The 288358-nt window shown below is 42.7% G+C and overlaps 4 protein-coding genes across 5 annotated transcripts; 2 read left to right on the top strand and 2 right to left on the bottom strand.

Annotated features, from left to right (window-relative positions):
* Positions 1-40750: 40750 nt before the first annotated feature.
* On the top strand, positions 40751-48187 carry NOPCHAP1 (NOP protein chaperone 1; the record flags this gene model as incomplete). Its single annotated transcript, XM_080706454.1, has 4 exons — positions 40751-40877; positions 43170-43256; positions 44578-44714; positions 47966-48187. 4 exons carry the CDS (start codon positions 40751-40753, stop codon positions 48185-48187), a joined length of 573 nt encoding a protein of 190 aa, XP_080562580.1.
* A 36184-nt stretch (positions 48188-84371) lies between these two features.
* ALDH1L2 (aldehyde dehydrogenase 1 family member L2) lies at positions 84372-141498 on the bottom strand (the record flags this gene model as incomplete). Its single annotated transcript, XM_080705065.1, has 23 exons — positions 84372-84427; positions 87068-87267; positions 91894-91999; positions 93427-93592; positions 96948-97046; positions 98324-98423; positions 101104-101197; positions 101585-101672; positions 104324-104429; positions 104525-104595; positions 107735-107885; positions 109513-109640; positions 111368-111487; positions 116038-116185; positions 120539-120630; positions 121365-121490; positions 123208-123342; positions 126068-126157; positions 126348-126445; positions 129388-129557; positions 132769-133003; positions 135709-135853; positions 141451-141498. The coding sequence occupies 23 exons, from the start codon at positions 141496-141498 to the stop codon at positions 84372-84374; spliced, it is 2772 nt and encodes a 923-aa protein (XP_080561191.1).
* An 18115-nt stretch (positions 141499-159613) lies between these two features.
* Positions 159614-225763, top strand: WASHC4 (WASH complex subunit 4; the record flags this gene model as incomplete). Of its 2 annotated transcripts, none has more annotated exons than XM_080705139.1 (33): positions 159614-159674; positions 162802-162941; positions 169246-169299; positions 169396-169461; positions 170163-170208; positions 171058-171125; positions 177563-177645; positions 180428-180470; positions 180918-181021; positions 181984-182104; positions 184657-184780; positions 184884-185011; positions 185935-186095; positions 190699-190825; positions 196191-196316; positions 197271-197378; positions 197835-197981; positions 198111-198190; positions 199205-199310; positions 199848-199964; positions 201622-201790; positions 202057-202211; positions 204489-204563; positions 204962-205066; positions 205984-206118; positions 207473-207581; positions 212500-212566; positions 212991-213077; positions 216862-217009; positions 220858-220954; positions 222103-222299; positions 223266-223365; positions 225696-225763. In XM_080705139.1, the coding sequence occupies 33 exons, from the start codon at positions 159614-159616 to the stop codon at positions 225761-225763; spliced, it is 3522 nt and encodes a 1173-aa protein (XP_080561265.1). The 2 variants fall into 2 exon arrangements, with proteins under 2 accessions (XP_080561265.1, XP_080561264.1); XM_080705138.1 differs by having other exon boundaries at positions 190699-190828.
* An 11736-nt stretch (positions 225764-237499) lies between these two features.
* APPL2 (adaptor protein, phosphotyrosine interacting with PH domain and leucine zipper 2) lies at positions 237500-286135 on the bottom strand (the record flags this gene model as incomplete). The annotated part of the gene is made up of 21 exons (XM_080705622.1): positions 237500-237634; positions 239242-239289; positions 240505-240645; positions 240840-240876; positions 243392-243566; positions 245049-245101; positions 245259-245417; positions 248852-248940; positions 249014-249070; positions 249154-249196; positions 250754-250942; positions 252712-252870; positions 256527-256609; positions 259424-259570; positions 260513-260571; positions 260854-260895; positions 263525-263612; positions 267069-267140; positions 267720-267779; positions 278469-278567; positions 286082-286135. The coding sequence occupies 21 exons, from the start codon at positions 286133-286135 to the stop codon at positions 237500-237502; spliced, it is 1989 nt and encodes a 662-aa protein (XP_080561748.1).
* Positions 286136-288358: the final 2223 nt, after the last annotated feature.

Genomic DNA, 288358 nt, shown 5'->3' with positions numbered 1-288358 from the left:
CCTGCTTTTTACTTTAGAAGCCAGCACACTTATAGCTAAGTCTGAGACTTGAATCTTATGATCTGTTCATTCGTCTAATATATATCTAGTTTTATTTTCTCTGGTATCATTTTGTACTTCTATTTTAAAAAACCAATACTTCCTGCAGGTGTTTTTATAAGCTGACAACACTTCTGTAACAAGAGTACATAAATATAAAACATAAATAATACATCTCTTTACCTGTATTTCTAGCACTTATAGATATGAAATAAACCTGATATTGCCATATTTAGAAACTACAAGGCCAGGCGTGGTGGCGCACGCTTGTAATCCCCGCGCTTAGGAGGTGGAGACAGGAGCATCCCGCAGGCTCGAAGTCAGCCGTGCTGGCTTAGGAGACCCTGTTTCCAAATAAAAAATATAAAATAGGTCTGGGAGTGTAGCCCGGAGGTAGAAGGGCTTCCAGGAACCCCAGTACCACAAAAAAAAAAAAAAAAAAAGAAAGAAAGAAAAGAAAAGAAACTCCAGAACCACAGCTCATGAGCATTTCAAAATGTGTACAACTTGCAATTTGGAAATCATACAAAAGTGTACTTTTATATTTTATCCTTTTAGCACTAATACTCTTAGGACTCAGTTTTTTTTGTGGTACTGGGAATGGAACCCAGGGGAATTCTATTTCCGAGCTACACCCCCAGCCCTATTTTTTATTTTTTATTTTTTGAAACAGGGTCTCACTAAGTTGCGGAAGGTCTCACTAAGCAGCTGAGGCTGTCTGCAAACCTCGATCCTTTTGTCTCAGCCTCCTGAATCCTGAGATTGCAAGCATGTGCTACCACACCCGGCTAGGGCTCAATTTTTTAAATGAGGACTGGGACCAACTTAAGACATACACTTAGCTAGACATAGTGGACACACCTATAATTCTAATATTCAGGAGGCTGAAACAGGAAGATTCCAGGTTCGAGGCCAGCCTCGGCAACTTAGCAAGACCCTCTTTCAAAAATAAACAAATAGCCAGGTCAGGCGTGGTGGCCCACGCTTGTAATCCCCTTGCTTGGGAGGTGGAGACAGGAGGATAGTGCAGGTTTGAAGCCAGCCATGCTGGCTTAAGAGGACCCTGTTTCCAAATAAAAATATAAAAAATAGGTCTGGGAGTGTAGCCCAGAGGTAGAAGGACTTCCAGGAACCCCAGTACCACTAATAATAATAATAATAATTATTATTATTATTATTATTATTATTATTATTAAAAATAAATGAATAAAGCCAGGCGTGGTGGCGCACGCTTGTAATCCCTGCACTTGGGAGGCGGAGACAAGAGGATCGCGCAGGTTCGAAGCCAGCCATGCTGGCATAAGATACCCTGTTTCCAAATAAAAATATAAAAAATAGGTGTCTGGGAGTGAGGCCCAGAAGTAGAAGGGTTTCCAGGGACCCCAGTACCACAAATAAATTAATTAATTAATTAATTAATTAAAAAACTGGGCATAGTGGCACAAACTTGTAATCCTAGTACTTGGGAGGCTGAGACAAGAGGATCACAGGATCGCAGCCAGCCTCAGCTACTTAGGCCCTCTGCAACTTAGTGAGACCCTGATTCAAAATAAAATAAAGAATAAAATGGGGCTGGAGCAGAAGCAGAATGCCCCTGGGTTCCATCCCCAGTACCAAAAGGAAAAAAAAAAAGAAAAAATAGGGCTGGGAGTGTTGCTCAGAGGTAGAATACCCCTGGGTTCTATTCCTAGTACTGAAAAAAAGAAAGAAGAGAAAAGAAAAAAGAAAAAGGTCTGATCCCCCCCCCATGAATGCTACTTTTCTTAAAACACCGAGTTATTTAAGCTTTTTCTCTTCAAGTACCCGCTTGCTAATGCTCAAATATATGCCTAAATTGCCTACTAAGCGCCTCTCCCAAGGAGTGAGAAAGGAACAGTTTGGTTCTAAACAGAAATAGAAGAGTTAAATCCAGATTACAAAAATCCATGCAGGGTCATAATCCCATTCCTGAGCCTGCACATTTGTCAGGCACAGTTTATTGTTTGTTTTGTTTTGTTAGTTTTGTTTTATTTTTCCTGCAGTACTGGGGATTGAACCCAGGAGCATTCTACCTCCAGGCTACACCCCTAGCTTTTATCCTTTACTTTGAAACAGGGTCTCACTAAATTGCAGAGGGACTCACTAAGTAGCTGAGGCTGTCCGCGAACCGTGATCCTCATGTCTCAGCCTCCCGAATGCTGGGATTACAAGCCTGTGCCACCACGCCCGGCTTTAGAAGACATTTTTATAAAAGGCTCAAAACCTAACTTTATACTCTGCCTCCTCTTACCAATAAACATACTATGTCACACAATCACAGAAATGTTACACACTGCTGTATTCAATCCTTGGTTTATAATTTTCAGATAAGCCAAGACCACAAAATTAGTAAGATAAAGACACAGAACATGAAATCGGGACTGACCAGCTAGCAGGGAGGAGGAAGCCACCCTGGTGCCCTGTGCCAGGATCCTCCTACACACCTTCAGTGTCCGGGTACAAAGCCTCCTCTCTGAATCACAGGTCAACCTCCCTGCATTACCCATTAATTAACAAATAAATATTTCCTGAGGACCCAGAAATATAAACAAATCATAAAACTGCCTTGTTTATAAGCATCATATATAAAATAGTACAGAAGTACCTGCTGCCAGAATCCTGGCTTCCTAATACATTACCATACTTATTTATAAAAAGGCCGCCCTGAGCCTGGCGTGGTGGTGCACACTTGTAATTCCAGCACTGGGGAGGCTGAGACCGGAGGATCGTGGACAGCCTCAGCTACTTAGTGAGGCCCTCTGCAACTTAGTGAGACCCTGTTTCAAAAGAAAAAGACAAAATAGGTCAGGAGGTGTAGCTTGGAGGTCAAATGCCCCTGGATTCCATCCCCAAACCCAGAAAAGAAAAATGCCACCCTATAGAGGGTTTTTTTTTTTTTTTTAAACAGGGTCTCACTGAGTTGCAAAGGGCCTCACTAAGCAGCTGAGGCTGTCCACGAACCACAATCCTCCTGTCTCCTGTCTCAGCCTTCCAAATGCTGGGATTACAAGCATGCGCCACCACGCCTAGCATTAAAGTTACATTTTCTTACTATATGTATACTAAAATGGTGGCGAGCTGAATCTTAAAGAACAGGTAAGGTTTAGAGAACAGACAACCAGGAAGTAAACTGACCAGGTCTGAGCTGAAGATTCCTAAAACCAACCAGGGGGGAGGACGCCAGGGAAGATCAAGAATCCCTGATTGAGCAGCCCCGGCACTTTGTTTTCTAAACTAGGCCAATTGTAAACATTTATTTCAAATGCAGAGCAGCACTCTGAAATCAAGCCCTGTGTGGAATCCCAAAGTTTAGCGGGTTTTGTAAAGCAGAGCAGTACCACTGGAAACACCTGTTCCCCCCTCCGCCCCTGCTCTGTCCCCAGCTTCCCCAACTTGAGAAGATACCAAGATACCCCCTTACCATTTGAAAAATGTTGGGTCAGAAGTTCAGAAAAAACAAACACCAAAAACAGGGTCTCTTAAGCCAGCGAGGCTGTCTTCGAACCTGCGCAATTCTCCTGTCTCCACCTCCCAAGTGCAGGGATTACAAGCGTGTGCCACCATGCCCAGCCAGACTGTCACATTTTAATAAATCATTTCCCTAGAGCGAGAAATTTTCTTGACTAAGCCTTTTGTTAATTTTTAAACAGGGTCTCATTAGGTTGCTGAGGATATCACTAAATTGTTGAGGGTGTCCTCAAACCAGTTATCCTCCCATTCCAGCCTCCCAACTACTGGTATCACAGGCGATTGCCACTGGGCCCAACCAATGAGCATTTTTTAAAAAAAAATATTCTAAGGTGGGCGTGATGGCGCACGCTTGTAATCCCAGCATTTCAGAGGCTGAGACAGGAGGCTCATGGTTCACAGACAAACCTCATCTACTTAGTGGGGTCCTTTGTAACTTAGTGAAACCCTGTTTCAAAATAAAGAATAAGCCAGGCTGGTTGTGCACGCTTGTAATCCCCGCACTTGGGAGGCGGAGACAGGAGGATTTGCACAGGTTCAAAGCCAGCTGCATTGGTTTAAGAGACCATTTCCAAATTTTTTTTAAAAAGTATAAAATAGGTCTGGGAGTGTAGTCCGGAGGTAGAAGGGTTTCCAGGAACCCCAGTACCACCAAAAAAAAAATTTTTTAAAAAAGAATAAAAAGTAGGGCTGGGGATGTAGCTCAGAGGTAGAATGCCCCTGGGTTGCATCCCCATTACCACACACAAAAAAATTACTTTTAGCATTCTAATTCAAGGTACATATAATCTTACTTACAAAACCAGCAAAATTTCCACATCGCAAAAATATACTAAGATAAATCAGAACTGAAGTCTCTCTACCTTTCATGAATTTTTCATAACTTCTCTTGCCACTTGTCAGAACCATACACTGGAAGGATTTTTCCTTCAGGGTTGGGTATCACAATTTAATTCTGTGAAGTCACAGCACTGTGACAGCAGAAATGTTCTCTGGCAACGAACTGACATCATTAAATTCTTATTTGTGACTTCTTGAAGGGCAGATGGATGTCCTATTTTTTACTTCTAAGAGCAAAATCTATTTTCTATTGACTCTTATGACTGATTCATTTTTATCTAATATGCTTTCCCCATTCCTAGCAGCTTTCTAAAACCACCTTTTGGTGAGTCCTTGGCAAACACCTATATGTTCAAACAAAATAAAACGGATTGCCTGCTCCGGTGAACCAGCTGCACCATTTCCCTGTACTCTTGGAAAGGAAACATCAAACTGGAAAATGCATTGGCTTTTTTCTTATCTCTCTCTCTCTCTCTGTGTGTGTGTGTGTGTGTGTGTGTGTGTGTGTGTGTGTGTGTGTGTGTGTGTGTTTTTACTGGGTTCTGAACCTAAGGGCATTCTACCTCTGAGCCACATACAGCCCAGTCTTATTTTTATTTTATTGTTTTTTTTGTTTTGTTTTGTTTTTTGTTTTTGCGGATCTGGAGATGGAACCCAGGGGCATTCAATTTTGAAACAGGGTCTCACTAAGTTGCAGAGGGCCTCACTAAGTAGCTGAGGCTGTCCACAAACCATGATCCTCCAGTCTCAGCTTCCCAAATGCTGGGATTACAAGTGTGCGCCACCACACCTGGCTCTTATTTTTTATTTTTATTTTTATTTTGTGGTTCTGGGGATGAAACCCAAGGGCATTCTACCTCGTAGATACACCCCAGCGCTATTTGTCATCTTTATTTGGAAACAGGGTCCCACTGAGTTGCAAAGGGCCTAAGTAGCTGAGCCTGAGAACCATAATCTTCCTGTCTCAGCCTCCCAAATGCTGGGATTACAAACATGCGCCACCACGCCCAGCTAATTTTTTACTTTTGAAATATGGTCTCACTAAGTTGCAGAGGGCCTTGCTAAATTGCTGGGGCCAGATGAGAACCTGTAATCCTCCTGTCTCAGCCTTCCAATTACTGGGATTTCAGCTATGCACCACCACACCTGACTACAGTCAAGTAACTTTTTATGAAAATACCTTTTAAGTAAGTAAATGTAGTTCTATCACTAACATTTCAACTGAGAAAAAAAAAATCCAAACCTTTTTCTCTGTCCAAAAGGAAGTATTACTGGAAACAGCAAAGCCACTCTCTATTACTACATAACATTTCTAATATCAAAAACATACAGTTAGGGGCCGGGATGTATCTCAGTGGCAAAGCACCTGCTTTGCAGGTGTGGTGCTCTGGGTTCAATCCCCCGTTACAAAAAGACAAAATATAAATAAATATATATATTCTTTCATTCATTTTTGTTCTTTTCCTTATTTTTGTTTTCTAGAACCTTATTTTATTTTATTTTTGGTGGTACTGGGGTTCCTGGAAGCCCTTCTACCTCCGGGCTACACTCCCAGACCTATTTTATATTTTTTTATTTGGAAACAGGGTCTCTCAAGCCAGTGCGGCTGACTTCAACCCTGCGGGATCCTCCTGTCTCCGCCTTCCAAGTGCGGGGATTACAAGCGTGCGCCACCACGCCCGGCCTCTAGAACCTTATTTTAAAGGAAGAAATTTGATGTTCAGAGACAAATGATGATGTTTGTGCTCTTTAGTTTCCTTTTGAAATTTCTACTAAATCAAAAGACTTGGCTTCCCCCCTCCCTCCGTAGCTTATGTAACTCACTACCTAGATAAGACTTTCTACAATCTCACAACAGTGGCTCTTCATGACTGGGCCACATACAGTGAAATGAGAAATTTAGCTACTCAGCGTTACGGATTGGTAATGACAGAGGCTCATCTTCCTAGTCAGACTTTGGAACAGGTATGTGTGAAATGTTTCTAACATAGTCTTACTGCAGTAAAACAGCTACTTAGTGAGGCGAGAGCCTTCACAAATAGGTGAGACCTTGTTTTTGGTTTTTGCTTTGTTTTGTTCCAGGTCTGGGGATGGAACCCAGGGGCATTCGACCTCGGAGCTACACCCCCTGCCCTATTTTTTTATTCTTTATTTTGAAAAAGGGTCTCTCTAAGTTGCAGAGGGCCTCACTAAGTAGCTGAGGCTGTCCGTGAACCGCGATCCTCCAGTCTCTTTGGCCTTTTTAACAAGTTCTTTTGCCAGGTGTGGTGGCAGAGGCCTGCAATCCCAGGATTTGGGAGGCTAAGACAGGAAGATCCCAGGTTCGAGACCAGCCTCAGTAGTTTAGCAAGACCTTGTTTCAAAACAGAAAATAAAAAGGGCTGGTGGGGGTGTGTAGCTTGGAGGTAGACTTCCCCAGGATTCAATCCCCAGGTATAGACAGAGAGATGGCCTAAAACCCTGTTCATCCTCACTCCTGTCTCTTTACCTGGCTACTTTCCATTCTACTTACGGCCTCTCGTCTTAAATATCACTTCTCTGGCCCTGGTAGATTAGTATCCCTTTACCTGTGGTCCCCAAATATTCTTTAGTGATTTTCCTTCTAGTCTGTAAATGGGATGAAAGCAGAGACTTATTCTGTTCACCCCCAAATTCCCAGAATCCAGCCCGGCACCTGTTACAGATTAGACACTCAGTAAATATTTGAGGAGTACAACAAGGAAATGACTTGAATAATCTACGCATTTAACCACATAATAAAATGATCTCCCGCTCAAATAGTTTGTAAAAGGTCTCGTTATTTCCAAGAAAAACTTACCATCAGTTGCTTTTGCAAATAGCGATTAATTTTCTAGGCTAGCCTACCGATCCCCATCAACCCAGAGACACTTAACCACTGCGAAGATGGCAATGATTTTCTGTTTTTGTTTTTTTGAGGTACTGGGGATGTTTCTCTCTGAAATGGCAACAGAACTTTCGTACCTTTGAGTATGAACAATGAACACGACATGCCCAGCTTCTGGGTAGGAGAAAAGAAGATTAAACTTTTTCTCCACTCTTCATCACTAGTTCCTCTTCCAGAAACTTACCTGGTTGCTAGAATAAGGAAAGAGGTCAATATTCTCACTGGTTGTGGTGACATATGACTGTAATCCCAGTACTTGGGAGGCCAGGATGGTGGGTTCGAGAACAGCCTCAGCAACGTAACAAGACTCTCAGCTAGCCGGGCGTGGTGACGCACACTTGTAATCCCAGCATTCGGGAGGCTGAGACTGGAGGATCGCAGTTCGCGGACAGCCTTAGATACTCAGTGAAGCTCTTCGCAACTCAGTGAGACCCTGTTTCAAAATAAAAACTAAAAAATAGGGCTGTGGGTGTAACTGGGAGGTAGAATGCCTCTGGGTTCCACTCCCAGTACCGGAAAAAAAAAAAAAAAAAAAAGGCTCAGCAACCTAGCAAGACCCTATTTAAAAAGCAAAAAATAAAAGAGGGGGCAGGGCTGGGAGTATAGTAAGAAGATGGTATGCCCCTGGATTTAATTCGCAGTATCAAAAAAAAAATAAAAATAAAAAAGGCCAAGGCCGGGCGTGGTGGCGCACGCTTGTAATCCCCGCGCTTGGGAGGCAGAGACAGGAGGATCGCGCAGGTTCAAAGCCAGCCGCGCGCGCTGACTTAGGAGACCCTGTTTCCAAATAAAAATGTAAAAATAGGTCTGGGAGTGTAGCCCGGAGGTAGAAGGGCTTCCAGTAACCCCAGTACCACCAAAATTAAATAAATAAATAAGTAAATAAATAAATAAAAATAAAAAAGGCCAATACCAACAAGCTTTACGCTGGGCTCTCTGCTTGCACTGAAACGTTTTCACTCCAAGTTCTATGATATAAACACCTTAGGACAGGACTTTCTAGCCAACAAAAGAAAGCTACAGTATTTCAGGTGGTAAGGTTTCATCTGGGCAGGTAAAATAAGGAGAAATATCTGGGTGCAATGGCACAAGCCTATAATCCTGCTTCCTCAGGTAGATCTCAAGTTCGAAGACAATTTAGGAAGAACTTGTCTTAAAAAACAAAACAAAAAAAAAAAAAAACCTTTTTTTAAAGGGCTAAGGATGTAGCTCCATGATAGAGTACGTGTCAAACATGTACCAGGTCCTGAATTCAAATCCCAGTACCACAAAAAAAAATTTTTTTCACTAGCTAATACAAAGCGATCACACACATTCTGGCTATATATTAAAACTGTTATTTTTATCACCAGGTGTGGTAGCACACGCTTGTAGTCCCAGCATTCGGGAGTCTGAGACTGAAGGATCTCGGTTGGCGGACAGCCTCAGCTACTATTTAGTGAGGCCCTTTGCAACTCAGTGAGGCCCTGTTTCCAAATAAAGAATAAAAAATAGGGCTGGGTGTGTAGCTCAGAGGTGGAATGCCCCTGGGTTCCATCCCCAGACCCACAAAAATAAAATAAAATTAAACAAAACAGGACTGGGAGTGTAGCTGAGAGGTAAAATGCACCTAGGTCAATCTCCAGTACCCCCCAAAAAAAAATCCTGTTAGGTTGGTTTAGCCTGAATCCCCCTTTTACCTTGATAGTTCTCATAGTCTTTTTTTTTTTTTTCAGTGCTGGGAATGGAACCTAGGGTCTAGCACATGTCAGAAAGCACTCTACCCCTGAACCATAACTTCAGCTTTCCTGTTAATGCTATTAAACACACACACACACACACACACACACACACACACACACACACACACACACACCGCTCCTTGGCTATCAATTCTGACTGACCCATGCAGGATTCAGAGTTGAATCCAGTCTCGCCCCCACTGCAAAAATCCCATTGCTATGATCCTAAATAAAATCTAAATAAAGTCTTCTTCAAGCATACTTTAATAAGTATCATTGAATACTTTGATGACAACCATATTATGTCAGTGAACTTATGATCTTGAGTTATTGGGAGAAAATTCTGTCTGTTAAAGTAATTTTTGCTATGAAAGATCTGGTGCTAAATTTGCGTACGCTCAGAAACTAACAATGCAATAAGCCATAGGCATAACTGCTGTCATTCGGCTGCTAAGTGGCTCTTCAGTGCCATCAAAAATATTTATTTACCAACCACATATGAAAATAACTAATAAAATCTCACAAACTGAGGAAAATAAGATCCTCCACTTTGCTGAGCATATGAAATTTTAATTGAGTAATTTGTGTTTGTCATTTACTATTAGCTTGTTTAGCTAGCCACTGATATAAATTACTTGGAGTTAAAGTGATAACTGGGACTTTTCAAACATCACAAAATATACAAAAATGGTAATAACAGGTGGGCCCTCTCGACTCTGATCAGGATCATACCTTCTGTGGCCTTTCTTGAGATATCAGAAAATTGGAAGGGACAATAAAACGCCCAGGAATGGGTAAGGTATTGTAAATGATTTCAATGACACTTATTCAATCTTTTCCCAAGAACCTGGATAAGAATTACAATTTTCAGGAGCATGTGGGTTGACTCTTTTTAGTCCCTGCTCATCTCCAAACCGATTAATTTTTTTCCATTAATGAACAATACAATGCAACAATAAAAGGTCAAATCACCCAATGAAAGGGGGGAGGCAAAGGATTTGAATAGTTATTTTTTCAAAAAAGATACACAAATGACCAATAAGCATAAGATACTCCAGCTCTCCAGCCCAAAGGGGGGAAAAATGCAAATCGAAAGCAGGTACCACTTCACAGCCACCAGGATTGCTAGAATTGGGTTGTTGGATTTTTTTAAGCCCATGGGGAAAAAGAAAAGTAGTGATGAGGTGAAGGAAACTGGAACTCTTATACACTGCTTTGGGGAAATGCAAAATGGTGTTAGGTGCTGTGGTAAAGCCTGAAAGTTTCTTAAAAAGTTTAATATGAAACAATTCCACTCTATATGTCCAAGTGCATTAAACCATGTGACTACAGACACAGCAGTATTATACTAAGAGCTGAAAAGCAGAAATGACTCAAATGTCCATTAACCTATAAATGAAGGGGTGGAGTGGTGAGATGCTGAATAACATTCGGCTATTTAAAAAATAAAATAAAATACTGCAGAGCCTGGTGGGGCAAGCCTGTAATCCCAGTACTTGGGAGGCTGAAGCAGGAGGATCTCAGGTTCTAGGACAACATCAGCTTTAAATAAAAAAAATTAATAATAATAATAATAATAATAATAATAATATTTAGCTGGGCGTGATGGTGCATGCTTGTAATCCCAGTATTTGGGAGGCTGAGACATGAGGATTGCAGGTTCACCACCAGCCTCAGCTACTTAGTGAGGCCCTCTGAAACTTAGTGAGACCCTGTTTCAAAATAAAGAATAAAAAATCAGGCTGGAGGTGTAGCTTGGAGGTAGAATGTCCCTGAATTCAATCCCCCACAGCACAAAAATGGAAAAAAAGATTTAAAAAGGGGCTGGAGTTGTACCTTGGCGGTATAACACCTCTGAGTTCAATCTCCAATACCAAGATAAATTACACTACAACATGAATGAACCTTGACAACATCTTTCTATGTGAAAGTATATATATATATATATATATATATATATATATATATATATATATATATATATATATATATATATATGCCAGCTGGGCATGGTGGCTCACGCTTGTAATCCCTGCGCTTGGGAGGCTGAGACAGGAGGATCACACAGGTTCGAAGCCAGCCTCAGCTACCTAGTGAGGCTCTCAGCAACTTAGTGAGACCCTGTTTCCAAATAAAATACAAAATAGGTCTGGAAGTATAGCCTGGAAGTAGAAAGCCCCTGGGTTCTACCCCCAGTACCACCAACAACCAAAAGGAAAAAAAAAAAAAAAACCCAAGCACAAAAAGCCGCACATTGTATGACTCCATTTGTATGTAATGTCCACAGTAGGCAAAGCCATAGAAACAGAAACTAGATTAGTGGTTGCCAAGGGGGGTGGGGTCAAGGGGAAATGAGGAGTCACTGCTAACGGGGACAGGGTTTCTCTCCCGGATGCTGAGAACGTTCTGGGTAGTGGTCCTAGTTGCAAAAACTTTGTGATTCTACTAAAAGCCACACTTTTTTTTTTTTTTTTAAGAGAGACGAGTGTCTGGTCCGTGGCATCTTATTTCTATTTTTTTTTTTTTTACCAATTATTCCTCTACAATAAGATGGCATGTGCGCTGTACGTACCCGTGGAGGACCTGAAGTCGCGCGCACACGAACGTCTCATCTCTTCCCATAAACGGACACGGTTTCCCTCTACACGAGACACCTGGTCCATCCCGGCCGCGGGGCCGGCGGCATCCCCGCCGCTCACCTGCCGGCCGGCCGGGGGGGGGGGGGGGCGGCCTGGGACCGCGATGGCCGGCGGGCGGGGTGTCCTCCGTCCCTGGCCGCGGCCGGGGATGCGCAGCGGGGCCGCGGGCCGGTCCTTCCTGCGGGCCGGCTGACAGCGGCCCGGGCCGCGCAGGCGCACCGCCGCCCCGCCCTGGTGATGTGGCCGCCCCCGCCCCGGCCGCCGCGGGGGGAGGCAGGGGGACGCCCCAGGCCCCCCGGGGCGCGCACCCACCTGCGCGCTCCCCGGCGTCCGCGCCCCCAGCCGAGACTCACGCCCAAGGCCGGCGGCCGGCGTCGCGGGTCGGGCCGGGCGTGTGACCGGCTGGCCGGCCGCCGTGCGGGAGGCCGGGTCCGGGGGCGGCGGACGCGGTCGGGCGCCCGCCTCCCAGCGCCGGGGAGGGCGGCGGCGGCGGGAGCGCGGCGGGCGCCGGGCTCGCTCTGCCCGCACTTGCCCTTTAAATGAAGGCGGGAGGGAGGGCTCACCGCCTTAGCCACGGTGATTCAGGTAATGAAATATGCCCCCCGGGAAGCTGCGGGGACCAAACAAAGGTGTCAGCCAGCAGGCACGGTTTTGAGAAGACTCTGGTTTTAAAAAAAAAAAAAAAAAAAGGAAGGAAGGAAAAAACAGCTGGGCCGCTAGGGCGTGCCTGTAATCGCAGTATTTGGGAGGCTGAGACTGGAGGGGCACAGGTAGGATGGAGGCCAGCCAGGTGCATCAGCTTAGCGAGGCCCTCCACAACTTAGTGAGACCCTGTTTCGATAACAACAACAATAATAATAACAACAACAACAACAATAATAGTATAATGACTCAGAAGTAGAATGCCTCTGGATTCAATCCTGAGTACTCTCCCCCAAGGGAAAAAAAAGTCACACAGCTGGTAACACTTCCTCAAATCAAAACAGCTACCAATTTTCAATTACCCCGGGGGATTTAGTAGCCGTGCTTCAGGTGATCAGGGTTTATCTAGATTTTTTTTCCCCTGTATGCTTTACAATCAAACTTTGAACTTTAACTTTCCCCTTCAGGACGAAGGGTGCTTCTGTATCAGTTTGGGCCATCAGAAGCCACGTTTTTATAAAAGTCCATCCTAGAGTTTTTAGAACACCTTTTAAAAGATTTTACAATATCTTTAGGAATAAATGTGTAATTGCGAACTACATGTTTGTTACATTAAAATGACTGGAGGTCATTAGTTTGGATAAGGTACCTACACTAGGCCCAAAAGCAGGTTAAATATCAAAATGGAGTCAATCTCCTTAATCTGAAACTAAAATTTTTCTTTTTTTTTTTTTTTTTTTTTTGGTTACTGGGGATTGAACTCAGAAGCACCCTACCTCCGAGTTACTCCCCCAGCCCTATTTTTTATTTTTATTTTGAAACAGTTTCTTACTAGGTTGATGATAATGTCACTACTTGCTGAGGCAGGCCTCAAACCAGTGGTCCTCAAGTCTCAGCCTCTAAGAACTGGTATTATCAGCATGTGCCACCACGCCCATTTTAAATTAAACTATTTGACCTTTGGAAAAACAGTGCAGTTTCAATTGGTATGATAGGGGAAGGTTAACCTGAAGAAACCTGATGCTAATCAGTTACTTTTCTATTTTTCTAGCTTCTTGTCCTAAGGACAGTAACTTTGTCTTTATTTGTATTTTCTTAATTTTTTTGGTGGTACTGGAGATGGAACCCAGGGGCTTTCTACCTCTGGGCTACACTCCCAGATCTATTTTTTTATATATATTTTATTTGGAAACAGGGTCTCACTAAGTTGCTGAGAGCCTCACTAAGTAGCTGAAGCTGGCTTCGAACCTGCACAATCCTCCTGGTTCAGCCTCCCAAGTGCTGGGATTACAAGCGTGCACTACCACCTCCGGTTTAGGAAAGGAACTTTGAAATGACCAATCTGCTTTCCATTTGTTTGTTCTTTCTTCAGCCCTTTTGTGTCTATAAAACAAACCTCTTACCCCAGAGGTGTCACTCACCTGTAAACCCAGTACTTGAGAGGAGGCTGAGACACGAGGATCTTAGGTTCAAGGCCAGCCTCAACAACTCAGTGAGACCCTGTTTCAAAAGAAAGAATAAGCCAGGCACGGTGGCGCATGTTTGCAATCCCAGCATTTGGGAGGCTGAGACAGGAAGATCGAATTTAGCAGCCAGCCTCAGCTACTTAGTGAGGCCCTTTGCAACTTAATGAGAACCTGTTTCAAAATAAAGAATAAAAAAAGGGCTGGGGGTGTAGCTTGGAGGTAGAATGCCCCTGGGTTCCATCCCTAGTACAACAAAATAAATAAACAAATAAAGCCAGACATGGTGGTGCTTGCTTTAATGTTGTGTTTAAAATTTTAGGTTAAAGTTTTATAATAGAGTGTGCTACGAGAGTGCAGTGCGGTGTAGTTGCTAAGAAATTGCTTAAATTAATAATGTTGATCAATAATATTGTATGTAATAATTATAAGCCAATAATAGTCAAAATCTTAAATAATAAGTTTGTGGTAATTAATAATTAAATAGTTACAAGAGTATTTTTAAGTTAAATAGTCCTAAATAAGTTTAAACTTTAAGTCTACCTATTAGTTAAGGTCATTTGCCCTAGTTAAGGTCATCCGCCCTAGCTAAGAGCATCTGCCCTAGCTAATGGCATCCGCACTAGTTAAGGTCATCTGCCCTAGCTAAACCCCTTACCCCTACTCAATTATCTTAAAAACCGTCTGTACAAGTTACCTTATTGGATGGAAGCTGTAAATTCAAAAAGCGTCATCAATGATGTGACAGAATGACTTGCAAGATGTACAACTGTATAAAAATTCCCCCCAAATGGCGATCGGGGCCCTTGCTGCTTATGTGGAGACACATGCGCTTGGGTCCAGGTTCAAACCTGTAATAAAGTGTGGCTTGACGGACTAATAATTGGCTGTGGACAGGTATTCTCGCCTGGATAGCATACTGGTTAGGTTACAACAGTAATCCCCCTACTTGGGAGCTGAGACAAGAGAAAAGCAGGTTCTAAGCCAGCCTCTGCATCTTAGTGAGGCCCTCCAAAACGTAGTGAGACTCTGTTTCCAAATTAGAAATAAAATCGGGCTGGGGTGTTGCTCAGAGGTAGAATGACTCTGGGTTTCATCCCCAGTGCCACAAAAATAAAAAACAAATAAGTAAATAATTAAAAATATAAACCAGGCATGGTGGCGCACACTTGTAATCCCACCATTCGGGAGGCTGAGACCAGAGGATCACAGTTTGCTGATCCCAGTTTGCTGACAGCCTCAGCTACTTAGTGAGGTCTTTTGCAACTCACTGAGACCCAGTTTCATTTTTATAAAAAGACTGGGTCGAGCGGGCACGCAGGGCCCTGGGACACTGGGCGGGGATCTAGGGGGACACGCCTGTCCCCCCTGGAAGGACTGGGACTGGGCTGCAAGGCCCTGGACCCCTGGCGGGGTAGAGCAGGGCATGCCTGCCCCCATAAGGTTCGGAGGTCTGGGCCGCAAGGACGTGGGCTCCTGGGCGGGGATCGAGCTGGGCACACCTGCCCCCCCCAAGGACAGGGGCGGGCTGCAAGCCCTGGGTTTACGGGCAGGGTCGAGCAGGGCTCGCCTGCCCCCCAGAAGGTCCAGAGGTCCTAGCCGCAAGGCCCTGGGCAGAGGTCGAGTGAGGCACACCTGCCCCCCAGAAGGTCTGGAGGTCCGGTCTACCTCTGGGAAGGCATGGTATCCGGCAGGAGGCCGAGCCCAAGTTCCTGGAGGCCCGGTACCAAACAGGAGACCTAACCGCGGGTACAGAGGAACCCAGCTCTGCTTTGCTACAGCAGGCCATGGTGCGCTTAGAACAGCAGAATCTACTCTACGCGGTGAGACTGTTGAACTCCGCTTTTGGAAGTGAGGAAAGAAAAAAAAATTCATTGCTACCGAGTGCCCGATAGCCACAACTTCTTCAAACCACACATACTGTCTTCTCTTATTTAAAAAAAAAAAAAAAGGAAAAGAAAAAAGAAAATAAAAATATTGGAGAGGGGTCAAGATGGCCGCCGTGGCAGCCAGGATACTGAAGATGCAGACAAAACATATCTAACTGAACTGGAACTTTTGGAAAAATTCCCCACGAAAGAGGATTGCTTCTCCTCTACATCCTTAAGAATCCTGGACATCACCTATAAGGAGAGAGTTTAGCGGAGACCTAGGAGGAAGGCGGTGTGGGCAGCGGTGGCCGCGATGGCGGTGGAGGCTTGTATTTGGGAGAGGCAGAGATCAGATCCAACCCATGCTGATCTTCTGAAGAAATTACCCCAAAGGTGGAATGCTACCGTCACATATGCTTAGGAACACTGGACAACGTGCAGTGTGGGAAAATAGCTTGGGAAAGATTTGAAATGGTGGAGGCAGCGCCAATGGCAGCGGCCAGTACTCAGGCCAGTACATCAGAGTTCTGATGCAATACACCTGGAACTTTTGAAGAAATAACCCCAGAGGCAGAATGCTACCACCACGCCCCCTCAGGAACATGGGACAACCTGCTGGGTGAAGAGGGTGCTCGGATCGGAGCCTGCCGAGGGGTTAGGCCAGTGCTGGGGCCACCAAGGCCGGGATTTGAGCCTGCCATGAGGCAAGGCTGGTGCAGGGGCCTCCAAGGCCGGGATTGGAGCCTGCCGAGGGGAAAGGCCAATGCTGGGGCCAGCGAGGCCGGGATTGGAGCCTACCATGGGGCAAGGCCAGTACTGTGGCCTCCAAGGCCAGGATAGGAGCCTGCTGAGGAGTTAGGTCGGTGTCAGGGTCAGCAAGGCCGGGATTTGAGCCTGCCATGAGGCAAGGCTGGTGCTGGGGCCTCTGAGGCCTGGATCGGAGCCTGCCGAGGGGTTAGGCCGGTACTGGGGACAGTGAGGCCAGGATCAGAGCCTGCCATGAGGCAAGGCCAGTGCTGGGGCCTCTGAGGCCTGGATCGGAGCCTGCCGAGGGATTAGGCTGATGCCAGGGTCAGCAAGCCCGGGATCGGAGCCTGCTGTGAGGCAAGGCTGTTGCTGGGGCCTCCAAGGAGGGATCAGAGCCAGCCGAGGGGTTAAGCTGGTACGGGTGCCAGCAAGGCCAGGATTGGGGCCGCCCATGAGGCAAGGCAGGTGCTTGAGCCAGCGAGGTTGGGATCAGAGTCCTTCGGGTGGCCAGGCCTCTACTAGAGACGTAAAGAGTGGGATCAGATTGCAATGCAGCATGCACAGAGAAATATCACAGAAAGTAAAAACCAGATGCTTCCCCTAACTAACAAAATCTAGGAGGAAAGGGGTAACAGGAGGAGGTCGAGTTGTAGAAAGGTCCCTGTAGAGAAGCAATTAAGGTGACCAATCAGAGGGGATGGGATCGGGAGGATGGAACCTCTTTAAAACTCATGAGGTACGTATGTAAGCAAATGTATCAAAGATAATCACCAACCAAACATGGGATCGAGGGAGGGGGAGGGAAAGGGATGGGGATTGGATGAGGGCTAATTGGATGATGTGTGCTTGTATATCCTCTCAAATCTTGTACTCCAAAGTCATGTATGATTACAATGAACCAATAAAAAATAAATAAATAAAATATAAAAAGACTAAAAAAAAAAAAACTAGGGCTGGGGGTGTATCTCGGGGGTACAATACACCTGGGTTTCATCCTCAGTACTGCAAAATCCAACTCAGTGAGACCCTGTTTCAAAATTAAAAAGACTAAAAAAATAGAGAAGGCACTCAGAGGTAGACTGCCCCTAGGTTCCATCCCCAAGACCACAAAAAATAAAATAATAAATAATAAATAACAACAACAAAAAAGGGGCTGGGAATGTAGTTCAGAGGTAGAATGCCCTAGGTTCAATCCCCAGTACCAAAAAAAAAAAAAAAAAAAAACATAAAACCAAGCTGGGTGTGTAATCTTAGTACTTGGAAGGCTGGGACAGAAGGATCACAGGATCACAGCCAGCCTCAGCTCCTTAGTGAGGCCCTCTGCAACTTAGTGAGACCCTGTTTCGAAATAAAGAATAAAAAATAGGGCTGGGGATATAGCTCCGAGGTAGAACGTCCCTGGGTTCAATCTCCAGTACCCCAAATTAATTAATTAATTAATTAATTTTTCATTTTGAGGTAGAGTAGAAGAAATGAAAAAAAGAAAGGAGATAAAAAAGGAAGCACAAAAAATATAATTTTTTTTTATGGTACTAGGGATGGAACCTCCGAGCTATACCCCACAGACCTATTTTTGAGTCTTTTTATTTTGTGAGACAGGGTCTGAATTGTGAAGGGCCTCATTAAGTAGTTGAGGCTGTCCACGAACCACAATCTTCCAGTCTCCACCTCCGGAATGCTGGGATCACAGGCGTGCGCCACCATGTCCAGCTAAAGAAATACAGTTTTAATCTAGAAGCTTCATATACTTTTGTGGCCCTGTCACTCCATAAGACAGTCTCTCTCCCAGCCCTGTCACTCCCAAATTCTTGGGACATCTATAAATCTTAAAGTTAACCATAAATTCACTCACTTATGATAATTACCTTGTACACTGTTAATTATCCCACCAAAAAATCTGATATTTTGAAAAGCCTGTGGTTGAGGGGACTTTTCTATATTTTACCTATCACTGCCCAAGGGTCCTGAAAATGATCAGCCACCTTGATGTTACCAGCCTATGCCATCCCCACACACCTTCTCCCCAACCCTCAGGTTTACTTTAAAAGAGGAGCCAGAGCCGGGCGTGGTGGCACACGCTTGTAATCCCCGCACTTGGGAGGCAGAGACAGGAGGATCGCTCAGGTTCAAAGCCAGCCACGCGGGCTGGCTTAGGAGACCCTGTTTCCAAATAAAAATGTAAAAATAGGTCTGGGAGTGTAGCCCAGAGATAGAAGGGCTTCCAGGAACCCCAGTACTACCAAAAAAAAAAAAAAAAAAAAAAAGGAGCCAGAACCCCCCCACCAAAAAAAAAAAAAAAAAAAAGGTTTTCACTACACCTCTGACTGGTGCATGATGAAATTGTGTGTGTGTGTGTGTGTGTGTGTGAGAGAGAGAGAGAGAGAGAGAGAGAGAGAGAGAGAGAGAGAGAGAGGTACTGGGGATTTGAACCCAGGGGCATGCAACCTCTGTACACCCCAACTCTCGATTGCTGTGAGCCTTGCTAAATGCTGAGGCTGGGATTGAACCTGCTGGTCTAATAGGTGTTCCCCCACTGGGTCATGTGTTCTTTTGAGATTTTTTTTTTGGGGGGGCGGGCCTGGGGATGGAACCCAGGGACATTCTACCTCTGAGCTACACTCCAGCCCTATTTTTAATTTTTTTTAATTTTTATTTATTTATTTATTATTTTATTTCGTTATTTATTTATTTATTGGTGGTACTGGGGATGGAACCCAGGGGCCTTCTACCTCCAGGCTACCCTCCCAGACCTATTTTATAGAAACAGGGTCTCTTATGCCACCGGAGGCTGGCTTTGAACCTGCGCAATCCTCTAGTCTCAGCCTCCCAAGTACGGGGATTAAAGCATGCACCATCACTCCCGGCTCTATTTTTTATTCTTTATTTTGAAACAGGGTCTCACTAAGTAGCTGAGGCTGTTGGCGAACTGTGACCCTCCAGTCTCAGCCTCCCAAATGCTGGGATTGCAAGTGTGCTCCACCACGCCGGCTTTCTTTTGAGATTTATACACAACACATGTGTAGGGGAAGACGGCCTCTTTAGGTTTTAGAAATTCTTCCGCCACTAATTTATTTTCCCCTTGAGAAAGAGCTCATGGTTTCTACCTTTCATTTCAATCAATCCGCATCCTCTCTGTGCCACAATATGGCGTTGTGTGAATGAGCTATACCATTAACATAGACTGAACATGTTTGTATCTGTCTGCAATGTCAAAATATATTGAATGACAATCAATTCATAAATACATCAGTGTCAGTGCCTTGAATCCAGTTAGTACTCACGGTTTACTTGGTATGTGATCATTCAATCACAAAGTATTTTATTCCATTCCAATCCTTTTTGGGGTGGGGGAGCACTGGGAATGAATCCAGGGGCATTCTACCTCTGAGCTACACCCCAAGCTCTTTGTAGTTTATTTATATTATTATTATTATTATTATTATTATTATTATTATTATTATTGTTATTATTATTATTTTGGTGGTACTGGGGTTCCTGGAAGCCCTTCTACCTCTGGGCTACACTCCCAGACCTATTTTCTGTATTTTTGAAACAGGGTCACTTAAGCCAGCGTGGCTGGCCTCGATCCTCCTGCCTCTGCCTCCCAAGCGCAGGGATTACAAGCGTGCGCCACCACGCCCGGCTATTTATTTATTTTATTTATTTATTTTTTTGTGATACTGGGGTTCCTGGAACCTTTCTCTGGGCTACACTCCCAGACCTATTTTTTTTTTTTTGGGGGGGAAAAAGGGTCTCTTAAGCCAGCGCTGCTGGCTTCGAACCAGCGCGATCCTCCTGTCTCTGCCTCACAAGTATGCGCCACCACGCCCGGATATTTATTTATTTATTTATTTATTTATTTATTTATTTATTTTTGCGGGTCTGGGGATAGAACCCAGGGGTATTCTACCTCCGAGGTACACCCCCTGTCCCATTTTTTATTCTTTATTTTGAAACAGGTTCTTACTAAGTTGTGGAGGGCCTCTCTAAGTAGCTGAGGCTGTCTGTGAACCACGATCCTCCTATCTCAGTCTCCTGAATACTGGGATTACAAGCGTTCACCACCACATTAGTGAGACCCTGTTTCAAACTAAAGAATAAAATATAGGGCTGAAGGTGTAGCTTGGAGGTAGAATGTCTCTGGCTTCCATCCCTGATACCTAAAAAAAAAAAAAAAAAAAATAGGGCTAGGGGTGTAGCTCTGAGGTAAAGTGCCCCTGGGTTCAATCCCCAGTGCAAAAAAAAAAAAAAAAAAAAAGCTGAGCGTGTAATCCCAGCATTCAAGAGGCTGAGACAGGAGTATCACAGTTCAAGGACAGCCTCAGCTACTTAGTGAGGACCTTTGCAACTCAGTGAGACCCTGTTTCAAAATAAAAAAATAAGAAAATAGAGCTGGGGGTGTAGCCCAGAAGTTCAATGCCCCTGGGCTCCATCCCCAGTACCGCAAAAAAAAAAAAAAAAAAAAAAAAAAAAAAAAAAAAAAAGAACAGCACAAAAAACTGGGGATGTAACTCAGTGGTAAAGTGTCCCTGGTTCAAGCTCCAGTATTACACACACACACACACACACACACACACACACGCACACACACACGCACACACAAGCACAAAATTACACACCACACCTTACATTATATGTATATATGTTATATACATTGTAGTTAAGAAAGGGCTAATTGTGACCTGGAGATTTAAAGAGTCATAAATGAAGATGAAGGCTGGGCATGGTGGTGCACGCTTATAATCCCAGCGTTCGGGAGGCTGAGACAGGAAGATCGCAGGTTCTCACAGACAGCCTCAGCTACCTAGTGAAGCCCTTTGCAACTCAATGAGACCTTGTTTCAAAATAAAGAATAAAAAATAGGGCTGGGGTGTAGCTTGGAGGTAGAATGCCCCTGGGTTCTATTCCCAGTACCCCCCCCCAAAAAAAAGTCATAATTAAAAGATGCAAAAGAGTCACTGCAAAAGCCGGGCGTGGTGGCGCACGCTTGTAATCCCAGCATTCGGGAGGCTAAGACTGGAGGATCGCGGTTCGCGGACAGCCTCAGCTACTTAGTGAGGCCCTTTACAACTCAGTGAGACCCTGTTTCAAAATAAAGAATAAAAAATTGGGCAGGGAGTATAGCTTGGAGGTCAAATGGCTCTGGGTTCCATCCCCAGACCCCCGAAAGAAAGAAAGAAAGAAAGAAAGAAAGAAAGAGAAAGAACCGGAAAGAAAGAAAGAAAGAAAGAAAGAAAGAAAGGAAGGAAGGAAGGAAGGAAGAACAGGAAAGAAAGAAAGAAAGAAAGAAAGAAAGAAAGAAAGAAAGAAAGAAAGAAAGAAAGTCACTGCAAGTGGACAGACAAGGGAAGAACCCAACCAAAGAACTGGTTGGAGGCCGTGCAGCTGTGGAGGCCTGGGTCTGCACAGAGGGCAGTGGTGAAATGAGCCATAGCAGGAAATGAGATCAGGCCACGTGTGGTGGCGCATGCTAGTAACCCCAGCATTCGGGAGGCTGACACAGGAGGATCAGGGTTCGCGGACAGCCTCAGCTACTGAGTGAGACTCTTTGCAACTCAGTGAGATCTTGTTTCAAAATAAAGAATAAAAAACAGGGCTGGGGGTGTAGCTCGGAGGTAGAATGCCCCTGGGTTCCATCCCTAGTACCACCAAAACAAAAGTGAAATCGGGCTGAGCTGGAGTCCCAGGGCCAGAGTTGGGAGTTCTCCTGCTGAATTCTAAACTTGCTCACTAGGTGGCCTGCCAAGATGCTGGGTCACGTGCCACCATATCAATTTAGGTGGCCTTCTTTTTATGTGTTCAGGTGAGGGGGTGGCATCACCTGGTGTTTGATAAGCTATCTCAGGCCTGGTTTCCCTCATAATACTGGTTGATATACACTCACATGCCTCTGATTTAATTCAGTAGGTTCGTAAGTGGTCGTTTTTTATTAGCTCAGTTGATTTATATGTCAGTTTGTGCTTTAGGATTGCGGTGTGTAGCTGGGGTTTATTATTTTCAGGATGTTCTGTACACCCAACATCTGGTAGTTTCAATTAGCCCAGACAAGTTACCCAGCCACTGGAGTAGCTCAGGGCAGACAAACTGTTGCTTCATAAATTTATTGCAACTTAGAGCAGACACTGTCTGGAAATGCTTCTCTGCAACTTGAAACTCAAAGCAAAACACAGCTTCTTCTCCACAGGTGGTAGCGGTGTTTGTCCGCTTGCTTTGGTACTAGAGATTGAACCCAGGGGGGTTCAACCTCTGGGCTATCTCCAGCCCCATTTTGTATTTTACTTTGAAACAGGGTTTCACTGAATTGCTGAGCACTCAGCTAAATTGCTGAGGCTGGCCGTGAACCTGAGATCTTTTTGTCTTAGCCTCCCAAGTCCTGGTTTTACAGGCATGGGCCACCATATCTAGCCTATTTTTGAGTTAGGTTTCCAATTGAAACTCAAACATAAATTAAATTTTGGTCTTGAAAATAACTCAAGTTGAAATCAGATGAAGAAATACCCTGTCTGAAGCCGGGCGTGGTGGCACATCCTTGTAATCCCAGCATTCAGGAGGCTGAGACAGGAGGATCACGGTTAGCGGCCAGCCTCAGCTACTTAATGAGGCCCTTTGCAACTCAGTGAGACCCTGTTTCAAAATAAAGAATAAAAAAATAGGGCTGGGGGTGTCTCTCCTCAGAGGTAGAATGTCCCTGGGTTCCATCTCCAGTACCTCAAGAAAGAAGGAAGGAAGGAAGGAAGGAAGGAAGGAAGGAAGGAAGGAAGGGGAAAAGAAATACCCTGTGTGGTTCAAGGAGGTGTGATGGCACAGGAATGAAGACAGAGGGTCTCAGCAGGGGAGTTTATTTAGACAGGGGTGTGGATGGGGTCTAAAGAGAACTCCAACTCACCCTACTGTGCAGCAAGTATAACCTTTATAGAAAAATCCCAAGACAAGGTCAACTAATCCTAACACAGGGATGGCAGGGCTGGGAAGCAGATGTTGTTATTGGAACACTTGAAGGTTAGGGAACAACAGACTCTTCTTTCTTTCTTTTTTTTTTTTTTTTTTTTTTGGTTGTACTGGGGATGGAACCCAGGGGCCTTCTACCTTAGAGCTACACTCTCAGTCCTATTATTTTATTCTTTATTTTGAAACAAGTTCTCACTAAGTTGCAGAAGGCCTCACCAAGTAGCTGAGGCTGGCCACAAACCCAGATCCTCCTGTCTCAGCCCCCTAAATGCTGGGATTACAAACGTGTGCTTCCACGCCCAGCTCAAAAACAGACATTTTGAAGTGTGTGTTGGAGTGGGGGGGGTCCACTCAAGACCGTGATGTCTGTGGTCGGGAGGTGGTCAGATCTGTGACAGGGGTAGAAGAAGGGGTCTGGATGACAACGCCCTCTTGAACAGTGAGGTCCTAGAGTGTGCAGGGCACTACAGACAAACGGCTCCTTCATCTTCTGCCTGAAAGTTGGCAGCTTCAAATCTGAAGCAGGTGGCCTAGAATCAAGGCTGTGCTGGAATTGGTCTTGGGATGATCGGTGGAAAAAGTTTCAGAGTTAAAAAAAGTAGGGAACAAAGGAACCTGTTTGCTTCGGCGTAAGAAAGATCTCCCTTGAGGAAGTGACATTTAATCTGAGCCTACTGCTGCCAGGTGCCGTGGTACCGGGGCCTCGCTTGGGGAAAGGCCACGGTGGGGCGAGCCAGGTGGCTCTTCTGAAGGAGACACTCCCAGCCCTGGAGGCCTGCGCTGAGGACAGCAAACATAATCCAAAAGGCAAAGGAAAACCACTGAAGAGCCGGAGCCAGCCCCTCTGGACAGGATCAGCTGTATCTGCTGTATTTGTAGGATGAATGAGAAAGGAGCTACTGAGGCCACCGACAGTTTGCAGGCAACCGAGAAGACGGGGAATTGAAGAAACAGATCAGGGCTAGAACCGTGCGAACTTGACCAGCTGCATGGGAAAGGGAAAGGAGAGTAAGGTATCTAGGGTGCATTTAGGCCGTTTCTTTTTTTTTTTTTTTCTCGCAGGTTTGGGGATGGAACTCAGAGGCATCTGACCTTCGAGCTACACCCCCAGCCCTATTTTTTATTCTTTTCTTTTTGAAACCAGTTCTCACTAAGTTGCAGAGGGCCTCACTAAATAGCTGAGGCTGTCTGCGAAACATGATCCTCCAGTCTCAGCCTCCCGAATGCTGGGATTACAAGTGTGTGCCACCATGCCTGGCATTAGGCCATTTCTTGAGTCGGGGACAGTGGAGGAGGAGGTCAGAAAGGGACAGGTTTAGCTGGGTGTGATGGTGGATGCCGGTAATCCCATATTTGAAGGCTGAGATAGATTCGAGGTCAGCCTCAGCAACTTAATGAGATTCTCAGCCACCTAGCAAAAGCTTATTTCAAAACAAAAAATAAATAAATAAAAAGGGGCCCGGGGTATAGCTCGGAGGTAGAATGCTACTGGGCTCAATCCCTGGTACCACAAAAAGAGAGAGAGAGAGAGAGAGAGAGAGAGAGAGAGAGAGAGAGAGAGAGAGAGAAGAGGGACATTGTGTGTGTGTGTGTGTGTGTGTGTGTGTGTGTGTGTGTGTGTGTGTTACTAAGGGTGGAACCCAGGGGCTTTCTACCTCCGGGCTTCTACCTCCGGGCTATACTCTCAGACCTATTTTATACTTTATTTGGAAAAAGGGTCTCACTAAGTTGCTGAGAGCCTCACTAAGTAGCTGAGGCTGACTTTGAACCTGTGTGATCCTCCTGCCTCAGCCTCCCAAGCGCTGGGATTACAAGAGTATGCCACCACACCTGGCAAAGAAGGGACAATTTTAAGTCATTTTAGATATGTGGAATTTGGTGTTGTCCAAGAGAAGATGTTGAAAATACATTTGGAAGATGAATCTAGGCTGAAAGTAGAGATCTAGACTGAGATGAATTCAAAACTAATTTTTTTTTGGGGGGGTGGGTCTGGAAATGGAACCCAGGGGCATTCGACCTCCGAGCTACACTCCCTGCCCTTTTTTTTAGTCTTTATTTTGAAACCGGGTCTCACTGAGTCACAGAGGGCCTCAGTAAGTAGCTGAGGCTGTCCAAGAACCGTGATCCTCCAGTCTCAGCCTCCCTAATGCTGGGATTACAAGCGTGCGCCACCACACCCGGCTCAGAACTAAATTTTTGGAGCGCAATTAGTAGGACTTGCTTGTAAAGATGTAACCTCTCCACTTCAGAGAAAGCTTAAGCAGAAGCAAAAGGAATCTAATGTTTTACTGTGTCTGAGACCCCTCATGAAAACTGTTCTATTTAACCTCACGGTCTATGCAGATGGGATTATGATTCCATTTTCCATATGAGAAGCTGAAGGCTTTGATCATTGGTCAGAATTTCTCAGTTCCCAAGCCTCACCTAGCCAGATGAAATGAGAATCTCTGTGGACATTTCTGATGTTCCCCAAGGGTCAACAGCCACGGTTGGACTTTTCTAAAAAGATCCCACAGCCGGGCGTGGTGGCGCACGCTTGTAATCCCAGCACTGGGAGGCTGAGCCAGGAGGATCGCAGTTCATGGCCAGCCTCAGCTACTTAGGTGCTTTGCAACTCAATGAGACCCTGTTTCAAATTAAGAATAAAAAATAGGGCTGGGGTGTAGCTTGGAGGTAGAATACCCCTGGATTTCATCCCCAGACCTGCAAAAAAAATTTTAATTAATTAACTAAAAATAAAAGGGATCCTACAAACCACATACAGAATAAAAAGCATTAAAGGTAACCGTCATCCAGAGGACATAGGGCAAGTGTTCCAGACACACCCCCCAGCTCCTGTCTTCAACCCCCGCTCTCAGTATCCTTCTAGGCATCTCTAGAACATTCCTGTGTGCGTTCATACAAGAAGCGGTTATTGTGGGGACTCCTCTGTGCCAAATATATGTCATTATTAATTTATTTGCAGATATGTATCGAAGGTTTAATTAAATGCCATTCCTCCTAGCTCAGCCGCCTGTGGTCTGGGAATATAGTGGTGGGCAAAATAAATGAACGTCTGCCTTCTAAAATTCCTGTATGAAAGCCGGGCGTAGTGGCGCACGCTTGTCATCCCAGCATTCGGGAGGCTGAGACTGGAGGATCGTGGTTCACGGACAGCCTCAGCTACTTAGTGAGGCCCTCTGCAACTCAGTGAGACCGTGTTTCGAATTAAAGAATAAAAACTAGGGCTGGGGATGTAGCTCAGAGGTCAAATGCCCCTGGGTTCCAGCCCCAGACCCACAAAATAAATTAATAAATAAAATTCCTGTATGAGTAAGGAAAAACAATAACAAGTAAAAACAGTATATACATATATGTGTATATTCTATATATGTGTATATTCTCTATATGTATATATGTTTATTCGAATATACATAGGCCTATATATGTATATACCCATATGTGTATGTGTGTGAGAGAGTATATAGTGATAACTACTAAGAAAAAGCAGAGTAGTAGCCAGCCGTGGTGGCGCACGTTTGTAATCCCAGCCTTTGGGAGGCTGAGACAGGAGGATCGGGTTTCCCGGCTAGCCTCATCTACATAGCAAGGCCCTTTGCAACTCAGTGAGACCCAGTTTCAAAATAAAGAATAAAAAATAGGGCTAGGTAGCTCAGAGGTAGATTGCCCCTGGGTTCCCATTCCCAGTACTGAAAAAAAAAAAAAAGAAGAAAGAAAATATTCTGTGCCTATTTAATAAGCATATGGTTAAATATACAAAGGAATTTTGTTTAGTCAAATTGAACACATAAGATTTGTGTAATTCACAGCATGTTAATTTTACCCACAAAAGGAAAATTACAAACAAATATCAACCTCTAGATTTGCTTTTCACAGAGCTATGTATACAATTCTGGAACTAGTTCTGAATATTTCAAGTAAGTATACTGAGGATAATAAAAGTCAGGTTGTCAGTGATGTGTTGCTAACTGGTTCTCTAGGGAAAAAATTTTGATGTGTAGTATTTGCCAGTTGCTATGGTATAAATACTCCCGTGGCTGATTTCAAGTCACAGCCAGCTCACAAAATTACATATATTTAGTAATCAGTCTTATGAGTGGGATTACTTAATAGCACTACATTCATGTTGAATTTTCTGCTTTTAGTTATCACACTCTGGGTATATAAAAGAGCATCCTTGTACTTAGTATTTACACTAAAGTATGAGGCGTACACAGACATGATGTCTACAGCTTGCCCTCAAATTATTTTTTAAAAAAGTTTAAGGCCAGTCATGTGGTGTACCCTATAATCCCAGCTACTAGGGAGGAGCCTTGCAAATTCAAAATCAGCTTGGGCAATTTAGTAAAGTCCTGCTCAAATAAAATTTAAAAAAAGGGCTGGGGCCAGGCGTGGTGGCACAAGCTTGTGATCCTACATTCGGGAGGCCGAGACTGGAGGATCGTGGTTTGCGGACAGCCTCAGCTACTTAGCGAGGCCCTTTCCGACTCAGTGAAACCCTGTTTCAAAAAATAAAAGAATAAGCCGGGCGTGGTGGCGCACACTTGTAATCCCAGCATTTGGGAAGCTGAGACCGGAGGATCGTGGTTCGCGGACAGCCTCAGCTACTTAGTAAGGCCCTCCTAATTTAGTGAAACCCTGTTTCAAAATAAACAATAAAAAATAGGGCTGGGAGCTGGGTGTGGTGGTGCACGCTTGTAATCCCCGTGCTTGGGAGGCAGAAACAGGAGGATCACGCAAGTTCGAAGCCAGCTGTGCTGGCTTAAAAGACCCTGTTTCCAAATAAAAAGTATAAAATAGGTCTGGGAGTGTAGCCCGGAGGTAGAAGGGTTTCCAGGGGGAAACACACACACACACACACACACACACACACACACACACAGGCAGGAGGTGTAGCTCAGAGGTTGAACGCCCCTGGGTTCCATCCCTAGACCGGCAAAAATAAATAAATAAAATAAAAATAAAAGAATAAAAAAAAAAGACAGGAGGACTGTGGTTCACAGACAGCCTCAGCTACTTAGTGGAGGCCCTCTGTAACTTAGTGAGAATTTTTTTTTTTTTGAGGTACTAAGGATGGAACCCAGAAGCATTCTGCCTCTGAGCTACACCCCCAGCCCTATTTTTATTTTGGAACAGGGTCTCACTGAGTTACAAAGGACCTCACTTAGCTGAGGCTGTCTGTGAACAGGGATCCTCCTGTCTCAGCCTCCCAAATGCTGGGATTACAAGCATGCGCCACCACGCCCAAGCTATTTTTTATTCTTTATTTTGAAGCAGGATATCACTGAGTTGCAAAGGGCCTAAGTAATAGCTGAGACTGTCTGCAAACCACTATCCTTCTGTCTCAGCCTCCTAAATGCTGGAATTACAAGTGTGCACCACCACGCCTGGCTTTAGTGTGACCTTTTTTCAAAAGAAAGAATAAAAGAAAGAAAAATAGGGCTGGAGGTGTAGCTCAGAGGTAGACCTCCCCTGGGTTCCATCCCCAGTACCTCAAAAAAAAATTAAATTAAAGGGACTTAGGTGTACCTCAGACGTAGAAGCACACAAGAGAAAAAAGAGAGAAGAAAACTTTTTTTTAAAAAGGGAGGAAGAAAGGAAGGAGAAAAATATGAGAAAAGAGGGGGAGCCAGGCGTGGTGGCGCATGTTCTTAATCCCAGAATTCAGGAAGCTAAACCCAGAGGATAGCGGTTTGCGGACAGCTTTAGCTAATTAGTGAAGCCCTCTGAAAATTAGTGAGACTCTGTTCCAAAATAAAGAATAAAAAACAGGGCAGGGGTGCAGCTCAGAGGTTGAATGCCCCTGGGCTCCATCCCCATATCCGCAAAAAAAAAAAAAAAAAAAAAAAAAAAAAAGAAAGAAAGAAAGGAAGGGCAAAAGTACCCATTTTTGAATCTGCATAGGATGTATACAGCAATTGGAACTTGTCCAAAAATACAAAATAATAAGTTACAAAATTTCGGATTTAAACCAGGCATGGTGGCTTGTCATCCCAGCATTTGGGAGGCTGAGACAGGAGAATCATGGTTCATGGACAGCCTCAGCTACTTAGTGAAATCCCATGCAACTCAGTGAGACCCTGTTTCAAAATAAAGAATAAAAAATAGGGCTGTGGGTGTAGCTCGGAGATAGAATGCCCCTGGGATCTTATCTTAGTACTGAAAATTAAAAAAAAAAATGGGGGGATTTAAACTATTTTGTGGTGAGGATGTGGGGAAAGGGAACACGTTTACAATGTCAGTGGGATTGTAAAGTAGTACAGCCACTATGGAGATGAGGGTGGAGGCGTACCAAAATACTAGGAATGGGACCACCACATGACCCAGCTACGCTGCTCCTCCCTATCCTTCTGAAGTTAGAACACCATAGCCGTCCATGCATACCCATGTCTATAACAGCAGCACAATTCACAATAGTCAAATTATGAACACAGACTAGGTGTCCATCAACAGACACACGGATAAAGAACATATTGTATATACACACAAGGGACTTTCAGTCAGCCATAAGGAGGAACAAGATTATGTCATTCACAAGAAAACGGATGGAACTAGAGAACATCATGTTAAGCGAGAAACCAGACCAAAAAGTCAGGGGCCATATGTTTTCTCTCAGATGTAAAAGCCAGAGAGAAAGAAAAGAAATTTATGAAAGAGAGAGACCAATAAATTTATGGAGAGAGACCAGTAAAGTAGTGGAAAGGAACCATGGGAAAGCAGGAGGGAATCATGGGAAGACTGGAGGGAATCATGGGAAAGCAGGAGGGAAGGGAAAGAGGGGGACTGGGGGGAAGGAAACAGATCAAATAATGTTATATGCATATATATATGAATGCATCACTACGAATCCCTCTATTGTGTGCAATTACAGTGCACCAATAAAAACAAAAACAAGCCAGGCATGGCGGTGCATGTTTGGAATCCCAATTCTTGGGAGGCTGACAAGAGGGTCGCAGGTTCACAGCCAGCCTCAGCTACTTAGTGAGACCCTCTGCAGCTTAGTGAGATCCTATTTCAAAATAAAGAATAAAAAATAGGACTGGAGGTATAGCTCAGAGGAAGAATGCCCCTGGGTTCAATCGCTAGTACCCAAACCCAAAAACACTCACAAAAAACAGAGCTACGCTGGCAGTGATGGGGATTGGGCCAATATTGATTGTTAATAAAAACTGTATTAATGGCTAATAAGAATAAGCTTTCATACTTGAGCACAATAATAAAATCCTTTTCTCTGTTTCTAAGCTGTCAGCCAAGAGCTACAGCCAATACTGACCTCGGTCAGCTAAAAGTTAGCTGTTAGCCAAGCTAAATATGGAATGTTAAAAGAAACACTAAATTCTTACCATAGTTTAAGGTTAAGAGAAACCTATACCAATTACCAAGTACACAAAACAGTTAGAGCCCAAAGCCTCCATACTTTAAAGACAAGTATTCAACATAATAAATAATTTCTAGCACATAGAGATAGAAAAGGGCTGCAAACCCCCCAAGGACACGGGTGGATGGTACAGGCCTCCTCTGAAGTGGGCACCTACCATGTAACCCCTGACCTCGATAACCAAGTAACACATCTTGTGCATCTTGGTCATAAATCTAACAGGAAAGGCTAACACCATGGGAATAACTGGTGGGCCTGTGTGGAGATAACTGGTGGGCCTGTGCCTGCATTAGGCCAGGGGGAGAGGAAAAGCCTATTGGCCAAGCGGGATGGGGAAAAGGAGGTAACGCATCCTTATAAAAACTGTTCTACGTTCAAAGCTTCAGTGACATTTTCAAGTCACTCCACCGCACCTCAAAAGCAGTGCTTCCTGTCTCTTTCTTTCTGCCTTTGTAATAATAAAAATTGCTTAAGCTTACAGCAGGAGAGTTCTGGCTATTCTTTTCTAAAATAGCTAAGAACAAGGACCCGCGACCACATCTCACACCGGTACAGTTGTGCTGTCCCACCATTAAAGGCAGGATCTGCCAAGGCAGAAAGAGAAGCCACAGGAGTGTCTACAACTGTTCTGTGCAGCTGCTTCTCTTGAGATACTCTTGGCTACATAAACCAGGAACTCATAACCCGTGTGTCTGTGTGCACATGGTTTGTTTTGGCGATGGGGATTAATGACAAATTCTCTCTAAAGTTGAAAGCTTCCTGATCCTTTATTTTTCTGCACCGTGTATTTATTTCCTCATATTGAGACTAAAAGTAAAGCATTCACTGCCCGACCCTCTCTGATAGGTGGCAGGATGCCAAGGCAGCTGAGAGCCTTTCCCTGGCTATCTAAATCTGCATTTATACATTTTTTTTTTTTTTTTTTGCGTGTCTGGGGATGGAACCCAGGGGCATTTGACCTCCAAGCTACACCCCCTGCTCTATTTTTTTATTCTTTATTTTGAAACAGGGTCTCACTGAGTTGCAGAGGACCTCACTAAGTAGCTGAGGCTGTCCGCGAACTGCCATCCTCCGGTCTCAGCCTCCCGAATGCTGGGATTACAAGCATGCGCTACAATGCCCAGCTACCTTTCTTTCCTTCTGTCTGTCTGTCTGTCTGTCTATTTGCTATCTCTTCTCTCACAAAGCTTCCTTGTCCTTGAAGCTTCCATTCCCTTGCCAAAGATAGGGATTTGAAACAAGAAAGTTTCTTCTACCCGGTCTATACGGGCACAATTCACAATAGCAAATTTATGGAACCAGCCTAGGTGTCCATCAACAGACGAACAGATTATGAAATTGTGGGATATACACACAGTGGGGTTTTACTCGGCCATAAAAAATGAAAAGTATCTAATTTTCAGTAAAATAGATGGAACTAGAGCATATGATGCTGAGATCAGCCAGTCACAGAAAGTGAAAGGTGATACTTTCTCTCATATGTGGAAGAAAGAAGTTTCTCTTGTATCCCAGAGAGAAATTGGGATACAAGAGGGACTCTAAATAAAGGAGGAATCTGGGGGTGGTGGCACATGTTTGTAATCCCAGCATTTGGAAGGCTGAGACTGGAGAATCAGGGTTCGCGGACAACCTCAGCTACTTAGTGAGGTCCTTTGCAACTCAGTGAGACCCTGTTTCAAAATAAAGAATAAAAAATAGGGCTGGGGGTGTAGCTCAGAGGTGAAATGCCCTTGGGTTCCATCCCCAGTACCAATAAATAAATAAATAAATAAATAAATAAATAAATAAATAAGAGAGTCGGGCGTGGTGGCGCACCCTTGTAATCCCCGTGTTTGGGAGGCGGAGACAGGAGGATTGCGAAAGTTCGAAGCCAGCCACGCTGGCTTAAGAGACCCTGTTTCCAAATAAAAGTATAAAAATAGGTCTGGGAGTGTAGCCCGGAGGTAGAAGGGTTTCGGGGAACCCCAGTACCGCCAAATAAATAAAATAAAGAAGGAGAAACCCCAGTGGAGAGATGGAGGGGGTCTTGAGAGAATTGGGATGAAGGAAGGAAGACTTGATTAGGAAACACTTCAAATGATGATATGTGCATATACAAAAGTACCAATGCCAATCTGGGGAATTCTGCCATGGGCATACCTCCAAGCTACACTCCCAGCCCTATTTTTTGAGACGGGATCTCACTGAGTTGCAAAGAGCCTCGCTAAGTGGCTCAGGCTGTCCATGAACTGCGATCCTCTGGTCTCAGCCTCCCGAATGCTGAGATTACTAGCGTGCGCCACCACGCCCGGCTTCAATGTCAATCTTAACATGTATGAGGAAGGGCAGAGTGTGGGTGGGAAACACACCAAATGCTGTGTGTATGTACGTCCTATCACCCTGAACTTCGTTATGATGTGTGATTACAATTCACCAATAAAAGTATATTTAAAAACAAAAACAACAAAAAAAGAAAAACCATTTCCTCTAGTGAGGTACAGTGGTACACGCCTGTAATCCCAGTACTCGGGAGGCTGACGAGGAGGTTCACAGGTTCAAAGCCAGCTTCAGCAATTTAGGGAAAACCTCAGCAATTTAGAAAGACCCTATTTCAAAATAAAAGATAAATAAATAAAAAGGGCCAGGGGCATAGTTTGGAGGTAGAATGTCCCTGGTTCAATTCCCAGAATCAAAGAAGAACCTCTTTTTTTTTTTTTCAAAGCTGGCTTTGAATAAAATCTATTTTCCTGCCAATTTAACTCCAAGCCTTTGTAGAGCCCAGCTTCTTGGCCTGCATAGTAACATTATGACCACATCCAAGTATTTATTTTAAAACAAGTGAGAACTCTTTATGGGATAATAACTAGGTGGGGGGGGGCTATAATAGTTTATAATCACAACGTGTAAACTTGCAAAATGTTCTTAACAGGAGAGAGATAAAAAGGGTCAGTGTAGGATGGGAGAAAGGGAACAGTACAAACTGTACACAGAACTAACAGAGGAAGAAAGAAGATACATGCAGAATTAGGCCAATTTCTATGCAAATGTATCCTGGAAATACCTTTGAGGAGACAATGACAACCTTGCTTTTTTTGTTTTCTGTCTTTTTTTTTTTTCTTTCAGTACTGGAATGGAACCCAGGGGCAGTCTACCTCCAAGTGATACCCCCCAGCACTATATTTTATTCTTTATTTTGAAACAGGGTCTCACTGAGTTGCAAAGGGCCTAAGTAGCTGAGGCTGGCTGCGAACCTGCGCGATCCTCCTGTTTCAGCCTCTCGAATGCTGGGATTACAAGCGTGAGCCAACACGCCCGGCTGACAACCTTGTTTTGCTAGAACAAAATCCTGGAAACTTGACCTAGGAGAAAACTTTAAAAGCCATGAAATAATTAAAATTATTTTGATCAAAACCTGATGAATTATAGAACAGGAAATGTCTTCCCCGTATCCTGCTAAGGTCTGAATGCTCCTGTACCACCATAGTCCATGTGTTGAAACCTCTCCAGGATGATGGCATTTAGAGGCAGGGATTCTGGGGTGTGATTAGGTCACCTTATAAGATGACATTAGCATCCTTATAAATAACAGAAACTGGGCCAGGCACGGTGACATAGGCCTGTAATCCCAGTACTTGAAAGGCTGAGACAGGAGGATCACAGTTCCAGACCAGTCTCAGCAATGTAGTGAGACCTTCACCAACTTAGTGAGACCTTGTTTCAAAATAAAAATAAAATAGGGCTAAGCAGCTGGGTATGGTGGCCCACGCATGTAATCCCAGCCTTTGGGAGGCTGAGACAGAAGGATCGCGGTTCACAGACAGCTTCATCTACTTAGTGAGGCCCTTTTGCAACTCAGTGAGACCCTGTTTCAAAATAAAGAATAAAAAATAGGGCTGGGGGTGTAGCTTGGAGGTAGAATGCTCTGGATTCCACCCCCAGTACTTAAAAAAAAAAAGAAAAAGAAAAAGAAAAAGAAAAAAAGAAAAGAGAAGAGAAAGAAAAGAAAAGAAAAGAAAAGAAAAGAAAAGAAAAAGAATTCATTAAAGCCGGGAGTGGTGGCCCACCCTTGTAATCCCACTACTTGGGAGGCTGAGACAGGAGGATCACAGGTTCTCGGCCCTCAACTTAGTGAGAACCTGTTTCAAAGTAAAGAATACAAAAAAAAAAAAAAATGGGGCTGAGGATGTAGCTCGGTGATAGAATGCCTCAGCTACTTAGTGAGGCCCTGTGCAATTTAGTGAGACCCTGTTTCTAAATAAAAACTAAAATGGTGTTGGGAATATAGCTTGGTGGTAGAATGCCCCTGGGTTCAATCCCCAGTACCACACACACATGAAAAAAGAATTCATTTAAAAGAATTCTTTTCTGTGTCGTTATGCCACAAACAAATCTAATTATTCAGTTTGTGTTCAGTTTGGGGGGGTACTATTTACTTTAAAAAAATGTTTGTTCATATGTATATAAGATAATTGTATGACTTCAAAGTCAATACTATAAAACAAAGTACAAGGCTGGGCGTGGTCCATGCTTGTAATCCCAGCATTCAGGAGGCGGAGACCAGAGGATCCTGGTTTACCACTGACAACATCAGCTATTTAGTGAGGCCCTTTGCAACTCAGTGAGACCTTGTTTCAAAAAATATAAAGGCTGCTGGGCGTGGTGGCACACACTTGTAATCCCCGCGCTTGGGAGGCGGAGACAGGAGGATCGCGCAGGTTCGAAGCCAGCCCCGCGCGCTGGCTTAGGAGACCCTGTTTCTAAATAAAAATGTAAAAATAGGTCTGGGAGTGTAGCCCGGAGGTAGAAGGGCTTCCAGGAACCCCAGTACCACCACCAAAAAAAAAAAAAAAAAAAATATATATATATATATATATATATATATATATATATATATATATATATATATATATATATATTGTGCTAAAAAATAGGACCGGGGTTGTAGCTTGGAGGTAGAATGGCCCTGGGCTCCATCTCCAGTACTACAAAACAAAGAAAGTACATTCAGATATACAAACAAACGTACTTCCCTTTTTTGTTTTTTCCTTCTAGGTAACTATAGTATTTGGTATGTTTTGGTTTGTCCTCCATTGTCTCTGGAAATATAAGCATATATACATGAATATATTTATATACTTTTTGTGGTACTGAGGTTGGAACCCAGGGGCTTTTCTACCTCTGGGCTATACTCCCAGACCTATTTTATATTTTATTTGGAAACAGGGTCTCACTAAGTTGCTGAGAGCCTCACTCAGTAGCTGAGGCTGGCTTCGAACCTGTGCTATCCTCCTGTCTCAGCCTCCCAAGCGCTGGGATTACAAGCGTGCGCCACCACGCCCGGCTTATATTTATATATACTTATATAGGTACTTCGTTTTCTTTGTTACACAAAAGGTAGCATGCTATAAAACTGCTCTGTGATCTGCCTTATTTGCTTCCCAATATATTCCGAAGATCACCAATAGCAGTAGATGCAAATTTTCCTCGTTCCCTTCTGCATGTGTCTAGTGCTCCATCATGTACTTATGCAACCAGATCCTACTGGTGAGGTGATGTCTGAATTATTTTAATTGCTGATAGTATCAAAACATGTCCATTATTTTGTATTTTTTCCCATAGTAACATTAGTAGTTGCTGAAGAAAAGGATAAATGCATATGCAATTTTAATAGGTAATGCCGATTCTTTCCCATAGCAACTCTGCTATTTTGCATTCCCCAAATTAATCCTGACAGTGCCCGGTTCCCCACAACATGGCCCATATGTATGTTGTAATTTTTTTATTATTTCCAATCCGAGAGATGAGAAATGAGTTCTCAGTGTTGTTTTTATTTGCACTTTTACTACCAGTGAGTCTGAGCATCTTGTATGTTTAAGTAGCATTTGTATCTCTCTCTCTTTGACGTTGTTCATTTCTCTAAACCCATTTTCTCACAGCGACTGGTCTTTTTCTTCTCAGATATTAGAGACGCCTTATGTTATACGTATAAGCATTTTTCAGTAATATAAATTAGAAATCTCGCTTCCAAGTTTTTCATTTGACCTTTCAGATCACTGATGCTGATTTTTGTTATGTAAAAATTATCTTTGAAGTTTTCTATAGTCAAATTAATCAGTCTTAGCTGGGTATGGTGGTACACGCCTGTAGTCCCAGTACTTGGGAGGCTGAGGTAGGAGGATCACAAGTTGAAAGTCAGCTTCAACAACTTAGACCCTCAAAAATTTAGCAAGACCCTTTTTCAAAATAAAAAAAAATAAGATAGAGCTGAGTGTGGAGCTCAGAGATAGAATGCTCCTGAATTTAATCTCCAGTAACACACACACACACACACACACACACACACACACACACACACACACACACTTCATCAGTCTTTAAAGGCTTCTGGATTTTGAGTCATAGTTTTCCCATTTTCAAGTTATAAAGAAAACTTCCAGCCAGGCGTGGTGGCGCATGCTTGTAAATCCCAGTATTTGGGAGGCTGAGACAGGAGGATTGCATGTAGCTGCCAGCCGCATCTCCTTAGTGAGGCCCTTTGTAACTCCATGAGATCTGTTTTAAAGAATAAAAAATAGGACTGGAGGGTATAGCTCAGAGGCAGAATGCCCCTGAGTTCCATCCCCAGTACTGCAAAAAAAATGAATAAAAAAATAGGGCTAGGGGTATAGCTCAGAGGTACAATGCCCTGGGTTCCATCCCCGGTACAAGGGGAAGAAAAAAAGATAAAAGAAAAGAAAAAGAAACTTTCTTCCTTTCTTTTTCCCTTCCTTTTTTTTCCAGGTGTGGTGGTGCACTCTTATAATCCCAGCATTCAGGAGGACTGCACAGGTTTGAAGGCAGCCTCAGTTACTTATTGAGGCCCTTTGCAACTCAGTGAGACCCTGTTTCAAAATAAAGAATAGAAAATAGGGCTGGGAGTGTCGCTTGGAGATAGAATGCCCCTGGGTTCCATCCCCAGTACTGAAAAAAAAAAAAAAAAAAAACAAAGAAGTAGCTTACAAAATTGAAGAAAACATTTGCTATTAACCTATTGAATTCCAGGGCTCAAGTAATCCCCCTGCCTCAGTAGGTCTGATAGAGGATTAATATATATTAATGCTTCCTAAATGAAGAACTCATATGATTCAACAATAAAAAAATCAATAACCTGATTAAAGAATGAGCAAAGAGCCAGATGTGGTGGCAAATGCCAATCCTAGTACTTGGGAGGCTGAGAGGAGAGGATTGCAGGTTCATGGCCAGCCTTGGCAACTTAGTGAGGCTTCAAGATAAAAATATAAAATAGGTCTGGGGGTATAGCTCAGAGGTAAAACGCCCGAGTTCAATCCCCAGTACACACACACACACACACACACACACACACACACACACACACACACACTGGGCAAAGGGCTTGAATAGACAGTTCTCCAAAGAAGATATACAAATGGCTAACAAGCACATGGAAAATGGTCAACCTCGATACTTTTTTGGAGATATGGAAATCAAAACTACATGGTAGCTGGGCTGGTGTCGCAGGTTGGCAATCCCAGTACTTGAGATGCTGAGACGGGAGGATGGCAGGTTTCCAGCCAGAGTCAACAACTTAGTGAAGACTTGCTTCAAAATAAAATAGGGCTGGGGGTGTAGCTTAGAAATAGAATGCCCCTGGGGTCAATCTCCAGTACCACAAAAAAAACAAAAACAAAAAACAATTACAAGTTGATACAACCTCACCCCTGGTAGGGTGGCTACTGCCAAAAAAAAAAAAAAAAAAAAAAGAAAGAAAGAAAGAAAGAAAAGAAAAAAAGTGGCAAGGATGTGGAGAAATGAGAACCGTTGTGCACTGATGGTGGGGATGTAAATGGTATAAAGAACACATACGGAGGATCCACAAAAAGATAAAAAGTAAAATTATCTTATTAACCAGTTGTCTTGCATCTAAGTATATATCCCAAAGAACATAAAAGCAGGACCTTGAAGGCATACCTGCATCCCTGTGTTTATTCCAGCGTTGTTTACAATAGTCAAGGGGTGGGGGTAATTCAAATACCTACCAAGGGGCGAATGAATAAAGAAATGGTGTCGCGTCAGCCTTAGAAATTAAGGAATCCTGTCAAATGCTACAACATGGAAAGCTCCCAAGACATTATTTTCAGTGAAATAAGCCAATCACAAAAAACAAGTACTATCTGATTCCACTTATATGAAACAGTCAACTCACAGAAACAAAGCAGAGTGATAGTTTTTAGGGGCTCGAGAGGGGGAAATGAAACATGTTCAATAGGTATAGTTTCAGGGTCTGTTTTTGTTTTGATACTTGGGATAAAACTCAGGAGAGTTCTACCTCTCGGCTACACTCGCAGCCCTATTTTTTATTCTTTATTTTGAAATAGGGTCTCACTAAGTTGCAGAGGGCCACACTAACTAGTTGAGGCTGGCTGCAAACCTGAGATCCATCTCTCTCTGCCTCCCAAGTACTGGGATTACAAACGTGCTGTCACCATGCCTGGGTCAGTGTTTTTTTTTTTTTTTTTTTTTTTTTTTTTTTTTTTGGTGGTACTAGGGGTGGAACCCAGGGGCTTTCTACCTCTGGGCTACACTCCCAGACCTATTTTATATTTTATTTGGAAACAGGGTCTCACTAAGTTGCTGAGAGCCTCACTAAGTAGCTGAGGCTGGCTTTGAACCTGTGCGATCCTCCTGTCTCAGCCTCCCAAGCGGAGATTACAAGCCTGCGCCACCACGCCTGTCTTAGTTTTTTTTTTTTAATTAAAATTTATTTTGGTTTTGGAGATAGAACCCAAGACCTCCTGGGTGCTAAGGAGATGTTTTACCACTGAGCTACACTCCCTCATCCAGACCTTTCATTTTGCCAGATGAAAATGTCCTGGAGGCCCTGCGCGGTGGCCATGCTTGTAATCCCCTCCATTTGGTAGTCTGAGATAGAAGAATTGCGATGGCGGACGGCTTAAGCTACTTATAGAGGGGCCCTTTGCAACTCAGTGAGAACCTGTTTCAAAATGAAGAAATAAAAAAATAGGGCTTAGGGTATAGCTTGAAGGTAGAATGGCTTTGGGGTCCATCCACAGTACCCCCCCCCCCACACACACAAATGCTCAAGATGATAGACTTTATCACATGTTTACCAAATTAAAAAAATAAACATTAGGGAAAGAAAGAGAAGGGCAAACTCGGCGTGGTGGCGCACGCTTGTAACCCCAGCATTCCGGAGGCGGAAACCGGAGGATTGCGGTTCTCGGACAGCCTCAACTACTTGGTGAGGCCCTTCGCAACTCAGTGAGACCCTGTTTCAAATATAAAAAGACTTGGCCGGGCGTGGTGGCGCACGCTAGTAATCCCCGCGCTTGGGAGGCGGAGACAGGAGGATCGCGCAGGTTCGAAGCCAGCGGCACGCGCTGGCTTAGGAGACCCTGTTTCCAAATAAAAATGTAAAAATAGATCTGGGAGTGTAGCCCGGAGGTAGAAGGGCTTCCAGGAACCCCAGTACCACCAAAAATAATAAAATAAAATAAAATAAAAGACTGCTGGGCATGGTGGCGCCCGCTTGTAATCCCCGCGCTTGGGAGGCGGAGACAGGAGAATCGCACAGGTTCGAGGCCAGCCGTGCTGGCTTAAGAGACCCTGTTTCCAAATTGAAAAAAGTATAAAAATAGGTCCGGAGGTAGAAGGGTTTCCAGGAACCCCAGTACCACCAAAATAAATAAATAAAAAGACTAAAAAAATAGGGCCGGGGTGTAGCTCGGAGGTAGAATGTCTCTGGGTTCTATCCCCAGTACCACAAAAAAAAAAAAAAGAAAAGAGAGAGAGAAGGTTAGCTTCACGTAACGCTCTTCGCACTTGAATTCCTTGAATTAAATAGAACCTCTACAGCTCTTTTTTCCCCAGCGACTGCGCCTCCACGCTTTGCCAAAGCAGGAGTGCGGGGACGCGCTGCGCAACCTCCTCCGGGCGCTAGGTGTCGCTCTCGCCCGCGCCGCCCGCGCCCCGCCCACTCCAGCCTCCTCCAATCGTAACGCTGGTCCCGCCCACTTGGCCGTGCCTCTCTTATTCCGGTATCCCGGCCTTTTCCTGCACGGGGTTTGGAGAAGCATGGAGGTCAAAAGCGAGCTATGCACCAGCGCCAGCCCCGGCTCCAGCTGCTCGTCGTCCACCCGGGACCGCGCCGGGGTCTCAGTGTCTGACGAGCTGCTGACGGTGGGGAGCGGCGGCCGAGGAGGTGACGGGCCGGTGGTGGCGGGGACGCGGGGCGCGCGTGCGGCGGAGGATGCGCGGCCCGAGCGGCGGGGGCGCCTGCGGGCTGCTCAGGTTCCCCGAGGTCTTGAGCGCCCCCCACCCCCACCCGGGGGAAGCGGCGACTCTCCCCGGGGCGGGGAGCTCGTGCAGGTGAAGCTTTAACCCCGCCCGGGCAGAGCACCCCCAGGAGCCGCGCGGCCGGCGGTGGGCGTCAGGCCCGGAAATGTAGGATTTCCGGCGCTGCTACTGTAGTGAGTTAAAAAGATGGAGCCGGGCGTGGTGGCGCACGCTTGTAATCCCCGCGCTTGGGAGGCTGAGACAGGAGGATCGCACGGGTTCGAAGCCAGCCTCAGCTACTTAGTGAGGCTCTCAGCAACTAGTGAGACCCTGTTTCCAAATAAAATATAAAAAAGGGAGTATAGCCCGGAGGTAGAAAGCCTCTGGGTTCCACCCCCAGTACCACCAAAAAAAAAAAAAAAAAAAAAAGATGGAGCCCGGCGTGGTGGTGCACGCGTGTAGTCCTGGTACTTGGGAGGCTGAGACAGGAGGATCTCAGGCCCGAGGATAGCTTCAGCTACTTAGTGAGGCCCTCAGCAACCTAAACCCTGCTTCAAAATAAAGAACGAAAAAATAGGGGTTTAACTCTGAGATAGAATGCCCTTGGGTTCAAGCCCCAAGAGAAGGTTCCGGGAGAACCCAAGAGCATGGGAATATATTATGTTAATAATGATAGCCAAGCTGGGCGTGGTGGCGCATGCTTGTAATTCTGTCTTTAGGAGGCTGAGAAGGAAAGATGGCAGATTTCCCGGTATTAGAAATGGTATGCCAGGCCTTGAGTTTTGTTTTGTTTTTCGGGCCTGGGGATTGAACCCAGGGGCATTCTACCTCAGAGCTACACCCCCAAGCCCAATAGAAAAAGTTTTTTCTATTTATTTTGAAACAGGGTGTCACTGAGTTTCAAAGGGGCTCACTAAGTATCTGAGGCTGGCCACGAACCGCGATCCTCCTTTCTCAGCTTCCCAAATGCTGGGATGACAAGCGAGCACCACCACGCCTGGCTCAGGTCTTGAGTTTTGAAAGTCATGTTCAACAAGCTTTCATGGGCTGAAGAGTTGGGTTTACTGGAGGAATGTTGAGTGAGGAAGCTCAAAATGTGTAGTGGGAGCCAAAATTTCCCCCAGGACTACATTGCCTAGGTTGGACATAATAGGCAAGCATGTTTTTACAAATTAAACAAGTGCGAAAAGTGATGAGGTAATTTCCTTGATTTTTACATAGCTAGTCATTTCTATCTTTTTTCTTTCTTTCTTTTTTTTTTTTTGCGGGTCTGGGGATGGAACCCAGGGCCATTTGACCTCCAAGCTACACCCCCTGCCCTATTTTTTATTCTTTATTTTGAAACCGGGTCTCACTGAGTTGCAGAGGGCCTCACTAAGCAGCTGAGACTGTCTGCAAACCACGATCCTCCCGTCTCAGCCTCCCAAATATTGGGTTTACAAGCGTGCGCCACCACGCCCAGCTTCATAGCTAGTAATTTCTGGTATCACATAACTTACTATATTCTATGCTGCTTTCTCCAGTTTATCATTGTACCACTTCCTCCCCATTTTTTTTTTTTTTTTTTTATGGTACTGGGTCTTGAGCAGTCTACCTCCAAGCTCTGCTCTTTTTATTTTATTTTGAAACAGGGTCTTGCTAAATTCCTGACGGTTTCCTAAGTTGCTGAGGCTGGCCTTGAAACTGCAATCCTCCCATCTCAGCCTTCCTAGTACTGGGATCACAGATGTGTGCCACTATGCCCAGCCACAGATCCACATTTGTCTAGTGATGAGGTTCTGATCCAGAAAGGCAGAGTTCAGTGTGCATTTATTAATTATAGATGAATAGAGATGAATGAGACAAGTTTATATTCTTTATTTTGAAACAGAGTCTAAGTTGCAGAAGGCCTCACTTAGTAGCTGAGGCTGTCTGCGAACTTCTATCCTCCTGTCTCAGCCTCCCAAGTACTAGGATTACAAGTGTGCGCTACAGTGCCTGCCTTAGAGACACTCACTAAAAAAAAAAAAAAAATCTCCAGTACCAAAAGAAAAAAAAAAAGATTGATCATGAGAGGTTTGCTGACCCCCCATCTTCCCATCACCATTTTGCAGTGCTGGGATCGAACCCAAGACCTTGCAAATGCTAGACAAGTCCTCTACCACTGGGCTATACCCCCAGACCTTGGCCCCCATTTATAAACTATGTTATAGTAAATTAAGTTTATGTGTTGTTTTAGGTATATGGGACAGGTTGCTTATCAACTCGAAACCTGATTCCAGAAAGACTTCTGCTCTTCAAACAGTTCGTGTAGAGAGGAGTCCATGTAAGTACCTGTTTTCCCTGTCTCTGCTCTCTAATGCTAAATTTTGCTTAATTAAGTAGTTACTTGATGGGACAGTACTCTCCCTCACAGTCAGATATCAATCTAGAGTCCAGTTGTGCAGATCTCTGTGAAGTCCGTGTACAGGGATGGGATTTCTAACAACTTTTCTCTGCCTTAAGAAAGTAACTTTTGCTGAAAATCTGCTCAGGGCTGAATTTCTGGAAGTCAAAACATTGTAGCTGGGTGATCCACATCTGTAGTACCAGAACTTGGGTGCTAAGGCCAGAGAATCACTTGAGTATTGGAGTTTGAGATCAACCCGGGCAACATGAAACCATCTTTAAAAAAAGAAACAACCTAAAAATAGGTTGCTAAGACAGGCGTAGTGATGCACGTTTGTAATCCCAGCATTTTGGTAGGCTGAGACTGGAGGATTGTAGGTTCAAGGACAGCCTTAGCTACTTAGGCCCTTTACAACTCAGTGAGACCCTGTTTCAAAATAAAGAATAAAAAATAGGGCTGGGGGCATAGCTTAGAGGTTGAATGCCCCTGGGTTCCATCCCCAGTACCAGAAAAAGAAGGAAAAAAAAAGATTGCTGGGCACAGTGGCACACACATAACACTAGCTACTTGGGAGGCTGAGGCAAGAGAGTTGAACATTCAAGGCCAACCTGGGCAACGTAGTGAGATCCCGTCTCAAAAGTAAGAAAGAAAAAGGGCTGGGGTTGCTGCTCAGTGGGGGAGAGCACTTTCTAGCATATGAGCATCTCTAGGTTCAATTCCAATTGTGAACCAAAAAAACCCAGTTAGTTTCCGTGGGATTTGTTTGGTTTGTTTTTAGTTTATTATTTTGGTGCTGGGGTTGCATCCAGAGACACTCCACCTCTTAAGTTACTATATTTTTTTCTTTTCTCCACCTTGCCCTATTGTATTTTATTTTAATTTTAAACAGGGTCTCACTAAGTTGCTTAAGTTGGCCATGAACCTGCAATCTACTTGTTTACTTTTTTTTTTTTTTTGAGGTACTGGGACTGGAACCCAGGGACATTCTGTCCAAGAGCTAATATCCCCAGCCCTTTTGCTTTTTATTTTGAAACAGAGTCTCACTGAGTTGCAAAGGGCCTCACTAAGTAGTAGCTGAGGCTGTCAGTTGAACCTTGACTCCTGTCTCAGCCTCCCAAATGCTGGGATTACAAGTATGCACTACCATGCCTGGCTTCGTTATTACTACTATTCAGCTCAGAAGTGTTTTATGTGGAGTCCTAGATTTTAGACTGTAACAGCATAATTATTGATAATAGGCCATATTTTCTCTCCATAGTATTAGAACAAGTTCAGACCTTCCTCCCACAGATGGCCCAAGCAAATGAAAAACTAAGAAAGGAAATGGCAGTTGCTCCACCAGGTCATTTCAATATTGAAAATGTCGATGGGACCCTTGGAAAAGTCATCCAGATGGTAATTATGCTTGTTTTCATTTCATATAGTGAAATTACTGTTAGAAATGATTCTAGAGAAGCTGGGGATAAAAACTAATAAATTTGAAAGTAACTTGGCATGGCATTTTACATCTCCAGAGGCTTGTACAACCAACATAAAGTCTGGTATGCAAGCACACTGGACTGCAACATGATACTGTCCGGTACCCTGATAAAGGGGATTCACAACTCTGGGCAGTTGGCTGCTTCCTAGTACAGACCAAAATATAGTTTCAAAAAAAAGAAACTCTTAGGGTACATTCTGCATTGATTGGCTTACTGCAGAGTTTAAGGTATACTATTTGACCAAATTGACACTAAATTACATGAAAGATCCAGACTATAGTTACAAATGAAAGCTTAACTATAATCACAATGTGGAAGGGAATATATTTCTATGTTACTATCAGAAAAGCTGGTTTTTTATTTCTTATATTACCAGTATCAGTATGCAGTATGCTTTGTCACCTAAAAGAAGAGCAAAACCTTTTTTTTTTTTTTTTTTTTTTTTTTTTTGTGGTACTGGGTATGGAACTCAGGGGCATTATTTTGAGGGTGTTTTGTGTGTGTGTGTGGTGGTGGGTACTGGGGGTGGAACCCAGGGGCTTTCTACCTCCGGGCTACACTCCCAGACCTATTTTATACTTTATTTGAAACAGGGTCTCACTAAGTTGCTGAGAGCGTCACTAAGTAGCTGAGGCTGGCTTCGAACCTGTGTGATCTTCCTGTTTCAGCCTCCCAAGTGCTGGGATTACAAGTGTGCGCCACAACACCCGGCTCCCAGGGTAGTTTTTTTGTTTTGTTTTGGTGATACTTGGGGTGGAACCCAGGGGCCATTCTACCTCGGGGCTACACTCCCAGACCGATTTTATATTTATTTGGAAACAGGGTCTCACTAAGTTGCTGAGGGTCTCACTAAGTTGCTGAGTGCCTCACTAAGTAGCTGAGGCTGGCTTCGAACCTGCACGATCCTCCTGTCTCAGCCTCCCAAGTGTGGGGATTACAAGCGTGCGCCACCATGCCTGGCTCCACAGGAGTTATTTTAAAACAGGGTCTTACTAAGTTGCAGAGGGCCTAAGTAGCGGGGTGCGGGGGTGCTGGTTATGACCTTGTGATCCTCCTGTCTCAGCCTCCCAACTACGGGGATATTGTGCCCAGCTGAAACTTTCTATTTCCAATGTTAATTTTCCTTTGTGAACTCAGGTTTCCAAATATTGAAGGACTTAATCAGTCCATAAACTTCCTGGGTGGAGTTTAGAGATTTAATTGGATAAAGTTGTAGGAAGGCTTTTAACAAACATTCCATTAGTTGTCTTGGACCATTAATTTACTATCTCTTAACTTAATTTTTTCCCCTCCATCTAAGTCCCCCAGCAGTTAATGTTTCATTTGGTGTGCAAAAATAATGTTGTCTCTACTTTATTGATTGCATGAACTATGAGAGTTGGCTCAGCTTATTAAGCTCATAATTTTGCTTCTATACTGTAATTTCCTTTATAACAGGTATATCTAAACAGAGCTAACACCATGAGTAATAACATTTGTTTCAGTCAGCATTCTTGCTGCTGTGGTCCAAAACACCAGACAAAGACAGCAGAGAGGAAGGTAGATCTTTTTGCTCACAGTTCTGGAGATTTCAGAGGTTCAATCCACGTCAGGGCAGGTTACCTGGTGGAGCTTAGGGCTTCATGGCAAGAAGTAGAAAAAGAGCGAGAGCTGTGTGCTTACATCACAGAGGCCAGAGAGGCCATACATAATTCCCAAAGGCCATTCCCCTAGCAACCCAGCCCTTCCTCCAACATGACTGTCTTGTCTCTGAGGGCTAGGGGGACATTCTAAATTCAAATCATAGCATCTAATTCATATGCAAAGCTGGTCTGGTTTGTGTTCAGAATATATCCCAAGTTTACTGTTACTTCTCTTGGGTGGGGAACTTTTGTCTCTTCTAACAGGTCTCCTTGTTTGTGCTGTTCGCACAGTGTATATGGCACACAGTATGGGGTTGGGGGGCCTTCACATTTTCAGTAAATTGGAAGCCTTTCAAAAGGCCTTGTGAACAGCTGGGTATGGTGGCACATGCTTGTAATCCCAGCATTTGGGAGACTGAGACAGGAAGATCGTGGTTCGCAGACAGCCTCAGCTAATACTTAGGCTCTTTGCAACTCAGTGAGACCCTGTTTCAAAATAAAGAATAAAAAATAGGGCGGGGGGTATAGCCAGGAGGTAGAATGCCCCTGGGTTCCATCCCCAGTACCACCATAAAAAAGAAAAAGCCTTGTGATCCTCCCTCCAGCTTTATCTCCACCTTCTATTCTACATAGCCCCTCATCTACTGTCCTTCAGCTCCAGTGTCATTGTTCCAGGCCTTCTCCCACGTGATTTCCTCAGTTCGAATGTGTTTGCCCATACCTGGGTGTGGTGCCGTACACCTGTAATCCCAGTACTTGGGAGCCACAGACCGGAGGATCACAGGTGTGAGGACAGCCTCAGCAAGTAGTGAGACTTTCATCAATCCGAGGAGACTGTTTCAAAATAAAAATAGGTCTGGTGATGGACCTCAGAGGTAGAATGCACCTGGGTTCAATCCCTAGTGCCACCAAAAAAAGCCCTGCATTGCTTTATATGTATTTGCTTATTGTCTTTTCCTTCTAGAACAGAGGTCAGTAAACATTTCTGTTCAGAGGCCAGATGATAAATAATCTTGCGCTCTGCAGGCTCTGGTGACTACATAAATGAGGGCATATTAATTTTATGGACTGGAATTTGAGTTTTGTACAATTTATCATGTTCCTCCTACCTTTCTAAAAGAATTTCTTCAATCCCTTAAAAATAAGGGAACTATTCTTAGTCCATAAGCCGAGCAAAAGCAGGTAGCAGGCATGGTTTTTCCTGCATGTTGCAATTTGTTGTTCTCTGTTCAAAAATAGAGGCTTTGTGAAAATAAGGGTTTTGTTTTCATGTTTTAGTTGCTGAATCTCAATACCTTGTGTGGTGCCTGACTCAGGTTAATATTTGTTGGGTGAATGTTGTTGAATGTACTCAGGATACAAAGACCGTTGGGAGCCTTTTTAGACTTCAGTAAGTAAATCATTACGTGGTGGTTCTTGACAACTCACCACATAAAAGTGCCATATTGTATTAAAATTCTTATGCTTTCTGCTTCAGTATTTATGATGAATATTTGTTGTTTAGAGAATTTTCCTGAAGTTTCTGACCTAATACTTTTTACAGGATGTGGCCTTATTTGAGATGGACCATTCAGAGTTCAAAGGAAAAGACAGTTCTGAAGAGAGTTCTCAGGAGAGTTCAGAAGACAGTTCAGAAACTGAGGATGAAGATGACACCCTCCCTCGTGAAGTCACTGTAGAGAACATTAAACTTCCTAATTCAGAAGGTGGAAGAGGCAAGATTGAAGTTTTGGATGGTCCAGCAAGTAAAAGAAAGAAACAGTGAAATAACCTGAAGAGAAATAGGTGATATGTACTGTTAACTCTGAGAAGGATTGTGGTTCGCTGGCTGTCTTGAATTTCTGGTACCAGTGGTGCTTTTACATTTTAGAGGAAAAACTTTAGACAGATGTAATGGTTTATTTGAGCAGAGAAAAGTTTATGAATTGGTCAGTGCTCAAAATGTAAGGGTATCCAGAGAGTTCTACTATGTAGGGAGGGCTGAATGCAGAAAATAAGGTGCAGAATTAATTTGGTTATAGTGAGGCCTTTGCCTTACTTGGACATGGTCTGATCCTTTGGCCTGATATTGGTTGCAGCTCATCTGTTTTTATTGAAAGATACCTTCCTAAAGTTTGTTTTTAGTTGTTGATGTGCTGAAGTAGATTTTAGTTTGTTACATAGGATATCCAAGTACAGAGGACAACCTCAGGATAATGACCCCCTGCTCGCTTAACTTAGCAAATGTGATACTAGATACGTTTTATTTTTCAGAGAAACCAAAACTGGCTTTTAATTTTATTTGTAATTTTTAGTATTTAGGCATCTTCCAAGGGAAAAATAATCTGTGATCTTGTGCAAGAGAGATTTAGTGTGTAGAAAGCTTAACTTTGTGCGTGGTGATGAGTGAGGGTGTTGGACTTTTCTTTTGTTCAGATGGATTTTCAGAAACAGCATATTTATCTTAAAGTAAAATGTAAATCACCATTTTGTTTATATCTTAAATTATCCCCAAGAAATAACAGACTTTTAAATTTTTTTATTATAAACTCCAATCCTGGGTGCAGTGGTACGCTCCTATAATCCCAATATTTGGGAGGCTGAGATAAGGGGATTTCAGGGATATGTGTAGCTTCATTGACTTACTGAGGCCCTCTGCAAATTAGTGAGCACCTGTTTTAAAATAATAAAATAGTACTGGTGGTGTAGCTTAGAGGTAGAATGCTCCTTGGTTCGTTCGCTAGTACCACCACCAAAAAAAGAAAAATCAAATTTATTTGTCACCATCCAAATTAATTCATTGAGGAAGGAAAAAGCAGATTTAACTGCCTTTTTTCTTTCTATAAAGCAACATTCTTTGTTTCAACTATTTTTTTTTTTTAATATATTAGTAATCAGAGCTTTCTCAAATCTTCCTAGGCCATTCCCAGTACTGGTACATTCCCCCTTCTGTCTAGTAACTTCCTGACACCTGTCAGGCCAAAGGTAGATACAGAAAATACATTTTTGACATTTACAATTTTACAAACATTTAACACGAGCTCAATTTCCATTAATTTTCCCCCCATTTCTATCACATGAATGTACCCTTCAGCAAAGGAATAAGGACATCAAGTCAGTCATAAACTTCTTCGAGCTGTACAGGGGCGAAGTTGGGGGGGCCCAGCTTTAGGGTAACATTCATGCATGTAGTTGGCATGGGGGAATCAGAGGGGTCCGTGCCATGTGCGTCTGTGATGATCCAAAGGGCCTCAATAGATGTCTGTCAGGTTCTGTCTGTCGGAAAGCTTTAACCCAATGAGACAACACTCTCAATACGGGTTAACCATGAAACCCAAAAGATAACACTTAAATGAGAAATTAAAACCTGTTTTGCTGACTTAAGCTGAAACACACAAAAGTGGGATGTATTAAGTTTATTTTGCGCCACGTGAATCCAGAAATTAGTGCTGTGGAGACCTGAAATAGACTTTGGAATAAAGATTTTAGATGATTTGATGAGCACCAGGTCACCTGGGCAAAACAGATTTTACCCTTTTCCTCTGGCACTGTTTGAAGTTTACTTAAAACTTGCTGGTATGCTGACAATAGGGTAACATTGTTATATAGGACTATGTCCCAGTCAGAAAAGATCAAAGTTTCCCCTGGCATATGAGTGAAACCAAGCTGCCAGTCTTCACCTGGACATGTGTCTCTAGATTGCTTGCCCGGTGGACTTAACAAGCTATTTTTGGAATTAATTTCTAAAGCAAATTTCAGATCCCTATATGATACTATTTAGTCTCCTGTAAATTTTTTTTTTCCCGGTAAACAATCTTGAAGCCAGTTTTAAAGAATTACAGATTTTGGGTCTCCCAATTTCATTGCCAAAAGTAATCCTCTAGCCTTTCTATCCATAGTACACCCCTGCTGCTGAACTCTAGCGCTTTCCTCTTGGGGATACACAAGCGGTAGGCTTATTAGAAACCTACACCCTTTTAATAATCCATCTTCATCACATATGCAAACAAACATACCACAAACACTCTGCAACTTGCTATAACCCTTTTGATTTTTCTATCCTGATCCTTACTTTCCTATTTGGGATAATCTTAGGATAAAACATACAAATAAACAAATATTCCACCAACGCTTTACAACTTACTTTAACCCTCTGATTTTTCTATCCTGGTCCTTTGTTTCCCATTTTGGACAATCTTAGGATAAACCTTACAATATGCTTTCTTATTCTTACAAAATTTCCTCTCTGTATTTACCAACATAAAAAGAAATACATCTATCTTTTATTGCTACATACAAACAGACCAAAAATAGCATACCATTTAATAATGTTCATACACCAGCAATTTTAAAAAACCATTTAAGACAAGTGTTACTTTATTTTTTATTTTTTTATTTTTATTTTTTTGGTGATACTGGGGTTCCTGGAAGCCCTTCTACCTCCGGGATACACTCCCACAGGCTATACTCCCAGACCTATTTTTTAACTTTTTTTATGTGGAAACAAGGTCTCTTAAGCCAGCAAGGCTGGCTCCAAACTAGCGCGATCCTCCTGTCTCCACCTCCCAAGCACGGAGATTACAAGCGTGCGCCATCATGCCCGGCATTATGTGTTACTTTAAACCTCATGAAGTTAATAGCATTTTAAAGCATTGCATTTGGCATTTTCCTAACTTAATAATTGAACTATAGGTCACATGGAAAATTAAGACGTTAGATAAATACCACTAGCACCTTAAAACCTTAATTTTGCAAAAGGAATAATATTAAAGACAATGCATATCCTATTTGACCACACACCTTAAAAACTATTATAAATTACCTGAGAAATCCATGACATCATAAAAGCATCCCTAGTGTCTTAAAACATTGAGTTTTGTCAAAGAAAATAACTTTATTTTAATCACATCTCACAGGAGTCTAATTGGACAATTTTTTCTTTGAAGTTAACAGTTTAGCTAAGGCTGATTGAGATTAAAAACTTTGAGCAGTAACTTTAGCCAGCAAAAGGAAAAAAAAAACTTTGGTTAGCAGAAGAGCTGAGATCTCTGGTATGGCTAGGAATGAGAGAACGGAAGGTCATCCTGGACGCAGCAGGCTGAATCTTGAGTAAAGAGATGGCTCGGGGCTGGCCTGATAAGGCCCCCACAACCCTGGCTAAGCTTTTTTGGACCTTGGGCCAGGAAAGAAGGGCAACGCCTTAAATCTGGCCTCCGAGATCTCACTGTGATTACCTAAGGCTCTTTTAGTCAACTCAGGTGATGGTAGTTGGGAGGACTTACTGGGAACCTACATTGGGGACCCCAGTTCCCTCCGGAACTGGGGGCTCTCAGCTGTTTAGTGGTCCCCCTTTGCACTGAGCCAGGCCTCAGAGGGCTTTTTTGTTCTCCTGGTTGAGAGCATTTACTCCAGAGATGCCCTTGCTTTCCACCCTTAAGCAGACTTGAGCCTAGGCTTCTGTGCTCAGCCAGAGTTCTTTCATGGCTTCTGTCCATCTGTCTTTCCCTTTTCAAGTCCATGTTAAATCAAATTGGCAGCCTGCAGTTTGAGGATGGCCTCCCGCTCTACCGGATAAAGGTTTAAGAATGCCAATGCAGTTGGTGATGTAGCCTTACACTCAACCCTTAATAACCGCATATGGTTAGATTGAACTTTAAACTCTCTTTCCCCCACTACTGTAGCCAAGGCTGCCACAATTGTCTCAACCCTGTACTCATAAAAGAAATCTGGGTGGTCTCTGAAGTTAAAGAACAGCTGAAGATAAGCTACTTGTATCCACCTTTCCTCCTTTTTACCAAATAGATCTAATTGCCGAATAGTGTAATAATTTAAACCTCCCTGATGCGGCTACACGTCTTCATCCCTCAGCGCACACTGTGACCATACTTGGGTGCAGAAAAAAAACATGAGAGCTTTCTTTAGCATTTGGGATCCAGTTTTGGAGAATGCATGCGAGTGGAGATCCAGCTTTCACTTTGGATTGCTGGGAATCCATTTGAGAGAGAAAGGGTGGGGGTGTTGCCTGTGTTGCTGGAGCCGCGAGAGTGGCCTCGCTGTCCACCAGAAGGACCGAGTAGGCTTGAAGTTTTGCCACTCTTACTCCTGCCCTACCTCTGAGCCTTCTTCCCTTTGAATCCTTTCTAATTGGCCTCTGTGAAAATGTTTGCCAACTTTGGTGTTCTTGAGCTTCCAGAGGTGCTTAGCCATTTAGACTTCTCTAACAGCTGCTGGGAGTTTGGGGCTGCCGGGGACTAGGACCTGCCATAGCGACCAACAGGCTGCACGTGGCCGCAGTTGCTAATGGCCACGCTTCCTAGATCATGCCGCAAGCTAGCTTATCTCCCTAGAACCTGTTTCTAACCACCGAAAAAAAAAAAAACTTACTACCATTTTTGAAATGGATGCTGGCTGGTGTTTCCTGTTTGGGGACTTTCTCTGTCCATTTACCCTCCTTTAGCTTATCTTCCTAGAACCTGTTTCCCATTGCCAGGGGAAAAAAAACTCACTGCTATTCAGAAATGGGTGCTGGCTGGCGTCTCCTGTTTGGGAATTTTTCTGGAGGTGGGCCATGGGTATTTCTTTTAGATTTAACCTTGTATAGGGCTTTTAAAAGTGTCCCATCTGTGATGTGGGCAGAATGGATGGGCACTCATTGGGCCTATCAAGCCTACGCTATTTAAACGAGTTTCTTCCTGGAGGGGATTCGACCGCGGGCTAATTCCGTGGCCAGGTGGTCCCCACGAACCAGAATTGCCTCCCATGCTGGATGATCACGGTCATTCTGGGGGAACTCATCGCTCCAGGAAAGTACATACCTTTTGGGGTGCGGTGGTAACTAGGACTGCCGGAGCCAGCCGGCAAAAGTACGGGTTCCGAAGAGAGGAGTGAGGATGAAATAATATAACTCTTAAGAATTAAATTCCAAATATGATTTATTCCTAAGCATGGAAGGATCACCAGTCAACTCCCAGGTCGATATCTCTACTGGCCGACCCTGGGGCTTCTTCTCTAGTGGTATTTATAGTTTTTAGCTTTAGGTTACCCTGGAGGGAAAAATTCCAAAGTCCAGAAAGGTCAAACAATACCCTGTTGCAACACAAACCTAGTCTTAGCTCAGACAGAACAATAGCATCATTAGCATTAGTAACCTTGAAGCTTCCAAGGCCCCAAACCTTGTTGACTCTGGGTGGAGGACAGTCAGAAGTATGCTTTTAGTAAAGATAAGGGGAAGACCTTAATGGCTCCCCACAGTTCCCCCTTTCTTATACAAAAGAAGACTATGCCTGTCTTAGGTTGTTTCCTTCAGGTTTCAAGGATTACCCGTCTTTGGATAGTACAGAGCTAAGCTGTATATCCTGTCTTGGGTTTCCTTGTCCTAAGGAAATCTTACCCGTCATTGACTACCAGCCTCTTAAATGGGGGTATTTTTCAAACGTAGATTGCGCACTTTTGCTGAATAAAAATGTTCACGCCTTGTCCAAGGACCACACTTTGTCCAGAGTCTCTAATAAACAAGGTCATACTTGGGGTCAATGTAATTCACAAAGCCATATTGGCAATATTATAGGTATTTCAGTAAGACAATTCCTCCAATTAACACTAGGATTTCTACATGTTAAATCAGCTTAACAGGGTAAACAAGTTATTGGTGGGCTAACATTTTTGTCTTTTTTTCCCTGTGTAACCAGGGCCCCACAATACTACACCTTTAATAGCACAATTACTATCAGTCTTTTTGTACTTGTCTGCACTACCACAGTTGTCAACTGCAGACATCCCATCTTTCTGACATTTTTAGAAAAACATGAGTGTATTAATTTTTTGTCCAAAATAATTAAAAGTTTCTGCAATGAGTGTAAAGTTCAAAGCAAGAAGTCCCAGCAATCTTGAGTTGTCACTGAAGACAGTGATCTCCTGTTGTTCCCAAAACAGCTGGATGAAGTATGGGATGATCTGGAACATAAGTCCATGTTTCATTCATCATTGGAGCTGGGAGCATCATCAGCATTAGTCTGAGAGTTTTCCATTTTTGCTTGATCCATATGTCGCACCAGCCGCTCAGGTATCCACCGTGCATTATCTTCATCCTGTGAGAAAACACAAACATGCCCTCATCCCCATATTAGTACGGGGTTGGGACCTTTCCAAATTCCTGTGCAAGGATCTTTCCATTTTACTAGAGCAAAATTGTTTTTGGAGGATGGATGCCAGTATCTTTCTGCTGCTGTGCGACCAGTTTTGTCAGCATTTAAGAAATTAAGAATGAAAAGAGCATGATTTAAAGAGTTCTGTGGTGAATGGGGATATAACTCCCCCTTTTTATTTATTTTCAAAAGTGTTGTTTTCAAAGAATTGTGGGCACGTTCTACAATGCCCTGTCCTTGAGGATTATAGGGTATACCTGTAATATGTTGAATATTATATGTATTGCAAAATCGTTTAAAAGCCATACTAGTATATCCTGAACCATTGTCAGTTTTAATGCAGGTAGGAAGTCCTGAGAAAGAAAAACATTTTAAACAATGGGAAATCACATGTTTAGCAGCCTCCCCAGTTTGGGCTGAAGCCTTAATAAAACCTGAAAAAGTATCAATAGACACATGAACATACTTTTGCTTACCAAAGGCAGAAATGTGCGTAACATCCATTTGCCATAGATTATTGGGGACCAATCTCCGTGGATTTACACCTAAATGAGGAACAGGCAAATACTCTGGACATATAGGGCATTGTTTAACAATTTGTCGTGCTGCTTCTCGAGTGATTTGAAACTGTTTATGCAGACCAGCACTGTTTTGGTGATGTAAAGAATGTGATCGCTGAGCTTGTTCCAATTGAGAGGGGCAGACAAATTTCGTAGCATCGTCTGCAATTTGATTACCTTCTGCCAAAGGACCAGGTAGGGCAGAATGTGCTCTTATGTGCCCAATAAAACAAGGATGCTGGCGTGATAAGATCTGAGTTTGAATCTGAAGAAATAAATTACCTATCACTTTATTATGCGTATCAATATATGGTACTGTTTCCAATACTTGAAGGGCATTAGCTATATATAAACTATCAGCATATAAATGAAAAGGTGTATCAGATAGATGTTGAAAAACAGCCGCTACTGCATGCAATTTGACAATTTGAGCAGACTTATAAGATGTCCGAATTGTAGTACTATGTTTATTAATTACATAGGATGCCTTACCATTTGAGGAGCCATCAGTAAATACCAAGACCGCTTGAGATATGGGAGTAGAATCAGACAGATTTCATTTCTTTCTAAAAGGGTGTAAGGCTGCTTGACAAACAGTATTAGCATTCTCAAAGGCTGTTTTGCAAATTTAGACTTCCATAATAAAAAATCACCCCCTGATAAACAGGCTCTGGCTATCTGCTTCCAATCAGAAGGACACAAAGCCTCCATGGAGAGATTCTAACATGGCTTGAGTGAAAGGTGCCATTAGCCCATATTGAGCACAAGCCGTTTTAAATTCTTTTAATTGTTTAAAATGAAAGGGCCTGTGTCCTCTAATAACACTTCCTTGACCATCAGGGTCTTCAGCAACCGGGAAAACTCTAAACCCTCTAGTATATTCTCCGTTTTTTGCAGCCTGATTTATAGCCGCTTGAAGCAATGATATTAAAGATAAAGGTCTGGGCTTTTCAATAATTTGTTTAGCAAATGCTACATTAAAAAGTGAAGGCAAAGCGCCTTCCTGTTTTATCTTAGTTCTCCTAACACCAAGCATAACTCTTAACATATGTACAAAAAACAAAAAACTAATCTTTTGACCCATTGTATAGTACAACTCACACGTTAGGCACCTTCATTTTCTGTCTTAGTTTCTCTAGCACAAAGCATTTCTTTTAACATATGTACAACAAGCAAAAGACTAATTCCTTTGACCCACTGTATATTACAACTTCCATGTTACTCACCACCACCACGAGTCTTTGAGCGCGCTCTTTCTATTCAGCGGTGTCCTTCACTGGGTCCTCAGTTTCAGAATCTCCCCATACGGGCCACCACCTGCCGGAGCCAGCCGGCAAAAGTACAGGTTCCAAAGAGAGGAGTGAGGATGAAATAATATAACTCTTAAAAATTAAATTCCAAATATGATTTATTCCTAAGCATGGAAGGATCACCAGTCAACTCCCAGGTCGATATCTCTACTGGCCGACCCTGGGGCTTCTTCTCTTGTGGTATTTATAGTTTTTAGCTTTAGGTTACCCTGGAGGGAAAAATTCCAAAGTCCAGAAAGGTCAAACAATACCCTGTTGCAACACAAACCTAGTCTTAGAACAATAGCATCATTAGCATTAGTAACCTTGAAGCTTCCAAGGCCCCAAACCTTGTTGACTCTGGGTAGAGGACAGTCAGAAGTATGCTTTTAATAAGGGGGAAGACCTTAATGGCTCCCCACACTAGGACCACCAGCGAGATGCCCTGGAAGTCACTTTCAGAGATGCCATGATGCAAAGGCTGCTCTATAGCCTTTTTAAAGATCGACAGCTCTCCAGCTGGAGCTGAAGCTGCTGTTCCCCACTGGACAAAAAGTCCCGTGAAAATTACTGAGCTATGTGCCCCACGTTGCCCCAAGACGTTGGGTGCCAAATATGATACTGTTTGGTGCCCTTAGGAAGAGGGAAAGCTAGAGCTTAGAGCAAAGCACCACGCCAGAGTGACAGTGGGATGACCCCAAACAAAGCCCCGCGTGGGCGCCAAATATGGGTGCCAAATATGTAACGGATTGATATGTTACGGATTGGGACACTGTCCCCAGGGATCTTTGTTAGACCCCCCCTGGGAATAATTTCCCCAAAACTCCCCAAAGAAACAAACAGAAAAACTGAAAAAGAGGAAAAGAAATACAGAAAATAGTTATAGCCCCATGCCAAAATGGCTTGGGGGGGGGGTGACTTGAATGAATACACCCTGTATCAACTATTAAAACTAATCTACCCAGTTACCCTCAGTTGGAAATCTTATCAAATGTTGAAAATAGGAATATTGTTACCAGGCAGAGGTTCTTCAGTTGTTCAGTTGTCTTCCTAAATGGATTTCAGTTGAGAACAATAAATAATAGAAAACACAAAGGGTATATTGAATGGAACAGCAACAGTATACTCCAGAAAGGGGGCGGCTGGGTGTCTTCTGCAGTGTGGGTTTTCATGGCTTGCCTGGGATCCTTCCTCATGAAATACTCATTTGGGGTAGTTTTGTTTCCCACTCATGTCTAGTCACCTGCTTCAATTTAGCCATGTATGACCTTTTCCCATCACCATCTAAGCAAAACCCATCCAGGAGTCAAAACCACCATTCAGTAGCATTATACTCATTCTGAGGTCACCGAGAGAGCAAAGCACTGGTGGTCTGAGTGTGCTCTAGTTCCTTGGGCCTGAATATGTCCTTTTTCTCCAGATTAACAGGGAACTCTTCAACACCAAGGAGGTTGTCATCCCTTCTTGGGCAGTGTAATGACCAGTTGAGTGTCACCCATACATGCAACCTGAATTTCTTTTCTCCACCTCCCTTTCCTCATGTCTGTCTAACTATTCTGCTCTTACATTTCTCTCCTCAAGCATTCAAAACTCTCAAATTTGTTCAATCAGGGATACTCAGCTGCCTTCTGCTGCCTGGGGCAGTGATGTCTGAGTACTTGCTGGCTGTCAAAAGGCAGGGATAGAGAACTTGGGACACCTGGCGATGGCAGCAGGTATTGTTACAGTTTGGAATGATGCTGCTGTGGATTCTTGTTTCAGTTAGTTTAGAAAAGCCAGAAACAAGGTTTTATTGTCACAGGCAGAGGGGAAGAAACAGCAAACAAACAAAAAAAACCCACATCTAGTATGATTTAGGGTCTCAGAAGTGAGACACAGTTTGCCTTTGAAGCCTTTGAAAACTCAGTATTTATATAAGAAGTTATCTTGTTTCTCATATCCTGCTATCCAATAGTCTCTCTTTCCCACCAAAAAGTAGGGCTGCTCCGCTCTGTTACCTTTTTTTTTTTTTGGTAGCCCCTTTGTTCATCCTCAACAAAGACAGAGTGCACCACCACACCCAGCTAAAAATAAAGTTTTGATATTGTGTCTTTGTATTAAGTTTTAACATCTTTATCTCTTATGGTAATTGTTCTACTTAATAGTCCCTTGTAGTTTCTGGCTTGTTTTCTAACACGGGAGTGTGGCTTTCTAAAGGCTTTAACAACCTTTGGGTTATTATTAGTATTCATTACTGGATTAATGCAGCCTGCTTCCTCATGTTTTAAATTGGTCTGAACTTTGAGTCTGTGTGATTCCTAACCTCCCGTTCAGAGTCCAGGTGAATGTAATTCTCTAGGGTCCTTTGTATCTTAGTTGCTATAGTAACTGCCTGAAATGCCTGTTTGCTTGTTAAAGCAGATAGAAAAGAAATTTTACTTGTAATGTAGGGTTTTAGCTGTTTTTGTTCTATATTGGTAACAGTGGTAAATCCCTCTATATTAACTTGCACACGTATACCTGTAGGCAAATGAATAGGAACATTGAAATCTTTCTAGCTACCTCCATGCTGAGATGGGGAGGAGAATGGCTCCAGGCTTAGGGGTGCGTGCCAGCAGCTTGTCTTAGGGAATTAGATTGACAGATGTCTTGGGTCACCATGGCTGGCCAAGCAGCTTCAATAAATGTTCATTAGTGGTTTTATCTCTGGAGCATCTTCTGGAGCTTGATGGCCTTAATCCTGTTGAAACAAATTTAGCTACAAGATTTAGTAAAAATGTGCCAAATATGAACTCTAAATCTTTTAACTAATTTTTTTTTTTTTTTTTTTTTTTTTTTTTTTTTTTTTGGTGGTACTGGGGTTCCTGGAAGCCCTTCTACCTCTGGGCTACACTCCCAGACCTATTTTCACATTTTTATTTGGAAACAGGGTCTCCTAAGCCAGCGCGCGCGGCTGGCTTCGAACCTGCGCGATCCTCCTGTCTCTGCCTCCCAAGCGCGGGGATTACAAGCGTGCGCCACCACGCCCGGCCTTTTAACTAATTTTTAATATAACTTTATTACATACACAATTTATATACTTTTTATTACTGGGGATTGAACCCAGGGGATATTCTACCTCTGAACCTCCAGCCCTATTTTTTATTCTTTATTCTGCAACATGGTCTACTCAACTGCTGTGGAGGGCCACACCAAGTAGCTGAGGCTGGCTGCTAGTCTGTGATCTAGGCTCAAGATCTCAAGTATGTGAGGTTTTCTTGTCTTTCATTAATTTGCCTCAGGGAGAATTGTGCATGGCTTAGATGGATAAAGCCCAAAGTTTACAAGTGATCAGAAATGGCCACCCAGGGGCATTCCTCTTTCTCAATTTCTGCATAGATGGCTTTTTTGTGCATGTAGGGCCTATGTGCACAAGTGAAGGGGGGCCCGTGACCCAGAAAATGGGGATCCTTCTGGCTCCCATTGCTAAGCAATGTTAGGGATAGTTAGCCTTTTAAGTCATTATTCTTAAAAAAAAAAAAAAAACCCAAGTGCAGTGTGATAGTACACTCTTGTAATCCTAGTATTTGAGAGACTCAGTAAAATCACAGGTTTGAAGGCAGCCTCAGCAAATACTGAAACTCATAAGCCTAGCAAGAACTGTTTCCAAGTAAGGAAAAAAAATTGGGTTGGGGGTGTAGCTCATAGGTATATGCCTTTGGGTTCAGTCCCCACTTACACACACACACACACACACACACACACACACACACACACAACAGTAAACATTGCAATTTAAACATCAAATAGGAACAGACAATCTTAAATAGCTATCCTGGAAGGTCTGTTAACTTTTAAGGATATCTTACTTTGATTTTATTAGCACATTTAAACTTATTTATGACTTAAGTCATGGGAACTAAAAGGTTGTCAGACAAAGAGAAGACATTTTCTTTTGACTATACTCATTTAAAAGAATAAATCAGACTTACTTATTTTGTAAATATCAAGTGCAAACATCGGAGAAAGAAACCAACATATTTTTGTTAAGACAAAATCCCAGAAGGTCCCCTCCCCCCTGCCATCGACAGTAACTGAATAGGGTAGACTGACTTAGCTATAGCACAAAGAAGACAATTTACAGAGTTTAGATCTCAAATCCATAACAAAGCTTACAGAGTCCAAAGATGGGTCAGTGAAGTGTTTGTGAAAACATGCAGAGTTCATATGTCAGACCCCACACTTGAAATGGGGAGGAGCTCAAAGTGCTGGGAAACCAGGCCCTTATGTTTGGTCTCTGAAAGAGTGACTTAAGTTCCCTCCTGTGTTAGCCTGAAGAGTAGCCCCTGTTTTTGAGGGTTTTAAGCACTCATTATCTAAGGGAGAGAGGGCTTGGCCAGAAAAAGAGATGGAGACAAATTCTTTAAGTTTGAAAAGCATTGCTTTTCCTTCAGTCTATTTCCTAGAAAAGCTGTGCTTTTCCTTCAGGCTATATTTCCTAGAAATTATTTTAAGACTGCCTCATCTAAGTGAGGATAAAATGGATGGGCACTCATGGGGGGTTTGGCTCACAAGATCATAATGGGTTTCCCCAGAACCCCAATATAGATCATGATACCAATCTAGCCCTGTTTATGTAAACAAGGTAGGGTGAACTGTTACCCAGAGGCACATGACTTTCCTGAATCACTGATTGGCCACCACTCAGGCTATTTAGTAAGTTTGGGGAGGGTCTGGAGTCCCTTCTTGTTTTTTTTTTCTTTTCTTTGGAGGTATTAGGGATGAAACTCAGGAGTATTCTACCTACAAGCTACACCTCCAGTCCAGTCTCTGGAATGCTGGGATTACAAGCATGTGCCACTGGCCATACTGGTATACTGGTTCTTTTTTGCATGTCTGAGGGTGGAACCCAGGGGCATTTGACCTCCAAGCTACATTCCCTGCCCTATTTTTTTTTATTCTTTATTTTGAAATAGGGTCTCACTAAGTTGTGGAAGGCCTCACTAGGTAGCTGAGTCTGTCTGCGATCCTCCAGTCTCAGCCTCCCAAATGCTGGGATTACAAGTGTGCGCCACCACACCCGGCTGCTAGCCCTATTTTTTATTCTTTAAACAGGGTCTCACAGAGGTACAAAGGGCCTCACTAAGTAGCTGAGGCTGTCTGCGAACCATGGTCCTTCCTTCTCAGCCTCCCAAATGCTGGGATTACAAGCATGTGCCACCACGCCTGGCTATGGTTCTTTATTTTTAATTTATTTATTATTATTTTTTTTTTGTGGTGCTGGGGATGGAACCCAGGGGCCCTCTATCTCCAAGCTACACCTCCAGACCTATGTTATATTTTATTTGGAAACGGGGTCTCACTAAGTTGTTGAGAGCCTTGGTAAGCTGCTGAGGCTGGCTTTGAACCTGGGATCCTGCTGTCTCAACCTGCCAAGTATTGTGATTACAAGCATGCACCACCACGCCTGGCTTTTTTTTTTTTTTTTTTAACTTTACATTTTGGAACAACTTTGTGAACTTTTTAACAAAGTAAGAAAGTCATCTATCCAGGTTTTACAATGGCCTAGACTTTTAAAGAGTTACAGCTTTTGTTTTTAGATGTTTTAGCTAGGATAACTGAAATAATAAGCACTTTGAACATTACCTTATCTCAGTTCTATATTGATGGCTGCCAGAGCCAAGGCAGCATCATTAGCAGTTTTGGTGATTGGACAAGCCAATTGATTTACTTGGATATATGCACCTAATTGTTAATACAAGGATGCCCAACAAAGTGACTGTCAGTCCTGCAACAAGACCTGGAGACCAAAGGTGTAAATTGCTATTACGTGGCTCGTGAATGGGCTGATGTCAATGGAGAGGGTGCAGAATCATTCTGAATTTCCCTAAAAAAGAGAAATTAAGAGTGACCAACCAAAAAGTAAGTTTATTTCTGTTGGTGGAACTGGTGTTACATTTGTAGTCATGCTGCAGGCTCTTCGTCGATTCATGTGGATATGTTGAACTGGAAAATTAAAACTAATAGCTCATTTGTAACTTAGAGAAAGTCAATAGGAGAGCTCGAGAATGGAACTCTACCTCCCCTCCCCTCTCTGATCCTGGCATTTAAATACAGCTTTCTTTTTGGTGTGTTCTTATCATTGTTACCAAGACAACAGGCTAGTAAGTCATTTCTTAGGTAGATGATGCCTTTTTTTCTGGATAGTGTACGTCCTAGGTATAGTGCTCAATAACCTTTTTTTTTAACGTGTTTTATCAGATTCTATTAGTTGCCCATCAGCTATGGGTGTTTTTAAGTAACACACAGTTTATATTTCATATACTAAGGCTAGATCATAAAGAAAAGGAGGAAACAGGCACTAATTGGAGCTAGTGCAGCTGTGTAGTCTCTGAGAGCAAGGCAGGGGGCTCATTACTTTTGTAGTTCTAAAACTTGCTCGGCAGAGTCACTGTGATCTTAAGGCTTTTAATTGCTTTTATATACTTTTAGGGTTAAAGACCTTTTAATTGTGTACATATTTTTAGGGCTAAAGGCTAATTTCCTCAATTCTTACTATGGGTTAACACTGAGGCAAAGGAGAAGGGAGGAGTAGTTCTGGATCAACTAATGCAGGCTGCCAGTTCAGTTTATTATGACAGATTTGGAAATGTGGAAATACCAGGGAAAATTCCCGGCTACCATGTGTGTGGATGCTAATCTCACTGGAGTCCAGTCTCAGGTTGGTTTTAAGTGTGGGAAACAGGGACATTTCAGATACAAATGACCTCAACAGGGTGGTAGAAACACCCTCCAAGACCCTGCTCACGATGTAAAGGAGACTATTGGAAGTCTGAGTTCCCAGGTCCCCAGTGATGGGTCCCAGAGCCATCTATCCACAACCTGGGTTAAGACTGAGGCACCTTGGGTGACCTTAAAGATGAGCCCACAGACTCTCCAGGTCCTTGTGGATACAGGTGCTAAGTTGTCTGCATTGCCTTTCGTCCCTGGTTCAAGACCCTCTTGTACAGTGACAGTATCAGGCTAACCTCTCAAACATATTTTTATGCAAGACTTAGCCTGCTGCTTGGGTGACCACTTACCGCATTGTTTCTTGGGAATACCAAAAAAAACAGCTCTACTGTTGGGGAGAGATACAATGTCAAAAACTAAGGTAGTGTCGCGTCCCTCGACCAGCGATTAAGACGCAACACGAAGCTCTTCTTGCAAGCCGTTTATTCAGGATACAAGTAGAAGAAAATGGCGAAGATCTGCCTCGCGCAGGGCATTATAAACATTAACTCTCCCAATCACTTCTTGCCACATCTCTCTCACTCACTGGCTCACGCTCGTCAGGTCACCACCACGTCATGTGTTACGTAACCCTAGCCTCCAAATATGGAGTTGCTTCCTGCACAGCCATGTGCCAATCAAGCTCAGAGGCAGGAAGCCGGCGCCATCTTTTAATGGCGGCTCACCACAAGGTAGGACTAGTTTTCACTTTAAAATCATATGGGTGCTTCCCTTTGACAGAAATAGACAACAACCCAAGAATATGGGCAGATGGAAAATCTGTAGAATGGGCCTGTCTTCATTAAGCTAAAAGGTCTGTCCTCTTTCCATTGGGAAAAGCAAAATGTGTCAGCCCCTATAACACCCCTATCCTATGTAGTGCCCACCACCCTAAGGTTAGGGTTGCGGGGTCCAGAGAAAGGTAAGCGGGCTGTCCGCCCGTTCCCCAGCCTCCGCCCCCCGGACACAATCAGACGCGACAGGGAGTCGAGTCAAAGCAGGAACTCGTTTATTGCATTTACACTGTAACTTATAAAGCACAGACCGCAAGGGGGAGTTCCAAGGTGTTGGGCTATCTACCAATCGGCTTAAAGGCACTTCTATCACGCAGGCTTTTTTTTCTTAATTCTACTTTGGGAGCAAGCACTGTTCACGCATTGATCGTGCACGGGCTCATACCTTAGCCTATCATATGATACTATGTTAATCAAACCCTTCTTTGGCCCTCCTTTGGCTCTTCAGTCCGGCACTATCTTTAGATATGTGCCCTACAATCCTGAGTGTAAAGAAAAAAAAGGTAAGTGGTGTCTGGTAGAAGACATCTCAGACTTGTTAAGCAGTGGTCCCAAATCCTTTCACTTTACTGACCTAGTCCCCTGTGGAGCACAAAGCTGTTCTATGCTAAGACACTAATTTCTAAAACAGCCAAATATGGATGGTGACTATTGCCCCGGGGCCTTGCTGTTGCAATCTCTTGTCATTCTCTTTTCTAGAATGGCTTCTGTTTCTCTTTGCCAGGGCCAACACCCAGGGTCCTTTCCTTGCATAAAGAAGATGGTCATAATACAATCAGAAACAAATAAATGAAAATCTGGAAAACCTATTACCATTTTATTTTGATGCCGTTAGCTTAGCAATCTCACTTTTGTACGTGTGTGTGTGTGGGGGGGTACTGGGGATAGAGCCCAGGGGCCTTCTACCTCTGGGCTACACTCCCAGACCTATTTTATATTTTATTTGGAAACAGGGTCTCTTAAGCCAGCTGAGGCTGGCTTCAATCCTATGCGATCCTCCTGTCTCAACTTCCCAAGCGTGGGGATTCCAAGCATGCGCAACCACGCCTGGTTCTACATTTTGTATTTTAACAGTCCTGAACATTTTAAGAACATAAATATCTAAAACATTACTGTCAGTATATAGGAGGAATTTATCTCTTTTTTCTTTTGCCGTACTGGGGATAGAACCCAGGGTTATTCTACCTCTGAGCTATACTCCAGCCCTATTTTTTATTCTTTATTTTGAAATACATCTCACTGAGTTGCAAAGGGCCTCAGTAAGTAGCTGAGGCTGTCAGCGAATACGTATCCTCCTGTCTTAGCCTCCCAAATGCTGGGATTACAAGTGTGCCCCACCACACCCGGCAGAAATTCTTTTTTTTTTTTTTTTTTTTTTTTAGCGGTACTGGAAACCCTTTTACTTCTGGGCTACACTCCCAGATGTATTTATTTGGAAAAAGGCTCTCTTAAGCCAGCATGGCTGGCTTCAAACCTGCGCGATCCTCCTGTCTCCGCCTCCCGAACGCAGGGATTACAAGCATGCGCAACCACGCCCAGGGGAAATTATCTTATTTTTTAAAATTTTTATTGGTGCATTATATTCATACATCATATTGGGGTAAAAAACTTGTGTGTACAGACTTGCACACATCACTCATTTAACCCCTATCTAATTCCCACCCCATTCCCTTCCTTTCCCTCCCTCCCTTTCTCTGCTTAGTGGTTGACTTTGATATGTTTAAGTACATTGTGTGTTTTAGAGATTCTCCTCTTCCCCCTCCTTTCTCCTCCTCTAGGTTGTCTTGTTTGCTCCTCTATAGGATTTTCTTTTTCATCTAGAGTTCCTCCTATGACCCGTTCTCCCTAACTCTCACATATTAGCGAAAGCATCTGATTTATTTTTTTGTGACTGACTAATCTCACAGCATAATGTCCTCCAGTTCCATCCATTTTCGGGAAAATGATGTAATTCAGTTTTTTTTGATGGCTGAGTAAAATTCCATTGTGTACATATTCCACAGTTTTGTAATCCATTCATCTGTTGATGGACATCTTGGCTGGTTCCATACTTTGGCTATGGTGAATTGTGCAGTTATGAACATAGATACACAAGCATTACTTTTGTAGTTTGGCTTCCTATCTTTTGGGTAGATACCCAGAAGTGGTATTGCTGGATCAAATGGTAGATTTGTTCCTATTCTTCTGAGGATTCTCCATACTGTTTTCCAAAGTGGTTGCACTAATTTGCAATCCCACCAACAATGTCTTAGAGTTCCACTTCTCCACATTCTCGCCAGCATCTATTGTTGTTTGTATTTTGAATGATTGCCATTCTAGTTGGAGTTAGGTGAAATCTCAGGGTAGTTTTGATTTGAATCTCTCTGATTGCCAGTGATGTTGACCATTTTTTCATGCATTTATTGGCCATTTGAATTTCTTCTTTTGTGAAGTGTCTATTTAGTTCCCTTGCCCATTTTGTTATTGGATGCTTTGTTTTTTTAGTGTTGAGTTTCTTGAGTTCTCTGTGTATTCTAGATACTAGTCTTCTATCAGAGGTGTAGGTGGCAAAAATCTTCTCCCATTCTGTTGGCTCTTGAGGTTCTTGACAGTTTCCTTTGCTGAACAGAAGCTCTTCAGTTTCATGCAATCCCATGTATTGATTCGCCTTTTAATTTGTTGTGCCTTTGGGGTCTTGTTGAGGAAATGTTTGTCTGAGCCTATGTGTTGCAGTGTTGGACCTATGCCCTCTTCAAGGAGCTTCAAGGTCTCTGGTTTGATTTCCAAGTCTTTGATCCATCTTGAGTTGACTTTTGTGCAGGGTGAGAAAGTGGGATTAATTTCCAATTTTCTGCATATGATTAACCAGTTTTGCCAACACCATTTGTTGAAGAGACTGTCTTTTTTCCAGTGTATGTTTTTGGCCGCTTTGTCAAAAATCAATTGCCTGAAAGTGTGTGGACTTATTTCTGGGTTTTCTATTCTACTCCATTGGTCTATGTTGTCGGGGCCAGCCCAATGGTGGCGGAGCTGAACGGGAAGATAAGCACCAATGGCCCGATCACCACACTGAGCCAGGAGATTTGTCAAGCAAGATCTTGTTTATTCTCTTTTAGGCAACCAAATTTAAAGCAAAAGGCAAGGGGGGATTTTCTGGTCAGGAAACTATTCTAATCTGTCAAACTAAAGGTAGCAGAGGCAAGGAGACACCCCCTTGCATATGTTTGGGGCTGTTTGTTGCAGGTCTCATCGGAAGTTCCGGCCTTCGCTACATGCAGCCCATTCATTGATAGCGCGTTTTCCGCTGCATGTAGCCCATTCATTGATAGCGCGTTTCCCGCTGCATGTAGCCCATTCATTGATAGCGCGCTCGAACATGTAGCCCATTCATTGGAAGTTTTGACAGGTGGCCAACGCGCACCTGTGTTATCAGGTTCTGATGTTGTGGGGTTTTGGCATTCATTGCTCCATTGGTTTCCCATGGTTTTGGAAGTTTGTGCCTTCTCTGGGTTCTTCCCTGGGTCACTACGACTTCACTTAGGGTGCTTTGGATCTTGAGTCTATGGTATCTCAAGTCACCACTACTTTTTACTGGGTTGTATCGCAAAGCCTCATACGCAGGGAGTCAATGGAGGCTGCTTGAGACCATGGGGGTGGGTGCCAGGCTCGGTGTTCCCTGCAGGGAGTTGTGACTATGGTGTGATACCTCTGCCACCGCCACTCCCCCACTGGGTTGGACTGCAAAAATCTCAGACCCAGGAAGACTATCTGCACAAGTCCCTGGGAATGCAGTACTGGGTTTTTTCCTCTAGGGGCCACAATTTGACTCACGTTTGTTGAGTGCGCTGATGGAGCTGTACACGTGGACTCGGTGAATTCGCTGCTGCTGCTGTCAATATGGCACCGCTGTCATGACCTCGGCCATGAGGCTGGAGTATTCTCTGTTTTTGAGCTCCGCTCTGAGTCCCTGCAGGGTGTATTCAGCTCGCTGTCCTCCCCTCCTCTCTGGAGCCTGGTGGGTTGTTGAGTGCGTTGGTCTGAAGCCGTCCGGTGAACTCGCTGCTGCCGCCGGCAATAAAGTGCTACTGTTGTGTCCTTAGCCGTGAGCCCGGCGTATCTCCTGTCAGATTCTGAGCTACGTTCTGAGTCCCCCTCCTCTCAGGAGCCTGGTGGCTTGTTGAGTGCATTGGTCTGGAGCTGTCTGGTGAATTCGCTGCTGCTGCTGCTGCTGCGTCCTCGGCCATGAGGCCGGAGTACCTCCTGTCAGGTTTGGAGCTCCGTTCTGAGTCCCCCTTCTCTCTGCAGCCTGGTGGGTTGTTGCTGGAGACGACCAGTGAACTTGCCGCTGCCGCTGTTAGTAAGGCGCTGCTGCCACGTCCTGGGCCGTGAGGCCGGCATACCTCCTGTCAGGTTTGGAGCTCCATTCTGAGTCCCTCCTCTGCAGCCTGGTGGGTTGTTGCTGGAGCCGACCGGTGAACTCGCCACTGCTGCTGTCATTAAGGCGCTGCTGCCACGTCCTTGGTCCTGAAGCCGGCGTACCTCCCGTCAGATTCTGAGCTCCATTCTGAGTCCTCCTCCTCTCTGGAGCCTGGTGCTGCAGGAAAGATCGAAATTATCTTAATAAAATGTAAAATTTTGTTTTTTAGACTTTTTGCAAAACTTTACCAAAAGCAGATAAATATCTTAAGAAAACTAAGTTGTTTTAAACATAAAATTACTGCATCTAAGTGACTTTTGAGAACTCTTAATTTGTCCTCATTTTGGGGAGAGGTTACTGGGGGTGGAACTCAGGGGCATTTCTACCTCCGGGCTATACTCCCAGACTTATTTTATGCGTTATTTGGAAACAGGGTCTCACTAAGTTGCAGAGAGCCTCACTTAAGTAGCTGAGGCTGGCTTTGAACCTGTGCACTCCTGTCTCAGCCTGCCAGGCGCTGGGATTACAAGCATGCGCCACCACGCCTGGGTATTTGTTTTCATTTTAACCAGCCATATTACACATATGGGTATTTGACCTCCACACTACATCTCCTGCCCTATTTTTTATTCTTTATTTTGAAACAAGGTCTCACTTAGTTGGCAGCAGGCCTCACTAAGTAGCTGAGGCTGTCTGCAAACCATGATCTTCCGGTCTCAGCCTCCCGAGTACTGGGATTGCAAGCCTGTACCATCACACCCAGCTCTATACACCTTTATTTTTTTTGCGGGTCTGGGAATGGAACCCAGGGGCATTCGACTTATGAGCTACACCCCCTGCCCTATTTTTTATTTTTTATTTTGAAACCGGGTCTCACTGAGTTGCAAAGGGCCTCACTAAGTAGCTGAGGCTGTCCGCAAACCGTAATCCTTCAGGTCTCAGCCTCCCTAATGCTAGGATTACAAGCGTGCGCCACCATGCCCGCCATTCTATACACTTTTTAAAATAATTAAAACTTAAAGCATTTTTTAACTTTTTAATTAAAAATTCCCTTTCAGCCTATAAATATCTCCATTTCTTTTTATTTTTATTTAATATATTTTGAGTGCATTATATTTATACATCATAATGGGGTAAAAAACTTGTGTAGACATAAATACATACATCACCCAGCCAGCCCCCACCCATTCCCCACCTCACTCCCTTCCCATTCCTCCCATGCTTGGTTAAGTGGTTGATTTCGATATGATTAAGTACATCATGCAACTTTAAAGCGTTTCCTGCTTGCCCCCTTTCATCCCCACAGTTAGGTTGCCTTATTTGCTCCTATGTAGGATCTCCTTTTTCACCTGGAGTTCCCCTTATGACCCTTTTCACCCTTGACGTGTCCAGCCTGTCAGCGGCGGGGCTGGACGAGATGATGAGTACCGAAGGCCCCGAACAACACCACACAGAGCCGGGAGATATGTCAAGCAAGATCTCATTTATTTTCCTTCAGGCAACCCAATTTAAAGCAAAAAAGGCAAGGGGGGATTTTCCGGTAAGGAAACTATTCTAACCTATCAAACTAAAGGTAGCGGGGGCAAGGAGACGCTCCCTTGCATCCGCTCGGCGCTATTTTTTGCAGGCCTATTCATCGGAAGTTCTGGCGGTGGTGCAGACCTGTTTTCGCTACATGTAGCCCATTCATCGGAAGCTTTGACAGTTCATTGGAAGTTTTGACAGGCGGTTATGTGGATGTCAACGCGCTTGGCGCTACCTGTTATCTGGCAGTTGAGCAGACCCCAACATCTCCCCCTTTCTTTTTATGTATGAGGGCGAAATGCATGGCCCCTGTCTTAGGTTGCCCTTTTTTGAGGATCTTACCCGTCATTGGCTACTCATGCTTAATAGCCGCTCATAAGCCATCCCAGCCCCTATCTTAGGTTGTCCTCCTTTGAGGATCTTACCCGTCATTGGGTGCGTGGGGGCAGAGGAGGGATGTTTATGGTCAGAATCCCAGTCATATTGGATTTATATTTAACTGCCTTTAAACTGAACTAATCTATTGAGGATATAGGGGCCCAGGGTACAACAATCAGGAGAGATCTTGTTCATAGTGGGTTGTTTTGCAGATTTTGTTGGCGTTGTCTTTTTGGAATTGCTTCATCTTGTCCTGGACTAAGCCTGATAAAAACAGCATCTTTCCTGTAAAAATAAGCAGATGCCTCCCTTTTCGGCTGTTAATAAATCCAATCCCTGTCCCTTTTGTAATATCACACTGGCCAGAGAATCTAATTGGGTTTGTAAGTTTAGGATGGTTTCTGAGATGGCCTTAATATCATTGATCACTTGGAGGGAGAGTTTCCTTCTGGCTCTCATGACTTGGTTTGGGAAGTCTGGAGTGATTCTAATTGGTTTGCCTCTGAATGTCACTTGGCCTTTTGTTTTTGTTGCCTTTAAGATTCTCTGCTTGGCTTCCACATTGCTCATTTTGACAATTATGTGGCGTGGGGATCCTCTTCTCCCATCCTGTCTAAAGGGAGTTCTATAAGTTTCCTGGACCTGTGTATCGACCTCTTGCTCTATGTTTGGAAAATTTTCTGCTATTACTTCCTTGAAGAGATTATTGATCCCTTTGGTTTCACCTTCTTTTCCCTCCTCTATTCCAATTATTCTTAGGTTAGCTCTCTTAAAATGGGCCCATATTTCTTCAATGTCAGATTCCTGCTGTTGGATTTTTTTTTCTAAATTAAAAACTATGCGTTCATTTTTTTGTTTTGTTTTGGTTTGGTTTTTTTTTTTGTTTTTTTTGGTTTTTTTGTTTGTTTTTTTGGTGGTACTGGGGTTCCTGGAAGCCCTTCTATCTCCGGGCTACACTCCCAGACCTATTTTTACATTTTTATTTGGAAACAGGGTCTCGTAAGCCAGCGCGCGGGGCTGGCTTCGAACCTGCGCGATCCTCCTGTCTCTGCCTCCCAAGCGTGGGGATTACAAGCGTGCGCCACCACGCCCGGCCTATGCGTTCATTTTTGGAGTGATCATCTTCTAGAAGTGATATTCTATTCTCCATGTGGTCTAATCTGTTGTTTATAATTTGAATTGAGGCCTTTATTTCAATGATTGCATCCTTTATCTCTTTTTGACTCTCTCTGAATTCTTTTCAAAAGTCCTCTCTTATTTCTACAGTTATTTTCCTGATTTGATCTTCTAGAGATCTCTGAATTTCTGTGTTATCAGGTTCTGATGTTGTGGGGTTGTGGGCATTCATTGCTCCATTGGTTTCCCATGATTTTGGAAGTTTGTGCCTTCTCTGGGTTCTTCCCTGGGTCACTACGACTTCACTTAGGGTGCTCTGGATCTTGAGTCTGTGGTATCTCAGTCACCACTACTTTTTACTGGGTTGTATCGCAAAGTCTCAGACGCAGAGAGTCAATGGAGGCTGCTTGAGACCATGGGGATGGGTGCCAGGCTCGGCGTTCTCCCGCAGGGAGTTGTGACTATGGTGTGATACCTCTGTCACCACCACTTTGCAACTGGGTTGGATTGCAAAAATCTCAGACCCAGGAAAACTATCTGCACAAGTCCCTGGGAATGCAGTACTGGGTTTTTTCCTCTAGGGGCCACAATTTGACTCACATTTGTTGAGTGCGCTGATGGAGCTGTAGTGGACTCAGTGAATTTGCTGCTGCTGCTGCTGTCGTCAATATGGCACCGCTATCACAACCTTGGACCGCGAGGCTGGAGTATTTCTTCTCTGGTTTTGAGCTCCGCTCTGAGTCCCTGCAGGGTGTGCTCAGCTCGCTGTCCTCCCTTCCTCTCTGGAGCCTGGTGGGTTGTTGAGTGCGTTGGTCTGAAGCCATCCGGTGAACTCGCTGCTGCCGCTGGCAATAAAGTGCTACTGTTGCGTCCTTAGCCGTGAGCCCGGTGTATCTCCTGTCAGATTCTGAGCTGCATTCTGAGTCCCCCTCCTCTCTGGAGCCTGGTGGCTTGTTGAGTGCATTGGTCTGGAGCCATCTGGTGAACTCGCCACTGCTGCTGCCTCCTCGGCCATGAGATCGGAGTACCTCCTGTCAGGTTTGGAGCTCCGTTCTGAGTCCCCCTCCTCTCTGCAGCCTGGTGGGTTGTTGCTGGAGCCAACCGGTGAACTCACCACTGCCGCTCTCAGTAGGGCGCTGCTGCCCTGTCCTCGGTTCTGAAGCCAGCGTACCTCCTGTCAGGTTTGGAGCTCCGTTCTGAGTCCCCCTCCTCTCTGGAGCCTGGTGCTGCAGGAAAGATCGAAATTATCTTAATAAAAATGTAAAGTTTTGTTTTTTAGGCTTTTTGTAAAACTTTACCAAAAGCAGATAAATATCTTAAGAAAACTTAAGTTGTTTTAAACATAAAATTACTGCATCTAAGTGACTTTTGAGAACTCTTAATTTGTCCTCATTTTGGGGAGAGGTTACTGGGGGGTGGAACCCAGGGCCTTTTCTACCTCCGGGCTATACTCCCAGACTTATTTTATATGTTATTTGGAAACAGGGTTTCACTAAGTTGCGGAGAGCCTCACTTAAGTAGGGGAGGCTGGCTTTGAACCTGTGCACTCCTGTCTCAGCCTTCCAAGCGCTGGGATTACAAGCATGCGCAACCATGCCCAGCTATTTGTTTTCATTTTAACTAGCCATATTACACATAGGGGTATTTGACCTCCAAGCTACACCTCCTGCCCTATTTTTTATTCTTTATTTTGAAACAAGGTCTCACTTAGTTGGCAGCAGGCCTCACTAAGTAGTTGCGGCTATCTGCAAACCATGATCTTCCGGTCTCAGTCTCCCGAGTGCTGGGATTGCAAGTGTGTACCATCACAACCAGCTCTGTACACTTTTTTTTTTTTTTTTTTTTTTTTTTTCGGGTCTGGGAATGCATGGCCCCTGTCTTAGGTTGCCCTATTAAAAAAAAAAAAATATATATATATATATATATATATATATATATAATTTATTTTTTTTAAATTAATTTATTTTTTAAATTGGTGCATTGTAGTCATATATCAATCACATTGGAGTACAAGACTTGAGAGGATATACAAGCACACATCATCCAATTAGCCCTCATCCATCCCATTCCCTCCCTGTCCCTCGATCCCATGCTTACTTGGTGATTAACTTTGATACATTTGTTTATGTACCTCCTGCGTTTTAAAGAGGCTCTGTCCTCCACTATTACATACCCTCTGATTGGTCACATTAGTTGCTTCACTATAGGGCCCTTTCTATAGCTCAACCTCTACCTGTTGCCCCTTTCCTCCTAGTTATTGCTGATTAGGGGAAGCGTCTGATTTATATTTTCTGCGATATTTCTCTGTGCATGCTGCGTTGCAAGTACCGATCCCACTCTTGAGGGCACCAGTAGTGGCCTGGCTTACTCAGTGGACTGATCCAGACCTCGCTGGCTCAAGCAGTGGCCTTGCCTCATGAAAGGCCCCGGTTCTGGTCTCGCTGGCCCCCACACCGGCCTAACCCCTCAGTTGGTTTCAATCCTGGCCTTGGAGGCCGCAGTAGCGGCCTTGCCTCACGGCAGGCTCCGATGCTGGCCATTGGCCCCGGCACCGACCTAACCCCTCGGCAGGCTCCAATCCCCGGAGGCCCCAGCACCGGCCTTGCCTCACGGCAGGCTCCGATGCCGGCCTCACTGGCCCCAGCACCGGCCTAACCCCTCGGCAGGCTCCGATCCTGGCCTCGGAGTCCCCAGCACCGGCCTTGCCTCAGAGCAGGCTTCGATGCTGGCCTCGCTGGCCCCAGCACCAGCCTAACTCCTCAGCAGGCTCTTATCCTGGCCTCGGAGGCCCCAGTACCGGCCATGCCTCACGCCAGGCTCCGATGCTGGCCTCGCTGGCCCCAGCACCGAGGTTGCCCTTTTTTGAGGATCTTACCCGTCATTGGGTGCGTGGGGGCAGAGGAGGGATGTTTATGGTCAGAATCCCAGTCATATTGGATTTATATTTAACTGCCTTTAAACTGAACTAATCTATTGAGGATATAGGGGCCCAGAGTACAACAATCAGGAGAGATCTTGTTCATAGTGGGTTGTTTTGCAGATTTTGTTGGCGTTGTCTTTTTGGAATTGCTTCATCTTGTCCTGGACAGTCTCCCAAGTGCTGGGATTGCAAGCATGCATCACCACGCCCGGCCCCAGCCTAATTTTTTATTCTTTATTCTTGAAAGAGTGTCTAACTAAATTGTAGAGGGCCTCACTAGTAGCTGAGGCTGGCAATCTTCTTTTCTCAGCCTCCCAAAACTGGGATTACAAGCACGCGCCACCATGCCTAGCTCTTTAAGTTTCAGACCTTAGTGGGAGGAGCATTTTACAGACCCATTTACCCCTCTCCCTAGGGCATTTCATGTAATGGAAAGAGGGCCTGGGGTTTTCCTTTATTTGAGGGATTGGCAAACTCTGAATCTCCTTTTTACGGTGCGTCATGTTCTTCTGCAGTCTGGGGGAGGGTGGAGTGAAGGAGGGGAGCAGAGTCCGAGGTGGTTCAAATCCCCCTTTCCCTGGCACTTGGTCCACCTCTCATGCTTCCTGGGGCGCCGAAGGGGTCCACTGCTCCTTTTTTTTTTTTTTTTTGTCTCTGCCTTTAAGGGAAGTAGTTCAATTGGCCTCCCAAATGCTGAGATTACAAGCCTGTGCCACCACGCCCGGCTTAAAAGTAAGAAAGGTTGTTATTTGCAGAGAGAAAGAAAAGCAGCTGGAATGACCTGCATAGCAGTCTCTCTCCTGGAGGGAAGGGGGCTTTAACATAACATTCTGTGTCCAGAGATGATGGACTGGGAGGGCATCTGAGGTGGGGAATTTAGCCTTATAGTGAGACTATAATGGGCATGATTTGCTTTATGTCACTAGGAGAGGGGCTGGGAGCTTTGGCTGATTAACCCAATTTTGTGCTTTTCTCTGGAGAGTTTTTTTTTTTTTTTTTTTTCAGTACTTGGGATGGAACCCAGGGGCATTCTACCTCCAAGCCCTATTTTTTACTCTCTATTTTGAAACAGGGTCTTAATGAGTTGCAAAGGGCCTCCTGTCTCAGCCTCCCAAATACTGGGATTACAAATTTGTGACACCATGCCCAGCATGGGGAGTCTTATTTTAAATAAACAAAAACTACTTGAAGGCTTTTAGCAGTAATTTAAAGAGCCAATACCCCCCCCCCACACACACACACACTGACTCACACACACACACATTCTAGTTAGTGGACTGTGATATTGTAACTGTACAGTTCATAATGAAACACCCAGTGGGAATAGACTAGCCAGTGTAGACTAGGTATTTGTCTGTGAAGTGTTACCTCTATCACACTGGCTTTCTTATGTAATATAACCATGCTTCCTGTGCGGTTGAGCTAATCAACTAAGAACAGGTCTCCTGGATTACTCTCTTGAGATGCTGGAGAAAAAAGAGAAACGTAGGATTTAATAGAAAAGAATGTTATTTAAATAAGTATAAAGTGAATTACTTATTCATAAAGAATGTCAGGTCAGGCTATTTCAAAAAGGTCGAATTCTAGCCTCATGTGCCAAGTTAAATTATATATGTGTTAAGTATTTAAATGTTAAAAAACAAATCCAAAAGGGCTTCATACTTAAACGTGTTCATATTTAATAATATAGTCGGAAGGTTTTTCTTTATTTTTAAAGTATAACCTGAAATCACAGAGGAGAGTAACAGAAAAGTCATCTGTATAAATATTAAAAACTAGTGAGTTGCAAGGATTTAAAGGCAGGGATAGACGTGTCTAAGCTACCAAGAGTGCTGTGAATGTTTAATTGGCTGCTCCAAATTAGAGAAAACCAACAACAAAAAATTGGTACTTCACCAATAAAAAAAAAAAATCTAAAGGGCATGACAAGTGATTCACGGGGGGAAAAACACAACCACATTAATAAAATGGAGATTTTCTCCTTTTTTTTGTATTTGTTTTTGTTTTCAGCGCTGGTTTCAGGGCCTGGTGAACGCTAGTCAAGTGCCGCGCTGCCAGGCCCAGCCCTCCTTAGGCGGTGTTCCTCGCATCTCACATCGGCAGGTCCCAGCCCACTCTGTACTGGCTGCTGTCCTTAGCACTTTACATACAAAGAGTCTCTGAATTTAGGTTTCACTTTGTGTACTTCACTGTCAGGAAATTACACCCTGGTAAGTTGTCTTGCCATGTGTGGTGGCTCATGCTTGTAATAAAGCGTAAAAAGTACAACTGGGGGTGTTGCTCGGAGGTGGAATGCCCCTGGGTTCAATCCCCAGTACTGTCAAAAAGCCAAAAAAATAAATAAATAAAAACAGTTGTCTTTTTTTTTTTTTTTTTGGTGGTCCAGGGGTTCCTGGAAGCCCTTTCTCCCCCAGGGCTACACTCCCAGACCTATTTTATGCTTTTTTTTTTTTTTTTAAACAGGGTCTCTTAAGCCAGCATGGCTGGCTTTGAACCTGCGTGATCCTCCTGTCTCCACCTCCCAAGCGCGGGGGTCACAAGCGTGCACCACCACACCCAGTCATTTGTTGTCTTTTTTTTATGAGCAGTTTCCCCCACACCTTGTGCTGTGGTCCATCTAGCCCTTGACCTGACTGATGCTGGAGGTGTGAGGAAAACAGTTCTGTTCCTATAAACTACGGTTGATCAAACGTTCACATCATGCTGGTGGAATACCTACCACCTTTCTGTGGCTTAGTGACAGCCATGAATCAGAAAGTTAGATTTAATGGTCTTTGATACAGAAATATCATTCTAAATGAATCTCCCAAATACTTTCAGAATGTTGTATATGTTGTATATTAAGTATGGTATTTATTTAAAGGTCTGTTGTAAATTAGTGTGTTATGTATCTATCACTATAGTAAAAATGTATGTATTTGCCTCAGTGCCTAGCATAGTGCCTTTTGCTTATTTGGAATACACAATGTTCATTGAACTATTTTTTCCTTTCTTTTGCCAATAAAGTAATTCAACCGAATCATCAGTTCTCAATCTTGTTCTATAATACCAAAGAAAAAAAATAGGATATGCATGAGTTTTAGATTTTTCCCATAAGCTTAATGTTGGAATCCTTGGGCTCCTCAGTCTGGTCACAGACCACTCTTGCTAGTTCCTGGGTTAGGAATGGTTGTGTGTGAACTTCCAGTGAGGAGTGAGAAAAGGCTGTTAGTAGAGTTTGGGGAAGGAAGTTATTTCTCGTCCTTAAAAACAAAGCACAGAGATGACTTCTGTCTTCCAAAGGAAGATAGAACTGTGTATCTTACAGTGGATACTTCCTAGAACTCATGTCTTCTTGGCCTTGACTGGTGCCAGCTTGTAATCCCAGTACTTGAGAGGCTGAGACAGGAGGATGGCACAGGTTCAAAGCCAGCCTCAGCTACTTAGGCCCTCTGCAACTTAGTGAGACCCTGTTTCAAAATAAAGAAAAAAAAAATAGGGCAGGGGGTGTAGCTCAGAGGTCGAATGCTCCTGGGTTCCATCCCCAGACCCGCAAAAAAATAAAAAAAGAAAAAAGAAGGAAAGAATCTGCACTCAAGAAAGCAGGGAGAATAAAAGAACATCGAATCCCTATATCAAGTAACTGTACACTGCACTCTTTTTGGACTTCTTTTGTGACAGTAACTTTACTTATTGTTAAAATCACCTTATAAGAGATTGTTTATATCCATTTCACAGCCAAGAAAAGTGGCACAGAGACACTAGGCAAATTCCCAAGGACACAGTGTCAGGTGGGGGACCCGGGTTTGAAGTTGTCACTGGCCATCGCAGGTGCCCCGGCCACTGTGAGACGCAGACTCCGAGGCTGCCTTGATCGTGCCCCATCCCAGGCATGCAGGTCAAGTTTCTCCATCAGTAAGAAGGGGACAGGATCTGCTTAGTACAGTTAGCGTCAGAAACCAGCACGTCGATGCACATCCATGCACAAAACAGCGCTCTGTAAAGAATACGCAGCAGGGAGTGGCAGACAACTCTAGGTTGCCAATGGCCTTCCACTCGGATTCCACTTCTGGAAATTTATCTGAAGTAAGTACGGCTTTGGTCACACATTCTTACAAAAGATTTATTGTGATTTTTTTTAATAGCAAAAAGCAAATCTTAATCTCCAAGAATAGAAAACCAGTCAAAATAAAGCTATTGAAATATGCAGAAATGAGCTGGGCGTGGTGGCGCACGCTATGTAATCCCAGCACTTGGGAGGCTGAGACAAGGAGGATCGCACAGGTTCGAAGCCAGCGTTGGCTACTTACTGAGGCTCTTAGCAACTCAGTGAGACTCTGTTTCCAAATAAAATATAACATAGGTCTGGGAGTATAGCCCAGAGGTAGAAAGCCCCTGGGTTCCATTTCTGGGACCCCTCCCCCCCAAAAAAATGAAAGAAATATGCAGAAATGGAGCCGGGCATGGTGGCACACGCTTGTAATCCCAGTATTTGGGAGGCTGAGACTGGAGGATTGTGGTTCGCAGCCAGCCTCAGCTATTTAGTGAGGCCATCGGCAATTTAGACCCAGTTTCAAAGTAAAGAATAAAAAATAGGGCAGGGGATCGAATGCCCCTGGGTTCTATCCCCAGACCCGCAAATAAAATAAAATATGCAGAAATGTATTTATTGACAGATGGTCAAGACACAATTTAAAAGGCAGATAAAGTTACACACAATATTGTAATCTTATTAAAGCATGTTCATTGAGAAATTATGGAGCAATCTCAAATATCTGAGGGTCTTAGCTCCCTTCTAACCCAGGTTTCCTTGACAGCGTTATTTTCTTAGCAGATCTGGAAAACAAAATTTAGTTCCTCATTGTGACTCTAGCTACTTCCACAACAGCTTTGCAGACAAAATCAATTGTGCTTAAATTTTTAGTTTGAGAAATACTTAGTGTGTGCCTTCTATTCACTCCCCAGCCCCTGATTTAGGTGTTGGGAATTAGGATTCACTTAGTTAAGACAACTAGCTTCATTGCATGAATAGTTAGTAGCTGTGTGATTTGGACAGGTTGCTTAACCTTTCTATTTGAAAGCAGGTGTCTGTTAAGCCCTCCTCCACATCAGGCACAGGCGACAGCACCTGTTATGAAGCTTATATTTTAATAGAGACCTACCAATGGTAAACATTCTAAACACTAATGAAAGAAGGTACAGTATGAACACGAGCGTGGGGCCTAGTTTAGAAAGAGGGAATGTGTGTACAGTTTGATACCTGCAGAGTGGAAAGGCTGCTGTGTGAGGGAAGTCTCAGGAAGAGGCAGCACTGTGCTGGTTCTGGCTCACACGTGTGGATTGCATGTGTTTTTTCCCAGCTTCTTGTTCAGAAAAATCTTTAACTGGTAGGTGGAAATCAGCCTTGGAGAGCGCATTTACACACAGATATTTGTAAATGCTACAAATTGGCCATTTCTTAGGTGTTTATCAGCACTCCACTGGAAGACAGGAACATAAGTACAAAGGCCTTGAGGTAGGAGCAGGTCTGGTCTGTGTGGGGAACATCAGGGCAGCCAGAAGGGCTAGAAGCCAAGGAGAGGGAGATTGGTAGAGATGAGTTCAGCGGTGGCCAGAAGCAAGTCTGATAGGCCATGGTCAGAACTCTGGACTTTATTCTAAGAAAAATAGGGGCCATTGGAGGATTTTGAGCGGAGGAACAACAGTGTGTGGCTTAAGCTTTGAGTAGGACCCCACAATGAAATCAGGAGGACCAATTGGGGAGACGTTGGCAAAAGCCTAGGTATTAGCTGACAGCTGCTTGTTCATAGGAGGTAGTATGAAGAGTACCTCTGTCTATTCACTTTTTCCAATAAGGTAAAGTTTAAATAACATTCAGGAAGTGTTCGGCCTAGTACCTGGCACACAGGAAGCCCTTAGCAAATGATTGCTGTTGTAAGAGAGATAGAACACCAACCTTGAGTTGGCAAGGGTGCTGATGGTTAGCAGGTGGATAACCCCAGCACTGGGTGGTCGGTCCTGTTGTGTGTGAGACAAGCGGGAGCTCAAAGGAGAGAGAAGCTTAGCTCAGCAGGGCTAGGAACAGCCCCAAGGGGAGTGTGCACTAAGGGAAGTTCTCTAGCTGAGCCGGGGGTGAGGAAGTTGAAGGAAGAAGTGCTCAGTGTCCACACCTCCCAGTTCAGGAGGGGATCGGGTCTCAGGGTCCTCCTTCCGCTTAGCAGGGTAACCAGGGATCTGAAGGAACAGGGCAGTTTTATTACCCAGCATATTAATTAAGCTGCCTAACACCCTGGATCATTTTATTGCAATTCAACTTAGCAATTTTTTTTTTTCCTTAAGGTACTGGGGATGGGACCCAGAGGTATTGTACCTGTGAGCTACACCCCCAGCCCTAATTTTTTTTTGTTGTTTTGTTTTGCAGTATGGGGGATGGAACCTAGAGGCTTTTAATTTTTGAAACAGGGTCTCGCTTCTTAGTTGTGAAGGGCCTAAGTAAGCTGAAGCTGTGTCTACAAACCGCGATCTCTGGTCTCCACCTCCCAAGTGCTGGGATTACATGCATATGTCACCATGCCTGGCCTACTTAGCAATTTTATAAATTCCTTGGTGCCTATGATCTATGGTCAGATATAAAAAACTCAGGCAGGTAAGAACTTTATAGAGCTTGCTATGGAAAAATACCCACTCCCATTTTGGTACTGGGCATTCTACCTTCCTGCTACACCCCTAGTCTTTTTTTTTTTTTTTTTAAACAGGGTCTTGTTAAGTTGTTGAGGGTCTTGCTAAATTGATGAGGCTGGTCTTGAACCTATTATCCTCCTGTCTTAACCTCCCAAGTACTGGGATTACATGTGTGTACCACAGTGATTAATTTTTTTTTTTTTTTCGAGTCTGGGGATGAAACCCAGAGGCATTCGACCTCCGAGCTACACCCCCTGCCCTGTTTTTTATTCTTTATTTTGAAACAGGGTCTCACTAAGTTACGGAGTGCCACACTAAATAGCTAAGGCTAGCCAGGCGTGGTGACGCACGCTGGTAATCCCTACACTTGGGAGGCGGAGACAGGAAGATCGCACAGGTTCGAAGCACAGCTGGCTTAAGAGACCCTGTTTCCAAGTTTAAAAAAATATAAAAAATAGGTCTGGGAGTGTAGCCCAGAGGTAGAAGGGTTTCCAGGAACCCCAGTACCACCAAAAAAAAAAAAAAAAAAAAAAAAAAAAAGCTGAGGCTGTCCACAAACCGCAATCCTCCAGTCTCAGACTCCCAAATGCTGGGATTACAAGCGTGCGCCACCATGTCCAGCTCACAGTGATAAATTTTTAATCTGAAGCCTACATGTGGCCTTTGGAAGATCTGTGAATCCCTGGAATATAGGTGCAGTATAATGTGAATGCACATGAATTTGGGGGTAGAAGTCGGACATAAAGGATCCATAGTTTTTACCAGATTCTCAACTCTGCAATTGACAGTACTGCCACCAAGATTAAAGTGACCTCGATAAAATCAAATCAGAAGAACAGGCATGCTTTTGTCTGCCGTTCTGCTGCAGCATCTCGTGCGGGCCTCGAGCAAAAGCTCAGCCAGAAGACCCGCAAAGGCTGGAGTCCCCCACGAGAAAAACTAGCCCTTCCCCCCTCAAAAGAATTATTTTAAAATTATTTGAATTAATATGTGTACTTGGAATTTTATGTATATGCATTATAAGTAAAATAGATGGCCAGCGACATGTGAGAGACTTAAGTCGGCAAAGATCTTTTTTTTTCCCAAAGATAATGTTTGGGCCAAAGATTAAGGTCAAGCTGACCTTAGTTAGGGCCAACATATAAGATTAAGTTCAAGCTGGCCTTGTGATATGCGGCAAAGCATACTTTCTGTGATTTATTAAATGTCTGGCACCCTGCCCTGAAGTCTGTTAAAAGCTTTTTCTGTCCTTAAAATTTCTGCTTGCATGACTGTGGTTTTGTCTATTTTGCCAAGAAAAAGAAAGTATAAAGATTGTTAACAAATCCTAAATAAAGTTGGAGCAGTTTGCATCTGGTCTTGTGTGTCAGTCTTCTCTCACTCAACCTCGACTCCTCTCACCAACACACGACCCCCGACTCCTGCTAGGGCTGGACCCCGGCACCATTCTACTATTAAAATTGAAAAAGTGGTATTCTAAGTCATAGAAAATCGGCTAAAACATTTAAAGGGTGGTTACTTGCTGTATATAATGATTCACACCTGTAATCCCCGGGCTCAGGCAAAGATCCTAAGGCCAACCTCAGCAACTGAGTCTCAACAAAATAAGCAAAAACAACAACTGTAGTTGTTCATCATAAGGCCTTTGTCATCTTACTCAAATATTCACTGTCATAGGGGCTCAGTGAATATTCATTGCAACTTAGAATTTAAAATTCAATACCACTAAATGGTAATTGAGCTATATAGTATAATACAAAGAATGCATAGAGGCAAAATTCACTCCGTTGGTCATGCCGGGCTCAAGCCTAGTATTCTTCCCTTTTAAAAACGTTGTTTGCCTCTGGTGGTTGTTCATCACTTACTGATTCCCCACGTGTGCTTCAACTGGTCTCCAAAGTAGTAAGTCCTTCCTGGGGGCTTCTTCAAAGCCAAAGAAACAAGACTGTTCACTGCAAGTTTACTTCAAAAGGAGAATTAATAAAAGTTAATTGCCCTGGCCATTTCCCGGAAACTTCTGTGATTCAGGAAACCACCTTCTGGTCACATCAGTGGTGACAATTTACCCACTTCTGTTTGACTATGAGAAATTAGAACTACGTCGGTTGTCATGCCATTTGTTTCTTCTTCTTTTTTTTTTTTGTTTTTTTGTTTTTTTGTTGTTGGTGGTGGTACTGGGGGTGGAACCCAGGGGCTTTCTACCAGACCTATTTTATACTTTATTTGGAAACAGGGTCTCACTAAGTTGCTGAGAGCCTCACTCAGTAGCTGAGGCTGGCTTCAGACCTGTGCGATCCTCTCGTCTCAGCCTCCCAAGCGCGGGGATTACAAGCGTGCGCCACCACGCCCGGCTTGTCATGCATGCCATTTCTTGAGTGCTGCAATCCAAGCACCCTGTTAAGCGCATTACATGCATTACTGAATCCTCGCAGCACCTAATGAGAGGGATTTTCATCGCCCTTAATAGATCCCAAACCTAGACTCAGATGCTAGGTGGCCAGCTGACTTTCCCAGGGTCACGCAGCAGAACCAGTAGGTTAAAACTGGACAGTGAGCTCTCCAGTGAAGGCCGAGTCGGCGGCTGAGGGAGAAGTGCCTTTCCACCATGCTGCTGCGTTGGTGCTCCTTGGGATAACAGGTGAGAAAAACAGTCTAAGAATTGATGATCACTGGGAAGGGTACTGGGGTATTTGTTTATCTCATTCGTTAACCTGTCTCAGTATGTACTTAAATAGCAGTGAAGGGAAACAATTCAATTTAACCGAGTATCCACGCCATTGCTTTGAATCCTTGTAACAGAGGTCTCGAAGAAGGCATTACTCTCTATCGTACACACGAGGAGGCCAAGCCTCGAAGAGGTTGCATAATTTCCCAGTCACACAGTAAGATGGTAATGTGAACCAAAATTGGCCTTCAAAGGTTACTTACTTTCTCCTCTATAATATTTTGTTCTTAAAGTCACTTAATAGAGTAAGCTATAGGGCCAAAGATCATGTCATTTAAGTTTTGTATGCGCTTCAGAACATAATATAGCACCTTGTACCTAGCAAGTCGATGGGACATGCTTGTGGGCTGATCGCCTATAACAGTAAGTTAAAAAACAGCACCAATGGGCTGGGTGTGGAGGCACGTGCCTGTAACCACAGTACTCGGGAAGCTGAGTCAAGAGGATCACAGGTTTGAGATCAGCCTCAACAACTCAGTGAGACCCTGTTTCCAAATAAAATATAGGTCTGGGAGTGTAGCCCAGAGGAAGAAGGCCCCTGGGTTCCATCCCCAGTACCACACACAAAAAAAGTGCTCAGGCACATGCGTAGATGCCAGCAGTGGCCTGACCCTCTTCATGGTCTGTGGTGTATTTGTTGGCTCGTGGCTGGTCCCTCCGCAGAACACAGGCTCCAGCATATGGAGAGTTGAGAAGTGGTGCAGTTGGCCACAGGTTCCCTGTGATGGCACTGTGCTAATACTCCAGGGTCACGGTCTTGGTTTTGAGGTACTCATTCAGCGCTTCCTCTCCTAGGGAAGAGAAAAGCAGCTGATGAGCCATGTTCAAAGGTGGACGTGGTATCACCAGACTCAGACATGGATAAGTCTCAACACATGCAACACAGTCTACCTGCAGATTTTTGTAACTGCGGGTTCTGATTTAGTTAGGTTAAGAGAGGACTCCCAGGTTCTGTATTCCTACCCATCTCTCTCAAAGCAGATGCTTGTGGTCCATGGACCACACTGAGTCATAAGAGCTACCCAGCCTTTTAAGGATTGAAGTGTCTTTATTGGTCAGCTTCAGACCAAACCCTTCCTCCTTTATTTCCTTGCTGGATAATAGATTCCATCTTCATCCTTTGTCCATTTAGGCTGAGCAAAAGTAATTGGGTGCCAGGCATGGTGGTGCACACTTGTAATCCCAGTACTTGGGAGGCTGAGACAGGAGGATCACAGGTTTACAACCAGCCTCAGCAACTTGTGAGGCCCTCCACAAAGTAGTGAGACCCTGTTCCAAACTGAAAGAATAAAATATAGGGCTAAGGGTGTAGCTTGGAAGTAGAATATCCCTGGGTTCCATCCCCAGTTCTGAAAAAAAGAAAATAATCAGGTGACTGTCCTTTAAATTATATTAAGTGAAGCTGAGTAAGGCCAAGTGTGGCAAACACCTGTAATTTCAGGACTTGGGAGGTTGAGATAGAAGGATCACTGGTTTGAAGCCAGCCTCAGCAATTTAGCTAGACTGAGCGACCTAGTGAGACCCTGTTTCCAAAATTAAAAAATAAGCGGGGAGGGTGGATAGCAGAATGTCTCCGGGGTCAATCCCCAGTACTGCAAAAAAGAAAAAAAAATAAGTGAAGCTCACAGATGAATCTAGTCCAATGTGCAGCTAAGGTTGAAAAGCACTGGGCTAAGGGGACTTAAAATTTGGAGAGGAAGAGACTGCTCAGCAATCTGCAGCGTTTCAAAGTAAAACATATCTTAAGGTGTTGATTACACCGTCAGAAGACAAGTGAAAATAGTTGCCTCACTTTGCAGTAAAAGTGTCCCGAGAAAGAGCCCACTGGGTTCTGGATCCAGGGACAAAAACCAGATTGAAGGGAAAATGCCTGTGCCTTTGCCCCCAGGAATTTAAAATGAACCACTTTTATTGCTGTAAACACATTGCCAAAAATCATCAGGAAAGAGAAAATGTAAAAAAGAAAAAGAAAAAAAAAAACCTCAAAGCAATGCCTGGCTTTGAATTCTCTGCCAGTGCTTGACTGTGTGGCTTTGGACCACTCACCAAATCTCCCTGAACACTGTTTTCCTCCTTCTCCCTCCATCATAAGAATCTCCTAGAACCCACTGTGACAACCGCTTCAAAGGAATGAGTGCCAGTCCTCACGGTGAGTGTACTCCAGGCCTTTCACAAACACTGAGGCCAAGTTCCCGACCTTCCAACACATCTGGCCAGTTGCAGTGTTGACTGGTCATCACCAGCGCAGAGAGGCTTTACCCTGGGAGCTAGCGAGTGTCTCCACCCATGTTCCTATCTTGGTTCCATTTAGTACCACAAAAACGCAACCAAGATGCTCAATGTCAGTTAAAATAAATAAATAAATAAATAAATAAATAAATATATACATACATACATGTATACATGTATATATGTATACATACACATACACATACACACATATACATACATACACACAGACATATACATACATACACACACACACACACACACACATATATATATATATATATATATATATATATATATATATATATGAGAAAGAGAACACAGTGGCACACACCTGTAATCCCAAACTTGGGAGGCTGAGACAGGAGGATTGCAGGTTTGAGGTCAGCTTCAACAACTTAGCAAGACCCTGTTTTAAAAAAAAAATTTTTTTTAAAGGGCTAGAGGTGTAACTTGGAAGTAGAATTCAATCATCATTGTCAAAACAAGCATTTTAGCATCTGGGTAAAGTAGTGTACACTAATAATCCCAGCATTTGGGAGGCTGAGACTGGAGGATTATAGGTTTGTGGTCAGCCTCAGCTACTTAGTGAGGCCCTGTTTCAAAATAAAGAATAAAGCCAGGCGTGGTGGCGCACACCTGTAATCCCCGGGCTTGGGAGGTGGAGACAGGAGGATCGCGCTGGTTCAGAGCCAGCCTCGCTGGCTTAAGAGACCCTGTTTCCAAATAAAATAAAAAATAAAATAGGTCTGGGAGTGTAGCCCGGAGGTAGAAGAGCTTCCAGGAACCCCAGTACCACCAAAAAAATAAAATAAATAGAAAGAAAGAAAGAAAGAAAGAAAGAAAGAAAGAAAGAAAGAAAGAAAGGCAGGAGTTGTAGCTCAGAGGTAAAATGCCCCTGGGTTCAATCCTCAGTACCGCAAAAAAAAAAAAAAAAAAAGTAAAAGAGCCTTTTCTTCTTTCAATGTTAACTCCTTTTGAAAAGAAACACCTTCCTGCACCATTTGTATACTTTCTCTGGATGTATGTTTTGCTCAATAAACATGTTTAACACTTTAAAAAAAGTCTGTACCTTTTAAATTCAAATCTAACTGCCACAGCAAATGCCTATCAAAATACTCAAGAGTGTGTGAAACGGAGCACGTTTTTCTGTGAAGTGGCAACAACACTGATATGCAGTAGAAAAGTAAAGCCGCACAAACCTAAGTCTTTTCCAAAGCCAGACTGTTTGACTCCGCCAAACGGGGCTGCCACGTCCGTCTTGTTGTAGGTGTTAATGAACACGGTTCCCGCTTCGAGTTTTTCACTCACATACATGGCTTTGTTTATGTCTTTTGTGAAGACCCCCGAGGCCAGGCCATACTCTGTGTTATTGGCCCGCTGCAACACACCATCGATGTCTCTGCAAGGTCGTTTTCAGGAAGACAGTAAAACTTCATTAAATGCAAAGCAAGACACTCCTTTCACATTCTGAACATTTTTCCTCTTTGTGTTAGAGACAGGAAAAGCTCTTGGCCACCTGCCTAGATTTTTATAAATGAGAACTTCCAAGCTTGCACTAAAAGAAGGCCCTCACGAATGTTACAACACTGGTTTTGAATGTATATCACACATCGTTCTTAAAAATCTGATCCTAATGCCAGGCGTGGTGGCGCACGCTTGTAATCCCCGCGCTTGGGAGGCAGAGACAGGAGGATCGCGCAGGTTCGAAGCCAGCCGTGCGTGCTGGCTTAGGAGACCCTGTTTCCAAATTAAAATATAAAATAGGTCTGGGAGTGTAGCCCGGAGGTAGAAGGGCTTCCAGGAACCCCAGTACCACCAAAATAAATAAATAAATAAAAATCTGATCCTAAGTCAGCTTTTCAGTTTTCTGTGCTTGTCACTCATGGCCTCCCCACTGCCTTCCTTCTCCTTTGAACCTCTCTGCTAGATTTTCAAAGCATCCCTCCTTTTCTCCCATCACTGAAGAATCTGTACACACAGTTTATGTCTCCTTTAGGGCTCCTCACCCAGGCTTTTCCAGGTCCGCCAGTCCTGCCACTAGGCAGCAGAGTGGTGGTTGAGTAACAGGGCCCCGCAGCCAGACCATCTGTGTAAATTTAGCCGAATGCTTATTCTTGCAAAAAACAGAAATAACAGTGAAGGACTTCCTGGACATGGTGGTGCATGCCTGTCATCCTAGTACTTGAGAGGCTGAGACCAGGAGGGTCACAGGTTTGAGATCAATCTCAGCAACTTAGCAAGACCCTTGCAACTTAGTGAGACCCTGTTTCAAAATAAAAAGTTTAAAAATAGGGCTGAGGGTGCAGCTCAGAGGCAGACTGCTCCGGGGTTCAATCCTCAGTAACTAACACAACACACACACACACACACACACACACACACACACACACACAGAGAGAGAATAAAGAATTTAGGAAGATGGAACTAACAGTGCCTTGATCTCAGGAATTGGTCAGTGAAAGTCAGCTCTAATGCCAGGCATGGTGGCGCACACTTGTAATCCCAGCATTTGGGAGGCTGAGACTGGAGGATCACGGTTCGTGGGCAGCCTCAACTACTTAGTGAGGCCCTCTGTAACTTAGCAAGACCCTGTTTCAAAATAAAGAATAAAAAATAGGGCAGGGAGTGTAGCTCGGAGGTCAAATGCCCCTGGGTTCCATCCCCAGACCCGCAAAAAAAAAAAAAAAAAAAAGTCAGCTCTAAGGAGGGAGCCCTTATTCCTTCAAACTGGGTATTTTGGTAGAACAAACTGTGTGGTGCTGGTTTCTCTTTGAGTGCTAATGTTTCAACCTCTGTAAAGTGGAGGATGAGACACCCCAAGGGCAAGGATAACGTCTTATATTTCTTACAGTGTTCTATCAACAAATTAGAGTGAATGCACTTACAATCTTAAAAAGGCCGGGTGATTTTCCAGCCTTTTGACACAGGACACAGTCGTTGGTAGGTATCTGAGGGGAGCTGTATCCAGATCCCCCCAGATATAAATCTGTGGAAGCTCAAGGCCCATATGCAAAATGTATAAAATTGCCTCTAGGCTGTGTGCATCCTTCTGTATACTTTAAATTATTTCTACATTGCTTATAATATCTAACATTATGCAAATGCTATACCGCTAAACTGTATCGTTAGTGTGTTAGTGGAATAATGAGAAGAAAAATCCTGTATATGTTCAATACCGATGAAATATTTTCTTCTTTTTTAATACTTTTATTGGTGCATTATAGTCTCACATTATAAAATGTAGCTCATAGTGATAGTGATATACATGCACACAGCAATATTTTCTTTCTTTGCTTTTTTAAAATTTATTTTCTTTTTTCTTTTTTCTCTGCAGTACTGGGGATCAAATCCAGGTCCTCATGCATGCTGGACGGGCACTGACCCACTAAGTTACAGCCCCAGCCCTTAAGTTGTAGTGTGTGTGTGTGTGTGTGTGTGTGTGTGTGTGTGTGTGTGTTACTAGGGATGGAACACGGGGCATTCTACCATTGAGCTATACCCCAGCCCTATTTTTTATTTTTTATTTTGAAACAGGGTCTCATTGAGTTACAAAGGGTGTCCCTAAATAGCTGAGGCTGGCCATGAACCATGATCCTCCTGTCTCGGCCTCCCAAATGCTGGGATTACAAGCGTGCACCACCATACCCAGCTTAAGTTGTATTTTGAGAAAGGGTCTTGCTAAATTGTCTAGGCTGGCCTTGAACATGTGGCCCTCCTATCTCAGTCAGCCTCCCAAGTAGCTGGCGTTACAAACATGTGCCACTACCCCTAGCCATATGCAATTTAAAAAAATCAATCTGTTATTGGTTGGTTGAATTGTTGATCTAGAGCCTTTCGAGATGGGAAGGACAGGTGTATGTACACCCTCAAAAGAGGAGAGACACGAACCTGTTCTCTCAGCTGAGTCAAGTTCCAACATGCCTCCCATGGTGTATCTCATCTTTTAATCCTAATGCTTAAAAATGCATGCACTAGCCGGGCGTGGTGGCGCACGCTTGTAATCCCCGCGCTTGGGAGGCAGAGACAGGAGGATCGCGCTGGTTCGGAGCCAGCCGTGCGCGCTGGCTTAGGAGACCCTGTTTCCAAATAAAAAAAATGTAAAAATAGGTCTGGGAGCGTAGTCCGGAGATAAAAGGGCTTCCAGGAACCCCATTACGACCAAAAAAAAAAAAAAAAAAAAAAAAAAAAAAAAAAATGCATGCACTAGCCAGGGGTGGTGGCACACACTTGTAATCACAGCATCCGGGAGACTGCAGTTTGCGGACAGCCTCAGCTACTGCTTAGTGAAGCCCTTTACAACTCAATGAGACCTTGTTTCAAAATAAAGAATAAAAAAAATAGGGCTGTGGCCGGGCGTGGTGGCGCACACTTGTAATCCCCGCACTTGGGAGGCGGAGACAGGAGGATCACGCTGGTTTGAAGTCAGCCGCGCTGGCTTAAGAGACCCTGTTTTCAAAAAATAAAAAAGTATAAAATAGGTCTGGGAGTGTAGCCAGGAAGTAGAAGGGCTTCCAGGAACCCCAGTACCACCAATAATAATAATAATAATAATAATAATAATAATAATAAGGCTGTGGGTGTAGCTCAAAGGTAGAAAGTCCCTGGGTTCTGTCCCCAGTACCGCCAAAAAAGAAAAAGAAAAAAAAAAAAAAAGAAAAAAAGCATGCACCAGCCAGGCATAGTGGTGCACACCTGTAGTTCTAGTACTTGGAAAACTGAGACAGGAGGATCACAGGCTTGAAGACAGCCTCAGCAAATAGTGAGACTCATGAACCGAATGAGACCCTATTTCACAATAAAAATAGGCCGGACATAGTGGTGCATGCTTATAATCCCAGTACTTGGAAGACTGAGACGAGAGAATCAGGTTCAAAGCCAGCCTCGGAAAATTAGAGAGGCTGTCAGCAGCCTACTGAGATCCTGTTGCCAAGTAAATAAAATCAGGCTTGGGCTGTAGCTCAGAGCTAGAATGCCTCTGAGCTCAATCCCCAGTTAGAAAAAAATAAAAATAAAATAAGATTAGGGGTATAGTTCAGTTTGCCCCTGGGTTCGATCATCAGTCACACACACACACACACACACACACACACACACACACACACAGAAAATCCTTCACTATAGCTTAGATACCTTAGTGTCCTCAAAAGCCTCTTACACTGTGACTATCAAGTCTATCACTGGCTAAGAAGTCTTTCCAAAGTCTCCATTCATTTTTTTCATCCACCTTCTCATTGGTCAAAGTAAACCATATGTTATTCTGAAGAGTTCTGGGCACTACTCCATGAGAATCCACCGTATTCAAGATGTGTATATGAACTCGGTGGTCCTCTCTGACATGCTAGGCACTTTGGAGAGTTGCATGTAGTATAACAACCAGCATGTCATTTTCACTTGAACATACGGTGACTGTGGACATGGCTCTAACATGCTGCATATATGGTCTGCTGTGGCAGGAGACCCCCCAACCCCGTCCTTTAGGAAAATCAGATGTGTGTGCAGGAACCTCAGTGTGAAAGCTAGATTCGTTATTTCTCAGTTACTTAACTTGAGCCATGGAGATTGCATGTCCACTGTACAAAACGGAAATCTAATTAGTTAAAATCCCATCATACCTGCCATTAAAGTAAACTGAGAAGCAGAAAGAGCTTACCAGCCGCAATGTTAGCAAAAAAAAAAAAGCTTCTTTTACTTCATTAGCTTTTTTTTTTTTTGGTGGTGGTACTGGGGTTCCTGGAAGCCTTTCTACATCCGGGCTACACTACACTCTTGGACCTATTTTATATTTTTTTATTTGGAAACAGGGTCTCTTAAGCCAGAGAGGCTGGCTCCAAACCGGCACGATCCTCCTGTCTCTGCCTCCCAAGCGTGGGGATTACAAGCGTGCGCCACCACGCCCGGCGCAAACTATTCTTAAGGTAGAGGATTACACGGTCATCAATTTCACACTCTGTCTACAGACCCCACGGCAGAAGAGGAAGAAGTTTCCTAATCAGAACCCAAGTCCAGTGGTGCCTGAAGAACGTACCCATTTGGGAACTTAGAAATGACCATAACTGGCCCAAAGGACTCCTCTTTGGCAAGGTACATGTGGTCCTCCACATCTGTAAACACAGTTGGTTCCATAAAAAAACCTTTTTGGAAAAAAGAAAAGAAAATCAATGACAGATGAAGTCATTTACAATTCGTAGTTATTTCACTTAAGTACAATTTCCCACTCCTGGATCAGTAAAACCAAGAGAAATTTCTTGTCTTTACTTGGCGTTGGCATTCTTAGGTTTTTATTTTTTAATGTCTTTTTTTTTTGTGGTACTGGGGTTTCTGGAAGCCCTTCTACCCCCGGGCTACACTCCCAGACCTATTTTATATTTTAATTTGGAAACAGGGTCTCCTAAGCCAGCATGCACGGCTGGCTTCCAACCTGCGCGATCCTCCTGTCTCCACCTCCCAAGCGAGGGGATTACAAGCGTGCGCCACCACGCCCAGCTTGACTTTTTTTTAAACATAACCACAATACAGTATCACACCTAACAAAATTATTGCTCATTATTTGTAGTTTATATTTTACTTTCTCTCATGGTTTTGGCAATAACTTTTGCAATTGATTTGTTTAATTAAGAATTCAATACATTGCATTTGTTTGTTGGGTTTCCTTTTCTTTCTTTCTTTTTTTCTTCTTTTTTTTGGTGGTACTGGGGATGGAATCCTTCTACCTCTGGGCTACACTCCCAGACCTATTTTATATTTTTTTATTTGGAAACAGGGTCTCTTAAGCCAGCAAGGCTGGCTTCGAACCTGCATGATCCTCCTGTCTCTGCCTCCCAAGTGCGGGGATTACAAGTGTGCACCACCACGCCTGGCTTGTTGGGTTTCTTAAGTATCTTTTATTTTAAAATTTCCTCCCTATTTTTACATGCCATTGACTTTTTGAAGATATTGGGTCAATTTTCCTATAGAATGTCTTACCTACTTTTTTTCTTTTTTTAACTGGGAATTGAACCAGGGGCATTCTGCCTCTGAGCTGCACCAACAGTTCCTTTTAGTTTTTCTTTTGAAACAGGGTCTCTCTAAGTTGCTGAAGGTCTTGTTAAATTGCTGAGGCTAGCCTGGGAACTGTAATCCTCCTGTCTTATCCTCTCAAGTACTGGGATTACAAGCGTATGCCACCACACGCGGTGCTCCTATTTATTTTTGCATTAAGATGAGGCCAAGAGCCCGGCGTGCTGGCGCGCGATTGTAATCCCCGCGCTTGGGAGGCTGAGACAGGAGGATCGCAAAGGTTCGAAGCCAGCCTCAGCTACTTAGAGAGGCTCTCAGCAACTTAGTGAGACCCTGTTTCCAAATAAAATATAAAATAGGTCTGGGAGGGTAGCCCAGAGGCAGAAAGCCCCTGGGTTCCACCCCCAATATCACCAAAATAAATTAATAATAATAATAATTAATAATAATAATAATAATAATAATAAATAAAATAAAAAGATGAGGCCAAGACAAAAATCGTTAACATCCATTCCAACCTGAGAAGGCCAGCGCCCCACAGCCCCTGCAGAGGTGACCTTACCTGGCCTGTGCACTTGTCTTCCCCCATACACCAAGGTGGCCCCCTCCTTCACTCCAGCTTCGCAGTACTGCAGCAGCTTTTCCAAGTGGGCTTGATGATTTTGGGGTCCATGATCAGTCGATCTGTCAAGTGGATCACCAATTTTCATCTTTTTAATTTCTTCCACCTGTTTGGTACCCAGTTCACAAAACACAATTCACTGTTAATAATAATAATAATAGATACCACCGGGTGTGGTGGTGCACGCTTGTAATCCCAGCATTCGGGAGGCTGAGACCAGAGGATCGCAGTTCGTGGACAACCTCATCTACTTAGTGAGGCCCTTTGCAACTTAGTGAGACCCGGTTTCCAAATAATGAATAAAATTAGGGCAGGGGGTGTAGCTCGGAGGTCGAATGCCTCCGGATTCCATTCACAAGCCTGGAAAAAAAAAAAAATGGATACCCTCGACTGCGTTTCCATCACAGGTGGGCGCTATACTAAGCTCTTCTGTCATTTAGTCTTCAACCAGCCCGGGTAGTAGAGATTTATCATTTCCCTTAGAGAAGAAACTGAGAGCTAAAGAGATTAAATTACTTTCCCCAAGTACATACAACCACTGTTTTTCATTTTTTTTTTTTCTCTTTGGTACCAAGGATTTAACCCAGGGTCATTCCACCTGTGAGCTAAACCCTCAGCCTTGTTTTATTTATTTTGAAACAGGGCCTCACCAAGTTGCTGAGATTGGCCTTGAACAGGCGATCCTTCTATCTCAGCCTCCTGAGTGCTGAGATTACAAGCATGCACTACCATGCCCTGCCAGCTCAACCACTTTTTGTTTTTCAGTACTAAGATTGAGCCCAGAGGCATTCTACCTTTGAGCTACACCCCAGTTAAATTTTTTTTTATTCTCTCTTTTGAAATAGGGTCTAAGTTGCAGAGGGCCTTACTAAATAGCTGAAGCTTATCATCAACCTCCTGCCTCAGCCTCCCAACTACTGGAATTATAAGTGTGTGCCACCATGGCTGAATGAACTACTATTTTCTAACAGAATATAAGCTACATACATAATATTAAAATTATCCTGAATATTAATCCACTAAAAGAGCAAACCAGTATTCCTGGAATTTTTATTAAGATGGAATTTTCATTCTTACGTTCTTCGTGGCAAAAGAATCTCTAAAATGACCATATTGTTACTCGCCCTCTTTAATTGTGGCAGACTGCCCGTGTGAAATTCTCACGGTATAGCCACAACAGAGGAACTGCTAGAATGTTCCGAGGACAGACGGTCCTTACTGCGCGCTGTTCATCACTGACCTGTCTTTGTAAGTGTTTCTTGTGCTCCGTGGCTGTCTTAACCCATTTCTGCATGTTCTGATGCTAAGTCCCGCTCCAGTAAGAGGAGAGGAAGACAGTAGCCATGAGCCTCCACGGGCCCATGCGTTTGAAGATAGGTCTGGAGTCACCCCTCGGTGCCTGGCTCAGGGCCCGGCTCAGGGCCCGGCTGGATGGGAAGCTCTGGGTGGGCAGGGACCAGGCCCGCCTTGCTCACCTCTGGATTCTCAGCATCCAGCATGGTGTTTGGCATTAAGTAGATGCTCAAGAAATAGCTACTGAGGATGACAGGTTCACCGCCAGCCTCAGCAGCTCAGTGAGGCTCTCAGCAACTTAGTGAGACCCTGCTCCCAAATAAAATATAAAACAGGTCTGGGAGGGTAGCCCAGAGTTGGAAGGCCCCCGAGTTCCGTCCCCAGCACCACACACACATACACACACAAAGAAATAGCTACTGAATGCATGCGAAGAGTGTATGCAAAACATGTTTGCCAGCCGGGCGTGGTGGCGCATGCTTGAAATCCCAGCATTTGGGAAGCTGAGACCGGAGGATCATGATCGTGGTTCGCGGACAGCCTCAGCTACTTAGTGAGGTCCTCTGCAACTTAGTGAGACCCTGTATCAAAATAAAGAATAAAAAGCAGGGCAGGAGGTGTAGCTCAGAGGTCAAAATGCCCCTGGGTTCCATCCCCAGACCAGCAAAAAAATGAAACAACAAAAAACATGGTTGTCAGTGGACTGGTAACAGCAAATCTTTCAAATTTCTGGTCTCAGCATTTGAAATTTCACCAAGTTGTAGCTGGCCCTAAAAGCCTATGATGTATAGTACTGAAAATTGAATTTTATTAGGACACAAGCTTAATTATACTGATGTCTAGGAGGCAGCCATGGCCCACCCACTGCCTGTTACCTGCCTTTCTGTATGACTTCCTTATCTACCCTCTTGAAGAAAGTATTATTTTATTATTATTAATTATTAATTTATTTTTGGTGAGATGAGATATAAGAAATTGGCCTTGGGGGGAAGACAAAAACTAGGTGCTGGATTTCAAATATAAGCAAGTTCACGATTACTATTAAATATAATGCAGTATAATTTAGAGTTTATTTTAGCCAGAGAATTCACCTTCATAATCCTATAAATGACTTTTTGTGTGTGTGTGTGTGCGGTACTGGGGATGGAACCCAGGGGCATCTGCCTCCAAGCTATAATCCCAGCCCTACTTTTTATTCTTTATTTTGAAACAGGGTCTCACTGAATTGCGGAGGGCCTAAGTAGCTGTGGCTGTCCGCGAACTGCTATCCTCTTGTCTCAGCCTACCAAGTACTGAGATTATAAGCGTGGGCCACCATGCCTGGCTTCTGGAAGTATTTTGAAACAAATTTCAGACGCATATTATTAACATATTTGTAAATATGTCAGCAAGCTGTAAAACATACGGACCTTATTTCAGTGCTGGATTGAACCCAGGATCTTATGTATGCTAAGGACATGCTCTTTCACTGAGCCACACTCCTCCCAGTTGGGGAGGGAGGGGGGGAGAGTCTGTGTGTGTGACTGGGGATTATTGAACAGAGGGACTTTCTGCCTTTGAGCCTTATTATTATACTGATTATCATTACTGATTATTATTATACTGATTATTATTACTACTACTACTACTAATAATAATAATAATAATAATATATTATTATTATTATTATTATTATTATTATTATTATTTTGGTGGTACTGGGGTTCCTGGAAGCCCTTCTACTTCCGGGCTACACTCCCAGACCTATTTTTACATTTTATATTTGGAAACAGGGTCTCCTAAGCCAGCGTGCGCGGCTGGCTTCGAACCTGCATGATCCTCCTGTCTCTACCTCCCAAGCGCAGGGATTACAAGCGTGCGCCACCACTCCCGGCGAGCCTTATTTTTTATTTTTTGTTTTGAAACAGGGTCTCGCTAGGTTGTTGAGAGTCTCACTATGTTACTGGGACTATCCTTGAAACTATGATTCCCCTGTCTTAGCCTCCAAAATACAGGGATCACAGGCTTGCACCAGCACACCCAGCTAAGACTAATATTTTACAAACATAATTCTTATGTTTTGTGTAATTTTTACAAAACACCTAAAAGTTGAAGAACATACCCAGAAGTGCTTTTCAAGTAAAAGCAGTTTCTGCACAACTCACAGAGCAAACGTGAAGCTGCCTTACCACTTTCGTCACAAATTCATCGTGGATGGATTCTTCCACGAACAGTCGCCCGGCTGCGATACAGTTCTCTCCTTTGTTGAAAAATACTGCGCCCAGGCCCTTGAGCCACAGAAAAGAAAATCGTGTTACCATGGCTTGAGAAGTCAAGAGTGCACACACGGAGAATTAGGTGTTACTGAAGACAGCAAACAACCCTGGGAAGTCATGAGCAATCCTCTTAGTTTAGTTAGTGTTGAAAACTGCGGGGAGATACTTAGCTTAGACTTAGCCTGACTTTGGTCCATGTGCACTTGTTAAAGAAAAAATGTGGCCATGCGTGGTGGTGCAGGCTTTGGAGAGGCTGAGACAGGAGGATCATAGTTTGTAAGAGACTCAGCTACTTAGGCCCTTTGCAACTCAGTGACACCTTGTTTCAAAATCAAGAATAAAAAATAGAGCTGGGGGGTGTAACTCGGAGGTAAAATGCCCCTGGGTTCCATCCCCAGTACTGTAAAATATAAAAATAAATAAATGAATTAATAAAATGACTGATTGTGAAGAACCAGAGAGTTTTGTACATCTTTGTGTGTGTGTGTGTGCAGGGGGGGGGGTACTGGGATTAAACTCTGAGGCATTCTATGTCTGAGCTACACCTCCAGCCTTATTTTTTATTCTTTATTTTGAAACAGGGTCTCACTGAGTTGCAAAGAGCCTCACTAAGTAGTTTAGGGTGTCCAGGAACTGTAATCCTCTGGTCTCAGCCTCCCAAATGTTGGGATTACAAGCGTGCGCCAGCCACCTGGCTAAATACATTATTTTTTAAAAAGTTAAGGGCCGGGTGTGATGGCGCACGCTTGTAATCCCTGCACTTGGGAGGCGGGGACAAGAGGATTGTGCAGGTTTGAAGCCAGCCCCGCTGGCTTAAGAGACTGTTTACAAATAAAAAAGTATAAAAATAGGTCTGGGAGTGTAGCCCAGAAATAGAAGGGTTTCCAGGAACTACAGTACCACCAAAAGAGAAAAAAAAATGTTAAGAGCCAGGCGTGGTGGCGCACACTTGTAATCCCAGCATTCGGGAGGCTGAGACCGGAGGATCATGGTTCACGGACAGCCTCAGCTACTTTGTGAGGGCCTCTCCAACTTAATGAGACTTGGTTTCAAAATAAAGAATAAAAAATAGGACAGGGGGTGTAGCTCGGATATTGGATGTCCCTGGGTTCCATCCCCAGAACCCCCCCCCCCCAAAAAAAAAGTTAACTGCTCTTAGTATAAAAAGGTTGGCTCCTATTTATGATTAGATAAAACCAAATCTTATATAATAGGAACTGTAATTAAGAAGGACATGAAAAGTATCGTAGAAGCAAGCGCCAATTCACTTGGCTTCGCCCTGGTCTTACCATTCGCACGGCCTTGTCAAGTTCACAGTCATTGAATATTATAAGTGGGGATTTGCCACCGAGCTCCAGGGAAACTTTCTTCAAGTTGCTCACGGCACAGCTGGAGGAAAAAGAATGGACATATGAGCATTTCATTGGCCTCTCTCTTTTGCTTTTTTTTTTTTTTGCAGTACTGGAGATTGAATCGATGGGCATTCTACTTCCAAGTTACACCCCAAGCCCTATTTTTAATTCTTTATTTTGAAACAGGGTCTCACTGAGTTGCAGAGGACCTCACTAAGTAGTAGCTGAGGCTGGCTGTGAATCACGATCCTCCTGTCTCAGCCTCCCGAATGCTGGGATTACAACTGTGCACCACCACACCTGGTTTCTCCCTCTCTCTCTTTCTTTCTCTCTCTTTCTTTCTTTCTCTCTCTCTCTTTCTCTCTCTCTCTCTCTCTCTCTCTCTCTCTCTCTCTCTCTCTCTTGGTGGTACTAAAGATTGAATCCATGGACTTTCTACCTCCAAGCTACACTCCCCAGCCCTTTTTATTTTCCTTCTTTTGAGACAGGGTCTGGCTAGGTTACTGAGGGTCTTGCTATTACTGAGACTGGTCTCAAATCTGTGATCTTCCTGTCTCAGCCTCCCAAGTATGTGGATTCACCATGCCCAGATTCCCTTTTGCTTTTTTAACCAAAAGTTGCCACTGAGCATAAAACACATAATCGAGACCCAGAAATACTAAGATTGGAGCCAGGTGTAGCGGCACACACTTGTAATCCTAGTACTTGGGAAGCTGAGACTGGAGGATCGCAGGTTCAAGGACAGCCTCAACAATTTAGTGAGGCTCTCAATAACCTAGTGAGACCCTGTTCCCAAATAAGAAATAAGAATCGGTTTGAGAGCCGGGCATGGTGGCGCATGCTTGTAATCCCAGCATTTGGGAGGCTGAGACAGGAGGATCCAGATTTTTGGACAGCCTCAGTGAGACCCTGTTTCAAAATAAAGAGTAAAAAATAGGGCTGAGGGTGTAGCTCAGAGGTAGAATGCTTCTGGGTTCCATCCCCATCCCCAGTACCACCAAAAAAAAAAAAAAAAAAAGAATCTGTTTGAGGATATAGCTCAGAGGTAGAATACCTCTGGGTTCAATCTTCAGTACTACACACACTCAAAACAAAACAAAACGAAAAACAAAAGACGAATATTAGCCGGACATAGTGGCGCACACTTGCAATCCCAGCATTTGGAAGGCTGAGACAGGAGGATCACAGTTCACGGACAGCCTCACACACAAAAAAAGAACTAATAATAAGGCTAAGGATGTGGCTTGGAGGTAGAATGCCCCCAGGTTCGATCTCCAGGATCCCCCAGAAAGAAATATTAAGATTGAGTAATAATAATTACTCAGTATAATGCTAATTAATAATTTCTAATTATTCAAAGACAGAACCTGAAGGCGCCGGGCTTGCTGTTGCAGCTGGGTGACCCACATGTGGCATTTACTGTGGTTTTTTTCTGTGTGTTTTGTATGCATTGGAAATTTTCCATAATAAAAAGGTTTTTTTCTTTAAATTCTTTGGTCAAATGATTTAGGAGATATTCTAAAGTAAATTCACATTCTGTAGGAATTTGAGTTACATAAAGCCCTGCCATTCAACAGAAATCCAACCTCTAGTCAGACTACTAAGAATATTGGAGAAGGGGAATCAGTGTTTAGAAATATGTTGTTTATTTCCCCACTCTTACATAAGCATTCTCATATAAATCATGTATATAAAGCCCGGCGTTGTGGCACACACTTGTAATCCCAGCATTCGTGAGGCTGAGACAGGAGGATCTCGAGGACAGCCTCAGCTACTTAGTGAGGCCCTCTGCAACTCAGTGAGACCCTGTTTCAAAATGAAAAAAATAAAAGAAAATAGGGCTGGGGGTATAGCTCAGAAATAGAATGCCGCTGGGTTCCATCCCCAGAACTGCAAAAAACAAAAATAAAGATAAATAAATAAAACATGAACACAGAAGAAAAAAAAATCACACAATTCCATTCCATGGCTCTGAACTTTTTTCTTTTGGTTGTTATTGTTTTGGTACTTGGGAATGAACACAGGCGCCTTCTACCTCTGAGCTACATACCCAGCCCTTTTCTTTTTTCTTTTTGTTTTGAAACAGGATCTTGCTAGGTTTCTGAGAGTCTTGTTATGATTGCTGAGGCTGTCCTGGAACCTGCAATCCTCCTGTCTCAGCCTCCCAAGTCCTGGGATTTCAAATGTGTACCACCATGCCTGCCTTCCAATTATTTTTTTAATGATAATTTTCATTGCTAATAAAAATTCTCTATGACTACTGCACTCTACTACGTTGAAATACTTTGCTGTCTTATTTTGGACATAGACATTATTAGCAATTTTTACAAAACTACTATTACTATGTTTTGAGAAATCAATTTTCTAAACAATACAGAGTCTTCATTTACAACATTTAATAAATGTGTCACGTCTCCGTGTCTTATGCTTTGAAAACTGTCTTGGCCAGGGTTTCAGTACAGACATTTTTTTTTTTTTTGTACTGTATTGTGAAAGCTACCAGTAGGGGTACAATTTCAATATAGCTCTGGTCTTGTTCGCTATGCACTTTAAAAGCTTTGGAAAATCTTTTATTCAAACATGTCAATATCCAGCAGTGATAAATCGACTTCTCTTCCACAGTGGATGTGGCTTTGCTCACCCTGGAAGCGCTGTCTGAACAAAAGCAGTAGCCTGGTTACACAGGCTCTTTAGCGAAGGAGTGCTAAAATCAATACCTCCTCATGATCTGTTTGCCAACCGCCGTGGAACCCGTGAACCCCAGCTTGCGCACATCTGGATGCTCCGAGAGGCGCTGTCCGGCTCCACCCCCTGCGGGTTAGGGGATGAAAGGAATCACCAACGCCGCCCAGGTCTTATGGTGAGGGTGGGGTTGAGCTCACTGAAGTCGATTTCGAAGCTTTCATTTAAGTCTTACTTTTCCATTTCCTATGTTAATTATGAACCAACAAAAATCTGAAATAATCTCCCCCAGGCAATTATCAGCCCTCCCCCCATCCCTACCCCAATGAAGCTTCTCACCCACCACTGTATTTCCACTGTAAGCTTCTTGGCACATGAGAAGTATATTTATACTTGGTAAACTGTATGTAGTTTTAATATGGTTATAATTCCGGATGGGACTTTAGTGGGAAAGCCATCCGTCAGCTGCCCTGTGCCGTGCATGGGTCAGAGCCAGCGGGTCATCTGCGGGCATACCTGAGCCGGGGATGATGTTGATTACTCCCTTGGGGAAGCCGGCCTTGGCAGAGAGCTCCGCAAACTTCAAAGCCGTCAAGGGCGTAACCTGACAAAGCAGACAGCAGTTACCTTCTACAGACTGTCCTGACCTCTCAAGGCTCAGATTTCCCTCCATGGCTACAACAGAGCTCATTTTATTTTTCTTTCATTGTTATTATTATTTCCTTTTTCTTTTTGTGGTGCTGGGGATGGAACCCAGGGGCTTTTCTACCTCTGGGCTACACCCCAGCCCTATTTTGTAATTTATTTGGAAACAGGGTCTCGCTAAGTTGCTGAGAGCCTCACTAAGTAGCTGAGGCTGGCTTCAAACCTGTGCGATCCTCCTGTCTCAGCCTCCCAAGTAATGGGAGTACAAGCGTGCGCCACCACATCCTGATTATTATTTTAATAATAATGATGATGATGGGGGGGCACAGCTCTATTTTATTTTTATTCTAAAATAGGGTCTCACTAAGTTGCAGAGGGCCTTGCTAAGTAGCTGAGGCTGGCCGTGAACCTGTGATCCTCCTGTCTCAGCCTCCCAAGTACTGGGATTACAAGTGTATACCACCAAATCTGGCTACACTGTTTTATTATTTTTTTTATTCTGACATAATTTCAGACCTTCTGCAAAGTTAGCAAAGCAGTATAAAGAATTCCTTATATATATCTTCACCCCGGTTCCTCAAATGGTGACCTTTTATTACATTTGCTTTACCCTCTTTCATTTTCATTTTTATTTTTTGGTACTGAGGAATGAACCCAGGAGCATTCTACCTCTGAGCTACACCCCTAGTTGTATTTATTTTTAAATTTTGAAACCAAGTCTCACTGAGTTGATGAGGCTGGCTTTGAACCTGCGACCCTTGCATCTCAGCCTCCCAAATACTGAGATTACTGGCATGCCTCCCCATGCTAGGCTCTTTGCCCTCCTCCGTCCTTCCCTTCCTTCCTCTCTTTTATTACTAATGTGCTTTTATCGATACGTTCTAATCATACATCATAATGGAGCTCAGAGCAATAAGAACATATATACATGGATCCTACCCCTCTTTCTCCCTTCCCTGTGCATGCTATTGAGGTTGGCACTGGTCATTTTTGTATATACATAGCATCATTTGAACTGTTACCCTCTCTATATGTTTTTCCTCTGCACCACTTAAGAGTAAGATAGCCGGGCGTGGTGGCGCACACCTGTAATAGCAGGTCTTGGGAGACTGAGATAGGAGGAAGGCAGGTTCGATATCAGCCTCAGCAATTTAGTGAGGCCCTGTTTCCAAATTTAAAAAAAAAAAAATAGAGTTAGAGGTAGAGTTCAGAGGTAGAAAGCCCTTGGGTTCAATCCCCAATTTAAAAAAATAAAATTAAGATATACAGTATGTACTGTTTGCCCCTAAGTGTTTCTATATGATTTCCTAAAACCAAGGGATTCTTTGACATAATCACGGTACATTTTTCAAAATCAGGTTCATTGGCAGAGTCCTTAATTTTCAAACCTTATTTAGATTTTGCCAATTGTTCCAGTAATCCTATTGCAAAGGAAAATCCGAGATTATGTATTGCATTTAGTACTGTCTGTAGTCTCAGTTCATCTTGAGTTTCTGATTTTTAAAAAATATATAAAGCACTGGGCATGGTGGCTCATACTTTTAATACCAGTACTTGGGAAGCTGAGATAGGAGGATCGCAGATTCGCAGCCAGCCTCAGCTACTTAGTGAGGCCCTCCGCAACTTAGGGAGGCCTTGTTTCAAACAAAAGACTAAAAAATTGGTCTTGGGATGTGGCTGGGAGGTAGACTGCCCCTGAGTTCCATCCCCAGTATTGCAAAAAAAAAAAAAAATATATATATATATATGTGTGTGTGTGTGTGTGTGTGTGTGTGTGTGTGTGTGTGTAATTTCATTTCACTGACACTTTTTGAATAGTACAGCCAGTTATTTCATGTACCGTCCCTCTGCCTGAATTTGTCTGATGCCTCCCCTGATTAGATTCAGGGATGCGCCTGGGGCCATAGTCACTGGCACAATGCTGGGTCTTCTCTGTGCCTCGTTCAGCCGGCCTGTGCTGCACGGCACGGTGGTCCCAGGCCTGGAAATGGTGACTCTGATCCTTTGGTAAAGGTGCTGCCAGGTCTCATCACTGTGTGTGGCTATTTTATCCTTCGTGTGTGTGTGCGTGGTACTGAGGATGGAACCCAGGGACAATCTACATCTGAGTGATACCCCCAGCCCTATTTTTTATTCTTTATTTGGAAACAGGGTCTCACTGAGTTGCAAAGGGCCTCGCTAAATGGCTGAGGCTGTCTGCTGTCCTGTCTCAGCCTCCTAAATGCTGGAATTACAAGCGTGTACCACCACGCCCGGCTTATCCTTTGTAATTATGAATATTTTGTGAGAAATACTCATACTTTCATCCACTAGTTTTTATTATATATAAAATAGGTCTGGAAGTGTAGCCTGGAGGTAGAAAGCCACTGGGTTCCATCCCTAGTACCACAGAAAAATAAAATAAAATAAATAAATAAATAAAATAAATAAATTTGCTGAGGCTGGCTTCAAACCTGTAGTCCTCCTGTCTCTGCCTCCTAAGAATAGGGGTTAGAGGTGTGCACCACCGCACCTGGCTTACAGTCTCGTTTTTATTTAAGGACGTACATTTGTAAATGTCTCTCTGTTTTTAAGCATGCAAGAGAGAAGGCACCTGCCGGGGCGTCTCACCTGTGCAGGCTTGAGGACTAAGGTGTTGCCCGCCGCCAGACACGCGGCGCTCTTCCAGGCCAGCATCATTAGCGGGTAGTTCCAGGGGATGATAATAGCACAGACGCTGCAAGAGGAGAATTGCACACCCTTAGTTATTGCCAACTGACAGGACTCAGGAGTGGAGAGCCGAGGGGCTCGGAGGCAGCTCTCCCTTCTTACCCAAGCGGCTCCTTCTTGGTGAAGGTCAGATTGCGATTTGGACGGGCCTGGTTGATTGGAATTGTAGAGCCCTAAAGAATGACAAATTGATCCTTATTTTACCAATTCAGATTGATACATTTAATCTCAAGGAATCCATCTTATGTCATCCTCTCTTATTTTTCTTGGCTGATATAAGAAGACACTGCTGAACTCAACAAATACATCCAGACCCAAGAAGGAGCTGCTGTTTCTTTCTCCAAAGAACTGAGACATAGGAGAATAAGCATAATTGTCATTTAGTCACCCTCCATTTCCACTTCAAGGCAGGGCTGAGAATGCTGACTTCTGGCCATTACCGTCTCTTCTCTCTTTCTCTAATAGCAGAACCCTTGTATTGATACGGTGCCCAGATAAAATGCAGCCTCCTGTTCTCCAGAGCAGGTAGATATAGTCAATGGAAGATGTAAGCAGAGCATTAGAAGGGGAATACTCTTTACAATAGGCTGACTCAGCCTGGTATGGTGGCCACACGCCTGTAATCTTAGTACGTGGGAAGCTGAGACAGGAGGATTGCAGGTTTGAGGCCAACCTCAGCAACTTGGCAAGACCTACTTCGAAGTAAAAAAAAAAATGTAATAAGGGCTGAGAGGTATAGTGTGGAGGTAGAATGCTCATGGGTTCAAGGTTCAATTTCTAGTACCAAAAAAAAAAAAAAAAAAAGGAAAAGAAAAACAGTAGGCCCACTCAGCTCAGACAAGTAGTTTTTGCTTTCTCTCTGTTCTTACTTCCTCTTTCTTCTTGCTCAGAATGTTGTCAAAATGGCTGGCACTGCAGTGGTTATCATGAGACCACGAGATGGTCTCAAATGTCAAAGTCACAGGGTAGTAAGGATGGAGACAGAGGGGTGGGGAGGGGAGGGGGAGAGGGAGGGAGAGGGAGAGAGGAGAGGGAGAGGAGAGGGAGAGAGAGAGAGAGGGAGAGAGAGAGGGAGAGGGAGAGGGAGAGAGAGAGGGAGAGGGAGAGAGAGAGGGAGAGGGAGAGGGAGAGGGAGAGGGAGAGGGAGAGGGAGAGGGAGAGGGAGAGGGAGAGGGAGAGGGAGAGGAGAGAGAGAGAGGAGGGAAACGAACGCAAGCCTGTATCTCACATACTGGTTTTACCTGCCTGCCTTTGTACTCTTTCAAAGTGAGAGAAAAGTAAACAGCTTTCTTGGGATTTCCGCTCTACCCAGCCGGCGCAATCTCAGCTGGTTCACAGTCGCAGTCTTCAGCTGAAGCTGTTCAGCTGCTTTGCCATGTGAGCTATGATTGCTGATGTGATGTAAGATCTGCTCTGCTCTGTGATTCCTCATGCAAATGGACAGTCTCCAGCCTGAAACCCTTGCAGCCAGGTCTGTTTTGGAATTCAGATTCTTTTGGACTTTAGAAACGTAACAGAATATGTATAATTTACATCATCTACCACCCTCGTGAGGGTGTAGATATTTGAGGGCCTGGGGAAGCCCTCAGATATCAAGCCATTTATACTTGCCATGCAAAACACAGGAATAATGACCCTACACAATTGGATTGAAGATTATAAATAAATTCACATCCATTCAGGTTAGGGTTTGGCACCCAGTAAATCTGAACCAATTGAACAAATGAACTTTCCAGTTTCAGATATATTTGGATTTCACTTATTTCTGGTTTTTTGTTTTTGGTGGTACTGGAGTTTGAATCTAGAGGCATTCTACCTCTGAGCTATACCCCAGCCGTATTTTATTTTTATTTGGAAACAGGGTCTCACTAGGTTGATGAGAGGTTCACTACTTGCTGAGGCTGTCCTCGAACCTGCAATCCTCCTCTCTCAGCCTCCCAAGTACTGGGATCACAAGTGAGTATCACCATGCCTGGTATTGGGTTTTATAACTGAGGATAAGAAGTGGACCTGAACCTATCTATAAGCACATGATTTTATGGTTGAGTCATAATGGACACTTAGTTTACGTGCAAGGCCTTCAAATTTGTCCTGTAGTGTATACATACTTATTCCCAATACTCATAACATAACTCGCCATGTCTGTATTATTGTGACCATTTCACAGATGAGGAGGGTAAGGTCTCTGAGAGGTAAAATAACTTCAACACCCAGCACGTAGCCAAGCTGAGACTCTGACCCTGGTTGCTCTGACTCTGTATCAATGTTGGCGGCAGCAATGCATCCAGAGAAGATCTTTCCCAGTCTCTTTAGCAGATAGACACGGCCCACAGGAGATCCAAGCAGAAGGCGCTGGGAGGGTAGGAATCTTCATAAAGCCTTGATGTGTCTCCCCCTCTCCCCTTCATCCTTGTGCTGGGAATGTGCTATTATGTTGTTCTTAGCTATAGGCTGTAATTTTTTATTTTTCTACTCGGATTTGGACCCAGGGTCCTCTACCCCCAAACTATACTCCTAGCCCTTTTTTGCTGTTATTTTGAAACAGTATCTCGCTAGGTTGCCAAGGGTCTTGCTAAATTGCTGAGGCTGGCCTTGAGCCTGTGATCCTCCTGTTTCAGCCTCTCAAGTCCTGGGATTACAGATGTGTACCCCCACGCCCAGCCCTCCATAGTTCTTGTATTAGAAACTTATTCCCAATGCAAGAGTGATGGGGGGTTAGCACTCTTATAAAAGGTCCTCTGGGAGGGGACTTGCTCTCCTTTGCCCTCTGCCATTTGAAGACACAGTCTTCTTTCTCTCCAGAGGACCCAAGAACAAGGTACCATCTGGGAACTGGAGACCAAACCTGTTGGCACTTTGACCTTGGACTGCCCATCTGTGAGAGAATACTCTGTTCTTTAGCCGGGCTGGTGGCGCACGCTTGTAATCCCAGTGCTTGGGAGGCTGAGACGGGGGAATCACAGGTTCAAAGCCAGCCTCAGCTACCTAGTGAGGCTCTCAGCACCTCAGTGAGACTGTTTCCAAATAAAAAAATATATAAAATAGGTCTGGGAGTATAGCCCAGAAGTAGAAAACTCCTGGATTCTATCCCCAGTACCCCCCCCCACACACACACACAAGAATACTCTGTTCTTTATAAATTACCTAGTCTCAGGTATTCTGGTGTAGTAGCACAAAAGCAACCAAGACAATCATGTTACGTAGGTGAGAAAACCGAAATCAAACCACGGATCTGAATCTGACCCGGTACCTGGTACAAACTGATAAATGTTGGTCCCTTTTCCTTCCAGAACAAAGAACATCTGTGCTTACCTGGATTTTGTCACACCAGCCAGCAAAGTATCTGAAGGTTTGCACAGACATTCCAATGTGAGTCTTCAGAGCCAAGGTGTAGACGGCCCCGGAGTCAAGGGCCTCGATGGTGGCCAACTCTTCCTGGTTTTCTTCCAGCAGGTCTGCGAGTCTGGATGGTCAGGGGGAGAAACTCGTTCAACAAACAGCCATCAAGCCCCTGGGACAGATAAGGCACCAACCTAGGACCGTGGATTCCGAAAGGAGCACAACTGGAGATCACCATCCAGTAGGGAGGATAGATGCTGAACAAATGGCTTTACGCGTGAGGTGCTGCCAGTTATAAAGAAGCAGAAGGGGTTGCCAGCGTGTCTGACCCGCCTCTTACAAGCAAAAGGAGAACAGTGACTGAGCCTCAGTGATGGAGGAGGGAGGTGAATGCTGGGTAACAGTGGGGACTGGGCAGTCCACGGACAGACAGATGTGCGAGTACAGCGCACGGTCCTCGCGGACCTGTGACCACAAGTGCATTTCTGGCTGGTACAGAAATGTCTTCAAAACCAACCTAAGAGGACAAGATAGAAAATACGGAATGGATGACGAAAACCTCGACAGAGTTCTATTGGTGTTCGGTGTCTTTGGGCAGATAAGCGCGGGACTCAGAAATGACCCAGAATGGTCACGATTTGTCTTTCACGTTTACCTCCCATCTTTCCTTTCCTTCCTTCCTCGAGTGGTTCTCTGCTTGACTTCCTCCTTCCCCTCACATTTCCTCCAGCTCTGGCTCTAAGAGATCTTATTTATTTATTTAATTTGTACTGAGAATTAAACACAAGGGCAGTCTACCACCAAGTTACACCCCCAGCCCTTTTTATTTTTCGTTTTTATTTTTACTAAGGTACTGAGCCTCCCAAGTGCTGGGATTACAGTTGTGCTCCACTGCAAGGTCATTATGTCAACTATTTGGCTTTTGGTAAAGAGACAATGGAATTTATGATTGAATCTAGTTCCTCCTAGCATACTTGGTTACTGATTGACAATACTCTCCCAGGTCTTGATACCTCCCTTCCTTGCTCCTATCCCCTACAAACCAAATAGATCGAAATTTTGTCTCTGAAAACAGTAGGATGTTCTCCATTTGCTGATTTCTATCCACTCTCTTCCCCACTCCATGACCTTGGAGGATGACCTTCATAGATGACATCGTCTGACCACTGGGAGACAGCTGCAGGGGGCTGGTGAATTAGAGGAGGAGGAGGAGGCTGGGGATTAAATTCCAGGAGAACAGTGACTGAGCCACGGTGATGGAGGAGGGAGGTGAATGCTGGGTAACAGTGGGAACTGGGCAGTCCACAGATAGACAGATGTGAGAGTACAGCACACGGTCCCACACTGCTGCGCTGTGGTCGGTCCCCCGCCTGAGACAGGTGCAGTGTGGGCTCCTGCTGCAGACACAGACCTTGCCAGGTTCTAGCGTCAGCTCCTCCCTCTGACCCGTCAGACCTTGGCAGAACAGCAGCGTCCCCTGCAGCCGGCTCTGCCTGGGGCCCTACTTCCTCTGTGGGATTCCCTTGGCCTCACCCACATGGACCTTTGTAAACAGTCCTTTGTGAAACGTCTTTTCCCACAGGACTCTGACAGATACAAGGAACTGCTGTGTACAGATTTTATGTGATTCAGGGAACAGAAGGCATGTTACATGATAGGTACCTACTAGATGCCTGGGAGCACTTTTTAGAATCTTGGCAGTGTTAACCAATAGCAGAAGGTAGACAGACTTGCATCTGGGAGAAACACACCTGTACATCAGCCTTCCTCTTTCCCTGGCGTTCATTCTGCCCCACTCGCCATTTTCAAAGGCCTCCTTGGCTGCTGCTACAGCCTTATCGACATCCACCACAGACGCATAGGAGACTTTGCATATTGTCTATTTCAAAGTAAGCAAAGGGCAGGTTATGTAAGAGATGGATAAAGTGGCTTTTAGCACTCTTATATAATAGCATAATATACATATGTATGGATATTATTATTATTTTTTTTGTGGTACCGGAGTTAGAACCCAGGGGCATTATTCTATCTTTGTGCTACACCCCCAGTCTTACTTTTTATTCTTTATTTTGAAACAGGGTCTCACTGAGTTGCAAAGGGCCTCACTAAGTAGCTGAGGCTGTCTGGGAACCGCGATCCTCCTGTCTCAGCCTCCCAAATGCTGGGATTACAAGTGTGCGCCACCACGCCCGGCTCACTCATAGTATATTAGTAGGGAAAAATAGAGTACTACTCATAAAATCCAAGGAATTTTATGACAGAAAATTGATACATCCAGTAATGAGGCAAAAAAAGAAACCATTTGAAAATGAAAATTGTGAGCCTAAAATGTGGCCTTTCTCATATCACACCTCATTCTGGAAGAACACATATTGGAAGATTAGATTTTCTTCTAGTGCCTTTGGGATGCTGAATTTCTTGTCATGAGTTTTCAAAGTCTGAACAATTTTTTCCCATATATAGTTCTATGCAGAGGGATGCTTCTGATCTGTATAGATGTAGCTATCTCTCTAAATATATCACAAACTGGGTGTGGTGGCATACACTTGTAATCCCAGTACTTGGGAGGCTGAGGCAGGAAGATCTGGGTTCACGGCCAGCCTCAGCTACTTACTGAGACCCTGCTTCCAAATAAAGACTAAAAAATGGGGCTGGGGTGTAGCTCAGAGGTAGAATGGCTCTGGGTTCAACTCCCAGCACTGCATAAATAAATAAATAAATAAATAAATAAATAAATAAATACAAATATCTATTCTGTAAAAAAAAAAGTTACTATACTTAACAGCAGACAGCACCAAATCCCAATAGTTAAGAGAAATGCATAAAGTATATTTGTATGAAGTGCTTGGAGGCAGAGTGATAAAGGAAAAAGAAGTACTGGGTATTGAACCCAGGGGGCCTCCACACTGAGCTGCATCCTCAACCTTTATTTATTTTATTTTGTTTTATTTATTTTTGGTGGTGCTGGGGGTTGCAGGGGTACTCTACCTCTGAGTTACATTCCCAGCATTATTTTATTTTTATTTGTATTTAATTTTTATTTTATTTTCTGCAGTACTGGTTTTGGAACCCAGAGGCATTCTACCTCTGAGCGACACCCCCCAGCCCTATTTTTTATTCTTTATTTTGAAACAGGGTCTCACTGAGTTGCAAAAGGCCTCACTAAGTAGCTGAGGCTGGCCGTGAACCGCGATCCTCCTGTCTCAGCTTCCCAAGTACTAGGATTATAAGCGTGCGCCACCACTCCCATCTATCTATTTTATTTTTTAATGGGAAACAGGGTCTTGCTAAATTGCTGACAGCCTCACTAAGTTGCTGAGGCTGGCTTTGAACGTGAGATCCTCCTGTCTCAGCCTCCCAAGTACTGGGATTACAGGCATGTGCCACCAGGCTCAGTCTAACTTTTTAAAGACAGGGTCTTGCTAAATTTCCCAGATTGGCCTTGAATCTGTGATCCTCCTGCCTCAGCCTCTAGGGAAGCCAGGATTACAGGTGTGTGCTACCACACCTAGCCTAAAGTAGCTTCACATTAAGACTCCTGTTTTACGACTGTATAAACGAAAACTCCTGGATGCTGGTCACTACACACCGCACACCCTTACTCACAGAGCCATCAGTCGGGTTGATAGTGTCATAAGTCTTTCCACCATCTGCATCCATGAACTGTCCATTTATGAAACACTGATATGGCATTTTTACCGTCATTTCATTGACCTCCTTCGAAACCTAAGAGAGACAATTATATGGATAGGTTCAGTGTATTCCTGAGCTTATCAATTTGATACTGAATGGCAAGAAAGGAGCTTACTTACTAAGACCGAGGGAGAAGCTGGGTCAACAGGATTCTAGTTGCTACTGTCCAGAAGGGACAAGCTTAGGTGAGAATTGCACCTCAGGATGCTTGGTGTGGACACTGAGGCAGGAGACCTCACCACACCTGTGATAGCAGAAACGCTCTAGGTATTATTATTATTATTATTATTATTATTTTTATTATTATTATTATTATTATTATTATTATTATTATTAATTTTTTGGTACTAGATATTTAGTCTAGGGGTATTCTACCTTCAAGTGACACCCCCAACAGCCCTATTTACTTTTTTTTTTTTTTTTTTGAGTGTGTGTGTGGTACTAGGGATGGAACCCAGGGTCTTTTCTACCTCCGGGCTACACTCCCAGACCTATTTTATACTTTATTTGGAAACAGGGTCTCACTAAGTTTGAGGGCCTCACTAAGTAGCTGAGGCTGGCTTCGAACCTGCGCGGTCCTCCTGTCTCAGCCTCCCAAGCGCAGGGATTACAAGCGTGCGCCACCAGCCCTGCATACTTTTCGTTTTTGAAACAAGATCTTGCTAGGTTGTTGAGAGTCTCACGAAGTTGCCGAAGCTGCTTGAATCTGTAGTCCTCCAGTCTCAGCCTCTCAAGTACTGGGATTAGAGGCGAGCACCACTGTACTCGCTAGGTAGGCTTTCCTGAAGATATAAGAACACACTTAGAAGTGACGGGCCAGCCAGGCGTGGTGGCGCACGCTTGTAATCCCAGCATTCAGGAGGCTGAGACCAGAGGATCGCGGTTCGCGGACAGCCTCAGCTACTTACTGAGGCACTCTGCAACTCAGTGAGACCCTGTTTCAAAATAAAGAATAAAAAATAGGGCAGGGAGTGTAGTTTGGAGGTCGAATGCCCCTGGGTTCCAATGGCAACACCGCCATCTAGTGGCAGCATCGATGGCACGCAGGCTTTGCTTTCACTTAAATCTTTGCAAATGTCTTTGGTCCTAAAGTTTCCTTTTATGCTGGAACCATTTTATTCTATTTTATTTTTGTGGTACTGAGGGTGAAACCCAGAGGCTTTTCTACCTCCAGGCTATATTCCCAGACCTATTTTATACTTTATTTGGAGACAGGGTCTCACTAAGTTGCTGAGAGCCTCACTAAGTGGCTGAGGCTGGCTTCAAACCTGTGTGATTCTCTGGTCTCAGCCTCCCCAAGCACTGGGATTACAAGAGTGCACCACCATGCCCGCCTTCCTGGAGCCATTTTAAGATCTTTATTTCCTTCCTTCCTTCCTTCCTTCCTTCCTTTTCCTTTTATTTTGTGCGGTACTGGGGATGGAGCCCAGGGGCATTGTACCTCCGAGCTACACTCCCACTTCTATTTTTTTAGTCTTTTTAACTTTGAAGCATGGTCTTACTGAGTTGCAAAGAGCCTCACTAAGTAGCTGAGGCTGCCTGCGAACTGAGATCCTCCAGTCTCAGCCTCCTGAATGCTGGGATTACAAGCGTGCGCCACCATGCCCAGCTAAGATTTATTTCCTGAGCTCCTCCTGATTTTAACCTTTTCTCTGTTATGTATGTGTTGTCTAACGTCTACTCTCGTCTACTGGCTAGCAAGCAGTTGGAGGTTACCCAACCAACTTCTATTAAGCTCAATTTAGTCATATGTCTACTTCGTACAGTGAAAATATTCTTAAAAAATGGAAGAAACAGCTAAAGCATTTCCAGGTGATAAAAAAAAACTTAGGAAAATTCATAACTATCTCAAGGAGTCCTTCAGGCTGAAAACGGACAATACACAGGAACTGAAGCCACACAAAGAAATCAGGGCATACACAAGGGCAACTACAAGGGGAATGCAGGTGTCGGTATAAATACTTAACTCTTCTATCTCCTTTAAAGACAACACAGGCTCCTGGCTCCATGAGTGGAAGCCAAGTCCCTCTGCCTGTGCCGTCTGTTTCCCCCATGCCCTGAGCACCCAGTTGTGACCTAGTCTTACATGAACTGAAACTTCTAGAACTGTGAGCAAGGCTCCCGTGAGATGGACGATCATGACAGCTCCCTCTTCCAGCTGACTGTGTGGTGTGTGTGTGTGTGTGTGTGTGTGTGTGTGTGTGTGGGTGCGCGCGCGCGTCACTGGGGAATTGAACTAGGCACAATCTACTTTCAAGTTATACCCTCAACCCTTTATATTTTGAAACAGGGTCTAAGTTGCTGAGGGCCTCACTAAATTGCTGAGGCTGGTCTCGAACCTGCAATCCCCCTGTTTCAACCTCCCAAAGTACTGGGATTGCCAGTGTGCGCCACCACGCCCAGCTTCAGCTGACTTTTATCTGGGACTCTTGGCTTCACTAGTCTAAAACGAAAACGGTTCTTTCATTTCTTACTGTCACGCAGATCCTGGACCACCATCGGATCGCTGAGGATGCTTCAAAGCATGTGTCCTGAGCCATGGCATGGAGGCCTACCATCTCCCTCCAACAAGAACAGAGGAGGGAGCCAGGTGGGCAGTGAGCATCTCGGGACATCACCAAGCACCCTCAGCTCTTCTGTTTCTGTTTGGGCACTCTCAACATTGCGACTTTCAGCCGTAGCTTTGTTCCTTTGAAGCGAGGCATGGTTTCCTCATAAATTGTATCCAAGTACTGGAAGTTTGCCTTACTTTGGGCTCCCTTAAAGGCAAGAGTCTCAGTGTCTTATCTGGGAGCTGATCTGGAGACCTGGAGAGTGTGAAGCAGAGAAAAGGAAAAGCCAGCCTAACAGTGAGTCCCCGCGGCTGTGCAAAGTCCCCAAGAGACTCTGTTGGCATTGAGCGGCCGCACAGAGGTTGTCAGACTCACCCACCTGGGAGACAGCTCTGAGGGCCTCTTCCCTGGGGGCTGGGAGGGCCTTGAATGCAGCTGCAGAGGATGATGGGAGAGCAGCTTGGGAGAAACTCAAAGGCAAAAATGCAAGGATGCTCAGCCTAGGGCCTGAGGTGTGAGGCCCTCAGCTTGCAGGGAGGAGATCTCTCCACGAATCACCACCCCTGTGGGGTGCACACCTATCATCTCAGTATTTGGGAGGCTGAAATAGGAGGATTGCACATTGAGGCCAGCTCACACACTTGCTGGAAATTTGCTCATGATAATTACCTTGTGCACTGTTAAGGAATAAGACAGAGATATGGTATCTTCACTTCTCAGCATATCTGTTGATCAGACTGTGGAGGCCCTGTCCAGGATCTGGGAAATGACCAGACCACCATAAACTGTCTTGTGATCAGTGATCCTCACACACATTCCCACCCTGCCCTTCACCAAGCTGCCTTTAAAAGAAGAGCAATGAACCCCCAGAGCACCTCTCATGGGCCTGCATTCTCCCTTGAATGTGTATCTCTTGCTTTTCTAAATACATTTTTATGTTTCTGAAAAAATAAAATTAAAAAAATAAAAGATAATTGCAGAGCCAAGCCTGGTGGTGCACACCTGTAATCCCAATACTGAGGAGGCTGAGACAGGAGGATCGCAGGTTTGCAGACAGCCTCAGCTACTTAGTGAGGCCCTCTGCAACTTAGTGAGACCTTGATTCAAAAATAAAGAATAAGCCGGGCATGGTGGTGCACACTTGTAATCCCAGCACTTGGAAGGCTGAGACAGGAGGATCGCACAGGTTCAAAGCCAGCCTCAGCTACTTAGTGAGGCTCTCAGCAACCTAGTGAGACCCTGTTTCCAAATAAAGTATAAAATAGGTCTGGGAGTATAGCCCGGAGGTAGAAAAGCCCCTGGGTTCCACCCCCAGTACCACCAAAAAAAAAAAAAGTTATAGCCAGGTGTGGTGGCGCACGCTTTTTTTTTTTTTTTTTGGTGGTACTGGGGTTCCTGGAAGCCCTTCTACCTCCGGGCTACACTCCCAGACCTATTTTATATTTTTGAAACAGGGTCTCTTACGCCAGCATGGCTGGCTTCGAACCTGCGCAATCCTCCTGTCTCCGCCTCCCAAGCGCGGGGATTACAAGCATGTGCCACCACGCCCGGCATGGCGCACGCTTTTAATCCCAGCACTTGGGAGGCGGAGACAGGAGAATCGCACAGGTTCGAAGCCAGCTTCAGCTACTTAGTGAGGCTCTCAGCAACTTAGTGAGACCCTGTTTCCAAACAAAGTATAAAATAGGTCTGTGAGTATAGCCCGGAGGTAGAAAGCCCCTGGATTCCACCCCCAGTACCACAATATTAATTAATTAATTAATTAAAAAATGGGGCTGGGGGTGGGGTGTAGCTTGGAGGCACTTAGTAAGGCTCTCAGCAACTAAGTGAGACCCTGTTTCCAAATAAAATATAAAATAGGTTTGGGAGTATAGCCCGGTGTTACAGTGCCCCTGAGTTCCATCCCCAGTACTGCAAAAACAAAACAAAAAACAAAGAGGTTATAAAAATAAAGCAAATGGGTCAAAGGCTCAATATTCTTTCCTAGCACATGGATCTTAATAAAAGTTGAAACATCAAGGGAAAGCTTACATAGTCAACTACCAGCTCCTCCTCCCGGTCTTCTCCTCTCAATTTCCTCACGACTTTTTGGATGAAGTCTTCAAACTTGGTGGCCATGTAGACATCTTCGTTCTGTAACTGTAGGCCACCGCATTTCTGTCTGATCTCTTCAACCAGCCTTAAAGTAAGAACCAGTTGGTGTTACATTCTTAAAAGAATTTGGATGCTGGGCGTGGTGCCGCACGCTTGTAATCCCCGCGCTGGGGAGGCTGAGACAGGAGGATCGCACAGGTTCGAAGCCAGCCTCGGCTACTTAGTGAGGCTCTCAGCAGCTAGTGAGACCCTGTTTCCAAATAAAATATAAAATAGGTCTGGGAGTGTAGCCTGGAGGTAGAAAGCCCCTGGGTTCCACTCCTACTACCACCAAAAAAAGGGGGGGGGGGTTAGGGGGCTGGGGATGAGGACTGTATTACTATCATGCATCAAGTTGTTTTGAAGTGAGACTTCTGTTGCTCGCCTATTTATATCCCATGAGATCTTCTGTGATAATAAACTGGAGGATCATGGCTTGAAGGCAAGAAAATGAAAAATCTGTCTTGAAGAACAGTGGTAATTTTTGTATGTTTTTAACCATGACTAAAAATAAGTCAAGGCAAAAATATTTTAGTTATGTCCAAGCAAGATAGTAAGGGGCATGTAAAGTCAGTTTCTTTCCTTTCAAACAAAAACAAAGAATTAAGGGGGAAAAAGGCATTTTTATTTTCTTTTTTTTCTTTTTTTGTGGTACTGGGGATGGAAACTAGGGGCTTTTCTACCTCCGGGCTATACTCCCAGACCTATTTATATTTTATTTGAAAACAGGGTCTCACTAACTTGCTGAGAGCCTCACCTAGTAGCTGAGGCTGGATTTGAACCTGTGCGATCCTCCTGTCTCAGCCTCCCAAGCGCTGGGATTACAAGTGTATGCCACCACGCCTGGCGAAAAAGACATTTTTCTAACTTTAAAGATCATGAGAGCCAGGTGTGATGGCGCACACTTATAATCCCTGTGCTTGGGAGGCTGAGACAGGAGAATCACGTGGGTTCTAAGGCAGCCTTGGTGGCTTAAGAGATCCTGTTTCCAAATAAAATATAAAATAGGTCTGGGAGTGTAGCCCGGAGATAGAAGGGTTCCATCCCCAGTACCACAAAAAAAAAAAGATTATGAGAAATGAATGTCATCTATAGAATATTTTATTGTGCTACATACAAGAATAGCAGATATTTGTTTGTATTACATGTTTAACATAGGTACCACATGGTAGGTCAACATAATTGTTGAGGATGAAACCCAGGGGCCTCTACTTCCGGGCTACGCTCCTGACCTATATTATATTTAATTTTGAAACAGGGTCTCACTAAATTGCTGAAAGCCTCACTAAGTAGCTGAGGCTGGCTTCGAACCTGTGCGATCCTCCTGTCTCAGACTCCCAAGTACTGGGATTACAAGTGTGCGCCACCACACCCGGCTTTCAACATATTTTTTGAAGTCTTTTCTAATGTTTTGATTTTCCACAGATAATTTACCAAGTTACAACTGTTACCTAACATTTCTTGAACAATTGACAGTGTATTTGTTATTGTGCAGAAAGCCCACCACATAACGGCGTGGTGACGCACGCTTGTAATCCCAGCATTTGGGAGGCTGAGACAAGAGGATCCCAGTTTATGGACAGCCTCAGCTTCTTAGTGAGGCCCTCCACAATTTGGTGAGACCCTGTTTCAATATAAAGAATAAAAAATAGGGCAGGGGGTGGAGCTCAGAGGTCGAATGCCCCTGGGTTCCATCCCCAGACCCACAAAAAAAAAAAAAAAGAAAGCCCACCACACTGCTGTTCAATCATTTATTCTTTGATAGAGGTGAGGTGCCTTGGTTATCAATATAATAGGACCAGACCAGATGTCATTATCAAGACAATAATGTCAGTTGACTATGGTTAGACACTCAAAGATGAAATGAGCAGTTCCTGTAGTATCCTGATGGCAAAAGCATCATATTTATAATATAGTACTGAATTTTTTATTAAGCTAATTATTAATTTCTGGTAAGCCATGAATCATTTCTGAGACATCTATAATTTGAGGAAGCAGAATTCTTGGCTTTTGATAATACTGTGTACCCTTGAAATGATTAGTTTTGGTTACTGGAATAAAAGATACATGAAAAAAGAGACTTTGTCTAGTTCACAACTGTAACCCCAGTTCTAAAACTGCCCTGATATGTGGCGAGTGTTCAGTAAATATGGCTAAATAAATAGAAGGGAATGCATGCATAGATAAGACTATTCAGGACCACGGCCTTGTTGACATGCAGGACTAATCAGGGGGTGAACAGAACCAGTCATGGCGTGGAGTCACAACCCCCTTTGTTTCTGTTCTCCCGCCCATCATCTGAGGACTGCGCAGCCTTGGCAGCTGCCAGCCGTCTCATCCTCCCAGTTCCCCAGAGACAAAACACACCCGCACGACTCTGCACCATTATCCTGGCACACTTTTCTTGCCAGACTGTAGCCCTTTCAACTTGCTGCACATATCTGTGTAAAAATTCTGACCATAGGGGCAATCCTCTGACTCTTACAAGAAGCTTGATAACTCTCATTCGAGATCTATCTTACTGGGTAATTTGCGAGGATATGAAAATAAAGATTTCAGGGCAAGTATAATCAATGTCACATGTACTTCTAGATCAGGCTGCAGAGAAAATTTCCTTCTAGCATTCTTACCCAGAGCTTCCCAATCTCAGTGTTCTACTGGAGGAAAATCAGCTAAGACATGGATGGATATATATATATATATATATATATATATCCATAATATATTTTTAATAAAAATATATATTTATATATTAAATATATAAATAATATATACATAATTGTATTAATATATACAATAATTATATTATTAATATATTATTATATATTAATAATATAATTAATATATAAAATAATATATAATATTATATATGTATACAATATATACAGTATTATTAATATATACAATAATTATATTAATAATATATACATCATTATATTATATATAAATAATATATAATAATATATACATAATATACATAATATATATACATAAATATATATATTTTTTTTAACTAGCAAACAACTAGAAGTTGTTAGTAGGGCATGGTGGTGCACACCTGTAATTTCAGTACTTGGGAGGCTGAAACAGGAAGATCATAGGTTTGAGGCCAGCCTCAGCAATTTGGCAAGAATGTGTTTCAAAATAAAAATAAATAAAATAAGGCCAGAAATGTGACCCAGAGGTAGAATCCCCCTGGGTTCAATCCCTAGTGCCACACACACACACACACACACACACACACACACACACACACACACAAAGAAGGGTTAGTTGTCTAGGTATAAAGAAGTTTGGAAAACAACTCTGATTGTCAACAAAGAGAAGTAAACAGACAGATATATGTGTCTCTGCACGGGAACAATAAGAAAGCTGAAAAGAAAAGATATGGTAAATAAATCTGATAAGATTTAAATTTAATTTTCAAAGTCACATCCAAATTTCTAGTGGAGGCACGTGCCTTAATAGATGTCAATTTTAAGCTAGAATGGTGGTACACACCTGTAATTCCAATACTTGGAAGGCTGATACAGGAGGACTGCAGGTTTGAGAACAGCCTCAGCAACTTAGTGAGACCATTTCTAAGCAAAAACTAAAAACACATCTGTGTATAGCTTGGAGGTAGAATGTCCTTGGGTTTAGTATCACCAAAAAAACAAAAACAAAAACAAAAAACCCAAACCAAACAAAATAACAACAACAAAAAGATTGTTTTGTTTCTTTTGTGGTACCCGGGGGCATTGTACCTCTCAGCTACATCCCCAGCCCAATTTTTTAGTCTTTTTATTTTTAAAACAGGGTCTCACTGAGTTGTGAAGGACCTCGCTAAGTAGCTGAGGCTGTCGGCAAATCCGCCTCCGGAATGCTGGGATTACAAGCATGCACCACCACATCCGGCAAAATGATGGGTTTTGTAACAGGGGCCTGCCTTTGACCCTGGCAGCTAACAGACTGTTTCAAAGTTGACATTTTTCCTCCTCTTTTCCTTCATTCCCTGTTATCAAATAACATGTTTTTATCTCTTTACTGATAGGAAAGTGCCTCTGGATCTGAATAAGAACTGTCTTATTCAGACTTAAGGAAGACTTAAACAATTGTACCCCTTCTGATGAACACACCAACTTGACCCTGGCTTGCCAGCAAATCTGAATAAGAACTGTCTCAAAGAAGACTTAAACAGGAACTGTCCCTCCTGATAAGACACCAGTGTGACCTTGAAGCGCTCCTCTTAAAAGGACTTGCTATTTTTGTTGGGGAGAATCCAGATCTTGTTCTGGAGAGCTCAAGCTCCCAGGTTTCTTCAGTTTGCTAGAAAATCGATTAATTTCTTTTTCCTTCTCCCCCCAATGATATGATCTGGCAAACTGGGGCAAGGACTGGAATTCGGTAACAGTTTTACCTCACAACATCCATAGAGCTTGCTCCAGATTTAAAGAAGTCTGTGGAGTCTTCAATAACAGGGACGTTGCTTAGGATTCCAGCCCAGATGACCTACACGGAAAGCACATGTTTACCGGGGAGGTACCACGGAGCAGCACGCAGCAGAGCTAGGTGGCTCTTCACGGAACCTACTGAACCTACATCCTCTTCACCCTGTACACAGGACTCCTCTTAAAGTCAGCGCAGCCAATGGGTGACCACACCGCCCAGGTGTGGCCCATAGAAAACCCTCTGCACGGTCCTGTGTGCGCTCTCGCCCTTCCGGTCCTCTGGGATAGGAACGGCCAGAGGATGGCAGAGCCCGGTTTCCTGAACGACCACCCCAGCTCCTAGGCCCCGGCTGCACCCCTGCCCTCCAAGCCAACCTAGAACAGCCTGGAAGTACTTAGTGGGAAATAAATGTGCATATCCTGTGTTTGAGCATATAAATTTTGGAGTTGATTTTCTACTGCGACTTATAAAAAAAATAAAAAATAAAACTCCAATCCCACTCCTTTGAGGATGAGGATATCAGTTATGAATATGCTTCAGTTTCTCAAGATAAAAGGATTATTTTTTGTACTAGGAATTTAACCTAGGGACATTCTACCTCTGAGCTATACCCCGGCTCTTTTTACTTTAACTTTTGAAACAGGTCTTGCTAAGTTGCTGAGGGACTTGCTAAGTTGCTGAGGCTGGCCTTGAACCTGCAGTCCTCGTCTTAGCTTCCCCAGTCCTGGGAATACAGGCATGCACCCCTGCGCCCAGCTGAGGTAAGAGGAATATCGAGGATGTCACCCGCTCACCTTGACGGTCTCCGCCACCTTCACCTCCTCGGCTGTAAGTTCTAGCACTGATGTCTCTTCGGTTGAAAAGTATTTGGAGGCAGGAATCATTTTTCCATCTTCAAGCTGCAGGTTTTTCACCATCAGCTACAAAATAGCAAAAATAAGTACAAAAAAACCTGAGGACTGGACAGTCCCAAGAGAGGCTGGTGAGAAGAGGAGTCTAGAATGGCCATAAAGACCAGGTATAGTTTTTTGTTTTTTTTTTTTTTTCCCGAGTCTGGGGATGGAACCCAGGGGCATTTGACCTCCAAGTTACACCTCCTGCCCTATTTTTTATTCTTTATTTTGAAACTGGGTCTCACTAAGTTACAGAGGGCCTCACTAAGTAGCTGAGGCTGTTCACGAACCGTGATCCTCTAAGACTAGTTATTTTTTTGTTTGTTTTTTGTTTTTTGTGGTTCTGAGGATGGAACCCAGGGGCATTCTACCTCCAATCTACACCCCCAGCCCGATTTTTTTTTCTTTTTCTTTTGAAATAGGGTCTCACTAAGTTGCAGAAGGCCACACTAAGTAGATGAGGCTGGCCTCGAACTCGGATCCTCCTGTCTCAGCTTCCCAAATGCTGGGATTACAAGTGTGCACCACCATGCCCAGTTCTAAAGACAAGTTTAGTTGGAAAATACAAACAAAACAGATTTAAAGTACTTTCCAGCTGGGCATGGTGGTGTGCACTTGTAATACCAGTACTTGGGAGGCTGAGACAGGAGGATCACAGGTTTGCTACCAGCTGCAGCAACTTAGTAAGGCTCTCAGCAACTTAGTGAGACCTTGTTTCCAAATTTAAAAAATAGCTGGGCATGATGGCACACACTTGTAATCCCAGCATTTGGGAGGCTGAGACAGGAGATTCATGGTTTGCAAATAGCCTCAGCTACTTAGTGAGGCCTCTGCAACTCAGTGAGACCCTGTTTCAAAATAAAGAATGAAAAAAGAAATAGGGCTGGGCGTGTAGATTGGAGGTAGAATGTCCCTAGTTTCTACCCCCAGTACAGCAAATAAATAAATAAATAAATAAAATAAATAGACCAGAGGTAGAAGGCCCATGGGTTCCATCTCTAGTACTGCGTAAATAAATAAATAATACTCTCCATTATATCAAAAAGGACTGAAATAGCATTTTAATAGTGGCAGCAGACAGGAGAAAGACAAGCAAGCCTAGGGCAGATACATCTCAAAAGAGACAGTAAGCTCAGGAAAGCTGGCATTTGGATGTAGCTACCGGGACTGAAATCTATAAGAACAACCGATGTCACCTCTAACTACAACTCTGCTTGCGTCGCCTGCAAGCTCGCTCTGTGTCCTGCACAGGTGCAGAAATGTCTCTGTTAATCTCAGGAATTCGGATGGAGGCAGATGCCCATTTTACTGATGCAGAAATGGAGGCTTAATACAGGCAAATAACGTGCCCCATGACATCCAGGTAGTAAGTTACAGAGCTGATTTTAGGACCTGGAACTACCTGGATGCAAAAGCCCACTCTCTTAAGGGGTGTGTTTAGCACCTGAGATGCAGAGGAGCGAACCACCCTGCTCCAGACCAGTCAGTGGTCGAGCCAGGACTCACATCCTTTCCCCCTAAGTTCCAGGGTCTTCCAGCTGCATCACAGATCATGCAGGTGTGTGGGCCGTTCTGAGAGCCTGACCTCCTCAGGGCATAGAGAGGCAGCTCACAGCCAGAGAGAAATGGGGTGCAGGCATCTGAGCCTCCCACATCCCCGTGGCCTTGTGACATCTATTCCCTTAATACCTGGAGTTATAGAAAGAAACCAGTTACTTCGAAGGCAACCATACTGAACACTCACGGCTTTTCCATCATTGCCGAAAAGAACAAGTCCGTTTTTGGTAACAAGACCAGGCTTCTTGGCACCTTTAATCTCCAGTGGTTCCCCAGGAGGCGCAGAGCTGCTCAGTAAAGACGAGCCATAGAAAGTGACCATCTAATAAAGAGATCAAACCCAGGCTGTCAAATCAGAAAGTAAGCTGTTTTGCAAGCATTGCTCCTTGCAAAATAATAAATAAATAAATAAATAAATAAATAAATAAATGCTGGCGTTCATATCATCATCTGTGATAAAATCCAGACACAATTTTTTGCATATTATATGTCTATGAGCTTGCATAAGCCGGGTGTGGTGGTACATACCTGTAATCCCAGCTATTTGGGAGGCTGAAGCAAGAGATAGCAAATTCAAGGCCAGCCTAGGCAGCTTAATGAGATCCTTCCTCAAAATAAAAAATTCTAAAAAGATGGGGATGAAGCTCAGTGGTAAAGAGTCGCTGGGTTCAGTCCACAGTATCTCAAAAAATAGACAGAGAAAGTCTGCAAATATATGGTCAAGGAGTTTGTTAAATGCCCCATATCCAAGTTATATGAATACACATTCATAATGTATTAAAATTGTCTAATGGTAAAAGCCAGGCCTGGTGATACATTCCTGTAATCCCAATATTTGGGACCTAGTACTGCAGATTCAAGAACAGCCTCAGCAACATACAGAGACTCTCAGCAACCTAGTGAGACCCTGTTTCAAAAAAGCTGGGTACGTAGCTCAGAAGTAGAAGTCTCTGCCGGGCGTGGTGGCGCACGCTTGTAATCCCCGCGCTTGGGAGGCGGAGACAGGAGGATCGCGCTGGTTCGGAGCCAGGCGCATGCGCTGGCTTAGGAGACCCTGTTTCCAAATAAAAAATATAAAATAGGTCTGGGAGTGTAGCCCGTGGGAGTGTATCCCGGAGGTAGAAGGGCTTCCAGGAACCCCAGTACCACCAAAAAAAAAAAAGAAGTAGAAGTGTCTTGAGTTCAATCCCTAGTATCACAATATAAATAAATACATGATAGGTAGATAGATAGATAATAGAGTGACCAAGCTTGGGTATGTTCCTGGGTTCAATGGCCAGACACACACACACACACACACACACACACACACACACACACACACACACAGATGGATGAGATAAAAAGGTCAGCTTTGACAGCCCAAAGACGGAATGTGTGAGGAGGTGACTGGGGCAGTGTCTATGAGGGGAGATGCGGACCCACGGCGCAGTGTGAGAAGCGGCAGTTGTGCAGGGTGTTTGTGGATCAGTTCATGAAAAATAAGACTCAATCCAGACAGTAGCCAAGAGCAACCGATGCTAACAACTTGCTATCATGATTCTGCCACTCTTGGCTATCATTTCTGAAGTGATGATAGCATTTATTGAACCAGCTATAATAGCACTTACTAAATGGCACTCTGTGCTAGACCAAGTGCTTACATGAATTAACATGCATCGACTCATCTAATCTTCACAATAACCCATAATGTATAAGGGAGGCAGCGTTGTTGTTGTTATTATTATTTTGGTATTGGGGACTGAACCCAGGGACCTTCTACCTTCAAGCTACATCCTCAATTCTATTTTATTTTTTTATTTTGAGCTAGTGTCTTGCTAAGTTGCTAAGGGTCTCCCTAAATTACTAAAGATGGCCTCAAACCTGTGATCCTCCTGTCTCAGCCTCACTGGGCTTATGGGCATGTGCTACCATTTGGCCAGCTGGGAGGCAGTATTAATCCCATTTTATGGTGAGGAAACCAAGATACCCGATGGCTTTAGTAATCCAACCACAGCTGTACACTGAATAATGGCAGAGTTGGCATTTTAATGGAAATAATCTGGAGAGAGATTTCACACTCTTCACCACATTAAACTTTCTCCTTGCTCACTCATTAATCCCATATTCTACGCATATGCATATCAGATCTCATAGGCATTAGGAATCTTGCCTAAGTAACGGCCTTATCAAGACCATAATATAAAGCTCTGACTCTTAAGGAGTTCATAGTCTAGTGGAACAGATTGATAAATACAGAGGTCCTTACAGTGTAAAATATGCTATGTCAGAGGTAGGAGGAGCATGGTTGGCACAGAGAGGAGGGACTTCAGACCCCATCTGGCTGGACACATGAGGTCGGGAAGCTTCCTAGAAGAGAAAGCTGAGACCAGGACTCGCCTCTGGCCTCGTCTCTACTTATTCTCCTCCTCGCACCCAGTGATCTAATTTCATCAAATCCTCCTTTAAATTCATTTTTATTTTTTCCAGCAACTGGGGATCACACCAAGGCATTTGCAAACGCTAGGCATGTGCTCTAGCTCTGAGCTATAGCCCTAGCACTAAAGTCATTTTTTTGGGGGGGTGGGTGCTAGGAATTGAACCTAGGGGCATTCTACCTCTGAGCTACACTCTCAGCCCTTTTATTTATTTATTGTTTGAAACAAGATCTTGCTAAGTTGCTGAATTAGCCTCTAACATGTGATCCTCCTGTCCTAGCCTACCAAGTTCTGGGATCAAAGGCATGGGCTGCCATGCCTGGCCCTAAAGTCCTTTTAAAGCAGGTACAGATGCTGCTATTTCTAGAGCTTCGCCTCTCGTCTTGTTCTCCACCTGGCTAACTCTTCTCGAAGCTCTAGCAAAGCAGCAGCTTTTCTAGGAAGCCCTTTCCAATACCCTGGAGTCTGAGCCTTGGTTCTCTTACTGCATTGGTGATGCTTTTTCACTTCTCTGCTTTCTCTGACAGAAAGCCATGAAAGATGGGGAAGGGAATCACAGGGAAGAACCACAAAAAGCCTAGACTTCTTTGCAGCACCTCTTACAAAGAAAATATGGTCCCTAGAACATACTTGTCCATTTATCTCTGTCCAGGCTCCAGGGACTTTATCGTGGCCTCGAATCCAGTTATGTAAAGCTTCTGCGGACTGATCCCAAGAAATCTAGGAAACAAGACAAAGCCTGTCAGTCTCAAAGTAACAGAAGCATTTCTCTTTATCGGTGGCAGAAGTGGGCAGGGGTGGGGAAGTCCGGCTTGAAGATCTACTTTTTGGCCAGTAAATAGTACCTTGGGAATACTCAAAAGTACAGGTCCATGAACTTTGAGATGCATGATAGAGGTGATTGAAATACCTCAGCATTTTCCTTTCTCTGGATACCTTCGTATGTTGCTCCTTCTTCGGGCTGGGGAACACGAGGAGCTTTTCCATCAGCTATGAGTTGAACAGCTTCTACCTAAAGCCAAAAACATCACCTGTGTCACACACAGCCCAGTGATGCATAGTGAAGTGGGTATTTAACAGAATTACTACATATGAGTTTGTTCAGAGAGCCAGACTATGATGATAACTGCTATTATTTTTCACGTCCAGCTATGTGCCAAGCACATGGAGCATGGTTGATAATTCCCTTGAAAACGTCACGCAAATTCTGCAAGATGAATGAGGAAATTGGGATTTAAGGAAAAGTTAAACAACTAGCTCCAGATCACAAAAGCAGACTATAGGTGTTAGAAGTGGATTTGCATCCATGTGTCCACTGCCAATATCAAGACTGCATTCAAAAATGACTCCCTTGGGGCTGGTGGTGTAGCCCAGTGGTATGTTTAGCACATGTAAGTTCCTGGTTTCGATCCCCAGCACTACACACACACACACACACACACACACACACACACACACACTCATTCCCAAGTTTAAGCAAACTTCAACCTCTCCTTGGTGATTCAGTGGAAAAATATATATATATTTATTTATTTTTATTTATTTATATATAAATACATATAAATATATAAATATATAAACATATATATTTATATATTTATATATATATTTATAAATATATATATTTATTTTGTGGTACTGGGGACGAAACCCAGGGGTATTCTGCCTCTGAGCTACACCCCCAGCCCTAGTTTTTATTCTTTATCTTGAAACAGGGTCTCACTAAGTTTCAAAGCGCCTCATTAAGTAGTAGCTGAGGCTGTCCGCAAACCATGATCCTCCTGTCTCAGCCTCCCAAATGCTGGGATTACAAGCATGTGCCACCATGCCCAGCTTCAGTGGAAATTTTAGGACTATAATTATAAAATAAGTCATTGTAGATTGTTGAACTCATCATGATGAATCTAGGAAAATGTTACATTGTTGTATTTAATGAATTCAACTTGCTTTCTAGCTTAGGATATGTGGGATTAAATAAAGTTAAAATGCATCCATGAATCTGGTTGTCTTTGGGATGTGCCTTCCATTCTCTCCCTTGCCACATTTATGTTTGCCTTGAGTTGAAAGCTCTTCCCTTTCCTGGGAGGCCAATGTAAACTCATATTCTCCAGTCTCTTTCTAAGAACTTACAACCACTAGGCAACCTGCCCAAGAATGTACGATGGGAGTGACCTGAGAACACAGACAAGTGTACAGCTCATTCCCACACTCCTATCTGTAATACCATCAGGCATAGTGTCTGAGCTCATGCAAATGCCATTGTGATTGCAATTATCATTTTTAGTTTTACAAAAATAATGGCATTTAATTTTCACAACAACCTCATAAGTCAGGCAGTACAGTCCACATTTTATAAATGAGTAAACCAAGGCTAAAGAGGTTTTAAGTGGCTTGCCTGTTGTCATACAACAAAGCGCCCTTCTATAGGTGGTGGAGTGTGAACTTGAAGACAGGTGTTTCTGACACCAAGCCTCACTCTCTTAATGAGTAACTGAGACAAAGCATTATGGCCCTCCCTTCTGAATCAATGGCTATTACTTGATATAACCTGGTACGTCTACTACCAAACTCTGGAAAGAAAATACATGACATAGAAATTACTTGCTGAGTATTTCAATGTGTTTGCAGGCTAATAGTTTTACTTCCTGGTATACGTGCTTTGGATTTTTATGTAGAGAAAATATAAGTAAATAAAGCAACACCAAATTTCACCCTGTTATATGATCTAATGCAAAATACCTTTAAAGGAAGCTGTTATGGTTTGGATCTTAAATGTCCCCAAAGGCTCATGTGTTGAAGGCTGGGTTCCCATTCACTGGTGTTGTGGGGAGGAGGTGGAGCCTTTAGAAAAGGAAGCCTACTAGGAGGAAATAGATCACTGGGAGTGGGCCCTTGAAAGGGATCTTTGAACATTGACGTCTTCCTCTTTTTCTCTGCTTCCTGGCTGCCACGAGGTGGGCAGCTTTGTTCCACCAAGGTCCCCTTCCCATGATGTTCTGCCTCGCCACAGGCCCAGAGCAACAGAGCCAAGTAAGCATGGACTGCAGCCTCTGAACCATGAGCTAAATGAATCTTTCCTCATTTTATTTTACATTATTTTATTTTATTTTGTTTTGCTTTGTTTTGTTTTTGTGGTACTGGGGATTAAACCCAGGGGCATTCTGCCTCTAAGCTGCATCTCCAGCCCTATTCATTTTTGCTGTTTGAAACAGGGTCTCCCTAAGTTTCTGAGGCTGGCCTCAGCTCAACCTCCTGTCTCAGCCTCTTAAGTACTGAGATTATAGGTATGTGCTACCACACCCAACCTCCTCCTTTTTTCCCCTCAGGTATTTTGTCACAGCCATGGAAAGCTAACGAAGAAGTAAAAAATATGTAGCAAAATGTCTTAAGAGTCTGTGTACTTCTTTACAATTAGTCATTATAAACAGCACTAGAGAGTCAAGTATTTGCAAAAGAAATGGGGCAGTTTAATTGTTCTTTCATTCTTTTTATTGCTGCTCTAAAAAGAACAAGTCAGCATCCTACACTAAGACATTTATTACTGTTTGTTTGCTTGTTTGTTTATTAATTTATTCATTTACTTATTTTTCAGAACTGGGGGTCAAATCCAGAGGCATTCTACCTCTGAGCTACACCCCCCAGCCCTATTTATTTTTATTTTGAAACAATGTCTCTTAGGTTGTTAAGAGTCTTACTACTTGCTGAGGCTGCCTTCAAACTGCAATCCTCTTGTCTCAGCCTCCCAAGTACTGGGATTACAAGGGTGCGCCACCACGCCCAGCTAGACTAAGACATTTTAAGCTCGTATTTTCACCCTAAGTATTGCCACCCTATTGCTAAACATGAAATCCAATTTTGTTTTTAGTGAAAATTCATATGGAAAGTTCTTAAGAAAAGTATTCCCCAAACTTTAAAGGTTTACTGAATTCTTGTTGATGGCATAAACATACTGACCATGGCCTTGATTCCTTCAGGAAAGAGGAATCGATTATACAGTGTGTCCACTGTGTCGTTGGGTTGAACATCACAGGACCTCTGAAGAAGGATGGGTCCTGTATCTAAACCATCATCAGCCCAGAAGACTGAGAACCCAGCTTTCTTATCTCCCATAATCAGAGTCCTGTGAAAAGAAGAGTTCCAACTTAAAATGCTGGTTAACTGTCTCATTAAGCAAGTAATTAATGATATCAAAGAATGAGGTAGTTACAGTGGAAAAGCAGAGAGTGAATAAAGGGACTTTGAGAAATTAGCCACAGATCTGGGAGATGTCAAGGCGTATAGAAAGCAATACCTAATGTCACTGCTAGCTTATGCATCCTCATGTCTGCAGTCTTTCTTGTCAACCTAACAGTAATGACTTGTAGTGGATTCAAAAAGGCATTACAGTCCACCATTACCACTCCCAGGTACCATCTTTCTACTTCAGGGTCAAGCAATTTGTCCACTTGGGTCCAACTCCTACATTTCACTTGACCTTGCATTAGGCAGAATAAGAATGAAAAAAAAAAAAAAAAACAGAAGATACTCAGTATAATGTGCAAAGGAAAACTGATTATTATTTGAGCTGTATAACTGAGATGTAAAATTCACTTAGGTTTAGAATTAGCTCTAGGCTGGGCGTGGTGGCACAGGCTTGTAATCCCCGCGCTTGGGAGGCAGAGACAGGAAGATTGCGCAGGTTCAAAGCCAGCTGCACTGGTTTAAGAGACCCTGTTTCAAAAAAAAATATATATATATATATATATATATATATATATATATATATATATATATATATATGTCTTGGAGTGTAGCCCAGAGGTAGAAGGGCTTCTAAGAACCCCAGTACCACAAAAAAAAGAATTAGCTCTAGATTGTCTCTATGAATGATATTAAAATCAGCTGATTAATTCATCTGTTGTATTTTGTGCTTTATAATGTTTACCCTAAGAGAAAAACTTAGTTTGGCCCTAGGAGAGCTTAAATACATACAATAATCTTGATATTTGGATAAACACTCATGAACACGTAACAGAAAGTAAGGTAATACAGAGAAGTAGAAATATTGAGGAAATAATTAGTGTTTTTGAAGTTGCCCTCAAACCTATGATCCTCCTGTCTCAGCCTCCCAAGGACTGGGATTACAGGTGTGTGCCACCATGCCCAGCTTATTTTTCTGGCTTCAAGCGTATTATTAATAAGAGGAAAACAAGTACTTGGGAGGCTGAGGCAGGAGGATCATATGTTTGAGGGCAACCTCAAGAACATAGTGAGACTCTTAGCAACCTAGTGAATTCTCTTTTTTCAGAAACAGGTTCATAGCCAATCTCAGCTACTTAGCGAAGAGTATATGGTACAGAGGTAGAATGGCCCTGGGTTCAATATCTCCAGTACCGCATAAAGTAAAGTAAAATAAAGAACAAAAGAAAAACCAATTCATGTAATCAAACTTAAGTGTAATGAAATATTTTTGTCACATTTAAACCATACGTATTACCGGGCGTGGTGGCGCATGCTTGTAATCCCCGTGCTTGGGAGGCAGAGACAGGAGGATCGCGCAGGTTCGAAGCTAGCCCTGCGCGCTGGCTTAGGAGACCCTGTTTCCAAATAAAAATGCAAAAATAGGTCTGGGAGTGTAGCCCGGAGGTAGAAGGGCTTCCAGGAACCCCAGTATCACCAAAAATAAAAAATAAATAAATAAATAAATAAATAAACCATACGTATTAATTTTCTACCTAATTTTTTTTTTCGGTGGTACTGGGGTTCCTGGAAGCCCTTCTACTTCTGGGTTACACTCCCAGACCTATTTTATATTTTTATTTAGAAACAGGGTCTCTTAAGTCAGCGTGGCTGGCTTCAAACCTGTGCAATCCTCCTGTCTCCGCCTCCCAAGCGCAGGGATTACAAGCGTGCGCCACCACGCCCGGCCAATTTTCTACCTAATTGATAATGTGACGCTGAAAAATATCAGAAAGATGTGCAGGCAAAGCAGAAAAGGGGAAAAAATGGTGGGGCAGACCATCTCAACTCACAGCATAGTATACCTATGGTAACAGAGATTTATAGTGTACTGGGCACTGTTCTTGAAACAGCAATAACAATGTTAGACAAAATTCCTTCCTCAAGAAGCTTAAAGTCAAACAGAGGAAGATGGACAATGAAGAAGATAATTTTAGGTAAGTCAATATTTTCTGAAACGAACTTGAGATTCTGTATGCAGAGAAAGTTCTGTGGTCAAATACATTTGGGAACTCCATGTACTCGAAGTATGACGTTTACACTAAGACACATATATCAAACACTCAAAGAAGTCCTCTGATAAAGAAGCCCGGCATAAAACAAATCGATTTGACCATAGAACCTTCACTGACGACCCAGCTGCAGTCACTGGAGCTAATAGATTCCATAGACTCCTCTTGGGGTGATGCTGTCTGGGTTCAGGTAGGTTGTCTAGCTCTCAGGGGAGTCCATGCAATAGAAGCGATCACTTAGGACTTCACTACTGTTCATGCATAGCTTGTTTCTTTATCATTTAGGTTTAAACAAAGACATTGTGCAATAAAAATAGGTTCATCATCTCTGTTCCTCAGAAAATCTCACCAGTTGCCAGGCGTTGTGGTGTGCGCTTGTAATCCCAGTACTTGGGAGGCTGAGATGGAAGGATTGCAGTGTGTGTGTGTGTGTGTGTGTGTGTGTGTGTGTGTGTGTGTGTGGTTCTGGGGGTGGAACCCAGGGGCGTTCTCCTTCAGAACAACATCCTATCCCTGTTTTTTATTCTTTCTTTTGAAACAGGGTCTCACTGAGTTGTAGAGGGCCTTACTAATAAGTAGCTGAGGCTCTTCACAAACCACGATCCTCCTGTCTCATTTTCCCACATGCTGGGATTACAAGTGTGTGCCAACATGTCTGGCTTTAATTTTGTGGTTCTGGAGATTGAACCCAGGGGTATTCTACCTCTGTGCTAAACTGCCAGCCCTATTTTATTTTTAGTTTGAAACAGGGTCTTGCTAGGTTGATGAGAGTCTCACTACTTGCTGAGGCTGCCCTTGAGTCTCTGATCTTCATGTCTCAGCCTCCCCAGTACTGGGATTATCAGCGTGTGCCACCAGGCCTGGCTACGGATTGCAGGTTTAAAGCCAGCCTCAAAAATTTAGCGAGGCCCTCCACAACTTAGTGAGACCCCGTTTCCAAGGGTGTAGCTTAGAGTAGGTAGAAAGCAAGGAAGCAAGAAGGAAAGAGAGAAAGAAAGAAAGAAAGAAAGAAAGAAAGAAAGAAAGGAAGGAAGAAAGGAAAATAAAAGGAAAGGAAAGGAAAAAAGGATGAAAGGAAGAAAGAAAAGAAAGAAAACTCACCAGTTGATAGCAGAGGCTCCTCTGTGCCTGGGCAGGATGGAGGGGTGGTAGATGATGGAGCCGTGCTTCGGGTTATCAATTACATCCATGGGGATGAACTGCGTGCAGAAGGGCAGCACATTTAGCTCAGCGCCCACGGACCTGTAGGCCTCCGCAACCTCCTTGAGGGTCTTGCCCTTAACTCTCCATCTTGGGAACTTGAACACAGGGGTCCCGTCTTTCTCTGCAGCCAAAGCTGAGCATGAAAAACAAAGATGATTTTCATTTTTAAAAAGTGCCTATAGTTTTATATTGCTATTCATTTAGACACTGTAATTTTACAGTTTCATGAAGCATTTTCAAATAAACATGGTAGCCGGGCGTGGTGGCGCACGCTTGTAATCCCCGTGCTTGGGAGGCTGAGACAGGAGGATCGCACGGGTTCGAAGCCAGCTTCGGCTACTTAGTGAGGCTCTCAGTAACTTAGTGAGACCCTGTTTCCAAATAAAATATTTTTAAAAAAAGGTCTGAGAGTATAGCCCAGAGGTAGAAAGCCTCTGGGTTCCACTCCCAGTACCACCAAAATAAATAAATAAATAAATAAAGTAAAAACCATTTAGATTGTGAGCAGAATTTGACATAGTATAATTGTATCATGCTTCATCCATTTTTTCTAATGTGACATTATCTATATATTGTAAGCATAATATATTTTAATTTAAAAGCTTGTGGCTAGATAATATTTTGAGATCTGTGTGTGTGTGTGTGTGTGTGTGTGTGTGTGTGTGTGTGTGTTACTGGGGATAGAACCCAGGGGCATTCTACCTCTGAGCTACAGCCCCAGCCCTATTTTTTTATTCTTTATTTTGAAACAGGGTCTCACTGAGTTGCAAAGGGCCTCACTAAGTAGCTGAGTAGCTGAGGCTGTCCACAAACCTGGGATCTTCCTGTCTCAGCCTCACAAATGCTGGGATTACAAGTGTATGCCACCATGCCTGGCTATATTTTGAAAAAAAAATTTTTTTGCAGGTCTGGTGATAGAACTCAGAGGCATTCGACCTCTGAGCTAAACCCCCTGCCCTATTTTTTATTCCTTGTTTTGAAACAGGGTCTCACTAAGTTGCGGAGGGGCTCACTAAGTAGCTGAAGCTTTCCGCGAACCGCGATCCTCCGGTCTCAGCCTCCCGAATGCTGGGATTATAAGCGTGCGCCATCACGCCTGGCTATATTTTGAGATCTCAATGGAAGCCTTTTCTTTTTTAGATTGAAAATGGTTCCTTTAAGACGAATACAGTCCTCTAAAGAATGTAGCTTTTGATTTGTAGCCCAGCGCCAGTACTTCACCACCCCCCATCAAACATGCTCAGCCGCTAGCACGGTTGGAAAATCCCGACCCTCTTCCTTCACCACACAGGACCAACTGTAGAGCCCAACACATCTCTCTGCTAAATAGGCGAGTCCCCAAACATCAAGCACTAAGGCCTGTGACCTGAGTTCATCTAGTTCCTCATCCCAGATTCACCAAACACATATGCTGGTGGAGAAGAGGAGCTAAAAATGGAGAGTCTGCCCTCAGCTCTCCATGGGGTTTGGCCAGCCTGAAAGAGGTCAAGGACTCCTTCCTGAGCCTTCTCACACCAAGGACTCCAGCCAGGCTCCAGGGAGAACGGAATTGCCGCCCACAGCACAGACAATGTAATGCCACTTGTCACAGTCAAATGTCACTTTTATTACATTCTATGTCTTTTAGTATATGCATTTATATATTGTAAATGAATACTAGCATTTATTGTTATATGCTTATAGTATACTATATAGTATTAGTATATTAACAAAAATATTTACATATACATATGTATAGTTTTTCAGTACGAAGGATTGAACCCAAGGGTACTCTACCACTGAGCTCCATCCCCATCCCTTTTTTTTAGTTTATTTACTTATTTTGTAACACTAGAAATTGAACCCAGGGGTGTGCCACCACTGAACTACACCCCTCGGTCCTTTTTTCTAAATTGCTGAGTACAGTTCTGTATACCTGTAATCTCAGTGTATAGATTGTTGGGAGGCTGAGAAAGGAGGATTCAGGTTTGAGGCCAGCCTCAGCAAATTTAGCTAGAATTTGTTTCAAAAATAAAAAATAAAAAGGGCTGGGGGTGTAGCTTGGAGGTAGAATTCGCCTAGGTCTAATCTTCAGCAACCCTCCAAATTATTTTCTTTGTTACTTATTTGTTTTTGTTCATTGTTACGGTACTGGGGATTGAAGCCAGGGGCATTCGACCACTGAGCTAGAGCCCCAGCCCTGAGGCAGACAGCCTCTGCTGCTTAGTGAGGCTCTTTGCAACTCAGTGAGACCCTGTTTCAAAATAAAGAACAAAAAATAAGGCTGGGAGTGTAGCTTGGAGGTAGAATGCCCCTGAGTTCTATCCCCAGTACTGCAAAGAAAAAAAGAGTCCAATTGATCATTGCCAATAGGAAGGTGGTCCTGACCTGGGGTCCAGAAACCAAGAAGGAGCTCAGGTCTCAGGATTCATTCTGAAAGGAGGTCTACAAGTCACATGCTTGCAATTCTGAAATCCATATACATGGCAGAAGCTGTTAGTAGTCTCTCCTCATGCTTTAGCAATGGATTTTCCTAAGTGAGCTGGATGTAGAGCCAGCCCAAATAAATTCTCTCTTTCTCAGCCTCTTCTGCTAATAGATTTGGGCTCTGGCTAAGTTCCAACAATTGGGTATAAACAGAGGAAATATTTGCAACTTCTGGGTCTGTTTTCCGCTGTCCCTTTTCCCTGCTTGCTTGCTGGAACACGGACTCAGCTGGGGCTGTAGAATACCCAGAAGCCCTGTCATGACAGTGTTGAGATCACAGAGGGTATGTGGCTTCCAAGGAATGCAAAGCAGCCACATCAGCTGTGGTCACCGGCCCGGGTCTGAGAGTTCTTGGCCCCCGGATGTGCTCACCCAGTGGGTCTGCTTTTCCATCCTTGTCTGGAACTGTGAACACCCCCACAACACGGTGACCTTCTTTACGGAGGTGGCTGTAGACTTCCTGTCCAAAGAGGCTCTGGCCGATAAGTGCCAACTTCAGCTTGTTTTTGAAGTGAATCTGTAAAACAATTTGGTGATGACAGACCTAAACATGGATAGAAGACACTGGATAATAAACACTTTTTTCATCATACGAGATGACTTCTGGAGGGACTCTGAAAGGCTGAAAGAGCTATAAAACTATCAACACAATGGTCAACTCAAATTATATTACATATACGTGGTAACAAAAATGCTTTTCACACCCAAGGAATTGATTATTTTCCTGTTTTAATTCTTTCGATTATTTATTTTAATTATTGGGGTTGCATACATTTTTACAAGCAACCTCAACTTCTTGACAAAATGACACCAGATACAAAGAAATGGCAGCCCATGTTGGTAGAATCAGCTGGGAAGGTGGGCATAAAATGTAGATTTCAAGGCCACATCCCAGACATCCTGACTCAGACCCAGGCCCAGGAAGCTGTACTTTAACAAGTTCTCCAGTGACCCACAGGCACACTAAAGTCTGGGACTCTCTGCTTGGTGGAGTGTGTACCAGTCCACAACCACGGGGTCCACCCTGGTCCTCACTAAGTTACTAAGACTGGCTTTGAGCTTGTGATCTTCTTGTCGCAGCTTTCCAAGATTACAGGTGTGGGATTACAGGTGTGTTCCACCACACCAGGCTTTTTAAGTTTGTTTTAGAGTTTCTTCTCTTTTTTTCTACTTTCCTTTGCTACCAAGTATAAACGAACATCAAACCTTGGCAAATTTGCCTTTTTCTCCCCTTAAGTTTGTGCACACCAGTCTTTAGACAAGCCTTTTTCAGGGAATCTTTTTTTTTCTTTTCTTTTTAAGTGATTGAATATTGCATTACCATGCTATCTGTTCTCTGAAAGACTACTTTAGGGAATAATATGGCCTCTGACTATGCTCTAAGGACTAAAATACCCAACAGTACCTAGCCTTTCATGGAAAACTGAAATGCACAATACTAAGAGGTTGCCCTGATCTGAAGTCCTTTCATGATGACCCTCTATCTGCACAGGGTATAACATAAGGCCAAATCTATTCACATCAGGAATCGTGTGAATGGACAGTTCTGTGAATGACCTCTACCCAAATGAATAAAGCAAAGTGCATGTTTTCGAAGCAAGTGAGATGCCTAACACTTAAGGGTGCAATTGGCACACAGGACCCCAAACTGGGTCTGACTCTGTGTAAGATTCATCCAATAAGCACATTTTGAAATTTACCATGCACTGGACATGGTATATCAGTGGCTTTCGGCAGGAGTGTTCTATTTGGCCCACAAGGCATTTTTAAAAGAATCCTGTTAAGATTTTTTTGTTGTTGTTGCTTGTTTTTTGTTTTTTCTGGTACTGGGGATGGAACCCAGGGGCCTTCTACCTCCGGGCTACACTACCAGACCTATATTATATTTTATTTGGAAACAGGGTCTCTTAATCCAGGTGATGCTGGCTTTGAACTTGTGTGATCCTCCTGTCTCAGCCTCCCAAGCGTGGGGATTACAAGTGTGCGCCACCACGCCCGGCCCCTGTTAAGATTTTTAGAAATTTTCATATGAGCAGGCTGAATTTTGAGTTCTCTTGAAAAATCAAGAGGTTTGTTAACCTTAGTCTACATCCCACATGGACACAGTAAGGTAGAGCTGAGCAGTGCTGGTCTCCTCTCCAGCCGGGCTCAACCCCGCCCCCCATTTGTTGTCTTACCTGTTTGACCTCTGTGGGTAGTTCTCTTTAGGTTCCTTACACTAAGGGCACAAAGAAAAAGTGTCCCTAGTCCTCAGGAATTCACAAATTAATAGGGAGGACACCCAAGAAAAGATTTACTAGTAACATAAGAGAGGAGAGTGCAGTGTGGTTTAGAAAGGGAAAGAGTTACCTAACATAAGAGAATTCCATAGTTGAATCTCAGAAGAGTCGGCCAAGAAAAGGGAGGGATGATGGGAGGCCCTTGGGAAGTTGCGGGCAGAGGGAGCAGTGTTTAGAAAGAAATGAGTAATTGGCACAATGTTCCAGTCCTGACGTCAGAGTGGGCGCAAACACTACGGGGGGGGGGGCCTTGTTTGAGTCACATAATTTGGACGTTAATGTGAGGACAGTGGAGTTCTGGACAGCTCTTGAGCAGTGGGGTGACACGCTCTCACGTCTCTGTTAACAGACCATGCAGGCAACGCAGTGGACCCTGAGCTGGCGTGGGGCAGCGTGCCTCCTGTGCTTGAGAGCTGGGCGGAGAGTGTGAAATAAAAGCTGACGTAATAGCTGACCTTCAGTATCTTTGCAGGGTAATTTGGAGCAGTGTAAAAGCCCAGGCTGCCAAGTGTAACAACCCCCATACTAATAGTCGGAAACAACAAATCACACTTTACATGGAGATAATCCTGCGCAAGATCCACCATGGATCAGGACACCATGACGTGTGCAAACTCCTGCAACTTAATTTTCCTGTTGCATCACTATGTGAAGAAGGTGTGAATGGTGCCTACCTTGGCTAACTGGCCAACTGTGTGTGTGTGTGTGTGTGTGTGTGTGTGTGTGTGTGTGTGTTTTGCTGGGAATGGAACCCAGATCCTATGTATGTGCTAATTAGATTGTGGGGGGGACCCCCTTGCAAGGGACTGATGCAAGTCCTGTGGAACTGAATTAGTCCTCAGGAGCATACATTATAATAAGGGAGCTCAGCACCCCCCTTGAATCCTCTTCTGCATGTGTTGGCATCACAGACTTGAGCAGATGTTGCCAAGTCTCTATACTGTGAGCCAAATAAACCTCTTTTCTTTATAAAATAACCAGCCTCAGGTATTTTGCTACCCCCACAGTAAATAGACTAAGATGAAGGTATTATTTGTTTGGTTTTTGTGTGTGTGGTACTGGGGATGGAACCCGGGGAATTCTACCTCCAAGCTACATCCTCAGACCTATTTTTAATTCTTTATTTTGAAACAGGGTCTCACTGAGTTGCAAAGGGCCTCACTAAGTAGATGAGGCTGTCCACAAACTATGATCCTCCGGTCTCAGCCTTCCAAATGCTGGGATGACAAGCATGCACCACCACTCCCTGCTTGAAGGTATTATTTAGATACAATAAAGTCCATCCTTTTTTTGTGTGTGTGGGTCTGGGGATGGAACCCAGAGACATTCGACCTCCGAGCTACACCCCCTGCCCAGGTTTTTATTCTTTATTTTGAAACAGGGTCTCACTGAGTTGCGGAGGACCTCACTAAGTAGCTGAGGTTGTCCGCGAACCATGATCCTCCGGTCTCAGCCGCCCGAATACTGGGATTACAAGCATGCACCACGCCCGGCTTAAGTCCATCCTTTTTAAGTGTACAGTTCTATAAATTTTGACAAACACATAGTCATGTAACTAACCTCTACTACAACCAAGATATAAAAGAGTTCCAGTACTCCTCAGACTTTCTTGGGCCCATTAATAGTCACTCCTTCCTCCGACCCTCAGCTCCTAAAAACTATTGATTATTATTACTGCTTATTATTATTTGTCTCAATAGTTTTACTGTTTCTGAAATGCCCAATAAATGAAATAATAAAATACATAGCTTTTTGAGTCTGTGGTTTTTTTTCTCTCTTGGTATTGGGTATTGAACCCAGGGAAATTTACCTTCAAGCTACACCACCAGCCCTTTTTAGCTTCTGTTTTTGAAATAGGTTCTCACTACGTTGCTGACAGTTTCACTAAGCTTCTGAGGCTGCAATTCAAGCCCGCAATTCACCTGTCTCAGCCTCCCAAGTACTGGGATTACTCATCCTCCTAGGTACTGGGATCACAGGTGTGTGCCACCATGCCCAGCTTGAGTCTGGCTTTTTAGAGTTAACATACATATTTGCATTTCATCTACATCGCGTGTCTTAGTTCATTCTCGTTGTCGTTAACCTACTGAGTAGAATCCCACCATATGGACGGACACACCACAGTGGGCGGATCCTTGTTGTCAGCAGCTGAGAACAATTAAGTTCTTTCCAGTCTTGGGTGATTATGAATGAAGCCCCTGTAAACATTTGTACCAGGATTTTTATGTGACTATGGTTTCGTTTAATTTGAGCAAATTCCTGGAATTGTGATGGTTGGGCCATATGACAGGCCATATGACTTTGACTATGTAAGAAACTACCAAATACTTTTCCAAAGTGACTGTGCCACTTTCTATTCATAGGTACACATGTGTTCTTACAGGACACAGTCCAAAGGATGGCCCTCCGTTTTCTTCAGAGTAAAATAGCCCGGATTCCTTCCTTATAATTCGGTGTCTTCCTCTTGACCGCTGAGAACCCTGCGTTCCCCTGGCCACATCTGCCACTCTCTTCTGCTCTCTCCTGGGGAGGCCAGCTGCTTCCCCACACCCACGCTTTTGCTTATGCCATTGGCCTTCTGGGGTGTTCATCTTTTATCATTGAAATCTTATCTGAACTCAACTGTGGAGATCTTTTCATTCTTCAAGATTCCCTTTTGCTTTCTAAAAAAGACAATTTGTTGAAAGGTGTTGGCAGAGGAGGCTAAAGAAACGGGCAGGCACAAGCCCCTTGCTCTCTGTGCCATCCAACCCCAAGCCCCAGGCGCCAGGAGGTGGGAGTAGCAGAGAAGGGGGTCCAAAGCCCTGCTCAGGAGAGCAGACATCCTCAGCAGAGCAGGTCTCTTCCCTCTTAGTTTAAAAAATCTGAATATTCCGCTAAGTAACTAGAACGTATCATAAGGAGTATTATGAATTCCCATTATTTGGGGTTACCTAGTGGGTGGACTAAAGCTTGACCTTTTATGCAAGTTTGGGACAGTTTTAAGTGCTACTAAACACTCTGCCTCCTACTTTTTTTTTTTCCAATCTGGATATATACATATGTGTCTATGGCTTTGTCAGAGAGACCAATAAAAAAAGCAAAATCTTTTATAACCAGCGAGCATCCACTTCCTATAAAAGAAACAGTATGCACGAGATGGAGTTTTTCCTTCCTGGACAGCCTTGAATCTGTCTGGATTCTGGAAGGCATCTCTCCCGAGGCCCTTCCAAGAGCTGAAGGCAGCGTCACTTGCAACGTGTCCTCTCGCCTTCCATTTCTAGAGCAGCTGATGCAATTCCAAGCCGCGGGGCTGGGCCAGGGCTCAGTTCTTGCGCTACAGTTGAACAATGTTCCAGCGTGGCTGCCTCTGCAGCGCTTGGTAATCCTAGAAAGCAGGGCTCCTGCAGCTCAGCTCAGCAATTCTGAGCTCCCAGCCCTCCCTCGGAGTGTCATTATCCAAACCGGCCAGAATGCAGATCCAGGGCGCTGACACCTCTCCTGCCGCCAAGGAGCACCCAGCTAACTTGGGCCCCTTCTCTTGACCAAGAAGCCTCACGATGGGAATGAAAGAGGCAAAGGAAGCCGACTCTATCTGCCTTACCAGGTGACCGTTCCCACCTGGTCATCTCCGCCCGATCTGACTTGCTCAAAATCTGCATCTGCAGCCCTTTCCCTGTCGAAGACAATGGCTTGTTGACAATTCCCATCCGGGATCCTTCCCGGACTTTGGAAAACGCTGTCTTGCCTTGAAGCACAGACTTGAACATCGCTGCCACCCGCAGCCCTATCGCCCAGCTCTCCCGCCCCGCTGTCAGAAAAGCAGGACAAGGCTGCCTGCCCCGGCCTGACTCACCGGGCTGGTGGAGAAGCGCCGAAGCGCCTGGCTGCCTCTCCACAGCATGCTGGACAGAAGCGCACGGCGGAGCAGGAGGCAGGCGAGGGGCTCCGCATGGGCGCGGCCGGCAGCCAGGGTGCACTGCCCAGCGAGCTGCCGGGCCTCCGCGGGTCCCTGACCCCGCTCACGGCCACGCCCTCAGCGAGCAGGCCACGCCCAGACTGACAGACCACGCCCCTCGACTGCTTTGCCACGCCCCTCGGTGGGCTTGACTACGCCCCTTGACTGACAGGCCAAGGCCCTGGGCTGGCAGGGCCACGCCCCCTCGGCTGGCAGCGCTCACCAAGTCTGGCTTATAGTTAAAGATTTTAGTATACTTTTTCCAATAAGGGATAGAAGCAGAAAAAAATCAGCAAGGATACAGAATATTTAAAAGAGATAATTAATGTACCTTGAACTAATCAACAAATATAGAAGCACCCAACTACCAAAATGTGTGCTAGGAAGGCACTGTATTTTCAAAAAATCACTTCAAATGAATTCAGGCTATATAGAATTAAAATTATAGGATATGGTCTCTGACCACTATGGAATTAAGCTAGAAACCCATACTATAAAGATAACTGGTGTAATTTCCACTTCTTTAGAAATCATGAATACCCCTCTTGATGGGTATGGGGAAGTTCTACAAGAGGTAACAAGGTTTTAGTTCAGTGTACAAAGAAGCCTGTGTCTGCAGACTTTCCAAGACATCTTTGCTGAGAAGGAAGAAACCAGAGGGAAAGTAACTTGTCTAGGGAAACTTGCAGGACCAGAGTTGAAAGCAAGTCATCCTTATCTGGGGTGAAAGTTTGGGAGTTTAGATTTCTTGGGGAAATCGTTACAAAATGTCATCTGCCACATTTTGAGCATTTCACGGGAAAAGTGAAAATGAAGATTAGGTAACCTCCTACTGCAGCCTCAGAAGGGCTAGAGGTGACCAGTGGCCACATTGCCACTCAAGGGAGTGGAGACCATTCCTGTGGCCAGGGAACTGTCTGGCTGAGTAAAAGAACTGAACTGTGAGCGGGGTGTGGTGGCTCATGCCTGTAATCCCAGTACTTGGGAGGCTGAGAAAGGAGGGTCACAGGTTCAAGAACAGCCTCAGCAGTGTAGCAAGGCTCTCAGCAGTCTAGTGAGACCCTGTTTCAAAACAAAATTACAAAGAGTTGAGGGTATATCTTGGAGATAGAAAGCCTCTGAATTTAATACCCAGTATCACATGTGCATGCTCGTGCATGCACACACACACACACACACACATACACACACACACGCACGCACGCACGCATACACATGCACGCACGCCCTTGAACTTAACTGTGAAGCTTCTCATTTTATTATTTCTCAGGTCTGTTTCTAGCCATACACTAAGTCCACTGAGACTGACAACTCTGCAGGTGGCCACGTGTGTGCTATCTATTGAGTGCTGTGTGTTAGCTTTGTGACCAAAATACCAGGTAAGAATGACTTGGAGGAGGAAAGGTTTATTTTGGCTTGTGGTTTCAGAGGTTCAGTCCATGGCCAGCAGGCTACAAGGCAGAAACATCTTGGCGTCACGGTGTGCCAGAGGAAAGCTCCAGCAATGTGCCACCTGCTTATAATTACCACCCAGTAAATCCATTCGAGGTATTAACCCATCAATAAATCTACTGATGAGGCTAGAGCGCTCATGATTCAATTATTTCACATCTGTCTCTTGCTGTACTGCCTAAGGTTTTGGGGGACATTTCAGATCCAAACCAAAGCATATATATTCTTAAATTTTAAATATGTATAATAATAGCCCTCAGCCCTATTTTTTTATTCTTTATTTTGAAACAGAGTCTCACTGAATTGCAAAGGGTCTCACTAAAGATTGCTGTCTGTGGACTGCAATCCCCCTGTCTCAGCCTCCCAAATGCTGGGATTACAAGTGGGTGCCACCATGCCCAACTTTATTATTTTAATAATGTACTAATGATAAAGATGCATTAAAGCAATAGAAAGGAATTTACTGAAAATAAAGGTGTATATTTCCTACCTTCTAACATAGGACTAGTTCTAGAAAATAGTAAACAAGTTTTATGATTTATAATGTTTTGGCTTCCCTTAATTATAAACATTTAAATTTTTAAATTTTTACATAGTCATTGTTGTTTTATTTTCTTCTGTCTTCCTTTTTGGATTTTTTTTTTATTTTATTTTATTGGTGCACTGTATTCATACATCATAGTGGAATACAAACTTTTGTAGACATACATGCACACATCGCCCAGTCAGCCCCCACCCGATCCCCACCCCATTCTCTCCCCATCCCTCCTTCCCATGCTTGGCTTAGTAGTTGACATCTAGTATTATAGCAATTTATCCAAAATTAAAAATGATAATCTCACATAACAGTTTCATTTGTCTGATACCAAGCATTTGATGATTTAAAGATAGCATTTCAATATTTCTTTTTGCTTTCTTTCTTACTAGAGCATATTTTTTTCTGTTTTTTTAGGTGAAACTATCATATATTTATATATTTATTTTTCAGAAAAAAATCTATCCTAATATGGAATATGAGTTCTAGATACCCAAAACGATCTTGAAAAAGAACAAAGCTAGCAGATATATATTTTCTGATTTCAAACCATATAAAGCTACAATAATTGAAACAGTGTAGTACTGTTCTAAAGGCAGATATATAGACCATTGGAGTTAAATACAAGCCTAGAGCTAACTTCTTCCCTATATTGTCAAGTTATTTTTGACAAGGTTTCCACGAAGATTTGGTGGTGGAAATAATAATCTTTTAACTAAATATTGTTGAAAAATAATAATTACATGGAAAAGAATAAAATTGGACCCTTACCTAATCCCACATACAAGTATTAACTCAAACTAGATAAAAGACCTAAATATAAATCTTAAGACTATAAACTTTTAGGAGAAAATCTGGGTCATAAAACCTCACAACATTGAAATTGGCAGTGATTTCTTGGATATGATTTCAATGGCACAGGCAACAGAAGAATATACAAACTCCCTAAAAAATAAAAGAAAATATTGTATATCCAAAGACAATGTAAACAGAGTTAAAAGTTACTAATAGAATTGGATAAAATATTTCCAAATGCTATATCTGAAGGTATATTAATATTCCAACTAGAAATCCTAAAAATTAACAACAATAAAGGCAAACAATACAATTTAGAGATAGGTAAAAGACTAACATAAATAATGAATCTCCACAGATAACCAATCTTAGTTGTCTGTTGGATGGAAACTCTTGTTTCTCTGGTTCTGGTGAGTGTTACCTATTTCTTCTTTGTAGTTAATCTCTTTGAGTATTTTCTCTAGCGCTGGTTTTGAAGACATAAATTCCTTCAGTTTCTGTTTGTCATGGAAGCTTCTTATTTCTCCATCTAATTTGATAGAAAGTTTTGCTGGATAGGAAATTTTTGGCTGGAAGTTGTTTTCTTTCAGAGTTTGGAATATGTTACTCCAAGCCCTTCTGGCTCTCATGACTTGGTTTGGGAAGTCTGGAGTGATTCTAATTGGTTTGCCTCTGAATGTCACTTGGCCCTTTGTTTTTGTTGCCTTTAAGATTCTCTGCTTGGCTTCCACATTGGTCATTTTGACAATTATATGGCGTGGGGATCCTCTTCTCCGATCCTGTCTAAAGGGAATTCTATAAGTTTCCTGGATCTGTGTATCAACCTCTTGCTCTATATTTGGAAAATTTTCTGCTATTCCTTCCTTGAAGAGATTGTTGATCCCTTTGGTATCACTTTCTTTTCCCTCCTCTATTCCAATTATTCTTAGGTTAGCTCTCTTAAGATGGGCCCATATTTCTTCAATGTCAGATTCCTGCTGTTGGATATTTTTTTCTAGATTAGAAACTATGCATTCATTTTTGGATTGCTCATCTTCTAAGAGCGAGATTCTGTTCTCCATGTGGTCTAATCGGTTGTTTGTGCTTTGAATTGAGGCCTTTACTTCATTAATTGCATCCTTTATCTCTTTTTGGCTCTCTCTGAGTTCTTTTCGAAGCGCCTCTATTATTTCTACAGTTATTTTCCTGATTTGATCTTCTAGAAATCTCTGATTTTCTGTTTTATCAGGTTCTGATGTTGTGGGGTTGTGCACATTCATTACTCCAGTGTTATTCCTCTTTCCCATGATTTCGGAGGTTTGTGCCTTCTCTGGGTTCTTCCCTTGGGTCACTATGGCTTCACTTAAGGTGCTCTGGATCTCGAGTCTGTATTATCTCAGACCCCACTACTCCTTTACTGGGTTGTATCACAGAGTCTCCGACCCAGGGAGTCGATAGAGGCTGCTTTAAACTATGGGGGGTGCCAGGTTGCACGTTCTCCTATGGTGTGATATCTCTGCCACCACCACTCCCTCACTGGGTCAAGTCCCAGGAGGCCCAATACTGCGATTTCTCCTCTGTGGCCCGCAATTTGACTCACTGTTCTTGAGTACGCAGATGTAGCTGTACTGGACTCGGTGAATTCACTGCTGCTGCCGCCGCCGGTGGCAATATGGTGCCTCTGCCACGCCCTTGGCCATGAGGCTGGCGTATTTTTTCTTCTCTGGTTTTGATTTCCACTCTGAATCCCTGCAGCGTGTGCTGAGCTCAGCCACTGGGAGCTTTAAATGCTGTCTGCGCCGAAAGATCCCGCCTGGCTGTTCCGCAGCGGCTCACCTGGCTTGCTGTAGCCGTCCGTTGAGTTCGCCGCTGCCGCCAGCAGTATGGCGCTGCTGCTGCGTCCTCGGGCGCCTGTGTCTCCTCTGTGGCCCTGAGCTCTGTTCTCAGTCCGCTTTCTCTCTGGAGCCTGGTGGTTTTTTTTGTTTTTCTGGTGATGGTGTTTTCTGGCTATGAAAGGCGCTCTTTTTGTGGTAATGGAGATTGGTTGTTAGCGGGACTCTTAAGCCCCGCTTTTCTCAGTCGCCATCTTCCCGGAAGCTCCTTTTTGGATTTTTATAAGCAGGTTTAAGGTCACAAATTGGTAGACAGATTACATATAAACAAGATAAATAAGTGGAGTTCTGAAAGATTTTTATCTCCATAGTGGAACTTGATTAGCTTTAGACCCATTTCATTTTTTTTTTTTTTATGGTACTGGGGGTAGAACCCAGGGGCTTTCTACCTCCAGGCTATACTCCCAGACCTATTTTATACTTTACTTGGAAACAGGGTCTCACTAAGTTGCTGAGAGCCTCACTAAGTAGCTGAGGCTGTCGAAACTGTGGGATCCTCCTGTCTCAGCCTCCTAAGGGCTGGGATTACAAGTGTGAGCCACCAAGCCCAGCTCCCATTTCATTTTTTAAGAGACATTTCTTGGGTTATTTGCTCTGTCTGGTGTAATCTTGTATGGCTCTAGTGCTTTTTGAAGAATACCTTATTATATCTAGGGTCTTTGAGTTCTACAGTGTTAAAATATCTTTTTTTGTTGAAGATGTAAATGAAATTTGCACGTGAATATGAGGAGGTAGAAAGGAAATAGGCAGATAGGGAAAAGGCCTTGGTAGAAAAAAGTTAATTTCCTGAGTTTCCTGAGGGGCGACAAATGCCTGAAACTCCAAAGGCTCAGAGATAAGAAGGCCAGAGCTTCACAAAGCCATCCTGAGTTTCCTAATCAACAAACCCACCGAGCAAGTCTGGCATTCCTGAAAGGAGACCCTTCAAAGGACTTGCAAATGCCCTATGCAAATTCTCCTTGGAATCCCAAAAGTCACCCTAACCAAAAACGGACTTGCAAGCGGTCAGGCAAGGCCAGTCGGATGGCAATGGGGGGACTTTCCATCTCGGGACCCCCTCCCCTTTTGGGGAGCTGTTCTCTCTTTCGCCCGAGTTGGCCCTGAGAGAAGGCAGAGTGCATCTGAGGGCACGTGGCTCGGGCGACTCTCGAGTAGTGACCTGAAGGCCTCTGCTGGACATCATGGCTGACCAAAGTAGTTTGCAACTGATGGGCACTTGGCAGCTACTGGACCCCAGAGAAAGCAGCCTGCACCTGAAGGCAATTCGGCTTGGGTTACTCTCAAGTATTGTCCTGAAGGCAGCTGCTGGACCCAGAGTTCCAGCCCCTCTGGGGGTGTTCAGCCACCCTTTCCCCATTCTCTGCTGCTTCAAATAAACCTTTTACTCCCCTTCCTGAGGTCTGCGGTCATTCTACACTCACCGTAGACAAAAACTCACAGGGTTTTCTCTCAAGAAACCCCCGTTTCAAATAGACTGTTGAGTTTATTTTGGTGCCATTTTGGTAAATACAATATCTTGTACATTTTTGGCAAAAGTCTGAGTTAATTTCATGGATTAGAAAGTAGATAATATGCCAAGTCAAACCCCACGAATTCCCACACAAGACTCTATAGGAAAGAGCTGTGTATAGTAAGAATTGCGTATGGTCTCGGCCTTACAAAATATCAACTAGGAATCTTTATTCAGTTTGGCACAGACAAGTATTTTCTTTTGTTAATATTGGTGACATTTGGGGGCTTTGGGCAAATATATTTTGAGTCTATAAATAGGCTCTGGGACCTATTTTATCTTAAGGATGATGTTGATTCAAATTTTCATGAAATTTCAAAGCAATTTCATTCACAAACTTTTTAAAAGTAGAAAATATTTATTTCCACAGTAACTTTAGAGATTTTTAGAATAAAATTCTATGGGTTTCCAGGCCCTTCTTTTGTTTGGTTGCCTTTTTTTTTTTGGTACTGGGGATGGATCTCAGGGCCATTCTAACTTTGAGCTACACCCCCAGCCCTATTTTTTATTCTTTATTTTGAAACAGGGTCTCACTGAGTTGCAAAGGGCCTCACTAAATAGCTGAGGCTGGCTGTGAACCCAGATCCTCCTGTCTCAGCCTCCCAAATTCTGGGAGTACAAGTGTGCACCACCACACCTGGTTCTGTTTGGTTACTTCTCTGACTCAAATTAATGTGTGGCCATTTTAACTATTTGAAAACATTGCTGCTAGGGATTTAGCTCAATGGTAAAGCTACTACCTAGCATGTGTAAGGTCCTGGGTTCAATCCCCAGTAATGCTGGGGAAAAAAAAGCTATCTGGGAAACAGCTATCTCTTTATTCTGCTAAATATTCCATTTTATAGTATATAAGAATGATGTTATGTTTATAACATCATTTTTACTAATTTATTTATTTACTAATTTATTTATAATTTTTACTAATCACTTTTAAACCTGTGTTATTATTAGTGCTTAATTATTGTTCAAGCCGGGCGTGGTGGCGCACGCTTGTAATCCCCGCGCTTGGGAGGCGGAGACAGGAGGATCGCGCAGGTTCGAAGCCAGCCGTGCTGGCGTAAGAGACCCTGTTTCAAAAATATAAAATAGGTCTGGAAGTGTAGCCCGGAAGAAGGAGGGCTTCCAGGAACCCCAGTACCACCAAAAAAAAAAAAATATTGTTCAAGCAAAAATAATTTCATGATAAAAAACACTTAACTGGGCTTGGTGGTGCACGCTTGTAATCCCAGTACTTGGGAGGCTGAGACAGGAGGATCTGGGTTCACAGGTAGCCTGAGCTACTTAAGTCCTCTGCAACTTAGTGAGACTCTGTTTCAAAATAAAGAATAAAAAATAGAGCTAGGGGTATAGCTCGGAGGTAGAGTGCCCTAGTTCAATATGGTTCAATCCCTAGTATCACAAAAACAACAACAACAACAAAAAAAAAAAACACTTATTGAGATCACTAACCCAGGAAACCTTTTGCAGGAAGAACTGAAATTTGGAAACCAATTTTAATAATGAAATAAGAAAATTAAGTTTGTTATAATTAGATTGTTTAATATAAGTACTATAATCTGGGCATGGTAGCGCATGCTTGTAATTCCAGTCCTTTGGAGGCTGTGTCAGGAAGACTGAGGTTCACGTCCAGTCTCAGGTACTTAGAGAGACCCTCCACAACTTAGTGAGACCCTGTTTCAAAAAAGTAAGAATAAAAAATTAAGCCAGGCATGGTGGTGCACACTTGTAATCCCCACACTTGGGAGGCTGAGACAGGAGGATCGCACAGTTTCGAAGCCAGCCTCAGCTACTTAGTGAGGCTCTCAGCAACTTAGTGAGACCCTGTTTCCAAGTAAAGTATAAAATAGGTCTGGGAGTATAGCCTGGGGTCTGGGGGTAGAAAAGCCCGGATTCCACCCCCAGTACCACACATACACACACACAAAAAAAAGAATAAAAATTTAGACTGGGGGTGTAGCTTGGAGCTAGAATGCTCCTGGGTTCAATCCTCAGCACCATAAAAATAGTACTAAGTACCATGTGGAATTCGTCTCTGATATAAATAGTTTTTTCTACTTCTATAAGTATCTTTTTTTTTTTTTTTTTTTTTGGTGGTACTGGGGATGGAACCCTTCTACCTCTGGGCTACATTCACAGACCTCTTTTATATTTTATTTGGAAACAGGGTCTCTTAAACCAGAGGCTGGCTTCAAACCTGCGCCATCCTCCTGTCTCTGCCTCCCAAGTGTGGGGATTAAAGCGTGCACCACCACGCCCTACTATAAGTATCATTTTACTATGATTTGAATATGTATTTTCCCCAAAAGTTCATGTGCTAAAGGCTTGGTCCTTGTAAAGGTTTTGAGGTGGTGCAGCCTTTAAGAGGTGGGGCTCCGTGGGAAATGACTCGATTATGGGGATGGCACTCTCAGAAGCGATCAGTACTATTTTCCAGGACTGGGCCAGGCCTGTGAATGGATTAGTTCTGGAGAGAGCAGGATGTTAGAGGCAAGGCCTCCTCTGTGCTCGGCCTCTTCCCAGGCAGTTGGTTTCCTTCTGCTTCTCTACTACTCTGTGACACAGCTCGAAGGCCCCCATCAGATGCCACTGCCAGCTTGTGTGGACTTTCTAGCCACCAGAATTATGAGCCAACACAAAACTCTTTTCATTATACATCACTCCAAGTTAAGTATTCTATTATAGCAGCATAAAGTGAGCTAAGACACATTTCAAGATTCAGATTCATTTTTTCCCTGTGGTTGATCTCAGGAAGCGTCTACATATTAATAAAGTTTTTTTGGACAAATTTACAATAATGCATCATAGCAATGGACACCAGGAGTCCAAAATAAACGCTTTTCTGTTTTTCCTCCTTATTTTTACTTGCAGAAGAGCTTATCAGCTTATTTATTTATTGATTGATTTAATGTGGTACTGGGGGTGGAATCCAGGGGCTTTCCACCTCTGGGCTACGCTCCAGCCCTATTTTATAATTTATTTGGGAACAGGGTCTCACTAAGTTGCTGAGAACCTCATTAAGTAGCTGAGGCTGGCTCCGAACCTGCATGATCCTCCTGTCTCAGCCTCCCAAGCGTGGGGATTACAAGCGCGCACCACCACGCCTGGCGAGCCTCTCAGCTTATAGACCAGGCTTTCCATTTTGGATCTGTTTCCATTGAGATGAAAGCTATCCTGTGACCCTAAATTACAGAAAATAGCAGGCTGGGATATATCTCAATGGTGGAGTGCTTACCTAGCATATGGAAGACCCTGAGTTCTATCCCTAGAACCACCACCAACAACCAAAAGAAGAAGGCGGCCTTGAGCGTGCCCACTGACAGATCTGCAACCTCAGGGAGCGTGCTGACCAATGGCCTCAGCTTCTGAGCTGGCATCTGTCTCTGTGTCCACATGGGTCTGCATCTCTCATGATGCTTCCAGCCAACCAAGTGGTAAGGTCAGTGGGAGACGCAGATCGCTTCTGATGGGATGACTTTATTTAGAAGCTAGATGAATTCTTTAAAGAACATATTACAAAGAAGTCTAATCCATTATTTTTATTTTAAGTGAGACTTGGAGTGCCCTCTGGGTAAAGAGGGTCCTTCATCCCTAGCAACAGCCTCCAAGTACTTCCAGAAAGAGACTTTTCTGAGCTCATTTCCTGAGCTGCTGGACTACGAGAGAACATTCACTAAAGTGAGGGGGAGTGCATAGGTGGGGAGGGGTCTCGGTGCTCTATAGCATGCTATGTAGGTTATGGGCAACAACGAATCTTTATATCTATATACACGCATACATACATATGCACATACTGAAATACGTAGAAGGCAAAACGCAACGAGCCACCAATAATCCCCCACCCCAAGGGTGACAACTTAACATGTGGGTCTTTTTCCTCTCGGAAGCCTAGTTTAACAGGGTTGTGAGGTTGCTCCCCATTGTGATTTAGGAAAATCCTTTTGTTGGCCATCGGCAAGATGGTAAGGGACAATGACTGCTATTTGGAGAAAACAACAACAGGCTGAGTCATCCCAGTTTTAGGGGAGGAAAAAAGAATAGGCTTTGTTAGCCCCAATAAAAAGAACAATCCAAGGTTCTCCAAAGAATAATATTTGTTTAATTCTTTTTTTTTTTGGTACTGGGAGAATTTTAAAATTCTAATTTTGTATTACTTATTTTTGAAACAGGGTCTCACTGAGTTGCAAAGGGCCTTGCTAAATAGCTGAGGCTGTCGATGAACCGTGATCCGCTGGTCTCCTCCTCCTGAATGCTAGGATTACAAGCGTGTGCCACCACGCCCGGCCCTTATTTGTTTAATTTTGAGGGTACTGGGGATTGAACCCAGGGGCTTTACCTCTGAGTTACTCCCCCAGACCTTTTTTTTAAATTTTTTATTTATTTGTTTTTAAACAGGGTCTTGCTAAGTTACTGAGGCTGGCCTTCAACCTGCAGTCCTTGCGTCCCAGCCTCTTAAGTGCTGGGATGATAGCCATGTGCCACCATGCTCAGCTTGCAAAGATTAATATTTATTTTGGGAAAGTAGACCATTCAGTGGGAATACATGCCATAGTAAACTGGAAGAATATTTAAAGAGGTTGAAGCAATAGGAAGGATTTAAAGGCAATAAAAAGGAGGATTGCATCAGATATTTTGAAGCAATAGTCCTTGGCCACAGTTTTTAATAAGCAGAGCAGCATCAGTCCGAGGTTAGACAGTTGCTGGGCAGATGTCCTTGTGGGAGCACTTTCTGCACAGGTTTCAGTGGTCTTTGTGGAAGGACATGACTCTGGCAGAGCCTTTTGTGATATTACTCTCAGCTAATCACGTGTATGAACTTCCTTCATAACCTCCTGGCTTTAGGGTTGATAAAAACGACTCCATTTTGATTCCAACAACTTTTTTATTTCTTTAGCTTTTTTTTTTTTTTTTTTTTTTGGTGGTACTGGTGATGGAGCCCAGGGGAATTCTACCTCCAAGCTACACCCCCAACCCTATTTTATTCTATATTTTGAAACAGGGTCTCACTGAGTTGCAAAGAACCTCACTAAGTAGCTGAGGCCAGCCTTGAACTCTGTCTCCCAAATGCTGGGATTCCAAGTGTGCACCACCACGCCTGGCCTTACTTTAACAATTTGAAAATCATTTTTTAAAAATTTTGGCCGGGCGTGGTGGCACACGCTTGTAATCCTCACGCTTGGGAGGCAGAGACAGGAGGATCGTGCAGGTTCAAAGTCAGCCGTGTTGGCTTAAGAGACCCTGTTTCCAAATAAAAATATAAAAAGTAGGTCTGGGAGTGAAGCCTGGGGGTAGAAGGGCTTCCAGGAGCCCCAGTACCACCAAAAAAAAAAAAAAAAAAAAGAAGAAATATTATCTATGTTACTGTACACTGTCCTTGGATCTGTGATCCTCCTGTCTCAGCCTCCCAAGTATTGGGATTACAAGCATGCGTTATCATGCCTGGCTATTAATTGTATTCTTACAAAGTCTTTTATCCAGGAATCTAAATATAAGAAGCACCTACATAATGAAATTGTTCTAAAAGAAATTTTCTTTTTCTTTTTTGTAACTCTAGTGATTAAACGCAGGACAATCACATATTAGGCAAGTGCTCTACCACTGAGCCACATGCCCAACCCCTAAAATAAATTTTAAAATGATGATCCTAAAAAAATCATCTTATAGCTGGGCATGGTGGTGCACATCTGTATCCCAGTACTTGGGAGGCTAAGACAAGAGGACGACAAGTTTGAAACCGGCCTCAGAGACTCAGCAAAACTCTCAGCAACGTAGGGAGACTCTGTTTCAAAATAAAAAATAAAAAGGCCTGAGGGTGTAGCTTGGAGGTAGAATGTTTCTGGGTTTAATTCGTAGTACAAAATCATCTTATTATAATAATGTATAATTATTTGCTCTAATACCTGGCAAGTAGTTTCTGTGATCTACTTGGCTGCACATGACCACGTGGCTAGGTAGTGTAATTATTATGCATTACTTTTACTGCCTGCCATCTAAACCCACGTCTTGCGCTAACAGCCCCCCGGCTTTCATCTGACGATCTGCTTCTCCTTTGCTCTCAGGCCAAGTGGCTCCCTGAGAGTGACCTCTTCTTTTCCCTACCCCATCCAAGGGGGAGCACGTGACCTAGGCTAAGTCAATTACCGCATTCCTCCCACCCTTTCAATTATAATGATTAGTTCCAAAGTGTGCACAAGTTCCCAGAACTGGCAAGACAATTCTGGGAATTTTGTTTGAGGTATCAGCTAACTATGCTCTTTTTCTCTCTTATTATTCTGACGATGTGAGCCCGAAGGTGCCAAAAGGCTACCATATGGAGCCTCAAGGATGTAGCCAGAAACTGTAAAAGATACGTATAGAGAAGAAAGAGTGAAAATCCAAAGAGTGAGCATCATTTGAATCCTGAAGCCTGATGCACAGCAAGGCCCATTGTGTTAGTCAGTTTTCTGTCTCTATAACAAATGCCTAAGATAACCAATTTATAAATAGAAAATATTTATTTTTAGCTCACAGTTTTGGAGATTTTATAGTTGGTTGGCCCTGTTACTTTGGGGCCTGTGGCAAGGTAGAACATTATGGTAGTAGTGCATGGTGGAGAACAGCTGCTCTCTTTTTGCCTGGGATGCAAAAGAGAGTGGAAGAGGAAGGAGCTAGGCTGGGGTCCCAGTCTACCCTCCAAGAACATGCCCCCAATGACCTGAAGAACTACCACTAGGCCACTTCTCTTAAGAGATCAATCACCTCTCAGTAGTGCTGTGGACTGGAGACTATGTATTAAACACACGGACCTTTGAAGGACCTTATCCAAACCATAGCACCCATCCTAGGTTAGATTTTTAAAGTTAACATATAGTAAAATTGACTTTATTTTTGGTTACATTTCTTCTCTGTATCTTTTATAGTTTTTGGCTACATTCTTTAGGCTCCATATGGTAGCCTAAAATTCTATCAATATTAGCATATTGTAGATTTGATTAAAAAACATCACCATCAGAATATGTAACAGTTTCATTCTCTATCCTCTGAAAAAAATTTTTTCTCTACTTCTTTGTAGTCATATCTATTAACCAGCCCTTTACCCTGAACACCATTGTTCTGTTCTCTATTGCTGTAGTGTTATTTTTTAGCATATTAGATCCATGGAATCATATAGTATATAAACTTTGAGACTTTTTTCTTTTTATGAATGAGGAATTTATTAACCCAGAATCCTTTGTTCTAATGCTTCTTGTTGGCAGCTGCCACCAGTCCGGCGATTCTGTCCAGATTCGGTCCCTGAGGTGTTAGCTTGTGGCCCCCATTCGGGTCCTTTTTCACCATTTTTTGCCCCTCCAGGGCTTGGAGAACCCAGTGGGCTACACTCTTGGAGCCTCTGCTGAAGTGGGTGGGCATGCCGCCATTTCTCTGACGTTCCCCATAGATCTTGGGCATGGAGTCATCCCAGAGCCACCTCAGAGGTCCAGATGCTGTGCGGTGGAAGCAGCTTGCATGTAGAAAGCAGTTCTCATCATAGGGAGCAAGCTCTTTACAATTGGCCACCTTGACTGTGTCTACTCATTTGGGGACTTTCAGTTACCTAGATTTTTTTTTTTTTGCAGTACTAGGAATGGAACCTAGGGGAATTTTGCCTTTGAGCTACACCTCCAGCCCTATTTTTTATTCTTCATTATGAAACATAGTCTCACTAAGTTGCAGAGGGCCTCATTAAGTAGGCCTTGAACCTACAATCCTCCTCTCTCTGCCTGTCAAGTACTGGGATTTCAGGTGTGTGTCACCACGCCTGGCCCTCCTGGACTGTTTGAGGTAGGCTGCTAGAGCTCTAACGTCTTTTACTGTAACTCCAGGCATCTTGCAACCTCCATGCTGCCAGCCAGGGGAAAGGGCAGAGTATTTTATAAATATTAATTAAGACAAGATGGTTGAGATTATTATTCAATTCTTTGATATTCTTCTATATTCTGTCTACTTGTATAGAGTAGTGAGAAGAAGTGTTAAGATCTCCAACTATAAGTATGGTGTGGTTGTGTATGTTTGTAATCTATTTGGGAGGCTGAGACAGGAGGATCATGGTTCATGGCCAGCCTAGTCATTACTTAGTGAGGCCCTTTGCAACTCAATGAGACCCTGTTTCAAAATAAAGAATAAAAAATAGGGCTGGGGGTATAGCTCAGAGGTAGAATGCCCCTGGGTTCCATCCCTAGTACCCCCCCCACACACACACGCATACCTATGTTCATAGCAGCACAATTCGTAATAGCCAAAATATGGAACCAACCCAGGTCTCCATCAACAGATGAATGGATTGCAAAACTGGGAAATACACACAATAGAATTCTACTCAGCCATAAAGAAGAACAAAATAATATCATTTGCAAGAAGATGGAAAGTCCTGGAGAGCATTATGTTAAGTGAGATCAGCCAAGCACAGAAGGAGAAGGTACATATGTTCCCTCTAATATGCCCAAACTAGGGAACGTAGAGGATACCAGTGGTACTCCAGGTAATGGAGGGGAAATACCAGCAAATCTTGAATGGAAAGATAGGGGAGGAGGAAGATTGAACTTGACTAATGAGGGAATACATCCGAATATGTGTAAAATTATGAATATGGCATGGTTACCCTGGAAAGTCATTGGTGGGAGTGGGGAAGGAAAAACAGGGGCGGGGGGGGGGGAGAGGGCACCAAGTATAGTTTAAATGTATACTATTTATATTCAATAAAATATTTTTAAAAACCCTCCAACTATAATGGCAAATGTATCTACTTATTCTTACTCTTGTCATATTTTATTTTAAAGTTTTATTTTTGGGAGTATATATACTTAAGAGATTGTCATGTCTTTTTGGTTTCTTCTTCTTCTCCTCCTCCTCCTTCTCCTCTTTCTCCTTCTCCGTCTCTGTCTTCTTCTTGTAGTACTGGGATTGGACCCAGGATATTCTACCTCTGAATTACACCCCTGGCCCTATTTTATTTTGAAACAGGGTCTAAGTTTCTGAGATTTTTCACTAAGTTGCTGAAACTGGCTGTGAACCTATGATATCCTATCTCAGTTTCTCAAGTACTAGGATTACAGGTATGTGCCACTACTTACTTCTAGCTGAATTAATAATTTCTTTTTATCTTTGTAACATATTCCTCTTTACCTGAGGTAATATTCTTGCTTTACACATTACTTTGTATGACATTAATATAGCCATTCTAATTTTCTTATTAGAATCGGCATTGTATAGGACTTGCTGTTTTAAAAATACTGTGTCTTTATATTTAGAGTATATTGCTGGATCTTCTTTACCCAGCCTGTATTTGCCTTCTAATTGGAATATTTGGAAAAAAATTTACATTTAATATAGTTGTTAATATAGTTTAGTTTTAAACATCATCTTGCTATTTTTTCTATTTTCCTCATATATTCATTTCTCTTTTTTCTGCCTTCTTTTGGATTGAGTAGTTTTATTATTCTACTTTCTCTTCTATTGGTTTTAGTTATACCTCTTTGTTTTACTTTTAATGTTTGCCTTAGGGTTTAAAATATGTATCTTTAACTAATCAAAACTACCTTAAATAATATATTTAAGTTTAATATATGAACCTCACAATATTTTTTCATCTCATCCTTTCTTGATATTTTCATTATACACACAATGTAAACCAGACAAAATAATGTTTTTGATTTTGCTTTACACAGTCAATTTTAAGCCCTTTTGAAATAATTTTTAGTTTTAGAAAAAGGTCCAATTAAACTTTTAATTTATTTTATTTTTTATTTATATATTTTTTGTGGTGCTGAGGGTGGAACCCAAGGGCTTTTCTACCTCCAGCCTATACTCCAGACCTATTTTATACTTTATTTGGAAACAGGGTCTTACTAAGTTGCTGAGAGCCTCACTAAGTAGCTGAGGCTGGCTTCAAACCTGTGTGATCCTTCTGTCTCAGCCTCCTAAGCGCTGGGATTACAAGCCTGTGCCACCACGCCCGGCTCAATTAAACATTTTAAGTAAGAAAAGAGGTCTCTTTTATTTACCCACACATTTACTATTTCTTATGCTTTATATTTATTTTTATTAAGATTTTATCTGGTATTACTTACCTGTTTTCATTCATAGAAGTTTTAACATTCTTTTTCTTTTTCTTTTTTGTGATACCAGAGCTTGAACCCAGGGGCAGTCTACTTCTTAGCTACACCTAGCCCTGTGTTATTTTTATTTCAAAATAGGGTCTTTCTAAGTTGCTAAGGTCTACTTCAAACCTGTGTCATATAATTGTGACATGTAGGTTGTGTCCTATTTAGAGTTGCTCCTTATTGTTATGGTTGTAATGGTACTGTGGGCCCTTTTCCCTCTATTCAACTGGAATTTGTTGAATAGGGAAATTATAACTAATAGCTTGGTGCCACTTCAAAAAGCAGCCTTTATTACAAAATTAGTAGGAAATAGAAAGGAAAGAGAAGAAAAGCAGAGTGCCTGGGAGAGAGTTTCATTTTTAGGCTGGAGAGCCTAAAAATGAACCTCTGCCCCCCTCACCATCCTCTGCCTTTAAATAGATTTTATACTGGTATGTTCTTATCATTATTACCAAGGCAACGGGCTAGTAACTTATTATTGTTATTATTATTTTTTGCCAGGTGGTGCCTCTTTGCCTTTGGACAGTGCACTTAGTAAGTGCAGGGTCAATAATTTATTTGGCTTCCACTTGTATTGTGTTGGGCTGTATTGGTTGCTCATTAACTATGGATGCTTTGAAGCAGCACAGGGAATTTACCTTTCCTATACCCAGGCCAGGTCACCAAGGAGAGGAGGGAAACAGAGGTGCTGATGGCCTCTCTATATTTTTAGCGCTAAAGTCTTCAATTGTCTCTAGGGCTTTTAAGGCTAAAGACCTTAATTTCCTTTACATTCTTATTATAGATTAATCATTAGGAGAGGAGAGAGAGAGAGAGAGAGAGAGAGAACGAACGAAGTCATAGCAGTGTAATAGCTGCTATTCCCTAAACTATGTGCCTGTGTAGCACCTAGACTCCGACTGCTTTTTACATTTTGGAAATTAATACTGGAGCAATTTTCCAATATCAGTACAATACCTACTGGTGTCTACAGATCTATTTCATTTTAACAGCTTTGTAGTAGGTTACACTGTTGGTGTATTACACTGTATTATTTGCTTTTGATGAACATTTAGATGGTTTCCTTTTAATACCTACTGAAAACAGGCTGTAAAGAACATCCATGGGTAAATATTTGTAAAAATGTAGAATTTGGGATGACACAAATCCTTATTCGCAAAAAAGTTGGGTGGCAGGTATTCCCCGCCTGCCTTCCTAAAAGAATTGGAGGCAGAACAGGTAAAATCAAGGAAAGCTCAGTTGTAAGATTCCCTGTCATGGCATTCCTAAAGTAACTCCTCCCCTCACACAGATGTCTTAAAAAAAAAAAAATCGCACAGGAGGTGCAGGAGAGCCGTAAGAACGCTGACAGCGGTGACCAGAAAGTTGCTGGCCACTTATCTTGCAAGAAGCGCCTGGGACAGCATCCTTCCTGTTGAGCCCCGGCCCTATCAATTCTGCTCTTTTAAGTTTATAGACAGGGACCAACTTCGCCAGGGCTTAAAAACAGCCTCGGGATAGAAAGCCGCAAACAAAGGCGTCGACGTGGCTGGCGAAGAGTAGTGAACGGTGGCAATATCGCAGCAAGCACCGCACAAGCTGATGGGAACCCCGCCGCCATGGCGACCGCATCCGGCCGGGGAGACGGACTCGCTTTCCCAGCGGCCCCCGCGGCGATCCGGGCGGTCCTCGTGCGCGGGGGCGGGGCCGATACCGGAAGTCACGTGCCGCCGCCGCCGCTGGGGTGAGGCCGGCGTCGCCGCCCGGGCTGGCTGGGGCTGTGTCTGTGGGAGGCGCCGGGGCGATGGCGGTGGAGACTCTGTCCCCGGACTGGGAGTTTGACCGCGTCGACGACGGCTCGCAGAGTAAGGAGCGTCGGGGCGAGGGCTGCGGGTGCGCGTCCCCGGCCCGCGGAGGGCTCCGCGTCGCGGGGCTGCGCAGCGGTGGGGTCGGGACCCTCGGGGCCCGGGGTGCGGGCGGCCGGCCCCTCCGCAGCGTGACTTTCGGGGCGGGGGTCCCCGGGCGGCGGCGTCTGGGCTCGCGCCCCTCCAGGGGAGCCGAGGTGGCGGGGCCGGGGCCGCGCTCTGCAGCGGGGGGCGCGTCCAGGGAGGCCCCGCGGCCCCGGCCCGGTCCCCTGCCTCCCGGGGTTCGCTGCATTTGCAGAGCGTTGAGCTGGAGAAGAGGCTGAAGTCTGGGTTCCTGTTTCGGCTTCCTGTTTTTTCTTTTTCTTCTCAAACCAACTTTTGGAAGTTTGGTTTCACAGCCTTAGGACCGTAGAAGGTAGTGAGAAAATAGCAGGAAAATAGCTGTCCACGCGGTAAACAAAACCCCACGTGAATATCATTTTATCCCCTTCTTTATTTATTTTTGAGAACTGGTATTTTTCCAGGGATGTCTTGTAGTTGCCTTTGCAGCCACAAAGCTTTCAGAATTCACGGCAGATCTGTTTCTCATTTTGACTCATAAAATCTAATCATGTTTTTTTTTTTTTTAAACTTAGAACTGTCAACCCAAACAAATGACAAACTCAGTTTCTTTCATTTTCTTTTTTTTTACGCTGTACTAGGGATGGAACCCAGGGACATTCTACATTCAAGCTACACTCCCTGCCCTACTTTTTATTATTTATTTTGAAACAGGGTCTCACTGAGTTGCAAAGGACCTCACTAAGTAGCTGAGGCTGGCCACGAACCTGGATCCTCCTGTCTCAGCCTCACGAATGCTGGGATTAAAAGCATGTGCCACCACGCCCGGCAGTTTATTTTTACAAAATCTAGAGGCCAAACTAATTCTTAGTGACGCTACTTGAGATGAACACAAGTCGGCAGTCTGTTCTCTTTAGTGATATTAATCTGTGTAAGATATATCGGGGGATGCTGTTTGAAATTTTTATGTATAATTTCCCCCAAAGCTGGAGAGTGACTTCAAAAAATTCTAGCTGGATTTTACTTGATTTTTACAAAGAAAGACTAAGTCTATGAATTTAGATGTAATTGAACTTTATTCGCTTTTCCAAGAAGGATATGCTCCGTTTAGGATTGTTTGCAGTTTTTCATAAAGCATTCCTTAAGAGATTAGGTCTTATGCACCATAAAAATAACCTTAGAGGTAATGACACTCTTTTTAATTTTTTTGAGGGTATTTTCTATTAGAAAATGAGCTGCACCTTTGTCACTTTTGATATATGGTAAAGGTTCCTCATTTTCTCTTCAAAAAGTTGGGATGAAGATATGCTATTTTGGTTTAAAAGTGGCTCAAATTTGTAGAACAATCTGCTTCACTCAACAGATATTTTCTACACTCTTAGACATACAAAGATGGCAGTCTTTTGAAAGAAGTAACTGTATCATACAGGTCTTTGGAATTTTTGAGGGATCACTATGTAGCTCTTGTAAAATCTTTGTACTTTAACTTTTACCAGTTTTACAACTATTCATTACCAACAAGGAACTTTTTTTTTTTTTTTTCCTGCTACTCTGGGGACGCAACCCAGGGACATTCGACCTCTGAGCTACACCCCCTTCCCTATTTTTTATTCTTTATTTTGAAACCGGGTCTCACTGAGTTGCAGAGGGCCTCACTAAGTAGCTGAGGCTGTTCGCGAAGGTTGATCCCCGGGTCTCAGCCCCCTGAATGCTTGGGATTATAAGGCTTTGTCGCCAGGACTGGCTTGAACTTCATTGTTAATACAGATTTGCTGTTGCCTTCTACCTTTGAATGCCCAGATAGGCTAAAGGAATGATTTATTTTATTTTATTTTTTTAGCATTGTCTTTCAGAATTCATTTGTTGGTCAAATGAAGGTTTGATTGGTTACTTCCCATGTAACTGAGAATAAGACATCAACTTGAGATTTTGAAAATCTTACTCAATTTTTACCTTAGCTGTGGGGAGAGAAGACTTCTCATCTCTTCTTTGTGCCTGGTTTTATTAATTTTTGGAATTGAATCATATCTAGAATTGTTTTTCAGAACTGCCTAGATTAATACAACGATGAGAAAGGAAACTTAATGAGCTAAATTGATTAGCTTGATTCACATCATTATTTGCAAACTAGGGAAAATAGGGAGGTAGGTCTTTATACTTTAATACAGCATGAGTCAGAACTTTTATCTTAGAGTTGCTTTGTATTGCTAATTTGAAGAGAAAATTTTCATTTCATAGAAGATAGAGATGGAAGTTATGCATATAAAAAAACTAAATTGGGGTTGAATTTACTGCTTTTTGGAATAAATAATTCTTATGTGTAAAATAAAATTTTTATTTTCATTAATTTTGATGAATAGGCATTTTATATGCATTTTATTCCAGTAACTCTAAGCTTAGTCTTTTATTGTGTAAATTCTGTAAGTCATTTGTTGTGTAAGTAATCTCTTGTGTAATATTCTGTACTAAACTGGCATTCTTTATTGGTTTTTCCAACTTGATTGTGATTGTTAAATAATTAAAGAGAATATCATGATACATTTTTAGGCATTATAGGAATAATATTCATTATAATTGTATCAGGCCTAAGACCTATGTTTAAAAAAATTTTAGGTTTATTTTAAAATAGGAATTTCAGTATAGAGTTAAATATATTAACACCTCAGAATACTGCTTGTGTGACAACACAGATTTTGTACCCACCTTCGGTCAGGTTGTGAATATTTTTTTACAGTAGAGTTGTTTTTGTCTAAAACACAGAATCAGGATATTGAGTGTCTAAGGCAAAACACAAAATCATTGTATTGAGTTGTCTAAGGATTGATTCATACTAGTGAGATGCCCTAGATTATGGGGCAAGTGGGATGTTGCTTTTAAAATATTTTACATGCTTGAAGAAAGCTGAAAGCTGAATTATTGTTTAACTTTGGAACTATTTTCAAGAAGCTCAGACATTACAAAGTAATAATTAACAGTGCCTTGCTGTGACTTTAGAGGTTATTTGAAGTAAGTATTCCATAATTAACCACTTGTAATTATAGCGTACTGTTTTAAAATTTATATTTAGAAATTCATGCTGAAGTCCAACTTAAGAATTATGGAAAATTTCTTGAGGAATATACATCTCAACTGAGAAGGATTGAGGATGCGCTGGATGATTCAATCGGAGATGTTTGGGATTTCAATCTTGATCCAATAGCATTAAAGGTTTGATTTGTTTATTTTCCTTACATGTATGTTTTCAGGACATATTATATCGTGAAAATGGCAACTTTAAAATAGAATTTGTTTTTGTGTGTTTGGTATTGGGATTGAACCCAGGAAATATTCTGCTACTGAGCTACATCCCTAGCCTTTTAATTTTTGAGACAGGATCTCACTGAGTTGTTGAGCTGGCCTTGAACCTCTGATCCTCTTGCCTAACCCTCCCTAGCGCTGGGATTATAGGCATGTGCCACCCCATCTTTTTATTTTAAATCTAAGAGCAAAAAGAAACTTGGAGATAACCTAACTTTTCTCTAGGTCATGCAGTGTATTTTAAAAATTGCTTTTTGAAAGAATGACATAAACTCAAAGAGTTTAGTTTCAAAGAATGGTACATCCTTCAACTTTTTTTTTTTTTTTTTTTGGTGGTACTGGGGGTGGAACCCAGGGGCTTTCTACCTCCGGGCTATACTCCCAGGCCTGTTTTATACTTTATTTGGAAACAGGGTCTCATTAAGTTGCTGAGAGCCTCACTAAGTAACTGAGGCTGGCTTCGAACCTGCGTGATCCTCCTGTCTCAGCCTCCCAAGTGCTGGGATTACAAGTGTGTGCCATCACGCCCGGCCATCCTTCAACTTTTTGAGCTGGTGGTTGTTTTTATCATCAGGAAAATGAAGGAGGCTGGATAGAATATTTAGGCTTTGTTTCTTCTTACTGAGGTTCTCTTGAGCCCAGGAGTTTGAGGCCAGCCTGGGCAACATAGATTTTGCATACCGTGAAATGCACAGATTTTAAGGATACTGTTCAGTGAATTTTGCAGACACTTAGGCCCATTTAACTTATATCCCAATCAGTATAAAATAGAATGTTTCCGTCATTTCTAAGAAGTTCCTATGTGTGATAGTGATATGAGAGTAATTTTGTAATTTTGTAATTTATATAAATCATTTGTATTTTGTTATATTATGGGTTAGTCTGTCTTGTTGTCTTTGTTACCACTTAAGTTCTACATATTGTCCTGAGTCACACATTAAAACCCCCCCCCCATTCTTTTATTTTTGTCTTTTTGAAACAGAGTCTCAGTAGGTTGCTGAGGCTTTGCTTAAACCTGCAATCCTCCCATCTTCAGCCTTCCCAATCAATAGTGGGATTAAAGGCACATGCTACCATGCTAGGCAGACATTTAACTTTTTCTGACAGCTTCTTTGACATTTAATTCACATATCATACAATTCAATCATTTAAATTGTTCAAGTCAGTGTATATTTACAAAATTCTGCAGCCATCATTGTTGTCAGTTCTAGAGCAATTTCATTACCCAAGAAAATTCGGTACCTTTTAGTTATTCCTTTCCCATGCTGGCCTCACAGTCATCAATTTACTTTGTGCCTCTTTGATTTGTTTCTTTTAGATATTTTATATAAATGGAAACATGAAATATTTGATTCTTTGTGTCTTAGCATACTGTTTACAAGGTACTTTATTTCTTTTTATTTCTGAATGATATTCCATTGTACAGTATGCATACACCACATATTTACCCATTCATTAGTTGATAGACACATGGGTTTTTCTCCTTTTGCCTATTATGAATACTGCTGCTGTGGGCATTGTATATAAATTTTTATGTAGATATGTTTTCATTTCTCTGGATGTATATACCTAGGAGTAGAATTGCTGGGTTATACTGTAACTATATTTAATGTTCTGAAAATCTGCCACTTTTTCTCAATGGGGCTGTACCATTTTACAATCCTGCCAGTAATGTATGAAGGTTACAGTGTCATTGCCAACACTTGTTATTGTCTTTTTTTTCTTTTACTATAGCTGTATTAGTTAGTGGGTATGAAATGATAACTCATGGTTTTGATTTGACTTTCTATCATGACCCCTGATGATAAGCATCTTTGTATGTGCTTATTGGTTATTTATGTCTTTAGAGAAATTTCTGTGCAGATTTTCTGCCCTTGTAAGGAGGTGGGGTGGTTCTCACTGTACTGCCCAGGCTGCTCTCAAAGCCCTGGATCCAAGGGATCCATCCTCCCACCTCAGTCTCCCAAGTAGCTGGGACGTGCATGCCTCTGTGCCCTGCTCTTTGCCCATTAAATTGGGCTTTAATTTTTTTTTTATTGTGTTGTAGGACACAAATTGATTTTTAAATTCCACAATAACCCTATAATTTATATATAATATTTCTATTTGTAAACAAGAAAACTAGGACATAGAAAAGTTAAGCAACTTCTTCAGTAAGTGACACATTTGGTTAATTGGCAAATCAGTATTTGCAAGTTTAACTCCAGAGACTGTACCTTTATCTCTTTCTCTAAACTGCTTTACTCTTGCTTTATGCATTTTTTTTTTTTTTTTTTTTCTTTTCTTTTTTTTTTTTTTTATTGGTGCACTGTATTCATACATCATAGTAGGATACATACTTTTGTAGATATACATGCACATTTTTCCCAGTCAACCCCCACCCAATCCCCACCCCATTCTCTCCCTATCCCTCCCTCCCATGCTTGGCTTAGTAGTTGACATCTAGTATTATGGCAATTTATCTAAAATTAAAAATGATAATCTCACATAACAGTTTCATTTGTCTGATACCAAGCTTTTGATGACTTAAAGATAACGTTTCAATATTTCTTTTTGCTTTCTTTCTTACCAGAGAATATTTTTTTTCTATTTTTTAGGTGAAACTATCATATATTTATGTATTTATTTTTCAGAAAAAAATCTATCCTAATATGGAATATGGAGTCTAGGTACCCAAAACGATCTTGAAAAAGAACAAAGCTAGCAGATATATATTTTCTGATTTCAAACCATATAAAGCTACAATAATTGAAACAGTGTAGTACTATTCTAAAGGCAGATATATAAACCATTGGAGTTAAATAAAAGCCTAGAGCTAAATTCTTCCCTATATTGTCAAGTTATTTTTGACAAGGTTTCCACGAACATTTGGTGGTGGAAATGATAATCTTTTAACTAAATATTGTTAAAAAATAATAATTACATGGAAAAGAATAAAATTGGACCCTTACCTAATCCCATATACAAATATTAACTCAAAATAGATAATAGACCTAAATATAAATCTTAAGACTATAAACTTTTAGGAGAAAATCTGGGTCATAAAACCTCACAACATTGAAATTGGCATTGATTTCTTGGTTATGATTTCAATGACACAGGTAACAGAAGAGTATACAGACTCCCTAAAAAATAAAAAAATAAAAAAATTGTATATCCAAAGACAATGTAAACAGAGTTAACAGTTACTAATAGAATGGGATAAAATATTTCCAATTGCTATATCTGAAGGTATATTAATATTCAAACTAGAAATCCTAAAAATTAACAACAATAAAGGTAAACAATACCATTTAGAGATAGGTAAAAGACTAACATAAATAATGAATCTCCACAGATAACCAATCTTAATTGTCTGTTGGATGGAAACTCTTGTTTCTCTGGTTCTGGTGTGTGTTACCTATTTCTTCTTTGTAGTTAATCTCTTTGAGTATTTTCTGTAGTGCTGGTTTTGAAGACATAAATTCCTTCAGTTTCTGTTTGTCATGGAAGCTTCTTATTTCTCCATCTAATTTGATAGAAAGTTTTGCTGGGTAGGAAATTTTTGGCTGGAAGTTGTTTTCTTTCAGAGTTTGGAATATGTTACTCCAAGCCCTTCTGGCTCTCATGACTTGGTTTGGGAAGTCTGGAGTGATTCTAATTGGTTTGCCTCTGAATGTCACTTGGCCCTTTGCTTTTGTTGCCTTTAAGATTCTCTGCTTGGCTTCCACATTGGTCATTTTGACAATTATGTGGCGTGGGGATCCTCTTCTCCGATCCTGTCTAAAGGGAGTTCTATAAGTTTCCTGGACCTGTGTATCGACCTCTTGCTCTATGTCTGGAAAATTTTCTGCTATTACTTCCTTGAAGAGATTGTTGATCCCTTTGGTTTCACTTTCTTTTCCCTCCTCTATTCCAATTATTCTTAGGTTAGCTCTCTTAAAATGGGCCCATATTTCTTCAATATCAGATTCCTGCTGTCGGATATTTTTTTCTAGATTAGAAACTGTGTGTTCATTTTTGGATTGCTCATCTTCTAAGAGCGAGATTCTGTTCTCCATGTGTTCTAATCGGTTGTTTGTGCTTTGAATTGAGGCCTTTACTTCATTAATTGCATCCTTTATCTCTTTTTGGCTCTCTCTGAGTTCTTTTCGAAGCACCTCTATTATTTCTACAGTTATTTTCCTGATTTGATCTTCTAGAAATCTCTGATTTTCAGTTTTATCGGGTTCTGATGTTGTGGCGTTGTGGGCATTTATTGCTCCAGTATTTTTCCTCTTTCCCATGATTTCCGATGTTTGTGCCTTCTCTGGGTTCTTCCCTTGGGTCACTATGACTTCGCTTAAGGTGTTCTGGATCTCGAGTCAGTAGTATCTCAGACCCCACTACTCCTTTACTGGGTTTTATCACAGAGTCTCGGACCCAGAGAGTCGATAGAGGCTGTTTTAGACTGTGGGTGGTGCCAGGTTGGGCGTTCTCCTATGGTGTGATATCTCTGCCACCGCCCCTCCTCCACTGGGTCAAGTCCCAGGGAGTACAGTACTGGGATTTCTCCTCTGTGGCCCGCAATTTGACTCACTGTTCTTGAGTACGCAGATGTAGCTGTACTGGCCTCGCTGAATTCGCTGCTGCTGCCGCTGGTGGCAATATGGCGCCGCTGCTACGCCCTCGGCTATGGGGCTGGCGTTTTTCTTCTTGATTTTGATTTCTACTCTGAATCCCTGCAGCGTGTGCTGAGCTCCGCCACTGGGAGCTTTAGATGCTCTCTGCGCGGAGAAATCCCGCCTAGCTGTTCCGCAGTGGCTCACCTCGGCTTGCTGTAGCCGTCCCGTGAATTCGCTGGTGCCTCCGGCAGTATGGCGCTGCTGCCGCGTCTGCCGCGTCCTCGGGCGCGAGGCCGGTGTATCTCCTCTGTGGCTCTGTTCTCAGTCCGCTTTCTCTCTGGAGCCTGGTGATTTTTTGTTTCACTGGTGATGGTGTTTTCTGGCTATGAAAGGCGCTGATTTTGTGGTAATGGAGATTTGTTGTTAGCGGGGCTCTTAAGCCCCGCTTTTCTCGGTCGCCATCTTCCCGGAAGTCCTCTGCTTTATGCATTTTTAAACTGAAATTACTTTCAGTATTTCTGTCCTGCAGGCTGGATAGGCGTGTCTACCTTCAAAAATACTTCACCCAGATTCGTCATTGTTTTCTTTTTATTCAGCACTTTCTATGAGAGTCACTGTATGTAAGTTATAGGACTTCACTAGGAAAATTCCCACTTTCAACCTATATTTCCTTTGAGGGTACTGAGTTTCATATATTTTCATATGTTTGTCACTTGTCATTCAGTACTACTTTTTCTTTCTTTGACTTTAAGAGCCTCTTTTAGTTTGATTACAAAAAATTTACTTTTGCCTCAACTTCCAGACTTTATAAAAGGATGAGACCATCACTTAGCTTTTATCTTCCCCTATAGAAGCAGTCTCATCCCAAGTTGTTTTATTTTGCTGTTGTTTTCTTTGGAACCTCTTGTTAGTTCCATTATTGAGCAGCTATTTTATTTCTGTTACACAGGGTTCTTTCCTTTGTATGTTGGGTGAATCACAAACTCAGCCAAAATCTCTGTGAATAGAACTTACAGCCTAATGAGAGAGGTTATATATCTTGTATAAATACTTAATTTCTGTTATGTCACCACAAGAGAATCTAAGACTTCACTTAGTAAATGATAAATCAGTAAGGTTTTATGAAAGGGGTGGAAATTGAGCTAGCCTCAGAAGATAAATGAACTCACATTATATTTTAAGTGTTTCTGGGCCATGGATTTATACAAGAAAAGGTGATATTTTCTCTTCTTCCTTATTCTGTTCTTTGTGATAACTTGTTTCGACTCTTTTAGCTATAGTATCTCACTATATTTATGCCTGCATGATTTATTACAAAATGATGAGCAGTCTTTTCTATGTTCATAATTAATAGAATTGAATAGTATTAGTATTATCTTTATACCTTGTATTTTCTTGCTGTGCATTCATAATCAACCACCTTAATGTCTGGGAGCACAACTAGAGTCATTACAACATGATTGGTTTATGTTGGGCCATTTTTCTTGAGCATGTTTACTTTCTAAACTTGTCTGTTGATATTGCATCCAAGAAAATAGTTAGCTTGGTACTAGTTTGGAGTATTGATCTCAGTTTGTGTATTTAAACAGAGTTTTAAAATTAAGAAATGTTATTTTCCTTTGTTTCTATAGCTTTTGCCTTATGAACAGTCTTCCCTTTTGGAACTCATAAAGACTGAAAACAAGGTACAGAATTCTAAATCTAAATATATATATTTAAAATGCTTTTGTTATCCGCTAAAATTAACTTTTAAAATTTTATCTTTTCACTCATGAAATTAGGTCTTAAACAAAGTCATCACCGTTTATGCTGCACTTTGTTGTGAAATCAAGAAATTAAAATATGAGGTAATTATTTGTATTCTTAAAACTTTTGGAACATCATTTAAAAGCAGCCATTTGCAGTGTACAATAAATATTGAAGATTGAATGGATTATTTAAATTAATAGTAATGCTAATGATGGTAATGGTAAATAATACTAATAGTTATACTACCATTTATTGAGTGCTTACTGTGTGACAAACACCATGCTAATACTATAATCCTTATAACATCAAGGAGATAGGTGAGGAATAGATGAGGGAATTGATACCCTCTTTGGGTGTCTTACTGGTAGTAACAATTTGAATCTAGGTTTGTATACTTCTAAAGTTGGCTAGGTAGATATAAGTGATTGCTTTAAAAAGCTTTGAACCTGTAATATGTAGGTTCAGTTTTGTGTTTCCTTACCCAACAGCTATTAATACTCTGGTAGAAGTTTACCAACTTTTTTTCTCTCTGATACTCTGTGATTGTTATCTAGAACTAGTGGGAGAATATAGGCCCATGAGGGTGGTCAGATAAGACAATGTAAAAGCCAAAGGGCTCAGGAATAGCTTAGAATGTCAGAAATATCTTTGTTACTCTGAAGATTAACTTCAGTTTCCTTGTAAGCAGTTTTTGAAATTTAAATAAATTGTATGTAAATAATGTAGTCCTTTGTCATTACAGAGATGAGTGCCTAGGAAATTGAAAATAAACCTATTTAAAATTATTATTTTTTAACAGGCTGAAACCAAGTTTTATAATGGTCTCTTGTTTTATGGAGAAGGAGGTAAGTTTCAAAGTTCAAAATTGTAATGCTTTTTATGAGATTAAAATGAACAAAAAGTGAACAGATGCCAGGCGTGGTGGTGCATACTTGTAGTCCCAGTACTTGGAAGGCTGGGACAGGAGGATCGCAGGTTTGTGGCCAGCCTCAGCCACTTAGTGAGGCCATATGCAATGTAGTAAGACCTTGTTTAAAAATAAAAAATAGGGCTGGGAATTCGGGAGTGGTGCTGCATGCTTGTAATTCTAGCATTTGGGAGGCTGAGACAGGAGGATCATGGTTCACGGACAGCCTCAGCTGCCTAGTGACTCCTTTTGCAACTCGAGACCCCGTTTCAAAAAATAATGAATAAAAAATAGGTCTGGGGGTGTAGCTTGGAGGTAGAATGCTGCAGGGTTCCATTCCCAGCAACACACACACACACACACACACACACACACACACACACACACACACACACACACAAATGCCCCTGGATTTCAACCCCACACTCTGCCAAAAAAAGTGAACAGATGATTCTTAGGACTAACATAATTATATAATGTGTTAGTGTGATTCTTAGGACTAACATAATTATATAATGTGTTAGTGTGAGAAAAATAAGCATTCAGATTTTTGTTAGTTTGAAGTGGAAAAAAAGCAGCAAATTCTCTTAACACCGATTTGTGATATTTTCATAGGTAACAAAGGACTGTCACTTAGATGAGAACTTTCCTTGAGTTCATTAAGTATTGTGAAGCAGATGGTTACTTTTAATTGTGTGATTAAAGGTTTTTCTCTTCATTGTAAAGTTCTGTGCTACTGGTTGAGTTTAAATTAAAAAACAAATATAATTCTTGTTGCCTGTTAAAGCTACAGATTCCAGCATGGTAGAAGGTGATTGTCAAATTCAAATGGGGAGATTTATTTCATTCTTACAGGTAAGTAAATTTTACTTTCTATTGAGGGTTTTTTTTTTGGTGTGTGTGGGTCTGGGGCTGGAACCCAAGGGCATTCAACCTCTGAGCTACATTCCCTCTTTATTTTGAAACAGGGTCTCACTAAAGTTGCCAAGGGCCTCACTTAATAGCTGAGGTTGTCCGGCGAACTGCCAGTTCAGCCTCCTGAATGCTGGGATTACAAGTGTGCACCACCACGCCCGGCTCTATTGAGCTTTTTCTTTTAAAAGCCTGCATAAGTTGGGTATGGTAGCACATGTTTGTAAAACCAGTACTTGAGAGTCTGAGACAGGAAGATCGCAGGTTAGTGGCCAGCCTTAGGAATTTAGGCCCTCTGCAACTTAGTAAAACCCTGTTTCAATATAAAAGAATAAAATAGGGCTGGGAGTTTAGCTCAGAGGTAGATTATCCTTGGGTTCCATCCCCAGTGCCACAAAACAAAAACGTTTGCATAAATTATACACAATTTTAGAAGGTTCTGGAACCTTCAAATGCTAAGGGTGTGTCCCCTGAAAGCAAGGCACTTAATTAGCATTGGATTATAGTTTAAGCAATACAATTTCTAGAAGATTTCCAAACATTTCTAGGGAAGTAAGATATCAAAATCTATAGAAATAAATTTATAGACAATTTGTCATTATGTCTTTTAAAAAAACCTAAATTTTATACCAGGTGGAAAAAGATAAATTATGTCAGGAACTGAGTTTTAAATGGAGTGGAGTAAGCTGTTCCATGGGCAGTGATGAGGTTAAAAAACAGCAGCACAGCCAGGCAAGAAATCCAAGGACTTGGGAATCTGAGACCAGGAGGATCACAGGTTCGAGACCAGTCTCCGCAACTTAGGCACTCTGCAACTTAGTGAAACCCTATTTGAAAATAAAAAAGAGTAAAATAAAATAGGGCTGGGGTTTAGCTTGGAGGTAAAATGCTCCTGGGTTCCACTCCTTAGTGACACACACACACACACACACACACACTTAGTTGGGTGTGATGGCACATGCCTGTAATCTAGTACTTGGGAACCAGAGACAGGAGGAGCATAGGTTTAAGACCAGCCTCAGTAACTTAAAGACCCTGTTTCAAAATAGGAAAAAAAAAAAAAATGGTTGCAGGTACACTTGGAAGTAGAACGCCTCTGGGTTCAATCCCTAGGACCACAAAAAAAAAAACTGAACAAACAAAACCACAAAACCGCAGAGAAATAGCACTTGATGCTTTAGTTTTAGATGTGCTTTTTGTCACTGAAAGTTTTAGCGATTCCAGATCTTTTGGTTTAATCTTATCAAAAGCATAAAGTAACTTCTATTTTCCCTTCCTCTCCTATTATACAATAAGGCACTTAAAATGTGAAAAAAGATAAATTAGAGATAAAGAGAATATATTCACAGTCCTATTTTTCTTTGGATTATTGAGTACAAGATTTGCTGTGTTTCATCAAATCAGTCATGCTGACATGGTTCAAATCTTTTATTTCAGCCAAGTGTGATGCACACTTGTAATCGCAGTACTTAGGAGGCTGAGACAGGAGGTTTGCAGGTTTACATCCAGCCTTAGCTACCTAGTAAGCCCCCCCCCCCAGCAACTTAGTGAGACCTTGTTTCAAAATAAAGAATAAAATAAGGAGGCCTGTCTGTGGGTGATGGGAGAGGGAAAGAGGGAAATTCCATAATGTACATGTACATTCACAGACATCAAAGTCAACCACTAAGCCGAATATGTGAAGGAGGGAGGGGGAAGGTCTAAATAAGTGTGTGTGCATGTATGTCTGTACCATCTTGTACCCCATTAAGATATATGACAATAATGCATAATAAAAAAAAGAAAAAATTTAAGTTGCTAAAAAATAGGGCTGGGAGGGTGTCGCTTGGGGGTAGAATGCTCCTGAGTTCCATCCCCAGCACTGCAAAAAAAAAAAAAAATATATGTGTGTGTGTGTGTGTGTGTGTGTGTGTGTGTGTGTGTGTGTGTTTTATATTTCTTTACTAGTTTTCTTGGGAGTCTGCCTGACCTAATTGAGGGCATTTTACTGATAATATGGTGTATGTTATTTAGGGTTTTGTCTAGAAAGCAAACTAGACAAAGTACTTCAAAAGATGTAGGTTAGAGTATTCAAAGTTGCAGATGTGGTGGTAGTCTAGAGATCTGATGTGCAGCATGAGGACTGTGGTAATTGTCAAGTACGTGTGATTCATGCTAAAAGAATAGATTTTAGCTGCTTTTGTTCACAAAACAAAAAATATATGAGGTCACGGTCATGTTAATTTGCTTCACTACAGTTACCTTTTTACTATCTATATGTATCCTACATCATATTGTAGATTTTAAAATACATGTTATTCTTATTTATTTATTTTGCAGTACTGGGGGTGGAACCCAGGGGCATTCTGCCTCCGAGCTACACCCCCCTCCCTATTTTTTAGTCTTTTTATCTTTGAAGCAGGGTCTCACTGAGTTGTGAAGGGCCTTACTAAGTAGCTGAGGCTGTCTGCAAACCACGATCCTCCCTCCAGTCTCCGCCTCCTGAATGCTGTGATTACAAGTGTGCACCACCACGCCTGGCTCAACATTTTCTTTTTCTTTTTTTTGTACTGGGAATGGAACCCAGGGGCCTTCTGCCTCTGAGCCACACTCACAGACCTATTTTATATTTTATTTGGAAAGAGGGTCTCACTAAGTTGCTGAGAGCCTCCCTAAGTGGCCAAGGCTGGCTTCGAACCTGCGCAGTCCTCCTGTCTCAGTCTCCCAAGTACTAGGATTACAAACGTGTGCTACCACGTCCAGCTACAATATTTTATTTTATTTTTTATTTTTCTTTGGGTGGTACTGGGGGTGGAACCCAGAGGCTTTCTACCTCCAGGCTATACTCCCAGACCTATTTTATATTTTATTTGGAAACAGGGTCTCACTAAGTTGCTGAGAGCCTCACTAAGTAGCTGAGGCTGGCTTTGAACCTGTGCGATCCTCCTGTCTCAGCCTCCCAACCGCAGGGATTACAAACGTGCGCCACCATGTCTGGCTTACAATATTTGTTTTTTTAAAAAGGATTTAATATAGAGAATGAGTTACACAGGAGTTGGTGGGCTGAAAGGACAAAACAGTGAGGTAATCCAGAGGAAGCAGATATACCTCTACATTTAGAGAACCAAAAAAGGTCGGGATCGTCAGGATATGGGAGCCTGCAGAGGTGGCCCCTTGGAGCTGGTCTCATACCCTGAGAGCGTGGCCCTGCCTGGCTGCTGCTTGTACCTTGGGGGAGGGTATTTCGAGGTTAGTTTTACGGTGCTGAAAGCAGCTGGATGATGGTGACACTGCCATTGTTGGGTTAAAGTGTTCCTATCTAGATTATCGTTATAAAACAGTAAAATAAGGAAAGGATGTCCTCTTCCTGAACTAAGTCCCCTGTTGGCAGAACCTCCCGGGATGCATGCCGGACAGGAACATGTCCAAGAAATGTAGTTTGCAGGTCTTGCTTAACATGCCAGTTGCTTCCTGATTTTATTAAATTTTGCATTTTGGGAATATTTTATCCTGTATATACCAGTTTAGAAATGTTAATGATCCCTGATAAATTGAATCTTTTATTATTATGAGGTGACCCTCGTAAACTATAATACTAATCATATATGTAATATATAATTATGTAGATATATGTTATATTTATAGGTTAAATATACACAATCCAAAAACCTAATATTTGAAATGCTCAAAAATCTGAAACTTTTTTGAGCACTGACATAACAAGTGGACAATTTCACACCATAAATAAAAATATTGTATATAATTATTTATAGGATATGTGTATAAAGTATATATGAAACGAATTTTATACTTAGACTTGGGTCCATCCCTTGAATGTCTCATTATCTATGTGCAAATATTCCCAAATCCAGAAAAAATTTGAAATATGAAACATTTCTGGTCCCAAGCAGTTTGGATAAGGAATACTAAACCTGTAATTAGCTATGGTAGTGCTAATAAATAGTATTTTACCTGATAGTGATACTGCTGTCCTAGCTGTGTTTTAATTGATATTTTCTTGGTTTCTATTTTTCCACCCTTTTAGTGTTGCTATGTTTTACTTGGATTTCTTTATTTTATTTTACTTTTCTTGTGTGTGGTACAGGCGATTGAACCCAGGGGAATTCTCTCTCCAGGCTACATGCTGAACCCTATTTTTAATTTCATTTTGGAACAAGGTCTCATTAGGTCGATGAGAGTCTCACTACGTGTTGAGGCTGCCCTCGAGCCTGTGTTCCTTCTGTCTCAGCCTCCCAAGTACTGGGATTACAGGCACGCACCCCCACACCTTGTGTGCCCCACCTCACTTAGTTGCATTTCTTTAAAGCTGCATATGTAACCAGGTGCCGTGTAGTAGTGTTTTGGTCACAGTGGACCAAATTTACTGCAGGGTCCCATATGATTATATTGTCTAGTGGCCTCATAGCCAAATTGATTTCTGTAGGTAAACCACTAAATTGCAAGTGATGGTTCTCAGAATGTGTTTCTGTAAGCAAGGAATGGCTGCATCTAGATTTTGCTTTTTTACCTCATCTGACAATTTTTGTCTTTTAATTGGTTAACTTATTCTATTTATCTATGTTTCTACCTTTTTGTCTTTATTTTATGCTTTATACTTTATGCCCTGCATTTTATGTTCTTTTTTCTACTTCTAGAAATTTAATAGCAAATGTAATCTGGGCATGGTGCCCACTTGTAGTTCTAGTACCAGTTCTTGGGAGGCTGATACAGGAGAATCACAGCTTTGCAGCCAGGCTCAGCTACTTATTAGTGAGGCCTTCTGCAACTTAGTGAGACCTTGTTTCAAAATAAAGAATAAAAAATAAGGCAGGAAATGTAGGTCATAGGTAGAATGCCCCTGAGTTTAATTTCCAGTACTACCAAAAAAAATGTATATATAATAGCAAATGTAAAACTGAGCTGTTAAAGTAAAATGAAAATGCATTATTGTTATTTAAAAAACTTTTATTTTTGGATATCACTGACAGCCACATAAAAATTCCATTTAAAATATCCAACAAATATATTTTGTGAGCCTAGTGTATGTTAGAAACTGCTCTTAGTGCTGTGAATAAAGTAGGACATAAACCAACAAAATATTCTTGTTCTCATAGAGTTTAACATTTAAAACAGCCATAGGTTACATTAGATCTTAAATATTTTAGATACAAACTTTCTATAGGTTTAAAAGTTGAAAGCTTCTCAAATCAAAATTTCAGAATGTCTGTGACATGGTAGATATAAATTAATTACTGTTAATGACAAGCATATTCCTGGGATAATTGATATTTCACTTGGTATGTGCCAAGCCTGCTTATAGATTATTAAAAGTAATAAATATAGCCGGGCATGGTGGCACACGCTTGTAATCCCAGCATTTTTGGGAGGTGAGACTGGAGGATCGCGGTTCTCAGACAGCTTCCACTTAGTGAGGCCCTTTACAACTCAGTGAGACCTGGTTTCAAAATAAAGAATAAAAAGTAGGGTTGGGGGTGCAGTCCGGAGGTAGAGTTCTCTGGGTTCTATTCCCAGTACCTCAAAAAAAAAAAAAAAAAAAAAAAAAAAGACAGTAATATTTGACTGGCTTTACAGTGGCTTCTGGAGACCCCTTCCTGTCATACTTTCTAAACTGGCAGCCTTTGCACTCCTTCAGTCATTCAGACTTTCATTCATTTATTCATTTGAAAGAACAGAAATTTATTGAGAAACAGTTGAATATGAGTTACCAATCTAGGCAGATTCCTTCTTTTTTTTTCTTTCTTTTTTCTTGTGGTACTGGGGATAGAAGGCATTCTACCTCCAAGTTACACTCCCAGCCCTATTTTTTATTCTTTATTTTGAAATAGGGTCTCACTAAGTTGCATAGGGCCTCATTGAGTAGCCAAGGCTGGCTGTGAACCTGTGATCTTCTCAAGTGCTGGGATTACAAGTGTGTACCACCACGTCTGGCTAATTTCCTTTTTTTTAAAGAAGGGATGAGACAGTACCGGTCATTTAGAAGCTGTATGAGAAACTAAAACATTAAACTTAAAATAGATAGCCAGGTATGGTGATGCATGCTTGTAATTCCAGTACTTAGGAGGCTGATACAGAAGTATCACAGGTTAATAGCTAGCCTTAGCAATTTAGGGAGGTAGAATGCCCCTGGGTTCAATCCCTAGTACTACAAAACAAAACAAAACCTTAGGTGAATGAGATGTAGTGGGAGCCAGAGGTAGGAATGACTCTGGGATGCAGGAGGTGGGTTAAGAATTGATTACTTGAGGAATGTATAAGTTTGACTGCTAGGTAACTGGAAAACTCTTTAGTTTTTGTTAGATTTTTTTTTACCATAAAATTTAGTAAAAAATGTTGACATTTAAAAAGCAGCTTTGTAACATATACTCAACTTGTCATTTCAGGAACTGTCTTGTTTTGTTACCAGGTGCTATGAAGTGGTGGTGAATGTAGTCCATCAGTTGGCTGCCCTCTATATCAGCAACAAGTAATGGATTTTACATGCACTTTTAGCTTTTATAATTGAGATGTAGGAAATGTTTTTCTAAAGACATTTAGAAGTTTTTAAAAGTTTTTTGTTTACTCATTCATTTACCTTTCCTTGAATACTGGTGCTATTTAAATGCTAATTGGTGTACATATTACATAGGTTAATAAGACAATTTTTATCATAGTGCACGAATTCATTATCTGTTTGGATGAGAATGTTTACAAAAAACTCTTAGAAAAAATTTGACCATACATAAAAGTACTAAGCCGCCAGGCATAGTGGTTCACTTGTAATCCTAGTACTTGGGAGGCTGAGACAGGAGGTAGTATGCCCCTGGGTTCAATCCCCAGTACCACAAAAAAATAAAAATAAAAATAAGAAAAGAAGCCAGGCATGGTGGCGCATGCTTATAATTCAGTACTTGGGAGGCTGAGAGAGGAGGATCACCGGCCTCAGCTACTTAGGTCCTCCACAATTTAGTGAGATCTTTCAAAATAAAGAGTAATATCAGGCTGGGGATGTAGCTCAGAGGTAATACGTCTCTAGGCTCGATCTCTCATACCGCCAAAAAAAGAAAGAAAGAAAAAGAAAAGAAAAATACTAAAACGGAATTAGTAACAGCTCTCTTTATTCTTGCCAACATTAATGGTTTCCTCATTCATTAAAGTCACACAAGACTTTCCTTGAAATACAAAATCTTGGAGGTGGAGTTAGGAGATCTGTCTACATGGAAAAAATTTTGTAGTTAGAATAATATTCTAAGATTAGGGGCCACTATCCTAAATTAAGAAAAATGATCAGGTTTTCATTCATAGAGCCTCTCTGTTCTTACTACTTCAAAATAATACCTGACATTTTATTAATTTTTTTCTTTTTGCAGTAGTGGGGATGGAACCCAGGGGAATTCTACCTCCAAGCTACACCCCCACCCCCAGCCCTAATTTTTTAGTCTTTAATTTTGAAACAGGGTCTCACTGAGTTGCGAAGGGCCTCACTAAGTAGCTGAGACTGTCCACCAACCGCGATCTTCAGGTCTCCGCCTCCAGAATGCTGGGATTACAAGTGTGAGCTACTACGCCCAACCTTGATTAATTTTTATACTTAAATTTTCCTCACATTGCCAGGTGTGGTGGCACATGCTTGTAATCCCAGCATTTGGGAGGCTGAGACAGGAGGATTGTGGTTCATGGACAGCCCCAGCTAGTGGGGCCCTTTGCAACTCAGTGAGACCCTGTTTCAAAATAAAGAATAAAAAATAGGGCTGGGGGTGTACCTTGAAGGTAGAATGCCTTGGGTTCCATCCCTAGTACCAACCGCAGGGGAAAAAAAAAAAAAAAGCTTCCCCCATTTACTGATGAGAAGAGAGAACTGAGGTAGGGAGTTACTTGCCAGGATTCTGTAGTAGCTTAGGCGCTATTGTTTTGGTCCCAGTCCATTCATTGTTCTTCCTGCTTTACCATGCTGTATCTTGACTTTATAAATTGGTACACTATGCTTATCGTTTCTCATTCTCATTCTCATGTATTCTCAGATGTTTATGCTGTGTCCTGGCTGTTTACTGATACTATCCTCTTGGTTGGAGAGAATGAGAGCATAGCTCCCCTATTCCCATAGTACCTGGTGTGCAATTCCAAGAAGTCACTCCCTAGCCCCATCACTGCCCTAGAAGGATGAAATTAATTTGTATTTTCTCTTTAATTTAAAAGTGTGTTCTGCTATCTGAAATATGCATATGAATTTGGTATGTAAGTGCTATCTTAAATTGTTGAGTAAGTTGAATATCAAAGAAGGAAGTAAAGTTGGATTTTTCTGTGGCTTTTGACTTTGGTATAATCATACTATTTTTTAGTAGGAATGATAACTCAGTAAGCAACCTGATTAAGTAGAGGACTAGTAGGTGGGCATGATGGCACACGCTTGTAATCCCAGCATTTGGGAGGCTATGACTGGAGGATCGCGGTTCGCAGACAGCCTCAGGTACTTAGGCCCTTTGCAACTTAGTGAGCCCCTGTCTCAAAGTAAAGAATAAATAATAGGGCAGGGGGTGTAGCTTGGAGGTCAAATGCCACTGGGTTCCATCCCCAGAACTGCAAAAAAAAAAAAAAAAAAAAAAGTAGAGGACTAGTTTCCAAATGCCAATTTGGGTAGGATAAAAATATTCTAGTTGGTAATTGAGGAATTCTAATAGTTAGAAAGATAGGAGTATGTTTTATTATTTTTAGAACTAACTTCATTCCAGATTTTTTATCTATCTATCTATCTTTCTATATATTTTTTCCTTTGGTACTGGGGATGGAAGCCAAGAGCAATCTACCTCCAAGCCACACCCCCCAGCCCTGTAATTTATTCTGTATTTTGAAACAGGGTCTCAATAAGTTGCGTAGGGCCTCACTGAGTAGCTGAGGCTGGTCATGAACCACGATCCTCCTGTCTTAGATTCCCAAATGCTGGGATTACAAGCATGTGCCACCATGCCTGGCTTCAAGATGTAATTTTTAGCTTTAAATGCCAAAGATTATTTGTGGGCACGTGTTGTCTTATCCCTGTAAGTGGATTGTAAGCAGGGATAACCCAGCTGTGTGCACAGTCAGGTCCCTTCTCAGGAACGGGAGCATGGTAGTAACTCCTTAGCTCTGTTAAATTGTAGTGACTGAAGCCTTAATAAAGATAAATGCAAATTAAGCTTCAAAGAGCTTTTGCTTCTATGCATATTTCTTAAAATAGAATGAACTATGACAGAAAAGGAATTTATTTTAACTTGGGTGTTATTTTATTATAGGATTGCACCCAAAATTATAGAGACGACTGGAGTTCATTTTCAGGTAAAATGAACCTGTAAAATTAATTTTTACTATATTTTACTATTTTACTGTGGAGTATGTATGATTGGGAAATACAACTGTAGCAAGACTTGTAAAGGAGTGTGGGTGTGCATTTGTTCTCTTTGATCTGTGTAGTTATGGGGTTTACTGATTCACTATTAGAGTCACTCTTAAGTTTTCTCTGTAGTGGCCCAGTGAGATTCTCCAAGTAGTCTCTTTTGATGGTAAAACAGATCTGCAGTGTGACAATGAAGAAATAACGGGCAAAGTGTTCTCTAAGATTAATAATTCTACTTGAGAACCAAACCTACAGTTTAATAAGCTGATATATTCCCCCTGCTTTAACTGGTTCAGTAATTAGCATAAATGTATTTTACTTTAAAAATTCACATGAGGCTTAACTTCTAACTAGTGACTAAATGATAATCATTAAAGGTTTTTTGACAGACAATGTATGAGCACTTGGGAGAACTACTAACAGTTTTGCTCACCCTGGATGAAATTATTGATAATCATATCACACTGAAAGACCACTGGACTATGTACAAAAGGTACACCTACCAAAACTGTCTTAAAAACTTCTTGCTTAGTATGGCTAACATTAGTCTTAGTAAAGAGTAAATCATTATTATTATTATTATTATTATTATTATTATTATTATTATTATTTTTGGTGGTACTGGGGATGGAACCCAGGGCCTTCTACCTCCAGGCTACACTCCCAGACCTATTTTATATTTTATTTGGAAACAGGTCTCTCAAGCCAGCTGAGGCTGGCTTCGAACCTTCACGATCCTCCTGTCAGCCTCCCAAGCGTGGGGATTACAAGCGTGCGCCACCACACCCGGCTAATTCATATCTTTTAAAGGTCTGCAGATATAGAAGAAGCTCATGTTAAATATTGTTATGAAGACAGTACTAGCTGGGCATGGTGGTGCACGCTTGTAATCCCAGCATTCAGGAGGCTGAGACCAGAGGATCGCGGTTCGCGGACAGCCTCAGTTACTTACTTAGTGAGGTCCTCTGCAATTTAGTGAGACCCTGTTTCAAAGTAAAGAATAAAAAATAGGGTAGGGGGTGTAGCTCAGAGGTTGAATGCCCCTAGGTTCTATCCCCAGACCCGCAAAAAAAAAAAAAAAAAAAAGACAATACTATTCTCTTTTTTCAGATGGGTTTGTTCGAGAGTATAATAAACCTGTTTTAAGCATACTAATACTTAAAAGTATAGTAGAATGTTAATTTGACTGCCTTGGGCCACAGATTGATTTTTTCCTTGGGTTCTACTCAAGTGAAATTTTTGTCTTGAGATTGATTTCACTTTATTACATACTGTAATTTTTAAATTTTATTCAATATGTTAATATTCACTAAGTGTCTGGTATATACAGAACACTGGACATCTGAATTTAAGATGATATAAAAAGGCACAATTAAATATAGTAAGATTGTTCATGAGGGAAAATTATTTTTTAAGAATTCATTAGCTTGATTTAGAATCTTACTCTTCTTCAAGGTTACTGAAATCCGTCCATCACAACCCGTCAAAATTTGGAATTCAGGAAGAAAAACTAAAGCCATTTGAAAAGTTCTTGCTGAAGCTAGAAGGGCAGTTACTTGATGGGACAATATTCCAGGTGAGTAGAACTGTAGCAGGCTGTATCAGGTGGTTTTATATTGGTTGACCCAGTTCACATGATACAGGACACTTAGAGAATACTGTTGGACCTGTGTTTTTTTTAAAGTACTTTGGATTAAAGTAATTGTTAGTGTATTAAGATATGACTATTTGCCCTGGCATGGTGGCACATGTAATCCCAGTACTTAGGAGGCTGAGACAGGATGATTGAAGGATTGAAACCAACATCAACAGTTTATCAAGTCCCTCAGCAACATGGTTACACCCTCTTTCCAAGTAGGAAATAAAATCAGGCTGAGGGGTTAGCTCAGAGGTAGAATGCCTCTGGGTTCAATCCTCAAAAAGATACAACTATTTCATCATCTAGTAGCAAACAAAAGTGTATGGATTTTACTTGAGGTGAGGCTTTTTAAATTTTATTTTGTAAAATAAAACTAAGGCTTAAGATCTAAGTTTGTACGTTAAATGATGTGTTTGTTATCAACTTCTAGATTTAGGTTTTATTACTACCTTTAAAAAAGTCTGATTCTTGATCGGGCGTGGTGGCGCACGCTTGTAATCCCAGTGCTTGGGAGGCTGAGACAGGAGGATCACAGTTCGCAGACAGCCTCAGCTACTTAGTGAGACCCTGTTTCCAAATAAAATATATAAAAAAAATAGGTCTGGGAGTGTAGCCTGGAGGTAGAAAAGACCCTGGGTTCCATCCTTAGTAACACACACACACACACACACACACACACACACACACACACACACACACACACACACACACACAGTGATTCTTTAGGCTCAGGGAATATGATTTGAGTCTGTACAATCCACTATGTAGCTTCTAACCATATGTGAGTAATTAATAATAAATTAATAAAAACAATTTAATTAATAAAACCCAAATTCTTTCTTTCCTCCCTCCTTTTCTTTTTTCTCTCTTTCTTCTTTCTCTCTTTCTTCCCTCTCCTCCCTCCCTCCCTCTATCCCCCTCCCTCTCCTTCCTTCCTTCCTTCCTGCTGGGGATTGAACCCAGGGCTTTATACATGCTAGGCAAGTGCTCTACCACGGAGCACAGCCAAGCCTAAAAATTACTCTTAGTCACAGTAGCCACATTTTCAGTGCTTATTAGCCACACATAGTTCATGGGTAGCCATTATATCAGACAAAACATAGGCAAAACATTTCTTTCTTCACCAAAAGTTCTTTTGGACAGCACTGCCTTAGGGAAGTGTCCACGTGTAATTGTTAGCTTCTATCTTACGTCTACTTTATGGTTACTTTTAGTTTATATTTTACATTATCACAATTTAAACAGATGGACCCCAACTTGTTTTTATACATCTGTTAGTCCATTTGATTCAGAGGATAATTTTTTGTTATTTTTTTCCCAAGGGACACTGATACATGCTATAATAAAGTGCTAGACATAAAATTGTAATGGAATAATAGGCTTATTTATTTATTTATTTATTTATGGTGGTACTGGGGCTCCTGGAAGCCCTTCAACCCCTGGGCTACACTCCCAGACCTATTTTATATTTTAATTTGGAAACAGGGTCTCCTAAGCCAGCACACGTGGCTGGCTTTGAACCTGCACGATCCTCCTGCCTCTGTCTCCCAAGCGCGGGGATTACAAGCGTGCGCCACCACACCCAGCCTCTTTATTTATTTTTAAGATTTAAATAAATTTATTCAAAATATAGAAATACAGAAAGCAGTTACAGCCTCATGTTACCCAGGGATAACATGAGGGGATGCTTCAAATGAAATCACCCAGGCTCTTCTCTTTAAAGTGCAAAGTAAAGTAAAAAAAAAAAAAATGTTCTTCAGTGTGTTGTCAGAAGTACCTTTTATACATTTTTTCTTTTGGGTGGTACTGGGAGTGGAACCCAGGGGCTTTTCTATCTCCAGGCTATACTCCCAGACCTATCTTATACTTTATTTGGTCTCACTGAGTTGCTGAGAGCCTCACTAAGTAGCTGAGGCTGGCTTTGAACCTGTGCTATTCTCCTATCTCAGCCTCCCAAGCACGGGGATTACAAGCGTATGCCACCATGCCCTGCTCTTTTATACATTTCTGAGCACCCCTTTGTGTATCTCCTGATACAGAATTAAACAATGGGTTTAGTTTTATTACTTACATATAACTGGTTCTCAAATATGTAAGTACATGCACATTTTTCAGGAAGAAGGATTTATTTTTTTATTATTTTATTTTGTTTTTTTAGTGGTACTGGGGTTCCTGGAAACCCTTCTACCTCCAGGCTACACTCCCAGACCTATTTTTATACTTTTTATTTGGAGACAGGGTCTCTTAAGCCAGTGCGGCTGGCTTCAAACCTGAGAACCTGAGGGATCCTCCTGTCTCTGCCTCCCAAGTGCGGGGATTACAAGAATGCGCCATCACGTCCAGCAGGAAGAAAGGTTTAAACAATAAAGAATCTGAATTTCACTTTAAGTAAAATTAAAATTACTGTAGAAGTTTATCATATTTTATCTAAATGTTTGATAGCTTATTATCAGAGTCTAAATTTCTCTTTTTAAATGTATCCTGTCTAGGTCTGCATAGAACAGCAGTTTGATTCTCTCAATGGAGGAGTATCTGTGTCAAAAAACAGCACTTTTGCTGAAGAATTTGCACATAGTATTCGCTCAATTTTTGCAAATGTAGAAGCCAAGCTTGGTAATGTAAATTGTATTATTGGGTTTTTGCTTATAGTCATAGTTCCTTACCATCATAGTTTAAATGTATTTGTTCTTTTTCTTTTATGTTACTGTTTTATAAGGAGAACCTTCTGAAATTGACCAGAGAGACAAGTATGTTGGAATTTGTGGACTCTTTGTTCTGCACTTTCAAATTTTTCGAACTGTTGATAAAAAGTTTTATAAGTCTTTATTGGACATTTGTAAGAAGGTAAGAATGTGGAACTTTTTAAATTTGAGTAGATTAGAATATTTTGGCTAAAACTAGGTATTTTTAAATGCATTTTATTCTTATTTACAAAAATAATTGATAGTTTTTTTGTGTGTGCATATGCACACAAAATTTGTCTAAATGAAGTGTGCATGTGTGTGTGGGGGGGTACTGGGGATTGAACCCAGGGGCATTATATTTCTGAGTTACATCCCCAGCACTATTTTATTTTTCATTTTGAAACATGATCTCAATAAGTTGTGGAGAACCTTGCTAAATTGCTGAGGCTGACCTTGAACCTGCAGTCATCCTGTCTCAGCTTCCTAAGTACTGGGCTTGCAAGCTTGTGAAACCTTGCCTGGTGATAGTATTTATATTTAAAATCTCCAAGCATTCCAGAAATAACTAAAATAGCACATGAAAATACTTTTTCCTCCCTTTTTTTGGCCACTTATATTTATTGGTAAAGTAGAAAAAATTCAGAATAATTTTTCTGTCTATGATATGATGCCTGATTTCAAAATTGAAAACTTAATTTGTGTGTTAGTATCATTGAATGATACAGGACTATGAGAAGCCAGCCATCCTTTTTTGTTTTCTTGTCACTAATGGTAGAGTGAAAGTAAGGACCTGAGGATTCAAGCTTCTCTTTGCTTTTTGCATATGTTCATCATAAAAATCCATGATAGGATAGACATTATATGTGTGTTAATGTGTGTGTTAATATTTAGGCAGAATAAAATTGTCATGCTCAACACCAGATATAGAAATGTTTTCACTCTATGTAAAATATATTTGTCTCCTAATGGATTAATGAGTATTTTTTTTAATTTTTTGAAATTGTCTTGTGCATCACAGAACTACTAAACAGCTTGTGAGTGAGCTTGCATTAATGTTTTTCCTTCCTTCCTTTTATATTTCAGGTACCAGCCATCACTCTAACAGCTAATATTATTTGGTTTCCTGATAATTTTCTAATCCAGAAAGTACCAGCAGCTGCCAAACTTCTAGATAGAAAAAGCCTTCAAGCCATTAAAATACACAGGGACACTTTCTTACAGCAGAAAGCTCAATCACTTACCAAGTAGGTTTTATTTTTTATTTTTTGGTAGTACTGTACATGGAACCCAAGGGCATTCTGTCTTCTAACTATACCCCAGCACTATTATATTCTTTTATTTTGAAACAAGGTCTCACTAAATTGCAGAGGTATTACTAGTTTGAGGCTGACTGCAAACCTGTGATCCACCTGTCTCAGCCTCTCAGGTACTGGCATTGTAAGTATGCTCCACCATGCTTGGCTACCAAGTAGGTTTTATAAGTAAGCACAATTAAAAGATTAAGTATTTTATATTGAAAACATTTGAATTATGAGATCAGATGTAGTTATTTATTATCAGAGAGATGTTGGGCAATCTCTAGATTTATTTACTAGAAACTTTTTCTTTTGTACTTTCTGGATGTATCCACACACACAGATGTATTAGAAATTTGTTTAAATGAAGTCTCTGATTTATTTTCACTAGATGTCATTAAAAATATTGGATGTCCATGATAATTTGGAAGAGTTGAAATTAACATGATGTTCCCCCAACCCTTTTGTAGTACTGGGTATTGACCCCAAGTGTGTTCTACCTCTCAGCTATACACCTAGTCCTATTTTATTGTTTATTTTATGTTTATTTTATTGTTTAAGTTATGAGGGCCTTGTGTTGCTGAGGCTGGCCTTGTTCCTGTGTTCTTCTTGTCTCAACCTCACAAGTACTGGGATCACATGTGTGTGCATCACCATCCCCAGCTTTTCCTCTCTTTTATTTTTATGAGAGTAATGGACACCATATTTAAAAAGTCAAAAAGTGCTAAAGCTTAAAGGGAAAAGTAATTGTCTTCAGCCCAGTTCCTCAGTCCTGCTTCCCCAAAGAACACTGATACCTCATTGTTTTTTCTGACATTTACATCCTTGTTTTTTGCTTATAGACTCTTCTTGTGTAATTTTCAAACATATATAAAATAGAAAAAAGTAGTATAAACAACCTCCATGGGAATATCACCAAGCTTCAGTAATTAATCTACTCCATGTTCTTACTTGAATGTACTACTAAAACCACATGTTAAGCTGATGAGACTTTTAAGTCAGATGATCAGAACTCTATCATTGGCCCTGTGCTGGACACACATTTAGTCTGTGACATGACTAAAAGGCCTAATGGGGATGCTTAGTTACTTTCTTTTGATCCTTGTGACTAAAGTGAAATTGGGTCACTGCTACACAATGGGGAATAGGAGATCTCTAAAGTATCTCTTAGTATCTTTATGTCCAGCGATTAAAGTCAGGGGAAGATAACCAATTCAGGCAAATCTGCTCATGGCAGAGATACCAGAGCTGTAAAGTACATCCTGAAGCAGAGTTGAGGAGGGATAAAGACAAAGGCTCGGATTTAAAGAGGTGAACTTAGTATACAATGGAGAGAGAGAGGGATCAGATTTAGTAGGAACAAGTAAAGTGATGTGGATATTTTAGTTTTTAGAAGCTTAATTTTTTTTTTAGTATGATGTAGTTGTTAAAAACATTAGTATGTCCTTAGATTACATTAATATATGATATATGTACTACCCAAGCTTTGGACTACGGAGGCCAAGGGAATTGTGATTGGTCAGACCACAGCTGTTTCTTGGAGGCACCACTTTTTCAGAGGGCCAAAACTACAGTGTCTAGATGAAACTGAGCAGAATGTAGAGGGTCTGGGGACCATGCCTTCTCTCTTTAAGGCCGTGAAGTCTCCATGTAGTTTGGCCTTTAAAAGGTAAATCTAATGAATGATGTGGGAAATTTCTTTAAATATCTCAGGGGTGTTCAGGTTGAAGATGGGACAAATTTGATATCTGTGGCTACAGATGGCTAAACTAAAACTAAAAGATACGATGTCAGATAGTAATAATTGCCAACTTTATGGATCTCTTCACTGTGTAGCAGGCGTTATGCTAAAGGATTTTAAGCACATTGTCTTAAGTAAACTACATCTTAGGTGAGAAATAATAAAGATAACAAACCTTACTGTAAGGCAAGAACTATTTCAGGAGCTTCTTGTGTATTGTCTCCTTTACTTAGCAGAAAATTCTCTGGAGTAGGTACTCTTGTTACTGCCTTTTGTTGGGAGGGTGCTGGGGTGTTAACCAGAGGCATTCTACCTCGAGCCATGCTCCCTTCCCCTTTTTATTTGAAACAGTGTCTAAATTGCTCAAACTTATAATCCCCCTGTTCTAAGTACTGGGAATATAGGAGTGCACCAACATATCTGGCTGTTATTTTCATTTTATAGATCAGAGAATTGAAGTACAGAGAGATTAAACTTACCCAGTATCAGTTGGTGGCAGACCTAGGCATCCCGCTCTTACAGCCCATGTTGTTAACTGCTACTCTAAACAATTTTTATCCTATGTTTAGATAGAGGGGACATTAGGCTTAGAGAAATGAACTTTGGGCACACAGCTAAGTTGATGTCAGAAAGGGGATTCAGACTGGTGTCATTCCTACTGTTAGGCATCTGTGGCAGGTGAAGTATTCTGCTTCCTGGAGCTGATGATGACCATCAACCCAGGAGGTGGTAGGAAGTGAGTCTTTTTAGGTGGAGATAGAGTAAGTTCACTTTCAAAGAGCTCTTCATATAATTTTGTTTCTGATTTTTTTTTTATTCCAAAGATATGCCTATATATAGTCCCTATAGTGTTTCATAGAGCTGAAGGGGATGGGTTTGGTTTTATTTTCTTTGTAATTCTGCCAAAGAAACCTGAAATTTACCCCAGTAAGATTAAACTCAGTAAAGCGATGTTGTGCCCTGCATGAGCTTTGTCTTGACATTTGACAGAAAGTTGAGGGATAATATAAGCGCTGTTTGAAGGAGCCGCTTCAGCATTTACTTAAGCGAAGAGGGAGCAGTAAACACAGTTTCCCTGTCTCTTAGTGCATGTTCGGTCCTCTGCCCAGCCACCTCTTTGACTGGGATCTGAAAGATAATCTGGTTGTGAGAGCAATGGGCAGAACTGATAAATCACTGCTTTATCCTATATAGTGTGATGTAAGCTGGCTGAATACTCTTCACCTTGCCTGGCCTTCTGCATTGTTGGCTGAGTTCCTGTCAGGGAGTACTACATAGTCTAGGAGTCTTTCTCTGCTTCTTAGTCAAGACTTACGGCCCATTCTGTACATTTTTATCTCTGCTGAGAACTGATTACAGTTACCTCCTAACACCTTGCTATTTCCTCTGATCCCATACTTTAAAAGTGACATTTAATAGTATATTTCAGCATTACTAGAAGTAAAGCCAAAACTCTGACTATTGGTATTTTGTTTGTGTGTGTGTTCTGAGGATTGAACCCAGGGGCATTCTACTTGTGAGCTACATCCCCAGTTTTACTTATTGTTTTATTTTGAAAGAGGGTCCGCAGATTTGCGGAGGGCCTCACTGAGTTGCTGAGACTAGCTGTGAACCTGGGATCCTCCTGTCTCAGCCTCTCAAGTACACTGGGGTGACAGATCTGCACCACCATGCCCAAAAGATACCATTATTGGTATCTTTTATCTAATGGAACCACTGGCTAAGTGGTTTAGTGTTCATAAGTATCCAAAATAGTAAAGAGAATTATGTTTATTACTGATTGGGTTTTAGGATGGTAGAGCTTTGTAGATTTGGGCTTGAATATTGGCTTAGCTACTTAATAGTTGTCTGATCTTGGCACATTACTTCTGTGTGGCAATGTCCTCTTTCATAAAGTGGACAACGAGCTAATTTGTATTACGTGCTTAGAGCAGGGGCCAGCAAATAGTAAGCATTCAGTAACTCTAGGTTTCAAGTTGAGATTTAGACTGCTTTCATTTTTCTCTTCTGGTTCAAGCTGTCATCCTCTTTGTCCTTACCTAGCCTCCTAGGTGGTTTCCTAGGAAAGCTGTTGTCCCCTCTATATTTTGTTGAAGTGATAATGATCCTCTTAAAACCACAGTTTGTTCAAGTCACTGCTGAGGCCCTTCCTTCCTGCTTGCTCAGGTGATGTCCTTGCCTGGCAAGGCCTTCACGGCCCTCCGCCCGCCTCCCTCCACCTTGATCTCCTTGCTGTTCCTGCTCCTGCTCTCTCTGCTCTAGTCATACTGACTTTTTTGTTATTACCTAAACATGCTAAACACATTTCCAAATGTGTTAGGACCGTTTTCACTCGCTACTTGCTTTCCTTAAATTCTCTTTTCTCATGTATTTGCATGGATTACTCATTGATCCTCTTCAGTGTTTGCTTGAAATCACTTACTCAGTGAGCCTACTTTGACCACTAAAATTGTGCGCCAACCTCAGTCCCTTTCCCTGCTTTATTTCTTTCCCATACCATGAATCATCTTTTAGCTGAGGTTTAAGTATTGATGTCTTTATTCTACAGCTCTCCTTAGAGTATAAGCTCTGGGGCAGGGGCTTGCATGGTACCTTCTCCATAAGGACTAGAAGCCAAATAGGCCCGTCTAGGTACTCAGTAAGTGTTTGTTTGGTAAGAAGGTTGTGTGTGTGTGTGTATATATAACTATCTTAAAATCCAGAAGCCTGAAATTGCTGCTGTAAGGAAATATTTTATTTCAATCAGTCAATATGAAGAAATCAAAGTTTTTCTTTCCTGTGCTGAGTAACCCCAATCTTTTCCTTTGTTAGAGATGTGCAGTCTTACTACGTCTTTGTGAGCTCATGGATGATGAAAATGGAATCTATTTTATCTAAAGAGCAGAGAATGGATAAATTTGCTGAAGACCTCACCAATAGATGTAATATTTTTATACAGGTAGTTACATCTTCTTACTTAGAATGTGGGGATTATTTTCTTTTTAATTTACAAAAGTTATATTTGGAAAAATGGGGAAAGGATAGGATATATTCTGGTTTTTTAAACAAATTGTGTGACTTATTTAGATTTTCTGATGTACCCAATCAAAGCTCAATATTCTCTTTAAGGAAAGACTTTTAAATTGTATCCTGTAAGTTTTTCTTCTTCTTTTTCTTTTTCTTTTTTCAGTAATGGGATTGAGGCCAGGGGTGTTCTACCACTGAGCTACTTACTCAGCCCCTTTTTATTTTTTATTTTAAAATAGGGTCAAAGGGTCTCATTAAGTGTGAGGGCCGTTCTCAAACCTGCCTCCCAGGCACTGAGATCGGCATTTACCACTATACTCGTTCATATCCTATAAATTTTGTTGCATTTTCATTTTCGTTAATTCAAAAGATGTTTAAATATTTATTGTGACTTTTGAAAGATATTTTTTGATTTCCAAATATGAGAATTTTCTACTTTTTATTTTTAACGTGTAGCTATAATAATTCAGTGTTTGAACGTTGTAATGCCCTGGCCTTTGCTCAGCTCTGGTATCCGTTTTATGTGCACTTGGAAAGAACGTGTAACTTGTGTTTGTCAGTATGTGACAAGGGGATTACATTTGTAAGTGATTTTGTCTCTGATTTTGTAGTTACTTAGAGAGTAGGGTCAGAATCCCTCACCATTATTGTAGATTTTTCTCTCTCTTTTGCAGTTCTGTTGTTTTATATGTTTTTGGGAGTAAGTGCATAATGTTCAGATCTGTTTTATCTTCCTAGTGAAGCAGAACTTTTTTCGGTTAGGAAATATCTGCTTGGGGCTTGAGGCTGTGTATCAGTGGTAGAGTCTGTGCTTGGCCTGCATACGGCCTCTAGCTTGCCGGGCCTCCCAAGCAATGTCCATTTCTACCTCTAGTAATGCCCTTTGTTGTAGGTCTCTTTAGTGTGATAGTAACATTTCTTTTAGTTAATGTCTGTGTGGTGTATCTTTTTTGATCCTTATATTTGCTTCTTTATTTACTGTGTGTCTCATGTAAATAGTAGGTACTCTTCTCCCAATCTGCTGTTTGTTTTCCTGTCTCTATTTCTTATATATGTCATTATTGATGCGTCTAGCTTAACACCACCACTGACTAGGTGCTTCCTGTTTGCCTGCCTGTGTTCTGTGTCCCTTTTCTCCCTCTCCTGCCTCTGGGTCACTTGTCACTGTGCGCCTCCACATCTTCCAGTTGCTCACTTCTGTGTCGCTGCTCGTTTTGTGGTTTCCCTGGAGGTGTAAGATGCGTCTTTACTCACTCAGCACTGGTCTAACTCTGGTTTCTCACTGTCCCGACAGCGTCGGGGTCTGAAACTGCTCTAGTTCTTTCCCCTCATCTTCTCTGCTGTTACTGTGAACTTCGAGTCTATTTTGAGCTCTACAAAGCATTACTATTGCTCTGTCATTTTTATAAGTCAGTGGTGCTTTTTACCCTTCCTGCAGCTCTTCTTAACTCACCTTCTGCTTATGGAATCTCTTGCTAGTATTTAGTTTTACTTGATTTTCTGTTGATGAATTGTTACAGTTTTTGGTCTGCATATGTCTTTATTTCAGTAGGCTTGTTGTGTTAGAACTCGGGGTTGACTTTTTTTCATCTTTCAGCTATCTTTTAAAGGTATCATTTTATTGTTTTCTGGCTTTATTTTTTGTTAAATTGCTGGCTTTGTTGCTTGTTAAAATGTAGTTTATCTTTGTGTAATTACAATTCTACAAGATTTAAAATTTTGATTTTAGCAATGTTACTATGATGTCTCTAAGTGTGGCTTTGTTTTTCATGCTGTTTGGGATTTTGTAGAGCTTCTTAAAAAAATTCTCAGGCACTGCTGAATAATGCTTCTGTTTTATTTTCTTTCTGTTTGAATTCTCTCTTCGTCTGTGTCTCATACCCTGGTTAGGACAGATTAGGATCCTAGACTAGCGCAGTTAGTCTAAGATATATGCCAGCCCAGATCACATCAGCCCAGTTGTTGATTGAGATGGTTTGAAGGACTTCAATCATGTGACATGATCATGTTAATTTTTTCCAATTTTCTTTTAATTTGGGGAGGGGGAAGAGGTTAATCATTCAGGATCCCAAATTAGAGCCTTGGGTGTTTATCAGAACCCTGTCCTCTCTTTAGTAAGTTGTTAACTAATGTTTTTACCCCCCTTCCCTGGGAGACGTTGTGGAAACATAGGCTTGGCTTCTGCTTTTAACAGGATCCTCTAACCTCTAAGGCTCTAAGAGAAAGTAGCCCCAAATGCCAGACTCACTTCCCTGCGTTTCCGTTTTCATACAGATCTTGGCCTCCTATTTATTTTCTTGATTGCTTTTTGATGCCGTATAAGAAATTTTAGAACTGTTTTGCTCAGTTTTTCTAGTTGATCTCAGCAGGAAAGGTAGTCTGCATTACTTATTCTCTCATCAGTAGTACAGACTTTTTACCTCCCACCCTTTTTTTTTTTTTTTTGGTGGTACTGGGGTTCCTGGAAGCCCTTCTACCTCTGGGCTACACTCCCAGACCTATTTTTACATTTTTATTTGGAAACAGAGTCTCCTAAGCCAGCGCACGTGGCTGGCTTCAAACCTGCGCGATCCTTCTGTCTCTGCCTCCCAAGCGCGGGGATTACAAGCGTGTGCCACCACGCCCGGTTCATTTATTTTTAAAGTACATCTTTCATGTATAGCTAGTTCACAGATTATAGATGATTGATGTGATTTGGGCCTAGGAATTCTGAATTTAAAGCTTCTATTAAAAAAAAAGGGAGGTGGTTGGGACCACTCTTTCCTGTCTATCTTAGGGTTGAAATTATGCTGTTCTGTTTCTGGTTTTTAACTTTTGATTTGTGCTGCATAAAACAAAATGGTTGTTTCTGTAGCTGACAGAGAAAGACTTATGACTGTTTCTGTAACTATGCCCCAAGCTTTGCTTTTACTTCTAATGTAGCCCTCTCTTTTATTTCCTAATTCTTTTAATGTAGCATATCTCTTCTCCTCCTCTTCTTTTTTTTTTTTTTTTTTTGTGGTACTGGGGAATGAACCCAGGGATGTTCTACATCCAAGCCATACTCCCAGCCCTATTTTTTTATTCTTTATTTTGAAACAGGGCCTCACTAATCCAGGGTCTCACCTGGATCCTCCTGTTTCAGCCTCCCAAGTACAGCACATCTTTTCTCCATAGAACTATTAATGGTTCAGAGAAGCTTCCACTTCTTGCCCCATGTTGAGCGTCATTCCTTTAGTGAAGCCTTGGTTACTGCAGGGGAGCACTTTCCACATGTGGGCAAGCCAGAGAGGCTGACAGACACAGGTGTGGAGCTTCTGTCCCGTTTCCATGGGTACACCCACAGTTATATATTTTAGGTTCATCCTGACGTGTACATATATCTTTTTTTTTGTGTGTGTGTGGTACTAGGGATTGAACTCAGGAGCATTCTACCTCGAAGCTATGCCCCGAGGCCTAGTTTTTATTACTTATTCATTTATTTATTGGTGGTACTGGGGGTGGAAGAGGCTTTTCCAGACCTATTTTATATTTATATTTTTTCTTTCTGTTTTTTTTTTTTGGGGGGGGTCTGGGGATGGAACCCAGGGGCATTTGACCTCTGAGCTATAACCCTGCCCTATTTTTTATTTATTTATTTTTTTTAATTTTGAAACCAGGTCTCACTGAGTTGCAAAGGACTTCACTAAGTAGCTGAGACTGTCCGCGAACTGCGATCTTCCGGTCTCAGCCTCCCGAATGCTGGGATTACAAGCGTGCGCCACCACGCCTGGCTGACCTATTTTATATTTTATTTGGAAACAGGGTCTCACTAAGTTTCCAAGAGCCTCACTAAGTAACTGAGGCTGGCTTCGAACCTGTGTGATTCTCCTGTCTCAGCCTCCCAAGTGTGGGGATTACAAGTGTGCGCCCCCATGCCCAGCTATTCTTTATTTTGAAACTGGATCTCACAGAGTTGCAGAGGGCCTCACTAAATATCTAAGGCTGGCATCAGACCTGTGATTCTCCTGTGTCAGCCTCCCAGGTACTGGAATTATAAGTATATGCCACCACACCTGGCTTCCATATATCTTTTGGGGACCTTTACAAACCCCCAAAATCTCTGTCATTATCTTTGTGATTTTGTGTATCCTTGTTAGGTTTAAATGAAAAAAAGTATTTGAGAGCTATCCTTTTCCCTGTTTTTTTTTTTTTTTTTAAATCCACTGTTTCCCTGAGTTTAATAGTATATATATCTATTTTTTTTGGGGGGGGGGCTCTGGGGATGGAACCCAGAGGCATTTGACCTCTGAACTACACCCCCTGCCCTATTTTTTATTCTTTATTTTGAAACAGGGTCTCACTAAGTAGCTGAGGCTGTCCGCGAACTGCGATACTCCAGTCTCAGCCTCCCAAATGCTGGGATTACAAGCGTGCACCACCAGCCCGGGAATAGTATATATTTTTTAACCCTCACAAGAACTGTACTCCTTTCATAAACAGAAGGGAAGGAGAGACTGTTTTCATTGAGCTATAAGGAGAGAAAGCCTCATTTGCAGAGACAAGATAGTGGAATATACTTGACTGTGGGTCAGGTCTAGGGGATTGGTGTAGGTGAGGTGAAGGGGAAAGGTGGAAGAGGCTTGGAACTCAGAAAATCCTGTGTACATCTGCACTGTTCAGAGAGTAAATCTTTCTCATATTCCTATTCCTGGCTTCCTGGCTCCTTATATGTGTTCTTAGCTCTTGCCCTAAGTGGTAGCAGATGGGAGTATTTATTCATTTCCCTGGCAGGTAAAATAAGTAGATCCCTCCCTGACATCCAAACTGTTTCTCTGAAGTTTTTCTATTTAATTTAACTTAATTTTTTGCGGTACTGGGAATGGAGCCCAGGGGCATTCTACCTCCAAGCTACACTGTACCCCAGCCCTATTTTTTAGTCTTTTTCTTTTTTGTAACAGGGAGGGTCTAAGTGAGTTGTGAAGGGCCTCACTTAAGTATCTAAGGCTGTCTGCAAGCTTCAATCCTCCGGCCTCATTCCTGAATGCTGGGATTATAAGTGTGTACCACCACGCCTGGCTTTTTTTATTTTAAGTGGAAAGATTTTAAAACTGATTATGCGTGATAATTTTAATAAGAATCCTTTGATATGTAACTGTCAGTGTCTAACATTGTACCTGTAAGGAAGGCTATTTCAAAATCTTAAGAGCTTGCTTCAAAATGAACTTCAAAGGCATTAGTTATTGGCAAATTGAGGAATAATTGTTACTACATAGAGAATGAAGTCTTAAAGAAATCTTTCATTGTGATTATACTTAGCATTTTATTTTCTTTTACAGGGCTTCTTATATGCATATAGCATTAGTACTATTATTAAAACCACAATGAATCTCTACATGTCAATGCAAAAGCCAATGACCAAAACCTCAGTTAAGGCCTTATGCAGACTTGTTGAACTTCTCAAGGTAGGTCTTAGACTATCTTACTTTGGCATTATGATTGAGAAATGACTTAGGCTTGAATTAGAATGATCTTGTAACATTTGATATCTTGGTTACATGAGAACTTAAACTTGAGAGAAAGTATACTTACCTCTCAATCAAAATAAATTCCTGAATACGTATCATGAATGGTCAATACAGATGCTCTTTGACCTAGGAGGGGGTTAAATGCTGATAAACATGTAGCTTAGTCTAGCCCCCTGTAGTATGCTCAGAATACTTACGTTAGCTTGCAGATGGGCAAAATCATCTAATTCAACGCCTGTTTTATAATAAGGTTTTGGTGTCTCATGTAATTTAATGAATACTGTAGTAAAAAGCAGAATGTTGTGTGGGAATGCTTTTGTATGAGGTCAGGTGTGGAATTTTCCACTTGTGTCATGTCAGTGCTCAGAAAGTTTTGGATTTTGGATTTTTTCAGATTTCTGGTTTGATTTAGGTAATGTTCAACCTATATTATCATATTTTAGGTGATTGTGTTGTGTACATTAGTGAGTATAATTGTTTTTAATACTAAATGTTCAGCATCTAATTGTTAATTATGGTAAACTTATTTTCAGTTGTTTACTAACCGTGTTTCTTCTTTTGAGAAAAATTTGCTCATGTCTTTCATTTATTTTTCAATTGCTTTGTATGCCTTTTAAAAAATGTTTCATTCATTGGGAGTCTTTATATATCTTAACACTTCTTGTATTTGGCAGGTATTTTCTCATACATTGTTTTACCTTTTTATTTTCTTTTATTATAATGGCTTGAGAAGTTCTAACTTGTTAAATTTTCCAAACTATGATTCTTTTTAATGTTTTCTTTAAATCTCATTTGCAAATCCTTCTTTTGCCTGAGGTCACAAAGATACTTTTCTATAATTTAGCTGAAAATTTTGTTGATTTTCACAAAATTACTTTTGATTCTTTTAAGGCAATAGAGCATATGTTCTACAGGAGAAGTATGGTTGTGGCCGATTCCGTTTCACATATAACACAGCACCTTCAACATCAGGCTCTTAATTCTATTTCTGTAGCTAAGGTATGCAAATTATTATGTATTCAGTACAGTTGTTTTCTTTATTTGTTCTCTTGTTTTATATGTGTTTTCTAGCTTAGCCCATCCCATTCCTTTAAACAAGTCATCTTCATGATACTTTATGATTTTTATGTAGTTATCAGAATTATCTTTACTCTAAAACTGCAGTATATAGCATATTAATATACTTAAAAATGACACTTGAAATTGATGCATCATTTTTTAGAAGTTATTCTTAATTTGGGAATTTTATAGTATGCCTAATGTATTTGTTATTTCTGTCACTTCTAAGAAATAATGTTAGAGGTAAGGTGCAAAACATGAGACCTTCAACAGGGAAGGTATTTGTGTATGTTCTTGTAAGCAGAATCAGGGGAAAGATAAGCTTTTCTTTTGGGACTTTTGTTATTATCTCCAAAACAAAACTAATTATTAACTGTTTTCTGTTTTGTCTTTAAGAAAAGAGTAATTTCTGATAAAAAATATAGTGAACAGCGTCTTGATGTACTCTCTGCTTTAGTTTTGGCCGAAAACACTCTAAATGGACCAAGCACAAAGCAACGACGACTTATAGTTTCTCTGGCGCTGAGTGTTGGCACACAGATGGTAAGTGCCATGCTGTTATTTATGGAATAAACGCAGGCCTGAGAGTTCACAGTTCTTTTGTGTTATTTGACCCAGGAAATCTCCCTTGCCTTTGACTGCGTCTTCTCTGCCCTTCCCCCTTCCTGATAGAAAACATTTAAAGATGAAGAACTTTTTCCACTTCAAGTAGTCATGAAAAAACTGGATCTTATCAGCGAACTTAGAGAACGGTAAGACTGGCATATGGATAATATTCAGAAGACGGGGCTAACAGAAGCTTTATCATAGCAAATTCACATAGAGCATTACTTCCTCTCTACATTTCTGTGGTGTGACCAAGTGAGACTATAACTGTGGCTTGTAGGAAGCATGCAGCTTCTGGAAGGACTTATGTGAAAAGTAGCGCACCTTGGCAGCAGGTGGCTGACTGGCGCACATTGTGGTCACTGTATTGGTATCACTGAGGGGCTTTTGAAATTGCTGCTGTAAAAGTCTTCATCTGTATGACATGTATTCTGCAATTTTATTTTGAGGTAGGAATTTTAACTACGTTGTCAGTAGCCAGTCACTAAGGTTAGAATTAGGTTTTAGAAGACTTATTTTTTGCATCTACTTGTGGCTGTTGTTTTCTTTGAGAAATGTGTAAATTTCTTGAAGGTAAAATGAGTTTTCAGAATTTTGATTTCCAGCTAGATTATGGTTACAGCACAAGAGATATTTAATGTTATAGTTATTTTGTTGTTGTTCTGACTATATTTTTATAGTTAATCGCATTTATAATTTCATGATAAGATATTTAATGATCATTTTGTTACCTTATAAGGCTGAAATAGTCATTTAATGACAAGGTTATAGGCAGGTTACACATGACTGGTTATTTTGGGCTACAGTTTTTTAAGTTGCTTTTTTACTTGGAGAAGATACAAATGATGCAAGTATTGTTAAGTATAGTCATACCGAGTAATATTGAAAAATGAATTTTAAGCTCTGATTTAAAAGTTATCTGTATTTTTCAAGAATCTTTAAAACATACACAGAATTCTGATGTCAGGCAGTAGAGTATTCTGCTGTCTTAGCTCAGTTGGGAAAATGTTAATTTTGTGATTTTTCTGTACTAACATTGGGTAAAGTGATACAAAATGAGTAAGAGAGGCCTCTTACCCTTCGAGTAGATAAAGTCATTCTTTGACATTGTTTCTAAAAACTTCACTTTCAGTACCACTAATTACTACCTTATATTATAGAGTCCAAACACAATGTGACTGTTGTTTTTTATACTGGCACCGAGCTGTCTTCCCAATTTATTTAGATGATGTGTATGAAAATGCTGTTGATGCAGCTAGATTACATGTAAGTAAAGAAAAATGTAAAAAACCCCATCATTTTTAGTCAGTTTTTTAAGTTTTAAAATAGGTAATTTGATTTAATAAACCACTTAAAAATTGACCACTAATGTTCTTTTGAATGATAACATGCATATCCAATAAGTATTTATACAATCTGTATTTAAATTTGTATATTTACTAATGAAGTTTATTTTAACATATTGAACTGCTTCATACATGTCCCCAAGTCATTCTCATTTCATTCAGTTTTTGTGTTCTAATAGTCTGAGATTTATTTATTAGCAAATTAAATGTTCATATCTTTCTTTATGGAAATAAATATGTTTTTTAATGAACAAGATAGGAAAGTGTAAGTGAATATAAATTTTTTTTGTTTTGGGTTAAAATACATGCTTTAGATTTTTAGGAAAATAAGATAGCTGTGGGAAATCATTTTTCTTTAGATCAAGGTTTTTTGTCTTTCTAGATAGATAATTAGCCTTTATAATGTTTAGGGATTTTTTTCCCCCTAAATTTACGTACTTTAAAATTTTCTTCTTAGTACATGTTCAGTGCTTTAAGAGACTGTGTACCGTCTATGATGCATGCAAGGCATTTAGAGTCCTATGAGATACTTCTGGAGTGCTATGACAAGGAAATTATGGAAATTTTAAATGAGGTAAGATCATATTTGAGATTGAAAACTTAGAACTGCCTGGTGTGGTAGCACATGCTTATAATCCCACTCCTTGAGATGTAGAGACAGGAGGATTGCAGGTTCATGGCCAGCCTCAGCTACTTAGTGAGAACCTATTTCAAAGTAAAGGATAAAAAATAGGACTGGAGATATAGGTCGGAGGTAGAATGCCCCTGGGTTCAATCTCCAATACCACAAAAAAGAAAAGAAGAAAAGCTTAAAATAATGTTTTGGATTGAACTTTCACTGAGACAAAAGTTATTATTTATAAATTATTATGTAAAACCAGAGAGCTATTTTTAATTATAGTATCATTTTATTTTATTTTATTTTGTGGTACTGGGGATGGAAGCCTTCTACCTGCGGGCTACAGTCCAAGACCTGTTTTATATTTTATTTGGAAACAGGGTCTTTTAAGCCAGCAAGGCTGGCTTCAAACCTGCAGGATCCTCCTGTCTCTGCCTCCCAAGCGCAGGGATTACAAGCGTGCGCCACCACGCCTGGCGGGATTTGGGAATTTTTAATTCTTTAGCAAATAGTGCATTTGAATTTGTACTTATTAGAATTCATATAAAATAGGTTTGAATGTTGAGTCCTACTAATGTTACACAATTAAGGCATCTTTACTATTAATATCTTATTGGACTTCATATGGAGAGCTCAGAAGAGGAGAAAATTATCTATTTTAAAGACTTGCATAAGCTGAGCGTTGTGGCTCATGTTTATAATCCCAGTGTTTGGGAGGCTGAGACAGGAGGATTGCAGGTTTATGGCCACCTTCAGCAACATAGCAATGCCCTCTGCAACTCAAGACCCTGTTTCAAAATAAAAAGTAAAATAGGGCTGGTTGTGTAGTTCAGAGGTAGAAGGCCCCTGGGTTCCATCTCTGTCACACAGAACCATTTTTGTAACAAAAATAATTTGAATGTAATGTAGTATTTCTCCCCCAACCCCATTCTAGTGACATTTATAGTAAACACTGGTATCTTTAATTAAATTTCCATCTAGCTATATTTTCATCTGGAGGGAGGAATTAAAAAAAAATGAGTAAACTTCACAACTCAATTTCTTTCCTCCCTCCCTCCAAATCTACAGCCTTAAGCATGTGAGAAGAACATTTACCACTGAGCCAAACCCCCAGTGGACAATTACTCTTTAGAAAATAAAATCCATGTTTGACAAGCATTTAGACCAGAAAGGTTAATTTCATTGCCTTTGCCGCGGTGGGTTTGGTGATCCTGGAAGGTCGTTATTACAGGGGAGCTTTGGTTTTCTTCCTCTCTTGCAGGCTTACAGTACTTTCATCCGTTGTTGCTAGTTCCCATGTGTCTTCTGTTGCATGTTCCTTTTCCTTACAGTAAGGCATTCATTAGCCTTTGATTTTTATCAAGCAAATTGAATTTAAAACATTAATGAAATAAAGGGTTAGCACATATTCTGCTCTTCCCTGACCCCCCCAATCATTGGTTTAAAATAATCTCAATAAAAATTAAGATTTTAACCATGAAGTGTGTAGAATCCTAAATTGTAAAACTAGTTTTTCCTTCATTATAACACTGTTATGGTCAGAGCGCAGACGTGTAGGGAAGCGAAACAACTGGAATAGTATTTTTAAAACTGTCAATTGTTTTGTGAATAGCATCTGTTGGACAAATTATGCAAAGAAATAGAGAAAGATCTACGGCTGTCTGTGCATACTCATTTAAAGCTGGATGACCGGAACCCTTTCAAAGTCGGCATGAAAGACCTGGCCCTTTTTTTCTCTCTGAACCCAATTCGGTTTTTCAATCGTTTCATTGATATTCGAGGTGAGTGTTCATTCCTTCTTTTATAGCCTGTATCTCCTTACACTATCTGTTAACAACAAAACCTTGAAGGTATCTCTCTTAATGTATACTAGTTCATTTATTCTTTAATTCATTTTTGTTCTTTTCCTTATTTTTGTTTTCTAGAACCTTATTTTAAAGGAAGAAATTTGATGTTCAGAGACAAATGATGATGTTTTTGCTCTTTAGTTTCCCTTTGAAATTTCTACTAAATCAAAAAACTTGCCTTTTTTTTGCCCCCTCGGTAGCTTATGTAACTCACTACCTAGATAAGACTTTCTACAATCTCACAACAGTGGCTCTTCATGACTGGGCCACATACAGTGAAATGAGAAATTTAGCTACTCAGCGTTACGGATTGGTAATGACAGAGGCTCATCTTCCTAGTCAGACTTTGGAACAGGTATGTGTGAAATGTTTCTAACATAGTCTTACTGCAGTAAAACAGTATTTCTTCAGATGTTCTGTTTTCTCTTTATTGGTGTGTGTGTGTGTGTGTGTGTGTGTGTGTGTGTGTGTGTGTGTGTGTGTGTGTTTTACTGGGGATTGAACCCAGGGACATTCTATATGAGCCACACCCCCAGTCTTATTTTTTATTCTTTATTTTTGAGCCCACTAAGTTAAGAGCCTCACTAAGTAGCTGAGACTGGCCGTGAACCTGTGATCCTTCCGTCTCTGCCTCCCAAGTATAGGGATTACAAGCATGTGCCACATGGAGCTTTACTCTGTTTTTGCAGTACTGGGGATGGAACCCCCCAGGTGCATTCTACCTCTGAGCTATACCTCCAGTCTTGTTTTTTGTTCTTTATTTTGAAACAGGGTCTCACTATTCTTTTTTTTTTTTTTTAAGAAAATATTTGTCATATTAGTTTCCTACTTGACCCGAGTGAAAAATTAAGTGCCCCTAATTGGTTTTATGAGAGAATTTGCCACAGGTTTCCTGAGTGCACCCAGACTTCTGTTGAGCACTTGAAATATTTATATCTATTTCTATTTCTATTTATGTATAGCTTTTTGGAAACATAGTAGGTAACTCCTGTAAATTGTAAGAAGTTGAGCCAAGGTCTCAGTTATGGATATAACTTGGGCATAATATATGAACTTTAATCTCTCAGTAAAGATGGTTAATTTTATAGAATTGCAAATGTATTTGCTCTTAAAATGAGGAGTGCAAAGAAGCATTTGGCTTTGCTAATCCAGTTAGCTAATTTACAATATGGCAATATCTCTGGTAACATTTTATGTTACAGTTACTTCGCATAGAATTCTAAGATAATCCAGATATTCATAAAATATTTAATTCCAAAATTTGGAGCTTAGAATTTTTTCTTTACCTTGCTGAATGTAACGGGATCATTTTTAGGATCAGTTTGTGGAGCCTTTCATTTATTTATACATGTAGTATTTATTGAGAATATGCTGGACACTGAACTATGTTTAGGGGAGAAATAGAAACAGTCCCAGCTCATGTACTTTGAGTTAGTGGGAGAAAAACAGTAAACAGATTTTTAGATTAGAACATGATTAAAAACTACAGTAGAAACTTACAGGTATTATGATTCCACGTTGAGCCTTAATTAGAAAAGCTCTGGAGTAACACATGACAAACCTTTGGGTGTTCTAGCAGCGTGTGAAGAGTGAAGTGTGATCTCAGTAGAGAACTTGTACATTAAAAGTGGCCAGGCGTAATTAAAAGAAGCATCAACATTTGTAGTCAGAATTTCTAAAATCCCAGGGTTCTGCTGCTTCCTAGTTGTTTGACCTCACAGAACTTCCTTCGCTTCGTTTTCTTCACCTATGGAATTTAGAATAAAAACCCCTCATTTTTAGAAAATTTCATATAAAGAACCACATACAGGACCTGAAGAATACTGTGCATTTTATAAATGGCACAACATAGCCAGTCATGGTGGCGCATGCTTGTAATCCGAGGTGGATTGTGGGTTCGTGGGCCAGCCTCAGCTACTTAGTGAGGACCCTTGCAACTTAGTAAGACCGTTTCAAAATGAATAATAATAATTTAAAAAATAGATCTGGGGAAGTAGCTCAGAGGTAGAGTGTCACTGGGTTCAATCCCCAATACAGAAAGGAAGAAAAAAAAAAAATCCTGTGATACTTTTTAGAATCTAGTCATTATAAAAAAGGTGGAGAAGATTTTGGGAAGACAAACAGATCTTTCTTTTTCTTTTTTTCTTTTTTTTTTTTTGTGGTACTGGGGTTCCTGGAAACCCTTCTACCCCCAGGCTACACTCCCAGACCTATTTTTATACTTTTCATTTGGAAACAGGGTCTCTTAAGCCAGAGCAAGCGGCTGGCTTCGAACCTGTGCGATCCTCCTGTCTCTGCTCCCGAGTGCGGGGATTACAAGCGTGCGCCACCACGCCCGGCGGACAAACAGATATTTCTTAAGGATCGTGGGGAAGTAATTGTTGGTCATGGATCTTCGATTATTTGAACTTTACGATTCCAGTCTACATAGAAGGGATAAAATAATAAGTAGTTGGACTTCCTAAAGGAGTTAGTTCTGATTGTACATATCAGAAAGCTCTTGAACTTTTAGTCATACTTATTATGTCGTTCTTTAAAACAATTAAAAAAGATTAGGAAACAATATCTTGATAGAAGTTTAACTGATTAATTAAATCGATAATCATAGAACTTTATGTGACTTGTATTGTAGGGCCTTGATGTTTTGGAAATTATGAGAAATATTCATATATTTGTGTCTCGGTACCTCTATAATCTTAACAATCAGGTGAGTGGGTTTTAGAAAAACTTTTTAATGTGGGGGCTATATAGAAGGAAGGCCAAGGGGCAAGGGATTGCTTTTCAAGGGTGAAAATTAGTATAGTATATTAAATAAAAAATAATTGTTTAGAGATCTTGTTTATTCCTTTGCTGCTGTTAGGTTGTATTACTTTCATTAAAATTTTCTTTTTAGTTGTGCATTGTGATTATAATAGTGGGATTCACTGTGATATAATTGTACATGCATATAATATCATTTGATCAATTTTATTTCCCAGCACCATCTTCTTGAATAGCTTTTCAATCACATTATCTTTACTGAAACTAGTTCTAAAATTTGGTTAACTCTGACCAATGTTTGTTATAGTTTGTGTTGTTATTGACCATAAATTTGTTTCATTGCAGATTTTTATTGAACGAACAAGCAATAATAAACATTTGAATACTATTAATATTCGGCATATTGCTAATTCAATTCGAACACATGGTACAGGAATCATGAACACAACAGTAAGTACCTTTTTAGGGGTTGAGTGAGTAATGGACCTTTCTTTAATTTAGTAGCATGGAAGATAATTTACTTATACAACATTTTAGTGAATGTACATCATTACCTCTTTACATTATACCTTTTCATTTTTTCTGGTGATATAAAATATCTCATATTAAAATTGTCTGTGATGATAACTGTGGTATAAAAGGCACTTTGGGATATGTTACCATTTCAGGATCATTGTAAACACCATTGAAGGTTTGAGTACTTAGGCATATGTTTATGTGGATTCTTTGAAAGTTATTTTTAAAAATGAATCACTGATTTCAATCTAGTTCAGGCCTTTTGTTATTTATTCTTAAAGTACCCATACTTCTCATTTTTAGAAATTATTGCAGTTGAGATTTAACGGTTTATTTAATAACACTTGTCTGTCACCCCTGTTAGAATATACCTTCCTGAAGACAAGGACCGTGTCTAGCATGAGTATACAAACATTGCTTTTTGCATAAGAGGAATTAAAAAATACAGATAAATAATTGTTTAATATCTTAAGAACTCTATATTTTTTACTTCTGTACCACACATTCTGGCCTTGTAGATTTTATGTAATTTTATTGATGAAGGAAGTGTCTGGTTTATGGCATAAAGCTAGGATCTTCAGTCTGATTTTGTGTTTCCCACTATAGCTTTTAGTCTTGTAATCAGAGTATTTCCCACTGTTTTCTTTCTTTGTTTCCCTTTCTTAGTAAAGTTACATAAGGAGTCTACAGAAAGTTTTGTGAACTTGGGCATTGGAAAACTATTTAATTATCTCAGGTGCAATATGAATTAAGCTTTATAAAATAGTACTTTTCCAATTGTTATTTGATAACTGGTTCAAAACTAATATTTATATTAACTTTCCTCAATTTTTTGAATTTTAATTTTATAGGTTAATTTTACCTACCAGTTTTTGAAAAAGAAGTTCTATATATTTAGCCAGTTTATGTACGATGAACATATCAAATCCAGATTGATTAAAGATATTCGGTTTTTCAGGGAAATCAAGGACCAGAATGATCACAAGGTATGCTACATGTTTGTTTTAAGGTACTTTGACTTAACTATTAAGTATATGGTGAATTTTTGTGTGAAAATTCATTATTTAGATCCCTGGGATATTAGTTTTCTTTATTAATTTTTCAGTATCTCCTAGATCTAGCCTCCAAGCTCCTTATCTTTTCCTTATCTTTTCCTATTCTTGGCATTCTCTGTAGGACTAAGCATGGGGAAAAGGTAATGCTGAATGTATATATACACAGTAATTTACTTAACCTATTGATGAATACATTCTCCTCCCCCTCACTTTTGATTTTTACAAATGATGCTAGTTTTCATTCTGACATATATCTCTGTAATTGAGGATGGTTTCTGAAAGAAAACTATGAAAAAAATCCTCGAAAAGGAATTTCTAGAATAAAGAATGAGTATTTAAAATTTCTGGTACACATTGCCTAACACTCCAGAAATACGGCACCATAGAAGACTTTCCCACCAAGAACTTCTAACTAAGAGCACTTTTCTTCACTCTCCATGCCGAGTTTTCCCATAGTGAAGTAAATTGAATTGAGTTGTAAGTGGTTAGCAGTACAGAGGCAAGGCATGTCGCTGTAGATATAGAACCATTAGGTTTAGATGGATCATATATTTGACTTGCCATATACAGAACTATTTTGATTACATTAGTTTCTTAAGATTGGTCTAATCCCAGCCCTCTTTTATAACAATTGATAGTTCTCTTCAGTGTCAGAGCAGCAAAATGTTACCTTCTAGTAAACTAATGTGATAAAATTACAGATTGCAGTTATCAGGGAAATGTATTAGTCATTTCATTTTTATTAGAAGGGAAATTACTAGTGTTGAGAGAATCATGCTCTGTGTGCAAATTGCTTCCTTTTGTTATTACAATAAAATGAATGCTTCTCTAAATTTGTTAACCAAGACTTGAAAAGTTGTTTCATTATTGATGATGGCATCTAGAAATTTGAATCCAGTTGTTGTGTGTTTATTGGGAAAGAATGTATTTATAAATTACTGATGCCTGTTCAACACACAGAAGCTTGGTTGCACATCTATGAACAAATGTTTCCAGAGGAATTAGATTCTTTTTTTCAGCCTGGTAGTGTAATTGGGTGTTAGGACTAGTATGATGTTGGTGGGGAACTCCTGTAGCTAATGTCAAACAGAAAAAAAAGATGAGATTGTCTTTGAGTGTTAATAGTTTTTGTTCTGTATCTTTTTTTGTCATACATTTGAGTGATTCTTTTTTTAAAGCATATTAAAATATGAAATTAGATAGAAAAGTGATACTAACATAGTTGATTGGGCCGATGTTTTATGCTTTGAGGGATCTAAATATAGTCTTAAATTTATCTCTCTAGTATCCTTTTGATAGAGCAGAAAAATTCAATCGAGGCATCAGAAAACTTGGAATAACACCTGAAGGGCAGAGCTACCTTGATCAGTTCAGGCAACTTATCAGCCAAATTGGTAAGTAATAAGCGTCTGTAAGAAAATTGCAAATCTCAAGAATTACATATAATTAAATAGCTTGTGCTAATAACAGCTTATTATGTGGGTGTCTCAGCTTAACTTTATTGCACTAGGGTACTCTTCTTACCTATTGCTGCAGAAATAATAGCCTACAGATTAATATCAGTTAAACGAAACCCCCAGTTAGATTGAAAACAATAATCTTGAAGATCACATTCATAACTAATAGCCATCTGGTTAGTACTTATTGGATACCTACCCTATTTAAGGCACTGCTTTTTGGCTTCTAAAGAGATCTTCTTATATTACAGTCTAAATGTGAGGGTAGAAAGTATTTTCATGAAAAGTTAGTAATTTAAATTAAGTTATATAAAAACTTGAAGATAAAATTTGAATTCTATACTCGTTCTGTGCTGTACCATTTTCATGCATATAATTTGTCTTTCTAGATTGTAAGTAGAGCTTGTTTTTGAAATACAGTATATCATACTTAAAGAACTAGACAGTCTCTGGCACATACCTCTAATCTCAGTACTGGGGAGGCTGAGATGGGAAGTTTGCGGGTTTGAGGCTCAAGCAGAAACTTAGTGTGATCTGGTTTCAGAATAAAAAATAAGATATGGTTGAGGTTTTGCTCAGAGGTAGAACACCCCTGGGTTCACTCCTCGGTACCACAGAAAAAATAAAAGAAAGCTTAAAAATTCTTATCAAATTAACAAAATATGATACTGATTTGAATTTTTCACACATATTATCTCTGTTAATGTTCTCACAGTAACCCTGTGAGATAGGTATGTGATCCCCATTTTAAAGATGCAGAAAGAAGCCAGGCGTGGCGGTGCACACTTGTAATCCCAGTACTTGGGAGCTGAGTCAGGAGGACAACAAAGTCAAGGGCAGCCTCAGCTACTGAGTGCGGCCCTCTGCAATGCAGTGAGACCCTGTTTCAAAATGAAGAATAAAACATAGGGCTGGAAGTGTAGCTCAGAGGTAGAGTGCCTCTTAGTTTAATCCCCAGTACTGCAATAAATAAATAAATAAATAATTTTAAAATGCAGAAAGAAAAATTCAGAGAAATACAATGTGGTATGGCTAAGACTTAAGTTAGGATTATTTAGTATAAATCCAGAGGTGTTTTATATTCCTCACAGTTTATATTAATGTTGACTATATTTTGGGAATATTATGCCTCCATGAGATTGATTCATTCCTTTATCAAACACTTACTAAGCACTGTCAGATGTTCTACTAGGTGCTGTGGATACAAACAGGTTTTGCTTCAAAGAGGCTGTAGATTAACTAGTGGGAAAGATGTTATAAGCATGTAGTTCTGGGGTAAAGTCACCAAATGTTTACTTAAGCAAGAAAAGAACACCAGAATATCAGAAAAAAATTGAAGCAAAAATTAATAAAAATGAAGATAATAAAAATATATTAAATATCTTTGCTGAATGGAAAAAATAGGTAGAACACACATCACTAAAGCAATAACATGTTATTCATAGGAATTACAAAGGAGACATAAACATAGATAAGTAGAAAACATGAAGTTATAAATTTAGAAACTTTGATTAGCCTTTTAATTTTTAGGGAAATCATGATATAAATTACTCAAGTACAGAATCTGGGTGGATGACTCGTTACAGTCAAAAACTTTGTAAAAGGACCTGGATATGGTGTCCTATGCCTTTAATCCCAGTACTTGGGAACTGAGATAGTATGTATGTATGCGTATTTATATATATATATATATATATATATATATATATATATATATATATATATATATATATATATATATATGTATATATATATGTGAATGTGTGTATATATACTTATATCACCCTTTATAAAGACTATTAGAGGTCTACATTCAAATAAGTCAAATGGATTTTGTTATTCTGTCAAACCTAGAAGAAAATTATAAGTAAGCAAAATGTGGTGGCTTGCGCTTGTAATCCTAGTACTTGAGAGGCTGAGACAGGAGGATCACAGGTTCTTGGCTAGCCTCAGCAATACGAGGTCCTTTGCAACTTAGTGATTCCCTGTTTAAAAAAAAAAATAGGACTGGAGATGTAGTTCAGAGGTAGAAGGCCCTGGGTTCAATCCACAATGCCACAAAAAGAAAATTATATGATACATAAACTTCTTGAGGTCACAGAAAAGCACATACTACTTCTCAAGCCAGTCTTTGAGGATAAGATAATCCTTATACCCACAAGTTGATAAGTTGAACAAAATGTTAATCTATAGTATATGGTACTTTAAAGTATAAATTAAAATTTTTAATTAAAGCCTTAGGATATAAAGTATAACTATAATTAAACATAATGCATCATAACCAGGTAGAGTTTGTCCCAGGAATGCAGTGATAACAAATCATCTAAAATACTCTTCTAATAAGTTGAATCAAATGAATCCATAATTGCTCAATGGTGGAAATAATTGTACAAGATAGAGCATAGATTCTCAACTCTAAAACAAGTGTAAAACTTACAGAAAATATTAATGTAGTTGAACAGTGAAAGTATTCCTATCACAGTTAAAAGTAAGACCAGAATATTTACCATCTTTTGTACTGTGGTGTATTAGCACAGAAGTTCTATCTGAAACAATAAGAAAAGAAAAAAAATAAGGGCTACATTGTGTATTGCTACCAAAAACATATCTGAAAAACATTCAAACACAAAATTCACAGTAGTAAAATATAAACCTACTGTACAGTATTAACATGAGAAGATGTATAATTCTTCTAAGCAGTAGGGATAGCTACAAATATATAGTATATTAAAAGGATCACCACTTGTAAAAATTAAAGCTAAACAAATTTCAAACAAGTCTAATAAGAAATAGTATAAAAACTAGAAATAGAGGAACTGGAGAACATTATGCTAAATGAGATTAATCAGTCACAAAAAGTAAAAAATCAGATGTCCTCCCTAATATTCAGAAACTAGGGAGAAAAGAAGTCATAGGAACTTTAGATAAAGAAGGAGAAATCATGGATAAGCATATAGTGTCCTAACTGAGGAGGATGAGATGTGGGAGGGGAAGAGGGAAATTCCCTAAGGTACATGATGTACATTCACAAACATATCAGTCTGTCACTAAGCCAAACATGAGGAGGTGGGAAGGGGAGGGGATGGGATGGGACTTGGGGAAAGGGCTAAATGTATAATGTGTGCATGCATGCCTACACCATCTTTTACCCCATTAAGATGTCTGACTATAATGCACCAATAAAAAAAAGGACTAAAACTATGAAATTTTGTCAAAGGTTAATAAATTCTTGGATATTGCGTATTGCATTCTTTTATTAATACTATGTTCTGGGATATCATGAATCGAATTATCAAGCTTTGTGTTAAGAACTACATATTTAACAAGCTCCTGCTTAAGCATTCAAAATAGATTTTAGGAATAATAATAATGTACCTTAAATGTAATCTCTGAGAGTAATTGTTCTAGAATAAGAAACCATAATAAGGATAAATGAAATAAAAGTAAGCATAAATTTTCCTTACCAGAACTCAAAAACATCAGTAACCCTATATTGTTAGGGGAATTTAAAGAGTTGATTAGCAAAGAAAAAAAAACACACATGTCCTCTCTTTTCTTTTAAGAGTTTATATGTTACATATTTAAAAAGTAAAACAAGTCAAAGGCTATACTTGTGGATCTTGCATTCTAGGGGAGATGCAAAGAAAAATTTATATGTCAGTAATAAGTGCTGGTTAAGGAGATGTAATAGAATTGGCAGTGATGTGCAGGGAAAGCTTTGGGGAGGTGATATTTGAGCAGGAACATAAATTACACGAGGGAATTAACCTTGTGCAGATCTAGGAAAAAGAATATACTGGACAGGTGACTGTAAGTGCAAAGCCCCACATCTTCCTGGCATTTCTGAGGAATAGTTTGGGGCTGGAGTGGAGTGGAATCAGCGAAGACTTGAGTGGCAGGGTCTGATAATCAGAACAGCATCCAGGGACAAGATCATGCAGGGCTGAGCTGAACATAGGAAGAGTTCAGATTTTATTCTGAGCTGGAAAGCCAGTAGTTTTCAGGAAAGACATGAGATGCCACATCTTACTTAAGGAATCATTAGCTGCTAGGTAGAAAAGAACACGGAGGTGGGGTAGGATGCTAAAGGTGGAGTTGGGGGAATCGGGGAGCCATTGCGTATTGTAGTGTTCTAGGCAGGTATGGTGAGTGGAAATAGGTGATGGCCATGAAGGAGGTGGAAAAGGTAGGATTCTGGCTACATTTTCAAGGCAAAACCAATGTAATTTGCCTAATAATTGGCGTAAAGTGCGAAGGAAAGGGGCCAGGGATGATCAGGTCACTGCCTATTCAGCTCAAAGCATAGTATTGCCAGTTGCTGAAATAGGAAACATATTTGGGGATAAAAATCTTGAGTTTGACTTGGACATATTAAAATTTGTAGTTCTTTTTAGATATGTAGATGTGAGCACTGGATAAAAAAAAGCCTAGCATTCAAAGGATACCAGGCTGGGCACACAGATAAATTTGGGAGGCATCAAAGATTTTTTACTCTGTGTGTGTGGGGGGGGGGGTGACTTTCAATGTGAGAGTAAAACTATTGGTATAGTTTAAAAATGTTTAATTATATTTAACCATAGTCAACATTTAATGAATTTAGTATTATCAGCTGAGTTACATTTATTTATTTATTTAAATTGTAGACTGTAACTTATGTGTGTTTTTATTTTAAGTGCAGACATATGTATGTAATAGCTTTACTTATATGGAATAACTGAAGTAAAATATAGGCAGAATACTTTGGAACTTAGGCGTGGAAAGCTTGTAATTGACTACTGTATGTAATTGTATTCCTAGTTATTAGAGTTGAGAGTTATTTATATGAATATCTGATTTTTTTTGTGTGGTTTTTAAGGTAATGCTATGGGCTATGTACGAATGATAAGATCTGGTGGTCTTCATTGTAGCAGCAATGCCATTAGGTATGGATGCAAACATATTTTTGCCTTGTTTATGCCATTTAAAAATTAAATTATTTAAATCTTTTCTATGTGATATTATAAAGTATTTGTTCTTGTTAATACAGTTTGAGATAAACTGAGAAAGAAAACCATTCTACTAGATTTTTTTTCTTTTTAAATTTTAAGACTGAATTAGACTTTTGAAATCTGTTTCTCATAAGGTTAATTTATCAATATAGCTTATGAATGGATCTAAACATGTAATTTTAAGGATTAAAATGTGTTCATATCTAAAATTTGATTTAGGACTTAGGTGGTGATATTAACAATATTACTGAAATGCAAAGTTCATCCTTAATACATAGTTGAAAGCTTTTGAGTCCTACAGTACAACTGTCTTGTATGTCAGTTTCCCTAATAAATTATTTCCCAAATTCGTATGCAGATTTGTGCCTGACCTTGAAGATATTGTAAACTTTGAAGAACTTGTAAAAGAAGAAGGTCTTGCAGAAGAAACATTAAAAGCAGCAAGGTAGTCTAATTTTGGAATAATTGAAACCCAGACATTTAAAAACGTTTATATAAAAATTTTAAGAGAAAACTAAAGGGTGATTTATAATTTATATGCTACTGTTTTGTTGCACAAATTATGGTCTCAGTTTATGAAATATATTGCTTTTTAAAGGCTAGAGTATTAAGTTGGGTATGGTGGCACACACCTATAATCCCAGCATTTGGAAGGCTGAGATAGGAAGATCATAGATTTGAGGCCAGATTCAGCAATTTAGTGAGATCTTCATTTAGTAGTGAAGGTTCTGTTTTCAGAATAAAAAAGTTAAAAGAGTTGGGGTGTAGCTTGGGGGTAGAACACCCCTGGTTCAATTCCCAGTACCAAAGGGGGGAGGGAGACTACAGTAGTCTGAGATCTTCAGAATACTCTATTAACATCTAACTAAAGTATTCTGAGATCTTTAGAATACTTCTAAGTTCACTAAAAAGGGATCTTCCAGAACATGCTCTCCAATATAGAAGGCACTGGTTACTTTTGACTTTTGGTATTTGAAATGTGTTTGCTCTAAATGGCTCATCTTGAATTCTTAGTATAAGAAAAGGAACACTAAATATCTAATTTGTAAGATTTCTATCACCTATTTCTTTTTGCTTCTGAAATGTTGCTGCTCACCAGCACTGTCCTGGAATGTCAGGCCCTCCTCTCTCGTCAACATCACAGCCACTGTGTAGTAGCCACTGCCATCCTGGGTGGTGGGACACTTGAAATACGGAAAATGTGTGGAAGAACTGAATATTAAATTTTATTTCATTTTACAGTAAATAGCTGATAGCTTACTGTCTTACTGGACAGTATGGGTGTACAGATGAGTCAGTAGTGATTTTGTAACATAACAAAACTTGTGAGGGGCATGCAGAATTTTTAAGAATTTGTGTAGAAAAATTGTAGGGTTTTTTTGTGTGTGTGGTACTAGGGTTCCTGGAAGCCCTTCTATCTCCGGGTACACTCCCAGACCTATTTTTATATTTTCATTTGGAAACAGGGTCTCTTAAGCCAGCGAGGCTTCGAACCTGCGCATCCTCCTGTCTCCACCTCCCAAGTGCAGGGATTACAAGCGTGTGCCACCACGCCTGGCTGTAGGTTTTATTAATAATTATAACAGTTTATTTAGTCAGGTATATGGAAGGGACACCCCTAGACAAAGTGGAAACAATTTAAATGTTGAAAATAATATTTGTAGAAATAGGTTGTAGTACATTGAATTAAAAACAACCCACGAGTCATAATGATGGTAAGAAAGGTTGGAGTAGAATGGAAGTTATTTTCTTTAACAGAAGCACGCCATCTAATGTAGAACCGATGATAAGATTTAGGGAAAGTCACCATTTTGCAGTCACCACTGTAATACTTAAATATTGGGTAAAAAGATTTTGGAGAGATGGGATTCATTTAAAAATTATCCCAAACAGTTTCTTTATTAATCACAAAACCAAGTGATCTCGTGTCACAGGGGATGGGACAGACTGATGTTCTGTGGCCTCCTGATGCAGTGTAATGAGAAGGCCCTAGATGACATTCTTCCCAGAAGAGTTTACTCTGCATTTATTAGGAGGAAACAATTTGATAACTCCACAGTGTGGGGCATTCTGTGAAACTCCTTGGCTTACACTCTTAAAAAATCTGAGATTTCGCCGGGCGTGGTGGCGCACGCCTATAATCCCCAGGCTTGGGAGGCAGAGACAGGAGGATCGCGCAGGTTTGAAGCCAGCCTCGCTGGTTTAAGAAACCCTGTTTTCAAATAAAAAAAATATAAAATAGGTCTGGGAGTGTAGTCCGGAGGTTCCATCCCCAGTACCACCCCCCCAAAAAAAGTGAGATGTCATGAAAGATAAAAACATAAGGAGACTGTTGTAGATTTGGAGAATAAGGAGACCTGATAACCAAGTGTAGTGGGCAGTCCTTAGTCTTATAATAGATAAAGAAAAAAATCACCTGGATAGGACATTTGGGGAATGATTGGGGAAATTTGAACATGGAGTATATATAGATATGTGTTTTATTTTTGGATGTAATTCTATATTGTGGTTTTGTTAGGACACATCTTAGTTCTTAATATAGTCATGCTGAAGTATTTATGTGCTAAGTGACTTGAGGTCTGCAACTTTGAAATGTTTCAGAAAAATAGAGGACATAAAGGTAGCAAATTGTTAGCAAATGGGGAATCTAATTAGATTTTAGGTATACTAAGATGCCTATACTTATACATTTGATATACTATGTTTTAATGTTTCAGTAGGTTCGACATTTTTAAAAATGAAAATAATAAAATATACTGACTAACATGTATATGTATTTGTGTGCATTTTAATGAGAACAAGACTCTAGCACTAAAGTTTTAGTGTGAAATATTTTATTAGATAGCTTAGTTCTTTGCCAGGTTACAGAAGCCAGGAATAGTTAATAGGCCATTTGGATCATGTGCCTGAAAATGATTAAAATAGTTTGTGGCTTGTATGTCAAAGAAAGAACATTAAACCTTTTCTTCTTGTAATTGATGTCATTTTCTCCAAAATTGATGAGCATTTTTGAAATATTTTCAAGCCGTCTAAGAGAATAGGATATCCAGAGAATATCCAGACAATAGGATATTATCTTTTAAGATCTCTAAGGTAAAGCTGCCTGCTAATTACAACATTCATATTTGTTCAAAGGAAAGGATGGTTGACATTAGGTGAAGGGGAAGTCACGCATGGCAGGTGAGGTTAAGGGGTCATGGGGTCATAAAAATGAACTGATCCACATGGGCAGTGCAGAACTAAAGGAGGCTTCCCTGCCCTAGATAACATAGGTTAGTGGGTGCCTGCTTTTGGGAAAGAGTAGATGAATGTATAGGTGATCCCTGACTTACAGTCATTCAACTTAACCTTCTTTTTTTCTATTTTCAACTCTAGAATGATGCAGAAATGACATTCAGTAGAAACTGTGCTAGGACTAATATTTTTTTATGTGTGTGGTGTCAAGGACCAAACCCAGGTCTTAGTGCATGCTAGCTAGGCAGGTGCTTTACCACTGGGCTACATCCCTAGCCCCTGGACTCTGCATCATTAATTTGGATCTCTTCCTGGGCTAGCAGTATGTCTTATGATCCTCGGCAGTGGCAACGAGTGGCAGCTCCCAGCCAGCCTCACGACCGTGACGGGGAACTACCAGTGCTCTCCAGCCCCTGCGCTGCTCTGCCACAGTGTTGAGTAGGTTAGGCATATGGACGCATTTTTGCCATAGGCTCAGTTTACTGTGGGGTTATCAGGATGTAAACCCTTATTAGATTGAGAGCGTCTGTCGTTGGATCGTGCGAGTCTCAGAGGAGAGAGTCCTACCTTCCCCTGGTGGAGGAATACAATTTGAAAGTCATAGCTATGCATGAGGATTCCGGGAGGGAAAGCACCTAACATTTCTGAAGACTGAAAGGGAAGCTAAGTTCTGGAGGGAGGGTCCAGTTTAAGTAGAGGTAAGGAAATGTAAAGGAAGCCTTAGTGAAGATATTTACAATGAGATGAGGTTTTACAGGCTGCATTGTAGGAAAAAGAAACACAGCCAAGATCCTCTTTCTATTTTAGGGACTGAGTTAATTTAAATAGTACTGATTAGTTTCCATAAGAAAAGGAGTTTATTCTGAACTGAAAGGAAATTTACAGAGAGATGTTTTAAGTTCTCTGTTATGACTGTTCTTTAATGAGAGATGGATCGTAAAAAAGATATATCTTCTTTTGAAAAAGGAGACAAGAAACTCTTGTTTGCTTTTTAGGCATTTGGACTCAGTCCTCAGCGATCATACCCGGAATTCTGCTGAAGGCACAGAATATTTCAAAATGCTTGTAGATGTTTTTGCTCCAGAATTTCGAAGGCCAAAGAATATACATCTCCGAAATTTCTATATCATTGTACCTCCTCTAGTGAGTATTTTCAGAACCTAAAAAGATTTTTTTTGGTGTATGGTTCTGGGGATTGAACCCAGGGGCATTCTACCTCTGAGCTATACCCCATCCCTATTTTTTTCATTTTTGGAAACAGGGTCTCACTAAGTTCCAGAGGGCCTCAGTAACAGAGGTTGGCCACGAACCTGTGATCCACCTGTATCAGCCTCCCAAGTACTGGGATTATAAGTGTGTGCCACTGTAGTATAAAGTTTCCTTTAGTATAAAGTCTACACAGATTGTATTACTGACTTTCAGGTTGTAGATAAAACTAAATGTGATCTCAGCCAATTTTTACTCACTAGGTATGCTGAACGAGACTTATAGTTAAGATAGATACTTACTGTTAATAACTGTCAGATAAATCCTAGTGTGTTTTAAATTAATGTTTGCCACTAAATGTATCCCATAGAATCTTTGGGGCAGAATTACATAATCGTTTTAAGTGCTTAATACTGACAAACTTTTTTTTTTTTTTTTTTTTTTTTTTGCAGTACTGGGGATGGAACCCAGGGGCACTGTACCTCTGAGCTACATCCTCAGCCCTATTTTTTAGTCTCTGCTTTTGAAACAGGGTCTCACTGAGTTACGAAGGGCCTTGTTAAGTTAGCTGAGGCTATCCACAAACCGCCATTCTCCAGTCTCCGCCTCCCAAATGCTAGGATTATAAGCATGTGCCACTACACCCTGCTAGACTAAATTTTAACTGTTACAATACGAAGTTATTTTTTCCTTAATATGCCTGTTTAAAGTCTACTCTATGAAGGTAACATTTCTCTATTTAATAGTAACTACTAGCCAGGCCACGCTGGCTTAAGAGACCCTGTTTCCAAATTAAAAAAAAATACATATATATAAAAACAAATAGGTCTGGGAGTGTATGTAGCCCAGAAGTAGAAGGGCTTCCAGGAACCCTAGTACCACCAAAAAAAAAAAAAAAAAAAAAAAAAAGTAAATACTATCAGTTGGATTAAATTTTTTGTTTTTTTCTCCTTATTAAAATATACAATGTGAAGCTGGGCATGGTGGCGCACGCTTGTAATCCCCACACTTGGGAGGCAGAGACAGGAGGATCATGCAGGTTTGAAGCCAGCTGCGTGTGCTGGTTTAGGAGACCCTGTATCCAAATAAAAATGTAAAAATAGGTCTGGGAGTGTAGCCCGGAGGTAGAAGGGCTTCCAGGAACCCCAGTACCACCACCAAAAAAATAAAATAAAATATACAATGTGAGCCTGGGCATGGAGGTGTGTGCCTGTAATCCTAGTACTTGGGAGGCTGAGATAGGAGGATCACAGATTCAAGACCAGACTCAGCAACTTAGTGAGACCCAGTTTCAAAACAAAAAATAAAAAATGGGGAGTGACTAGGGGGTGTAGCTCAGAGATAGAATGCCTCTGGGTTCAATGCCCCATACTGCCAGAAAAAATAATACACCCCACCCACATATAATTCTATAGTTGATGTTTAAAAATAGCTTAAGTTGTCAAAAATTGCATTATAAAAACAATTGTGGGAGGGGAATGGTGTTAAGACTTGAGAGAGGTATGTCTTAACAGTAAGATTTACTGTTTTCCTAGAGGTTTTTATTAAAAACATTTTTTTTTTTTTTTTGGTGGTACTGGGGTTCCTGGAAGCCCTTCTTCCTCCGGGCTACACTCCCAGACCTATTTTATATTTTTGAAACAGGGTCTCTTACGCCAGCGCGGCTGGCTTCGAACCTGCGCGATCCTCCTGTCTCCGCCTCCCAAGGGCGGGGATTACAAGCGTGCGCCACCACGCCCGGCTTTATTAAAAACATTTTTAACTTGTAGGTGGAGAGCTCTAAAATAGATACATCACTGAGAAGATGTAGCTTTTTATTACATCTAACTTTGATCAACATTAACTTTTCATATTGTTACTTGAATTGTCAATACACATATTCTCACATATTACATACCCATTATTACCTATTAGCCAGTGGTCTATGAAGAGCTTTCTTCTTCATTAATTTTGTTTTATACATTTATTGTTAACCATCATAAGTACTTCAGAACTATGATATAGCAGAGATGCCCATATTTATCTGATAAGCATCTTTTCATCTTAGCCTACTATACAAACTACAGGTGAGTCTATCTTATTTGGTAATACTATAGTAAACTTAGGGTGAGTTCTGTATTTAATCTGGAGGGCAGTATATTCAGGCCATAGTGAACAGTAATGAAGCCATTGGTGAGTTTACGAAGAGTGGTGTTTTAAAGAGTTAAGTTATAAAATGGACTAAGAGCACTATGAAGAAGTATAGGATATTACTTTTGTACTTATGTTTACAATCTAGTTGTAGAGAAAGACATGCATGAATAAACTCTAAAATGGGCTTAAATAACAGTTGATAAGATCTCACAGATGTAATTATTGGCAAATAAATTTTATAGGCAATAAGAGTGAAACTTGATATTTTGTTTCCATTGTGAGCTGTACAGTATCACACATTTTGTGATAATTTGTGTGTGTGTGTGGTACTGAGGATTGAATTTAGGAGTGTTCCACCTCTGGGCTACAACCCTAAACCTGTTTTATTTTGAAACCAGGCCTTGCCGAGTTACTGTGCACTGGCCTCGAGTGTGTGATGATTTTGTCTCAGCTTCCCATGTACTGGGATTACAGATGGATTTCACTGTGCCTGTTTGTGATCCCAGTTTGGAGGCTCAGACAGGAGGAGCAAAATAATTATTTATTGAACAGTATTCTCCACACCCCTCAAGAGCTGTGCTGTATGCAGAAACAAATGGCTACTAAAATTTAAATTTAAATTTTATAAAATTAAAAGTTGATCTTTTTAGTTACCCTAGCCTCAGTTCTAGAGCTCAGTGGCCTCATGTGACTAGTGGCTTACTGTGTTGTACTGTCCAGTACAGATGGGTAACATGTCTGCTGTTGCCAGTAGTGCTGCTTGGTGTGAACTCAAGATGGCGGTCACTTTCTATCAGAAGTGTTTGATGCATGGCATATAGTAAGCTTCAGTAACTCTGTGTTAAGTAAATGATGTGATTAGATATTTTGGAAAAACTGAATTTTTTTGTGTGTGTGTGGTACTGGGATGGAACCCAGGGGCTTTCTACCTCCGGGATACACTCCCAGACTTATTTTCTATTTTATTTAGAAACAGGGTTTCACTAAGTTACTGAGAGCCTCACTACTTGTAGTTGAGGCTGGCTTCGAACTTGCGTGATCCCCTTGTCTCAGCCTCCCATGTACTGGGTTTATAAGCATGCGCCACCCGGCTGAAAAACGGAATCTTTAAGGACTACTATTTTTTTTTTTTTTTGACCAAGAGGGATTCAAATAGTATGTTAGAATGGAATGAGTAGGCGCAGAAGTCTTCCCTGTAAATGCTTAAGAGTACTTTGCTTCCAAGTAATCGTAGGCCCCACATTCACTTCTGACCCAGTAGGCCTCACATTCACTTCTGACCCCACATTCACTTTGCTTATGGCTTTGGGAAGATGCAGGATCTCCCAGTGCACATTTCTAAATGTGCATAATATTTTATAATGAACCATATATAAGGCACTGTGCTTGGGTTAAATAGTGATTGAGGGAAATGCTCACATTTTTAAATGGTTTGGAAAGAAGAACCATTAAGAGACATTTGTATAGATTTATGTCTTTGCCAGAGACTGCTTATTTGAGGCAAATGTTTCAGATTAAAAGGTTAGGAACCTAGGAAAGATTCTATTTTTAATTTTTTATCTATTTATAATTTTTGAAATGTCTATTATTACCTAAATCTGAGGATTTTCTTAACATAATTGTTTCTTTAATATTTTTTTATCTGTTATTAGACCCTCAACTTCGTAGAACATTCTATTAGTTGCAAGGAGAAATTGAATAAAAAAAATAAAATTGGAGCTGCCTTTACTGATGATGGGTTTGCCATGGGTAAGCTTAATGGAACTGTTTTCTCATTAATTTTCTCTTTACCTTCAAATGAGGCCTTAGAAACATTAACTTGAAAATAGATTTATTTTTCATGAGCAGCATTTACTTTTTATAAAGTTGGATCATCTGATTGGCAGCACTTGTTTTCCACCGTCTTTAACTGTCATTTAATCCCTTCTTGGTATTGCTAATCTCTTGTCTAGTTCAACTTAGTATTTAGTCTTTGCTTCTGTTGTGATTTTATAGTCAGAGCATCTTGTGTGTAGTCTCCCTGATTTTTTTTTTTTTTTTTGGCGTGTCTGGGGATGGAGCCCAGGGGCATTCGACCTCCAAGCTACACCCCCTGCCCTATTTTTTATTCTTTATTTTGAAACTGGGTCTCACTGAGTTGCAGAGGGCCTCACTAAGTAGTTGAGGTTGTCCACGAACTGCGATCCTCCGGTCTCAGCCTCCCGAGTGCTGGGATTGCAAGCGTGCGCCACCGCGCCTGGCTTCTGATTTTCTTATAGCTTCTTCACTTGTCAGTTTAGCAGTAGAAGTTTTTATTTGCTACACTTTTAGCCAAATATTTTTACAGGTAATTTGCATGGTTGTGTTGTTTCTTATTGTTTTTTTCTTATTGTTTTTTCTTAATTGATTCTTTATACTTTTACATTTATTAAAATGAAGAAATAAATCAGTGCCGGGCATGGTGGCGCACGCTTGTAATCCCCGTGCTTGGGAGGTGGAGACAGGAGGATCGCGCAGATTAGAAGCCAGCTGCACTGGCTTAAGAGACCCTGTTTCCAAATAAAAAGTATAAAATAGGTCTGGGAGTGTAGCCCGGAGGTAGAAGGGCTTCTAGGAACCCCAGTAGCACCAAAAAAAAAAAAAAAAAGAAATCATCTTTATAAACTTTTTATGTTGGGTAAGGGCTAATTGGGTGATGTGTGTATGTATGCCTCCACCATCTTGTACCCCATTAAGATGTGTGAGTACACTACACCAATACAAAATTTTAAAAAGAAAAAAACTTATTTATGTTGTGAAATATGATTTTTAAAGAGGACTAGTTTGAAATGGTTAACTTAGTGCTAAAAGTCATTGGTGAAGTAGAATGCAACCTTTGTACTCACTATAATCTAACTTGGTTTTGTTAATGATTGCAGGTGTGGCTTATATTCTAAAGCTTTTGGATCAGTACCAGGAATTTGACTCACTTCACTGGTTCCAGTCTGTTAGAGAAAAATACTTGAAGGAGATAAGAGCAGTTGCTAAGCAGCAGAATGTGCAGTCAGCTAGTCAAGATGAAAAGCTGCTACAAACGATGAATCTCACTCAGAAGCGCTTGGATGTCTACCTTCAGGTAGAGGAGGATGAGCGTCAAGTTTGCTTTGACTGACTTCTTACTTTTTGGGGTACGAGGGGTTGAATCCAGATGCATTCCTCCTCTAAGCTATGCCCCTAACCCTATTTTACTTTTTATTTTGAAACAGGGTCTCACTAAGTTGCTGTGGGCCTCACCAAGTTTCTGAAGCTGCCCTTGAACCTGCAATACTGTCTCGGCCTCCCAAGTCATAGGTTTACAGACATTGCTACTATGTCTGGCTCACTTAATTTTTTTTGGTGTACTGGGGGTGGAACCCAGAGGCTTTCTACCTCCTGGCTATACTCCCAAACCTTATTTTTTCTTTATATTTTATTTGGAAACAGGGTCTCACTAAGTTCCTGAAAGCCTCACTAAGTAGCTGAGGCTGGCTTCGAACCCGTATGATCCTCCTGTCTCAGCCTCCCAAGTGTGGGGATTACAAGCGTACGCCACCACGTCCGGCTGGCTCACTTAATTTTTGATACCTGAAAAAAAGAAGCCATATGGAAACCCTTATTATAAACATGTGAGATGAATAGTGGTTAAAAGAATATATTTTATCTGGGGGTTGTGGCATACACTTGTAATTCCAGTACTTGGGAGGCTGAGACAGGAGGACTGCAGGTTTGAAGCCAGCCTTAGCAATTTAGTGAGGCTCTCAGAAACTTAGTAAGACCCTGTTTCCAAATAAGAAATGAAACTGGTCTCAGGATATAGCTAGGAGGTAGAATAACTCTGGGTTCAATCCTTAGTACAAAAACAATAAAATAAATAAATATATATTAGAATTAATGATATCTGGAATCTCTTTGACTTAGATCTTAGCAATTGATGGATTACTCAAGTTTAGTTTCTGTGTATGTGATTTCCACTAGAGCTTTTAAATAAGAGACATTAAAATACAAATATTTTTGGTATTTTTTTATAAATATTTCCTCCATTTGTTTTAATCTATTTACTTAGGAATTTGAATTGCTGTATTTCTCACTGAGCAGTGCAAGAATTTTCTTCAGAGCAGACAAGACAGCAGCTGAAGAGAACCAAGAAAAGAAAGAAAAGGAAGGTCAGTGAGCAGCATGAATTTGGAGAAACTGATAAAACTCTCTTTAATAGTAGACACTAAAGCCTTATTGCTGGTCAGTTTTCTAGCTTCCTTTATTCTTTTGAAAAGTAATACAGCGCTAGAAATAAGTCTTTTATTTATTTATTTTATTTTTTATTTTTTGGTGGTACTGGGGTTCCTGGAAGCCCTTCTACTTCTGGGCTACACTCCCAGACCTATTTTATATTTTTATTTGGAAACAGGGTCTCTTAAGCCAGCACAGCTGGCTTCGAACCTGCGCGATCCTCCTGTCTCCACCTCCCAAGCGCGGGGATTACAAGCGTGCGCCACCACACCTGGCTAAATAAGTCTTTTAAAAAACTAAAACTTAAGCCGAGCGTGATGGCGCACGCTTATAATCCCCACACGTGGGAGGTGGAGACAGGAGTGTCGCGCAGGTTTGAAGACAGCCTCCCTGGCTTAAGAGACCCTGTTTCCAAATAAAAATATAAAATAGGTCTGGGAGTGTAGCCTGGAGAAGGGTTCCATCCCCAGTACCACAAAAACCAAACCAAACCAAACCAAACAAACAAAAACCTAAAACATACATGGATCATATGTCAAATTGAAAAGAAGCTTGCTTAATTTATACATTTTACTCTGTAGTAACCCCTCAAGTCCTTACTCAGTTTCATCTTCTAATTTAAGTAAAATTGAACAAGCTCAGTTTTTATTTTTTCTTTCACCACTCAACCTCTATTGAAGGCAGGGCTGCTGGTCACCAACTGTTGACTTGATCAGATGGGACAGGTGGTTAAAGAGGTGTGAGTGCTAGGGGCTGACTGGTGTCATAGTAAGCAGCATCCTGCGTTGCTTCATGGTTAGGCTTCCAGAGCCGTAACAACTGATGATCCTTGAGTTACCGAGGAAAGAATGATGCCCACTGTATTCTCTGCAGGATGATGAGGTGTATTTACACCCTTAAAGTTTAGAGCAGTGCTCATTGTTTCATATGTAATGATAACGTGTGATACTTTCCTCCTACATTTAACACTTAGGGTTAGTTGTCTTCCTTGACAATGCTTCTCTTTTTCTTTCTTTATGTAACTTAGAATTTTTTTTTCTTCTTCTTGGAAGGTCTCGCAGAGACCTTTTACAGTTTTCATTTTGTTCTTCCTATTTCATAAAATTTTCAAAAATCAAGATATAAAATACTTTGTAAAATATCTTAAATATTATTTTATGTCAATTTTCAAAAGAACTTTTTTTTACACTTAATAGAGGTGACTTATTTGGATATATCATATGAGCTAACTTAGTGAATGACAATATTGCATAAATTAAATATTAGTAATATTACTTGTTAGGAGCATGTCCAGAATCCTGACTCATAAGCATATGCTTAAAAATTATTTCAGATGGTTACCTGGAAGATACTTAGAATTTATTAAATGAACATTTGTGTTCATTTTCAGGACCCAGCTTAAACTAGCAAAACAATTTGGAAGAATCTGAGTCAGTATAATATAAATTGTGAAGAAGCCGCGTGGTTAGGTTTTACTTAGCATTTTATGATACCAAAACCTGGTCTTTAGAGCAGGGAAAACTCTGCAGGTGTACTAGGCATTTGCTTAACCACCCAGATTTGCAGTTTCATGGCAGCGGGACTCCTTGCTTTGGTCTGTTCTTTTTAAGGAACTCTAGGGTTCTGGTTTGTTGTGTCACTCACATGTCCAGGTCACTTTTATGTCCCAAGACTGTATTTTGGCTAAAGATTGGTCAGAAATATAGTCAGAATTACTGAATACATTAGTCAGATAGTTTAATCTATTAATGAATCATATGTCCTTGTGACATTTACACAAAATGCCAGGAACCCATTTTAATCACAAACGATAAATATCTCCTTTAAAAATAAGTTCTAAAAGTACAAATGGATAATTGGAAAATGTTGGTATACGAGTTTGCAGCCACGTTTCTGGCAGCAGTGGTAGCGCATCGTAATGGTGACTGCTTGGGCCCAGCTGGAGGAACTGGTATGAGTGGGCATGCCTTGCTCAGACCAAGGTGTCATGATTCCACAGGAGAAAGGTGCGCACTCACTCATGTGGGTTGCAATCTCAGCCCAGATACAATTCCTGTCTCTTTGAACCCTCTACTGCCACTAGGAACCAGTCAAAACTTTCACAGTATTTTGCTTAGATTAAAAAAAAGAAACTGGGTATAATTCATGATGTTAGAGAAATACTTGATAGGTGTAGCCTTTTCTTAATTTGAAATGTAGTGATGGAGTTCTTCTCAAATTTTCCATTATTTTAAAATCTCTATTGTTATTTTCACTCATGTTTCAGAAGAAACTAAAGCAAGCAGTGGAGACCTGTCTGACAGCACTGTGTCTGCGGATCCTGTTGTGAAGTGATGTTGATGGGATCAAGTCATCAGAATTGTGTTATAATTTTGCCAGTGAAGTGGATGTTATAAGCTATAAACGGTTTCCTGGGTCATATCTCTGGAAAATATTTAGAAGTTGCAACTCTTTAAGGTAGTACGCTGAAGTCACAGTCCATTCTATTTCCAAAGGTTTTTCTTTGCAAAGATTATGAATAAGATTTTAAAATTGGGTTTTTGCCTGGACCTTTAGGCTTAAAGATTTTCCTAGGAAGAGTTATTTGACATGAAGTTATAGAAAGGGCAAATCCAAATTTCTGAATGGTCACCTCAGATTTCTTGCAATCTACAGGAGTGTTTTTGAATTTGTATTTGCATAGGTCTTTGATCCTTGTTTATCTCAAGTCATTGGAAATTCAATGCATATACTATATACAGCCAGTAATACATGTTAAAAAAAAAACGGAATTGAGCCTGAAATTCATGAAGCATACATATCAATATTCTTATAAAAAGAATATTTGAGGATGGCTTTGATAGTAGAGATGAGGCACAAGTGTGTCCTGTATCTGTTGTATATAGTGTTAACTGATGATTCTTCATGCATTGTTAATTCGTGTGACTCATAAAAGCTGCAGATGTCTTCGCTGAGACATAATTAGTTTACATTGCTTTGGGAACATTTAACCTCCAACAACTGCTTTAAATTAAGATTTACTTAATACTCAAAGAAAATTCAGATAAAGCCATCGAGTCCTGCTTGAAGCTTCACTTCTGGTGGAAGGACTCTGTATGAGGTCAGAAAAAGAATTGTTTCTACATCCAAACTCAGGTTTCTTCTGCTTTACATTGAAATCTTGGTGATGGTTTGGGCAGACTTGTTTATATCAAGTATAATAGATAAAATTAAGTAATGATTGCACTGTGCAAGCTTTTAAAAAGTTACCACTGTGAGAATAAATCCCTTACTGATTTTAAAAATACAGAAAGATTATGAGCAAATTTAGTTCCCAGCAAACTTCTAGCTTTATTTTTGTAAAGGTATGTTAGTTAATAGTTAAATCATGGCCTTTTGAAAATATAATGAAATGATACCTTTACAATCAGAAGGAAAATTTAAAACTTTAAATGTAATACAATATCATTTTTAGGAGTGCTTGATTTTTCTATTGCATTTGCTTGCTAAACATTTCTTTGGATACATTTTGCAAGTAAGTCTAACATTGTTAGAATTCTAACATTGTTCTTTGATTCCAGCTTTTGGAGTGGGCATAAGTGCCCTGTCTCTACTCTGGTTAGGGTCAGGGTTACTTTCCCAGTGCAGGAGAAATACCTTCACTGTAAAAGTCAGAAGAAATAATATATAGGAAATGGTTTTTGTTTATTATGTAAACATGGCTTACAGAATTATGGAAAATGGATAGATTAAAGGCATTTAATGTTTTTAATTCATATTAACTGTAGAAATGGCCCTAAAGCATGCTGCATAATTAATAATTTATATTTTCATTATAATAAATGTTTATATTAATGATGTTGCATTTGATTACATCAAGTCAGTCACGGTTCCATAGCAACAGTATTGTTTTCTGTTTTACATCTTCTCTAACCTCCTAAAATCATCCCTTTTAATAGAGAATTAGATATTTTCTCTTCATTATCTCCACACATATAAATTATTTTATCAGAAATAGAGTTTACATACAGACTCCCTGGATACCTATAAGAGAAGAAAGTGACAGATGATTATTTTAGCTTTAGTTCAAAATAATGTAACTGCAGTCTGGGTGAATTAGTAAATTCATATTTGAAATAAAATATCTGAAAAGATAAAATATTTAAATGGCATTAAACTACAGAGCAACAGGGCTTCAGGGTTTTCACACCTGAGTTGGATGATGGTTTTTCTTACTAACATATTAATGTTAATATTTTTTTCAGACATACTTTAATTTAAAAACTAATACAAGCATTTGTTATAAGTTCACAGAAAACTTAATGATGTTCAAATTCTCAGGAATTAAGGACTAACCATAACATTGTCAGTTTGAATTAGATTTGTAAAAGATGGCAAGTTTGTTACCTCACTTGAGTGGGGGTCCCCCTCCCAGTTCTGAGAGAATACAGTATGTATAATAAAACAATAAATATAATTTCAAAATTTTCCTTCCCATGTATGTTTATGTTGAATGTCTTAAACCAGTAGTTTTTAACATTAACTTTTTGGGGTTCTTCTTAAGTCAAATAAAATGTATGGTATATTGGGATCTCTTTAAAAAATTCACTTGCATGCATGTGGGCAAAAAGTTTCAAGTATAAAATTGGGATTGGATCTTGTCTGTGTATCCGAGGTAACGAATTTTGTTTTCTTTCCTTTAGCTTTTTTTTTTTTTTTTTTGGTGGTACAGGGGGAAGCCCTTCTACCTCCGGGCTACACTCCCAGACCTATTTTTATATTTTTATTTGGAGACAGGGCCTCTTAAGCCAGCGCGGCTGGCTTCGAACAAGCATGATCCTCCTATCTCCGCCTCCCAAGCGCGGGGATTACAAGCGTGCGCCACCATGCCCGGTTTTCTTCTTTTTTTTTGGTGATAGTGGGTATATAACCCAGATATACCCTACCACTAACCTACACCCCCAGCCCTTTTAGGTGTGTGCCACCATGCCTGTCTTCCCTTACATGTGCTTGATCTTTTCGTAGCTTGTCATTTTCAAATAAAAAGAACATGAAGTTATTTTATTTTATTTTATTTTATTTATTTATTTATTTATTTTGGTGGTACTGGGGTTCCTGGAAGCCCTTTTACCTCCGGGCTACGCTCCCAGACCTATTTTATATTTTTGAAACAGGGTCTCTTAGGCCAGCGCGGCTGGCTTCGAACCTGCGCGATCCTCCTGTCTCCGCCTCCCAAGCGCGGGGATTACAAGCGTGCGCCACCACGCCCGGCAAACATGAAGTTATTTTAAATGCTAATCCTAGAAAGGGATCCTAAGGATCCAAATATGCAGTATGTTAGAAATAACTATAGTCCTAGCTGGGCGTGATGGTACATGTTTATAATCTCAGTACTTGGGAGGCTGAGACAGAAGGATCAAGGTGGTAGGCCAGCTTCAACTACTTAGACCCTGTTTCAAAATAAAGAATAGAAAATAGGGCTGGGGGTGGAGCTCAGAGGCAGAATGCCCCTGGGTTCCATTTCCCAATACTGAATGAGGCCCTCTGCAACTTAGTGAGACCCTTTTTCAAAATAAAGGATAGGGGAAAAAAAAATTATAGTTCTATTTGCAAACATAGGTTGAGCTGAAAAAATAAGCCAGATCCTTTTATTTTTTATTTTATTTATTTATTATTATTATTATTTTTTGGTGGTACTGGGGTTCCTGGAAGCCCTTCTACCTCCGGGCTACACGCCCAGACCTATTTTTACATTTTATATTTGGAAACAGGGTCTCCTAAGCCAGCGCACGCGGCTGGCTTCGAACCTGCGCGATCCTCCTGTCTCTGCCTCCCAAGCGCGGGCATTACAAGCGTGCGCCACCACGCCCGGCTAGCCAGATCCTTTTAAATACCACACTGGAGGCAGGAGATGCAGCCATAAGTATCTGATTGCTGGTCTTCTGCAGTAGTAGCTTTGTGAAATTGTGGTAGAGACGAGAGAATACCATCTCATGCATCATGTTACTCTTTAACGTTGGGCTTGCTAAATGTGTACACGGGAGACTTTAATAAACTTTATACTTTTAGCACAGTTCTCTTTCCAGCATCTTGTTGCACACATTTTATCTTACATTCTTTTTCTAGGAAATCCCCCCTCCATCGTATTGATTCCTTTGAGTGGAAATTAAGTTTCTTTTATTTGGCTTGCCACTAGTGAACCCAAAACACAATTTTCATATGTTCTTACTATAAGGGTCTTGGATTTGATTTTTACCCTACTTACAAGCTACTGAGTTTGACTGCCATGATTTCATGGATGCTGACAGAAGGCACAGTACATGGGGGTCAGAGACAAAGAACTTCATTACTCACAGCACAGCAGGCAGTATGATACGCACCAGCATATCTGCCTCGTTTCCCCTAAGTCACTTCGGGAAACACGGTATGGATCCTGATGCTTCTCACACAGGGCTCCTGTTGCTCCTGGGGAGCACTGAGCTCAGGAATTGTCCCTCCGCAGCACATTGTGAGCAGGCCAGCTCTTGGTCCTGGAGGGGCCTCCCTTCATACTTGAGGGCTGCTTGTGGAGGCAGCCTTCCCACCCAGAGCTCTGCAGCAGTGTTGGCTCTTCTTGGCTTAGGGAGATTTCAGTGCTACTTTTTTTTTCTTTTTTTTTTTTAATTTAAACAGCTTTTAGATATTAGGAACAGTTCAAATAAAAGGAATCCAGAATAAGAGGAAATCTTGAAAGTAGTCTATGCATACAACTCAGAGATGGTAATGGTCAAGCTATAGTTTATATAAAAGTAAATTCTTAGGTATTATATAGTATATAAAAAGTAGAGTCAGAAAATAATATTTTTCTCTATTTGATAGCTTGGTTTCTTTGCTGCTTAGTTTACCAAATATCTCAGGAGTGTAGAAATTTTCTCCCAGGTGTACAGATATGTCATAATTCTGGAATCATCTTTAAGAACTATTAATACATTAGCCGGGCGTGGTGGCAATCGCTTGTAATCCCCGCACTTGGGAGGCGGAGACAGGAAGATCGGGCAGGTTGGAAGCCAGCCTCGCTGGCTTAAGAGACCCTGTTTACAAATAACAATATAAAATATAGGTGTCTGGGAGTGTATTCCGGAGGTAGAAGGATTTTCAGGAACCCCAGTACTACCAAAAAAAAAAAAAAAAGAACTATTAATACATTTATAATATATGCAAGATCTATATGTATTGAAGTATTCTGTACTTATGCCCTCATTAAGGGGAGAGTTAAAGCTTTCATACTCAGAAGCACTGTCTATATAAAAATTAATTTTTTGCAGAATCAAAAGGCAAGGCATTAAAGGTACTTTTATAGCTACTGACTTATCAGAATAATCCTCGAAGCTTAATGAGAAACATTTGGACATTGCTCATCCCTGAGGTAACGTGCATGTGCATAGTGGTTAGATGTGGTTAGACGCATAGACTCGAGCTAGACTGATACAAATTCTAATTTGCTTCCTAGGAGGGGGTAACTGTGTCTCATTTCTCAGGCAGAAGATGGGATGATGATAATGTGTGATTCATAGATTTTTGAGGATTAAGGTAATTTGTGTACAGTACTTTACTAAGAAAAACTTTTAGGTATTAGATATTACTGTATATATTAGCTATTATGTATAGCTTATTTTTACTCTTGTAGTTAGAAATGCACTTGGTGGATAAATGTTAGCAGTTAATTACTCTTGTGGGTGGGAAGTTTGAAAATAAGCAGACAGTTTTAAACTTTGTATGGGTCTATTTTTTAATTTTTAATTTTTTATAAGTTTTTATTGGTGCATTGTAGTCATACATCTCAATGGAATAAAATACTTGTGGAGATACACATGCACACATCACCCAATCAGCCCCTACCCAATCTCTAACCCCTTCATGACCCTCCCTCCTGCCCATGCTTGGCTTCCTGATTGACTTTGATATGTTTAAGTACCTCATGTGCTTTAAAGAGTTTCCCTCATCCTCCCTCTTATCCCCTCAGATATGTCACCTTCATTGCTCCTCTATAGGGTCCCTTCTTCAGCTAGAGTTCCTCCTGTCACCCATTTCTCCCTAATATTTTGCACGTTAAGAAAAGCATCTGATTTCTTATTTTTTTGTGACATCTCAGTGTAAATGTCATAATTTTGTTATGGCTAGGGAAAATTCCATTGCGTACGTATCCTATAGTTTTGAAATCTACTCATCTGTTGAAGGGCATCTTGGGTGATTCCACAGTTTGGCAATGGTGAACTGTGCAGCTATGAACATGGTTGTTCATGCATTAGGTTCTTATTTTGGTTTTCATTCTCTTTGGTAGATAGCCAGAGGTGGTATTGCTGGATCATATGGTAAGTTCATTTTCCTCCTCCTCTTTTTTTTTTGTTTTTTTTGTTTTTTTGGTGGTATTGGGGTTCCTGGAAGCCCTTCTACCTCCGGCATACATTCCTACGGGCTTCACTCCCAGACCTATTTTTTAACCTTTTCATTTGGAAACAGGGTCTCTTAAGCCAGCGAGGCTGGCTTCGAACCAGTGCAATCCTCCTGTCTCCGCCTCCCAAGCGTGGGGATTACAAGCGTGCGCCACCACGCCCGGCATCATTTCCCTTCTTCTAAGGGTCTTCTATACTGTTCTCCAAAGTGTTGTACCAACTTGCAATTCCAACAATGTATTAGAGCTTCTCTTTCTCCACACTTATTCCCACTTACTGAAAACCTGAAAGCCAGAAGGTGAGTAACTTTGACAAGATGATCCACTCACAAATTTTTCTAATAGAGGTCACTTAGAGATTAGGTGAGACAGTGGCAGCTTCTAGTGCTTCCTGACCACACAGCTGAAGAAACCCGCTGGCCCTTTGCTATGGAGCACACCCCAGTTCCAGGCCTGCCGCGCAACAGGCTCCGGGCCTGGCCTCGCAGGCTCCAGACCTGGCCTCACCGCGCTGCAGGCTCTGGGCCCAGCCTTGCTAGCTCCTGACCTGGCCTCGCCCTGGGGCAGGCTCTGGGCCACGCAGCAGGCTCTGGTCCCTGTCACTGTGGGCATGATGTTTACAGAGGTTCCCATTTTTCCCTCCATATATTTCTTTAAGTAGGAGAAAAGAGCATGTGTCATTTGCAGAAGCTGGGAGCCCAATTCCCTAGCAGCAATGTATTTTTTTTTTTTTTTTTTTTGTAGTACTGGGGTTCCTGGAAGCCCTTCTATCTCCGGGCTACACTCCCAGACCTATTTTTACAGTTTTTTTTTTATTTGGAAACAGGGTCTCCTAAGCCAGCGCACGCGGCTGGCTTCGAACCTGCGCGCGCGGCTGGCTTCGAACCTGCGCGATCCTCCTGTCTCTGCCTCCCAAGCGCGGGGATTACAAGCGTGCGCCACCACGCCCGGCTAGCAGCAATGTATTTTATCTCCCCACTGAGAGTGGAGGTTTGCAGCCTCACCATGGAGATCAGGATCCGCTGCTCCAAGCACACCCTGGCCCCCAGCACAGTGCAGATGAACACAGTGGCCATAAGCTGAGGTCTTCAGGGACACCCAGCACAGCAAGCTGGCCCAGCATTATGGGCAGGGCTCCCTCTGGCTTGCCCCAGACATTTTTCTTACATAGTATATTGTCCAGAATTCCTGCACATGTGTGGCAGAAGCAGTCTACTTTGGGGGAGATTTCTAAAATTAAAGTGGATTGGATTGGATCTGTCTGCTTCTCCCCGAATACTGGCCATCGCCGCTGCCACCATCTTGGTCCATCTCTGCAAAACTTTTCTTTCAAGTATGTTGTCCAGAATTCCTGCACTTTGTGCAGCAGAAGCAGTCTACTTTTGGGGAGATTTCTTCAAAAATTCGAGGTAGATTGGATTGGATTGGATCTGCCTGCCTCTCCTGAATACTGGCCGCTGCTGCTACTGCCATCTTGGTCTGTCTCTGTGAAACTTTTTCTTACATAGTATGTTGTCCAGAGTTCCTGAGCATGTGGGGCAGAACAGTCTACCTTTGGGGAGATTTCTTCAAAAATTCAAGGTGGATTTGGTTAGATCTGTCTGCCTCTCCTGAATACTGGCCACCGCAGCTGCCATCTTGGTCTCTCCTAGAGTATGTTGTTGTTAAGTATTCCTGTCCATGTGTGGCAGGAGCAGTCTGCCTTCTGATGTCTTCTGGGATATCCCTCCAAAAATCACTTTTCTTGCAGTTGTGGGTTCCATACTGCTGTCTTACCTCAAATTCCACCATTTTCCACTGTCCTATATTTCAGATAGGAAGTCATGACTGGAAATGTTTCTGTGTGTTGTCCCAATCATCTATTAAATCAAAATCTGGCTGGGTGTGGTGACACATGCTTGTAATCCTTGTACTTGGGAGGCGGAGACAGGAGGATCGTGCAGGTTCGAAGCCAGCCTTGCTGGCTTAAGAGACCCTGTTTCCAAATAAAAATATAAAAATGGGTCTGGGAGTGTAGCCCGGAGGTAGAAGGGTTTCCAGGAAACCCAGGACCACCCCCCCAAAAAAAAAAAAATAAATAAAAAAATATATATATATATATAATCTGTTGCTCACGGTTTCTCAGAGGGATGCATGTCCTGATCAGCCACTGCCAACCTACAACACTCTGGCTGTGATTGCCCTTAATAAAACAGTATGTGTCTTTTGTAGGAGATGGGGGCCCAATGTGTTTTATCTCCCCGCCATGCTTCACCATGCTCCAGCTTCACCATGGAGAGCGATTTGCTGCTTCGAGCTCACCCAGCCCAAGCACTGCGTAGAGGAGCGCAGAGGCCAGGAGCACCCTTGGCTCCCAGGACGCATGGTGCCAGCCGACCCGCTATGCGGGTTCCATCTGACGCGCCATGGACATTTTTCTTACATTGTATGTTGTCCAGAGTTCCTGAGTATGTGGGGCAGGTGCAGTCTACTTTCGGGGAGATTTCTTCAAAAGTTCAGGGTGGATTAAAATGAGTCTACCTGCTTCTCCCTGATACTGGCCACTGCTGCTATCTTGGCCCTCCCCCTGAGCATTTTTCTTAAATAGTATGTTGTCCAGAATTCCTGAGCAGTCTTTTTTTGGGGAGATTTCTCCAACAGTTCAAGATGGGTTGGATTGATCTACCTCTCTCGAATACTGGCAGCCGCTGCCGCCGCCATCTAGATCTGTCTCTTCTTTCATATTTTAGGTAGGAAGTCATGGCTATAAATGTCTCTGTATGTTGTCCCAATCAGATATGAAACCAAAATTTGATGTCTGGGGTTTCTCAGATGAATACATGTCCTATTTAGCGGCTGTCAGCTATTGCTGCAGCCCCTGCCGCCACCATCTTGCTGAAGTCAGCTGTATGGGTCTCTCTCTTTAAAAGCTGAAGTATTCCTTGTTCGGTAGGTCATTTAAAGACAGTGTGAAGAAGGCTCTGGGTATGTAATGGTTAAACCCACACTGGAAATGGTAAGGATAGCAGGCTTCTAAAAAGGTCCTATTTCCTACCCTTCATTTGGGCACTCAATTTTTCAGTGCTTTTACACATTTAGTGCATTACACATTTAGTGCATTAATACATATTTTAGTAAGCTGGGGTAAAAAAGGCAAGTCCCTGTTCCTAATTTAAAATTTATTTTAAAATATGTATCGTGTTTAGGAGTATACATGTATCCTATTTAAAGGATGAAAAGAAAGCACTTGGGAAACCACCATGTTGGCCAAGACTTCCCACCTTCTTAGAAGCGCACCCACCGTCTGTCACCCCAGAAGCGAATGTATGGTAACCCGTCACTTGCTTTTCTCTAGCTTTACAACCCATCTTTATTTTCCTGAGTGATAGGGTTTGCAAGTTTGATATAAACAATCTTATTTTATGCTGTAGGACTTCTTTAGTTTGGTATTGTTTCTGAAATTCAACTATGTTGATGATAGCTTACATAGTTTTGTTTTGGTATCCTGATAACTACTGCAGATGCTTATCTACTGTTGATGTTGGGTGTTCACCTTTGGGATTCTATGATGAATGCTGCTGTACTTGCTGCGTGTCCCAGGTGGTAGGGTAGGCGCACTCTCACATTACTGTAGAATGTCAAGCAGCCCTTTCTTTCCGGCAGTGGATGAGGTTCCCCATTGCTCCGTTCCCACCAGCAGCTGGAGTTTTGCATTCTGGTGAATATAAAATGTCTCAGTATGGTTTTAATCAGCACCTCCTGACTACTCTGAGAATGGACATAGTTCTGCTTGTGAAGCCTTGGAATTCTACGAAATGCTTTCATGACTTTCATATTTTAAAAATGTACTTGAAGTATTTCATATGTTCTGGATTCTTGTTTTATTTTTTATTTTTTTATCAAATTCAGGGCCTCACATGTGCTAGGCAAGTGTTCTGCCACTGAGCTATGTCCCTAGTCCATTGTTGTTTTTTGGTGAAGTTAATTTTAACTGAATTTCAGTCTTTTTAGTTTTTCTTATGACTTGCGTGGTTTGTGTCTTATTTAAGCCACAGTTTTCATGGTGTTTTAGTTTCCATCCTTGTCGTTCATGACTTGAGAGATTCTCCACTCCACACCCTCCATTGGAAAGCCATAAGGCAGGACAGAATTTGGGACTATGGCTCTTATAGCCTGTTCTAAGTATTCACTGATCTAGTCGTTATAACATACACATTTATAAGGCATTTAGTGAAGACTCAACTAATTTCATGGTAACAGTTTAAAACTGGCTTAGACCAGTTTACCTAATGTCTCTAAATAGGTGTACACTTCATACGAGTGAATTCTCCCAATTCCCCATGAAGCTAACTTAATTTGGGTTTGCGAGACATGTTTTGGTGTGTGTGCTCCTGGGGACTGAACTTGGGTGTTCTACCTCTGAGCTATAACTTCAACCCTATTTTATTTTTTATTTTGAAATGGTCTTGCTAAATTGCTTAGGTTTTGAGCTTGCCATCCTCCTGTCTCAGTTTCCCAAGTACTGGGATTAGAAGTGTGTGCCACTGTGCACAGCCGAAAACATGGTGTATTAATTCACCATTAAAAAAAATAGTTCTACTTGTGTTGAACAGAGATACTGTTTTATACCCTCTGCTGTTTATGATTTCATTATGCCTAGTTCTGGAAATTTAACTGTTAAAGCTAAAGAACTGATTTTTAGTTTGCTTTCCAGGAATGTTCTAAAAAACAAGAAAGGAAACAGTAATAATTTTTATTGCTGGTTAATTTATTAAACAGTCTGGTGAACTTGGTTACAATTAGAAACACTGTCCCAGTTCAGGACCTTTATATTTACTTCTTAGCTGGGAGGGCTAGGGAATCGGTTGGTATCCAGGAACCAGGAGTGTCAGGGTAGATATGGGAACTTCATACTGAGACCCACAAAGAGCTGTGCTTCAAGTGAGTTTTAAAGGTAACTGGCCCCTTCCTTGAAGAGGGTCTGGCTCAGAAGAAATAGGAATGGGTGGACCCACTCTGCCCATAGTAAACAGCCACTAAAGGCAGTCCTATGCGGGAGGACCCACAGCCTCTGAGTGCTGGTTCAGTAAGGTTCTGCTTTGAGATTGAGCGCTTCTGTGGTACTCTACATCTGTCTGAAACAGTTATCAAAACTAGACCTGTATCTCTACTGGGTCTAGACCCCCAGCAGTGCTGTCACCTGACTGCACAGTAAGCTAGCAGACCCACTAAGAGACAAGCTGGGTAATGAGTACACATCAGAATGACAGACACTTAAAGCTTAAGTAAGATACAAAAATAGATTATATTAATAGGAAATATTTAGTATTTATCAAATTGTAAATCTAGACTTCTGTCATTTAAAAAATGATACTAGAAACTGAAAAGAGATGACATCCAAATAAAGTGAACAATGCGTCCTTTGTGGCTTTTGTTCTGAGCACTGCAGTGCAGTCTGAGGAAGGACTTACCACACAGCACCTAAAAGAACATTGCAGCTAGGTAGGAACACTGTCACCCAGTCCCCTCCCAAGTCTCCGTGTCCAGGCTTCGAGGGGTACATTCCACAAACGATTGTCAGCATTCTGAAACCAGGTCAGTGTGCCTGTGCGTCAGAGAAGTTGGAAACCCTTAGGAGGTGGCTCTCCTTCCCGAGCGTGCTTCCCCCACGGCCTAGTCACTTATGCTTCCGATTCCGCGCCTCTGCTTTCCCCTGGACTTCCGCCACTGTCCTCCGGTGGATCGCTTAACAGGACGTATTTCCCATCATTGGTTAGTGGTATAGACAGCATTAGTTGAGCCAGTGCTTCTGGATCCTGAAGTTATGAGAGTTTAAGAGGGAAAAAAGAGAAAGCTTAAGATGCACTTAGCCCTTCCCCTGGCTCTCAGTGCGCTCTGACATCAGCCTCATCCTCCTGACCCTGCTCTGTGTTGGCTTTCAGCCGGGGGCTCCTCACGTTTCTTTTAGGGTCCAGCCTAAGTTTTTCCTTTAGCCAAAATGTCATTTATGTGCTAGTTAAGTAAATCGTCTTCCCAAAGAGTCCACAGAGGAACTTTCTTCACACCCTCTGTCTATATCTTCAGCCTTTTTTTTCTGTTCTTAATCTATTCCAGGTGTTGGCAAACTCTGGCCATTTAGCTCAGCACTCCAAGTTTTCTGAAAGCACTGCTGTGCCTTTTCATTAACATCCTGTCCATGGCTGCTTTTAAAATAGCAGAGGACAGTAGTTGTGACATAATAAAATCTAAGTGATGAAGACCCTCTATAGGAAGTGCGCCCCCTGTAACCTGGACCACGGAGCCTAACCTGGGCCTTTAGCCCTCCCTCCTCAACACTGAGCGTACTGCTCAGGTCCTTACTACCTACACGCTGTAACTGGAAGTTTAGAAATCCAGTTCCTTAATTACACTAGCCACATTCAGTCTACATAATAAATAATGCAGATTTACACTGCTTCTGTTATTGCAGAAAGTTCTTGCAGACACTGCTGAACTAGAAGGCCCCTGGGGGAAATTCTTATAATTTCATGTGTGCGTGTTTTCTTGGGGATGGAACTCAGGGGCATTCTACTTCTGAGCTATACCCTAGCCTATTTTTTATTATTTTAAAACAGGGTCTCACTGAGTTTCAAAGAGCCTCACTTAAGTAGTTGAGGCTGCCTGCAAACTGTGATCCTCCTGTCTCAGCCTCCCAAATGCTGGGATTACAAGCATGCACCATCACACCCGGCTAATTTCTGGGTTTTTTAATACAAATTAGGTTCTCAAAAGCTTGTTGGATGAATGCAGTCGTAAGCTGCTGAGTCTCCCAAGTGCTCACTTCTCGTAAGTTACTACGATTTCTATCCATGCTGCCGGGCCTGGGACCACTGTTTGAGGAGGCAGGTCTTAGAGCACATGGTGGGCATTTAAGTTTGTATCATCTTAAATTTTTTCATTTTCTCTTTTTGCAGTACTGGGGATGGAACCCAGGAGCAGTCTACCTCTGAGTTACACCTCCAGCCCTATTTTTTGTTCTGTATTCTGCAGAGGGCCTCACTAACTAGCTGAGGCTGGCCATGAACCTGCGATCCTCCTGTCTCAGCCTCCCAATCCCAAGTACTGGGATTATAAATGTGCACCACCACGCCTGGCTTGTATCATCTTAATTTGAAAGAGGAAATCAATCAACGAGTGTACAAGCAAGTAAATTAATAAAGCAGAAGCTGCAGCAATGACATTTATTAATTGAGAGGCACAGGTGTGCTGCCAGGGCACGAAGCCAGATGACCACAGAGGTCTGGTGGTTAGAATGCATAAAGCAAATCCCTGCCTGGGCCACACACTGTCTAGTGAACATCAATTGTCTTTTGAGAAAAATCTTAGTATGTATACAAATGTTTTTTAAGTACTTGTTAAACCAGCACTAAAATGTATACCTTACCTTTTGAACCTCAATAATTTCTTTTCCCAAATTAATAGCATAGCATATCTGCAAAAGACAAGAAAAATAGTGTTTGGTAAAGGCAGAAAAAGGGTACACATTTTATTATTTATTTTGGTGGTACTGGGGGTGGAACCCAGGGGCTTTCTACCTCCAGGCTACACTCCCAGACTATTTTATACTTTATTTGGAAACGGGGTCTCACTAAGTTGCTGAGAGCCTCACTAAGTAGCTGAGGCTGGCTTTGAACCTGTGTGATCCTCCTTGTCTTAGCCTCCCAAGCGCAGGGATTACAAGCGTACACTACCACGCCCGGCTCAAAAGGGTACACTTTTTTTTTTTTTTTTTTTTGGTGGTACTGGGGTTCTTGGAAACCCTTCTACCTCCGGGCTACACTCCCAGACCTATTTTTGTATTTTTATTTGGAAACAGGGTCTCTTTAGCCAGTGCAGCTGGCTACAAACCTGCCCGATCCTTCTGTCTCTGCCTCCCAAGTGCAGGGATTACAAGTGTGTGCCACCACGCCCAGCAAAAGGGTACACATTTTAAAAGAAAAAAATGTGAGATGGGAGTACAGTGAGGTCCCCGTGCTCACATCCACCTGGAAATCCAGGACCTGGCTGCAGCAGACATTCCATGGGTGTCCAGAGCATTAGTGTCCCATGGTCCCTGACCTACGGTTGCCGTTTGTGCCATACAAAACCTTGCAGGTAAGCAAAAACCCGTTATTCCAGTGTTTAAAATTCTTAATAGGATTCCTTTTCCACTCAAGCATATTTAGCTAGTGCATGTTCATATACACAGTGGTAAACAGATACTTAATGAAAGGAGGATTGATTTTGATGGTCACAATATAAGATGTAGTTAAAGCAATTTTTCATAGTAAAAAAAAGGACAGCTTAGATGTATTTTTCTGATATATTCTTCCTTGGTTTACCCTCTAAGACTATTCTCTATTTTAAGTTTTGATTTGATTTTCTTTAAGAACAAATTGGGGTTGGGGCTACCTTAAACATTTCATGATATCTTTATCAAACAGTATGTCTTGCTATTAAACTTATTTCTCATTTGCTATTTTAGACATGTATTTTTTTCCACTGGGAAATTCTAATCCAATCAGTTTTCTTTCAGTGGGGCCTTCCTAGGAGGTATCACTGACTAAACTCCTTGTTATCCAGGGGAATAGTGCAAAAAACCAAAAACCTGTTAAAAATGGACTTGTCTGAAATGACATGTTACAGAATATGAAAGAAAAAACAAGACCTTTTCGCCTTCTGAGTTGCTTTCAAAAATGTATGTGCTCAGAGACTCTTCTCCTGTGGACTCGGGAATGCGGATAACAAAGCCGACCAGTCTCTTGTTCTCTTGATGAGCAGCAAACTGTGTGACACTGGTGAGTTCAAACTGGGGGGAGAGGAAGATAGAGTAAAGAGCCGTGCAACAACTGGAATTAAAAAGCAGACGAGGTGATTCTCTATGGGGAAGTTATGAAAAGGTATATTACTCTTAATTTTACTTGGGAAATTACTAAGTGCCTCGGGTGTTTAGGAGGTAAAGTAAGGAGTAACCCCTAACATCAAGATCTGTGAGGTACTTACACTGGCCCTTGATACTTGAGTCTGAGGATCTATCAACCTGGAATGTTAAGAGATTCATTATATCACAAATGTTGGTTACATTTATAAGAGCCTTTAGAAGTGGTGGTGCACGCTTGTAATCCACGCACTTGGGAGGCGGAGACAGGAGGATCGCGCAGGTTCGAAGCCAGCTGCACTGGCTTAAGAGACCCTGTTTCCAAATAAGAAAAGTATAAAAATAGGTCTGGGAGTGTAGCCCGGAGGTGGTAGGTTTCCAGGAACCCCTGTACCCCCACCCCACACACACACAAGAAGTTAAGGAATCACACAAAGGCCCTCACATGAAATCAGACAAGGCCTGTTTGAGAGTAAGGTGAGACCGTTGCATGTAGCCCATGGGTGCTGGTTTCTGCCTGGGATGAACCTGTGTAGTTAAAATTTAGGGTATCTATGTAGTGGAAGATTATACGGCAAATGGAAGAATTGATTTTCATAGTATTTTGGTGTTTATTCAAGAGAGCACCATTATGCTTTTTAATAGTTCTGATGTGAAAAATTGATGGATCATATCCTGTGCCACCTTCTTTCAAACATGTTTTTTTGTGTGTGGTACTAGAGACTGAAGCCAGGCGCATTCTTCCCCTGAACCACACCTCCAGCCCTTTTTATTTTTTTGTTTTGAAGCAGGATTTTACTAAGTTTCTGAGAGTGTTGCCAAGTTGCGGAGGCTGGCTTTGAACCTGCAGTCCTGTCTTGGCCTTTCAAGTACTGGGATCACCATGCCTAGCTTACATTTAACAAAAATAAAACAGCAGAAATGGGGAAGGGTGAGAACAGTGAAGGGGTTTGACAAGACTCTTCCACATCAGGGTGAGCAAAAGGAGTGGTTTGAATCTTCAGGCATTCTGGAACATAGTCTTTAACACTGCAAGCTTCCTCTAATGAGACTGATGTATCTTTGATGTGCACTAGATAATTTATTGCTATCTCAAACATATAGAAATAAATTTCTACTATATATTTCTGTTAGAATAAGTAACCTGGTAAATAAATTATTATGAAATTGCTAAAATTTAGGTGAAAGCAAAAACCTTTTATTTTTTATTTTTTTATAGTACTTGGGGTGGAACCTAGGGGTATTCTACCTCCAAGATACACCTCCAGCCCTATTTTTTATTCCTTATTTTGAAACAAGGTCACACTAAATAGCTGAGGCTGGCCACGAGCCTGTGATCCTCCTGTCTCAGCCTCCCAAGTACTGGGATTACAAGCATGTGCCACCATGACTGGCTAAAAAAAAATCTGTTTATTAAAGAATGATTATAAGTTCATCTATATGAAATCTCTAGAATAGGTAAATCTATAGAGACTATATAAATTATAAGAGCATTGAGACAACTTCTATAAAACATCCAGGACATACTTGGGGAAAACTTTTAAAAGATAAGGTTTTATTCATAATAACCTAATTATCAGGATATGGTTCATGACAAATAAAAGGCCAGATTTAATAGAATGGAAGAAACTATATTTTGATTTCTGCCAAAGTCCTAGTTACCTTTTCTGAAGCTAACATCTATATCAAGCACTTTCTGTGTGCCAGCTATAAATGTGTGTGTGTGTGTGTGTGTGTGTGTGCGTGTGTGTGTGTGCGCGTGTGCGTGTGTGTGTGTGCGTATGCGTGTGTGTGCATGTGGTACTGGAGATGGAACCTAGGAGCATTCAACCCTATTTTTTACTTTGAAACAGGTTCTCGGTTTTTGAGGCTGGCCACAAACCTGTGATCCTCCTGTCTCAGCTTCCCAAGTACTGGATTACAACTATGCACCACCACACCCAGCTGTTTTACAACATTTTTTATTTTTTTGTGGTACTGGGGGTGGAACCCAGGGGCTTTCTACCTCCGTGCTATACTCCCAGCCCTATTTTATACTTTATTTGGAAACAGGGTCTCACTAAGTTGCTGAGAGCCTCACTAAGTAGCTGAGGCTGGCTTTGAACCTATGCGATCCTCCTGTCTCAGCCTCCCAAGTGTGGGGATTACATGAGTGCACCACCACACCCGGCTCCCAGCTATTTTAAATGTTTTAAATATATTAGCTTACTTATTCCTATAACAACCGTATGAGGTGTTCTAAAACCTGAAACATACTGGCTTAATACCAAGCAGAACATTCCACACCATGAAACTTTGAAGTCAGTATGTAACATTACCTCTAGATTCTATATCAGGTATATATGAAATATAAATGAAATCAGTGCTTAGACCTGAGCCCCATTCCTTCATTCCACATGAGGAAAAAATAAAATCCAAAACACTTCTGTCCCAAGCATTGCGGGTAAGGGCTACTCAACCTGTATTCACTGATCACTGAATTTTCAGAGATACCAGTTCCTGAAGGGAGCATCTTTTATCCTACCTATCTTATAGAAGAGGACAGGGGCAAAAATGAGTAGCATCTTCATTTAAACCAATCAAATAAACATTCTAGTACTAATTCCAGATGGGCGAACATGCCTTAAAAGAGGAGCCCAGTCAAACCACAAAAGTGTGAAGACGAAGCTGAATGCACCTCAGAGTCTGACTGGTGACCATCAGGTGGGACTCCGTCGTGCGGAAGATGTTGTGAATGGCCCGCGCGGCCAGCACTTGTCTCATCGCCTCGTAGATCACTTCCGTAGTGCTGTCTGTCTTCACTGCCATCGACCCCAAAAACCGGACTATAAACATCTGCTGCAAGAGGGAATCTGCAAGAGAGATGTTCTGCTCAGGACCACCTTCGCTTCCCCATGGCTGAAGGCCAGTGTCGGACGTCTGTCTGAGCACAGGTCAAAGACCTCGGGTTTGGCTTGCTTTCTACGGAGAATTTTTTTGTGAGAAACTTTCAACGTGGTTTTGGGAAGCCCAGGACTACCAAGGCTCCAAATCCTCTGTTTGCATTTGTCAGTTTGGAGCTACTTCCATAGGCTAGAAAGGCTCCTCTTTTTCTGTTTCTTCTTTTAAAATCTATAAAGTGAGACAGTCTTACCTCTGAACATCCTTTTAGAACCAAATCTCCTAAGCAAGAGTATTTCCACTAGACATTAAAAAACACATTATTTGGGAAGAAATTTATGGAACGATAGGACCTGATATTGGGTCTACTCAACTCATACACCATGTTTACTACTGAGGAGCACTGACACTTCACAAACTAGAGGGATCATAAACTAGAGCCGTTTGCTCCTCATTCTAAAGAACTGCTGGTGTCGGCTCCTTGGTGATGCAATCTGACAAGACTGAACACAGCACCACGGCTGAGAGTCACGAATATCTGAAAGTCCATTTTTTTCTGCAGAAACAATAACCTATTTACCTATTATTTTAAACTGAGAAGCTCTCTTTTTTCTCCTCTGTCCCTGAAATAATTTAAGGGTTAAGGATAACTGATGCAGTGTCATAAATGCTTCCTCTCACAGTCACTTCTTTGTACGGACTGTGTACACATCTGCATTTTTATGGGTTGTTGACACACAGTGTACACTGTGCAAAAAGTCAGCTAGGTAAACAGAGCCAGAATGGAGGCACAGCCTACTAACACGCAGACGGGCAACCACCACAACGAACTCTGCCCCGAGCTGCCGGGAGTGCAGACTTTCAAGTACTACTGGGGTTAAATAAGTGGGGCTTTTTACTAATGACGTTCTCAGCCTTAGATCCTGAAGGCTGTTAAAGTGAGATCTTGCTCGAGCTTCTAGTGACTGCACTGCTTTGGTTGGGAACTCAAAATCTGCTTATTAATCACACAGAAAAAGAGAAATCTGCATTTGTACAACTTAAATATTCTTTTACCTTCAAACTCATGAACAAGTTGTGCTCTTGGTCCTCTAAAATGAAAACAGCACATTTATAATTCACCAAGGTTGTGTTGTAAAGTGATCATTTTATCCTTTGAATCTGTTTTATGGAATATGATACCAGATTTAGATTTGGTAACACTTCTACGCAACAGGCCCCAAAAGGCACACGGATTGGCTAATGGATGAGGTAAGGGTCCTTCCCCCATCTTCAGAGACCTGCCCTCCCTGCAAATGCCCTCCTAAGTTTTCAGAGACTGACAAATCAGTGGGTCACAATTCCATTTCCTATTTCAAGTTATAGGTTTCTAAGACATAATTTCACATTTTATTTCAATAGCCCTGGTCATTTTGTGCAGGGGAAAGAATAAGCACGCCAAATCCACCGCTTACCTTCTGCTTCAGGAAATGACTCATCCTCAGTTTCCCCAAAAGGGTTGATTCGCCTAGGAGATAACGAGGGTCCAGGTCATGGCGGCTGTGGCCAAGGGGCACTTAACGTTTGCATTCCAGGTCACAATGGCAGTGGTCATGGGGGGCTGTGGGGATGCCAGTGAGTAAAATCTACTTTCATTTCTCCCAGAGATCACAGAGGTCATATACCTGCTCCCTCTGTTCTGATCCAGGAATTCCGTGGCAGGAAGTACAATATCAAACTGAATCGGTGTCCCGGGCGCAATCAGGTCTTCTGCTTCAGGAACACTAGCTGCTGCTGTGGGAACAATCTTGTCATTTTCTATCTCTGCGTTTCTCAAATTCTGGCTGGAAAACAGGGAAAGAAAAAAGTCAAATACATTTAATGCTGACTTGAGAGTGTGTGTGTGTGCACGTGCGCGTGAGCGGGCATGGTGTACTAGGGACTGAACTCGGGGCTCCTCTGAGCTGTACCCACAGACCTCTTTTTTATTTTGGAATGGTTGTGTTACATTACTCTGAACTGTGATCCTCTTTCTCAGCCTCACAAGTACTGAATTTTAGGTGTGCACGGTATGCTGATGTCACTTTTACAAGTAGAAACACAAGATTTCAGTCCCTCAACCCATTCCACAGATAAATTTTGATTGCTGTCCTTGGAGAACCCTTCAGGTCCCCACACTAGCTGTAGTTCTGCCTGCTCAGCATTCTCCTTGACTTAGACTATTGTCACTTTATAGACTCATGTTCTGTTTGTATCCCTCTCCCTGTGAAATGGGTTGAGGGCAGGGCTGTGGCTCATTTATTACTTAATAGTAATAACAGGTACTACTAGCAGCAATTAAAAAATATAAACTGAAAGAACAGGACATCTTGGCCGGCGTTTCATCACAATCTGGCTCTAGTTTCCTGCAGTCCTCCCTCTCCCCTTCTTAGTGCACAGTCGCCAGAGCTCCCCACACGCTGGCTCTCCCACACCCTGGCTCGGATTCCTGTGCCACCGCGCAGGCCTGACTGTCCTTCCTCCGAATTCCTGTGACTTGTAGGGCAGCGTGGTGCCCCACGGCCTGCCAAGCTCAGCGCCGTGACCTCACCTGTGCTGCTACTGACACAGCAGCCCATAAAAATAGCAGGCCACTTGCACAGTGGCGGTCTTGTCCTGCCCCATGGTCTCCCTCTGCCTGACAGCTCCTCAGATACACTAAGCTCTGCTGCCCAGTCCCCACACCTGCTGTCAGGAGCGCACCACCTTAGCTTCCTGCAGGACCTGGTTCTCTGCTCTGGCCCTGCAACGTCTCCTCATTCTCCACGGCAGCAGCAGGGTGCTTACAGCACAGTGCCTCTGTCCATCTTCGCAGTACTCGTTTACCTGTAGCCTGTCTTTTCTCATTTGCCTCTATGTTTCATCAGTACTGAGCTCAGACTTGGGTACACAGTGGGAACTTCAAGAGCTGGATAAAGGCATAACAGGCGTGCGATACTGCACAGTGACAGAGGGAAGGCCACACACACTTGCTCAGACGTGAATGGCAACTTATTTACAAGAACACATTTCCCCTGTTTCTTTCCCCCACTGTGATCGCAACAATTATTTATTCTGTGAGCTGACGCGCCCCCAGCTCTGGGGCCATCGGGCAACCTTCCAATCTTCGGGTTAATTCAACTGGCAGGGTAGTCATTCCCCAGGGATTCTTCTTTGTCCTTTCTTTAGAGTCTTTTCTAAGAATGTGGTTTATTTATTTTACAGTGAGAGAAAAACTGGTTATTTAATAATTAATTCTGAGCTGTAAGTTATATGTTTTTAGGAACCAATCACACAGCCAAGCGTGGTGGCACATGCCTGTAATCCAGGAGGATCTCAGGTTCACAGCCAGCCTCAGCAACTTAGTGAGGTTCTCAGCATCTTAGTGGGACCCTGTTTCCAAATAATAATAGGGCTGGGACTGTAGCTCGGGAGTAGAATGTCCCTGGATTCAGACTCCAGTACTACAATAAAAACAACAAACCACCCTCTAACTACTGATGCTAAGTTATACTTCAGTACCACAGAAAGATAAGATCTTAGTGTTAAAAGGGGCCTTGTAGGTTATATGGCTTCCTATCCCCATATCCCAAAGTAGAGGAGCCCAGGCAGAAAGAACTGACTCCAGAACATCTGGCTGGGCAAAGGCAGAAGATGCGCACCTCTGCCAGTGGAGGGCTCTCCACTGCGGCCACCACCTTCCTGCAGCTTCAGGCCCAGAGGCTAAGGGCCAGCACTGCCTGCCGGGGCGCTCCTTAGGCTGCTCCTAACAAGCGTGCTGCTTGTACAAGCCCTCGGTCCTGTGCGCTCCGTCCCCAGGCCGCTCCCCATACTCACTGCTCTTTCCCGTTTCAATGACTGTGGCTCAGGTTCTCATGTTCTATTTCACAACACATACTGCAGCCAACCCCAGGTTGGTTCTTTCTACCATACCACTAAAAGATCCACACGTGTGGACACAGTTTTAATTTGCCCTTTGATGCCAGGCTTTCGTTAGCGTGGCAAATAATACAGCCGTCTACCAGCTATTTAACCATACAGAGACTCCATGCCATGAAGACAGAAGACTGGATTCCTAACTCATTCTGGAGCAGTACTCAAAACAAGAGAAAGCTGTCTGCAGGAGAATGTTACTAGTAATGCAAACCAACGCGAGAGAGCCTCAACACACGGCAGCCAAGTAGTAATAATAAAAGCAGCTGGGCATGGCGGCGCCCGCATGTGATCCCAGTACTTCACAGGCTGAGACAAGAGGATCACGTCTGAGAACAGCTTCAGCAAGTAGTGAGACTCCTCAGCCTAGCGAGACCCTGCCTCCAAGGAAATAAAAAACTGGGCTGAGGGTGTAGCTCGAAGGTAGAATGCCTCTGGTTTCAATCCCCAGTAAAACACACACACACACGCACACCTATATTTATGAAAATATGATTATAAAAATGTAGACATGTTTAAGAGCATATCTATAAAAATACAAATGACCACACATATAAAATATCAGTGTGTGGTAAAAGTCTGGGCAATAACACAAACATATAAAAGGTGATTTTCTCTTTTTGTGTGTGTGTGGGTCTGGGACTGGAACCCAGAGGCATTCTACCTCTGAACTACACCCCCTGCCCAATTTTTTATTCTTTATTTTTAAACTGGGTCTCACTGAGTTGCAGAGGGCCTTACTAAGTAGCTGAGGCTGTCCGCGAACCGCGATCCTCCGGTCTCAGCTTCCCGAATGCTGGTGCACCACCACGCCCGGCAGGTGATTTTCTTATTTAAAAAAAAAATTAGCCGGGCGTGGTTGGGAGGCGGAGATAGGAGACAGGAGGATCGCACAGGTTCGAAGCCAGCTGTGCTGGTTTAAGAGACCCTGTTTCTAAATAAAAATATAAAAATAATAAAAATAGTTCTGGGAGTGTAGCCCGGAGGTAGAAAGGCTTCCAGAAACCCCAGTACCACCAAAAAAAAAAAAAAAAAAAAAAAAAAATGAAGTGTGTTTTTGGTTAGTGCCCTATCAATGCTAACAGAAAATGTAGGGAGAATCCCAGCAAATTTTATTTGCTCAGACTGCAGTGGCAGGGCCCAGGGTAAATGGACAGGCAGGTCTGAATCCTGGCCCTACCATCCATCTGAGGTGTGAACATTTCCCCTTTCCAGGCTTAAGTTACTGCTTCTGTTAAACACTCCTGTGGTTTGTGAGGACTCATGAACACTTCCCGTCCAATTCCTAAAGCTTAGTCTGGCTAGTTTTCCTTTGTCCTTTAGTTACCTGGGACAGGAGCTTTCTTGTTTCTTCCCAAAACTTGTGATAGGAGTCACTGCCTGGAGAGCCGTCTGATTCAACTTGATGGCGACTGCCTAAAATCCACAGGAGACACCTCAGTCCAGGAGGGCTGACCCCCCAGGGCGAGATGCAGGCTCTGTTAGTTACCTCTGGGTTGTCAGTCAGGTAGATCTGTCTGGAGATGTTGTTTATTGCACATATCCACTGTGGAGGACATTAAAAAAAAAAAATACTGAGTCAAAGTCACCCACCACACTGGGAAAAAGCGGAAACAGACAAAGCTTTACCTCTTCATTTTCCTTCCTGCTCTCTGCCTGGAGGATTATTCCCCTGAAAGGAAATGCATGTAGGTCAGCGCTTCCCAGCTCGTAGGGGCCCAGGGATGCTCTATGTCTGCGGAACCTGGCACCAGAGGGCACCACGATGGATGAAGGAAAACGGGATCCTGGGTCTGGCTTTCGGTAACTTACTACACCATCTTGGGTAAATATCTACTTTCGCTGGGCCTCGGCTTTCTCCTCTACCAAGTGAGGAAGCTGGACTCAGGTCTGCTGGTCCAAGTCTGTGATTCCACGGTGAGGACCATCTTTGTTGACCCTCCTCTTACATGATCCAAGGCAGCCTAGACTCCTGCCCCAACCAGCCCATGGGAGGAGCTGGCGCAGTTTCTAATGCCTGAGAAGTCTGCATATAGAGGGCCAAGGAATGTGGCGCCCACGCTGCCCAGCCCTGGGGAAGACCTGAACTCTTTAAAGAGACTGGCCTCTGTTAGGTGGGGAGAGATGGGAGGCCCAGAGAGAAACAACTGCTCGGGACCATGACTAAAATCCAGGTATCTCCATTCCTAGCTCATGTCCTCCAAAGGACCATGCCTGAATAATGGAGGACGGACGATATCTAAAACTGCCCTGCTAGCTGGGCAAGGAGGTGCACAGTTGTGATCCCAGTTACTCAGGAGGCTGAGGCAGGAAGATCCCAAGTTCAAGGCCAGCCTCGGCAACTTAGCAAGACCCTATCGCAAAAAATAAAAAGGGCAAGAGATGTAGCTCAGTGGTAGAGCACCCTTGGGTTCAATGCCCAGTACAAAAACCAAAAATATTCTACCAGTCTGGGAGAAGAGACCATCCACACCATCCCCCATAGCACTCTGGAGTCGGGAACCCCTTGGCACCTCCATGGGTCTGAATTCCCTGGGGCACAGTTTGAAAACCACCAACCTAAGCACGAGGCGCTCTACTAGGAAGGGCTACAAGGCTGCTGCTGCTGCTGCTTAAAGAGTGATCTCTGCTGGGTGTTCACATCCCACCTAGCTGGAAAACGGGCTCCTCCGGGGGTCCTGACTTGCTCTCCTTGCCCTGAGCCACCAAGGTGTGGACGTAAATGCCTGTCTAGGAACAGGCGAGGGGCAGCCACAGCCTTCTCTCTCAGAATCTATGCTGACGAGCGGCTGCTTCTGTCCCAGTCTCAGCCTCACTGCAGCTTCTTAAACAAGGCAGGTCAGATCCCATGAATCACGTATGCTTGTTTGTTTATTATTTTATTTATTTATTTATGGTACTGGGGATGGAACCGAGGGGCATTCTACCTCTGAGCGACACCCCCAGCCCTTTTTTAAATCTTTACTTGGAAACAGGCTCTCCCTAAGTTGCAGAGGGTTTCAATAAGTAGCTGAGGTTGGCCTTGAACCTGCAATCCTTCTGTCTCGGCCTCCCAAGTACTTGGATTACAAGCGTGCCCAGCATGCCCGGCCACATCTGCTTATTTAAAGAGAACATAAAACCATTCTCCCAGAAGGTCAACATAGCCTGGCACGGGCCCGGAGCCTCCAGCAGGGTGGAGTCGCTCACTACCCTGGTTCTCCTCCCCAGTAAGCCCTGTGAGGCCTACGATTTCCCGTTGGGAGTGGTGATCTGGAAGCAGTATCTCCGGTCTTCGCAGTCCACCGCCATCACTGAGCAGTTGTCCAGGTCCTGGATCAGGCCTCCAGCCACAGCTCCCCGGGGCTGGCACAGGAGGTTCCCGCCTTGTGTGAAGAAGTAGAGTCTCTCCCAGTTGGTGGTGACCAGCCCTGTTTTGCTGTGTGGATTGTATTTAAAAGCCATTAGCACTAGGAAGCATGAGCGGCACTCCAAGCTGTACGGTGGCATTTTAGAAATAATCTTCCTTTATATTAATGCAAAACTGCTTTGAAGACCATGCAAGTGGAAAAACAGAACAGATACAATTTAGCTTGGGTAACCTGGCAGGCAGGAGGTTCCACTACCATGGGAAATACTAATCCCCGCACCAGCTCCAGGTACACAGGTAGAATCTGCCTGCCCAGGTGGCCGTCCTTGGCTTCCAAACCTGCTACCCGGAGCTAGAACCAGTCCATCACCACGAGAAACTGGGAACTGGGAGGGCTGTTCCCCTGGGACCTGGCGCGGAGCGGCTGCGAGCCTAGCTAGAGTCGTCAGGATTGCGCAGCCCACTGCACCCCCAGGCTCCAGGGCTCTCCCCATCTGGGTTCTGCTGATAGAAGCTATGCCGTTGGTGGCTGCTTACAATAGGAAAATTCAGTTCCCTGGCAGACACCAGCAGGACTTTGAGGAGCTTTTTTTTTATCCCTGCAGAACTGAGGGGTCACTTGGCTTGTGACCTCCATGGTTGACGGCCCTGCCCAAGGCAGTGGCATTTCCCCTTCACAAATCCCCACTGGGCGGAGACAAAGCACTCACTTGAAGGGCTGGAGAAGAGCTCACTCACAGAGCACTGGCGCCACATGCATGAGGACCAGGTTCAATCCCCAGTACCAAACAATAAAATAAAATGAAGCCGGGCGTGGTGGTGCACGCTTGTAAACCCAGCATTCGGGAGGCTGAGACAGGAGGATCACGGTTCGTGGCCAGCCTCAGCTACTTAGTGAGGCCTTTTACAATTCAGTGAGCCCCTGTTTCAAAATAAAGAATTAAAGAAGAGGTCTGGGGGTGTAGCTTGGAAGTAGAATGCCCCTGGGTACCATCCCCAGTGCCACAAAAAAATAAAAGATAAAAAGAGGGCTGGGGTGTAGCTCAGAGGTAGAATGCCCCTGGATTCTATCCCCAGATCCCCAGTACCGCAAAAAAAAAAAAAAAAAAAAAGGAAAAAAAAGGAATTTTGAATATGTTCACTTGATTTGGTATTGACTGAGTAACAACTATGTGCAGGACACTGGTGTTCTGTCCTGTAATTTCTAAAAATGGCCACACAACACTGGAGGGCTTCCTACCTGCCAGGCACGACCTCCTTCAATCCCTGCAGCAACTGTGTGAGGGAGTTGATGGGTTCAGCCCAGCCAGGTGTCAATACCCACGCCTACTCTGCACGCACCCGTAGCACCCTCTCTCTGCTCCTGGAAACACTTAAACCTGGTCACTGCTCCATCAGAACTGACATTTAAGGACACGAGTGTCCTGTGTATGATCTAACCTGAATGAATGGGGATGAGTGGAAGCCAGCCTGGCCCTCGCCTCCGTGTGGGTCTGAGCAGCTCTCACCTGCCACCAGCAGGGAGCTGGGAGTAACAGCTCTGAATGCTCCAGGATGGCCGCAGTTTGAGCAGCCTATTTACAAATGGCCTCGATGGCCGGAGCCAAGGGCGACTGCAGTGTCCTGGCGTCCATGGCACTGGGTTCAGTCCCAGGTCTCAGAGCAGCTCGGGACCCGGGTGCCAGAGCGTCCTGTGCTCCAGGTGGGCGGGGAGCTGTGTGGGAGCTCTTGCCCACGGCCACCCACCCCACCAGCAGGCCTTGGAGGGCCTCAAGGGGTTGTTCAACAGCCACGTCTGGGGAAAGAGTTTCGGAAGGGGCGGTCAGTGGCATTCTCACTTTCTCAGGTTAAGGTAGCCGGCCTTCTGGATGAGGTTCCTGTTGACCTGTGGGGCAGCCACGTCAAAGTCTGGTGTGTAAACGGACTCCTCAACAGCAAGCAGCTCCTGCTGGGACACCCGCATCTTCTCTGCTTCAGCTTCCAGTTCCACCTGAATGCTTAAGACAGAAAGTGTCGGCTTAGCCACTGGTCACGGCCCAGCTCAGCACCTCTAAGAAGCAGGCGGCGGGGCCTGCACCTCCCCGCGAGGCTTCCTCCCCTAGCAACAGAGATGCCAGCTTCCCTCGCAGCCACAGCTCTACCGTCTAACCCAGGTCCACAAAGCTAGAGATCACAGGTCTCGGTTTTGTATTACCAACAGTGTTTATATGACTGCCATTTTAGAACACAAGGAGGGCTGTTGTAGAGCGTCTACCTAGCAAGCAAGAGGCCCTGGGTTCTGCCCCAGCACCAGAAAACATCCCCTCCCCACCCCTATCCACAAGCAAGACCACTCAAGTATGCCTGGACTCTGAAGTTCCCCTGCTGGCAAGAGGGGCTGTGCTCAGCCTGTTGAAGCAGATCGTAGGAGAAGCCCTGGCAAGTCTTGATGGGGCTGCACGTGTACACAGCCTGGGGCAGGGTTACGGCAGTAGCCACTCCTGCCCTCTTCTTGGTTGGAGCAGGGGTGGTAGGGACAGCTATGGGATCTAGGAAAACGGCCAGGAGGTGGCTCCAAGGTGCGAGAGCAAAGCCAAGGGAAGCACTCCGGTTATGACGGCCACAGACTGCCCAAGGCCACACGGGAGCTGGCCAAGGCTGCCGCAGAAGGCGAGTGGCCGGCATCAGGCTGACACCGTGGCCCTGGCTCCGTGTGGACCTGGAAGCTCTGGCTCAAACAGCAGCTGCCCCTCTGCCCACAGAGCAAGGCCTCACCAGGCTCCCTACCCAGTGGCGACAGGCAGTCCTGAACACCACCTGCCCAACACGGTCCCACCTGTGAAAACCAGCTCGAGGGGCGCGCCACCTCTCCACCATGTTAGAGGGGAGGCCAGAATGAGGAGCGCTCAAGTCAGGAGCTAGGGCCCAGGAAGCCTGCGTCTCTCTCTTCTGTGGTTAAGTACGGTGTGTGTACACTGCATCCGCCCTTGTTGAATGCAGCTCATGCAAACGGCCCCTCTAGGGTAATTCGGGGTTTTCTGAACTTTGAATGAGAAGACTAGGAAGTCCACCATGGCAGACCTGAGAGGGGCGACCGGAGGACCTTAACCTCCTAACCTGCTCGTCACTGCCAGGGCTCAGAGGATGAACAACGGGGAAAGCGGAGCCGGATGGGACGTGGAAGGGGCAGCCAGGAGCAGACGCCGCCTGGGTTCAGCATTTTCCTGTTTTCCTTTTGGCAGTATTGGGGATTGAACCCAGGCCCTCATGCATGATACACAAATGCCCCACCACTGAGCTACATCCCCAGCCCCCCTTTTGAGACAGTGTTCCACTACGTTGCCCAGGCTGGCCTCAAATTTGTGATTCTCCTGCTTCAGCCTCCCGAGTAGCTGGATTACAGGTATGTACAACCGCACCCAGGGGCTGATGGACCACAAGGGCTATCTCTCAGAAATATACTCATGTGCGCGAACATGACATCTTGCATACAGCCACAGGAAACTTTTAGTAAATCTCTTTCCCTGTCTCCCCCACCACATACTGACTCAGGCTAAAATACTTCTGAGCTAATCCAAGACCCCCAGGGCCCAAAAGAACATAACAGAAAGTAATTGGTTCTAACTGGTTCCCCTGAAAGATTATTTTGAAAGCATGTTTCCACACATGCATGCATGAAAACCCCAGAAGGATCCAAGAAAAAAGGTAGAAAGACATCACTGTGGGGTTAGGAACTTAAGCCCTGCGCTGTGGGTCAGTGGACACACGCTGCCCTGCCTGGATTTTAGCTGGGTTCTGAGAACCCAGGGGCACCATCTCCCTGACGGGCTGCCAGGCCTCGGCGCCACCACTGGGGACCAGCACGGAGGCCTCTCGGGTGGCGGCTGCTAATGCACAGCAGCGTTGCAAAGCCACCCGCTGGGTCATCTCTTTACCCATGTAAAATTTAAGTGACAGGGAAATTAGAATTCTTAAGCTGAGTGCTTTAGCTAGTTTATCAGGAGAGTCAAGCGCTTCAGGGGTCAGTTCAGAAACCCACCAGCTGCCCGTCAGCCCCGTAACTCATACACCTTGTCGGACAGCAGAGGGAGGCCCCACGGGAGGCCAGCAGGCAGGGCACACGCCCTGAAGGCAGCGCCCAGCTCACAGGCCAGCGGTTGCCAGGAAGGGCTTGGAATGCCGCCGGGGGGAAGACAGAGGCTGGGGGATCTGCGGGAAGAGGGCTCCGTGGCGTCTCGAAGGGCCTGTCATCCACTTACAGGGACTTAGGACATGACAAATGTGGAAATAGGAAGAGTTCTTCCAGAATCACAGAAAGCCACAGGGTTCTGAGAGTTGAAGTGGGATGAGGAAGACTGTGTGCGCATGCCTCTAATCCCAGTACTTGGGAGGCTGGGAGGAGAAGTGGTTTGAGGACAGCCTCGGCCACTTAGAAAGGCTCTCAGCTACCTAGTGAGACCCTGTTCCAAAACAAAAAAATCAAAAAGGGCGAGGGTGTAGCACAGGAATGCCCCTGGGTTTAATTCCGGTACTCCCCCCTCCACACTGGGAGGTAGGGAAGAAAGGGGCTATTAGGAAGGGATAATTTGGTAGGCTTTCTTCTTTCACATCCTTCTAATATTCCCACCGCCTAATTATCAAACCAAAAGGTAAGAAACTGAAATCGCATTTCACAAATTGCTTTCTAGCATAACTCTAACTGTAACCTGCCCCCCTCAATGCTGCCAGTTATCTGGAATAAACAAAAACAAAAACAAAAACAGCTCAAGGACTCGCAGAAAGGGGTGCACGCTTTCACCTCCCCAACCCTTGGGTCTGAAGGCCGGGCCCTGCTTCTTCTTGGGACTCATTCATTATTTCAGGGGCGGTGTAGGCAGACTTCGGCCTCAAGAAATTCCACTGCTTGGCTACACAAGCTATTCTGGAATGCAGAATTTTTAAGAAAATGAGCAACCTTTTGATTTTTTGCACATGAAATAAAATTCCATATTTACTATTTTATCTATTTATTTTGCACACACACACACACCCCTACTCTTAAGACTCCAGAAGTCACAATGCGTACTTAAGGAGCCACACATCTGTGCTCAAGTGCACGAGCCTGCCACGCAGGGGCCTGTGGGCCGCCTGGGAGGGAGGAGGCAGGAGCCAGAGTGGCCACACCGTCCATCAGTGAGGCCAGTGATAATAAGTCTTTTAAAATGAGTGTTTGCATGGCTTAGCTACAGTTTGTTAAGATAATTTAAAAGAGGCTCAGCACCTCACTCGTGCATTACAAATTAGCAAGATGGTCAGAGTTTCCTGAAAAACTGCAGCATTTCTAGCTGCTAATTCCCCTAGCTTGAGGAAAAAACAGATCTCAACTGGACTCACAGGCTTGTGACCTGAAGCCTGAATGTTAACAAAGGCGACTCTTGACAGCAGGCTCTGAGGCTCCCTGGGGAAGTACCCTGGGCTCTACACAAGTTGGAAACTGCAGGAAGTCACTACTATCCAACTCTGCTGCAAATATAAGGATCAGCAGCTAAGCGAGGGGGTGTCTCTAGAGAGCCACCGTCCACTGACAGGTCTCTGACCCTCAGCGTGGACAGGAGCCCTGTGCACCTCCTCCCAGACTCCATTCAGCAGCACAGAGGCAAAGCGTACACAAGAGCCAAGCCGGAGAGCGCATTACCTTTGAACCATGTCTGCCACAGAGGATAAAAAGCTGTCCATGCTTTTGGAAAACATCTCTGCTCCTTTCTTAAAAAAGTTAATCTGAAAGATAGAATTGTGATATGCTGAAAATCATCTAGGGAGGGTGACTGCTGAACCCCCAGGTGTGAGGTCGACCGAGGTGAGCAGCCGGCCCGGGTGGGCCTGTCACGGCAGCTCTTATAGGATCTCTCCGGAGCCTCCACCACACGGGCTGATGGTGACCCCCAAAGTCCCAAGTGCATCTGTAAAACACGCAAAATGGAGTCTAGCTATCTTGCTGAAAGCGGTATCAGGAATAATGTAGGTGCCTAGTACATACCAAGTGTTTCAATAATTATGACTAATAATATCTGAAATTACCAGCAGCATTTTTTCTTATTTGAATTCTAAATAGTAAGTTTTTTGAGGTCTTAGTTACCTTCTTATCTTTAACACTAAAGGTGACATGTGACAGATGCCCAGCACCAGCAAGAACGGACGAGCAGCTGGTATAGCGCGGCATGAGGCATGTACCTCGCCTCGAACGCCACCACCGGGCTGACCAAACCTCTCATGAGCCATTTGCAACTGAATGCGTGCTGGATGTATGCATGGATAGATGTATGGATGGATGGATGCACGGAGAACCTGGCAGAGATGACACTGAGGGAGAACTTGGCTAACGACCTTTAAAAGCCTCTTGCAACCTGGGTGTGGTGGTGCACACTTGCAATCCCAGCATTTGGGAGGCTGAGGCAGGAGGATCATGGTTTGTGGACAGCCTCGGCTACTTAGTGAGGCCCTTTGTGATTCAGTGAGACCCAGTTTCAATATAAAGAATAAAAAATAGGGCAGGGGGTGTTGCTCGGAGGTCAAATGCCCCTGGGTTCCATCCCCAGACCCCACAAAGAAAAAAAAAAAGTCTCTTCCAAACTGGGTGTGGTGGTGCACGCTTGTAATCCCAGTGTTTGGGAGGCTGAGACAGGAGGATCCCGGTTTGCTAACAGCCTCAGCTACTACGTAGTGAGGCCCTTTGCAACTCAGTGAGACCCTGTTTCAAAAGATAGAATAAAAAACAGGGCTGGGGTGTCTCTCAGAGGAAGAATGCCCTGGGTTCCATACTCAGCACTACAAAAAAAAAAAAAAAAAAAAAAAACACTTTCTGACCTTGACACGAGAAAGGTTATGTACATGAAGGAGGCGGCAGGCCCCAGCACTGTGGCCGCTCCACACAGGTGAGGCCCTCCTGCTCCCCGGGGCTCTGTGATGGACGCCTTCGCTGCCCAGGGGGGAGGGGCCGTGGATGGTCCAGTTTGGAAGTGGAACTGCTCCATCGTACATGTCTGCTGCTGGAGGGAACAGCTGCAAGCCCAGGTCCCGAAGACAGAGCGGAAATTCAGTGCGGTCATTCTCATGTGTCACCCAGCTTGTCTGTCTGCTCTAGAAGCTTGCTCTGCCCTGGTGGTGGGCAAGAAAACCTACCTCGCACCCCGAGGAGGCTGCTAGGCGATACCGGCAGGGTTCTAATGGCCTTCCTTCTACTCCCCAGACACCCCGGGAAAGCATTACGCCAAGGTGCTTGGTCATCACAGAGTAGAAACAGACGACCAGGATGACCCCAATGCGAGGGGATGCGTGTGCCACAATCTCTGCATTACACGGAGGTCAATACTGCAAGTGCCATTCTGAGTCTCTGAGATGTCAAATATCAAGATGACACTCATCACTTTAGTATCACTCATCTGGTGAGCGTTCTACATTCCTAAAGGCTTTCCTTCCCTGGCCCGACCTCCAAAAACAGCCTGGAATTTTACTCTGAGTATGGCTTAGCTCTTCTGTTAGGACGCATACAAGACCTGGGACAAGGGCTTACATGAGCCCTAAAAAATCGGATGAATGGAAGATACTGGCTTCACTGCCACACTACCTAGCACTTACCCTGTGGATGCTAGTACATTTTTATGTGCTCAAGAGCCTGAACACAGATTACAATCCTTACTTTGCAGGCATCAGGACTGGATTGTGATTTGATTGCAAACCTGTTTAACGAGGAGAAGAGCAGGCTGACGTGGCGCCTAGACACCTCCATACGAGTGGGTGGTGCCGATAGAAGCCCGATTCGGTCTCCACCAAATAGGTGCCGGTGAACAGCAGGAGTGCGGTGGCCACGCCATCAGCTAATGAAGGTGGGCGCGCCCTAAACTGGACTTCCCAGGACCGACAAGGGAGAGACACGCCTGACTCATCAAGACTCAGCATTGCGGGACAAGAGGCTCATCCAGAGAAGGTCTACAGGAAGGGACTGATGGGCCTTATATCCTGAAATCTGGTACCGTTCACACGAACAATACAATGTACCATCAGCACTCAACACTGCGGCCCAGCAAGGACGGTACACTCGGTCTGCTCTCCGAGGCCCAGGTGACGCCGTACCCACAGACTCCTCTCGTGACCAGTGACACTAACTTAAAAAGCCCAGGCTGGGAGAAATGGTTTGGTCCTTGACCAGGAAAGAGAGTTGAATCAGCTGGCAGAAAACCCTCCTTAAGGCTTTATGGGGACCTTCCACACCCCTGGGTGATAAGCCGGCTCTCCAGACCAGAGCAGCAGCTGCTTCTAGGAAAACTGGACCAGGCTGGGCTTTCAATCCAATCAGAGACCAAGAGCCATGCAGGCCCCTCCCCACGAGAAGCTTGGGATCCGTCCCGCATTTCCTGAACATATGGCCTCACGTGTCCAGCTTACGATAGTTCAGCCTACCAGGAAGTGCTCCCAAGTGCTGGGTCCCAGGAAGTGTCCAGGGAGGCTGTGCCATCTGTTTTGTTCTCTGGCGGTATTTTAGCTTTTCCTAGATGCTATCTCAGGCTTTCTCCCACAAGGAAGGGGCTCCCCTACCTGTCCATGGGCGAAGCCTATCATGGGCTCCATCATGGCCATCCGCTTGCGGTACTGCAGCGCGTTGAGGGCACAGTAGTACTGAAGGGACGACAGGTGTTGTTTCCGCCGTGCAGCAGCCACCTCCTTCCCCACCTCAGCCTTCACCTGACGAAAAGAAGAGGGAGCGCGTCAAGCTGTGTGCTAGTTGGGACAATTCTGTAAGAGCACGCAACTTCAAATCATGCGCATCGTTCTTATTAACCACCTGTGTGACAAATACAAGAGCAGACAGGTGCGACTCCACCTCGACTTCACGTAATAGCCCAATAAAAAGAGCAAGGCAGCAGCAGCGGGACCGCGAGGCTGCACAGAGGCAGGGCAGACTTCCTCCTGGCGGAGGCACTGCGCCACGACCCTCTAGAACAGTATCAGCAGCCACGGAAAGCCACAGGCACCAGGTCAGTCACTGAGACTATTCCAGGGAAATCATCTAACAGAAGCAAAAGGCTGTATGAAAATATCTAATATTATCCATCACAGCAAAACATCCTGACTGCTGGAGAATCAGAGGCGGCACCTGGGCAAGGAGCTCGAGTCACCCAAAGGACGCGAGTTAGACTACCTGACGAGGGCCCGAGCAAAGTCAAGACAACTGTGTGATTGCACGTCCACGGCGGTTCTGAGCTGGAGCTTGCTAAACCCGCTAAAGCTAGCATGGGGAAAAGGAGGTCTACTTAAGAGATCTGAGATAAGTAGTTTTAAAAGTCTTAGGAATCTAGCTGGGCGTGGTGGCGCACACTTGTAATCCCCGCGCTTGGGAGGCTGAGACAGGAGGATCGCACAGGTTCGAAGCCAGCCTCAGCTACTCAGTGAGGCTTTCAGCAACTTAGTGAGACCCTGTTTCCAAATAAAATATAAAAAAGGTCTGGGAGTATAGCCCGGAGGTAGAAAGCCTCTGGGTTCCACCCCCAGTACCACAAACACAACAAAAGCCTTAGGAATCTATAGGAAAAAGAAATAAATTCATTAGCTTCCCCAGTGCCACAAGAGGAAGACATGAAAGGAGCGTAAGTAAACAAAGTGAGACCCACCCGTGAGGCAGCTCACCTTTTCATTCTCCTTTTTTTTGGGCAGCTTGCTATACTTTGCCATTGAGATGTCATGCTCTAGAAAGAAAAAGACATTTGAGCATCCAGGAAGGTGGAAAGGAGAACATAATTCAGTGTACACACACACACACACACACACACACACACAGGAAGGTGGAAAGGAGATCATAATTCAGTGTACACACACACACACACACACACACACACACAGGAAGGTGGAAAGGAGATCATAATTCAGCGTATATATACACACATACACATACACATACACACACACACATACTCACACTCATACACATATATACACGTGCTCATTACACAAGAAAGGAAGGGGCTTACCGCTACTGGCGAGTCCGAACAGATCCTTCAAAGTGCTGACTTCTAAAGGAGAGAAGAGAAAACAGCACAGAGTAAAGACCCCCCCCGGGGGGGGCTCTGCTCTTCTCCCTGGGAAGATGTGCGATGCTCAGCCCGCACCCTTGCCTCCCCTTGGGCCTCCGCTCTCAGGGCCGGGGCCTGGATCTCTGTCCTCACTGAGGACATACCTGCCTGCTGGGGCGTGGGCAGGCGGCAGTGGCGGCCAGGTGCTTGTTGTGTAAACCCAGAGGATAAATGTAAGTTCTGGTTCTTCAGCCTCAAAGGAAAGTGTCCTAATGCACCTTTCCTCAGAACACAGTCAGGACACACCCGGGACCCAGAAGTCCCTGTTGTTGCCATTTTAACATTTCAGTAACGTCGCCACTGGGCAAAGGCGCACACCCGGCTCACTAGGCTAGTGAGAGGCTGTGGCACAGCCTGGTGTATCTTCTTACTACAAGCCAACCATGACCGTTACCCCACGGACCCAAGACCAGAGCAGAGGTCACCGAGAGCAATGGATGGTCATGGTTTAAATCTTAAAAACGCAGGGACAGACACGTAAACGAAAGCGGCACTTCCTAGATTCTAGCGCGCTTCATGCCTACTTTGTCAAACCTGGCAAAGCACTTCCCATCCCCTACGCTATCCTTCGGCTTCCTCCAGCTCGTCCGCACGTCCGCACGCAGCCCTTACTCTTCGGGAAGCGAGGCTGCTGCCGCCTGCCCCCCTTGCTGTTCTCTTTCTTTCCCACTGTCTGCTTCCTGTTGGAGCAGGGTTTTCTCATGCTTTCACCTATCAGTTGTAACTAGCGTCCCTAGTATCTCTTGTGTTCTCGTCATTCAGATTATGTAGTTGGGGGAGAAGTGGGGAGAGACAATGCAATGCAGGCTAAAGCTCCCTGCTCAGCAGATGGACGCAGATTCCAATCTGGTTCTGCTGCTGAAGCCAGTATGCACTGGGCCAAACACTTCAAATTGTATGTTTTCGGGTCACCAGAAAAGGACAATTTAGCTTTTTTCAACAGATTTAGCTTTTTTCAGATTTTTTTTTTTTTTTTTTTTTTTTTTTTTACTTCTACTGAGCAGTTCTGTTCTTTTAATGATTTGCTTTCTGACAGCCTTGGAGTTTGCTTTCTAAGTGATTTCCCACACATTCCAAATGACTAAAAATTTTAGAGAAAATATTTTTTAAAAAGCACCCAATGGGGCCTTCAGTTAGGATGGGAAAACCCGTCTATGATGCATTAAGCAGGTTTGGGCTTTACGTGCATACAGATGAGCAACAGTGTGCATGGAGGCTTCTACCACCCTGAACCCCATTAAGGTGTAAGACCACAACGCACCGATGCAAAAATGTAAAAAAGCAATGAAATTCCTCCAATGAACATGACTCTTTATATAAGCTAACTGACGTATTATTATTTTTACTTATTAGGTTTTAAGGACTGTCAAATGCCTTGGGTAGAGTTTATACCGGCTCTTCCATGGTCCCCAGGCTAAAATTAGTGTACCTTTTCTGCCTAGAAAAAAAAAAATTAAGATTATATGATTTTGTTTGTTTATTTTTGTAGTCTAGGGATTGACCCAGGGACATTCTACTTCTGAGCTACACTGTCAATAGATTTTTATTTTTTATTTGAAAACAGGGTCTCACCAAGTTGCTGAGAGCCTCACTAACTTGCTGAGGCTAGCGTTGAACTGTGAACCCCTGTTTCAGCCTCCCAAGTACTGGGATTACAAACATACATAACCACGCCTATATGAAAACAGATCTTCTAGTACTTGGTTGGGTTTTTTATTTTGGTCGGAACTTTTTATATGAATATTATTCAAATATAATTCTTTACTAAGTAATATTTTCAATAAAATAAGAATAGGATAAGCAAGTGCACCGCCCTGGGTTCGATCCCTAGTCCAAAAAGACCCCCTTTAAAAAAAAAATAAGAATAGGATAAGAAAATTTGGATTCCCCTTTCTAACATCAAATAACTTTTTCAAGATTATTCTTTTTTATATTTATTTTTGAACTACTTCAATATCTAAGAGATATGAAATTACTCTGAAGTTTTATTTTAGTTGAAGAACCAAAATTAGCCCAAAAGGCCCCTAGGCTCTCTGAGCCACTCAGATCCCCCCAGATCTGGAGCCCTGCACAGAGAAAGCGGGAGTCCCCACCCTGCCCTCCCCGCTCCTGGCCTCCCGACATGCCAAGGCACTGAGGTTTTCTAGCAACGCCATGCTCTTACTCAAGGCCCCAACTTGTTACATGCCTCAGCATCACTGTGTACTTAGTAAGTACTTATATCACTGGCAACCCAGCTCCGAGATCATCTTCTCCAGGAATCCCACCCAAGGACCCCAGTCCTGAAAGGCAGCCCCGCCTTTCTCTGCTCCTTCCATTTCTGTACACCTCTGCCCTGGGCCTCATCACACGAAATTGCGGTGGTGAGTTTCCTCGCTTGTCTTATCTGCCTGTGACCTCCTTCAGCTGCCCCAGGAGCACGGTGGGGAGTCAGTGAAAGTTTCCTAAATGGAGCCACGCAAAAAGCAAGGCATTTCTCAATGTTCCATGCACTTGATACGATCCGTGCAATCATTACTGTTCACTGAATTCAATTTGAAAGTAACCGCACTGAACTCAGAGACATTACCTGTGAGATCTTTTTCTCGAAACTGTATGACAGGTAGAACCATTGTGTCTGCCAACTGCTTAGCCAGCTCTGTATGGAGAACATTAAGCTGAAAGATAAAGAACTCTCTTGAAGAAAATCATCTACATCATTACTGGCATGGTCCCACTTTACCAAGGGGTCCCACTGAACACTTCTATGTGGTGAACAGCTCGGGGAGACCTCCTTAGCAAATAAAGAGCCTGGGAGGGCAGCACGGAATGGAGGCCTAGAGGTACTAAGAACAAACAGCAGGCGGGTGGGGCATCGGTGGAGCTTGCTCAAGGCGTCTCCGAGCCACAGTTAGTCCTGGTTCACTGTGCAAACTTGGGCTCAGTGTGCTCGCTGCGGCCACGCCCGCTGGAGAAGGCAGTGCTGCGCTTGCTGGCAAGTCCACGCGGCCACCTCACCAGGCCACCGCCGGCTCTCACTGGCTGAAGTCACACCGGGCTTGCTGGGAACCCACTAGCCCTAAAACCACAGCCAGCAGTAGGCCTGGCATCAATCTGGAGAGAGCACACGCCCTACGGAAGCGGAGGCCGGGCTGCGGGCCTCTCCCCTCCAGAAGCGGGCTTTCCAAGAACAAGACGCCTATTCGACTATGACGCCCTCTCGGGGTCACTTCAATAGCTCTTGAAGTTTTCTCTGCCTCCTCAACGGCTTCCTGCATCCTATCTTAGGGGCCTAGAAGAAATAAAATGGTCAACACAGTGCTGCCATTCTGGGAATATTTTGTGTTTAGTTCTCACCCACTCTGTGAGTTAGGAACTTATTGTAGCCATTTTACAGACAGGCGAGTGACTCTCCAGATCCAGAGCACAGAAGCGGCACAACCGGTAACCACAGCGGCTGGGATCTAAGCGTGTGCCCGTCCCCTGTGCCCTGAGGCCCGGGGTCTGTCCCTTGCTCACAGGGCTGCCGAGGCGCCATGGGTTTGGTAGTGTAGGCACGAGAAAGGACCACCGTGGCTGGGATGCCTGCAGGGGCACATATTCCCGGGCATCCTGGAGGGCGTTTGGAAAGCCAGAACCCGATCACTCCTGGAGTGAGCATGTGAGAAGGCTTCCTCCTGCAGAGACGCAGCCACACACCCGCATCACCCCGCACACATCCCTATGGTCTAGCCTTTGGGATGGCAGCTGCCGAAGGTCAAGCTGCTAGTGCTCTCCTAATCTCTCCATTCAGCAGCTCCCCTGCGGGAAGGTGTACAGATGGCCATTAAGTACCCCCAGGACGGAAGGTGTTCAGTGGGGCTCTTCAGGGAATTTCAGGGAGAAACTCACCATTTTCACTAACAGTTAACCGAATGGTCATGGACAAGTACACCTGCCACGTGCAGGGCTCTGCGCTCAGCGCTCTGATGGACATGAAAGAGGCTGTCCCGCCGCTGGCACTAACAGCAAAGAAGCCAAAGCGCAGGACGTGACCTGGCTTGCCAGTGGTGATCCCTTCAGGAACGGCAAATTCCCTAGCTGGTTGTTTCCTTCCCGATTTCTTCCGAAGGATCTAGAGGTTTGGATCATCAACCTTGCACTGCAGGGCTCTGAGATGGATGAATCATAACTTCTAACCTCTCCCCACACAGAAACAAGCAGCACGTGGTCCCTGTGCGGCTACTGTGAGGGTAGGTGGGACGCGAGAGAATCCCCCGAGAGCACCCAACACACACCCTGGCGTTCATCAACAATGAGCCTGTCTCAGGGACTCCGAGGGAGCGTCCAGAAAGAAGCCTTGCCTTCAGGGAAACCTCCGCACAAGGAAGTCTTATACGAAAGATCTTGTACTAAAACGCCCTATTAAGAGAAGCCACACAAACCTCTCCTTTGGGTTGGGTTATTCTTTAAATTCAGAGTCAAATTACTTACTTTGAAGATTTTTCAACCTGTTGGGGCCCAGGCAGAGAAAACAACCTCAAAAGCTACTCTCTTCTTCCCAGATGTAGGCCCCGCCGGCTAACCACACTGCTTCCTTGGGTCTCTTGAGACCAAGCGGCTTGTGTGACGCTCCTTACAGGGCCAGCCTTCCAAGATGCCTCACTACTACCTAGAAAATCACACTCCCATCCTTTGGGAATGTTTCACTCCCCACCAAGAGACCCGCCAGTGCTGCCCAGAAAAACATGGCTGTGAGTAAATATTTCCACTGGAAGTCTTAGTTCCAGGGTTCGGGCAACCGGCCACATCGCCTAGCAACTCTTCCACTCAGAACGCACACGCCTTCAGCAGGTGCATCTGCTCTTCTCTCCAGGTTATTTATTCACTGCGATTGAGACTCCTCCTCCCCACCTTTCCAAAATCACTTTGTGCTCCTCTATAACTGCATATAACTGCATTCTCTACTTACCCTGCACCCATTTTAACACACACTTTGAAGAGCCACAATAGTGGGTGTGATACTGTGACATAATGGAAAACATCTCTTGGTTCCTGCCCCCAATTCCAGGCATAGAACTTATCATTTCCTTGGGGCAGGGGCGCTGGGAGCATCTTATTCTAACATTTGGTCTTTGGCTCCAGTTCCTGGCACCATAATACTTAGAATTTCCTGGGTGATAGGACTGTCTTTTGTTCTACCGACCAAGGTAATTCTTGGTGGGCTCCGGGATGGTGCTGGTCACCAGAAAGATCGAGCCACATAAAAAGTTTGGAACTTCAGCCCACCCACAGTTTCCAGGAAGGGGAGAGGTGACAGAGAGTGAGCTAACAATCCATCATGCCTACATGATGCAGCTGCCACAAAAATCTCTCAACCACAAGGTTCAAAGAGCCTTCAGGTTGCTGACTACATGGAGGTGCTGGAGTGGTGGTGCTTGCTTATGTACCACTCCATCTCCCTGTTCATCTGATTCCTTTTTTATGTAACTGGTAAACATGTTTCCCCGGGTTGTGAGCCATTTGAGCAAATGATCGCACCCTGAGAAAGGGTCAGAGGAAATCCTCTGTAGTGCGCTGAATTGTGACTCCCTCCCCAGGGTGCATAAATATTTGGAAACAGTGTCTTTCCAGAATAATGAAGGATCCTGAAGTGCGATCACCCTGAATTTTCCATGTGGGCTGGAAACCTAACCTCAAGCACCCTTAGGAGACACAAACACAAGAGGAGAAACGTGGCGAGTGGCGTGAAGTCCGAGTCAGAGCCTGGAGCGACGTTGCCACAGGCCAGGAGCACGTGCGCCACAGTGCACAGGCAGGGGCTCTGCAGATGCCCTCACCTCGCCTCTGGCTTCCAGAACTCTGAAGAGCACATCTTTATGCTTAAAGCCATCTAGCTGTGGTCGTGAGAAACTGATACGCCCTCTTTAGGAAACTGAAATCTTTCTTTTGTTTATGTATGTCAAAGCTTCCCCCCCTCAAACTACAAGCAAATATAAGAGTGTACAGCCTCTGATGAAGTGAACCTTGGATGATCAACACGTTGAAGTGTCTTCTCAGATATTTAAGTAGATAGTTAAAAATGGAGCTGGGCCAAAATGAAGATGAAAGAAAATTAAAAATGAATAAAAAAATCTCCCACATTGCTATCTTACCTCATCCACCACTTTGGAAAAATAGTGGAGCGTGGAAATTACTTCTTCATCACCTTTTCCAAGAGCAAAATTCTAAGACAGAAGAATAAAATAGCCAGGTGTTAACTGAAGGTGGAGACTCAGCACTGGTGCGTCTCCTCAGAGCACTACCCTCTGCAGCCACTTCCTTCTTCTCTGAGGGCAGGTCCTTCACAGAGTCCAGTGGAGAAAACCAGAGCCTCCGCTCTGTCCTGCCCCGGTGCACACCCAGCGCCCCTCCTGGCCACTGCTCCCCTGGTCACCACCCTCTGTCTGAACATAACCGCTCTAGTGAGTGTTTAGATCCTGAAACTGTTAGTGTTGGTTCCCTTGGAGTCCCCCGGACACTGTGACCCCTCAAGGCAGCTGGACTATCTCTATGGGCTCATTAGAATACTTCATGGCCATCTGGGATGGTCACCAGTTAAAAATTATCAGTGGGAAAGAAAAGAAAGAACAAAGCAATATTTAAAAAAAGCACTGATGGAGAGAGAAAGGAAGGAAGGAAGGAAAAACGAAAGGAGGGAAGGGCGGGCAAGTTTCTAAAGACTGCCTTTGGAAAATTCTTTTTAAAACAGCTGCTTTAGAGAGACCAGAGGAGAGCCCTGCACACCCCATTAACTATCAAGTTACCTGTTTTTCATATGCCAGCAGTTGCTTAGAAAGCTGTTGGGTGGCCAGGCACATTTCGTTCTGTAAGGAGAAGAGAAAAGCAACATTTGTCCAATGCAAAGAGTCACTGAAAAAGGCCATCTCAGAGCATCTTGTAAAGGCAGTGTGCGTGCGTGCCTGGTAAATGATAAAATATTTTGTTTGGGAATTATTTGGAAAACAAGACCATGAAAAATCAAAAGATTAATGCTTGCTTTTTATTTAAATCCTTTATAAATTAGTCTTTCTGGTTCTTCAGCCAATAAACAAATGTGGCGAGCAATTTTGGAATGTGCTAAACATTCAGCAAAGACGCAGTCGCTTGTCCTCATGGATTTATTGATGAAGCAGACATTAAAAACCCGGTCACGTGTGTGATGGGAACTGCAAAGGAAAAAGGCCGGATGTGCTGGGAGGCAGTGACCGGAAGACCTCGATGGCCTCTAAGGAAGAGATATTGTGAGCAGGCCCTGCAGGAAGCCCTGGAGCGGGTCATGGAGCGAGCTTTCCAGGAGGGACCGCACAGGGAGCAGCACGGCCTAGCCAAGAGCCACGCGGCAGGTGTGGGTGCAGAGAGGCACAGCTGGCAGCGCAGGCCCAGATGTGGCCCCTGCAGCTGCAACGGAGTGAAGCAGCTACTGACCTCGAGTACCAGGTCATCCAGGATGGGTGGCCAGAAGCACAGCCAAACCAGCTCCCAGGAAGCCCGCGGAGGGCTCTGCTGTCTCCCAGCCGCGGTGCCCTGGAGGCCTGTCTGTGCCACCTGCACCACCCACGTGCCTCTCCTCCACTGACTCCTCTATCTCTGGCCATACAACAGTTCCACCACCAACACAGCCAGCCGCCAACGCAGCCAGCCTCCACTATGCTGCTCTCCAGACTCAGGGCTTTCCCAAGATACGCCGGAGCTAAGGCGAGGGCTGAGCAGGTAAGGCGAGGGCACTGGCTGGCCTCCTGGCCCTGGGCCTTTACCTACTCTCTTCTCTAGGGTTGCTGTTCCTTTAAGGCAAGTCCTGAGCACTGCAGGAGCTCGCATTACTTTTTATAGGCCCATCAGGGAAAGACCTCACTTCTGAGGGTAACTTCTCTGCAGACAAGTGGCCAAACTCTTCTCTGCCTTCCCCACCTGCCCTAAGTGTTGGGTATGCACAACCAGGAAATGTGGTTCTCTCCCTTATTCTGCAGGAGAAAGTGAAATCAGAGTCCCCAGCTTTGGCACCCTGCCGGTGCACTGTCCTTTCAAAACACCACAGCATCAGCCATGTGGCCATGAAGACTGCCCGGGGAGGGAGTCTGGGACCGCAGGACGGTTCCCAGCACAGCAGGAGCTGAACAAATGCTCCATGAATGAATGATGAGGAAGGCTAAAAATTCTAGAATCAAGGTGAAGGGGAATTACTTCCTAACTACAAATGAAGCTCCAGGAATGGGGCAGTGAACTGCAAAGGCCAGAGGGGGCGCTGTTGAGCACCTTCAGCAGTTTTTTTTTTTTTTTCAGTACTGAGGATGGAGCCCCGGGGGCATTCTACCTCTGAGCGACATCCCCAGCCTTATTTTTTATTTATTTTTATTATTTATTTATTTATTTATTTTGGTGGCACTGGGGTTCCTGGAAGCCCTTCTACCTCCGGGCTACACTCCCAGACCTATTTTTACATTTTTCATTTTGGAAACAGGGTCTCCTAAGCCAGCGCGCGCGGCTGGCTTCGAACCTGCATGATCCTCCTGTCTCTGCCTCCCAAGCGCGGGGATTACAAGCGTGCGCCACCACGCCCAGACTTATTTTTTATTTTTAAATAGGGTCTTCAGCAGTTTTAACCATGGAAGTGCACAGGATGGAGCCCTCACCCACACGCTGTGCTGCTGCTCTGCCGTATGGAAAGTCCCTCCTCCCCTCTGGGTGAGCAGCGCTGGGCTTAAGAGAGTTTTTTTTTGTTTGTTTGTTTGTTTTTTTGAGATACCCTGGCATCTGCCTGAGGACAGTACCTTGTGGAATAAGATTTGCACACCCACAGAATCATTATAATAGTTAACATTTACGGAGCACGTAACTCATGACACTACATTCAACACATTCCATGCCTCTCCTCATTGAATGATAACCCTGCCGAGCAGGCTCTAATTATTAACTTAACTTTACAGATGAAGACACTGAGGCAAGGGAGGCTAAGCCTCTTGCTAAAGTCACACAGCACGTCAGTGGCAGGACGAGGGTGTGAGTCTGGGTCTATCCTATTACAGGTGAGAAGGCCTGTGCTTACACGGGGTCTGCAAGCTTCTTCTGCAAAGGGTCCCGGGCTGAGAACTCAGGTGCCACGGATACCCCGCTGTGTGTGTGTGGGGGGGGGGGAGAAGGGCATCGCACGCAGCACGCAGTCGCTGCTTTCCACAATGACTTTGTACAACTGGACTCAGCCAAGTCTGTGCTAGAAACACCTTATGAAAATGCTGTGTTTTCACAGGTGTGATCTTTGGGGGATCAGCCACACTTCAAGTGGCTGTCACCTGCCCAGGACAAGGCACATCCCGTGAAGCCTCTGGATGGGCCCACTTTAATCTGACTCAGACTTAGTCTCCAGCACACGGAGGCTTTATGAGATGCTTTGCCCACATCATCTGAGGAGCCCACACCCTGGGAGGACGGCCCCTCCCAGCACGCATCCCCACAACAATGCTTGCAAAACTGGAGCTCGGGCGGAGCGACGCGTCACCAGGACAGCTGCTGACACCGAGGATCTTCTCAGGACTCAACAGCACCGTCAGGGTTTCCCACACATCATCACATTTGCTCCTGACAGTGCACCCAGGGTTACTGTTCTTACTCCCATTTTACGAATGAGGATACTAAGGATAAATCTGCAGCTTGGTTAAAAAAAAAAAATCACATGACTAATAACCGGCAAGGTATTCAATGTAGGCCTTTCAGACCCAACACCTAAAGTCCAAGTTCTTATCATTATGGTATTTGGTCAAGCCTAAAACTGTAGCTAGTTAACACTCGGGTGGGCAGGACTCAGAGGGCCTACAGGCATGAACACAAATTGCATACTTTTCTAGCTATAGTCCGGCAAAAGAGGTGGCCAATCCCATTCTAAATGGAGTCCCATGTTTTTGTCTTTTGCAGGGCACCCCTGCCCTGCACACTCTTCAATGCCCTGGAAGGGCTCTCAGGCTACAGTCTCTACTCCTTGCTGCTTCATAAGACACTGGAAAAAACAAGCCAGGGCTAGGGTGTGGCTCGGTAGCTCCGCACCTGCTCGGCACACACACAGCCCTGGGTTCCATCCCCAATACCACAAAAACCAGAAGAGCTGGTGCAGGTTTGTGGACAGACCCTCCTGTGTTAAAGAGCCTCCCACGGCTGTTGCCAAGGCAGAAGGACGAGTGGTTAGCAAGCCCGACAGGAAATCTGAGCTTCTGGCAAGCCAGTGTTTACCTTGCTGTGGACAGGGAGCTTACTAACTGCGGCAGTCACCTGAAACCACCTAGAGGCCCCTGTGGGCAGCAACCTCCGTGGTGCCTATGAATGGAGAGGCTGGGAGTCAAAGTCACGATACAGACATCTGCTCAGATCCAAAACAAATATGTAGCTGGGCATGTGGCCCACGGCCAAGGGGCTGCAGGCCAAGCTGGGCACTTGGGCTGCAGGGTCAGGAGCCATCGAGGCAGGATGTGCACAGGGAGCAGAAAGCGGAGGCCAGACGCTGCACTTGTGGGAGGCCTGCTGAGGGCTTTGTCTTGGAGGCTTTGGGGAGGCACTGACAATTCAGGCAGCAAGATGACCATATCAGATATTTGTGGGAGAAAAACACTGTGCTGCTGAAGAGGGAGAAAAGCACTGAAGGAGGAGAACAGATGATGAAGACCTGGCAGGAGACCCTCGGGACAGTTGAGTAGGGTATAAAAGAGTCTGAGCCTGAGTCACAAGGGGCCACAGAGATGCTCCTGAGGCAGAAACAATGGGATGTAGTGAGTGGGAAGGGGAGTCAAGGAACACCTGGTCACATGGGGGACGGTACCTTGTTTGGGAACTGTGGGGGCAGAGGGGTGGGATGGCAAAATAGTGTCCAGTTGGGATGTGCGGACTTTCAGGTGGACAGGTCCCACATTCAGTCCTTCATTCAACACATACCTCAAACAGAAGGGGCCAGGCACATGCTGGACGTGGGGGACGAAGACAGCCTGCTCTCTGGGAGCTCAGAGCTCACAAAGGGTTCAGAAATCCTCCCCGCTTCACCGGAAGTGATCTGCCCCTCAAGCCCACATGGCATCTGGGCACACACGCAAAGGGCACTCCGGCCAGGAAGGTACAAGAGGAGGTACGGGGCAGTGTCAGAGACACTTTCTCAGTCTCAAAGGCCAGGAAGATGTGTGCAAAGGGTTAGTGGGGATACGTGGCAGGGCCTCTGCTGCCAGCTGTGGAGACCAGTGTGTCGCAGTGAGCACAGGCTTTGGAGTAAAAGACCTGAGGTCAAGTGCTGCTTCTGCCGCTCATCAGCTGTGTGACCTTGGGCAAGCTACACGACCTCTCTGAGTTCCCACATCTGTAGATACATACCATAACAGTCCCACTCCATTTCTTGCAAAAACTGAATGGGGTAACACACCGGGGAGGCCGAGCCTGAAGTGCAGGCTTCTAGGTGCCTAATACATGGAAGATGCCGTTTTTACCGTGAGAGCCTGTCTGCCGCTCCCTCCCCTATCATGGATGCCCGCAGCTCTTTTCATTTCTTAATAGATGCATTAACTTGTTTGGCTTGGTATCTATGTATATCATCATTTAAAAGTATTTTCCTCACTATTACGCCAAATTGAAGCATACGTCTCTTCAAATTACGTTACCCCTATTTTCTCTGACTGTCTTTACCCCAATTTGAAAATACACCATTTCCACCAACAATTTGGGCCTTTTGGATCAAGAGGTTAGGGTTAGAAGTGGTGTGTGTGCATATATAACTTTGGATCTTGCAATTTACCAACAAAAGTATTTTTTGTTGTTGTTGTTGTTGGGACTGGAGTTCCTGGAAACCCTTCTACCTCTGGGCTACACTCCCAGACCTATTTTATACCTTTTATAAATTTGGAAACAGGGTCTCTTAAGCCAGCACAGCGGGCTTCAAACCTGTGCAGTCCTCCTGTCTCCGCCTCCCAAGTGTGAGGATTACAAGCGTGCGCCACCATGCCCGGCCCAACAAAAGTATTTAAAGAAAAGAATAAAAAACTTAGGATGAATTTTTAAGTTCAGCTGTTCTACACTCCAAAAGGTTTGGTTAGGAATCACTGCAGAGCTGGGCGTGGTGGTGCATGCTTGTAATCCCAGCATTTGGGAGGCTGAAACAGGAGGATCATGGTTTGCTGACAGCCTCAGTTATTACTTAGTGAGGCCCTGTGCCTCACTAAGTGAGTAACTCAGTGAGACCCTGTTTCAAAATAAAGAATAAAAAATAGAGCTGGGGGGGGGTATAGCTCAGAGGTAGAATGCCCCTGGGTTCCATCGCCAGTACCACACACACACAAAGGAACCATTGTAGAGTCAGGTGTGGTTGGTGGTGCACCCTGAAATCCCATACTTGAGAGGCTGAGACAGGAGGATCGCAGGTTTGAAGCCAGCCTCAGCAATTTAGTGAGATCCTGTTTCCAAGTAAAAAATCAAATAGGGCTGGGGTGTCGCTCAGAGGTAGAAGGCCCCTGAGCTCAATCCCTACCTCCCCCTTCCCACACAACAATTGCAGAGGAGATATGCTTATTTTGGATTAACCTGCTTTAGTGGAGGAAAGTGAGTCTTAATCATGATTCTCTTTAAAAAAATCCCATTTAATATTACTTATTAAAAAAGGCAAAAAGTTCTATCCAGACCACAGGCACCGACCGCAGAGGCCTGCCATCTGTCAGGGAGGAAGACAGGCCGTGGCAGATCTCATAATTCAGCCAGGGACAGCCTGCCCGCCTGCAGCCAGAAACGTCATCCCACTGGCCCCGATTCCTCAGGGCCACAGCTGGGAGGGGAGGATAACCCCGGTAAACTTTACCGTAAAACCCTAAAAAATTCTTTCTAGAAGAAATTTAAAAAAATTAAACCTCTTCAGGAAAAAGCCAAAATGATGGCAGATACATAGAATCAAAACAAGTATCAGATCAAATGCACTGAGTTTAACTGCATATGCATACTTACACATCTATTCGGAGACTAGTAGAGAGTTTTAAAATTTATTTAGACAATAGTCTGAAAAAATAACAGTGTTGTAAGAAATCTCTGCTTTGTTCATGCGTTGCAATGTATACAGTTTCTTTCATTCAAGTGGTCCACAATGGAGGATTCAGTTCCCACCGTGTGCAAAGGCACAGATGTCAGCTAAGAGACCAGATGTGACTTCAGGGGTTGCTGCTGCGCTGTGCCGAGAGCACGTAATAGCTACAGCTTTACTCCAGAGCCTAAGTCAAGTAACATGTAAACTTTCCCTCTAATAGCTACACCAAAGAACACTGCTTACAGGACTTTCTCCAGTTTTCTCACTCTTCGATTCTTTCTAAAACTAAGGGCCAAAGGACTTTCCCAGTTATCAGGAACATAAACCTAGTTTTTAAAATGTAATAATAAAATACTATATCGTGCTAAAGTTTTGTAATTTTGTTTTTAAAAACAAAATTTAAAAAACTCTATTAATCAAATTTAATATGTCAGAGTACAAAGTGTTTAATAACATGAAATAAAACCAAGAAAACATAACCTAGGAGAAACACACTTAAATGAAAACATTGAGAAGTATTACCATCTTCAAAATTACACACAGCAAGGCAAACTGATCAAAGAGTCAGAAAAGGTTTTTTTTTTTTTTTTTTAAGCTAAAAAGAAAATACAACAACCAAGCTCTCAAACAAGCCTGACAAGCCAACAGACCCGCCCAGCCAGTCGGAACACAGCTGACCGGTGACGGTCTAGGCTGCAGCACTGACCGGACGCTGTCCCCAGCCTCATCGGCAGCAGAAAATCAGGCGGGGGAAGGGTTCTGGCCCTAGGAGAACCCACGTGACAATCATGTGCTCTGAGCTAAAAGCTGGATTGCAGCCTCTTGGAATGCAAGACCTACTTAATTTTGGCAAAACGTAGTTTTCTGGCTCAAAAGAAAAAAATGCATAAAGAGAGTGTTTGTTTCAACTTTCCAAATAGATGATTCTGACAGACATGAAAAGGCAGAACAGAGATGCCGGGGAGTGGCAGACACAGCGTCTAAGTTTTGGGCTTTAAAGCCTTAAATAGGAAAGAAATCATGTAATAACAGTATTCAAGTTCCTGAAGAGCAAGCAAGTTTAAGTATAAGACCAGCAAAAAATGTTCTATTTTCCTATACAATATAAATAAGGCCTTAAATTAAAAATTAACAAAATTCCCAAAAATGTTTTACCAAAACAAGTAAAGTCACAAAATACGCACATGATTCTTTTGGATATTAAAACTAGTTCTGGTTAATAAGTTATACTTGTAAATTATTGCAGAGTTTGCAATACTGGATCAAGGCTGAGATACCTGTGTTTGTTTCTGGATCTATAACCCTGAACTTTCAACAAGCTCTTTCCTTGTTTTTTCCCCCCATAGTAGGGATGGGACCCAGGGACATCCTACCTCCAAGCGACACTCCCTGTCTGATTTTTTAGTCTTTATTTTTTGAAACAAGTTCTCACTGAGTTGCAAAGGGCCTAAGTAGTTAAGGCTCTTTGAACTGCGATCTTCCTGTCTCAGCTTCACAAATGCTGGGATTACAAGCATGTGCCACCAATCCAGGCTTTTATTATTTATTTTGAAACAAGGTCTCACTGAGTTGCAAAGGGCCTCAGTAAGTAGCTGAGGCTGCCCATGAACCATGATCCTCTTGGGATCACAAGTGTGCACTACTACCCCTGCTTTCTTTCCTCATTTTGATGTCCCATGGACCTTAAATCTAGTGTTTAGGACTCGCCATCATAGACCTAATCCATGTCACACACGGGCCCTGATCCTCTTCCCCTGTCCTCTCATGTGTCAAGTCAAAGGCCTGGGCACCATTCTTCCCTTTTTTAAGTATGTCTCCTGGAATTCTTTGTGGTTCACTTTTTATGGAAATTTGTAACAGTGAAACACTTTTAAGTTTTTTTTGGTGGTACTGGTGGTAGAAACCCAGAGGCTTTCTACCTCCAAGCTATACTCTCAGCCCTATTTTATATTTTATTTGGAAGCAGGGTCTCACTAAGTTGCTGAGAGCCTCACTCAGTAGCTGAGGCTGGCTTCGAACCTGCGCAATCCTCCTGTCTCTGCCTCCCAAGCGCAGGGATTACAAGCATGCGCCACCACGCCCAGCTACACTTAAGTTTTTTTTTTTTTTTTTTTTTTTTTTGGTGGTACTGGGGTTCCTGGAAGCCCTTCCACCTCCGGGCTACACTCCCAGACCTATTTTATATTTTTATTTGGAAACAGGGTCTCTTAAGCCAGCGTGCGCGGCTGGCTTCGAACCTGCAAGATCCTCCTGTCTCCGCCTCCCAAGTGCAGGGATTACAAGCGTGCACCACGCCCGGCATTACACTTAAGTTTTTTTTAAAGTGTCTTTTCAGCTAGACGTGGTGGTGCCGCTTGTAATCCCCGTGCTTGGGAGGCAAAGACAGGAGGATCACGCAGGTTCAAAGCCAGCCACGTGCTGGCTTAAGAGACCCTGTTTCCAAAAATAAAAAAGTATAAAATAGATCTGGGAGTGTAGCTTGGAGGTAGAAGGGCTTCCAAGAACCCCAGTAGCACCAAAATAAAAAAATACATTTTCCATTTTAATTGACACATAGTAATTGCACACATTATGGTGAACACTCTAACATTTCAATACATGTATACAACGTGTAATGATCAGATCGAGGTCACTGGCAGATCCATCCCCTCAGACAATTATCTTTTCTTTTCGTTGGGACATTCAAAATCTTCCCTGCTGACTATTTTGAAATTAACTGTAGTAATAGGATCTGACTACACTACAGAACAGTAGGAGTTATTTTATTTCTCCTACTCAACCCTGGCACCTGCGTCCTCTCTGTCACTCTTGCTGCATCCTTCGCCGATCTGACCCCTTACACCCAATGGGTCACCCTCTCCTTTTCTGAACTCCACCACCTCTCTCTATTCCTGCAGCCACCTCCCTAGTTCAGGCCTCGGCCCTGCTGCAGTGGTGAACGCAGTCAGAACGGCGCCTTCGGCCTGACCAGCTCTGCCACCCCTACCCTGGGTGGATTGGGTGAGTGGTTCATCATCAACATCCTGTCTCCTGGCCTATACAATGAGGTTAACGATAGCAATACCTGCCTCTGGGAGCCGCTCGGCAATTTAAGTGAAATAATTAACGCAAGAGTCCCTGAAACTGCCTGAAAGCTATTAAATATTCAATAAATCTCAACTATCACGATCACCCTCCTTTGGTACCCAGCTGTTATGATTTGGATCTGAAATGTTCCCTAAAGGCTCAGATGCTAAAGGCTCAGGTGCCAGCTTGTGGCAATGCTGGGAGGTGGGGGACCTTTAAGAGGTAGACCTAGTGGGAGTTAGGTTTTTGGGGATGTGTCCTTGAAGGGGATATTGGGACCCCGGCTCCTTCCTGCCTCTGTCTTCTGGCTGCTATGACTTGAACAGCTTCCCCCACCACATGCTCCCATCACACTGCGCCGTCACATCACAGGCCCAAAGCAACAGGCCCAAGCAACTATGGACTAAAATCTCCTAAGCTAAGCGCTAAAATAAACCTTTCCTCATTGTAAGTTTATTTTCCCAGGTATTTCGTCACAGTTACGGAAAGCTGACCAACACGCTTGTACAGCTCCTCTGGGCGAGGCGAGGCAACTCTCCTCCCTAACACTCCTAGCACTTGCTGGTGATTGCTGTGTCTGTCTCCCAATGCAGCTGTGGGCCCCCTAATGGCAAGGGCTGTGGCTTTCTCCCAGGCATGAATGACTAAGACGCCAATGAACAATGAGTATTACAAGCTATATAATAAGTACACACAATTATTAAGAGCTATATACTATGGGATGTGGTATTTAAATCATTAGGCATAATCAATGAGACAGAGACACATTTTTACATATAGAGTGAGGTTGGCAAAAGAATCGATAATGAAAACTATCAACTGCCATAACGTGTCGATGCCTAACCTAATTTTATTTCTAAGTGACTCATAAATCTTCCCCTGGAAAGTGACGTGTGTGTCACTTCTTGATTTTAAAAAGCTATTCTTTTGCTATTCAGCAATTTATTTTCCATGGGTTTGCAAGCCAGAGATATTTGTTCCTCAAAACAAAGAGGTCACCCCATCGTTTCAGAACTGTGACTCAAGTCTTTTCAGGGGAAGCCACTGAGAAAGCATCTCTGCCCTCCCACACTGACACCCAAGACTGCCCATTTAGGAGCAAGACAAAGAGCATGTCTCGCAATGCTGAACCCACTCATTCACCGGCGGGAAGACGAGGCCCCAGTGTTTCCCCTTGGGGCTGAATTAAAAAATAAATAAAAGCAGTTAAGTGGTCTTTCTCTCCGGGTTGTTGCTGCAGGAAAATTACTCTCCCTCTCAAACAACAAAAACAGACTCTCCTTAGTTGTGGAAGGTGAAGAGAAGTGAGAAAAACAATTCTGACTTTCTTTCCAATTTTTAAATGCTGGTTTTTTGTTTTGTTTTGTTTTTTTTACTCAAATTTCTCATCCTCTAAGAGAAAGGGGCAGAGGCCTACCTGGGCTCCGTAGACGCGCTGCATGGCCTGCAGCAGCTGGTTGGTGTAGTCTGTGAGGGTGCCGGCATCTTCTTCAAACACGCTCAGCAAAGAGCGGGTCTGCAAGAAAAGGAGGAGGACGGATTTTATTTCTCAGTGTGATGGTTACAAAGGAGGGAGAATGCACACACAAGGGCGTGCACGGGTTAAAACGGTGGCGAAGGTGCCTGGTGGCTTTATTCTTTCATCAGTAAGAGTATGAGGTGGTTCCTGGAGCTATCATTTAGAACTTCCGTATGAATCCTTTTCCCTACAGTGGCGGGACAAACTGAATACAAGGTGAGTCTCAGGGCCAGAGAAGGAAAATCAAGTTTTCGAAGCTTGATCCTGGAGCTGGGATGTGGCTCAGTGGACGAGCACCTGGCTGGCATACTCAGGCTCTGGGTTTGATCCCCAGTACTGTCAAAGTATCAGAACTGAAGGGCTATTATCTGTCTACATGCCAGTGAAGTCCATCTCTAAGCAAGTGTTAGAGAGGGCAGCTTCTCCTTTCAGTCCATCAAGAGAACGCGAGGGCCGAGGCCAGGCCTGTCTGTGTACCGGGGTGTGGCTGCCCGGCGCTGCTGAACTGTAATCATCCGTCCATATCCAGCTGCTTGGTTCTCTGTAATCTTGGACATCTTGCAGAGTGCATCATTCTTTCCTCTTAAAATACTATAATCAAAGCTGGGTGTGGTGGCACATTCTTATAATCCCAGCATTTGGGAGGCTGAGACAGGAGGCTCTGGGTTCGCAGACAGCCTCAGCTACTACTTAGTGAGGCCCTTTGCAACTCAGTGAGACCCTGTTTCAAAATAAAGACTGAAAATAGGGCTGGGGGTGTAGCTTGGAGGTAGAAAGATTCTGGATTCCATCCCCAGTACCGCAGAAAGAAAGAAAGGAAGAAAGGAAGAAAGGAAGAAAGAAAGAAGAAAAAAGAAACTATAGTAAATTTCCATGTTTTCATCATATTTTATTCACCCAACCTTCAAACTCGTGGCCAGGAATATCACACCACCTAGCCCTACTGGTGATACCTGTGGGAACAAACTCCAAATAGCAACAAGAATAGAGCTCGCTTCTTTCAGGGAGACCAGTGGACTCCCGCGTTCTCTGGGAGCAGCTGGACAGCACGTACTGAGCACTGAGAAAGAGCTCTACATCGGATGGTGTATGGACGAGCAACATAGAAGGGCTATAGCTACTCAGGGAACCTCTGTGGATGTGCCCACCACAGAAGGAACTTCAAATCCTATGTTAACATTAATGGCAGTTTTACTTTAGAAAACATCCCATTAGGCAAAGAACAGAATCAGTATAACTCTACAGAGATGACTTTAATGAGGTGATACCAAGGTTCTTTACAAAGAACAATTCATTAAAGCTCATTATTCCCCTGAAAATAAATAAATTTCAACTCTTCTCTCTCTCTCTCTCTCTCTCTCTCTCTCTCTCTCTCTCTCTCTCTCCCTCCCTCTCTCCCCTCCTTCCCTCTCATAGTACTAAGGTTCAAGCCCAGGGGGACTCTAACACTGAGCTATGCCCCTCCTCCCTCTGTATTTTTATTTTGAAACACGGTCTTGCAAGCCTGGCCTCAAACCTATGGTCCTCCTTCCTCAGCCTCCCCAGTACTGGGGATTATACATGTGAGCCATCATGCCCAGCCCTTCTTTTTTTAACCTCCTGGATGAGAGGTTAGAAAAGCAGCCTGGGTTGCCACAGTGTCCTGCCCACGCCAGGGCCTCCCCGCAGCTACGTGCCACCTGCTAGGGCCTGAGCCCCCACGGCGCCACACCACACCAGCCCTCACACCCAGGTTGCTGTGCGCTGCCTTGGGGTTCAATGCAGCTGCACCCAGACCTCCCTGTGCCCAAAACACCCCAATAACTGCAGCAGGCCCCTAAGCACGGGGATTGGCACCTCCCACTGCACGTCCGCTTTTAACTTAGCTCCAGATGCTGGGCCACTTCACAGCAAGGTGCGCTTATCCTGCGTGCCCAGGACTCCAGGATAAATATACCTGCTCAATGACCTAGGTATTCGCTTTGCTACTAACCATTATCACCCCAAGAATCACAGTGTGATAATGATGAATGCAGAAACAGAAATTTGTGTGTGTGGGTGGTGCTGGGGAATTTACCCAAAGTGCACTTTACCTCCGAGCTATACACTCAGCCCTTTGCTAAGTTTTATTATTTTATTTTATTTTATTTTTGGTGGTGGTACTGGGGTTCCTGGAAGCCCTTCTACCTCGGGGCTACACTCCCAGACCTATTTTTTTTATTATTTTTATTTGGAAACAGGGTCTCTTAAGCCAGCGCGGCTGGCTTCGAACCTGCGCGATCCTCCTGTCTCCGCCTCCCAAGCACGGGGATTACAAGCGTGCGCCACCACGCCCGGCTACTAAGTTTTATTTTGAAACAGGGTCTTACTAGGTTGCCGAGAGGCTCGCTAAGTTGCTGAGGCTGGTCTTGAACCTATGATTCTCCTGCCTCAGCCTCCCAAGTACTGGTATAACATGCATGTGCTGCCATGCCTGGCAAATTGTAGGGTTTTAAACATCTGAGAAAAAAACAGCATCATCAAGTTCATAGTTTGCATGTAGAAGAATTCTTCAAGCTTTTCAAAATTAAAATCCACACTAGTATACTATGGATTCATACTACGTATCCATGGTATGTATATCTTATACTAAAACCTGAACAAAGATTTTCCTAAAAATATTTATCAACAGAATATGTGCACACTCTCTATCTCTTTTCTATTCTATTCAATTTGTAAACAAAAATTGCAGTTGTGACCCACTAGATTTCGTAATCCACTAATGGATGACCCAGTAGGTAAAAACACTGATTTGGAATTCCCTATTATATATCTCTAAAGTATACTTTGTATTTGAAAAGCAAATGATCACTGAAGGACGTTCTTGGAACATACACTGGGTGATCTGCCCGTCAATACTCATTCATGCAGGCATTCCTGCCTTCAGGCAGAATCTGCTGAAACCCTGTCCCGGAACTGAGATCCAACAGTGATGAGAAATGACCATACTCCTGAGGGGCTCGGCGTCTGCCGCGGCCTCTCAAAGGATGCACCCGGGGATCGATCACGTCGGCCCTGGGTCCTCAGTAGGCTCGGACACTAATTCTCAAAGCTAATGAGACAATGAATGTATGGAAAGTGCCTATCAGGCCCTAAGATACAGTGATGGGGGATGAGGCTGATTACAAAGAGAATGAACTCTGACTGCTCATTATAGGCTGGGCACTAAGTGCTTACGTGCATGACTTCATTTTAACACTCTGGCAACAGCCTTACCTAGAAATCATCTAATAGTGGAGGACCTTTCTGTGTTCACGGTGCCCAACACTGGCAGAGCCCACCAACATTTATTTTGGTTCTGACAGTTTCTTTACTCCCATGTGTTGGAGCATGACAGGTGATCTCACTGGAATTTAGCTGAATCCTATCTATTGCTTTTAACACTCTCAGGAATGAGGCAGAATGAAAGAAAGATGAGAGGAAGATGCAGAGAGAGCTCGCATACAGGTCATCCACAGAGACCGTAGAAAGAAATGAAAACTACCACTTACTCTGTATCTTCTACATGCCAGACATTGTGCTGCCTTTAAACCTGTGTCACGTGGTCCTTCCAACGACTTTAGAGGTAGATACCACGGTTACATTAACCTCAGTTTTACAGAGGTTTAATTTTGAGGCTCATCACAACTAAGAAACTTGCCCCGCCTCCCACTGCTGGGAAGGCTGGGATATAAGGCTGCCCTGTCACCAGCGGGGTGGGTCTCATTGGCCAGTGGGTTCGCTCTGTGGTCCATGGAAGGACAGGGCTGACTGGAGCTGGATTGTCTTTGGCCATCCCATTGACATCTTCTTACCCATGAAAACTGCCAGAAAATGACATCACAAGCATTTGCTATATATATGTATATACACATACACACACACACACACACACACACTCTCTCTCTCTCTCTCTCTCTCTCTCTCTCTCTGGATTGTGTGGTTGTGATACTAATTAGTATTGGCAGGAAAACTCCAGGGTTTCCTTTCCAGTTTAACGAGGTGGTAACTATTCCTGGTAAAAATAGACCCAGCTACCCCAGGCAGCGTTGCGCCATCCACATTCACCAGTAACACCTCTGCTCAAATTAGGTTTGGAACGACAGAGACATTCTGGGACATCAAGAAGGAATGAGACCAAGAGGCAGGCAAAGGCACACCACTTGCCCCAAATCCCACAAAAAAGGTTAGAAAGCCACTAGTGTATATCACTTACCAAGATAATAACAGAAATTATGCATGGAGTTACTCTGGTGTGCAGGCAGGTAGACACTTTACTTGTTATTTGTTTTTTTTTTTTATAACAACTCCATTAAGCAGCTGATTTTTATTCTCATTTTTAAACACGTCCAAACAGAAGCTCAGAGAGGTGGGATAACTTGTCAAAGGTGACACTGGCAAATTCAGATTTGAATCCCATCCTTTCTCTACCATCTTACACTCTCAGGAGCATCCACGGCCAGAGAAACAAAACCAAGCCTCAGCTAGAAACAAAGCCTCAAGCTTCAGCTCCAGGACATCCTCCTACTTTACAGAAGCTGAGTGTTCCCTAATCAAACAGTCCTACACATTCTCAAGAGCATGTAATCATGGATGGCCCACTTTAATATCACCGATTGTCTTTTAAAATATTAAGGTTAAAAACAAAATTCTTACCCCTGTAGTTTGGCAGAGGGAGAGAAATATCTTGGTAGAACCAAGTCTACTGAAAGGCAAAATGAGTTCTAAACAGAAGAGCCATGGGACTAAAGCCCAGCGCAGCGAGCCACACAAAGCCACCCAGGTTATAGCTGGCGGCATCTCGCTTACATAAAGCAAGGCCGGATTTGGTTGCAGAGAGCCGTTTCCAGCTGGGCACTCGCTGCTAATCTCAGAACTAGGTCTTTCATTTCTGTTTCAGTTATGCCAAATACAAAAGAAACAAAAACACCAACCCCAGCAAGCCACGTCGCTCGTCACTTATCTGGGGAGTGTACCCCTTACAGGATAAGAGGACAGCCCTGAGCAAGATGAGCTGCTGGAGCTCCCAGCTCTCCCACAGCACAGCAGGGTCCTTGCTGCACTTCAGCTATCTGTCCCCGGAACAGACTGTGAGCCAGTCAAGGGCGGGCATGTCTAGCTCATTTATAGCACATTCCCAGTAGCCAGCAGTGCCTCGCCAAGCGCAGGGGCTCAGCAACAGCAATGGAGGCAAGCCTCTTCATCCCTAAGACGCTCTGCAAGCAGAAAAAATACCGGCATAAGCACACACATTCATTTTACAATATATCCTGCAGCTCTCCAAACTAAAAAGGAGGAAGTGAACAGAGGTCCGGCAACTTCTGTTCAGCATTTCTTAGGTCACTCAGTTCAAATACAAAAGTGTTTGTGTTCATTTAATTAGTCCTGTGCAGCCAGGTTACTTAAGCAACCCTCCCAGCTCTTCTACACAAAACCAGAGGAAACAAACAGTAGATGGTTTCTTAGGCTCTTTGCCTTTGAGTGAAACAATACTGGAGGTTACCAATGACAGAAGGCCAGGTGCTAGGTAACTGGGCTAAATTAAGCAATATTCCTCTTCTATGCACGCAGCCTGGCTCCCAACCCTGGCTCTGTCTCTTCAGAGTGTACAATCTTGGGCAAGTTATATAACTTCTCGGCACCGCCATCATTTCACTAGAGGACCTATTTCAAAAGGCTGTTGGAAGAATTAATTGAGTTAATAGATGTCAAGTATTTAGAACAGTCCCTGACACAGAAGGTGAAGGCACTGGATTCGCTCCCTTCCAGTTCCAAGTCTGTGAATCTTCTTGGGAGTAAAGCTGCATCAGGCACATGCCACACAGAAAAAATGCTAAATATGCTCTGATGATTATTAAAGACCTGCTTAAAGTTAGCTTCTGTTCTGTATAGCAGCCACATCAACAACCATTAAAGGGTGACGGCCAAGTCTCAACAGCAATTAGAAATAAACTTCCTGCACAAAAAGGAACACTAAATAGAAATGATGGTGCCTCCAAACTTTTTCCACATATCAGCTCAAAGCTACAAACCACATACCTCTGACAGAATTTTAAGTTTCCAAAGTCCCTTGAAGACTGTCTGCTCCCTGGCCCTCATTCTGAAGAGGGTCTGCAGATGAGAAAACTGTGCCAGTTACAGTATGGGAGTTAAGTGACTGGCCCAAATCATGTGGTCAGTTAGTATTAGAACCAGAATTGCAACCCGGGTCTCATCTGCCAGTCTTTTTACTGTTCCCTCAGAGCTGAACAAACCCTTGAAGCCACTCAGAAACAGTGTACACCCATTTATGTGAGGGCCAGAAACTCAAAATGTGATTTGTCGGTGAAGACAACATAGAGAAGGGTTACAGCTGGTTAGAAGGGTAACACAGCTTTGCACCTCAGTATCCCCAACTACAAAGCAAGTAAACCTCTCCATTCACGACAACAGTTAGAAATTTCACATTATGTTTAGACTCCACAGAACAGGTTTGAGGATGTGGGAAATGCATCCCACCATGGGCTCTGATCTGATCAAAACACCAGAGGGGTAGAGCTAAATAGTCCTTTGAAAAGCCAGTCAGTCCAATGGATGTCAACTTCAAAAAATAAAACAAAATGCACAGCTTGTTCACAGTTCCCTACTATCCTATATGAAAAGGATCCCAAAGAAACGAGCACAAACAGCAGGTCCATAAAGCCCCTGTGATGGATTCTCACCAGGGACCCAGGAATCCAGAGTGGGATGCAGGGTATGACAGGTAAGTCCACCCAAGGGTCACCCTGGGCAGCACAATTCACTCAGGAGGGAAAGGAAAGAACCAGAAAGAAGGGAAACTGTAAGAGCAGCTTAATCTTATTCAATCTTTCAAGAGTAGAGACATTGGAGAATAAAGATACTTGTTTAAATAACCCAGGGATTCAGATCCAGGAAAGCATATAGGATGAGCGTGTGTGTGTGTGTGTGTGTTGTGTGTGTGTGTGTTGTGTGTGTGTGTGTTGGGGGGATGGTAAATGGAGAACAAAAGTTCCTCAGGGAAAGACAGTGAATTTTGAACTAATGTCATTCGAGATTTGAGTGAAGAAATGACACTTTCCTTGGGGATGAGGTTCCCCCAGGCATCAAAAGGGGCAGGTGCTATAATTTTCTCTTCTGCGCAAATGGAAACCAGTGCCCAGAGACCTGGGGCAGCTGGGGAAAGGATCCTGGCTCTCGGCTTCCTATTCTGGCCCCTAAATCCACCAGGTCTCACCCCATCAGTAGCAACAGTAGTAATCCCCGTGGTAATAAGATTGATTGATTGATTTGATCAGACGTTGCCTGATTAACTTCGCCTAACCCTCTGGGACAACAAAGGCACTCGAGTGAAGTTTTGCCGGGCACTCTGCTAACCCAGCGAAGGCGCGGGAGTGAGCGGGCTGCCGCTGTCCGGCAGGGCTGGGGGCGCGGACCGGCGGCGGGCTCGGTCCCCAGCTCTGCCCGGCGCGCCCCGTCCCGGGCCTCAGCGCTGCGGCGCGGGCACCGGCAGGTACCTGGGGGCTGTCCTGCAACGCCTCCTCCAGCAGCAGCTTGTCCACGGCGGGCATGGCGAGAGCGGATGGCAGGACGCAGCGCGGCGGACGATGCTCCCGGCTCTGCCTCTGGTCTCGCTCCGCGCCCGCCGCCGCCCGCGCGCCCACGCCTGGCCAGTGGCCGCGGCCTCCGCCCGCCGGCGGCCCGCCCTCCTCCCGGCCCCGCCCCTGCCCGAGGCCGGTCAACAGGAAGTGTGGCGAGCGCCCGGCCCGGCCCGGCGCAGGAAGTGTGGCGGCCACGTTTCCGTCGGTCTCCAGGGCTCGTGGGAAACCGCGACCCTCAGGAAGAGTTCCGCAGCTCAGGGAGCTGTTCAGGGTGTTTAGGGTTGCAAGGTTAAGGCTGCTCGATTTAGCAGGGCATGGTAGTGCACTTTTGTGGTACTTGGGAGGTTGAGACAGGAGGATTGCAGGTTCGAAGCCAGCTTCAGCAATTTAGTAAGACTTTGTTTCCAAATAATAAAAAGGGCTGGAGATGTAACTCCGAGGTAGAATGCACCTGGGCTCAATTCTGAGTAACACACACACACACACACACACACACACACACACACACACACGCACACTGACTATTGGACCCCAGTGCCCAGGCCAGTCAATAATGCAGATTAAACCGAAGGAGAATCCAGGGGTGTTACTTGTGGTTACCCAGAAAGCCTTTTAAGTTGAAGAAGATATGAGTGACCAAAGTGACAACTCTACATTTTTTCATACCAGTTTTATTTTAAAAAATCAATGTCCCAAACGGCTATGAGAGCAGAGGTCACCTAAGTTTAGGCTCAAAGGTACAACAAATGATATTACTTATCCATAATATTCAGAAATAACCATTTTGGAAACAACAGCTATTTGATTTGGGCTGGATAATTAGGTCTCATTATGTTGGTTTGTTGTCATTCTAGAGAATTTCATAAAGTTTTAGAATTGAAAGGGATAAATTTAGTTCAGTGTTTTCATTTAAAGATAAGAAACTGAACTGCAGAAAATTAAATGATTTGGTTAGGATCGTTCAGTGAAAACTAGAGGAAGAAGAAAAGGAAGAGAGAGAGGGTGGGGAAAGACTGGCAAAGGGAACTTGATACATTTTTATATCAAAGGCAGGGCTTCTGGAGTTCTTCCTTAAGGTATCAATAAGAGTTGCCCTAAAGGACATGTCACCAAAACCAATAGGAAGAATGTGACACTATACAAATTCTACATTCTGCAGAAATCACCTAGGTGTGTTAAGAGAATCTCCACTGTAAACACCATTGACAGTTGCTGGCTGCTGCCCAACCCACAATTGCAAACTCTGCTGCCATCATTCTTTGTCTTGGGCTACTTTATGGCTGCCACTGACCATCTTCTCTCCCACAAAATTCTCTTTTTCCTTTAGGTGGTATTGTGATTTTACCATATTTCTTCCATTTCCTCTCTTTTTTCTTACCAACCATCATTCAGTTATTTTCACTTCATTTAATATTTCAGACTCTCTCCTGACCAAAATCTTCTTCTCTGAGATCAGACTCGAGCTCTTCATTGTCTCTGAGTATAAGAGTTATACAAAGATATGATTATACTAAAAAAAATGCACACATTTTTATTTGAAATTAGACATTAAACACCCTCTAGAACTCTTACAAGGCTTAGATGTCCTCTTAGGAGTCACCTATTTTTTGTGTACCATTTCATCTTCTAATTAAAATAGCCTTTCTTCAAGCACCAATATTCAAAATTGTTTAAACTATGTTCTTACACGATTCTGTTGATTTTCTGCATTTTACTGCTATATTATGAACTATGAAAACTTAGTGGTATTTCTTGGCACTTAAGTACCACTTGTAATGTTGCTGTGGAAAAATGTATACCAAGTGTAAAAGTAAATAAGTAAATTACAAAGCAAAATCTTGGTGTACAATGCACCTATAAATTGTTTCAATTAATTTCATTCATTAATTCATCCAATCATTTGTTCATGTAATAAAGATATATTGCTCAGTTTGAATCACGATCAGTCACTTACTTTGCTATCTTTATTCTGAACTATATAAGAGGAATCTTTGTGTGAACATTCAAAGTTTTAACTGTTTCAGGAAAAGATATCTGTTGCCATGAAACTGTTGTGAGGGTGGATTTCAGACATCTACCCAACTGTATCTGAAATTGATGGACAGATGCAAGGCTGGTGACAATATATACTGTCTGGAGTGGATGTGACCACTGGAGAGAGAGAATGAACTTGGTAGGTCAGTGGGAAAAGAA

This window comes from Muscardinus avellanarius (genome assembly GCF_963383645.1).
Source record: "Muscardinus avellanarius genome assembly, chromosome: 11".
Taxonomy (NCBI): domain Eukaryota; kingdom Metazoa; phylum Chordata; class Mammalia; order Rodentia; family Gliridae; genus Muscardinus; species Muscardinus avellanarius.
The sequence above is the reverse complement of the archived record's forward strand: the minus strand, read 5'-3'. Positions and strand labels throughout refer to the sequence as shown.